A 252972-nucleotide genomic window follows, 5' to 3' on the forward strand; every position below is an offset into this window, starting at 1 on the left:
ATTTATTTAGTATCTCATAATTTTGACTGAGTATCTCATAATTATTGACTTTTTAACTAATAATAACGTACCAATTCTGACTTTTTCCCTCAAAAAGAATGCATTTTTTCCTCCAAATTATGAATTTGTCACAATTATGAATTACCAAATCACGATTAAAGAAATATAGTTTTTAACTAGTCGAAAGAAGCTGAGGCTGGTGTCACAGACGTCTGCTGATCTGCTGCATTAAACTTTTAACATTGTGTTGAACGCTCCGTGTCAGAGCCCAGGTTTGGTTACACAGTGATGCTCTGCCACACTGGGGCGACTCAGAAACAAAAGCAGTTCAATAATGACTCAGTTTGGAGATAAAGCGCATAACTTTTTACTCGCTCACGCTTTCACCTTCATGATAATCATTTATTGTCTGTATGTTATCGTCGGTGCTACTGTTCTTACGATATTGGAGCAACCCGAGGTGAATTTGCTCGTTGAAGAGGTGCGTGACATTAAAGCGCGTTTTTTGGCGGATAGCCCGTGTGTTGCTGAAAGCAGTTTGGATAGATTGTTACTGAAGGTGCTCGCGGCGAGTAAGCGCGGTGTGGCCGCATTGAAATCAGACAGCGATGAATGTAACTTCGACTTCACCTCGTCGCTATTTTTCGTGACTACCTTTCTTACAACTACAGGTGAGCTGTCAGACATGAATCAAACACCGGTGCATGTCTCGGATCCAAGAATGCCATGCGGTTGAAGTTTGTGAACCCTCAAAGAAAAGAAGTCGAGCATGATAATTGCTCAAGTTATATTAACTTAACTTATGAAGCAACTATATCCTAAAGTATGTGAGCGATAATGACATAAAGTACAGACCAATGGCATGAGCTGGGGGGCGGGACCATCTGTTGGATCAACAGTAGACGGTCATAATCAGAAGGCTGTTTTAACATATATGTAATGTATATTTTGATATATATTATATGAAAATATATGTATATTCCGTTGTGGTGTTTACCAATTACATTTACACATATATATATATATATATATATATATATATATATATATATATTTTTTTTTTTTACATTATAACAAAATAATTTCACAAAAAGAAGTTTGTTTGGTAAAAAAAATATATAAATAAAAAAACAGTGTAGCCTATTATTCAAAATTAAAACGAAATGTATTTGGACACTTTTTGGTTGTCAAACCTTGTTGAACATGTCCACTAGTTGATGTGACTACATCTGTGGTTTCCCTGCTAGGGCACCTGTGTGAAGACGTATGTTGGTAAACTATCCATGCCCTTATAGGTGCACTCAGTAATTTTTTGAACATGTCATCTTTAACTCGGATGAAGTATCATTCAACCCCAATAGTTTTTTGTTAAAAATGCCACTATAGAATTTCACTATTCACTGTCAGCCATGATTAATTTAATCCAAGAGTAAAAGTATCCAGTAACAGGGCAGTTACTGAGATTAAGCAAGTAGTATTTAGCGGGTCATGTGATCCTAACATGGCTGCCCTCATGAGGGGACCCTCTCCATGAAGAGTAAAACAGTTTTTATGAGGTTACTGATATGACTGGAGTCTTCATATCATGTGAGTGGTCATGATTTTATACATATGTTTCGAAATTACATATTAATTTAATTAGAAGTAAAACTTTTTAAATGAAATTTCTCTCTTGACTTTTTGCCCATTTGATAACTTTGTTTTGTTTTATTCTTGAGGACTTGAGAACTTCATTCTTGAGGAATTAAGCTTATCCCACTACTTTCCTTTGAGTACATAGTCAACAAACCAAATGTATGATCTTAAGAGTCATTTTAATTTATTTTAAAATGTGCATTTAGATCTATACACCCAATGCAAAAAATGTTTTACAAGTTATTTATCTTTACAATAAACCTGTAATTTTTTGCATAACTAACAAATTCATTTTTCTCTCTAAAAACTATAGTCTTTCTGTAACTAAGCTCTAACTATAAACTATAGTCTGTTTCAGCTGCAGACTTAGTATATTGTGCGCTGGTGGCTTGTGTGATACAAGTCCTAATCAATTAATCTTTGTTCCCCTAAATTACATACTTGACGCTGAAGTGTGTAACTTGTGGTGTTAAAATTCTTTCTCCTATCCCAGCTTAATATGCAGAGACAACTATAAGAAAGCAATTTGTATGTTAATTTTCTCAAAAACTGTAAACACTGTGTCTCTGTGGTGCTATAAAAATTCGTTTTGTTTGTTTGAGCAACACGTCCAGCCCAACATATCAACATTGACTCAGCCAATGGAGTGAGTTTGGGGTGGGACTATCTGTTTGTCATCAGCAGCAGACAGGGGGTGTATTCGGAAAAATTATTGGAAACTGTTTATTTTTGCAGTTCCATTCAGTGGCGCAGAAATAACACACTTCAGCTTTAAGGGGAAAGATAGGTTCTGTATCTTTACAGGTCTTTTTGTTTGTTTTGCAGGCTATGGTACCACCGTACCGCTTTCAGATGAAGGTCGTTTGTTTTGTGTCATGTACTGCCTCATGGGCATCCCTCTCACCATGCTGCTGCTGTCCTGTCTCACACATGCCCTTCTGCCCTGGGTAACACACACCCCTATTCAGAACCTTCAAGTCTACTGGGGACTGTCTCGTAACCATGCTGCTTTGCTGCACTGCAGCATACTCTGCTTTTGTACAGCAACGCTGTTCTTTCTTCTACCTGCTGGTGCCCTCTGCCTGCTGGAGAACGACTGGAGTTACTTGGAGTCGCTGTATTTTTGTTTCATCTCTCTTAGCACAATTGGACTTGGCGACTACCTGCCTGGAAGGACCCAAAGCCAAGCAGCGCGTCAGGGACTGGAGTTTGCCACTTCCTGTGAGTGCCTTCAGTATAGATGTGGCACTCAACCTGTGTCAGTGTTAGCCCAGAGGAAAATTGTATTGATTAGAAGTTGTTTTTTCAGAGCTCAGGAGACATAATGGAGTTCTCAGCTATGTCTCATGTAAACATCAACTTTGTCTCAGATGTTTCTCCTGAAATACCTAAATCCTAAAATAGACACAAATAATACAAAAGGTGACAAATCTGAATGTATTTAGTTGTTTGATTTCTTATTGACGTCTATATCTTTTTCAGATTTTGGTATTTTGGCATATCTGAGCACATTTTGCGATGTTGCTAAGACATTGTTCTCGAGGTGACACATGAGATTACTGGATTTTTTTTTCACAGGAGAAAAATCTGAGAAGCAGGAGACTTTATGTAATCTCATTTGCACATTCAAATATATATATATATATATATATATTTTGCCTATATTTAAGATGTACGCATTTCAATTTCATAACAAAATTCTATTAAAAATTTAATTGTGTAACTTTTAACAAAATTTAATTAATAAAACTTAGAATATTTACTTATATATTTTATTTTGTTAAAGATAACTCAATTAAATTTGATGGAATTTTGTAATAAAATTGAAACGTGTAAATCTAAAAATTATTGTTTTATAATTCCTGGCAAAAGTACGATTTAAACAAGTGGTTTAAATTAGATTTATTTAAAAATGCTTAACTTTACAAAAGTAAAAAATAAGTTCAATTAATGCAAAAGCAAATATAGTTACTCAACCACTTATCAAACTGTAATGTATAAAACATATGAATTTTGTTTACTACATTTGTAAAGTTCAAATTCCTCATTAATTTTAATAAAATGCTTCAAATTTGTTCTGATTTAATGCAAACTATTTAAAGATATTCATTTCAACTTGATGGAAATTTGTTAATTGAAATGCGTAGATCTTAAAGGAATAGTTCACACAAAAATGAAAATTCTCTCATCATTTATTCGCCCTCATGCCATCCCTGACATGTATGACTTTCTTTCTTATGCAAAATACAAATGAAGATTTTTAGGAGAATATTTCAGCCCTGTAGGTGCATATAATGCAAGTGAATGGGTACCAAAATGTTGAAGCTCAAACAAGCACATAAAGGCAGCATAAAAGTAATCCATATGACTCCAGTGGTTAAATCCATGTCTTCAGAAGTGCTATGATAGGTGTGGGTGAGAAGCAGATACATTTTTAAGTCCTTTTTTTTTTTTACTATGAATCTTCACTTTCACATTCTTCTTTTGTTTTTGGCAATTTACATTCTTCATGCATATTGCCAACTACTGGGCAGGGAGGAGAATTTATTGTAAAAAAGGACTTAAATATTGATCTGTTTCTCACCCACACCTACCATAGCACTTCTGAAGACATGAATTGAACCACTTGAGTCTACTTTTATGCTGACTTTATGTGCTTTTTGGAGCTTTAAAGTTCTGGCCACCATTCACTTGCATTGAATGGACCAACAGATCTGAGATATTCTTCTAAAAAGCTTTGTTTGTGTTCAGCAGAGGAAAGAAAGTCATACACATCTGGGATGGCATGAGGGTGAGTAAATGATGAAAGAATTTACATTTTTGGGTGAGCTATCTGTTTAAAAATAGACTGAAATATTTTGTGGAGTGTTGGTGAAACAATTGAGATATTAAAGAGATCTCATTTATGGCTTATTTTCCTATCTTGGTATTACTAAAACACCTACTATCAGCATTTATTCTGACTTATGTGTCATGCCATATACAGTTGTGCTCAAAAGTTTGCATACCCTGGCAGAAATTGTGAAAGTTTGGCATTGATTTTGAAAATATGACTGATCATGCAAAAAAAACTGTCTTTTATTTAAGGATGGTGATCATATGAAGCCATTTATTATCACATAGTTGTTTGGCTCCTTTTTAAATCATAATGATAACAGAAATCACCCAAATGACCCGATCAAAAGTTTACATACCCTTGAATGTTTGGCCTTGTTACAGACACAAAAGGTGAAACACACAGGTTTAAATGGCAATTAAAGGTTAATTTCCCATAATTTTAGCTCTCATGTGGATGCACTGAGCAGGCTAGATACTGAGCCATGGGGAGCAGAAAATAACTGTCAAAAGACCTGCGTAACAAGGTAATGAAACTTTATAAAGATGGAAAAGGATATAAAAAGATATCCAAAGCCTTGAAAATGCCAGTCAGTACTGTTCAATCACTTATTAAGAAGTGGAAAATTCGGGGATCTCTTGATACCAAGCCAAGGTCAGGTAGACCAAGAAAGATTTCAGCCACAACTGCCAGAAGAATTGTTCGGGATACAAAGAAAAACCCACAGGTAACCTCAGGAGAAATATAGGCTGCTCTGGAAACAGACGGTGTGGTTGTTTGTGGTTTTATATCCTTTTCCATCTTTATAAAGATCCATTACCTTGTTACGCAGGTCTTTTGACAGTTCTTTTCTGCTCCCCATGGCTCAGTATCTAGCCTGCTCAGTGCATCCACGAGAGAGCTAACAAACTCATTGACTATTTATACACAGACACTAATTGCAATTTAAAAAGCCACAGGTGTGGGAAATTAACCTTTAATTGCCATTTAAACCTGTGTGTGTCACCTTGTGTGTCTGTAACAAGGCCAAACATTCAAGGGTATGTAAACTTTTGATCAGGGCCATTTGGGTGATTTCTGTTGTTATTATGATTTAAAAAGGAGCCAAACAATTATGTGATAATAAATGGCTTCATATGATCACTATCCTTAAATAAAAGACAGTTTTTTGCATGATCAGTCATATTTTCAAAATCAGTGCTATAATTTCACAATTTCTGCCAGGGTATGCAAACTTTTGAGCACAACTGTACACAAAAAAAAATAAATTCTCCCCAATTTGGAATGCCCAATTACCAATGCGCTCTAAGTCCTCATGGTGGCTTAGTGACTCACCTCAGTCCGGGTGGCGGAGGACGAATCTCAGTTGCCTCCGCGTCTGAGACCGTCAATCCGCACATCATATCACATGGCTTGTTGAGCGCATTACTGCGGAGACGTTGCACGTGTGGAGGCCCACGCTATTCTCTGTGGCATCCATGCACAACTCACCACGCACCCCACCGAGAGTGAGAACCACACATTATAGCGCCCATGAGGTTACCCCATGTGACTACCCTCCCTAGCAACTGGGCCAATTTGGTTGCTTAGGAGACCTGGCTGGAGTCACTCAGCATGCCATGGATTCGAACTCCTGACTCCAGGGGTGGTAGTCAGCATCAATACTCACTGAGCTACCCAGGCCCCCGATCAGCCACAACATTAAAACCACCTGCCTAATATTGTGTAGGTCCCCTTCATGCCTCCAAAACAGCGCCAACCCGCATCTCAGAACAGCATTCTGAGATGATATTCTTCTCACCACAATTGTACAGAGTGGTTATCTGAGTTACCGTAGACTTTGTCAGTTTGAACCAGTCTGGCCATTCTCTGTTGACCTCTCTCATCAACAAGGCGTTTCCATACGCAGAGCTGCCACTCACTGGATGTTTTTTGTTTTTGGCACCATTCTGAGTAAATTCTAGAGACTGTTGTATGTGAAAATCCCAGGAGATCAACAGTTACAGAAATACTCAAACCAGCCTGTCTGGTACCAACAATCATCCATGTGATTATCAGCCAATTATGTGGCAGCAGTGCATAAAATCATGCAGATATGGATCAGGAGCTTCAGTTAATGTTCACATCAACCATCATGGTGCCAAAAAAAAAAAAAACATCCGGTGAGCAGCAGTTCTGTGGATGGAAATGCCTTATTGATGAGAGGGGTCAACAGAGAATGGTCAGACTGGTTCAAACTGACAAAGTCTATGGTGACTCAGATTACCACTCTGTACAACTGCGGTGAGAAGAATATCATCTCAGAATGTTATTCTGAGATGCGGGTTGGCACTGTTTTGGCGGCACGAGGGGGACCTACACAATATTAGGCAGGTGGTTTTAATGTTGTGGCTGATCGGTGTAGTGCTGCCATATAGTATGCTACTCTATTCTGAGAATCTTTCAAAGATTTGACCACCATAACACCGCACTATATGTTCAAAATGGCAGTAATACACTTGCTCAGGACTGTGAACAATTCTAATGTTTTGATTCAACTTTCACACTACCTTAAGGTCAGGGACTAGATGTAAAATATGTTTGGGACATAGCACCCCTGGCTATGTTTATAATACGGCTACAGTGATAATCACATGTTGCTGGATGAATTTTCCATCATTAAGCAATCAATGTTTGAGGGAAATTATAGAAACTACATGAATAGTTTTTTTCTCTTTGCAGGTTACCTGATGCTAGGGCTGGTTGTCTTGCTTGTTGTTCTGGAAAGTTTCTGGGAGCTGCAGCAGGTTCAAGCTGTTTTGCGGTTTTTCGCTGGACCGAGGGAGGGTGAGCTGATGGTGGTGGGTTTGGATGAGCTTGTGCTCAGTGGAGATTTGGCAGATCCAGAGGAGGAACCTCAATACACCCTTCCTATATCCACCATCTCCCCTGCATTTTCAAACTCACCAGCCACCCCAACAATAGAACTGCCACCAGACCTTGATCCACCGTGTTTGGCAAGCACAGAGAAAAATCCTTTCCCTTCACTAAGACCAGACCCCAGCCCTGATTTATATCAATCCACTTCCACAACATAGGAAAAATAGAATGGTAAAGTGTGAGACGAATAAATTACATCCAACAAATATGTTATTGCATGCCTCCTGTAATAGACATATACTGTATAAAAGAACTTGATATAACAGCAGCCAGAAGATTGTAACCACTAGGTGACAGCCTTTGCAAACTATATTACTAACAATTTGGTTGGACAGAGTGGTGTAGTGCTGGTTTAATTTATTTATAATCTTCATTATAAATAAATGTACATAATATATATTTATAAATATTTAACAATATTTATCATATTATTAATATGTTGAAAAAAGTGAAATAGCAACAGTATTTATCATATTTTTATACCCCATTTTCAGTATACCTTCTTGACTTAAAGTACACTAAACATATTCAAATGAAGATATCATCTTAGATGATGTGCCCATTTTGTTTTATTTTTATACATCATTACTGCTTCGCATGTTGTTCATCAGAGTAACGACATGGAGGGAGGGAGCAGGTGCGTGAGAGTGTAAGATGGTGAGTCACAATCTGTGCCCAGCACTGATGGCTCTGCCTCCCTCCTCTGCCAGTCTGACTTCAGCAGACTGAAACACTTCACAAGCTCTGCCTCTTACTCTGCAATGAGGTCATATACTCCTATTATGGTCTTCAGACATTTTCTGTCCAGTTCTGCAGTAGCCCAGTTAGGCTGAACTAGAGGCAGTGTTGACAGTCCGTTTGGCACTTAGTCTAGGCTATGAACAGGGATAATGTTTGGTCAGCCTTGTTATAAATAAAAAATAATGTGTAATAAGATCATCAGGACCCCGATGCAGGACCCCACTTATTACAGAGGCTACCAATAAATAAATAAATGGACATGCAATATTGATTTAAGTTGAAATATAATTTTTTTATGTTAGAAGAAAGAGTGATACAAAGGACATAAAACTAGTACAGCTATGTAGGAAATTGTTGCCATTGGAAAACTGCGATAGAAGGCTGCGATTGACTAATCAGAATCTGTGTAATATGGATATGTGATAATAAATGTTGCTCCTTAATTAAATAATGGGTAAAATACTTTTTGGTATAAATACTTGTAGTGTTGCTGAATATAAAGAAAAAGAGTGGATTCTGTGCTGCCAATTTTCAGGGCTTGAACATTTGCTAAATTGTAGCGCTTGCCCGGAATTGGGCACATCGTGCCTGAATTTGGCTGGAAAAAAATTAGGATCTAACACTGCGATTTCCTGCAAGATCATATTGAACTGAGAAGAAAATATGGTATTTAATTTCCATCACATCATCGCTGGCCAGAACTGCTTATGTTGATGTGTTGATTCTGTTGATGGGATCACAGGAGTTGTATTTATGCCAGCACTAATGTTTCCAAAAAAGACCCTAATGTTTTTGCATTGCTTATAGTCGGTAGAAGCAGGTCAATTACACTCATCAGTTTTACTCAAACCTCTGATGTTCATATTATTTAAAAATTAATTCATGTAACCAAACGAACTTGAATTTAATGAGTTGATTCACCTAAAGAACATGTCTTGTCAGCTTTACTTAATCCATTTGCGGTGGGACAACATAAATATGTTTTGTCTGGTTAACTGAAACTGGGCAGATGATTTCTAGTTACCAGCATGTTTTGCTTGAGACTTGACAGGGAGAGAAATGTTAAAATTAAGTGTTATTTTATGTGTCTTTGTGCAAGATGAATACAAAGGGGAGACTTAATGTTTAATGTTTTATGCTGAGATTTAGAAGAATCTGTTATGTTGTAGTTTTGGAGGTTACCATCATGATGAAGAGTGGAGCCTAGGTTGAGGAGCAATTCATTTTGAGTGTACTGTATATTGCTTTATTTGTTAAGCACTGTTGTGCTAACCACAACGTAGTGACCAAGTTGCACTCAGTAGTGCTTCCAACTGGTGTGTATTTAGCATGCTAACAACTCATGTCACTAGCTATCATATCATTAAGAAAAAAGAGTTTAATTTGAATTATTATGACATGCTAAATTTTGTTGGGTTTGACTGATTCAGTTAGGTTTCCTCTACTTTAAGCATTTGAGTTGAAATTATATATTCATTTTAATTGAAGAACACTCATTTCAAACATGTGGAACCACTGTCCACGATTGAATCAAGTTCAGCCAAAAAAATATTTGTTTGAGTGCATACAGTTGCCTAAAAAGCGTAAAAAGTCATTTAATACTGAAAATAAAAATAGCAAATGAATAAGATTGTATCTCCCCAAATGATCCTAAAGACTGAACTGCTTGCATCTTTGTCCTGCAATTAACAAACAGGACACGGGTCCTTCACCGAAAGGGGTGTGACGTTATCTTCCCAGAAGAATTGCTGAATTGTAGGGGGTTCCCCACTCATTTAAGATGAGGACCATGAAACATCAACAACATGGAATTAAGGTTTCCAAACCCTTACCTCAACCTTAACCAACTTTCAACATGTCTGTGAACAACATGTAGAGCTCATTAAAGTTAACATATAAATAACCTGTTATCAATATGTTTTATGTTTGACACCATTTTATCTCGTGTCCATGGGGTGTATTTGGATGACCTTGTTAGCATAGTCTCTAATGCTTTCATACGGTCGACAGCTCTTTCATTTACATTTACAGTCAGCAGGTGTTACATGCATGTCTATATTTATCAAGGTGGCTTAAATGTTAGCTCTGATCTTGTAGAGATGTTGTAATATTACCACACTGTAATTTTCAAGAGAGATTTCAAAAGATCATTACATTTCCACCCCTCCCCCTCTCCCCGCATGAAATAAAATTCACATTGTCTAACTGCTCTCTCACAAACTTATATTAAGATATGATAGTTTGAAAAAGGGACAATCTGAACTATTTTTGAGGACTGGACAGTTTCCAAGTGCACTGAAAAAAAGTTATGTTGTGGTGAAGTAAATAGAAAGATTAAGTACTTACTACATTGAAAAAGTTAGTTTAACCATGAACTTGAAAATATTAAGTAAATCCTACCTTTTTACTTAATTCAAACAATACTCCAGCTTATAAGAAAATATCATTTATGATTGTTTGCAGGTGCGGATTTAGTGATTTGGGGACCCTAGGCAAAGTACAGGAATGGGGCCCTCTTTAATGACACATTTATGTCGATTTTCTCTTAAATGTGCTGTAAGCCGTTATATTATTATTATTGTTATTATTTTATGGAATGGTATGGAGAAAATATTTCTACATCCTGAAAAAGATATCACTGAAACAGTAAGTGTCCTGAGATACATCATCAGTCTCTGTAACTAGATTGTGCAAAGAAAGATGTGTCCCCTGGTTGTGCCAACTTTCTAAAAACTGAAATATAATGTCTGACATTATATAAAAAGCACAATCTGGCTAATATGAACTACAATATATACCACTACAATAACTTTTTTCTTTCTCACTCTACCTCTTTCTTAATGCACTTTCCCTTCTTCAACTTGATGTTGAATTATCTATATCCAAATTATTCGACTAAAACTTGACTTTGCATGTTTCCAGAAGGCTTTGTTCAACTTTTAAATTTAATATTTCCTGTCAAAAAGTAAAAAATTTACTGAGTTTTGCATGCAGGCCAATGGATATACATATATATATATATATATATATATATATATCATAGGCGTAGATTTAGGTAGGGATGATATGGACATGTCCCTACCAACTTTTAGAAATTTGGAAATGTCCCGATCAATATTTGGGTAATTTTACCACAGAAAAGACTTTATACTATGTTTTTATTTCCATTTGAGCAACTATAAAAGGTCCTTAATATAATTATTCACATGTAAATTATAGTCCTACCTCGTCTGAAGCAGTGCATAAATGCCCATTGTACAAAAGGGCCACAGTTTGTTCCTAGAAGGCAGCAGATGCCCTAACCCTGCCCCACCCTAATCCCAACCATTTGGAGCCTGTGAGGCTAAGCAGGGCCATTTCTAGGCGCAGGCGATCTAGGTGGTTGCCTAGGGAGCCACCTGCTGGGGGGGCCCAAATAGGAGGCCGCTGCAATGCCCAAAAAGGATCATTCTCTCGTCATTTATTCATTTACGCATGCGTCAAGTGCGAGGAAGGTTGAACGAGCTTCTCTCAAGAAGGTGCTAAAGAGACTGCAGATGTCAAAATTTTGAGTGAGAACTTACATTTTGGTCTGTTTCTCACCCAAAGCCATTGTATCGCTTCAGAAGACATGGATTTAACCACTGGAGTCGTATGGATTGCTTTAATGCTGCCTTTTATGCTTTTTGGAGCTTGGATGTTTTTAGGTCCCTCTGACTTGCATTGTAAGGACAAAATCCCCTCATAAATCCTTTAAAATATCTTTGTTTGTGTTGCATAGAAAAAGAAAGTCATACAAGTTTGAGACAACATGAGGGTGAGTAAACAATGAAAGAATGATCATTTTTGAGTGAACTGTCCCTTTAAGAGTCTGCACTATTTCTTAGACACCAATTAAATAAGCAAATTTGAATACTGAAGTTCTCTTTTGTACAAAAGTTCAGATTTCATCATTAAACTACCTTAGCGTGACCTATGTACATTTTATTAACAGTTATTTTCAAGGCTGCAATGGTTTATGGATGAAAATGTAACATATAATAATAAATAAGTCTACCCAAGTCAATGCCACTTTGTTTAGGTTTGTCTTCTTTTAGAACATTTCCTGCAGTTAATACTTGGGTGTGAAGGGTCAATGCTACAGGAAAACAGGAAGTACTAAGACCACCACACTCTGAACTAACAGGAAGTGTACAACTATGATCAGGAACCATTTTTGTGATCTGTGAGTTCCCACTCTGTCTCTTCCTTCTTTTCGCCAATCCCCCTTTCATTGTTGTGTTATTCTTGGCTTAATGAAGTTCCCCTTTAGAATGAATCTTGAAAAATAGGTTAAGTGTGTTGAGTAATGCGTAATGAGTAATCGTTTACATTTATGTCTTATGTGGTTATACATATTAAATGTTTTGGTATCCTAGCCAAGAGCAGTTGCATGGTGATGTTTAAAGCATGACAAGAATTCAATATTAACTCAGTCCACTGAAAAGCTAATTTGTAGTCATTTGAAGCTAAATTGTTGTAATAAGAGACAGAGGAAGCTTGGAGCAGGTTAACTCAACAAACCTGACGTTTTACTCCCCTTTTTTAATGCTATTTGATTAATGATCTCAGTGGATTCTGTGATCTGGAGTGGTGAAAAAATGCAACAAAGCAGAGGTTTAGAGATTGTATCTTACTTGCAGAAGTTCTCCTTTTTTTTGGACATGCCACAGCTGCAATAGCTAATCTGAACTCTGATCAGCAGCGACAAGTTTCAACCTGCCCTCTTGCACTGATCTAGAATCAGATCCAACCACGTAGATCATATGTACAGCCATCACAAGATTCTACAAAACTGGCCTAATGTCATATATTCAAGCAGGTGCGCTAACATCAAAAGTATCTGCCACACAAGCTGCTTTAGCCACACCTAAACACTGTTCAGACAGTAGGATATAACAAAAACTCACAGTCGGTAATGAAGCTGAGACACATAGCCTAAGATCCCCAACAGAATCCGGTTGACAACCTGTAATATTGTTTTAACCCTTAAATGCATGTATGTTTCGGCAAACATTATTACATACCTCGGGTCTTTAGGGACCGGGCATGAATATATCTCTCACAAATGAATCTACTAAATGCCCAGAATAGATAGATAGTAGAATTTTCAAAATGTTTTCAAGACAATTAGAAAATAATAGAATAGAGTATATCTTGATATTTTTTTATATTTTATTTGTTCATATATCAAAGAGATGATGTAACAAATCACAGAACAGGAATCATTACTTCCACACTAAAATTTCATGAGATGCATCTGGCTGCCAAACACATATGGAGCTGTACTTAACACATAAGATACCCCTAAGCTACATAATTACATAATAATTACTTACATAATTTCAGTAGTGTACCCAAATAACAATAGCCTTGTCATACTGTTCATGTGTTGCACTTGCTATAGTTTACTTCCACAATGCTTCTTTGTCAAATAGCAATGTCAAATGTAAATCAAGCCAATCACTGAAACATCAACGCCACATTGAGACAGAAAAAGCATGTATAATATTTATGTGTACACGCATATGGGACACTGATAATTTAGCATTGTTGCACAAAAAATCAACATGATATAGTCATCATTTGATATGTATATACACTAATACATTTTTTTCATTGGTTTTACGTACTTCAGTTATGGACAATGGTTCCACATAATGAAAATTAGTTTCCTTAATATGAAATGAAAATGTAGGCTCTACTTAAATGTTTTGTGTTGCATAAACCCAAAAGAATTATGTTAATCTCACTTTAATTAGATCTGTCCAAATTACTCGATTCAATTTAACAATGTCAGCTTGCTGTTAGCCATTATAGCATATTATAGATAACTTTTTGTTCAATATTACAAGGATGGTGTTGCTGAGAATTTACTGATCCTCAGTCACTCTGAAAGCTGATGAACCTTTAGTCTTTGCTTTATGATTAAAGCAATATAAACATATCGTTCAGCAAGTCACAATGTTGTAAATCACCCATCCTCGACCTAACCATTAGCTTCACTCTTCTCCACAATGGTAACCTCCGAAAAATATCTACCATGACCAAAATCTCTCTAAATCCCAACAGAACAGAACTTAAACACTAACAAGTCTCCATCTTCTTTCATTTTGTGTAGAAATACATTAAAATAACACTTAATTTTAATCCAGTCTCATGCAAAGCATGCTGGGAAATGTAAATCCTCTGTCCCGTTTCAGAAATAATTTGATGCAACAAATCTTAGTCCCAACACAACTGGATTAAGTAAACATAGTTGGATTGTACTCAATGAAATTAAGCTGAGACCACATGCTAAAGAATTGTGTTGAATTAACTCAGTTGAATTAAGTAAATTGAGAAAGCATTAAAAATCATGTTGAGTGAACACTATCCGTTAGAAGTCCGAATTAATTTGATCATTTCATATCAATGTTATCATATCACTTTTTTATGACTGTGGTGAATTTTACTTGGACTTTACACAATATAATTATGTTCTCATCTCAAACATAAATGTATTAGGTTGATTTTAAGTGTACTGGTTTAGTATATTCAATAGAGCTGCTTTCCATTTTTTCAGTGTAGAACTCATTTGTCTTGTAATAAACAAAGGAATATTCTGTATATCCTGTGATGGTAAACGTATATATATATATGAAATAATCATAAAATACGATTTATGGAATAATTATTAAAAAATAATAAAATAGTGACACTATTACATATCTTGGGTCTTTTATGACCCTTTACACTTTTGGTAACTAAGCAGTTATAATTAATTTGCTTTTTTTTCTTTTTTTTTTTTTTTTTTTACACTATTCATAAGAGAAAGATTGAGAAATACTAAAGAGATGTGGGCATAAAAAGGGATAAGGTACAGGGTGTGGAATGAGTTCCTGGGAGACCCAATGTATGCATTAAAGGGTTAAAGAAACTTATCCCTAAAAAAAATGCTACAGTGCATCCGGAAAGTATTCACAGCGCTTCACTTTTTCCACATTTTGTTATGTTACAGCCTTATTCCAAAATGGATTAAATTCATTATTTTCCTCAAAATTCTACAAACAATACCCCATAATGACAACGTGAAAGAAGTTTGTTTGAAATCTTTGCAAATTTATTAAAAATAAAAAACGAAAAAAGATCACGTACATAAGTATTCACAGCCTTTGCCATGACACTCAAAATTGAGCTCAGGTGCATCCTGTTTCCACTGATCATCCTTGAGATGTTTCTACAGCTTGATTGAAGTCCACCTGTGGTAAATTCAGTTGATTGGACATGATTTGGAAAGGCACACACCTGTCTATATAAGATCCCACAGTTCACAGTGCATGTCAGAGCACAAACCAAGCCATGAAGTCCAAGCAATTGTCTGTAGACCTCCGAGACAGGATTGTATCAAGGCACAGATCTGGGGAAGGGTACAGAAATATTTCTGCAGCATTGAAGGTCCCAATGAGCACAGTGGCCTCCATCATCTGTAAATGGAAGAAGTTTGGAACCACCAGGACTCTTCCTAGAGCTGGCTGCCCAGCCAAACTGAGCAATCGGGGGAGAAGGGCCTTAGTCAGGGAGGTGACCAAGAACCCAATGGTCACTCTGACAGAGCTCCAGCGTTTCTCTGTGGAGAGAGGAGAACCTTCCAGAAGAACAACCATCTCTGCAGCACTCCACCAATCAGGCCTGTATGGTAGAGTGACCAGACGGAAGCCACTCCTCAGTAAAAGGCACATGACAGCCCACCTGGAGTTTCCCAAAAGGTACCTGAAGGACTCTCAGACCATGAGAAACAAAGATTGAACTCTTTGGCCTGAATGGCAAGCCTCATGTCTGGAGGAAACCAGGCACCGCTCATCACCTGGCCAATACCATCCCTACAGTGAAGCATGGTGGTGGCAGCATCATGCTGTGGGGATGTTTTTCAGCGGCAGGAGCTGGGAGACTGGTCAAGATCGAGGGAAAGATGAATGCAGCAATGTACAGAGACATCCTTGATGAAACCCTGCTCCAGAGCGCTCTGTACCTCAGACTGGGGCAAAGGTTCATCTTCCAACAGGACAACGACCCTAAGCACACAGCCAAGATAACAAAGGAGTGGCTCCGGGACAACTCTGTGAATGTCCTTGAGTGGCCCAGCCAGAGCCCAGACTTGAACCTGATTGAACATCTCTGGAGAGATCTGAAAATGGCTGTGCACCGACGCTCCCCATCCAACCTGATGGAGCTTGAGAGGTCCTGCAAAGAAGAATGGGAGAAACTGCCCAAAAATAGGTGTGCCAAGCTTGTAGCATCATACTCAAAAAGACTTGAGGCTTAAATTGGTGCCAAAGGTGCTTCAACAAAGTATTGAGCAAAGGCTGTGAATACTTATGTACGTGATTTTTTGTTTTGTTTTTTATTTTTAATAAATTTGCAAAGATTTCAAACAAATTTCTTTCACGTTGTCATTATGGGGTATTGTTTGTAGAATTTTGAGGAAAATAATGAATTTAATCCATTTTGGAATAAGGCTGTAACATAACAAAATGTGGAAAAAGTGAAGCGCTGTGAATACTTTCCAGATGCACTGTATGTGGATAGCAGTATACTTGTACATAGTATAATATTAAGTTGGCTATATTAAAATGTCCACAATAATAAATAACGTTTATTGATTACACACACACACACACACACACACACACACACACACAATACTTCTTCAATTTATTTGATTATTCCATTGATTAATTGGTGACCTAGTGTTCCCTTAAGTCTACAGTATTTTCCCAGCTATTTCAGAATGACAGGTGGGTGCAGCATATGTCAGTTTAACCCAAGTAGATGGTTAATGTGTTCCCTGGTGTGTCTTCTCCTCCTTCACTTTGACATTTGGAGCGCGTGTGAACTGAGTGAGGCGGCGCGCTCTGAGCTGCCATCCAGAAGAGATGTGACGCAGCAATTCCTCAGATGTATTTTAACATATCAGACGCTTTTATGTGGAATTGTCTTGTGTAAGTGCAGTCATGACATCAGTTTGGAAGAGACTTCAGCGCGCGGGCAAAAGAGCGTCGAAGTTTCAGTTTGCGGCGTCCTTTCAAGAACTCACCGTAGAGTGCACGAAGAAGTGGTAAGAAATATGATTTTACTTTTCATTGCTAGATACTTATTGATGAAACAACAATGCCAGCACGTTGTTCAACATTTCTTGTAAGTTTGACGAAGCTGACACAGGTTGCTTATCTCCATCTTGCGAGCGATATCAATAGACGTGACATAACATAACAAAGAAGCGCGTGCAGTGAAGGCAGACTCGTTTCGTTTATTTTAATGGGAGTGCTTGTTTATCGCGTCGCGTGCTTTGTATATGCGCTGACACTAAGTTTCACGCGATCCGTTCTTTCAGTGGAATTTTCCCATTCATAATTGTGCTTTAAGTACAGTACCCGTGTGCTTGTTTACTCTGGCAAGCTCATTTCGTTTAGGTCTGAGTTGTGTTACTACTACATCATCGTAGTTCTGTTTTACTTTCAGTTTGCACGCATTTAGGGTACTTTAATGTTCCACTTGAAGCGCATCTTCTAAGACACAGGCACTTTTGATGTGATACTCTTTAAAGCAGTCTCGGATGGGAAGGTGTTATAAATGTTGATATAAGGAGCTCTGAGCACTAATCATAATCTTTCACATTTCAGTCTTTCACTTTAAAAGATCTGAAAATGGATGGGAAGATGGGGTTAGACGCCCCCTTTAGAACAATGTGCATTCAATGATAAATTGGTAAATATTTAGATATGAGTTGAGCATGTACAGGCGGATGATGATGCATCATCTAGAATAAATTTATTACCTATTTAAAAAAAAGGGAAAGGGTGGCATCAGGCACCTGAAGAGGGGGGCGGCTGTGGGAGCTCCAGCCCCTACCTATTTGATGAGGTGCCCCTCTTATGGAAGTCCACTGCCCCTTTGCCAAGGTGGCAAAGTGTCTGGTGGCACCCACACCCACCCAGTCCGACGAAGAATGTACCGTTCAAAATGAAACATTATTTAAATAAAAATAACAACAACTTCAACATATCCTGAATAGATTTTGCCCCATTTCTGAGGGCTCATCTTACTCCAAGCATCTAACTTTACTTTTTAAATAAAATACTGTGCTCATGAATAATGAGTAATGTGATATAAATTCACAAATGACTATTATCCAGTGACAAAAAAATTGCATCGTTTAACCTCAAAATAAATCCCACAAATGTTGATGTTCAGGTTAAATGTCAAAATTAAGGCAACAACCCTGGCGGATTTCCCTCCCCATCTTCCCCTACTACCATATCTGTGGTCAATCAAACTCAAGTTCTGCCCTAGAGTCAATATAGAAAATGCAATGCCCCCCATTGATTTAAAGCTGCTTGGGGTTGGTGGTATAAGACAACTAATCACACAGGAAGTCCGATATGTGTCCCATTTGGTGCCAAGTCAGAAAGGGACAAAGCAACTTGTCCAACATGATCTTGCTTTGGATGCCCATGTGTTCTAACACTTAAACAGGGATGCAGACTCATGAGAGGTGAGAAAGTCGGCAGGTGTTCCAGATGTATATTTTCAGTTGCATTGTTTGTTGCATTTAAAGTTTTTTTTTTGTTTTATTTTCCCTTTTTTAAGTGTTTAGGCTTAAAGTAACCAGTTCAAGTTTTAATTAGAAAAATGTTAATAATTTTACCAAATAATTGGGGCAAATAATAATTTTACAAAATAATTGGGTTTGCATCCCTGCTTAAAATTTGTTTTGATGGTGTAACCTAATGCATTCAGGTTGATTCAGAAACCTTAAATAATAATGAAATTAAATAATAATTTTGACTTAAATTAAACCAGTAAATGTGAATTAAAAATTGTTTTTTTTTAGTGTATCTGCCACTTTATATGCTAAGCATTTGTCTTGTATTTAAAGCCTTGTAGTTTCTTCTATTTGCTGATTTATTGCTCTTCATAACTCATTTTTATGGGTTTGATTACTATGTGATCTGAAGAGGTGTATATTGATTGATCTATTTGTCCTAATAATTACCCTCCTTACCTATTACAACAACAATTGTGCTTCTGTGATATTTTACTTCTGTGACAGCCTTTTTTTTTTTTTTTGTCTTTTCTCTAAAGGACATCCAATATCGTGTTTGTTTTCTTTTTCCTATTTAAGAAACAATATGCAGACATTATAAAAATATGTAATAAAAAAGTAATATGGCTGTTATTTCCATGAAAGTTATAATTAATCTAAATCTGCAATTATTTAAATGCTGTACTTAAAAGAATAGTTCACCCAAAAATGAAAATTCTCCCTCATGCCATCCCAGATGTGTATGACTTTCTTTCCTCTGTTGAACACAAATGTGGATTTTTAGAAAAATATTTCAGCTCTGAAGGTCCATTCAATGCAAGTGAATGGTGACCAGAACTTTGAAGCTCAAAAAATCACATAAAGACAGTATAAAAGTAATCCATAAGACTCCAGTGGTTAAATCCATGTCTTCTGAAGTGATATGATAGGTGTGGGTGAGAAACATAACAATATTTATGTCCTTTTTACTATCAAACTCCACTTTCACAATATTCTTCTTTTGTTTTTGGTGATTCACATTCTTCATACATATCACCATCTACTGGGCAGGGGGAAGAATTTTTTAATAAGGTACAATATGTCATGCTATATTGTGAATAAAGTCACGGCTGAAGGGAGTTGTTATGCATGCAGCAAAGCTCTTCTCCTAATGTCTGCATACTGTATTTGATCATAATCAGAACAAAGCACGACCAGATGATTCTCACATTTTCATAGACCAAGGGCTCTGCATTGTTATTATCTGTAAACGGTGTCAATGTAATAGTGATCCTGCAACAAAGACAGGATCACTACTCTCTTTTGTTTAGTTAGTGATTATAAGGAAATACTTGAAATTTTGCATATTGCATTCTTGGTCTCTGCAACCAATTTCCAGGTTTTCCACACAAACAAGTGAACGTAATTCCTTACACTTTACCAGAGACGTGGATTTGCTTGACTGAATAGAGAATATGTGAATATGTTAATGAAATATACATTCACATATAGGCAAAAGTACTTGCACTCAAGAAAAAAGTGTTAACCTGCAGTTGTTACTTCAGGGATCTATTTCTTATCTAACCCATAAAAAAGGCTTTCCTTAACCTAATTATTCAGGTAAATGTAGTCAGGTTAAATAATATTTTTGAACTGAATAAAACGTATTAATTTAGATGTTACCACGTGAAGCACATTTTTTAGGTTACCTCTACTCACAAAACATTTTTACAGTGCACTCTGAGACACTACATGGGAGCTTTGTTGCCAATTTTAAATTGGTACATACTTTAGTTTAATTTTGCCTTTCATGCTGCTACTACTGACAAAATTCAATGGTAAGAGGCAGTTGCATGCGTGGAATGTTATTCACATGTTATTCTTGTTCTTATTATAGATTGTTTTCATACGTTCTATGATGCAATGGCCATTTTGGATATAAATGCCTTAACATTTCACTGCTATTTATAAATAAATATAGATAGGAGATAGGAGAATCGACTAGCTTATGCTGTGATGATGAGGTCACTTTAACTCTCTCAGTGGTCCATTGACAGTGCGTCTCATGGTGTCACATGACTCAACAAGGACTGACCTCAGAGCAGCTGTTCAGTTCTGTCAATTAAATGACTCAGCTTTTATTTGAATGATGAACAGTCACATCCATCTCTAAACAATGTGACATTTTAAATTCTGCATTAATCAAACTTAAATATAATGATAGAATGTCTACAAACAAATCTTGTATGTTGATTTAAGTTTGATTATTGTTGTACATTATATACACAAGCTATATAAGAATATAGTTAACATTTACTTGATTTTAATCATAGCATCATATATTAACTGAAGTCTAAATAGTCTTTGTAGCCACAAACATTGATTCCTTTTTATGCATTTGAATAGATGTAATTTTATGACAGAGTGTTTCAGCAACTTTATATCAATACTTGCGCTTTTTCCCAGTCTATTTCTGTGGACCTCATGACTCTGTCACCATTCTGCTTGGCCTCTCGCACCCATTCACACAGCTGCTGCCGACAGTGCCCTGCAAAACGAGACCCAGAGGCCCACAATTCTGTCTCTCCACCTTTCCTTTGCTTTATTATGACTTCAGATACCATGTTAACATACACAGACAAAATCTACTGCCTGACATTTGTTGTTTCATCACTTTGAGGAAATTATTTTATATATGCACGTTATGTCCCAATCATTTGACTGATCAGCAGTTTTCCGGGTGTGGAATTGAAGGATTGATGTTACAGGTGGGTTGTTTGGGATGCCATGCAAAGAAATACTTTGCTCTGTAGGACAAAACACAAAGATATCTCCATTTAAATTTCTTTAATGTTGTATATAAATATATAGTTAGTATAGTGTCTTAGTAATTAACTTGGACTTGCTTTTGTGCACATTTGCCACAGTCTACATACTGCAATGAGTGTGACTTTATATAAAGAAACTTTTAGATTGATACAATTGAAAAATAGATGCAACTAGTACAGTTTCCAAAGAAAATGTGAATGGTGCTTGACCATGCAAAAGTCACTGCATGATGCTAGGGTTAGGTGGTTGCTAGGACTTTGCTATGCAGTTGCTAAGGTGCTCTGAGTGGTTTTTAGTTGCTTTGTGATTTCTAAATTGTTCTGACCTGGGTACCTTCAATGTAAGTCAGTGGAAATGTTTTGGCCTGTTTTAATATCCACCAGACCCAAGGTGAAAATTGTCTGATCGCTTAGAAGAGTAATAGCGCACCTCTCCTCAATAAGCCACACTATTTGAGGTATCATTTGTGTTTGTTGCACAAACCTGAATAGTTGCAGAATGCTTACAGTTTACAGTTAATACTTACAGAACACAAGTTCATGATAATGTTCATAGCATTATGATAATATGGAGTTGTTGTCATAACATCACTATCAAGGATAATTTATGTGGCATGTATTCTGTTTTGAATTTGGAACTTTGTGTTGTGATGTTGCTGAATTTTTTGCCACAACCAAGTAGAAGCCACAGATTGTATCCTGAATGGCATGAAAGAATTTCATAGACATCTGCATATTTAAACAGTGGATGGTTGCTCAGCTTGTGCTGCTGTGTTATCACACCATACACTGATAGCGCAAACAGTGTCAAATCAATCTTTCTAGCAATCTTTCATTTGTCACAGAATAGCATAAAGGGGATTGGAAACAAACAGAAAGCAGTTTAAAGACATTGACAGAGAATACATTGAAACCACTAAAATCACTTCCATTAGGAATTGGCATGTGGGTGAGTAAATGTGTGTAAGTTAAACAGTTGATCTGATAATCTTGTAAGTGTAAGGAGAGACCACACCCTCCATTGAGAGAGAGCAGTTTGACTGTAAACACACTGGGGAAAAGTGGAGTATGTTTCAGGTTATACGTCCCTCGCCCTGAATAGAAACCCTCCTTACATCAGCTGCTGTATCTATTTCCACTGTACCAGTTTGTTGTTCAAGTGTTAGTTTACACAAAACGAAAATTCTTTCATCAATTACTCACCCTCATGGCATGCCAGATGTGTGTGTTTCTTTCTTCTGCAGAACACAAACAAAAATAATTAGAAGAATATCTCCACTCTGTAAGACCTCACAATGCAAGTGAATAGTGACCAGAACTTTGAAGCTCCAAAAAGCACATAAAGGCAGCATAAAAGTAATCCATAAGACTCCAGTGGTTTAATCCATGTCTTCGGAAGCGGTATGATAAGTGTGGGTGAAACAGATCAATATTTAAGTCCTTTTTTACTATAAATATCCACTTTCACTTCCACATTCTTTTTCTTTTGTTTTTATGGCAATTGACATTCTTTGGGCATATTGCCACCTACTGGACTGGTCAGGCCTGGTCACAGGTGGAGATTTATAGTAAAAAGGGTCTTAAATATTGATTTGTTTCTCACCCACACCTATCATATCGGTTCAGAAGACATGGATTTAATCACTGGAGCCACAAGGATTGCTTTTATGCTGCTTTTATGTGCTTTTTGGAGCTTCCAAAAAGTTTATGTGGTTTATGTGCATTGTATGGACCTACAGAGCTGAAATGTTCTTCTAAAAATCTTTGTTTGTGTTCTGCAGAAGAAAGAAAGTCATACACATCTGGAATGTCATGAGGGTGAGTAAATGGTGAGAGATTTTCATTTTTGGGTGAACTCTAATTTTAAAGTGTTAGTTCACACAAAAATGAAAATTCTGTCATCATTTACCCACCCTCATGTTGTTCCAAATCCACATGACTTTCTTTCTTCTGTAGAAGACACAAGGAGATGTTAGGCAGAATGTTAGCGTCAGTCACCATTTACTTTCATTGCATCTTTTTCTCCATACAATGAAAGTTAAAGGTTTACATTCTTTCTAAAATCTCTTTTTGTGTCCCATGGCAAACAAAAAAATCATACAGGATTGGAACAACATGATGGTGAGTGAATGATAACAGAATTTTCATTTTTTGCTGAACTATCCCTTGTATAATATGTAGTCACAAGCACACTACTCTCTTAATTTAATTCAAAAACATGCTTTGCTTATGGCCATATTTAAGATGTGTCACATTTATTTATATTAGTGGTCTACTATTATATCAGATTACCAATAAACCGGGATGATTTCATTGTAGAAATATTTGATATTCTGACCTGTCATCGAGTGCAAATTAGAATTTTACTTGCTCATGAAGTGCAAGTGTTCATAACCAAATTAACCCAGCTAATGCCTTCCTGTATGTGGGTCAGATGAGTAACCTAATAACCAAACTGAGTGCACATGATGTTAGTCCCATTTATCATGCTTACAGTATGTAGACTGACCTCATTAAATCAATTCACAGGGACTTCTATATGTGAAATGATAATTTCACATGTTACTGTTTCACAAGTCATTTTACATTCACAAATTCTCTGCATAGTAAGAATATGTGTTGATTCATGCAATTTTACATGCCTGCTTAACAGGCCAAATAATAAGATGTTGGATGTAATGCCAGTGTGGAACAGGAACTAGTGTGTTTCTATATTGTATTGTGTATTTGTGGGTTATTTGTTATTCACAGGCAGCCAGACAAACTGCGAGTGGTTTGGACCAGACGAAACAGACGCATCTGCACCAAGGTAAAAGGAGGATGTGGGTTTTAGAGTATCTGTTCCCAAATCACTATTTATAGCTTTATAGCTTTCAAGAAATATGAAGATACACCTGTGGTTATTTTCATACAGCAGATGCCACTGCAGTGTAGCTATGATTGTTCAGCCTCAGTGACTTCTGCGTTAACAAGCCTATCTCAACACCGGCAACATTTCTGTTAGTAGAACATTTGTAGAGTTTCTGGTAAGATGCCTGGGACTTTAATCTCAAATCAGCCACTGGTAACTGTAACACATTTAGGCAATTTTCACATTACAATTAATAGCATTTTGCTGTTGATGCCAGGTCGTTTTCTCAAAATTGAATCTTTACTAAGTTTTCAGTGGAGGACAAGTCTAAACATTTCTGCTTGTCATCAGTAACTGCACAGTGAGGAGTGTTTGTGCAACAGAAAGAACAAATACTCCCTCTCAGCACATACATTTAACAGCTGTTAGCTGTGTGATGTAATAATTTTAACAGAACTGGTTCTACACATATCACAGATGCATTTGGTTGATTGCTTAGACATACTGTATATAAAGTCTAATCTTTGCCTATACTGTAGACTATTATTAAATATACATACAAAAGAATATCCATAATTTTTGTCCTGGCAACTTGTATGCTGTCTCATTCAACAGGGAATACACATTCTGCTTTTTATTTGAGTTATTAACAGCTTTGTTAAGTTTTATTTTCCTTTCTAATTTATTCTAATTCTCATCCTCATCCTCAGCTTCATGGCTGGCAACCAGGTATAAAGAATCCATACAGGGGGACTGTGGTCTGGCAGGTTCCTGAGAGCTTGGACATTACAGTCACTCTGTTTAAGGTGCCGCAAGCATTACTTCACTGTTATAGTAATAATGCCTTGTATTTTACAAGAAAAAGAGAAGTTTTGTGATGCTGTACTTACATTTTTTTCATTTGTGTACATTCATTTTTTGTTGTTGTAATGAATAACCAAACTATTGGTAATAATATTGTACCTGGACCATGTAATGTGGTTGATATGTTATACTGTATGTTATGTTAAATGGCTGGATATGTTTTATAAATATATAAATATCTGGAAAGCACTTCACAATAAGATTCCATTTGTAAACATTAGTTAACAACATTAGTTAACACGAAATTACAATGAACAATACTTATTAAGCATTTATTAATCTTAGTTAATGTTAATTTTAACATGTGCTAATCCATTTTAAAATAAAAAATTGTACTTATTAACATTAGTTAATGCACTATGAACTAACAATTGTATTTTTATTAACTAACAATAACAAAGATTTATAAATGCTATACAAATATATTGTTAATTGTTTGTTCATGATACTTAATGCATTACCTAATGTTAACAAATGGAACCTTATTGTAAAGTGTTACCGATATCTGTAATATACACTCACCAAGCATTTTATTAGGAACACTATGATCCTAGTAAATTGCCCAACATGGTCTTCTGCTGTTGTAGCCCATTTACCTCAAGGTTCAACATGTTGTGCATTCTGAGATGCTATTCTGCTCACTACAATTGTACAGAGTGATTATCTGAGATATCGTAGCCTTTCTGTCAGCTCGAAACAGTCTGGCTATTCTCCGTTGACCTCTCTCATCGGCAAGGCATTTCTGTCTGCAGAACTGCCACTAACTGGGTTAGTCTAAAGACTGTTATGCATGAAAATCCCAGGAGATCAGCAGTTACGGAAATACTCAAACCAGCCTGACTGGCACCAACAATCATGCCAAGGTCCAAATCACTGAGATCAAATTTTTTCACATTCTGATGGTTGATGTGAACATTAACTGAAGCTCCTGACCCATATCTGTGTGATTTTATACATTGCTGCCACACAACTGGCTGATTAGATAATCGCATGAATTAGTAGGTGTACAGGTGTACCTAGTAAAGTGCTTGGTGAGTGTAAACCTGTTATACATTTCTCAAAGTTATAAACACAATCCGAATTTATTGCAACCAACTTCAGTAATTTTACTTTTCCTTAAGGATTCAAATGCAGAAGAATTTGAAGACAAAGACTGGACATTTATCATAGAGAATGTGAGTCTATCTACTTTGTAATCATACTTTGCTAGCTGTAAACAACAACAAAAAAACAAAAAAAACGCCTTTTTGCGTACCTCAAAGAATAATGAGAGCAATTCTAAAAAAATTAGAAGTGACGTTTTGCTACAGAGCCTAGGGTTATCAGTCACACAGTGTGACTTCTCAGGACACCTATTTCAGTGATATCTGTCAGGTAGTAGGGACATTGTATGCATGGTATTCAAACAAGAAAAAATCACTTAACAGCACCAATAAGATTTGTTTTAGTTTTAAGTGCCAAAGCATCGCTAAAAATTTGCATGTGTAGTTTTTTGTTTGCTGTTTTGCAATATTTCCATCACAGTTTTTCTATTTTGCTATTACAACAAGAGACAGTAATTTTGAAAACAGATGTTTTTAATTACAGTTGAAGTCAGAAGTTTACATACACTTAGGTTTAAGTCATTTGGAATGGCCAATTCCCAATGCACACTAAGTCCTCGTGGTGGCGTAGTGACTCACCTCAATCCGGGTGCCGGAGGACAAACCTCAGTTGCCTCCGTGTCTGAGACCATCAATCTGCGCATCTTATCACGTGGCTTGTTGAGCGCGTTACTGTAGAGACATAGCGCATGTGGAGGCTTTACGCTATTCTCTGTGGTATCCAAGCACAACTCACCACGCGTCCCACCGAGAGAGAGAACCACATTATAGAGACCACGAGGAGGTTACCCCATGTGACTCTACCCTCCCTAGCAACCAGGCCAATTTGGTTGCTTAGGAGGCCTGGCTGGAGTCACTCAGCATGCCCTGGATTCAAACTCATGACTCCAGGGGTGGTAGTCAGCGTCTTTACTCGCTCAGACTCTACGCTACAGGACTGTTTTGATCACACGGACTGGGAGATGTTCCGGTCCGCCTCTGATGACGACATCGAGCTTTATGCTGATAGCGTAATGTGCTTCATCAGAACGTGCGTAGAGGATGTGGTTCCGACTAGAACAGTACGGATCTATCCGAATCAGAAACCTTGGATTAATAGCGACGATCGCGCGGCACTTAATGTGCGGACCTCCGCTTTTAATTCCGGGAATGCGGAGGAGCATAAACAAGCCAGTTATGCCCTCCGAAAAACTATCAGAACCGCAAAACGCCAGTACAGGAGCAAGATTGAAGGACAGTTTAACACCACCAACTCTAGAAGCATGTGGCAGGGAATTAACATCATCACGGACTTTAAAGGGAATAAAAACTCCACCATGAACACCGCTGCCTCTCTCCAGGATGAGCTAAATACTTTTTATGCTCATTTCGAGGGAAATAACACCGCCCTCGCGGAGAGAGCTCTCGCGGCTGAAGCTACAGAGGTTAGTTCACTCTCCGTCTCTGTAGCGGATGTAACCCGATCCTTCCGACGGGTGAATATCTGCAAAGCCGCGGGCCCAGACGGCATTTCGGGCCGCGTCTTCAGAGCGTGCGCGAACCAGCTGGCTGGTGTTTTTACGGACATTTTCAACCTTTCCCTCTCTTTGTCTGTAGTCCCCACATGCTTTAAAACATCCATCATTGTGCCTGTTCCAAAACAATCAAAAATAACTTGTTTAAATGACTGGTGTCCTGTTGCTCTGACCCCCATCATCAGCAAATGCTTTGAGAGACTAATCAGAGATTATATCTGCTCTGTGCTGCCTCCATCACTGGACCCATTGCAGTTTGCTTACCGCAACAACTGCTCCACTGATGATGCCATTGCATCTACAATACACACTGCTCTCTCCCACCTGGAAAAAAGAACACTTATGTGAGAATGCTGTTTGTAGACTACAGCTCAGCATTCAACACCATAGTGCCCTCCAAGCTAGATGAGAAACTCCGGGCTCTGGGCTTAAACAGCTCGCTGTGCAGCTGGATCCTGGACTTCCTGTCAAGCAGACGCCAGGTGGTTAGAATAGGCAGCAACATCTCCTCATCACTGACCCTCAACACTGGAGCCCCACAGGGCTGTGTTCTCAGCCCACTGTTGCATTCCCTGTACACACATGACTGTGTGGCAACACATAGCTCCAATGCCATCATTAAGTTTGCTGATGACACGACGGTGGTAGGTCTGATCACTGACAATGATGAAACAGCCTACAGAGAGGAGGTGCACACTCTGACACACTGGTGTCAGGAGCACAACCTCTCCCTCAGCGTCAGTAAGACAAAGGAGCTTGTGGTGGACTTCAGGAGAAAAGACAGAGAACACAGTCCCATCACCATCAATGGAGCACCAGTGGAGAGAGTCAGCAGCTTCAAGTTCCTGGGTGTCCACATCACTGAGGAACTCACATGGTCCATCCACACTGAAGTCATTGTGAAGAAGGCTCATCAGCGCCTCTTCTTCCTGAGACGGCTGAGGAAGTTTGGAATGAACCGCCACATCCTCACACGGTTCTACACCTGCACTGTAGAGAGCATCCTGACTGGCTGCATCTCCGCCTGGTACGGCAATAGCACCGCCCACAACCGCAAAGCACTGCAAAGGGTGGTGCGAACTGCCAGACACATCATCGGAGGTGAGCTTCCCTCCCTCCAGGAAATATATACAAGGCGGTGTGTGAAAAAAGCTCGGAGGATCATCAGAGACTCCAGCCACTCGAGCCATGGGCTGTTCTCACTGCTACCATCAGGTAGGCGGTATCGCAGCATCAGGACCTGCACCAGCCGACTTCATGATAGCTTCTTCCCCCAAGCAATCAGACTTCTGAACTCTTGATCTCTCACGATCAAATACATCAGCACTGCACTTTATTACCCTTACTCTTATATCTCACACCGGACTGTCATAGATTATATTATTATTATATTATATTCTCTCTTAACAACTGACTATCAACCGACAGCTGAATGTCAATACAGTACAATACTGTACATTCTATATATACTATATATACTTTTTTATATATTTATATTTTTTATTTTTATTGAATAATGTGTATCTATATAGTGCGTATTGTATACTGTACAATGTATGTTATTATTTGTATATTGTTGAGTGTAATTATGTGTATATCAGATGTTTACATTGTGTTGTGTTAATTTGATGTTATTGTAAATTGGTACTGTCTCATCACTGTCACGACTGCTATGTTGATCGGAACTGCACCCAAGAATTTCACACACCATTGCACTTGTGTATATGGCTGTGTGACAATAAAGTGATTTGATTTGATTTTGAGTTGATTTGAGCTACCCAGTCCCCCCAAACCTCATTTTTTAACCACTCCACAGATTCCATATTAGCAAACTATAGTTTTGGCAAGTCATTTAGGACATCTACTTTGTGCATGACACAAGTAATTTTTCCAAAATTGTTTACAGACAGATTGTTTCACACTTAATTGACTATATCACAATTCCAGTGGGTCAGGATTTTACATACACTAAGTCAACTGTGCCTTTAAGCAGCTTGGAAAATTCCAGAAAATTATGTCAAGCCTTTAGACAATTAGCCAATTAGCTTCTGATAGGCTAATTGGCTAATTGGAGTCAATTGGAGGTGTACCTGTGGATGTATTTTAAGGCATACCTTTAAACTCAGTGGCTCTTTGCTTGACATCATGGGAAAATCAAAAGAAATCAGCCAAGACCTCAGAAAAAAGATTGTGGACCTCCACAAGTCTGGTTCATCCTTGGAAGCAATTTACAAATGCCTGAAGGTACAACGTTCATCTGTACAAACAATAGTACGCAAGTATAAACACCATGGGACCACGCAGTCATCATACCACTCACGAAGGCGACGCATTCTGTCTCCTAGAGATGAACGTAGTTTGGTGCGAAAAGTGCAAATCAATCCTAGAACAACAGCAAAGGACCTTTTGAAGATGCTGGAGGAAACAGGTAGACAAGTATCTATATCCACAGTAAAACGAGTCCTATATCAACATAACCTGAAAGGCTGCTCAGCAAGGAAGAAGCCACAACTCCAAAACTGCCATAAAAAAGCCAGACTACAGTTTGCAAGTGCACATGGGGACAAAGATCTTACTTTTTGGAGAAATGTCCTCTGGTCTGATGAAACAAAATTGTAACTGTTTGGCCATAATGACGATCAATATGTTTGGAGGAAAAAGGGTGAGGCTTGCAAGCTATAGAACACCATCCCAACCGTGAAGCATGGGGGTGGCAGCATCATGTTGTGGGCGTGTTTTGCTCCAGGAGGGACTGGTGCACTTCAAAAAATAGATGGCATCATGAGGAAGGAAAATTATGTGGATATATTGAAGTAACATCTCAAGACATCAGCCAAGAAGTTAAAGCTTGGTCGCATGGACAATGATCCCAAGCATACCTCCAAAGTTGTGGCAAAATGGTTTAAGGACAACAAAGTCAAGGCATTGGAGTGGCCATCACAAAGCCCTGACCTCAGTCCGATAGAAAATTTGTGGGCAGAACTGAAAAAGCATGTGCAAGCAAGGAGGCTTACAATCCTGACACAGTTACACCAGTTCTGTCTGGAGGAATGGTCCAAAATTCCAGCAACTTATTGTAAGAAGCTTGTGGAAGGCTACTCAAAACTTTTGACCCAAGTTAAACAATTTAAAGGCAATGCTACCAAATACTAACAAAGTATACAGTTGTGCTCAAAAGTTTGCATACCCTGGCAGAAATTTTGGCATTGGTTTTGAAAATATGACTGATCATGCCAAAAAACTGTCTTTTATTTAAGTATAGTGATCATATGAAGCCATTTATTATCACATAGTTGTTTGGCTCCTTTTTAAATCATAATGATAACAGAAATCACCCAAATGGTCCTGATCAAACGTTTACCTACCCTTGAATGTTTGGCCTTGTTACAGACACACAAGGTGACACACATAGGTTTAAATGGCAATTAAAGGTTAATTTCCCACACCTGTGGCTTTTTAAATTGCAATTAGTGTCTGTGTATAAACAGTCAATGAGTTTGTTAGCTCTCATGTGGATGCACTGAGCAGGCTAGATACTGAGCCATGGGGAGCAGAAATGAACTGTCAAAAGACCTGCGTAACATGGTAATGGAACTTTATAAAGATGGAAAAGGATATAAAAAGATATCCAAAGCCTTGAAAATGCCAGTCAGTACTGTTCAATCACTTATTAAGAAGTGGAAAATTCGGGGATCTCTTGATACCAAGCCAAGGTCAGGTAGACCAAGAAAGATTTCAGCCACAACTGTCAGAAGAATTGTTTGGGAAACAAAGAAAAACCCACAGGTAACCTCAGGAGAAATACAGGCTGTTCTGGAAAAAGACAATGTGGTTGTTTCAAGGAGCACAATACAATGATACTTGAACAAAAATTAGCTGCATGGTTGAGTTGCCAGAAAGAAGCCTTTACTGCGCCAATGCCACAAAAAAGCCCGGTTACAATATGCCCAACAAAACCTTGACACGCCTCACAGCTCCTGGCACACTGTAATTTGGAGTGACGAGACCAAAATAGAGCTTTATGGACACAACCATACAACAAGGCCTATAGTGAAAAGAATACCATCCCCACTGTGAAGCATGGTGGTGGCTCACTGATGTTTTGGGGGTGTGTGATCCCTAAAGGCATGGGGAATCTTGTGAAAATTGATGGCAAGATGAATGCAGCATGTTATCAGAAAATACTGGCAGACAATTTGCATTCTTCTGCAGGAAAGCTGCGCATGGGATGCTCTTGGACTTTCCAGCACGACAGTGACCCTAAGCACAAGGCCAAGTTGACCCTCCAGTGGTTACAGCAGAAAAAGGTGAAGGTTCTGGAGTGGCCATCACAGTCTCCTGACCTTAATATCATTGAGCCACTCTATGGAGATCTCAAACGTGCGGTTCATGCAAGACGACCAAAGATTTTGCTTGACCTGGAGGCATTTTGCCAAGACGAATGGGCAGCTATACCACCTGAAAGAATTTGGGGCCTCATAGACAACTATTACAAAAGACTGCACGCTATCATTGATGCTAAAGTGGGCAATACACAGTATTAAGAACTAAGGGTATGCAGACTTTTGAACAGGGGTCATTTCATTTTTTTCTTTGTTGCCATGTTTTGTTTTATGATTGTGCCATTCTGTTATAACCTACAGTTGAATATGAATCCCATAAGAAATAAAAGAAATGTGTTTTGCATGCTCACTCATGTTTTCTTTAAAAATGGTACATATATTACCAATCCTCCAAGGGTATGCAAACTTTTGAGCACAACTGTATGTAAACGTCTGACCCACTGGGAATGTGATGAAAGAAATAAAAGCTGAAATAAATCATTTTCTCTACTATTATTCTGACATTTCACATTCTTAAAATAAAGTAGTGATCCTAACTGACCTGAGACAGGGAATGTTTTCTATGATTAAATGTCAGGAATTGTGAAAAACTGAATTTAAATGTATTTGGCTAAGGTGTATGTAAACTTCTGACTTCAACTGTATGATGATATCATAAATTATATTGGCTTCATCAGTTAAAATACATAAAACACAGTTTTTCAGCAATCTAAACCCATCTCAACCCCATTACTCACAGGAAACAAAGGGCCATCGGAAAGTTTTAGCATCAGTGGATGTGAACATGAAGAAGTATGCAAGCGCGACGCCGGCTCAGTTTGACCTGACATTTAAACTAAAGCCTCTATCTGTGAAAGTTGTGGATGCCACGCTCAAACTCACCCTTTCCTGTGTCTTCCTGAAAGAGGGCAAAGCCACGTGAGTTCTTCATGTTTCCATTGTTCCACTAAGCAGGTGTGCTCATGATCTTACATCAGATATATGTCACGTTTGTATAAAGCTACAGAAATAAGAATACATGAACTTTTGAGGGACTGCTACAACCAGAGGAATAGACAGTGTTAAGCAAGCTACTCAAAAACTTTAGCTAACTAAGCTACCAACTTCTCAACAGAAAAATGTAAGTTAAGCTAAAAGCTACACTTCAGAGAAAGTAGCAAGTCACACTACAAGCTACACGCCAAAAGTAATTTGCTACATTTAAGCTGCTTCATTTTTTCCCCCAATCAGATACACAGAGCATACTGTCATAGACAAAGCATCTGAAAGACTTATTCACATGATGTTTATCAAAGCCATTGTATAGCATATTACAGTATAGTGCAATACAGTATACAAGTATACAGTATGGTGCAATATAAAATGTATGTTCATGTAAAAATAAACATGTACATTCATATTTACTATTTGTACATGTATTTATGTTTATATATATATTTATACCACTACCTGTACAAACCCATTTGAACATAATTTCCTTTGCACATTCCAGTATAAAACAACTCTACATACATACTGAATACTATGAATCTTATCCTGTAATTTTATGTCTAGGTGTTGCATTTCTGTATGTACTGCAAGCTTCTGATCAGAGGCCAAATTCCTTGTGTGTGAGAACTTACCTGGGCAATATTTGATGGTATCAGATGGTAAACATGATACTCTTTTGATACTCTTATGGTTAGAAAATGTGGGTGTTGCCTGCAGTAGTCGTTCTAGAGCTGCACATTTGTTGAACTTAATAAAGACCTTCTTCATCATGTGACCAATTCATTGAAGAAAAATGAAAAAAAAAAAAAAAAAATCAAATGAGTGATTCATTTGTGATTCGGACATCTTTAGGGCTGAAGTAAAACTGCCAATAGTAAAAACTGGGTACACGCATGATGTAGCTTTTTTCAACAATATGCTGCTAACTAATCAACAATATAGCTTTGCTGCTGAAAAGCTACATGATTTAAAAACTAGCATAGCAGGGGCCTGGGTAGCTCAGCAAGTAAAGATGTTGACTACCAAACCTGGAGTCACAAGTTCGAATCCAGGGCATGTTGAGTGACTCCAATTGGCCCAGTTGCTAGGGTGGGTAGAGTCACATTGGGTTAACCTCCTCGTGGATGCCATAATGTTGTTCTCGCTCTCGGTGGGGCGCATGGTGAGTTGTGCGTGAATGCCACGGAGAATAGCATAAAGCCTCCACTGGGGCAGAGGGGCCTCTGCCCAAGGAAGATGCAGTTTACCAACAGGGAAACGAATTAGCGGAAGATATACGTTGCATGGGGTTACCTACGGGGAACCACCACATGCGGAGAACCTACCCCAGTACAGGCTTAGTTAGCTCGTGTACTGAGCCGGCAGTGAGTTTCTCCGCAAACTCATCTGCCACAGGGCTCGGAGGAAATCAACCAGGGAACACAGTTTGTGAACACTACTGGGAGTCAACGGCGCACGTCTTCAGCTCAGGGGAGGTGAAAGGTGCTATGCGCAAGCGATAAACCCAGCCAGCTGTCCCGGACTTACCTGCGTGCCAATACACGGGACGAAACCGGTTCCACCCCGGAGATTGTAGAACCTCGCAAAGGTGTTGGGTGTTGCCCAGCCCACTGCTCTGCAAATGTCTGTTAGAGAGGCGCCACTGGTCAAGGCCCAGGAGGCCGCTACACCCCTGGTAGAATGGGCTTGTAGCCCTACCGGGGGCGGCACGTCCTGGGCGTGATATGCCATAGTTATGGTGTCAATGAGCCAGTGGGTGATCCTCTGCTTGGAGACAGCGCTTAATTTCCGCTCTCCACCAAAGCATACAAAGAGCTGCTCAGAGATTCTAAAGCTCTGCGTGTGATCCAAATAGATGCGTAAAGCGCGCACCGGACACAGCAACATCAGGGCTGGGTCTGCCTCCTCCTGGGGCAGCGCTTGCAGGTTCACCACCTGGTCCCTAAAAGGGGTCGTGGGAACCTTGGGCACATAGCCCAGTCGGGGTCTCAGGATCACGTGAGAGTAGCCCGGACCGAACTCCAGGCACTGACAGAGAACGCTTGCAGGTCTCCTACTCTCTTGATGGAAGTGAGCGCAGTCAGGAGGGCAGTCTTCAAAGAGAGTGCCTTAAGCTCAGCTGACTGCAAGGGCTCAAAGGGGGCTCTCTGTAGACCCTGAAGAACTACAGAGAGGTCCCATGAGGGAACGAGGCGTGGTCTGAAGGGATTCAACCTCCTGGCGCCTCTCAGGAACCCGATGTTCAGGTCGTGCTTCCCTAAGGACTTACCGTCCACTGTGTCGTGGTGTGCCGCTATAGTGGCTACATACACCTTCAAGGTGGAGGGGGACTGCTGCCCTTCCAACCTCTCCTGCAGGAAGGAAAGCACCGATCCGACTGTGCATCTCTGGGGGTCTTTGCATCGGGAAGAACACCACTTAGCGAACAGACACCACTTAAAGGCATACAGGCGCCTCGTAGAGGGGCCCTAGCCTGTGTGATTGTGTCTACCACCGCGGGTGGTAGACCACTTAAGTCTTCTGCGTCCCGTCCAGGGGCCAGACATGGAGATTCCAGAGGTCTGGTCGCGGGTGCCAGATGGTGCCCCGTCCCTGAGAAAGAAGGTCCTTCCTCAGGGGAATTTGCCGGGGGGCTGTCGCGAGGAGTGTGAGGTCCGAGAACAACGTCTGGGTGGGCCAGTAGGGTGCTACCAGGACGACCTGCTCTTCGTCCTCCCTGACCTTGCACAGGGTCTGTGCAAGTAGGCTCACTGGGGGAAACGCATATTTGCGAAGGCCAGGGGGCCAGCTGTGTGCCAGCGCGTCTAAACCGAGAGGTGCCTCGGTCAGGGCATACCAGAGTGGGCAGTGGGAGGATTCTTGGGAGGCGAACAGGTCTACCTGTACCTGCCCAAATCGACTCCAAATCAGCTGGACCACCTGAGGGTGGAGTCTCCACTTTCCCCTGAGGGTAACCTGCCATGACAGCGCGTCCGCTGCAGTGTTGAGGTCTCCCGGGATGTGAGTAGCTCGCAGTGACTTGACCGCAACCAGGAATAACACACAAATGGTAAGGCATCTTTAAAAAGATGTGTCTTTAAAAAGACGTTCCGTGTGTGCCGCTCTTTTAGAGAAATATACTCTTTTAGAAAAATATACTCTCTTATTTCTGCTGAAGCGTCCAGGGGCATTCTCTGCAGTGCACCAGTGCAGAGGAGGACTTCAAGCCACTGAAATTCTCTGTCAGATCCAGCAGAGGTGAATGAACAGTCAGCTAAGTAAACATCGACCGTTCGGCTCCGAAGAGAAAATCTGAATGAGTGGTTGCATACCAGCTCCTTTTATACCCATATGTCCGGGGGAGTGGTATGCAAATACCACTCGCCAATTTTCGTTGGCCTTTTATCAAAGACCAGAGGTGTCTTGGGCTCCCAAGAGTGACCCCTAGTGTCACTACTGTAAAAAGGGATAATTTTCTATCCGTCCTGGAGTGGAACTTCAATAAATTGCCCTTTGAAGGTCTCTGTGTTGTTCTGTCATTTCTGAGCGTTGAAGTAAAGCAATTATTGTTATTCATTTTATCTGACTCCAATTTTATATTAATCTGACTCCAATTTTAAATTGACCTCTATTTTATATTTAAGCTCTAATTAATTTCTGATCATTCTTTTAATTTGATCTTTTTAAGTTATTGATTACTCTGAATCATCTTAATTTTCATTTGTCCTTTCGATCAATACTTGAATGTCGCTTAGAGTCTCTCGCCGGCCGTTATTTCAATTACGAGGATCTCACGTCACAAGTGAGCCAGTTCAGTTCATAGTCAGAGGTTGTAGGGTAATCTAAATATCATCTGATTTGGCTTCTCTCATAATCAGATGATACCATCGCTGAGACACGTACATACAACTTGCTATGACGGACGATAAGCAGTGACTGAAGTCTTACATGGATTCTCCTATCATTAAGCTTCAGTAATGGTCTTATCCTGGTCTCATACTTGCGGTAACAAACAGTATCTTAACACAATCTACCGGTCACAAATGATTTCAGAGAAATTCAGAATAAATCAAATAATAAAAATTTCTTTGCCAGGTAGGATATAAAGCATAAGTTACAAAATCAATCGATCAGAATAAACAAACATTTCTAAAAATAAAAGACAAGTCAAAGTAGCATACCTGGCAATAGAAAGTGACACGCAGCGATAAGCGTGGAAGATCTGTCTTACAGATCCCCGACAAATATAAACTACATGCAGTGGTACAGCATAGGAGATCTGCTTACAGATTCCAAGAGCTCCTCTGCCATACTTCCTTAAGTACCAAACGATTCTATTGTTATTTCAGATGTGTATGTTTGATGTTATTTAGGATTTGGTTTACAATTTAGGGAGTTGTAAGTGGAGCTTTGAAACTTAATTGAGTAGGTCGTTTGATGTTTACAAAGAATGCACCTAATCTGCATACAACATCTGGTCTCTGTGAGAAATCTGGGAGGGGTCGTGCCCCTGATAGAATACAGTATTTTACTAAGTTCTTAAATCTTACTTGTGATTTGACTTTGCTGAAAGGGAATGAGACCATTTTACCAGTTGCACTGAGACCTCCTAAATGATACCAAACATGTATGATCAGAAAACCTTTTACATTACAGTACAGGATAAGTCATAACTTAGTTTTTGGTGTCCTTAAAGTGACTTGAGGTCAGAGAGAGGGCAGATGTGAGATTTGCGTTTTATGGTCCTTAAAAAGTAGGAAGTGTTGTCTTAGGTGGTGATGCTCATCTGTGTGAGAGTTTTATGACATTGGTTCTCACAGAGCCTTTTGGGTGTAGACATTCCGGTGCCAGCCTTACACTACATCGACACAACGTCGAGTGAGTGACAGATAGGGAACACAAGTTCACTACCGAAGAAACTGCTGTCAGTAACATTCAATATTTTTACAACACCCACAGTTATCTTGTGTGTTTATTCTGTGATTCCCTGCAGTGATGAAGACATGCAGAGTTTAGCCAGTCTGATGAGCTTAAAGCAGTCTGATGTCGGAAACCTGGATGACTTTAATGACAGCGATGAAGAGGAGGACAAAAAACTGAGTGCGGCAGTGAAAATGGCCACAGCAGTAATTGGTATTACTAGCACACAAACACACACTCACAGTCTCATGTACACATACGAGTACTCCATGCAGTTGAAACCAGAAGTTTGGAGACAGGTTTAGAAACAGGCATTTCCATTTCTGAAAAGGTCTGCTGGTTATATGCTATGTTTCCCGGTTTTATGTAAATTACATAGTAGGTAGACAGTTTGGTGGTTCTTTGGTAATTTTCGATGTTGTGTTAATATTTGCCCAACTTTTGAACTTAATCTTTGAATTAGCATGTATAGCAACATTATAAAATATTGATTCAATACAAGTTAAGCTCAATCAACAGCATTTGTGGCATAATGTTTATTACCACAAAATTTATTTTGGCTCGTCCCTCCTTTTCTTTAAAAAAGAAAAAACCGAGGTTATAGTGAGGCACTTACAATGGGAGTGAATGTGACTAATTTTTGGAGGGTTTAAAGGTGCTGTAAGCAATTTTTTTTATGGAAAAGTATGCAAAAAATGTTCCTACTCCCTTAAAGATATTAATGAAATAAGTGTCCTGAGATATCTCAATGGTCTCTGTGACAGCTGTGGACTTTGTAAATAGCAAACAAAAATGTGTCCGCTGTCCGCAGACATTGACACTTTCTGGCTGACCTGAATGAAGCAGACGCGTTACCTTTAGTGGACACCAGATGGCGATAATCAGTTGCTGGTATCCTAGCAACGATGTGACCTTATGCTGCCTCAGTAGCCTGTCCAAAACCAGTTCCTGGAGGTACCTTCGTACGCAAACGCTGTCTGTTGAGTCATTGACTGATAGGGCAGCGAGGCAACAAGACAGCTACCTTTGGTTTTCGGATGCAGCCAAATTATCTCTGGAGGGCGGGGTTTGGAATGAGGGGGCGGAGCTAATTCAGTGGCTCAGTCATGTGAAAGCTTCGGAATGCTGAAATCGTTTACAGCACCTTTAAAGGCAGGAATTTGTACTTATAGCACTTATATTAATTCTTCTGTTGCTGTTGTTTAAATCATCACTTTGACAATTGTTTGAGGGTTATAGGATTTGTTGACATTATATTGTCATGGCAACAAAGTTGTAAAATTGTCTCTAGCTTTACACAAAAAAGATTAGTAAGTGATTTGATCACACTAAAATCATGTTTACATGCATATTGTTTATGTCTTGTGGCTATACTTTTGAAACAGAGTATTTTAACGTTTACGGATTGGCCTCATTCACTTCCATTGTAAGTGCCTCACTGTAGCCCAGATTTTTCCTTTTTTTAAAGGAGTCGAAATTAATTTTTGTGGTAATCAATATTATGCCACAAATGCTGTCGATTGAACTTGTATTGAACCTGGAATATTCCTTTAATATTTAAGTTGATAAATGGATTGTTGCAATATTAAACGTGACTTTTATGTTAATTAATTCACCATACTCTATTACATGGTGAAAGTAAAATTAAAATAGCATCGTGTTTTGAGTTTTCATTTTTACTCACACACTTTTGGAAGATGTTACGTTACTAGCCTGTTGTTACGATGTTACGTTTTTCTTCTCTGTGCCTTTCCTCAAATGGTACCTCTTCTGTTGTTTGCCTGTTGCTTCATTCGTCCTGTCTGTGGTCAGCTCCTCTTCCTCCTGCCAGGAGAATACATGACAAGGCCTGGAGACCTGCTGTAGACACAGGCTCTTCTGATACTGGTAGCTTAATTGCTCTGTCTCTTCTACTCTTTCTTTTCATCCTTTCTTCCCTTTATAAAAGAATGAATGTTTTATCATTTGACATAATAGTGTTACATACATTACAGAAGCTTGAGGGTTAGGGTTAGGTACTGTGTTCAAGTATGCATAAGTTTGGTTGTGCAATGTGAACAGAAACTTAAAATCTAAAATACAAAATCATCTATGAGAAAATAAAGTGGGGATCATGAGTGTCACACAGAACTTTTTAAATGAATGTATAAACTCTAACCCTAACCCTATAAGTCTATTTTATGTTTTCATTTTGATAGCAAAGAAAATGTGTGTATGTGCATCTGCTCACATCTCTTCCTTGTTTCACTTACCCTTTTCTTCTCTTTTGAATTATTCTCCTCCTCCTTTCCAAACTTTTGACTTCCTCTTACTCTCAGAGACCCAAGCAGAGAGATAGATGATGTATTTTCTTTCTGCAGGAGGGGTATCCTACCCCTCCTGCAGAAACACCCCTCCTCATATGCTTTCACTTTACCTGCATTCACACGTGCTCACCCTCCTGCCCTGCCCAAAATCTTCAAACCATCCGCAGGCTCAGGTACAAACATTAATCCACCCACCCGGTGCAGTACTGCAGACCACCTCAGAGTTGTGCTGCTGGTTACCATCTGTTGCACTTTGTTCATGCCATAATATGCCCAAATCAGCCAAAACGCACCCTTATCATTTATTTTCTTTTTAAGAATGCATTTTAAAGGTGCACCAAGTAATTTCTAATTAGTTCTAGGTTATTTCTCATGCTTTTTCTCCATTTCAATATTCTAAGCCTTCAAAAAAATTAGCCAGTTCCAAAATGAATCCCATTAAAGTAGTTAATTCACTGCAAAAACCACATCACATGTTATTGTGTTATTGAGTTAATTGTAATATTTAGCTTTTTTATCAGAAGAAACAAGCATTTGCAATATGGATGTGCAGTTAAATTAACAAATCATACAGTATCCTTATAAAGCATGAGAAAAGAATAAATAACCATATCTAATACATACATAATACAATTGTAATGTCTTTTAAAATAATACCATTGATTTTTAATTTATCCATTTAATATTTTCTAATAAAGTTTTATATCATTTATTTTATTCATATAAGTTATAGGCAATAGTTTATTGTAAGGTTGCAGCTGATAATTACATTACTTCTGTTGTTCACAGTAGCGTAGGCAGAAACTTTTGTGTGGGTGGGCTAAGAGAAATTATTGATTGCATGAGATCTGTAAACTTTTTATTTATTTAATTTGACATTTTAAAGGTTTTTAATGTTTATCTGGGGATTCGGGGGATTTACCCTAGAGATTTTAGAAAATATATGAACAGAATAGACATTTTAACCATAGAATGGACCATTTTTGGTAACTGTTTTCCTAGCCCAATTTGCTGTCTTTGGACTGACGGAAATGGGTATTGTCGCTATGTCTACGCTATGGTTTACTGTCAATAAAATGCCTTTTTTTTCCTCTGATATGTCACTGCATCACAACTCTTCTCTCGTTAATGTGGGGGAGAGATGACGCTACTGTGATAGTGTGATAAGAGAGAAAAAGCATTAAAAAAAATCCGGTTCAGAGGTAGAGAAAAATATTCGGAGCTACACCTGTGACTGTTTAAAAAAAATCATAGCAATAGATTTATGCATATGATCATTAGAACAACATCATTTTATTTCACTCAAAAGGGGGGAAAAGAGGCTGGAGTTTAGAAGTTTTTGAGAGCATATTTCATCATCCAAAATATTTAATTTCAGAGTAGCTTATTTATGCTGTCACAAGCTGCTTTTAATTCAAATTACAACGAATAAAATAATCAATTCATATATATAATATTAGAAATAAACATTATTTTATAAAAAAAAAAAAAAAAGTGAATGGAGTTTAAAGTTTCGGAGCTTTGAGAGCATATTTTATCATCCAAAATAAATTATTTCAGAGGAGCTTATTTCCGTCATGAGCTGCTTTTGATGCAACTGATATATATATATATATAACATATAAAATTCATAATCAGTTCATACAAATGATATTTGTAATTGTCGTGACCTGTTTTATTTCTTTTAAATAAAGTGGATGTTTCGTTTTTTGAGCTGCTGTTGTTTTGAAAGCTTTGATGCTGACATTATCCAGCTCAGTAGCACTTCGTGGTTTGAGTCCAGCAATGAGTGGGTGGCACCGGCCCACCCAAACCCACCCATGGCTATGCCAGTGGTTGTTCATGTTGTATTGCCAGCTTTCAGCCGACTCAGATGATGCAAGGCCCACCATAAACTGTCCTGATTCTCCCAATTAGCCACTCTGGCCCTAATTATGTTACATTCATGTTGATAAAGTTCAAGACCACTGTTTTACCGGTTGATTTGGAAGAAAAACAACATCCAGTGAAACCCAAACAAAAATTAACTTGGTGCACCTTTAAATGTGACAGATCAATGACAACTACACAATGACAGAATATCTGACAGAATATCTGAATTTTATGCAGACTGAATGTCTGCATAAAATTATTACATGAACATCTACATGAGATTACTAAAAATTTGGAGAGCTATTTTAGAATAAAAAAGTGAATGTGAACTAATCAAGAAGCAATTACTGTAAAACTCCAAAACAGCAGATATCATGTGTGGAACATCTTTAGCCTTATTTTTTAACATTCAACCCGGTGCATTTTCAAAAACATACAGTTCATTTCAACATTCACTAAAAGAGAGTTTTAATTTATATAAACTCACTTTTGGAAAACTGTCCATTAGGCTTGAATACCTACAGATGAATTTTACGGCTGCTGTTCTATGGGACAATTTCCTGATCTCCATAGTAACTGCTTTAGCTCCCTGTGAATTTGTTCATCAAGCTAGCTATATATTCAGCTCTGGACTTTTTCCATTCATGCCCTGTCACGTCTTGATCTAAAGTGTTACTTACACTGGCCTCCTCTGATACACACAACAACAGATTTAAAATAAAAATCTCTCACAATAAAGTCATATCTTTACCTGTAATTATGACAGGTATATATACATATATATATATATATATATATATATATATATATATATATATATATATATATATATATATATATATATATTTTTTTTTGTCTCTCTGCTATCATTCCTTCTTTCTGTTAGCTATTGTATCTGTCTCTCGAAGGCCCTCTGGGGGTCTCGCAGACTATGTGTTAATGGATACCAGTCGCACTACAGAGAGTGCTGTTGCCCCTCACTCGCAGTCCTTCTCTTCTGTTCCTGGGCTTTGCACACCTCCCTTCTCTATTTCTACTGCTCAGTCCTCCTCGTCCCCTCAACAGACCCTTCTGCCTGATGTTACACAGACAGGTAATGCATGTCGCCAGTACTCAGAATAGATTAGGCTGTATAGAATAATAGAATAGGGTTGCAGTAGCTTGTAAATTTAGTTGTATTGTAGTTTAACTGTGTATTTGTGCTGATCTGATCTTTATTTCCGCTTATTACACGGCTCTCTGAAATACTTGATTATGATTGGTCAATCATGGCATTCTGTGGTGATATGATGTCATACAAAAATGTTTGTATGACATCATACAAAATTTTTTTTGTATGATGTCATCTATACTGTACAATTGACCAGTTTGCAACAGAAATTTGCTGTGCTAATTTCTTCTCTTATATCATGGTCTCTTTTGTCTCACAAAAAAAACAATCTCAGTTGAAATAAATATTTCACGTCTATTTATTTGGTAATGAGACGTGTAATAAGCAGAGTAATGTACAGCTTTCGATTCATTATTGCAAAGTAAACCACTTCAGGGTGATGCAAGACCCCTCCGCTTCAGGTCGGGTTACTGATCACACTGTTAGGGTTTATTTTTTATCGATAATAACAGGCTGATTGTACATTATCCCATTACCTTTCCTCAGTTTGTTTTTTCATACCTACATAAATTCTAGTTGCTCCACCCTGCTTCCATTCTGTCTCAATTTCTTCATCCTTCTCCTTTCTGTCTTATTCTTTTCTCCCTGTCTAAGCTACTTATTCTGCTGTTCGAGGCAAGGCCTGGAGAACTCACAGCTTGCCCTTATTACAACTGTCCCCCTTTGCTTTTGACCCCTCCTCCTCTGACTCCTCTTCTCATCGTTCCATGACTCTTTCTCCACCTCGGCCCCCAAAAATGTATCGTGCAGCATTGGCTGAGCCAGGCTCTGTCCTCACAAAGCCTACAAGCATGCCCTTTGCGTCTGAGACAGGTACATTATAAATACAGTGGGCAATAATTTTCATGTTCTACAAGTCAGCATATTACATTTAAATTTGATTTTAAACTGTAATTTGAACCACATATATCATATTCAGAATAGAATTTAGTCTTATGCTGCATTCCATACAGAGTCAATTATGGGATATTCCTACTTATTATGACTTTTGGCCATAAAAGTGTTCCATTGCCCGACATTCGGAAGCTGGCGTATGTAAGTATTAGTACAACAGAACACTTGCTTGTAGGATTATTGCTTTTATACAACAGTTCTGTAAACAAGTTAATACTGAGTAATTTCCAATTTAATATGGCTAGTTATGTTTATTTTTGCTACACTAATTAAAATAGCAAAAGCAGGATTAACCATTGCGTGTTGTTGAGCAAAACAGACTGATTGTTTGTCTGTTATTTTGGCTGCATTTGAATGCTAAGTTGTCTTGTTGCCTCGCTGACCTATCAGTCAATGACTTAACAGACAGCGTTTGCGTACAAAGGTACCTGGTTTCGGACAGGCTTCTGAGGCAGCACTACGTCACATCGTTGCTAGGATACCAGCATTTATTCAGTCCAACCAAACCACAAAGGACTATTAATCTTGAACTAAACCAAGAGAGTTTGGGTGATAAAGTATTATATTTAATAACTACAATACTACTTGCTTGCTAGAAATGGAATCAACAGTTGGAAAAAGTGGGAAAAATACTTAAATTTACACACAAACTGGCTATCAACTACCTCTTCGGTCGCATTTTCTTTCTTCAGCTCAACCGCTGTGGATCCGCATGCACAGGATTGTGGGATTTCATAGGCAGCAAAGGAAACATCTGTGCTGCCTTAAAAAGATTTATCAGATGAAGGTATCTCAGTAGACAGGATGTGACGTGAACATTAGATTCGGACATGCCTTCATCCCTTCCTACAGTCCTATATAGCCTCTGAAGGCAGCATTTTCCTGACAAAGTATAGGCCTACCCTTAGGTGGGTAAGGGTGCATGCTACCCAGGTGAGAATTTTATTTTGCAAAAACAACACCAAACCGTTCAATTCTGGTGACTTTGAGAGAAGCATTTTTACAATTTTCTCAGGTATGTGTAGCATTCATAGAACTGTTGGCTAAAGCATTCCTAAAAGACAGTAACCGGTCAGAACAAACAAGTTCTTGTGCTAAAAAAGCAAGACGCAGTGCAACGAATAGAGCAGAACGCAGGTAACTCGAGGCGCGTTTTTACGTATCAAAAGTTACCTATCAAAAAGACAGCCTTTTGTTTCAGTTGATTGTTGGTAAATATACACTTTATCCAGCGCTGTTTGTTCCCTGTGTTCGTAAATATTCCGTTACTGTTTTAATGAGTACGAAATTATTCATTCGTGAATCGGGCATCGCTAGTTCTTTTAAACAGCCAACAGAAAGACAGGACACATCATCATTATTACAAAATATTCTGAGAGATAATGTTTCTCAGGTAAGTGGGAGCGCTCATGGTATGCACAGTGCGTACGGCCGTACAGCTGCAGGCGCCACCGCTAGCACGCAATTGCAAAGGATTATTTACAGAAAAGATAATCTACTGTGTTTTACACACAAAAAAAATTATCACGTAATGTGCAAACTTTGACTCATCTAAATCAGATTTACCAGAGTTTCAAAGTTGGAAGTCTAACTGCAAGTGCGGTTCTCTTGCACTTTTTTAAGTAGGAAGTTGGGAATTCCAACTTTTCAATTGAATGAATGGTATACAGCATTACACCAGTTAAATTTCCTCTTTTCCCATCATTGTGCTGACATTTGTAAATGTATGCTAATTATACTTTTTGCACCCCCTCCCCCCTTTTTTCTCCCTCCTATCCCCTATCTATCTCTGTCTATTCTATTTACCATATACTCATTCCTTCATTCATCAACCATTTTTTTTGTGATCACTTTCAGCAACTTAGCAAAAAGAGTGGAGGTCCCCCAAACTGCACCCAGCTCTATGTCCCACTCCATCTACCTCAGCAGAACTTATAAATCAGCAGCCTGTGCAGGGCTTAAAGACAATGTGCCATCCAGCCTTAACTGCCTCCTCTCCCCCTGCGCAAACTACTCCCCTAATGTATGCTCCACTTCCTGCTTTGTCTCCATCCCATGTGCAGTCTCCTCCCCCTGTGCTTCAATCTTCTCCCCATGTTCTTTCCCAACCAATAGTTTATTGTACTGTTACTCCCAAACCTGGTGTATCATCTCCCTTTGTGGCTTCTTTGTCTGAGCGGCTCAGCCCTGAGTCTGCCTCTGTTTTCTGCTCTCAAACCCAGCCAGTTGCTGTACCTACATATTCTAGCTTCTCTCTTCCTCCAGCATCATTTGTTTCTACTTCCATTGATCCTGCTACATAATTATGTTCTCCATCCACCCCTTATCCCTGTGTTTCTGGTCTCTCGTCATCCGTTCATCTCGCTGTTTCTGATGCTTCTCTGTGTTCCTCTCCTGACGTTGATGCTGTGGTCACTCCACCTGTTGTATCCGAGTCAGGTAGAGAGCAAAGTGTCTAGGACTACAATTCTAAAGCCATTAGCATGTTAAAGGGGAAGTTCATTCCAAAATGAATCAGTGAGTCATTTACTCACTCTCATGTCATTCTAAACTTGTATGACTTTCTTTTGTCTGTGGAACACACAAGGAGATATTAGGCAAAATATTCATGCTGCTTTCTTCATACAATGAAAGTGAATGGAGACAGATGCTGTCTAACTCCAACAATAACAAAAAGCATCATGAAAGTTCCGTAACAATAGTGCCTACGACTTGTGCACTAGATTCCAAGTCTTCTGAAGCCACATGATTGATTTGTGTGCTGAAATTTAAGTTATTACTTCCACATATTCAAAATTGTAGCATCGTGTTCAGAACCAAGAACCAAAACTCGAGAACCAATTGCGCGATGCATCCTGATGCAGCATATTTGAATATTCGCGGATGCTTAAATACGGGAAGAGATTTGAGTGCTGAGGTGAAGGGGTACAATTGAAATGTTTGGATGAAATAACCCTTTAAAAAAATGAAATGATACGTTTTCATCTTTTGAGTTTAAGATGAAAAATACATCTGCATTGTCAAAGGGTCGAGTTGTCGTAATTCATGCCCTTTCAATGTAGCATGAATATTGTGAAAATGTCTTCCTAATCCTCGTTGTCTGATCAACTATGCCTACTTTATTGAGACTTAGTTCCTCCCAAACCAATACTGTACACATCTCGTCCTTTTTAATAATTCTTTCTCTCTCCTTTTTTTGTCATCTTCCTTTCTTCCCTGGTCAGTGTCAACCTCAGACCCCCTACCAGGCGTCCAGACATCTGAATGGAGACATCAGGTTGTGCCCACAGTTGTTAGACCTAATGTGCGCAGACCAATAGTTCCCTCTCATGTGGAGGCCCCTGCCTCTCCTTCGTCTTTTCCTCCTTTCATTCATCCTTCACCCTACTCCATGGTCAAAAATCCTCATATGTATACCCAAACTTCCACTGCACCCCCTGTTATTGGCTCCATTTCTGTCCCTCCCTCTGACTCACTCACAGATACATTGGTCGGCTGGAAATTTTAGCTGTGCTCCATTATCACTGTATGTGTGTGTATGTGTGTGTGTGTGTGTTGACTATCATTGTTATGAATATGTTTGTTGTATCACAAGAAAAAATATTGAGAACTTCCTGCATTTTTGTCATTAGATGACTTTTACCCATGCATTGATCTAGTGAGACCTGTTGTACGTTACACTTTGACATTGCTTGCATTACAATCCAGTCACAGCAAATCCAAGCATTCCATCCCTCCCAATGGATCCCATTTGCCCATCAAAATCCTACTCAAACGGCAACATAACTAGATTTGCATTTTAAGAAATAAATAGCAGTACTTGCAAGACAGCAAAACAATAGCGTTAAAGTTTTAGGTAAGCTTTGCTTAAGGGTTTGATAACGAATGAAGGAAATTATGCATCAGAGCTGCTTTGTTGCAAAGTGGTAAAAAGCTTTTCTTTTATGCATGACTGAATACAGATGTTTCAGTGGCACAAACTTTGTAATAGAAAACTCTATTGGAGAATATCATCAACACTCAGATAGGCCTATTAGTCATGATTTGCAACAAATCAAAAATGCAAGACTTCTCAAAAATAGCAACCTGTAGCAACATATAAACAGCCTGAGTATACAGTGTCCAAAAGTCCGAGACCACATTCAAAATTTAAATTTTTAAATGTGTGCAGATTTTCTTATATGTAAGTGGGGAGAGGGGGTGGGGTGTTTTTCTATTTTTGTTTTGTTTGGGGCTTTTGGAACCCACTGTATGTTATGGGATGGATTATATAAACGCATGGTTTGCATGATAGGTAATACATCACGTAGCATTTGAATGAATTTCTTTAAAATTGAAGCTTATCTTAACATTCAGGTATGAGGCTTGAGCTACCTCTACGTTCCATTCCATTGTTTGCTTTGTTAACTAAATAGTGGGAAAGACACTTACTGGAAGAAAGCACCAGTAGTATGCTGTGAAGATTACTGCATGCGCATATGTTGAATGAAACCTCACTTTTAATGTTCATGATATTTGTATCTCTTTCAGAGAAACACAGACAGCTAGGTGTATTAACAGAAGAGGAATATCCAAATACAGAATGTTCTGGTGAGGATACCTTACAACTTTTAGCAAACATTTCATACATCTAAATTACTGAGCATCTTCCTTTCAGTACTAGTAATTGTTGTGTGACATCTGTGTATGTGTCTGTAGCTGAGGGGGATGCAGACACTAAACCCTCAAATGTTTCTCCCAACCATGAACCCCACCCTCGCAAATCCGGAGACATCAGTATAACCAACCAAAGGCCAAACATCGGTATTGACAAGCAACGACCTGTTTTTGGGCTGGAGGTTGTGAGGCAAGCAAAAGGGTGAGTAATATGCATACAACTGATTAATTTTGCTGGACTGATTTATATTAAAACCAACTGCTGCACTGAAGTGAATAAATGACAACTGATACTATCTGACACTGCATTGAAAATTGACCTACAGTACCTCATTAACTCGATCAGTTGTGTTTATTACTATGGTTGACTAGTGTCCACACCAGGGGTCAGGAACCTTTTTTCACTAAGGAGCCAATTTTGTAATTTTTGGTTGATGCATTTTTTCAAAAGAGCCATACCACAAACTAAAAATAAGTTTTCAATAAAATAAAATGTTTATTATGCCCATAGACTACTCTAAAATACAAAAACAAACAAATATGCAAAAATTAATAGGTAACATGTTGCAATATTGTTTCTGCGGGTCTCCATAAAATTACTTCATTTTACAATTACAATTGTTCATGAAAAAGTTCACTTCCCTTTTGGGCTGGGTGATATGTAAAATTTATTTTAACGATAATTGCCTTAAAAAAATGTTTTATATCTGATTATATGGTCAACCCCCCTGCCAAGGGTCAGTGATTATTTTTGCTTTATTGATTTTGCTTTAAAAATTTAATTAATTTATTGAAACATGAAAAACTTAAAAGACATTTTTAAATTCAAATTGCACTTTCAAAAAAAAAAAAAAAAAAAGCACAAAATAACGAAGTGATCAAAAAATCTTATATATAACCACCTCCCCAAATCCAAACATTTATGTCAACTCCATTTGTCATCACGCAAGCATCTGTCAATGACAACAGGTGAAAAATTACTAGATAGCCTACAAATTAAGATCTAAAGACAATTATAAATGTGAAGATAATAAGACTCATAATAAATAAGCCTAATAAATTTCCTTGTGTTCCCAAAAAAATGCTGCCAAATGTGAGTTCTTATCGAATGTATTTGTATTGCACTTTGATAATACAGTTAATGCTGCCTAAAGAAAATTAAATAGAACTTAATTTTAGGTTCAAGGTATCTTGTTTTATTTTATGACTGAATCACTTTCGTCTTTGTTTAATACACACACATATATACATACACATATACATACATATACACATATAGATATACACACGTATACATATACACATATATACACATATAGATATACACACATATATATACACATACACATATACACATATATACATACATATGTTACTAAACCTGCAGTGTTGCGTTCACAATGCATTTTAACTGCAAACTGCTCTGTGGAAATAAAGCGAAACTCACTGCACCTTCTGAGATCATCAGAGATCATTTGCAGCATTCTCATAGACGACATTGTTCTTGCAAACAGTTTTCAGACAAATGAAACAGAGAAAAAGGAGTGAAAACTCTTTACATGCGCGTGTTCCAACAGACAGGCTCGTGCTGCACGCCTCTGAGCAAACAGCGAATCAGACACAAGCATTGACAGCTTTTCTTTTGTCTGTTCATATATGATAAAATATAATAAAGTTTCTTCAAGCGCGTGTCTTTGTGACTAACAGCTTTTCTTGTCATGTGCCACTCCAAGACGTCTTACAGGTCACCCAACTGTTGCGGGTAGATGAGCAAAATTACTCGCGCATGAAATACCTGCATTTGGACGAGGAGCTTGCGAACTGGATTAAGCCTAGTCGCATTTTGAGGGTGGCGGGTGCTATTTCACACCCTGGACGCACATAAAAAATAACAAACATTTGTAAAATCGCTCATAGAAAATGCTCTTAACCACTAAGATCAATAGTTTTTGGCAAATGAGGCCCAGAACTCTATGCATGTGCATGTCTTGGAGAAGAGCTTTCATTGCACTTGTGAACAGCAGAGCTCACTGCGCACACATCAAATCAGACGTGCATCGGCGGCTTTTCTTCCATCTGTTCTTCAAAATATAATCACGTTTCGTCAAACGCACATCTTTGTGTCTAATTTCTTGTCATATATCACTCCAAGAAGTCTTACTGTAACACGAACTCAGGCTGAGTGGGATCCATGTGCGGTTTATTAAAACACAGCAAGTCAGAGTGCAGACAAGCGTGGGTCGAATAACCAGGGCAACCAACAATATCAGAGGCAGGGCAGTAAACATGGTATAACAGGCAGAGGATCGGGGCAGGCAGCAAACAGCAATAGAAATAGTCTAGGCAAACACAGTGGTAGACAGTCAGCAAAGATTCGTACAGAGGTAGTCCAACACGGGCAGAACAACACAGGAAATAATAATAATGCTCAGAAATGTAGCCGGGGCAAACAAGACTTTGCAAAGAGTGAACACACACAAGGGGCTTAAATAGTCTGAGTAGATGAGAAACAACTGAACAGGTAATCAGTGACAGGTACGGGGATTATGGGAAATGGAGTCCAGAGAGTTCAAGTCAATCCCCAGGTGATGGAGCCCTCTGGTGGTGAGTGGGAGGAACAACAAAGGCGGGATTCATGACACTTACAGATCGCCCTTCACAGTGGTTGGTACATCAGCCAAATTACCCGCCATTGCGCGTGAAAAATCAGCATTTGGCAGGAGTTCATTTCAAACCTTGTTCACCAGGAGTAGGCTGTACGACAAATTTGGAGAAAGGAAATCAAAATAGTGTCATTGTCTTCAAGCTTTGCAATTGCACCCACACTTTCTGCAGGAAAATTATCTCTAGAAAGTTTTAAATGATCATGTGTTGGTGAATGGTGAGACACTTGGAGAGCCACTTGATTTTTAACAAAGAGCCACAGGTTCCTGACCCCTGGTCCACACAGACACAAAGGACTGGTAGAATTGGGATTTGAACACTAATATCTCTTTGCCTAAAATATCTAAAATATCAGTAGCTAAAATATGTATGCATAAACAAAGTGTAACACATGGATATACATACAAACTCTTGGCTCATTTTTAGAAATCTTTTAACACTGCATAACACTGGATGCAACATTAATGTTAAAATAAATAAATAATTTCTGGGTGTGACAATGCAAGGCAGACTTGATTGACATTTTTTCGCAATATGTGTGGAATAATACACCTGTAATATTGACCATGTTTTCTGACAGTTGTTGATGCAATTGTAAAGTTATTACATTTATTTTAGCCTAAACGAAGGGGTTAAGTTAAAGCCACTTAATTTGTTTCTTGTATTACTTTGCATGTTAGTGCAAAATTATTCACAATTAGTTGTCACTGCAATGCATTTAGAAAAATAAATGTTTGAGCATTTTTGTTTATACATTTTTTTTATATTATTTCTGTATTGGCAGACACAAGAGGGACAATATTTCTTTTTTTATGAAATATAATCCAATTACTCTGCATTTCACATTTATTTATATGGTTTACATTGTTATCTAAAGAACATTCTTTGTTACATTCAATTACGGTACATACAAGGTATACGTACATTTGTGTTTCCAAGGTAAACATTAGTATACATGTGTGTTCCCTGGGAATCAAACCCATCACATTGGCGTTCCTGGCACCATGCTCTAAAAGTAAAAAAAATAAAATTTTCAGTAAATCAATGTCATTTAAATTTAAAAAAACTTCTTGTTTCATATTTTGTTATGCCTTTGCATTTCCGCATGGTGTTTCATCAGCAATTTATGTATTTGGTCAGAGAAAGGCAGTTGACATTAGATCAAGGTGATGCAATATATAATGTAATAAATTCACTTTAGGAAAACACAGACAAACCCTGCCCGTAATTGGTATGGTCAGTTCAGATTAAGTCAGTTCTTGAATATAAACAAATGCTCATATGCACTTCAGTGTGCCTCAATGATGTGAAGCAGCCAATAAGAAATACTTGTGAATGTGCATGCAGCAGTCGGAAACAACTATAGCTATAATAGCTGTGTTTGTAGGTTCTCTAAATAAAGGAAGCTCTGGCATCATCCCAGTACTCCTGATCAGCTGTGATCCTGATATCCTTTCTTCCTAGACCGGAGAGTATGGCCTCTCTGCTGCCCTGTGACCATATGTCACCCACTCTCACTGATGTCAAATATTTTGAGCTGCCAAAACCAGAGTTGTCAGATACAGAGAGAATGCCCATCCATGCAGGCCTCGAAACTATCCCAAAACCTGCTGTGGCCCCTGCATTCATTACCCCATTAAGTGAGTTCCAGATCAATCAGTCAGAGATTTCACAGAACTCTGCTGAGCTTGCTGTTTCACAAACTGAAGAAGTGATGACTCCTCATAAAGACAATGCTCAGACAGAGCCCTCTTACATTAAAAGTCTTCAATCAGAGGAAATGCAAGAGCAAGAAACAAGCCCAGAATCTGTGGCACAGATGCTCTCAAATCCAGAAATTTCCCTATCAAATCACATTGGTATACAGTAAGTGTGGAATGACACACTTGCTCTGTCTGTCAAATTTGCTAGAAAAGTCATAGTTACAGTGTTATTTTAGAAAATGGTTATGCTGTATTAATATAGAGTGTGCATATACAGTATGTTTAGCAGTCAATTTGCTTAATATACACATATCCATTTGACATCCCTCCTCTGATCTGTGCTCTAATGTCCCTGTCCCTCACTAAGAAAAGCATGGCCGCTTTGCTGCCATCTTGCCCAAAAGCATACAATTCTCCTTGGTCGCCATCCATATTGGCTGATGATACAGTCGAGAGTCAAATAGGAGACTTGTTTGTAGACAGGCTGCCTAGGATAAGCCAGGAATTTAGTGTTCTTTCCTCTGTCTGCAAGAAAGAACATGCTTTGAAGAAAGAAAAGGCTACGAAAAATATTGTTGACATTCTTCCATCTGTGCGCTGCATGGTGTCTCTTCTTCCAGCCTGCCCAAGAACTGCCTTTGTACCAGGGATGCCATCTGTAACCTTTCCACACAAGACTTTTAAGTGGCCTTGGGACAAATCTGTGGTAATACTGAAAGAGTATGTTCAAAAAGAGAAACCAGCAAAGCTTATTCAAGACATGGAATGCTCATTTTATGACCCAAGCACAACAAAAAATATGATGTTACTACAGTTAACTTGTCCAAGAACTTCTAGCATCCTGGGATTTCCATCTTTGGTGTGCCATAAAATGGAATCTCCCATTATGGTCAGTCTCCTTCTTATGTGCCCAAATGTATCCATAGTGCCTGGTTTACAGTCAAGATATCCACTCATTTGTTTAGATAAAAGCTGGCCTAAAGACGAATTGGTATTATGGAAGAGACATTTTAGGAAAAGTAATGAACACATTTTTCCAACATCTTTAGTACAGGTGAATTTAGAAACTGCACAAGATGTGGTTGCAATGAGGGCATCTTGCTCAGCAGCATCCAAGATTACAGGATTTCCATCTGCTCCAAAACTGAAACCTGTTACACTAACAAGTATGGTCAGTATTTTACCATGTTGTCCAAAAGTTTCCACCATTGCTGGGTTCCCATCCACAAAGCTACTTCATTTTGGCCAAAATATTGTCAAACAGTGGACATACAACAGTAATTCACCTTTGATAATAACACAGAAGGATCAGTCATTTCACCTGAACAAAATTTTGCCTCGAGTTACAAACACATCCAAAGAGGACATTGACCAGTTAAAGGCTATGGTTACCTTAGTACCATCTTGCCCAAGAAAAGCAAGAACTGCTTGTTTCCCATCTGTACCAAATCAAAAACAAGACATTGCATTATGCATGGCAAAACGTATGTATTCCTCTCCAAAAGTCTCTTGTGTTCCTGGAATGTCATCTTTACAAATGCTTACAATGACTTCAGATTCAGTTAAGTACTGGCCCGAGCACATTAAACCATTTTTGATTAAGAAACCTGCATTTCAGCCTTGTCATTTAATCTTCCCATATCCATCTCAGTATGTGGTTTCAGAAGTCAAATATGTTATTAATAGTATGCCATCATTGATACCATCTTGCCCAAGAAAATCAAGAATACCTGGATTTCCCTCTGTGCCATGGCTCATGTCTGAAACCCAAATAAAATCTGATGCTCTATCAGCCTGTCCACTAGCAGATAAAACTCCAGGCTTTCCCTCTTTAGACCCAAGCAAGCGTGACGAGGCTTTAGAAAATAATTGGCCTTTTAAGGAGAATGGCTTTTTTGTGAGAAAGTGCTTTAAAGATACACCAACGTATGCATCTGAGGAGTTCAACATTGCTAATCAGGAAAAGGAAAATTTTAAAGGAATGCATGCTATTTTGCCAAGTTGTCCAGTGAAAGCATGTGTTCCTGGCTTTCCATCTGCTTCAAAGCCCAAACTAAGGAATCCTCCCTTAATGGTTTATCTTGTCCCTTGTTGCCCTCCAGTTTCAAGTATACCTGGGATGCAGTCAAGGAAAATATCCGAAATGGAAATAAAGTGGCCTGTAAATGAAAGGCCATTATGGGTTAAACAAATTAAGACAGAGTTGTCTCAGTCCATATTCCCTGTTCCACTTCACTACAGAGAAGCAAAGGATAAAACGTCTGCAAGAGATATGGTAGCTTTGCACCTGTCTTGTGCAAACAATGCTAAATTTCCTGGCTTCCCATTGGACCCATGCCTAAAATTTGGGAAGCATGGACCAGATATGGTCCCTCGCATGCCATCTTGTCCACATCTTACCAAAGTATCAGGCATTCCATCAGTTGACTTAGGAAATGGAGCAATGGATTGTTCAACTGCATTGCCTCTGGGAGAGACGCCACTGTACATGAGGACCTCAAAGGATGAGTCAGATATGGTGGATCCTACATTAAATAACTTGAATCAAACGTATGTGGACCATCTGAATTATCACATGGAAGAGATGACTACTATGATGGCATCTTGTGCAAGCAAGTCCAGAGTCCCTGGCTTTCAATTCATGTATTCAGAAACTCCATATATGCATAATCAAACAAATATTAGCTTACAGACAACAGAAAATGGTGTTCTTAAACAAGAAAATTCAACTGTGCTTGGCCCAGAAGACACTGAAATAGACCTGTCCAGTCCAAACAAGTGTGACTGTAGTTTGATTTTAGAAAAGACTAAGGAGAACATTGACTTTTGGGCAAGATGTAAGGAAGGACAAAAGGGAATTCTGGAGAGGGGGTAAGTTCAGGATGATACACAAAAAAGAGACTTTTATTTCCCATCCTGCAGTCAGTGGATAGTGCATAAAATACTTTCCAATTAAACTTGTTTCCAGGAATACACATTGCAGAATATGGCATCCCATACCAGACATGCCACTATTACTGACTGTTGGGGAGAGGTGAGTTTTGCTAGGAAACACAAGAAAATATGACCCGGGGATAATTGATTGCTTTGCCTTGACATAATTACCTCTAACATATACCTTTTGCTGTCCTTATTTCATAAATTCATAATGGTGTGAAAACTAGGCATGGCATGGCATGTGAGGTGCTTTGGAAACAATAGACAATTTTACAACGGCTCATTTTTTGTCAAGCACATCAGTCAAGTGGATTAACATAATGTTCAGCAGGACATGTAGATTGAATGCTTGTCGGTAAAGATGGAATCAAATATGGAATGATGCATGCAGACAACATGTCGTCTTGTAATGTCATACAATCTCCCATCTGACATCTGATAATATCCTTATTTTCCTCAGATGTGAAAGTTTAAGTGCTCAGATCCCACCTTCTCCCACATACAACACAGATAATTACAATAATTACAATCTGGCTGAAAACAATGCAGTGGAACAGGATGTATTGTGGGCATCACAAGAAAGACCAGAACAGTTTGCTCACAGATTACAGAAAGAAGAAGAGGCTACCAAAGTTAGTTGTCTGGTCCCTTCTACAGAAGAAGATCAGTCTACAGGACTGCTACATGAGTGTGTACCAAACATGGTAGATCTTCTTTCATCATGTCCACAGTTTTCTAGAGTTCCTTGATGTCCATCTACTTCCGTTTCTAACACATGTGAAACAGACATAATAGACTGGCCTGTTGATTTAAGGATAATTTGGGACACTCCATGTAAATCAACAAAAGCTAGTTTGCCAATGCCATAATTGGAGAAATCCCATAATAAGGTAAATGATATGTTATCTCTGACATACACATGTCCAAATGAAGCAAGATATCCTGGCTTTCCATCTGCCAAGAGACCTATGGTTTTAGGAACACATTCCATGAGTGCACTATGTCTGTATAGCCCAGAAACATCCATTGTTTTTGACATAACTTCGCAGTCCCCAGTTCCAGTGGAAAAGCATTGTGGGGAGTGGCTTAGGATGGAAACATCATTGTTGGAAGATCACCCTACACCAAAGCCAGTTTTTAGTATTGAAAGCCCAGTTGAGGATTCTGAGGTCCCTGTAATGACGGTGGTTCCATCTTTCCCACTGTCAACACTTGTTCCTGGTTTTCCATCTGCACCAAACAGTAAAGAGATAATTATCCAATCAAATGAAGAGGAAAATCTCGTATTTATGAATCCAACAGAGTCTGCACTTATTGAGTTACCACTAAAGAATGAGTCCACGTGTGCAAAGGAGGCACCGGATGAGACATTAGCCCTCAAACCTCAATCTAACGAATGGCCAGAAACTCTCAGAGAACAACATGAAACCAATATAAATGTCACCAAATACACAGGGGCTTTGATTCCCTCCTGTGAAAGAGCTGCACAAATAGTGGATTCCATCCCTGAAGTTCAAATAGAGACAAATATATTGAAGCTTCTTCGATCGTGCCCGGTGCTGTCTAGCATCCCTGGGTGTCTATCTCTAAAGGACCCTGAGGGCTTTGAATGGGTCCCTAATCAGTCTGTAATCTTGTGCAGTTTATGGAAAGAAAGACAGAATGATATTCCTGTTAAAGATGAACAAGACATACAAAAAATTATGGCTCTTGCACCAACATGCCCACAAACATCATGCATTCCAGGGTTTCCATCTAGACCATATCCTTTATCACAGATGGAACCAAGTATGCACAACATTTGTCCTTCTTGCCCCAAAAATTCCCAAATAGCTGGTTGTCAGAGCATCCAAACCCCTAAGATTTCCAAATGGCCTATCAGTAAAATAATTTTATGGTCAACCCAATTAAAGAAACCCCCTGTCTTTGTGGACATGGACAAGACATGTGGAGAAAACATTCGTAGAATGTTTGCTTTGGCACCAACCTGTTCATCAGTGGTCTGTATCCCAGGTTTTCCATCTGTTCCCAAACCAATAATGCTGCACATTCTTCTGACATGTCTGGAGAAGTTGAGGATTATTGGATTTTCTTCTAAAGGGGAACCAGATCATTTAGATTGGTCTGCACACAAGAGAACACTGTGGCATAGACCTCTTAAAAAGCAGCCTTTATTTATTGTAGACAGAGTCGATTGGGTCAATGAAGCAACAGAAATAATGTTTGCCTTGGCTCCAACCTGTCCACCACAAGCAAGCATGCCGGGATTCCCACGTGCACCCAAACGCAAAGTTAAGCCACCTCTCAATATGGTTGATCTTCATCAGTGTATTACAGAGACATCAAGAGTCATTGGATTTTCATCGAGTGATGGAATAAACACAGGACCATGGCTTGCAGATGAAGAGCCTCTGTGGAAGAGACCGCTTAAAAAAACATCAGAACTGGTTGTCCAATTCAACTTAGATCCTTTATATGAACAAATGGACAAATATATCTTGCAGAAGATGCCTTCACTGGTGCCATCCTCCCCAAAAGAAGCTTGCATACCTGGTTTTCCTTCTTTACCTCAGGTTAAAATGGAGGGTTTCTATCTAAGTAAAGAGCCAAACATAGTCAGTCTTTTGCATTCTTGCCCACATTTTGCTTTTACCTTAGGGTTTCCTTCAATAAAATCTGTACCCATGGAGGAGTCTCAAGCTAGGACTTGGTCAGCTGAGAGGTCCATCTGGGTTAAACCACTTAAAGAGAGAATAACTTTGTCTTTAAGTAATACAAAGGGGTATGAAGAATATTCAAAAACTATGTTCCAACTTGCTCCTACTTGTCCTGTTGAGGCTAGGAGTTACTGTTTTCCATTTTCAGAGAGGCCCAGAAAAGAGGAGTGTACACCAAGCTCTGTCTTGCCACCTTTTCCAGAGGCTCCATTCCCTAGAACTGATGAGAAACATTTCAATAACATGGTCACTGAAGTGCCATGTTGCCCAGCTAAAGTAAAGCTGCCTGATTTCCCACTTGTTGCTATATGCACACATGACTCCCAGCAAATTAGCACCCCAGTAACCTCTCTATCAAGTCCACCTGAGAAACATATCAAACTCAAACTTATCCAGCACATAGAGTCAGAAAGGTATCAAACACTGGACATCAAAGGAACTGGTAAGAGACCCACTTTGAAACTGTGGCTTGAATAGTAGAGCAATATTTATTTTCAGAATGTACAGATTATTTCTTCTTTTTTTAAGACAATCCAATATATGTAGGAAGTGTTCATGAGATACCCTTGACCGAAGGGTGAGTTACCCTAGCATGTTTTTTGTGAATACTCTATTATAACTAAAATTTTCTGCAGTGTTTGCATGTGCAAGTAAATATCTTGATTAATTTATTTTGAACTTGATGATTGACAGTTTGTTTATTCAGTTCAGTCATGACAACTTTACTGATAACAGAGTTGCACAATTTGACATACATAAGGCATGCTGCAACAAGCATGTAGAGCATGCTGTTGCTGCACAATTAGACATACATACAATCCCCATGAAGCAGATCTAGACAAGTGGTGCTGGGGAGGAGGGTTTCAGAGAGAACTCACGTAGCATGCTGCAGTGAAACCAGTTTACTTGCACACAGCTGAGGCAATTTAAATGTTAGACAAAGAGATTCTGAACTTAGAATCCTTTAACTTACATTTCTATAGTACATACAATATATAGATATACACACTCACCGGCCACTTTATTAGGTACACCTGTACATCTACATATTCATGTGATTATCTAATCAGCCAATCGTGTGGCAGCAGTGTAATGTATAAAATCATGCCGATATGGGTCAGGAGCTTCAGTTAATGTTCACATCAACCATCAATGGGGAAAGAATGTGATCTCAGTGATTTAGACTGTGGCATGATTATTGATGCCAGATGGGCTGGTTTGAATATATCTGTAACTGCTGATCTTCTGAGATTTTACACGCAACAGTCTCTAGAGTGTATAGAGAATGGTGCGAAAAACAAAAAACAACCAATGAGTGGCAGTTGTGGATGAAAATGTCTCATTGTTGACAGAGGTCAATGGAGAATAGCCAGACTGGTTTGAGCTGACAGAAAGGCTACAGTAACTCAGATAATCCCTCTGTACAATTGTAGTGAGCAGAATAGCATCTCAGAATGCACAACATGTTGAACCTTGAGGCAGATGGGCTACAACAGCAGAAGACCACGTTGGGTTACACTTCTGTCAGCCAAGAACTGAATACTGAGGGGCGTACCATTTGTGTACCTCAGCAGAAATCCAGATTTTTCTGACCATGCTAAGTTTTTCCAATAGTCTACTGTCCAGTTGTGGTGAGCCTGTGCCCACTGCAGCCTCAGTGTCCTGTTCTTAGCTAACAGCAGTGTTACCCAGAGGGGTCTTCTGCTGCTGTAGCCCATCCACCTCAGTGTTCGACCTGTTGTATGTTCAGAAATGCTTTTCCGCATAGCACTGTTGTAACGCATGTTTATTTGGGTTACTGTCACCTTCCTGTCAGCTTGGACCAGTCTGGTCATTCTCCTCTGACCTCTGTCATTAAGAAGTCATTTTCACCCACAGAACTTCTGTTTGCTGGATGTTTTTTGTTTATTGCACCATTCTCTTTACACTCTAGAGACTGTTGTGCATGAAAATCCCAGGAGATCAGCAGTTACAGAAATACTCAAACCAGCCCATCTGGCACCAACAATCATGCCACAGTCCAAATCAGATCAAATTTTTTCCCCATCCTGATGGTTGATGTGAACATTAACTCCGAAAAAGTTGGGGACAGTATGACAAATGCTAATTAAAACAAAAAGGAGTGATTTGTAAATTATATTCACCCTTTGCTATATTGAAAGCACTACAACAAAAAATTATATGATGTTTTACCTTGTGAATTGTATTGTTTTAAAAAAAAATTCTAATCAGATGATTGCAACACGCTTCAAAAAAGTTGAGATGGGCAATTTAAGACTAATAACAATTTAAGGAGTTAAATTAGGCAATGAGAAACAGGAGATGTTAAACAGGTGAGGCAATCGTGTCATAGTATATAAGGAGCCTCCAAAAACAGCCTAGTCCTTCAAGAGCAAGGATCATTTGAGACTTGTCAATTTGCCAACAGATGCTTCAGCAAATAATCCAGCACTTTGAGAACAATGTTCTTCAAAGAACAATTGGAAGGATTTTGGGCATTTCACCCTCTACAGTGTACAACAGTTAAAAGATTCAAGGAATCTGTTAAAATCTCGGTGCGTAAAGGGCAAGAAGAAAACCACTTCTGAATGCGCGTGATACCTCAGACATCACTGTCTTAAAAACATCAATCATCTGTAATGGATATCATGAACATGGACTTGGGATTACTTTAGTAAACCTTTGTTAGTCAACACTATTCGCCGCTGCATCCACAGATGCAAGTTAAGACTGTGCAAAGCAGAAGCCATACAACAACACTGTCCAGAAGCGCTGCCAAATTCTCTGGGCTCGGTCTCATCTTAGATGGAAAGTAGAACAGTAGAACCATGTTTTTTGGTCTGATGAGTCCACATTTCGAATTGTTTTTGAAAAACACAGCCATCATGTTCTCCGGGACAAAAAGGAAAAGGACCATCCAAGCTGTTATCAGCGTCAGGTCTAAAAGCCAGTGTCTGTATGGGCCAGGGGTGTGTCAGTTACCATGGCATGGGTAACTCGCACATCTGTGAGGGCACAATTAATGCAGACAGATATGTGAAAATATTGGAGCAGCATATACTGCCATCCAGCACCATCTTTTCCAGGGATGTCCCAAAATTTTCAGCATAACAACTTCAAACCACATACTGTCCGAATAATCAGAGAGTGCGGGTGCTAGATTGGCCAGCCTGCAGTCCTGACCATCTCCAACTGAGAATGTGTGGTGCATTATAAACCACACAATACAGCGAAGACTCCGTACAATTGTGCGGCTGAAGACCTGCATAAAGGATGAATGGGGGAAAATTCCACTTTTTAAACTTAACAAACTTGTGTCTTCAGTGCCTAAATGCCTAATAAGTGTTATTAGAAGAAATGGTGATGTTTTACAGTGGTAAACACTCGACTGTCTCAACTTTTTTGGAGAGTGTTGTAATCATCTGATTTGAAATTACTGTACATTAATGAAATTCACAAGTTAAAACATCATATAATGTTTAGTTGTAGTGCTTTCAATGTAGCATAGGGTGAATATAATTTACAAATCACTTCTTTTTTTTATTAGCATTTTTCATACTGTCCAAATTATATACATAATATATAATATATATATAATTTTTCTAGTTTTGATCCTTTGGAAGCTTCATCGAAGCCATCTAGTGTAAATATAACATCCAGTGTGTCATTCAGATTTATCCAATAAAACTTGCCTCAACATGATTTATATCGCCTAATGAATATTTGACTTTTATTGACTATGTTATATCGTCTCACTGTATTATGTGTCTAAAACATTTTGGTGCTTGAACATGAGAGAATATGCATGTTGCATGTACAAAACATTACAGACCCAATTAACCCTCCTCTTGATAAGTGACCTATTTTTTATCAGTACTGATAACCATCAGGAGAAGTTTATTCTTGAAGAGCAACACGTTGGCAAGCAGTCTTCTATTAAAACCCATGATACCACAGAGCAAGGAGAGACTGATATAGCTTTAGAATGGGAAGTATTGGATGCAGATGAGACTTCTAGAGTAAAAGAAGAATCTTCTGGTCTTGTTAAGACTATAGTTGATGTCTTTCACAGAAAGTAAGCAAAACATAAGACAAATAGAGGAAAAAAGGTTGGCATTGATGTCAAAAGCACTTTAAATCTACAGTATATAGATCATGATTTTGTTGTTACATTGCTAGATTTCTGTAAGAAATGGCTTGAGAAATAAAAAAAATTGCTCAGTTGCTCAAAGAATCATGTGGTCAATTCCAGCGTCTTATGGTCTTGAAATAACAATAATTATCCTTTATTTACAGTAATATGAGGAAAAACAGTTATTTATTGATTGGAAAGCATTTTTATTTTCTTATTTTCACACTTCCACTCAAGTGTTGCTCTCACTTAGCTATGAGACATTTGCTGCAATACTGCAGCCCTCTAGCTCTGGATCGGTCACAGACACTCAAGATACTCTTGACAGCCTTTCATCCTCTGCGAATCCTGAGGTCAGAAGCAGTCACATGGCCAGGATATGTGATCATTCATTGGAGGAGTTGGAGTTTGCTGAACCCTACATGTGGCGTTTGGTTAGTGGTCGTTCAGAATCATCACTGTCGTCAAAAGAGACTGAAAGCTGGTTTGTTGTAGATGAAGAATATTACCTAAAGAGGAAATGGCCACCCTTGACAGAGGCTGACCTGCATGAGATAACAAAACAGGAGGAGGACAACATACACGTTGACACATTGATTCAAGTTGAAACAACTATTCTTGAAGAGCAGGACTATGAGCAAGATGTTGCTAATGATAAGAATGTGACAGAGGAGCTTAAAATGATAGAGACATTAAAGGAATGGGTGGGAGCAGAACTGTCAGCCACATTATTCCCAGAGAAGGGGTGAGTCCATCCATCCACCAGGAGTGTTGCATTTAAACACAGCTCAGAGTCTCGCGAATGGCAGCATGACTTCTTTATATTCATTGTTTCTTTTTTCATGTTGCATGAAATGTCTGTTATTTTGTGGGTTTACTAAATATTTATGTCCCTGTGTCTAATTCTAATTTTTGCCCTGAAAGGTGAAGTGTGTAATTTCTGTGCCACTACTGGCACCAAGTGGAATGACAAAAATAAGAATTGTTTCCAGACAGGTTTCCCAACAACAATTTTGTTTACACCTTAAGGGGCTGTTCAGACTGAATGCGTTCTTGTGCTAAAAAAATCTAGATGCAGGGCAAAGAATAGAACAGAATGCAGGTGTTGTTAAAAGTTAATATTCTTTTTAACACAGCATCTAAAAAAGCAATCCATTGCAATTCATAAAAAAAAAAAAAACAGCAAGGTGGGACCCAAGAAAGATGTCCACCTAGCACGTTTAAATAGATAAACAATTAAAATCAGCACAGATGGATGGATTTGGTGTGTAAGGCCCCATAGAGAAGTCAACATCTGCACATTAAGCTGGTATAGGAGGAAGTATTTTAAAGTAGAAAAAAATTGCACACTTCTCCTTCAAAGATGTTCATTTGTTCAGCTAAGATTGTGAGCTGAGGACTTCTGTAATTTATTCACATATAAAATCTGCAACTGAGTGTTTGCATGTTGCAAAGGTCTGAAATATCTGGAGGCTGATTTTATGCAGTGGTATGGTTGCTTGTTGGTAAGGGAAATAATGTACTGTGTTTGGTTAATATGAAATGTTCATTTTGAGTGTGCTCTGTAAGATATGTTCTGTGTGCCAAGGGGCAGCCCTTGTATTCATTAAAGTTTGCAAGACTAAAATAAATGTAGTGATACTGTATTCTTGTCCTTAAGGCCACAACATCATATTGTGCCAGAGGTCTCTCTTTTCATCCAACCAACAAAGGACAAAGAGACACTGCCTATGTCTTCACCATCCCCCAAAACACTGAATAACCCAAAGCCTGTCCCAGAAAAGAATGCTGTTCCAGCTTCAAAAGAACCAGTGCCACCAAGAAGGACCAAGAGGCAAGACATACTTCAAGAGACTTCCATATTATTGCCACCAGGTTCCAATCCAGCTGGAAAATCATCTGAGCCAAATGCTCAGAGTGACAATATCTGTGTTATAAAACAAACTGATCATTATTCTCAGATTATATTACACAATGAACAGCCTAATGGAAAATACGTTTATGAGCCAGAAAGAATGTCAGACACAGAAAAAACACTCACCATTCAAAGTTTTTTAGCTACAGCAGATGAGGGTCCATCTCTAGATAAAATGATTGAAAAAGATCGCCCAGAAGATGTACCCGTCCCAATGGCTCGAACCAAGAAACGGCAAAGTGCTTCTTTTCCTGATGATACCTCTGTGGCAGAGACTACCAAAAATGAGATAGAATCATCCAAATATGGGATTTGCCCATCAGCATCAAAAGAAGAGAAGCTGACTCCCCAAGGAATTGTACCATCATGTGATAGCAAGAGGGGAGAAAATGTTCCACTTTTGCCACCAAAGAATTACACATCACAACCAAATAGTGGGAAAACTCTGGCAGTCACTCAATTATGTGCACCTCAGAGGCAAAAGAGTAAAGTTCGACCCAACGATGTTGCTGAAGCCAGTGGCAAAGAGAGTGAAGAAGAATTTGAAGTAAAAAACCCCTCTGTGTTCTATCATCACAAATGTCTCTCAGTCTGGCACAACAAGAAACACCCAAGCTGGGGATAAGCTGTATGTGAAAGAGCAGGTACAGTTTGAATCTGATGTGAAAATGCGAATCAAATGCAAAGATCTTCCAGTCCCTATGCCCCATGTAAAAAAGTGTCTAAGTGATTATATTCCAAATGATCTTCCAACCCCTTCATCCTTCCCTCTTCCTCAAGAGGATTCAAATAATGTTGTTCCCAAACAAGAAGAGCATCTGGACAAACATCTTCCGGTTCCAGTGGCACATGTGAAGAAACATCTAAGTGATTCATTTCCAGATGATCTCCCTGTTCCCTCTCCTTGTCCAGCCCTTCCAGCAGATTCAGTTGACTTAGGAATCCTTGAGAGAGGACCAAGTGAAACAAGCATACCTGTCCCAGTTCCCCGCTCTAAGAAGCATCTCAGTAGTGACTTCTCTGAGGAGAATCTTCAAAGCTTTCCTCATGTTTTGAACTGTACAGTTTCAGAAGAGGACAAGCTCTGTATCTCAGGAAATGAACAATATCCTGGTGAAGTGGCTAAAGTGGGTTCTTCACATCACATGCAACTTCAGTCACAACTGAGGACAGAAGCAGGGATAGAGAGCCTTGAGTATTTATCCACATCAATGGGAAAGGAAATGGAGCTAAACAGAGAAGGCATTGAGGAGTCTGTTATGGACATTGTTGGGCACATAGTTACTGGTGTGACAGCTATGAGTGACAAACACAGGACTGGTGCTCAACTTGAAAAATATTGTGTCAGGACAACACAGAGCGCTCTGAATTAAAAAATCAACAAACTGAAAAAGATCAAAGTGCTCAGGGAGAAAATGAAGCTGTTCTTTCTGGAGACAATGAGGTTGAATTGGGCACAGAGACTGTAGATGTCACAGGTGTTGTCTTAGATGTGTCTAGGTAAGTTTTATATAGTAGACTCTTGAAACTTTTGTTGTTGGTAAAACGTGAGTTTATCGCTTCATTTAGCTTGTTTTGAATTTAATTGAATTTGATTTGTAAAGGCCCGGGTATACTTAATTGTCCGTGCTCTGGATCGTTTTGCGCCCGGTTGACCACGTTGCCTTTCAAAGTATACTTTTCTGATTGTGAGCGAATACGAACGTGTTTGACATATGCACACTACAACTACTTTGTGATACTCTTTTAGTACAGCCAATGGCCGGCGCACGCGCCGACGATGCGCACAGATGAGGACCGTGTCCACGAGTCGAGAACATCTGGGCTGCGCATGGTCAGGCTGCCCGAACTGTGCTGATGACGAAATTTGCATCATGCATACTGTGCGCGGAGCGATCAGCAATGCGGACAACCAAAGTATACACTTATGTCTTAAGTGCTGCTGTTGGTCCATAGATGTGCTCTAATGGCCTTTCGAACAATAATGTCACTTTCATGACTTTTTAAACACAACGCAGATTTCTGGGGTGTTTTTAGTTATGTAAGGTTTCACCTTTAATTTAAATTGAACTTTCTGTTAATCTATGGTCTTTATGAAATTTTCACATATTTAAGTAAGGGATCATTTAAAGTCTGCTGGTCATAATCACAAAATAAACCCAAACAGGATGGTTTGCGTCGGGGTCCTGTATCACGCTGAAGGATTTTATTTTGTGATAATGACAGGCTGATTGTACATTATGCCACTTATTACACGGCTACTTACCTAATAAAAAAAATGTGCATGAAATAAAGATTTGAGTTTAAATTACGTTATGTGAGAAGAAAGAATCTCTAGAAACTGCTGAATTCAGTGTCGGGTTTGCGTTAGAGTTCTGTTGGTGTTTATATTGCAAAAATGACTGACTGACTGCTCATTATCCCTCTTACTACACAACTTCTTGCCAAATGTATAAATAAATGGACATGAAATATTGATTTGAAATTATTTTATTTGTTTACTTGTAGTGATCGCAAATACGAGAAGTAGTAAAGATGACTCACAATACCCTGGTGATGCGTCTGATATGACTTGGATGTGTGGACATTATTCAGAAATATCAGACCACTGGATGGTGTGATAGGCCAATTAGAATCAAGTGTTTCAGAGAGCTGTGTAATAAATACAAATAAATGATGGTATGACAAAGGTGCGGTCGAAAAATGAAATCAATTGTACTTGTTTCGTTTTGTTGTTGTGCTTAATGCAACTAAATCTAAACATCTCTTCAAGTTTGACAGCTATATCCACATCAGTTGAACAACTATTGCAATACTGGTGCTGGCCTCTTTTCCAGAGCACTCAAGTGTATTTAGCATTTTCTACTGTTTAATTGTTCTAGACAAGAAGCAGCTGAAGATTCCTCCAACCTACCTGTTCCGATGCCTCACGTGAAGAAACGTTTAAGTGCCTCTTTCCCAGAAGACAATTCCAGTCCCAATGCCTCATCCACCAGTCAGAATGAAGTTTCTGTAAAGGTCCGCGATGAGACAGCTGTGCCTATGCATAATAAACGGAGGGCAGCAGCAGAGGCCATGGACTTTCAAGGACATTTCACAGATAAGACATCCTCAGCTAGCGAAATAGAGGTTGGATCTGCTGCTGACACTTCTTGATGACTGTATGTGCTGCAGTGATGTTAATGACTAGGTGATTTTTCTTTAATTGTTTTTATTCCAGATGACAAGCTTGGTGACCTCAAGTCAGTCTCTGTTGGAATGGTGCCAAATTGTCACAGAAGGTTACAAGGGCGTGAAGATCACAAACTTCAGTACCTCATGGCGAAATGGTCTTGCCTTCTGTGCCATCCTACATCACTTCTACCCAGATAAAGTGTGGGTGATTTTTAAATGGAAGAAAGATGGATTTTACATGGGCTACACACATTTGGTCAATTTTTCATGTCTTAATATTTTGTTTAATTGTCATTGTTTGTTATTCTGTCTTCAGGAATTATGAAATGCTGGATCCGTATGATATTAAACGCAACAACAAGAAGGTGATCCTCTCCTTTTCAATTTAAATACTGACTTTTTCATTTTTGTGTTGGTTCCTCATTTAGAAGGGATTCTGCTTTTAGCCATTTTCTAGGTGTAGGCCTAACCTTTTTGCTTGCAGCTGTTATCCCATATAAAAAGGAATGTGTATCTACCCCCAAAATAGCCTCTTTATGTACTTAGTTTTATGAATTACTTGCCAATATGAAGTGATTAAATGTACTCATTTGACCAACATTAATCACTGTTAACCTGGTTATTGAATGCTAACTGAATCCATTTTTCTTATTGAGCCGTTTATTCACTTGTTTTCTATTCGCGACTGCTGCAACAATTTTAACTTAACTAAACTGCTCATTATATGGTATATACCACTCAGCAGTGAAAGTGTCTGCTTCGGAATCTGTTTGCTATATGAGATAGAGGGTAAATCCAATGAGGCAAGGAAGGACTCACTCTATAAGCCATTATTATTCATCACATGAGAATATCTCTCAAATAGAATCAAGAGGATATACAATGCTGAAGATATTTATTTTATATTTGAATAGTTTATAGTTTGTATATTTTAAATTTAGGTACTCCTGTTTCAGTTCCCTACCCTATACATGGTTCTTTCTGCTTTTTGTTTTGTTTTGTTTTGTTTTGTTTTTATCCTGAAAGAAAGAGTTTTTAGAGATTTCACACCTGCTTCACTGCTTTTGCAGTCTTTTTCCATCTTTTTGTATCTTTGTATCTCATTCCTTATTTTTGTCATTTCCTGTTTCACTCCACTGTCCAATGATACTGATGTCAATGTGATCACTTTGTAGCTGCTTCAGTTTAGTGTCCAGCAGTATTGGGGAGTAACCAAATAACAGGAGCTACACTGCTAACTTTACATTTTAAGTAGCGTGATATTATCTCAGCTATTTTCACAATTGTGTAGCTTTTCCAGTAATGAGCTACATTTTCCAATGAATATCGGTGTGGCGTCACAAAATGCTATATTTGTTACATTATATTGCGAAAGATGCAATGGAGCTGAGTGAGTAATCAAACACGCTCTCATAACTGTCCTCTCTTTCTCAAATTATTTAAGAGAATTGGTGCGTTCGGACAATTCATGTAAATGCTCACATAAATGATTCACTTGAGCCCCTGTGCAGCCTTAAAGGAACCTTGCTTTCTTTTTTTAAGTAAAATATTTACGTAGTTAATTGCTGCTGTTTATCAATATATTTCAACTCAGTTATATAAAATAGGGTGTTTTCTTGTTTTATTCATTTATATTTAGGATAAGTGTATATGTTCAATATAATGTTGTCACAATAATTGTTTAATGTCATACTAATATCATAATATAACCTAATTGTTATACATTTAAAAATTTACATAACTTCAATATAGTTAGCTACTTTTTGTTAGTAAAATTTAGTGTAGCTACAACTACTTTTTTGAGTAGCTAGACTGTTGTTTAACTACTTTATGTTATGAGTAGCTTGTATCATAGGAAGCTACAATTTCAAAGTAGTTTCCCAACACTGGCATCCAGGTCATGTAAACTAAATATTAACGCTCCTTAAGATGTAGGTTATTCAGAATATTTGAGCTATATGAACTCAAAGTCTCTGACGTGTACAATAGGCGTTTTATTAAGGCATGTGTATATACAGTAGGAATATGGTGTGAAATATTTTTTGTCCGTGTTATGTTGTTCTGCCAGTCCCTGATGTAGATTTGTAGACCTTTAGGGTTTTGCTGTAAATACAAATTACAAGGTTATTTCTTACAAGGTCTTATTGTGCTAATGAATCTAAAGGCTTGTTTTGTTTAATGGGAATGTTCATTTCAAGGTAAATGCTGCAATCATTGTAACAATTAATGAATCATTGTTTACTCTTAGGCATTTGATTGCTTTGCTGAACTCGGCATCTCCAGGCTAATCGAGCCCTCAGACATGGTGCTGCTGGCAGTGCCCGACCGGCTCATTGTGATGACCTATCTCAATCAGATCCGCACCAACTTCACGGGCCAGGAGCTCAGTGTCATACAGATTGAAAAGAACAGCAGTGAATCCAGTTACACTGTTGGTGAGAAGAGGGAGGAAGCCGACCCTGAAGCAGCTGTTCGCTACTGTGCTGAAAGACTCCAGAGCAGCGGCATCACTCTTGAGACCAATGGAAACTTAGCTGAAAGGGACGGTAAGGGAGGTGCTGGGGTTTTAGTGCCACCTCCAAGAACCAAGCGAACACAAGCTGGAGGCCCAGGGGGCACTCAGCCTCCGGTGGCGCAGCCCAGAACTCACTCCTCTAAAGCTTTTTCTCACGTGAAGGATGCAGATCTTGTGAAAAAGCGGAGATCGCAGCTGCGGGGAGAGTCACTGGATGAAACTGAACTATCAGAGCAGCCGAGTGCATCAGAGGTAAAACATTTAAGGCAGAGGCTATTTGCACAAAGTGTTAATAACAACCAAAAGCATTTTCTTTGCACTAAGTGCAAATAATGTTGGGAGCTATTTGCACCCTGGTGCAGATAGTAGCAGATACTATTTTCACCTCTAATTAATTACTAACATACAGTATAGGTGTAACACGGTTTAAATGGGCAAGGAGGAGGTGGGAACCAGCTGAACAGTCAAAGTTCCCCGCCCTCCTCCTCATCTTACTCCTGCCTACTTTGCCTCATGCCGGGGGTTCACCCCCACCTTTCTGTTGCCCTTTTGGCTGCGCCTGCCGGCAGGCTTTTCCCCACCTCTCAAGAGCTGGGGAGGGGGACAAGGGTAGGGAAAAAAAAAAGAGGAGAGGGAAAGGGCGAGGCGGAGCGACAGTGAGAGAGAGGAGAGAGAAAAAAATTGCTCGGCAGTTCCCAGACACGCCATCGCCTGGTCCTTGACCACTCTTCCACCCTCTGGCAGAAGACAGCTGCTCCTCCCCGGGCGGACAGCAGCGAGTCCTCTGACTCCTGGCGGATGGAACACCCCTCCAAGTTCTGGCGGCCGGTAGTGAGCCCCTCCGCCCCTGGCAGCGGCTCCACCGCTCCATTGGCCGGCAGTGAGCCCCTCCTCCCCTCAAGGACAGCGGACGTTCCTCCGCGTCCAGGTGGCCGGCAGCAACTCCTCCGTCCCCCAGCGGATGGCCGCGACTGCACCTTTGGGAGGACAGCAGTGGCGAGGACTCCACGACAGCGCATCCCTCCTCCTTCCTGGGTTTCGGGACCAATGTAACAGGGTTAAAATGGGCAAGGAGGAGGCGGGAACCAGACGAACAGTCAAAATAATGTTTAATATGAACTCAAAAAGACACAAACGCAAATGCAAACACGGCAGCTGCGTGTGGCTCTCTCTCTCCCGAACTGCCACATCCAGCTGCATTTATCCCTCTCCTCAGCTGATTAGCCCAATTGGGGGCCGGCCGTGCATTGTCATGGCCCTGCCCCGCCCTCCTCCTCTTCACAAGGGGCATCAGTGCAGCATGTTTATTTAAAGTCCCACAGACACCCTATACTAACCCCTACCCCTAAACCTAACCTTCCTTTACAAAAATTAACCATGATTTTACTACAGTAACCATAGTATCGCCATTGTATTTTGTTGTAAAATCATAGTAACCACAAAATTAAACATTACTATATTAACACTTTATTACTGTAGTATCACCATGGTTAATTGCATTAAACTATATCTTGGTTGCATGGATAACATGGTTACTACAATATTACTAAAGTAAAACCTTGGTTAATTTTACTGTGATCAAATCACTGTGAGGAAATCAACCTTTATATTCATTTTTATTTATTATTAAAAGTAGTATTAAAGGAGATATTAACAGGGGAGACAGGAAACAGGTTGGGGTAACCCCGCAACATTTAAACTACATATTGGCAATTATGGTTAGTGCTAAAAGACTAGTTTAAGAGACTCAGATATGCAGGATACAAAGTGACCAGAGGTGGGTAGAGAAGCCAAAATCTTAACTTAAGTAAAAGTACAATTATTTAAAGAAAATAATTACTCAAGTAGAAGTAAAAGTAGTAAGGTTAAAAATGACTCAAGTAAGAGTAAGAAAGTACCCAATTAAAAGAATACTCAAGTAGCGAGTAACTAGTTGTAAAATAATGGACGTTTACACCCCAATATTCCATTACATAATACACATTTAACATGTATTACACAATAATAATATTACTAATAATAATCATTCTTCTTCTTCTTATTATTATTATAATAATAATAATAATTATTATTATTATTATTATTATTAATGGAAATTGTCATCATACACCCTTATGTTGTTTCAAACCATATGATTTTCTTTCTTCCATTGAACACAATTAAGGAGATGTTAAACAGAATGTTAACCTAAAGGCGGTTGCACGCTGGACGAGAAGCATCGAGTTGCGTCGCAGCTAGGACACGGCACAGGTATCAAACACAGGGCACATCGATGAGGTTCACGTGGCAGACAGTGCACACAAAAGTTAGCAAGGTTTTTCCCTTCTTAAAGAATGAACAAGGCTAGAGTAAATAATATATGTCCATTGATAATGATTTGGGTCGAATTTAATGGAAAATATTCGAGTTTTTTGAGCAGCCTCCGGAGTTGTAGGTGGGCACTGCCGACAGACAGCGAGTGGCGGCGGCGATGTGCGTACATTCATAGAAAACAAATGTTTCTAATTTTAGAACGCGCCATGTTATCCACCAGACGCATCTGGTGTGCGACCTCCTTAAGTCACCATTTACATTCACTGCATGATTTTTTTCCCCTCCATATTTTAAAAGGGAATGGCGACTGAGACTGTCAGTCCCTAACATTTTATCTAGCATATTTTGGGTTCCACAAAATACAGAAAGTCACATGGGTTTGAAACAACATAAAGGTGGGGAAATGATGACAGAACATTAATTTACGCTGAACTATTACTTTAAGGACACTTGTCAGATTTGGACGTCAATTAGAAGATAAGTTTGGAAACCAGTTTCTAGTAATTATTATGGTGAAAACATGAACAATATCCCACAAGCCCAATAATATATAATGCTGAATAAAACAAAGCAAAATCATGCTTTATTTTAATGCCAACTGTCACTATTTCAAAAGTCCTGTCAATTTTTAAAGTAGGATCTTAGTTCAGTGTAGTTACAGTATTTTCAGTGTCGAAAGAATTTAGATAATTCATTCTGTACACTAAGGGTAAACTTCACCTTATCTCTGTGTTTGAAAGCGTATTAGGCTTATTTAAGTTCAGAGCTTGTCTTCTGTTGTCCATAAGAAAATGCGCCACATCTGTCGCAGGAATGTTGTACATGTGCAGATATACTGTCAGCTCGCTCTCCAGAAGTCAAACACGCGATCAGCAGAACAAAAGACATTTACACTTAACGCAGATGTTTACATGGATTTATACAGTAGGAACTGATATATTGCAGCACTGACATAAAAGTGTATACTTATAAACTATACTAGAGGTCATAAGAGCCCATAGTTACAGATTCACCCCAAAAATGACCATGACACAGACATGCCCACATTATCATTATCGCCAACACTTACCGCGCTGTGATTTAAATCTTGAAATATCCACTTGTCTTGGTGTAAAATTAAGGCATTGTGTGATGAAAGAATGTGTTTGTTTTAAGCACTAACTGCAGCTGCAGTTATGAGCTTGACTCGAGTGACAAAGCACAGCTGTAAAGTTCTGCTGTCGTAAAAGTCCCATTCAAAAATCTCTCAATCAATTATTTATTAACACTTAAAATTAAATCAAAACCAGTAATGTAATGACAGGAATGTCGCCCATTGTAACAAAGTAAAAGTAAAACAAATGTCATTAGAAATTTACTTGAGTAAGAGTAAAAAGTACCTACCATTAAATATACTCATAAAAGTACTTTTTTTTTTTTTCAAAAAGTTACTCAAGTAAATGTAACAAAGTAAATGTAGCGTGTTAACAGGGTTGGGGAGTAACGGAATACATGTAACAGGATTACGTATTTAAAATACAAAATATAAGTAACTGTATTCCACTACAGTTACAACTTAAATAATTGGTAATTAGAATACAGTTACATTCAAAAAGCATTTTGATTACTGAAGAGATTACTTTGCATTTTATTGTCATTTGTTTCATTTAATATTTAGTCCTTTCAGATGGAAAACATTTATACATATAAATGATGCGATCCAAAGTGCATCTGAACAGCGGTGAAACAATTTCTTATGATGTGTTACATTCATACGAGCAGACAGAGAAGTAAGTATGAAGTAAGTTTGGAGCAGAAGAAATAGAAATAAACCTTGTGTAAATTGTCAGCTTTACGCTAAGTTAAAATGCTGTTTCTAGCCATTTTACATGCACGTTACCAGACACGATCATATTTTTTTATCAAGAAAATTCACGTTGGATCATAATTTCTTTTTTTCTGGTAAGACCTTTGATATTAGGTCACAAATCATATTCTTGATAATAATATTTGTATTGTTTTCATGTAAAAATATCAAAAAATCAATCAATTCAAATCAATTTGATTGATCTTGTTTTAGAAACAACACTGCATAAGATATTTAGGTCTTACTGTACTGACAGAGTTTTTATAGTCAAAACAAGTGAAAAAATCTACCAGTGCTGAAGAAGTAATTCATAGTATTTAGAATACGTTACTGACCTTGAGTAATCTAACGAAATACGTTATAAATTACATTTTACAGCATGTATTCTGTAATCTGTAGTGGAAGACATTTAAAAAGTAACCCTCCCAACCCTGCATGTTACTACCCACCTCTGAAAGTGACCAGAAAAAAGGAAAATAAAGCTAAACAGTGCAAGTATTTTGTACCACTGTCCAGTCTCCACTGATACAACTTAAAGAATATAACATATTTGTCCAACACTTATATGAATGTGGCTTGTAATTGGTGTGTGTACTGTGTAGAGTTTTTTTTTCTTCTAAATAACCTTGCAAAATCTGCCATGTGTCATTGTTTTGACATATTTTATTGCTCCCTGTTTGCTGCTGTGTGACTTTGTTGCTTCATTGTACAACCCCAATCCCGAAAAAGTTGGGACAGTATGAAAAATACTAATAATAACAAAAAAAGGAATAATATATAATTTACTATATTATAGTAAATTATATTCACCCTTCGCTATATTGAAAGCACTACAGCTAAACATTATATGATGTTTTACCTTGTGAATTTCATTAATGTACAGTAATTTCAAATCAGATGATTACAACACTCTCCAAAAAAGTTGAGACAGTCGAGTGTTTACCACTGTAAAACATCACCATTTCTTCTAATAACACTTATTAGGCATTTAGGCACAGAGGACACAAGTTTGTTAAGTTTAAAAGTGGAAGTTTCGTTGCCGTATTGTGCGCTTCATAATGCACCACACATTCTCAATTGGAGACAGGTCAGGACTGCAGGCAGGCCAATCTAGCACCCGCACTCTCTGCTTATTCGGCCAGTATGTGGTTTGAAGTTGTCCTGCTGAAAATTTCGGGATGTCCCTGGATGGCAGTATGTGCTGCTCCAAAATTTTTACATATCTGTCTGCATTAATGGTGCCCTCTCAGATGTGCATGTTACCCATGCCATGGGCACTGACACACCCCTGGCCCATACACTGATAACAGCTTGGATGGTCCTTTTCCTCTTTGACCCGGAGAACACGCTGGCTGTGTTTATTAAGTTAAGTCCCAGAGAAGTTGGCAGCGCTTCTGGACAGTGTTGATTTTTTCAATTTTTTTCAAACTCAAATTTTTTGGAGCGTGTCGCAATCATCTGATTTGAAATTACTGTACATAAAAAGAAAACAATAAAATTCACAAGGTAAAACATATAATGTTTAGTTGTAGTGTTTTCAATTTAGCAAAGGGTGAATATAATTTACAAATCACTCCTTTTTTTTTCATTACATTTTTCATACTGTCCCAACTTTTTCAGAATTAGGGTTGTACTACTTGTCATAGTATTTGTGTTGTGTCATGTAAGGTCATATCCTGAAACAATTTAGTTTGATTACTAATTTGGACTAATGCAGTTGAATTACAGTAATTTTAAATACAAAGTTAGAGTACTATAATACTGCTGTTCATGATGGTGTTTTTTACACAGGCTGCATCAGGCCAAGCAGAAGCAGCCAGCGGAATTTCAGAGTCACGTAAGTTCAGCTGCACTTCACCCTCATAACATATATAAAAAATACATTCAAAGACTTTTCTGCATTGAAATGTTAAAGGATAAGTTCACCCCAAAATTAAAATTCTGTCACCCTCAAAGCTAATTCACGAGTTTACTTGTTCATACAGTCCTGAAGCGCATTAAGGTGTCGGATTTGGAATGCTGTTTATAATGGAGGGGCTCAAGCACAGGACTGGGCTTAGTATCCATTCTTACTCATGCATCATATTCCAAGTCTTTCAAAGGCTTACGATAGGTTTTAATGAGAAACAACTCAAATGTTCTTGTGTGAACATGATGCACAACAGACGACAAGAATTAAGCGCTTCACATGTAGAGTCACGTATTTGTGATAGCAAATGAAGTTTTTTTTGTTTATGTGTTTTTGGTGTTTGTATAGAAAACACAGAGTCCTATGAAGAGGGCACTGCAGAAGAAAAAAAGGTAATTTATTGATTGATTTTCTGTTTATGTTTGATGACAGATGTGTGAACAGACAGACAGACAGACAAAAAAGATAGATAGACAGACAGACAGAAAGACAAAAAGATAGATAGACAGATGAAAAAGATAGACAGACTAAAAAGATAGATAGATAGACAGACAGACAAAGAATGTAGATACACAGACAGAATGATAGACAAACTGACTCACAGACAGACAAAGAATGTAGATACACAGTCAGACAGACAGGAAGATAGACAGACCGACAGACAGACAGACAAAAAAGATAGATAGACAGACAGACAAAGAATGTAGATACACAGACAAACAGATAGATACAAAGACAGACAAATGGACAGAAAGATAGACAGACAAACAGATAGATACAAAGACAGACAAATGGACAGAAAGATAGACAGACAAACAGATAGATACACAGACAGACAGACAGACAGACAGACAGACAGATAGATAGATAGATAGATAGATAGATAGATAGATAGATAGATAGATAGATAGATAGACATACAGTACAAATACTGTAGATACACAGACAGACAGACAGACAGACAGATAGATAGATAGATAGATAGAGTAACAGTTCGTGGAAAGGAGGATGATGGGGCCGGCTTGACAAAACACGTTGACATTTATTGTTGCACTTTTCAGTCACACACAATAAGGCCGCTTTTCAGCAGTACACAAAAGGTTTGCTTTTCAGCTTCACTACACATAAACTCTGTTGGATTTTCAGCTCAACACACTACACACAAACAGCTTCATGCATCTCTCTCTCCCATCTGCCGCTATCTCTTCTCCTTAAGTACTGCCGCCACCCCTCGCTGGAACGCGAGACCGGTGTGGCATGCAGGTGATTTGCCACACATCTTCTGGGCCTCGCTCTGCCCGGACGCAGCTCGGCTCCACCCTGCTCACCACAGATAGACAGACAAACAGATAGATACACAGACAGACAGACAGACAGACAGACAGATAGATAGATAGATAGATAGATAGATAGACATACAGTACAAATACTGTAGATACACAGACAGACAGACAGACAGACAGATAGATAGATAGATAGAGTAACAGTTCGTGGAAAGGAGGATGATGGGGCCGGCTTGACAAAACACGTTGACATTTATTGTTGCACTTTTCAGTCACACACAATAAGGCCGCTTTTCAGCAGTACACAAAAGGTTTGCTTTTCAGCTTCACTACACATAAACTCTGTTGGCTTTTCAGCTCAACACACTACACACAAACAGCTTCATGCATCTCTCTCTCCCATCTGCCGCTATCTCTTCTCCTTAAGTACTGCCGCCGCCCCTCGCTGGAACGCGAGACCGGTGTGGCATGCAGGTGATTTGCCACACATCTTCTGGGCCTCGCTCTGCCCGGACGCAGCTCGGCTCCACCCTGCTCACCACAGATAGACAGACAAACAGATAGATACACAGACAGACAGACAGACAGACAGACAGATAGATAGATAGATAGATAGATAGATAGATAGATAGACAGACAAAAAATAGATAGACAGACAGACAAATACTGTAGATACACAGACAGACAGACAGACAGAAAGAGAGATAGAAAGACAGACAAAACAATTGACAGACAGACAGACAGACAGACAAAAAAGATAGATAGACAGACAGACAGACAGACAGACAGAAAGTTAGATAGAAAGACAGACAGACTGACAAAAAAGATAGACAGACAGACAGGTTGGCAGGTAGATAGACAGACAGACAGACAGACAGAAAGAAAGATAGACAGGCAAACAGACAGACAGACAGACAGACAGATGGATGGATAGATAGATAGATAGATAGATAGACATAGAGTACAAATACTGTAGACAGACAGACAGACAGACAGATAGATAGATAGATAGATAGACAAACAGTACAAATACTGTAGATAGACAGACAGACAGACAGATAGATAGATAGATAGATAGATAGATAGATAGATAGATAGATAGATAGATAGATAGATAGATAGATAGATCGATAGATAGTGTAAGGGGGTTCGAGGGAAAGGAGGGGGTGAGAACCGGCTTGACAACTTAAATAATAATTTAATAAACAATTAAACCAAAAACACACCACCATAAACACACACAGTACAGCTGCCTGTAATTCTCTCTCTCTCGAACTGTCGTCCCCGGGCACCTTTATCCCTCGCGTGCCCCATCAGGCTGACTGGGGACCGGACGTGCGTCATTCCAACCCGGCCCCGCCCTCCTCAGCTCTACAGATAGATATCCGCTATCTCTTCTCCTTAAGTACTCCCGCCACCCCTCGCTGGAATGCGAGACCGGCATGACGTACATCCCCCCTTCCTCTCTGGGGGGCGTGCCTTGCGCCCCGACTGCCGGCGGGTCATCCCCGCCTTCCTCGACCTGGGAGGAGACAGGAGGGGAAAAACAACAACAAAAACAAAATAGGCGAGGGAAAGGCCAACACGGAGCGACAGAGAGAGAGAAAGGAGAGAGAGAAAGAGAAACTCACTGGTTCTCTGATGCAACGTCGCATGGTCCTCGATCACTCCTCCACCCTCTCAGGCGGACGGCAGCCGCTCCTCCCCGGGCAGACCGGAGTCAGACCTCCGACCCCCAGTGGACAGAACACCCCTCCGTGTTCCCGGCGTCCCGTGAGGACACTCCTCCGCCCCTGGCAGCGGCCCTACCACTCCAGGCGGTCGGGAGTCGCTTCCCTCCGGCAGGGCACTCCTCCGCCCCCGGCAGTGGCTCCCTCGCTCCAGGCGGTCGGGGAGTCCAGTCCCCACTGGCCGTTCCCCGCGTCTGGGTGGTCGGGCTACTCCGTCCCCCGTCGGATGGCAGCGGCGCTCCCCTGGGTGGACGGCAGTGTCAAGGACTCTGCGACGGGAATCCCTCCTCCCTCCCGGGTTTCGGCACCAGTGTAAGGGGGTTAGAGGGAAAGGAGGAGGCGAGAACCGGCTTGACAGCTTAAATAATAATTTAATGAACAACTTAACCAAAAACACACAACCATAAACACACACAGTACTTATCCCTCGCGCGCCCCATCAGGCTGATTGGGGACCGGGCGTGCGTCATTCCAGCCCGGCCCCACCATCCTCGGCTCTACAGATAGATATCCGCTATCTCTTCTCCTTAAGTACTCCCGCCACCCCTCGCTGGAATGCGAGACCGGTTTGGCACGCAGGTGAAAATCATTCGCCACTCATCTTCCTGGGCTCGCTCTGCCCAGACGCTGCTCGGATCCGCCCTGCCCACCACAGACAGATAGATAGATAGATAGACAGCCAGACAGACAGACAGACAGACAAATACTGTAGATACACAGACAGACAGACAGACAAAAAAGATAGATAGATAGATAGATAGATAGATAGACAGACAGACAGACAGACAGACAGAAAGTTAGATAGATAGATAGACAGACCGACAAAAAAAGATAGACAGACAGACCGACCGACAGGTTGGCAGGTGGATAGATAGACAGACAATGTGACTAATATTCGAGTAATCTATAATCAAGTGTCACTGATTAGGTTTTTCTTTTTTTTTCACTGAATGTACAGACGCAAAATAAATGTGTGAGTGTTTTCATGCGTGTTTCTGATTTTGTGTCTATTTTGATTTCTATGTGCAGGATGTCAGTCAGTATGTTCTCGGTGAGATGCAGGCTCTGGAGGCTGAACAGAAGCAGATAGATCACAGGGCAGCCACTGTGGAGAGGAAACTGAGAAGACTAATGGAATCTGGTAAGTGATTGGTGGAAATGAGAGACCCAGTATGGGAAGTCAGGAGGGCTAGAAGACACACCAAGAGAAAGCGTGAAAATTACAGAAACATAGAGACGATATATACCAGGCTGCATTTTTTTGAGGATAACTAATAACTAATATTAGTAGCATATTAGGTAGTGGAATATTACACAATTCCTCAAATAGAAAAGCCCTCGTTTTTTATCCAGAACATCATAAACTGTAATATCTGCTCAGAATGTTCTGTAACACCCATATAGAATAATGATGATTTTCTTCTACTTTGCCATAGTACATGATACAGTGTGATTGTATTCAATTAACAATGAGGTTGATTAATGAGATGTGATGAACTTGAGCTCTCATTATGCACTTACAGGTAGTGATCGTGTAGAAGAAGAGAAACTGATTCAGGAGTGGTTTATTCTGGTCAACAAGAAGAACGCTTTGATCAGGAGACAAGACCATTTACAGTTATTGTACGTGACTCCACACTTATTCTTCCTTGCTTCAGGCATTCCTTTATACAGTAGTGATAAAAAGAGTGTCAATCTCGACACCTCATTTGAAGAGCAGTTCATTCAAAACACATTGCTAATAACATTCCTGCTGTTTGACAGGCAAGAAGAGCAAGATTTGGAGAGGAGGTTTGAGTTGCTTAAGAAAGAGCTTCAAGATCTAATGGCTGTAGAAGGTATGGCAGAACACCCTTGTTCTCTCATACTGTAGTAATATGTTTTCATTTCAGGTAAATTAAATGGGGGATGTACAGATATATTCAGGATCATCTGAATGTGTTTTTCATTTTCGTCAGAAGACTTCATTCCTTCTCATCTGGTTTCTGTTTGTCTTATTCTTGTTGTAAAACTGTAGAATGGAAGAAAACCCAGGCCCATAAAACCAGAGAGCAGTTGTTGCTGCAGGAGCTGGTGTCTTTAGTCAACAAGAGGGACGAGCTTGTGCAAGATATGGATGCCAAAGAGAGAGGGTGAGATTTATTCACATTGTAATGTATACATGAGCAATACTTCAACTCTATGAAACTCTTCCTACCTCTATCCTAAATACCTTAAAGATATATACTGTAACTGTATAAGTCTGTACAGAAATCTTAGAAATGGGACATGTTCAGATATTGTCAGTTCCTTTACTGTATGATTTCATGCTAAAAAGATTCCATAGACTTACATTGAATGATTCAAGGAGTGACCTTAGCCAAATCTAGGGACCAGAATATCACAGATACTTACAGGTCGTCATTTTTTTTATATGGACCAAAAAGCAACCACCAAGAATAACACTGCAAACATCGAGCAATGCACTAACAACCTCTAAGAACACTTTAGCAACTGGATAGCAACACTATGGCAACCACCCACAACACCCTAGAATCATGGCATTAACTTTTGCATGGGCAAGCACCACTCATATTTTCTTCAGAAAATTAAAAAATCTAGTTTATCATCTTTCTTCGTATCGCTGTCTCTTTTCCTGTTGTTTCATCCGCAAGGGCTCTTGAAGAGGATGAAAGGTTGGAGAGAGGTCTGGAAATAAGGCGCAGGAAGTATGGAAGTCGGAAAGAGAAGTGTGTGTTACAGTGAGGAAGGCTGTGCACCTGTGGTTTTGCAGGACCGTCTGTTTGAACACAGTGCTGATGGACTAATGTGGTGTGTGTGGACCATATCACAGTAAATGCCAATGGAGGACACATCTAGATGAATCCTCATGTTGGAAAGAAGAAGTTTGAGGATGAGCAGCAGAGATTGTTTATTTTGGGTAATTTAAGAGTTGTTCCTTTTTTGATACATTTTTAGCATCAGAATGTTTTGTGTGAAAAAAAATGAAATGGACATTTGTAATGGTCCATGCTATTCTGAAAGCACTTCTTGTTTCGAAATATGTAAGCAAATATACAAACTGGTGGCCTTTGCAGTGTTATTTACCTGATTATTTAACTTGTTTGTCACATGCACTGATTTTAAGAATATCTCAGAAAGCTTTGTAACATTTTATAAAATCGCAGACTTTGAAAGAAGGATAGCCTATTAGTGTTAAGTAGTAAATTTTTTAAAGAATATACAAATTTTGTTAAGTGTTCTGTTAGGAAGGTTATGTGTCTAACTAACCTGTAAATGCAGACATGGTGTGAATTTTTAGCCAAATATAAAGCAAAGTTGTGATGTTGGTATAATGAAAGTTTACACAGATTGATATGCATAGGTTTAGGAGATGAAAAGGGTAGAATTTTAACTATTGCACAAGGCTAAGAAGCCGTCTACTTTTTTTTATTACGGGGAGGTACCAAATAACAGGCTAAAATGTAGATGACATATCTATTTCATTCGAAATAAAACTTTGCCATATGAAAAACATATAAAAACAAGATTATATTAAATTGTATCTTTATTTATTTTAAAATAAATTTAAAGAGCACCTGTTATGGTTTTTAAATGTGCCTAATTTTGTTTTAAAGGTCTCATACAATAGATTTACATGCATCCAATTTCAAAAAACACTTTAATTTGCTCATAATTTAAATTGCAGCATTACCTTTTTTCCCAGTGTCAAAAACGACTCGTTCAATGATCCGTTCTAAAGGATTCATTCTAAACTCCTCCTTTCAGAAAGCCTACTCTGCTCTGATTGGTCAGATGTCCCAGTCTGTTGTGATTGGTCTACCGCTTAATGTAGTGATTTAGGGCGGGTCAAAGCTGTTCGTGAGCAGCCAATGAACACCAAAGTCTGGAATTACTAACGACTCGTTTCAGGTGTTCAGAATCGGTTCTTTCTTTTGGGAGTCAATAACTCCATTTGTCATGCACTTTGATTTTTGACTTTTTTTACATTCACAAACAGCTATATAACACACTACATGAAAGGTAATATTTGAAAACCCATAATAGGTGCTCTTTAAACATGTATCTTATTAAATATGCATACATTTGCATATTATATTAATAGTGAAAAAGACCCACAGAAAATGCCACAACTATTATTTTGGATGTTATTTTGAAAATTTTGGAAATTGCAAAATATTTTAAGATTATTATTAACATTAATATTGTTCAGATCTTCCAAAATCCTCATTTAATGTAATGATGTAATGTAAAATCCTGTAGTACCTACACTTAAAGGAATATTCTGGGTTCAATACAAGTTAAGCTCACTCGACAGCATTTGTGGCATAATGTTGATTACACAAACCACATAAATTAATTTTGACTTGTTCCTTGACTTCTTTAAAAAAAAAAGCAAAAAGCAAGGCTACAGTGAGGCACGTACAATGAAAGCATTTATTTCAGTAATTCAACTCAAATTGTGAAACTCGTGTATTAAATAAATTCAATGCACACAGACTGAAGTAGTTTAAGTCTTTGGTTCTTTTAATTGATTGAGATGCACCTGTAAATGTTTTCTATTGAAGTTATACATATAAGATATTTTATTATGATTTAATTCAGACTGTCATTCTGGATATTTTGCATATTTGTTTGGCAAAAGAATATTGTTATATAAATGCCTGTAGCAACACATGTGGAAACATAAAATATACACATCTTCACTCAATGGATATCCAGTATCCTCCTCTAATATCAAATCACATTACAATGTGAGCAGCGAATGCATAGAAGGTGTGTATGAACTTCAAATGGAAGCATGGTGAATCTATTAAATATACCTGAATCTTTTAAAATAGTACAATTTGGGATTATTACAAGTATAACATCATCTTCAATCCATGATTGGCACTGAATGTGAAAGTCAAGTATTCTCAGTAGTGAATCAGTTGCTCTTTTTGAGGAATGATGTTATACTTGATGTGAATTGTCATTATTCTTTGGCCATTGTTTACGTTTTGTTTGAAATGTCTTTTTTTTTTTTGTTTTAAGTTTCTGTATTGCATCTGAAGTTGTATGTGTTAGAGGGTCGGAGATAAGGCTATAAAACGTCATTGTATATTTTTGTTTTAATAGCAAAGGTTGGAACAACAGCACACATAATTAACAGTATTTGCACTGTTTTCAAGTTTAAGAATACATATATCATTTGTTCAACTGTAACTTATGCTTTCATGTACTGTACAGCATAAGTCATGTTGAAAGGACAAAAAAGGCAGTAAAAAGATGAGCAGGAGTAAAATTCAAATAGAAATTGTAGTCATTCTACAGTATGTGTTTACTAGCATTTTGCAGTTTGGTTTCAGAGGAAACATGCAGTCGTGAGTAAGTGCAGAGAGTCGTGACGTCTGTGCGCTCACCCTCCAGTTAGAAAATGCAGACTTAGCAGGGCTCAAAGCAGAAGTTTTGCTTTGTAATCAAGGGCTAGTTCCCCAACAAAAATCCAGAGATTTTTGCAACAACAAAACCACAATGCAAATACACACAGACATGCACCCAAATGTACACTGGACAACTTGTCCAGTCAACTTATCATCCAACATTGTCCTATGTAGGGTCACAGGTAGCGCTGGAGCTTAACCCAGCTGTCTCAGGCCAAAGGCAGGGAAACACCCTGAACAGGTGACCAGTCCATCACAGGGCTAACACACAGACTCACTCTCACCTACAGGCAATTTATAGTTTCCAATTCACTTGACCCAAATATTTTTGGACTGTGGAGGAAACCGTAGCACCAGGAGGAAACCCATGCGAACACAAGGGGAACATGCAAACTCCACACAGTAAGGCCCTGGGTAAACTGAGACTCAAACCAGAGACCTTCTTGCTGTGTGACAGTGCTAACCACTGAGCCACCATGCCAATTTTAATTAAGATTCTATCAACTTGTATTTAAGTTGATTCCAAGGGTGCAACCCTGCTCTGAAAGGTTGAGTATTGAGTATCACCATTACTGAGGTTTGTGTGTCAAGTGTTGACATCAATGTGCCTCCTAATTGAACTATCATGCGTGTAGGCTGTGCCTCTTAAGAAAAGGCCATCCTGCCATATAAAACTTGCAGGGTTTACTTGATCATTATAGGTTCATTGAACATCAACTTTACAGTGACAGGCCTGACAGTTCCGTAAACTAAAGTGAAGTTGTTATAATTACATCCAATTAAATTGAGTAAGTTCAGCCAAATAACCTGAAGTTTTCACAACTACATTCAATCAGTTCAGATTATTTTTTTAATTTGTGAGATAAACTGATCTGATTAAGTCAATTAAACACAACAAATAATGAGTTCAATCAACAGAACATTTTTTACAGCATAATAATCTCTCTGTAGTCTACTAAAGAGGGAATTGTGTAATATAGGGTAACATGTTGCTTTACAAAGGAAAATTTTCTTCTCAGAAGTGTTGACATGGAAACCCGAAAACCTGGCTTTTCCATTGTTGTAAAAATATTTATTTAACTCAACACCCTTCCTCCTTTCTGGGAAGCAAGAACTGTTCATTCTAAATTGTAAATAAAAAATAAAATAAAAAAATGCATAGGTCAAGTTGATCTTTGTCATTTGTTGTTTTCACATGTTAATTTTGCAATTTTTGAAGATTGACCGGAATATGGTGCACCCTCAATTTAAATGGAAACAAAGGGAAAAGTCACCACAAGATTCTATATATGTCACCTCTTACAAAACCTCTCTTATAAAATTTTTTAAAAAGCATTGCTTAGCCAGCAATCTCGTGACAGTGGACAAATGGAAAGAAGTGAAAAAAAAGAAGAACTCAACCATTAATGGTGAATAATTAACCAAAAGTTCAAGCTCATTTTTCTTTGCTGCACAGTGATACACTGAACATTCTGCATGATTGAAACACTGCTGCCTCTAGATGATTGTTTATACAGAGTATTCTGTATCAAACATCAGCAATCAAATTTGAATTATTATTTCACTAAAATGATCTCAAAACTCATCAACACTGCAGCAGGCCTATTTTAACACAAGAGCTGTAGCTTCTTATTATTGGTAATCAGGCCTATATTCATTTGGACTTTTGCAGTGCAGTTTAGGCTATGAAGTCATATTTCGTCTATTGGAAAAAATACCAAAACAACTATTTCCTTGGAAAAAGATGCAAAACAAAATAAAAAATAAATTAATAAAATAAAATCAGAGGACATTAGACCAAAAGATGGGGCCAATGACCTCAATGACAACTTTTGACAATAGACAATTATCATTTCTGAAGGTTAGCTGCACTATTGACCTAAGCAATAAAACAAAGCGACACTAAAAAAAAAAAAAAAAAAAAAAAAAAAAAAACAATAATCATTTTAAGATTTACGCATTTCAATTTCATAGCGAAATTCCATCAAACTGAATTGAGTTATCTAAAAAAAAAAAAATTATTATATATATATATATATATATATATATATATATATATATATATATATATATATATATATATATATATATAAGTTTTATTAATTAAATTTTGTTTAAAATTATACAATTCAGTTCTTGAAAATAGTCTAAAATATTTTCGGGGGGTGTGAATTATTTGAATAATCAAGTTTTGAAAACTAGTGTAAACATAGGACAATAGTTTTCGCCTGTTGTTTCTCAATAAACAACTTGAAAAATCGAAATAAACTCTCTTAACCTGTCTATAGACTTTTGGGAAAGAGAAGTGGTGATTGACAACAGCAGATTCTGCGTTTTTGCGCTACATGTCGGTATTCCGATTATTTTTAGCGAATCGGTTCGTTCGGACAATTGGTTTGAATGAACAGGTTGAAACAATGATTCATTCTTTTTTCCATTTAAATCATCAACAATAGTATTCTCAGATGTCCTGGCACGGCATAATAAGTGTTCTCTAGAGAAATAAATGTTAGGCTGTACCTATTTCCCTAAGTTTAAAAAAAAGATTGTGCCAACTGTTGCGCTGTTTATGGTTCCAAAATTAGCCTTCTTGTACCTCACAGTTTCACTCCCAAAGTTCTCGCTAAGGCTCTCTAATTAACATTCTAAATAACTAAATATTATTTACACATTTATTTATATGGGTATGTGATGACATACTAAAATCCCCTGGTATTTAGTGAGAGACCCTAGAATGATTTACAAACGCTTTGCGAGTCGGTTTGATTGATCATTAAAAAGAACCTGTTCAAATGCACGATTCATTCGCGATTCGGACATCACTGCTCTTAACTCCGAGTCAACTCTGATCTGTGACATCGTTTCGTACTGCTGAAGTTTGATCGCCTGTTCCGAAGTAGTGTGAAGAAATTAAAAGGCAGAAATGAAGACTGAAATGAAGAAGACGCTTCTTATGAACATGTTTATCAATAGATCTTATTTGTTACTTTTCGTTTCATGGAGTGTCTCCGCCGATAAATCCGCGCAATCAAACCCAATCAGAGGTAAAGCAAGGCAGAGATTTTACATCATAATAATGGGATGCCTTGAAAATGTAATGAACAACTAATATCATGCACATTTTATTTCAGAAGTGATCTTTGATTCAAGCAAACAGAGCAGTCTGCAATGGACGTCCTCTCCACCAAAATCTGTGAGTGGCAGTTTGCTCATTCATTTAATATTTATATAAATACTTGTGCAAATTATTTATCTAATGTAATTTACAGGTATATAAATAGGCTGTGTATAACTTTATACACTTAAAAAATATTTTAGCCTTTTAATTTAACAAAATTAAATGAATAAACCTTAATAATATATATATATATATATATATATATATATATATATATATATATATATATATATATATATATATAAAGGTTTTTTTATTTTCTTCAAATTATTATTATTATTATTATTTTGAGTGTAAAGAAAATAGATATTGTTTCTAATATTTGTAAGTGTATAATACAATTTTATATTTAAGTTCCTTACAAGTATAACAGACAAAATACTTTTCTAAATGACAATAGTGGGTTGCTGATAAATACATTTTTGGTTCTCTCTCTCTCTCTCTCTCTCTCTCTCTCTCTGTCAATGTAAGTGGAAAGAAACATACATGCAGCTTGGGAAGGATTATAAACACTATGTCTACCAAGCCTGTAACCCCATATTCAGTAAGAGTCCCCAGACATTATGGACCAATTGGATACCCAAGCAAGATGCCCATGAGATTCGGCTGGACCTTAGTTTTGCCCAAGAGGACCAGCAACCTGTCTATATTTATGTCCAAGGATCTGACCAACCTCAGGATCAATACTTTGGGAGACCACAGGAAGCTGTTCATGAGATCACAGCCCAAAATCAATTTCCTGTTGGAGATTTTCCTCGGGATGAGAACCTGAACCATGTTCAGGGTCTTTATTTAGGAAAAATCTTTCAGAAGGGCTTTCACCTAGGATTTTCCTACAGCGGAGGGTGCATTTTTATTGCTTCTGTCCAGCTATTCTTCATGAAGTGTCCAACATTTTCATGGAGCCAAATGAAGTTTGAAGAAACACCAGCAGGATCAGGGTTAAGAAAGGGAGTATGTGTAAATAATGCAGTGGAGATCTCTGCCCCAGTGATGAAGTGTCAGTCAAACGGGACATGGGGTCCACCTCAGGGATTATGTGCTTGTCATGCAGGATACCAGGCCGAGGGAAACATTTGCAAAGGTGAGACTATATAATAAATCAATAAATTCTCTCATTAGCATGTTGTACGGAATAAATACAGAAACAACATGCAGAAATAAATGAATGACTTTCAGTTTTGCATTTCACCAACCAATTATTTATGTTTTATATTGCATTATATTTGCATTGATGGGTGCATTTATTTACTTATTAATTTTTTATATTAATTAATTTATATTTATGTATTTTGTTTATTTTTTATTATTTGTAAATCTCCTTGCATATTTAATTATTTATGTGTTTAATTATTTATGCATAGATATTTATTTATGCACAAATATGTGCATTTATTCTTTTATTTTTGCAAGTTTCGTCTTACATAGAGACAGTGTTTATTTGTCAAGGACCTTAACATGACCTGAATTTTGCAGCACTTTAATGACTTTCATACAGCTTGTAGGTTGGGCAGCTTTAAACCAGCAAATGAAAGTGGAGGATGTTTGCCTTGTCCTCCCAGAAGTACAACACATCGAGAAGGTGCATTTCAGTGTGACTGTGAACAGGGTTATGCACGCCTGCAGAGTGACCCTCCCCAGCTGGGATGCACAAGTATGTTTGAGTAAAAAAAAAAGCTAAAAATTGCGTTAATCATGCCATTCCTGTCATTCTATAGATTCTCATCCCACAGATTTCCAAATCCTTCATAACCAACAATGAAATCACACAGTTTGCTAATTGCATTTAGAAATTGTTATAATCACAATCACAATACAAATGTAACAATTCATACATTATCATTTAGCAATCTCAAACAGTATAATCCTAAAAACAGTGACTGTCAGAACAATAAATGCCTTTTATTCATTATGCAGCACCATGTAGCCATACATAAAACTAGCTTTATTTGATTATTAGTGGTGATTTTATTAATGTCAACATAGAAATTTTGGTTTTGTGAATGGCATTGATCATTAGAGGTGTTTGCTAAGGCAAGCATCACTATAACTATTGTTCAAACTTAGAGTTAAGGATTTGAACAAAGCCCTAAAGCTATTAAACTTATGCATTCTGTATTCTGTAACGAATGCAGGAAGAAGTCAAGAGAGCAATCTAAGTGCAGCTTTAATTAAATAAGAAAACGAGTCCAGATACAAAACTTGAAAAACACAGCAACAAAACTAAAATGCGGGAACTGAACAAACGTTACATCCATGGGGATAACAGGAAACAACAACTGACAAAGACACAAGCAAACACAAGGACATTAAATACATTGGGGCAAACAAGGTAAACGGGAAACAGCTGGGAACAATCAGGGCAGGAACCAGGAACAGAGACACAAGAAGGTAAACAAAACTTCAAACTAAAAGTCTCTTAAACACCTTGCGACCTCTGGTTGCCGCTAGGGCAAAAGTCTCAGGTGTGACAACTTCCCAGAATAAGCCAGCCACCACATAGCAACATGCTAAAAACAAACATGCATAACACCTTAGCAATGGCATAGGAATGCCTGGCTACCCCCCACAACATCCATATTCACCTTAAAAATCTCGTCTGATTACGACACCATTTCACTCGCTTTTGGCGCCCCCCACTGGGCATTTCACTAGGAAACTGCAGCGAAACATATAATGTAGCACGAAATTTCGTTTTGCAAAAATGCTTCCATCACGTATAATGTTAATGGGATCAGGCTGCATTTTTGCCCTGAGCCCCCCTTGATTTCTGACCTTGGATGGGTCCAGTCAAAACATCTTCTACCCTCTTTGTTTTCTAACTCAAGAACCTCCATCATCCCCAGTCAACTTAACCTCCCAGCATTCAAGTGACACAGCTGTGACTCTACATTGGGCTCCGCCTGCAGACCTGGGTGGAAGAGCTGAAGTTGAATATGATGTGCAGTGTAAACAGAGACAAGATGCATCTGGGGATCAGTGGGTTCCATGTGAGAACACGGTGTTGATTCTCCCTTCCACCACTGGATTGAAATACACAGCAGTCAATATCACCAAAATCGAGCCTGAACTGGATTATCATCTGTCTGTCACAGCACGCAATGCCATATCTATTAAACTTGGAACTGATCACTCCATACAGTCAACTATCATCTACAAAGGTGAGTGTTGATATGCATCTTTCTGCTAAAGAAATACAGGGGTTGCATAGTGATTACCGAAAGGTTATAATTTCGAGGAATGGGAATGATACATAAGCGATCATCATTGTGCAAAACCCTTAAGGCAATTTACTCAAAATGAAAATTCTGAAAATCATTTGCTCACCCTAATGTCATTCTAAACCAATATGTTTCTTCTGTGGAACACAAAAGGAGATATTTTAAAGAATGCTCAGGCTACTTTTTTCCATACAACTGTCAAACTCCAAAAAGTAGACCATATGACTTGCATGCTATATTCCAAGTCAAATGAAGCTATACAAAATCTTCATTAAGTTAACATTTACAGAATTTAGCATTATGTTTCAATCTGCTTTCTAAAGATGATTGATCACAATAATCTTCTTCTATTGTCTACAGTCAGTTTTTATCAGTAAGCAATAAAAACACAATACTGTACTTTATGTATACTATAATAGTAAATGGGTCTTTATACATCTTCAAAAATGCTAATTACTAAAGGACTGCTTACTAAAAATGACAAGTACTGTATCTTGAGCAGCTGAGGAGAGCACTTTTAAATGCACAGTTGTCAATACAACACTAATAGCAAAAACAACTATCCTGTATTTTCATTTAGATGACATTGTGCATCTTTTTATGTGTAATGTGTTTCAGCAAGAGATCCATTCAGTATATTGCCCAGTCCTGGTCCCATAACCCATCCCAAACAGGTGCTCTTTTCTGGTCTAATTGCTGCTCTACTGTGTGGTATCCTGATTCCCTTCATTCTCATAGCTGTATTCTTCTTTGTAAGGCGTCGCTACAGGAAACTCAGGTAAACAAGGAAAACCACAAATGTTTATGCATTTGCTTGCCTATCCAATTATAGTCCTTAAAATAATTTTTTTTGTCCTGCTTTTTATATTTTCATCCTAAATATTTGTTAAAGCAGTATATTATCCCTTTGAGAGATACTGAATAATGACTGATGAGAGGCCAGTTCGGACCCATGAGACATGTGACTTTTGTGCACTACAATAGAGCAGCTTCTCTGGTTTCAGCCTTTATATAAAGTTTAACTATTATGGGCTCTGTCGTCCAGGGCATGCTGAGTGACTCCAGCCAGGTCTCCTAAGCAACCAAATTGGTCCGGTTGCTAGGGAGGGTAGAGTCACATGGGGTAACCTCCTCATGGTCGCGATTAGAGGTTCTCGCTCTCAATGGGGCACGTGGTAAGTTGTGTACGGATCGCGGAGAGTAGCATGAGCCTCCACATGCTGTGAGTCTCCACGGTGTCATGCACAGCGAGCCACGTGATAAGATGTGGGATTGACTGTCTCACAAGTGGAGGCAACTGAGACTTGTCCTCTGCCACCCGGATTGAGGTGAGTAACTGCGCCACCACGATGACCTACTAAGTAGTGGGAATTGGGCATTCCAAATTGGGAGAAAAAATAAATAAAAATATTTTCTACAGCATGACAGTGCAGCTCCCATCTACTTAAATGGGGAAAGACCGAAATCTCCAAAACTGTTGGGCAAGATTACGATCAAGATTACAAAATCAGCAGTAAAATTTCTTTACCTCATATCATGCTAAAAAACTACATTTACCTGACTTGTATAGCTAATGCGCATTCTCGAGTTGATTGACAGGCGATGTCTGTATCTAAAAGGCTCTTTTACCTTTAGGGCGGGACTTCCTTTCCACATCCGTAACCGTTGGGCGTTCCAATTTCTCCCATTCATTTTAATAGAAGTGACCCATCTCTGCTAAATAGCCTCTGTCTTGACACATGACAACAACACATGACAAGAAAACCATCTGCATGTTGGTTACACCACCTGATTTTAATTTAATGGACAAAAGTTTTCCAAATATTTTCACTGCTTTTTAAAAAAAACAATAATAATAATAATTAAAGATTATTCCATACTTCTTATGCCAACATCTCTCTCTCTCTCTCTTTTTCTTTCAAAAATTTCAGCTTTTAAAAAAACTTTTTTTTATTTATTTTTGTATTGTCCCCGGACAATAAGCTGTGTCACTTTGACATGTTTGGCTATAAACCCCAGAAAAAAAATAACTATATGACTTTGAACTCAGAAATTGAAGACACGCTCATCATATTAGATATGTATTCAAGTACTTGTTTTGTGTCAAATGCATTTTTAGTGTATTTTTGAATATCTTAATAGATCCAGAAAAGAAAATGAACATCACGTCATTGACACATTTGTGCTGTCATTTTGTATTCAGTGATGATGAGCAAGCGGTGTTCATATCCCACACTGGTGTGACATTTCAACGTATTGACGAACCACAATACACAGCTCAATCTGAGCAAATCACTAGTAAGTCTCCCTCAACCACCTTTGTGTATGAATTCATTTTTAGTCATGTAGAGGGCTTTTATTAATATATACCAATAACCTGTCTCTCTGTCTGTGACAGGCTCAGTTCAGATGCTGGAGGGGGTGAGTTCCAGACTGCTGTGTGGTCTAAGAGATGTGCTGGTGGAGCGTACTAAATTAACGATGGGCAAAGAGCTTGGGAAAGGTACAAACAGACTAACACAGTGATATTTGCAAATTTGCCCTTGGTCTTTATTAGTGTTACAGTAGATATGTAAAGAATGCTCTGCTGTCTACGAAATTCTTGGTTATATCATTATTTACTATTAAATAGACAATGTAATATTATGATTATAAAGTTATAACACTTTGTAACTTCATAACTGTAGTGTAAAACTATATCAAGCTTATTGCTAAAAATAATTGAGTTGAAAGCAGCATTTTCATTCTCATTTTGCATTCTGGGTATGAATTATGGAGTTTGCCATTGTGATGGAAAACTGGACTCTTTCCATGTGCAGGAGAATTTGGGGCAGTCTATGAGGGCATATTTTCCCCTCAAGGAGGAGAAGACATCAAAGTGGCAGTGAAAACCATGAGAGGTGTGTGTGTGTAGTGCAGAGAGCAAGTTACAGTGAAGCATGTATTTCTAATAAAACGTTATGATGTATAGTATAATCTTAAAATGACCGATTTAGAATTAAAGGAATATTCCAGGTTCAATACAAGTTAAGCTCAATCGACAGCATTTGTTGAATAATGTTGATTACCACAAAAATGTATTTTGACTTGTCCCTCCTGTTCTTTAAAAAAAGCAAAAATCGAGGCTACAGTGAGGCACTTACAATGGAGGTCAGTGGGGCCAATTCGTAAACGTTAAAATACTCACTGTTTCAAAAGTACAGCCAAAAGTCGTAAACAATATGCATGTTATCATAATTTTAGTGTGATAAAATCACTTGCTAACCTTTTGTGTGTAAAGTTATCCAATTTTACAACTCCGTTGCCATGACGACGTAATGCTGTTAACACTAAAACAACTGTACAAGTAACGTTTTACACAACATAAAAGCTCAAATAATGCACAAGTTAAAACAGAAGAATCAATATTAGTGATGTTACAAAATTATAAGGTTCACATTTCTTTCTTTAAACCCTCCAAAAATTGGCCCCATTCACTTCCATTATAAGTGCCTCACTGTAACCTAAATTTTTTCTTTTCTTTTCTTTTTTAAAGAAATCAAAATTGGTTTATGTAGTAATCAACATTATGCCGCAAATGCTGTCAATTTAGCTTAACTTGTAATGAACCCGAAATATCCCTTTAAGAACTGCTTATTGGGCAGAATGAAACACTCTGAATGGCAATGGACCAGGTCCATTAAAAGAACCTCTTATATGACATTTAGGTTTGACAATGTGTAATACTCTAAAATGTGTGTGTTTTTTTTAAATTATTTTCTTCCCTGTTGTATTATAGTTGGAATCCACAGTCAAGAGGATCTGGAGTCCTTTCTCAAGGAGGCAGAAATTATGCGATATTTCGATCATGACAATGTAGTTAAATTGCTTGGTATGTCTCTCTTGAATGGAACTATTATTCAATGTTTGAAATCTAGGCTAAAATGTATAATTTACATCTAGTTGGTGTTTATAGTTTTAGGTAACCTAATTTCAATCACCCCAGAAGTTCCCATGGCAACTGGGCATCTGTGGGCCAGCCAAGGGCAAAGTGAGAACCTGCACAAGTTCTCTTGATGCTTCGCATTAACCGTGGGATACAGTTGACTTTTATCACCTGCTTGTCTTTGACCTCCCAAATTAATGAGAGATTGTACCATTATAAGAATCGAATGGATCATGGCAGCTGTTCTACATAATGCACTTGACAGCTGTCTAATACTGTGAAGTGCAGTAGCCAATTAAGTCAAAGTCATACATTTCTATTGACTGATCGATATATAAGACAACGTTGTGATGAAATTGTCTACCATGGTTTGCTATTGCACTGCACACTACTGATTTGCTGTGTGTTATGTGTGTCTTCTAGGGGTTGCACTAGAACGAGATCCACAGTCCTCCATCCCTGTACCTCTTGTAATTCTTCCATTCATGAAACATGGAGACCTACGGCGCTTTCTTATAGCCACTCGCTACGGCGATGTTCACATGGTCAGTCTACAACCTACAGATAATGACATTTACAACACCTTTTAACACGTTTTAGGCAGGATATCTTGTTTTGTTCAGTTCAGTGAGCATGGGGTATTTCTGTCGATTTTGGCAAACCAATTAGAAAATTCAGGACATTCAGTCTCCAGTGTAGGGCAGCACAAGTGTTTGATACAGGGGCATTGCTAGGGCTGAAGGAGATAAGGGGCTTAGCCCCCAGAGGACCCCTAACAGTAACTGTTTATTGAAACCTGCCAAGTGAGTCCAATCTACCGGCCAGACCAGGCAGTATTCAACAACTGGCTATATAAATGCAAGGGAGCTGCCAGCCTCAGCCAACCAGTCGCTTCTGCTGTGAACTGAATGAACGTACATCCGTAATCTACCCCAGTCAGTCTACTGGGTGAACAAAATCATAGTGATAAAGCATATTTTGAAAAAACATGAAAAGAAAATATTTTATTTTTGAAGTGGACTGTGTGTGAATTCTCAGAAAAGATCAGGGGCTTGGGACAATAGATCAGGTAACAAAAGGAAGGCTTATCATAAGGCTAAAAAAATTATCAAAATACATCGACAGGACTTTTAGCAATGCCATTCATCCTGCACTATTACATCTACTACTGTTAAATAATCCTAAATCAGCAGAAAAGCTGCATTTATCCTCATAGTCAATAGATCACTAAAAAAATAAAAAAATCTTTCTTTATATTACAGAGGTTAAAATAACCACAGATTTGAGAGTATTCTACTTAGCATTGAAACTGACCCATATATATATATATCTTTTTTTTTTTTAGTTTGTGCCTTATCAGAGTCTTCTGCGTTTCATGATTGACATTGCTGCAGGAATGGAGTATCTCAGCTCTCAGGGTTTCATACACAGAGACTTGGCTGCTCGTAATTGCATGTAAGTCCACAGGAGGGCAACAGAGAGAACTTTTCGATGCCCTGTTAAAGGAATATAGTTCACCCAAAAAAAGAATTCGCTCTTCATTTTCTCACCCTCATGCAATCCCAGATGTGCATGACTTTCTTTTGCAGAACGCAAACACATTTTTTTGAAAAATATCTCAGCTCTGTAGGTCCTCACAATGTAAGTGTGAATGGTGACCAGAACTCAGAAGTTCCAAAAAGCACATAAAGGCTGCATAAAAGTAGTCCATGGGTGACAGATCAATATTTAAGTCCTTTTTGTACTATAAATTATCCTCCCTTCCCAGTAGGTGGTGATATTTACTAAGAATGCAAATCACCAAAAACAAAAGAAGAATGTGAAAGTGAAAGTGAAAGTGGAGATTGATAGTACAAAAAGGACTTAAATATTGATCTGTTTATCTCCCACACCTATCATATTGCTTTTGGAGACATGGATTTAATCACTTTTGTTGTATGGATTACTTCTACGCTGCCTTTATGTGCTTTTTGGAGCTTCAAAATTCTGGCCTCCATTCACATGCATTGTATTGACATACAGAGCTAAGATAGTCTTATAAAAATCTTCATTTGTGTTCTGCAGAAGAAAGAAAGTCATACACGTCTGGGATGGCGTGAGGGTGAAAAAATGATGAGAGAATTTTCATTTTTGGGTGCACTGTCCCTTTAAATCTTCCAGTGTCTTAACAGTAGCCACACCTAATGAACAACATCTGGTTCCTCCCACACTTACCCATTTTTTGACTCTTATTGAAACACATACATTTCTACAGGTTGGGGGATGACCTGCGTGTGTGTGTAGCTGACTTCGGCCTGTCTAAGAAGATCTATTCCAGCAACTACTACAGGCAGAAAGTGGCTGTGAGAATGCCTGTAAAGTGGATGGCCATAGAGAGCCTGTCTGAGTCTGTTTACACTACTAAGAGTGATGTGGTCAGTCTTACATTTGCTTACCTTGCCAACACAGTTACAGTACATAACCTTTCAACTTTGATACTAAAAGTTTGTGCATTCCTATTGAGGATATAAATGCATTCAAAAGAATGTTTTATTTGTTTTTTTAATGTAGAAATGTGTAAAATGCTGTTGCAGAAGACTTTTCCATTCACTTGAATGCAAGTTACTCCAGTGACTAGTTTTACAGTTAAACATTCACAGCGTTACAAATTATACACAGGTGAATCTCACAAAACCCATCAAGATGTATTTAAGATGTATAATAATAATGATTATATATTATTATTATTTTCATGACAACTATGTCCCTTCCCCTAATTATTTTTACTGTAATGCAAAAATATCTCCTCATAATTGTAATGCAAAAATTATATATTATTTAATTAGTAAGTTTAAATCATGTACAGTAGTGTTTGTAAATTTGAAAAATATTTAAAATGTGTAACAAAATGAGTAAAACCATAATAGTTCTGTGTTTACAAAATTAAAAGAAACAAGAAATTATATTTTTCTTTGCTTTAATATGTATTTTATTTTAAGTACCTTTAAGACATATTATTATTATGTTCTATTATTATTATTTTCATGATATTTATGCACCTTCCCCATTCTCATAACTGTAATGTAAAAAATGATATAGTATTTAAATAGTAAAGTTTAAATCATGTAGTATTTGTAAATATGTAAAATGTGCAAAAAATTTAGTAAAACTATGATAGTACTGCATTTGTTTTATTGACTTTAATTTCTGCTGATTTTAATAAAAAATCATTGTATAGGAGTATTTTTTATACTGTATTACAGTAACAAGAAGAGTATCTAGTCAGAATCATCAAGTAAAACATCCAGATGCATTACTGTAATAAGAACAAAATTGCAAGCAATTTGTGAACTGTGTTGTTCCTGATGTCTCGCAGTGGTCTTTTGGAATAACCATGTGGGAGATCACATCCAGGGGGAGGACACCTTATCCGGGCATCCCCAATCATGAGCTCCTGGACATGCTGGAAAGTGGACACCTTCTCAAACAGGGGGACAACGACAGCAATTTGTAAGCACATCCATTATTTTTCATGCATGATCACAAAAAAGTAGCACAAAATGCATTTAGCTTTTAAGAGTAAAGATATTACCACTGATTTAGTTGATTAGGAAACTGTGATTAAGACTGCTAAAAACTGGCTGTTGCAAGACTACTGAAATCAGGTTAACTAGGAAGAAACGTTTAAGGGTTTAAGAGGTGTTATGAGTCACAGCAGTTGCCTGCCAAGGCAGACACCCTTAAAATGGAAGAATTACCTTGCTGAGAAGGTATCGGGGTAGGTGCTGTGATCACTAAATCATGGTATATTGTAATGTTTTGATGTGGTATAGAGACATACATGGCAATACTGTTTTTTAAACAGCAGATCTGAGAGATAATATAAGTGATGATTCAAACTCAACATCTTTCTTTTCCTCACTCTGTCAGATATGAGGTGATGTTGAGCTGCTGGCACAGAGATCCCACTCAGAGGCCATGTTTTGGAGAGCTGGGCCAGAAACTCAAAGCTCTTCTATCTGAGCTTCCTCCCCTGGAGGCCAGCAAGGACGCCCACTACATCAACCAGGCCCTAGAGGCAGCCAGTGATCGGCAGGATGCTGCAGAGGACCTGGATCCTGAGGTGGAAGGGGCTGTAAACAACATATATCTACCCGAACCTGTTGGCAGATTTGTGTGCAATTCCAGACCAGTGGAGGAAAAAGAGGAGGACGGATACCTGCTGTGGAATAAAAATGAATGAGCATGGGCCATGCTTGGTCTCTATTGGTACTTATGGCACATACAGGGCTAGTTGTCACATGGTGACGTTGATAAAAGGGCTGTAATCTCACTAACTAATTTTGAATCAAAAGTGCAGTTACACAAATACAGTATTCTTGTTTTCTCTAGAAGAGGTTTTGTATGTTGTTTTCAAACACCTCAACACAGTTTTACAGTTTTTCTCAGTCACGTTGGCTCAATTCTTGAATGAGAATAATTCTCAAAACATTAAGTTCAGATCTCTGAACGGTTAGTTTCTTGTTCACACCATATTTGAATTTCGTATTAATTTAAGCAAATTGCACGTGTTTTGGCACACGTGTGCATAAAAGTACAATTGTCTACAATTTGCACAATAACTAAATGCATATAGCTTGCTGATCAAAACTGAGGAGTTGATTCTCAGTGAAACTGTCATATTCTTCACAACTTCTAAACATTCTTTCGTGTGAGCCATCACATGCAAAATGATCCATTCAGTTATCAAAATCTGTCAGACATATATATATATATATATATATATATATATATATATATATATATATATATATATATATATATATATATTAGTTATATTATACTTGTTGACCCCTCTCCAAACATAGCGCTTATGGTTGTGACCATAAAGCTCTATTTTGGTCTTGTCACTCCAAATTACAATGTGCCAGAAGTTGTGAGGCGTGTCAAGGTGTTGTCAGGCATATTGTAACCGGGCTTTTTTGTGGCATTGGCTTCTTTCTGGCAACTCGACCATGCAGCAAATTTTTGTTCAAGTATCGTCGTATTGTGCTCCTTGAAACAACCACACCGTCTTTTTTCAGAGCAGCCTGTATTTCTCCTGAGGTTACCTGTGGGTTTTTCTTTGTATCCCGAACAATTCTTCTGGCAGTTGTGGCTGAAATCTTTCTTGGTCTACCTGACCTTGGCTTGGTATCAAGAGATCCCTGAATTTTCCACTTCTTAATAAGTGATTGAACAGTACTAACTGGCATTTTCAAGGCTTTGGATATCTTTTTATATCATTTTCCATCTTTATAAAGTTACATTACCTTGTTACGCAGGTCTTTTGAAAGTTATTTTCTGCTCCCCATGGCTCAGTATCTAGCCTGCTCAGTGCATCCACATGAGAGCTAACAAACTCATTGACTATTTATACACAGACACTAATTGCAATTTAAAAAGCCACAGGTGTGGGAAATTAACCTTTAATTGCCATTTAAACCTATGTGTGTCACCTTGTGTGTCTGTAACAAGGCCAAACATTCAAGGGTATGTAAACTTTTGATCAGGGCCATTTGGGTGATTTCTGTTATCATTATGATTTAAAAAGGAGCCAAACAACTATGTGATGATAAATGGCTTCATATGATCACTATACTTAAATAAAAGACAGTTTTTTTGCATGATCAGTCATATTTTCAAAATCAATGCCAAAATGTCACAATTTCTGCCAAGGTATGCAAACTTTTGAGCACAACTGTGTGTGTGTGTGTGTGTATATATATACAGTATATATTCCATAAATATCTATGACATGGAATGTTTTTTTATTGTTGCGTTTTTTTTTTTTTTTTTTTGCATGGATGTCATTTTATGGCAATTTTCTGTTCACTATATATGACTTAACATGTAAGAAATGTGTATAAATGGACATGCAAATCTGAATTTTCTGTTCACATGTAACTCATTGCTACAAAAATACATTTACAATGTGCATATCCTTTTTCTGTGTACTACAGTATTGTACAGTATTGTCTTTTCCCAGTAAACTTTTATCTACTGTTGATATCATTATCTAAAAAGCTCCATGTGATACACGATAGCATTCAGCTAGACAAAACTGACATTCCTGTATAGTACAGTAAGCAGTCAGTGTCAACAAAAATGTAGAACAAAAATGAAATTTGTGTATAACAAACATTTCCAGGGTTGACTACCATGGTAAAAAAAACTCAATTTTTTTACCAGTACGGCTCACACGATGACAAAAAAAAAAAAGCTTTTCATTTTGGTGGTATTAGCCGATTTACTGACACAATAACTAGGTTTTGAAGCATGGATTAAATGTTTTGGGTGAGTTACTACATTTTGCAGACATGCAATAGTTGCGATGTCCCATAAAACAGTTGTGACAATTGCAGTTTAGAGAATGTTAAGACTGTTTCAAAAAATGAGCCAAATCTATTTTGGGGGTGGGGGGTTGTGCATGTTGAGGTCACAAATATAATGGTCCTCTTTGGTCCTTTAATATAGTAAAGGCTCTGAATGCAATAATTTTCTGAATAAAGACTTTAAATGTGATAAAGGCCCAAAATGTTATACTTTTTGGTTTTAAAAGATACACGTTCACACAGAAGTTCGCACAGTACAAGACAAACACTGTGTCTACATTGCTAGCAATTTGCCTGTTGTATTAATCTTTTCCTTCTTTTTTGTGCTGTATGATCAAAGAAATCATTTTTTCATCATTGATGTATCTGTAAAATGACATGACTGTGTCAGCTGGCTAGCAAAAAGAAAATACACAAAATTATTTACTGCCCTCAAGTTGTCCCTCATTGTGTTTTTCCCCCAGTGGAATCTTAACACAATATTTTATTTCGAGAACCCGAACGCTGCTCTTTTCCATACAAAAGCAGTTCATATTGACCACTGCTGTCAAGGTCCAAAGAAAAAAGTTCATTATTAATATACCATAAAAGTAGTCCATACAACATGTAGCTGTTGTAAGGCCCCAGAAAGCTTGTAATATAATGCACAAGTCATATGGGCTACTGTTATGATGTCTCTATACTGAACCTTTAATAGTTCTTTATGGTATTTGTCCTTTTTGAAGCTCCACAGCTCCATCTCACTATAAACTGTTATTCTATGGAATGGAGCTGCTTAAAATATATATTTTTATGTTCCTAGAAAAAGCATATGGGTTTTGAGCAACATAAGGGTGAGTAAATGAGTGAGTACAAGTACATTTTCCATTTTTAGGTGAACTACTACTTTAACTGGGGGCTAATCCACAAAATTAAATATTCTATTTTAAAAGAAGACTCTTAAGAGATGCTGTACAAAATGCAGAATTAATTAAGGTCCAAAAGCCAGTGTCTGTATGGGCCAGGGGTGTGTCAGTGCCCATGGCATAGGTAACTCGCACATCTGTGAGGGCACCATTAATGACAGATATGAACAAATTTTGGAGCAGCATATACTGCCATCCAGCACCGTCTTTTCCAGGGACGTCCCGGAATTTTCAGCAGGACGGCTTCAAACCACATACTGGCCGAATAAGCAGAGAGTGCGGGTGCTAGATTGGCCTGCCTGCAGTCCTGACCATCTCCAATTGAGAAAGTGTGGTGCATTATGAACCGCACAATACGACAATGAAGACCCCGAACAATTGTGCTGTGGAAGACCTGCATAAAGGATGAATGGGGGAAAATTCCACTTTTAAACTTAACAAACTTGTGTCATCAGTGCCTAAATGCTTAATAAGTGTTATTAGAAGAAATGGTGATGTTTCACAGTGGTAAACACTCAACTGTCCCAACTTTAATGCTGATGTCACCTCCAGTGTGTGTGTGATGTCATTATAACAACAGATCTTCAATTAAAGGTCGCAGTATCATGACATTACAGGATGGACAATAAATCAAGGGACACACAAAAAACCCTCCACTATCAGTGTTAATATGACACGTTTACAACAAAGAAATACATGTTAGTGAGAGTATGTCATGCTAACCACTTAATTTGATGGAACAAAATGTAGAAATCTGACGATTTAGCACTTAGTTTTGTCAAAGATGTATTACGAGCAGCTCTGGGGACATGAGGAAATGACATTAGTGGAACAAATTAAAATGATTTCAGATACATAACTTATGATAACAGTGCAATTCATTCAGAAGTTGGGTTTATTTTCCGACCATATCATCGTATTATTTAAAGAAAAGTGTGTGATAAAAGAAAGGTCGACATCTTCGTTACGGTGGTGAAAAATAATCAATCCACTGTGTAGGGTAAAAGAGAGTCTGATCTTAATGCCACGTCATCTGATGTCACTGCCGCACCTGCGCAGCCATATTGCACTTCTAGCGACGGGCAGAAAGGAAGGAAGAAACGGTAGAACAGTATACCCGTGTTTTGTGTTACACGATCAGTAATGTCCGTCAAGTGACCGAATCTAACGAGAAGACCGTGTTGAGGTGCGATCGGAGGGGGTAAATCAGAGGAAGTTGCCCCAGTGCCTAGGAATTCCAGAGGGGCAAGTCATCTTCATCATCATCATCATCATCATCATCTGCTCGGTGAGAAAAGAGGAAGAGTCAGATCTCCTGCTGAACCAAACGAAACCACGCACGCACACCATGAATCCAGAATAGTGAGTATTTTATGTCTAGTTGTGCATATCGGCTGTCAGTTTGTGCATAATCGCGAGACGTCAGTGTGTGTAGCTTTGTCTAGCCTCAAAGGCTAACAAGGTCCGGAACAAACAGCGAATTTAACGGATATTTGCCGAGTTGAAGCATTTCTCTTGGTGTTCTCACGCGCAAACTAACAGTACCAGTCGTTATCAAACATGCACGTGTTAAATGCATTGCTATTTAGCGTTTATCGTACGTAAATGTCGTCATTTGCCGTAGTGCGTGACGTCATTTTTTGTGTTGCGTCGCCTTGCCACGGAGTGACGTCGTTAGTTCACAGGCGCGAGACGGACTACTGCTGTATCATGTAAGCGCATGCACACTCAGTATAATGAACGTTGCATGCTCTTATCATCGCAGGAGCCATAAGATTTTCATTAGGCCCGAGAGTCAGTGCTGCAGCTTAAAGAGGTCATTTGGCTTCATATTTTCAAGGCTCTCTTGATATGACCCAGCAAACATGCCCGTGCGGGCCCACCGTGGGCAAGTGTGGGTTTAGCGTGGGCAGGGCAAACCCACACTAATCCCACGTGGACCCCATGTGGGTTAGCCCACAGCAGTTTTGCCATTTGGGGGCCCTATGTGGGCTTTCTGTGGGCAAGCCAGTCTAAGGTTTTTCTTAATGTTTGTGGGTATAACACCTCTTTTTTTTTTTCTTGACAGTGCAGCAATCAGTGTAACAGCATGCACAGAGCAAGTAATGATTGCTTCACAATAAGGTTGTCAAATAAAAATAAAAATGCTCATTCGAAAGCTAAAACTGTGCAATCGAATTTTGAATGTGTGCCAAGAACTTACGAAGACTTCAGATCGATTGCGTTCTTGCGCTACAAAAAGGATAGACACAGCACAACAAATACAGTTTAACAGAAAGCAATATGCTTTTAAAGTTTTTTTAATTAGAAACAGCATCTAAAAACAGTGTTCCCGCACGAGATGCTGAATAAACAAATACAAAGTGAAACAAATACGTTCGACTAGCACGCGTTTACATACAGGTTCATCTCAATAAATTAGAATGTCGTGGAAAAGTTAATTTATTTCAGTAATTCAACTCAAATTGTGAAACTCGTGTATTAAATAAATTCAGTGCACACAGACTGAAGTAGTTTAAGTCTTTGGTTCTTTTAATTGTGATGATTTTGGCTCACATTTAACAAAAACCCACCAATTCACTATCTCAAAAAATTAGAATACATCATAAGACCAATAAAAAAAACATTTTTAGTGAATTGTTGGCCTTCTGGAAAGTATGTTCATTTACTGTATATGTACTCAATACTTGGTAGGGGCTCCTTTTACTTTAATTACTGCCTCAGTTCGGCGTGGCATGGAGGTGATCAGTTTGTGGCACTGCTGAGGTGGTATGGAAGCCCAGGTTTCTTTGACAGTGGCCTTCAGCTCATCTGCATTTTTTGGTCTCTTGTTTCTCATTTTCCTCTTGACAATACCCCATAGATTCTCTATGGGGTTCAGGTCTGGTGAGTTTGCTGGCCAGTCAAGCACACCAACACCACGGTCATTTAACCAACTTTTGGTGCTTTTGGCAGTGTGGGCAGGTGCCAAATCCTGCTGGAAAATGAAATCAGCATCTTTAAAAAGCTGGTCAGCAGAAGGAAGCATGAAGTGCTCCAGAATTTCTTGGTAAATGGGTGCAGTGACTTTGGTTTTCAAAAAACACAATGGACCAACACCAGCAGATGACATTGCACCCCAAATCATCACAGACTGTGGAAACTTAACACTGGACTTCAAGCAACTTGGGCTATGAGCTTCTCCACCCTTCCTCCAGACTCTAGGACCTTGGTTTCCAAATGAAATACAAAACTTGTTCTCATCTGAAAGAGGACTTTGGACCACTGGGCAACAGTCCAGTTCTTCTTCTCCTTAGCCCAGGTAAGATGCCTCTGATGTTGTCTGTGGTTCAGGAGTGGCTTAACAAGAGGAATAAGACAACTGTAGCCAAATTCCTTGACATGTCTGTGTGTGGTGGCTCTTGATGCCTTGACCCCAGCCTCAGTCCATTCCTTGTGAAGTTCACCCAAATTCTTGAATCGATTTTGCTTGTCAATCCTCATAAGGCTGCGGTTCTCTCGGTTGGTTGTGCATCTTTTTCTTCCACACTTTTTCCTTCCACTCAACTTTCTGTTAACATGCTTGGATACAGCACTCTGTGAACAGCCAGCTTCTTTGGCAATGAATGTTTGTGGCTTACCCTCCTTGTGAAGGGTGTCAATGATTGTCTTCTGGACAACTGTCAGATCAGCAGTCTTCCCCATGATTGTGTAGCCTAGTGAACCAAACTGAGAGACCATTTTGAAGGCTCAGGAAACCTTTGCAGGTATTTTGAGTTGATTAGCTGATTGGCATGTCACCATATTCTAATTTTTTGAGATAGTGAATTGGTGGGTTTTTGTTAAATGTGAGCCAAAATCATCACAATTAAAAGAACCAAAGACTTAAACTACTTCAGTCTGTGTGCATTGAATTTATTTAATACACGAGTTTAACAATTTGAGTTGAATTACTGAAATAAATGAACTTTTCCACGACATTCTAATTTATTGAGATGCACCTGTAGAAAAACAAATGGATGGTTGCAAAAGTGTTCGGTGTGAACAGCCCCTTACAGTTGGTGGAGGACTTTGGCCGTTGCGTGTTACTCTTTTATAAGCGTTTCTCAAATTAATCAATGAGTTGTTTAAATGTGTTTTCAAGAAACATTTTCAACATGGAAATATGTGTCTCGAGATTCTCTCGTTCGGTTCCAGTCTGTTGTGTTCTTTCTGTTTGAACAGGCCCTTGCCCTGTCCTCAGTCTGAGCCGCTTTACCACTGAGTTCAGCCGAATACCACTGCTATCTCTGAATATTGCTACTCTACATAAAACTGTCCTGAATAAAAAAACTATGTGGTATTTCGCTGTTATTATGAAGCTTGAGTCTGGGATAGTATACTGTGGCATCAGTGCAAGTGTAACACCATGTGAACTGTCTATTGAAGAGTTTATCCCGATCATTTTACTTTTGACTTAACATTTGAGAATATGGACTGACTGAAACTTTTTATTTATTTATTTTATGCACATTAGTTGAAAATTATTTTTTTTTAAACAGCCAGGAATGTTCTTTGCAATAATATAACAGTGCTGAATGGTTTATGTATTTATTGCGCCTTTTATGGACTAAGGAAACAATGTCAATTTAAAAATCAGCTGACTTTAAAATTCGAAAATTATTCGAATTTTGAAAATATTTAAGGTATAAATTCTCTGCTCATTTGACAGCCCTACTTCACAGCTTGTGTGATACAACGTTTTTCAGCTTGTCTAATGGTAGTCCTTGAATGCAGAAACCAGAATAGACCATCCATTGCCACATTGTCATCATTAAAGTGGAATCAAATTCCCCAGACTTTATTTTGAGTTGGTGGAAGTGGATACTTTGTTTATTTTGTTTTGAACTCTCCTTGCTGTCAGCATGAAGTAGGTCATTGGTTCTTGGAAATGGCAGTTTGTGTTGCAATTCGTAGATCTGATGTCAGATGTAGATTTCTGTTTTGTTTTTAATTGAAAGTTATTAGTCTAAGGGCAATTTAAATCCTTAACTTAAAGGGACAGTTCACTCAAAAATGAAAATTCGGTCATCATTTACTCACCCTCATGTCGCTCCAAACCTGTATGAGTTTCTATCTCCTACGGAACACAAAAGTACATAAGCTATTTCGATAAATGTCTGTGTGTTTTTTGTCCGTGCAATAAAATTCAATGGGGTCCAAAGATTTGTTTTGGACCCCATTGACTTTCATTTTACAGACAAAAACAGTTGAAACATTCTTCAAAATATCTTCTTTTGTGTTCCGCTGGAGAAAGAAAGTTAATTGATTAGCCATTAATATTTTAGGACCTCTTGTGGCAACAGTTCATTACGTCATACATGTGATTTTTGTTTTTGATCCCATAACACTGTACAGTACAGACATTAACGCTTGGCCAGGACAAGTAGATTTTTGAAAGGGCAAGTGAAAAATAATTTTACTTGCCCGAGCAGACAAGTAGCCTTATTAAAACGTCAATAATAAAAGAAGAAATATATTTGTGATATAGCCTAGCTGTGTTACTTATTACAAACTGGGCATTAAATTTGGCGCGGGATTGTACACAGCTTTTTTTTCCGGCTGATGGAATGTCCCTCTGCTAGCAAAGTCTTTCCCGGATGCCATGTTTGTTGTTTACAGAAGCATCGCGGGGATTAGGTTGTTATGGGGATGCTGCTTTCTGTCGAGCTGCACATATACGGGAGTAAAGAGTTCACCGCTTATACAGTACATTTAAACAGGAACCCAGCTTTCTCGCAGTAAGCCACATCTCAATAACCTGCTTTTTGGTGTCCATCTAAACGTACTGTACTGACAGAACTGTTTGCTCATCAAATGTGATCAACTTGTATCCACACTCAACAGCGCCACCCATTCTGTTATAACTGTGAGTTTTAGTTTGTATGTTCAGGATTTAACATGCATCTCACTGTACAATATGGCCGGCAAAGCAAAACTTTGCGAAATTCGAATAGTATTTGTGCTTTTCGAATACTCGAGTATTCGACTACTCGTGCACATCCCTAAATTAAATTATCGCTCCTGTTTATGAACAGCAAAGCAGACTATAAAGCTACGCGTGAAATTTAGAGCGATCTAGTTTTGCCTCATCACATCGTGCGGCTCATATTACAGCACCTTTTACAAGGAAGGCAGAAATAGCAAAAATGCTTTGTGAACCACTGAACTACTCAGTTGCTGGGTAAAGAAAAACGCTTAAATGCTTAAAACAGACAACTTTCTCATCCATATTCAGGTATATATAAATAATATATTAATATTAATAATATACATATTCAAATTGATCTAGCATCAAGGTCCCCACTTTCAGGATCCCATCTGTTAATTACGGTGCATTTTGTCACCTTTAATCTAGTGAGCATGGACTTGAGCTCTTAAAGGGATAGTTCACCCTCATGCCATCCCAGATGTGTATGACATTCTTCTGCAGAACACAAAGATTTTTAGAAAAATATTTCAGCTCTGTTAGTCCTCACAATGTAAGTAGATGGTGATCAGACCTTAGTTGCTCCAAAAATCATATAAAGGAATCACAATAGTAATCCATAAGACTCCAGTGGTTAAATCCATATCTTCAGAAGAGATATGATGGTTGTAGTTTCAGCTTTTTTATTCTAAATCTCCACTTTCATTTTCACTTTCAGATGTGAAAGTGAACAGGCACTGCATGTGACTTTCAGATGTGAAAGTGGAGATTTAGCGTAAAAAATGGACTTGCATTATGATCTTTTTTTTCACCCACACCTATTATATCGCTTCTGAAGATATGGATTTAACCACTGGCGTCATATGGATTACTTTAATGTTGCCTTTATGTGATTTTTGGAGCTTCAAAAGCCTGATCACCATTCGCTTGCATTGTAATGACCTACAGAGCTGAAATATTCTTCTAAAAACCTTTGTTTGTGTTCAGCAGAAGAAAGTCATACACATCTAGGATGGCATGAGCGTGAGTAAATGATGAGAGAATTTAAATTTTTGGGTCAACTATCCCTTTAAAGGGAAAGTTGACCCAAAAATGTAAATACTGTTATAACTTATAACTGTATCGCAAACCCATATGACATTCTTTCATCCGTGGGCCACGAAAGGACATGTTAGGCAGAATATTAGTGTCAGTCACCATTCACTTTCATTGTATGAAAAAAGATGATTTAAAGTGAATGGTGACTGGGGCTACCATTCTGCCTAACACCCCCCTTTTGTGTTTAATTTGAATTTCTCTCTTTTGTGGGCTTGGAACAACATGAGGTCGAGAAATCATGACAGAATTTACATTTTTGGGTGAACTATCCTTTTAATTACCTGTTTAAGTAATTGTTAAAGATATTCGCCAAGAACAACAATTTAAATGTAAGTTGGTGTATGATTGCATCCTGCTTGCTGGGAAACGAGTGACTGAATAAGAATGTTGATGAGAATATTGCTTCTGAATAAATTAGATTTACACCACAATTGAAACGATTTCCTTTTTTCTCTTCGGACAAGTAACTTTTTTACTCGGACAAGTGAATGACCAATTTACTTGTCTGAAGGACGAGCACATGACAGTGCTTAATGTTGAGCCTTGTAGTGTTTCGAAAATTGAAAAGCTACTCATTACAAACGAGAATACACAATATTCACATTATACTTTACAATAGATGGACAACATTAGACTGAACATTATAAGCAAGAGTCATCATTGTACAACAGTTGTAGTGACATTGATCAATTGTTAAGCAACAAACTTAACCAGACTAGCAACACCATTCCTAAAGGCCAGTTTGCACAGCCCATACAACCATCACAAAATCCTGTTAGCCTCACAGTTCACATTAAAATAACTGTTTATGTTCGCAAGTCCCAAACTTACTTCAGACTCCTATCTGTCAGTTGTTCATCAGCCATCATTTGTCATAGTTTTATTAAAACTACCACCAATGTACAATACAATATTAAGTTGCCGCTAGTAATGTTATAACTAATTTGACTTAAGGTATGAAGTTTATATTAGGGCTGTTGAGGTGGCAAATTTTTACCACCGTGGTGTTTTAGGGGCAACCACCGGCAGTGAAAGGTGTTGCATGGTGATTGGAGGGCGGGGGAGGGGGTGCGCACAAACTAAGTGTTTATTGTGGATTAAACTTTTAAAAAAGTGCGCCATTGGACATGGTATAGAGATTAAAACCTTTGTAAAATATTACAAAATGGCTTTAAAATGTATGTCTGTTTTTACACCAGTAGCTTATAAGACGGTTACATGTAAACATCAGCAGCTAAAAATATTCCAGAATGTCAAAATCTGTAAATATAGCTAAGCTTGAATATTCAGCATGACTAAACATCAGTAAACAGCTGGACAATAATTAAATGTTGGCTCAGGCCCAACTTGGCTGAAAGCTTTTCAGTTGTCAGATGTTTGGGGGAAAAAAACATTGTCCGGTATTTGAGAGGACCTCACTGGGGTTATGATGTTTCCAGTCGGTCTGAATACATGTTCAGAAGCAGGATTAATCTTGTAAACAAAATTACTGACAAAAATGTATGTATGTTTTTGATTCCATTAACAAAGATTCGATGGAAAAATACACATCATCTTAGGCCTGTGAATAGTAGGGCTGGATGTTTGTTTACACAGATTTCCCGATTTGATTCCGATTCACAAGCTCTGGATTCAGTGCCAATTACGTTTCTATTTGATTTTGATTCATATGGGTCTATATCTGTTTCGATGTCCACTTTGCTTAGATATGAAAGAAATTCTTTCTCAGCTAACACTCTGTTATAAAGGAACCTTTCAACCTTCTAGATACAATTTGAAAATTGTAACTTGACAAATTATATTTCATCAAATTGGTCACATTTTAGCTTTTGAACAAATTTCTAATTCAGTCTATTTTATCAATAGATGTCTTGAAATTGCATATATTATGCTGCATTTATATGTTTGTTACATGCTTATTGTTTACTTGTGTAATTTGTACTACTGTCTATGTATTAACATGGATATGTAGAACGTGTGCTAAATTGGTACTGACTGCCCATAAAACGAGAGGGGACGTGCAAGGTTTCTTTAGTGCATCCATGTGTGATTAGAAGTAAATCTGTCTTTTGTTGTTTTTAATCACAGTTGACTGTAAAGAACAGAAAGGGTGTTAAAAGCGATATTATTCAATGTCAAATTAGTTGCGTGGATCTCGTTTTTGGACACACAGAACGAGTTAAATCAAATCCTGAAGTCTTTGAAAAATGGAAAATGAATACGTCTCTAGCATGAAGAATCGACAACACAGTAGCTAAAGATCTAATACTTCACTATACTCATATGCTTTCATTTCATGAATTTATTTCAGATTTTCGCAAGGTCTTATAAGTTGCCTTTATGATATGCCTTTATGTGCACCACACCACTGGTGGCAGTCCACTACTGCGGTGGGAAGGTTGTCACACTGATCCTAGCAGCACTAGTGTATATATGGGGAAAAAAGGTTAATTCAGATATAAAACTGCAATTGTGTACTTGTATTGATGCTAACTCTAGTGGTGTTTTTACTCTTTAGTGATTACCTGTTCAAACTGCTCCTCATCGGTGACTCTGGAGTGGGGAAGTCGTGTCTTTTGTTGAGATTTGCTGTAAGTACGGATACACATTGGTAGTTCTGGTCAGTTTTTACTGCCAAAACTTATGATAGTTAACCCAAAAATTAACATTCTGTCTTCATTTATTCACCCTCAACCTGTTTACAAACCTGTATTACTTTCTTTTTTCAATGGAACACAAAGCGAGATGTTAATGGCTGACAACCTCAGTCACCAGATGCAATGAAACGTTAATGGTGACTGGGACTGCCAGTCCATAACATTCTCCTTTTGTGTTCCAAAGAAGTAAGAAAGTGTTTGAAACAACATACATGTGAGTAAATTATGACAGAATTTTCATTTTTGGGTGAACTATTCCTTTAACTGCTCAGGATAAATCATGTAAAGGTTAAAGGAATATTCTGGGTTCAATACATGTTAAGTTCAATCAACAGCATTTGTGGCATAATATTGATTACCACAATTTATTTCAGTTCGTCCCTCCTTTTCTTTAAAAAAAGCAAAATCTTGGTTACAGTGAGGCACTTACAATGGAGGTGAATGGGGGCCAATTTTTGAAGGGTTTAAAAACAGAAATTTGAAGCTTATAATTTTATAAAAGCCCTTACATTAATTATTCTGTTAAAACTTGTATTAACACTTATAAAAAAAAAATAAAAAAAATATTATTTTACTATACTATATTTACTATATTATTATATACTTATTACTGTTATTTGAGCTGTAGAGTTGTTTAAATTGTAATTTTTACAGTCATTTTATAGTTTTAGGGTTTGTTGACATTGCATCGTCATGGCAGCAAAGTTGTAAAATGTGCATATTGTTTATATCTTGTGGCTGTACTTTTGAAACAGTGAGTATTTTAATGTTTACGAACTGGCCCCCATTCACTTACATCTTTTTTTTCTCCCAATTTGGAAAGCAACATTCCCATTACTTAGTAGGTCCTCGTGATAGTGCGGTTACTCACCTCAGTCCGGGTGGCGGAGATCAAGTCTCAGTTGCCTCCGCTTCTGAGACAGTCAGTCCGTGCATCTTATCACGTGGCTCGCTGTGCGTAACACCGCGGAGACTCACATCATGTGGAGGCTCATGATACTCTCCGCGATCTCCCATTGAGAGCGAGAACCACTAATCGCGACCACGAGGAGGTTACCCCATGTAACTCTACCCTCCCTAGCAACCGGGCCAATTTGGTTGCTTAGGAGACCTGGCTGGAGTCACTCAGCACACCCTGGATTTGAACTCGCGACTCCATGGATGGTAGTCAGCGTCAATACTCGCTGAGCTACCCAGGCCACCCATTCACTTCTATTGTAAGTGCCTTGCTGGAACCTCGATTTTTGCTTTTTTTTTAAAGAAAAGGAGGGGCAAGTCAAAATAAATTTTTGTGGAAATCAATATTATGCCACTAATGCTGTTGATTGAGCTTAACTTGTATTGAACCCTGGATATTCCTTTAACGTCATGCATACCATGAATTCTTTAGACTGAGAGTTCACTGAATATAGCTACTACTTTTAGAATGCGAGATGTATAGATACAGAGGTACATTAAATTATTTGTTTCCCCCTCTGACTTATTATTTCTCTCACTGTTCTTGCCTTTGTTGTTTGTTCCTGCAGGATGACACATACACAGAGAGCTACATCAGCACCATTGGCGTGGACTTCAAAATCCGCACTATTGAACTGGATGGCAAGACCATTAAGCTCCAAATTGTAAGTTCCAATCAATTTTTTCCTTTCCCAGGTTCTATGACAGTGTGACTGCATGCCATTAAAAGTGAAATTGCTGCTTTGTCTAGTGTCAAGTCCAATTTGCTTTGTTTTGTATCTGTGTAGAGTTGGTGACTGTTTCAATTGTGAGTCATCTATAGTATGCACACCAAGTACATTATGATGCCCTGCATTCTAATATATTCTCTAATAACTCAATACAACACTTTTAGTGGAATTTTACATACTTTTAGATTACTTACAGCTTTCTACTTGCCCTCTAGATGCAAACGTTTGTACTAATAACCTTAATATTTTAATGAATCTAATTAGACTGTTTATCCTCACCTCTGTTCTAGTGGGATACTGCTGGGCAGGAAAGGTTTCGCACCATCACCTCCAGTTACTACCGAGGAGCTCATGGCATCATTGTGGTCTATGATGTCACAGATCAGGTTAGACATGATTACCCTTGCTTGATCCGAATTTAATAAGACACATTGAAGCTGTGATGAATCGCGGTCTATAAAAAAAAACTGAAAGATGTGAAGTCTTGAGAGAGAGTGTTTTTCAGTAGTTTTGATGCTCTTGACTTTGTTCATATCATCCTCAGCAGACTTCTCTTGTTTGATAGCCTGCTTCTCAAACCCAGATCATTGATGTTGTTTTGCCTCATCATTGCTTGAAAAGGATGCATCTATAAAGAGTCTTTCTCTCTTCTTCCTGCCTTCCCTAAAGGAGTCGTATAACAATGTGAAACAGTGGCTGCAGGAAATAGACCGCTATGCAAGCGAGAATGTCAACAAGCTGCTGGTGGGGAACAAGTGTGACCTTACCACCAAGAAAGTAGTGGACTACACAACAGCCAAGGTAATAATGCTTCAAAGGAGAAACTAGGGCTGAATGATTATGACTTAATTAATTGTATAATTATAATTGTCGATCATTTCCCTTGTTAGTGGCATGACAAAGCTAACTAAATTATCTTTAATTGAGTTAATCAATTAGTAACTCAAAAACTGTTACCCAATTTTTACTTTCACTCACATTTACCCTATGCAAACCTTTTTTTTTTTTTTTCTCCCCAATTTGGAATACCCAATTCCCAATGTGCTCTAAGTCCTTGTGGTGGTGTAGTGACTTGCCTCAATCCAGGTGGCGTAGGACAAATCTCAGTTGCCTCCGCGTCTGAGACCTTCAATCCGCGCATCTTATCACTTGGCTTGTTGTGCGCATTGCCACGGAGACATAGCGCGTGTGGAGGCTTCATGCCATCCACCGCGGCAACCACGCTCAACTCACCATGCGCCCCACCGAGAACGAACCACATTATAGCGACCACGAGGAGGTTACCCCATGTGACTCTACCCTCCCTAGCAACCGGGCCAATTTGGTTGCTTAGGAGACCTGGCTGGAGTCACTCAGCATGCCCTGGGATTCGAACTAGCGAGCTAGCGAACTCCAGGGGTGGTAGCCAGCGTATTTTACCACTGAGCTACCCAGGCCCCCCCAAACTTTATGTTTGGTTATAACATAAACTCGTCACATGCCATTTATGCTAAGGACAAGAATGATACCTAAAATTGCTTTGCTTATTGAGGAGAGGTGTGCTGCTATCACTTTTTTTATATGATTTTTTTTCTGGCAGATGATTAAACGAATAAAAAAAAAATCCCTTAGACTTCCATTGGAGGGGCCTGAGCCATATCTAGGGACCAGAATATCTTGAGACTTTCGAGACTTCTTTTTAGGCCAAATACTTTGCACCAGAACACCCTAGCAAGCTCATAGCAGCACACTAACAACTTCTCAGAACACCTTAGTAGCTATGTAGTAGGGATGGGCACGAGTACTCGGGTACTCAGACATGGCAGCAATGATCGATCATGAAAACGATGATCGATAGTGATCACGCATGATGTGACTTTTCACTTAATTCAAAATCCAATGACAATTACCTGACAACTAAACACACAAACAAAGAGGGAGCTTAATTTTAATTTTGAGATTGATTACGTTGTGGTTTTGAGGGGTACATTGATTGTTAGAAACGTCTCAGAGCAACCAAACTGATACAACACTGCAATGCTATCGTTACGATAATCAAAAGAGAGTGTAATTAACCGTGTTTTGAACACCTGTCTCTGCAAAACGTTTGCTAAACACATTTTATTGTCATTTCATGTAAGAGCTTTGACTCGTTAATGGATATTATTTAATAAAATTAAATGTTTGTCACTGACTGTACACCTCCCCGCCCTGCGTGAAGTAACACGCACCTGCATCTCGATGAAATGGGAGTTGAAAATTTCTGCACAAGTTTCCAAGTTAGATGTCCAATATAAAGAGTCATTCCGTTGCACTTTTCCCAGTTGAAATGTGGAAATTCAGACTCTCCGTGATGAATGGAACACTTCATGAATCACAGCAACGACAATACAGAGCATCGCGGCTTTCCTCACGAGCGAACATCTGGGGACACACACACACACACCAGGCGTGTGTGGCAGTGGACTCAATGAACTGAAGCAACGCATATACAGCAGGCGTTTCAAACAGCTAAACAGAGCTAGACAGAGTGCAGCTAAATGGAACACAATGCAGCGTCTTCAGACTGAACTTCAATTTAACACGCATATTAAAAACGCAACGGTTATGGCGTCTCCTGTTATTTGAAAATAGACGATTCAGACAGTCACTAAAAAAACTGGTGCGTGCTTACTAAGATTACTACGGTAACCTGAAGGAAGAACAGACAGATGTGCGTTGGGCACATTCTTTCAGAGCTGGACAGCAAATCTTCACATAATGATAAAATATGATGCATTATATTTTGAATCTTTTGTACATTTTGTAACATATTATTTTATAACAGCTTATAATAATGAATAGACGATACACTGGAACAACAAGGCACAATGCAGCAGCCATAGACGTTTGTCAGACATGTTATTATATATACAGTTTGAACATGTAATCGCCCCTCGAGTACTCGACAAGTACTCGAGTACTCGGACTAATTACTTGAGTAGACAAAATGACCAACATGCCCATGCCTACTATGTAGCAACACCCACAACATCTTGGCATTGTGGCAGAGAGATTTGTATGTAAGTCTAGTTGAAGACTTTACAAGCTAAGCGTGACGTTAGGGAAAATGTAACGCATTCTCAAGTGTCTTAATCTGAGTGGTTCTTTTTTTTTTGCCTCGCAGGAATTTGCTGATTCTTTAGCCATCCCCTTCCTTGAAACAAGCGCTAAGAATGCCACGAATGTAGAGCAGGCCTTCATGACTATGGCTGCTGAGATCAAGAAACGCATGGGCCCTGGAGCGACAACTGGAGGAGACAAGCCCAACCTGAAGATCGAGAGCACTCCTGTGCAGCAGTCTGGTGGCGGATGCTGTTGAAGATCCTGAGCACACAACCATCACTTCCACCCTCAAACACATTTTCTCACACACACCAAAAAGCATTCTCATGTAAGGAACTACTGCATCAAGAGCCAATGTTCTGACCACCTTACGGCTACTTTTTGAAATGAATCTTCTTTTATGACAACACAGTCTTCTTGTTTTTACTCTCCAGCCTCCCACTTTTCATAAGATTCCTCCCCCTCTTCTTAGCCATGTTCTTTCCCTGTACATCTGCTGCTCCTACATTAATAGCCCCACCCACACCCATAGCCCCACCCCTTTGTACTTCAAATCCAGGATGGCGGTTTTGTACAGTCAAATGTTCACGAATAGAAAGATAAGTCTTTGATGAGAGAAAATCTAGGGGCGATGCTCAATTCTATTAAACTCCATTGAAGAGGTTTAAATTGAATTTAACCTATCTCTAGTATTTCTAATTCACACACGTGCACACAAGTTATCATGTACAAACTTGAATGATTGAGGTTATGTGTGTGTGGGCATGGCTTCTTTGGTCGAATCTTTCAACAAGAAGTCAACAGTGCATACAAAGTTGGCAATATTCTACTTGTTCTCATCCTACTAGTTTATTATTGTTATTATGGTGATTTTTAAGACTGATTTTTTTTTCCTGTAGTTTTTGTGTTTTTCTAATGAAGGCTTGTACAAAGGCTTACTGCTGTCAAATGTCATCATCTGGTCGGTTGGGGGGGGGGGAGGTTCTTGGGTTTAGGTTGGTTGATGAAAGCTACTGTTCCCTCGGTTACCTCAATGACCTTTGCTTCTTTTGTCTAAACTGGAGCTGAACACCTCAGTTTCTTGAACTTGGCACATGTCGATGAGGTCGTTTCCTCCCGTTTTCAGCAGTTTTGTGGATTTAGTTTGGAACCTCTACATTTTGGTATCCTTTAATCATCTTGTTGGGTTGGATGTGCTCAGAAGCCGGTAAAACTTGTGCTCCCAAAACGGTTCATCATGCATCCTAAGCGTGTACGTTTATGGTATATGCGTGTATTTATTTCCATACGGTAAAAATATTATCATATTTGTGGAGGGCCTTCATTTCACCACCAATTAAAGTGTCACAGTTATTTGGAATCGGTTTGGTGTGTTTGTGTGAAAGCATTATGTGTTACATCTGAATGAAGGAGTATTGGGATTGACTGGTCTTGCATAGAAGACCGGATATGACCTCTCATGTTCCTTAATGAAAAATATTCACATGGATTCCAGATTCTAGACTTCAGACCTTACAGTGAATCAATCTCTGTGGATACCTACAGTACTTTGGGACCTTTCTCAAGAACTTCTAAGTAAAGGATCTAAAATTTTAGTGCAGAACCTTGTTCAAATGTTGCCTTGGGTGATTTGATAGGTTCAAATGGATGCTGAAGGGCAACCCAGAGCCCCTATGCCCATCTCCAAGAGGTTAAACATCAGTCTTGTCTACATTCAGCAGATTTCGAACACGGACTCAATTGGTGATTGCGATTGAGTCCTGCTATCCTCTGTTGGCCTGTTTTATTATGTACAACTTGGATCTAGAAAAGCATAGATATCGTAAACTTTACTAGTATTGGTGCACCACTCTGTCTTAATTAGGATAGTTTCACCGTAATGATATTGGATCACTTAATGCTCACTGAGTCAGTGTAATCCAGTTTTGACACCACTAACACTTGCCAATGCTAATTTATCGCACATTTTCATCACTAACAATCTGTGGTAGATTCGCTTGTAGTATTTTGTACCTGAATTGGTAGCATTGGGCTGGAGGGAGCAGTAGCAGGGATATGGGTGTGCGTGCAATGGCCAAGAATGGGGGATGGGCAAGGGGCAACTGTGTTTGGGAACATTCCTTTTGATTTTAAAATGAACAGATCCATTGTGGATCTTGATTTATGTCTGTGTGAAATTAAACCGTATATGAAAGTCTCATTTAAAACTCCCACACATTAAAAATAAGTGCTTTTTCTGGAATGTGTTCTTAATGGTCATTTGTTTTCTCAGAAGGTTTGCTGTTCTACCCAATTTTTATTTAATTTTTTTTGGTCTATGAATTTAAGAGTTTTGTGCCGTGTGTCAGTTATCGGAAGGATTAGTGGGGTACCATGTGGGGAGTTGATGGGTTGGGGAGGGTTGCTTATGAATGTGATGGAACGTTCTTATGGTTTTTGTCTTTTTTTCATTTCTACTTTTTACCCAAAATATTTGCACATCTCATTTTTGAATTAGGACACGGCGATGGTAAAATGGCGAGCACCTCTTTAGTAGTTTCCCTGTCTTATATACACACTTTCTCTCCACCCCCTTTGCTTGCTCACTCTGGTGCTCTGTTTCATAGCTGGGTTTGATCTTGTTTTCTCTTCTCTGTACATATTATAAATATATATAATAAAAATGATCAACTTGAGACTTAAAGATGACTTCTGGGTATTTTTCTATTTTGTGTTTTTGAGTGAAATATTGTGTGGGTGGTGAGGTGTGTAGCACTTCCCATGTTAGTTCGAAATGGAAATATGACGACTGATAAATGTGAAAGTCAATCAGATGCTGGAAGAAAACAGATGAAATACAAAATGATTTCAATTATACAGCATATACTGTATATGCATATAGTACTGTGCAAAAGTTTTAGGCAATTGTGAAAAATGTCTTCAAAAAATAATGTCATAAAAAGTATTCGTTTATCAATTAATACAAAGTCCAGTATACAGAAAAAAAGCTCAATCAAAATCAATAATTGGTGTGACCACCTTTGCCTTCAAAACAGCACCAGCGGCCGGTTGCACCAGCTGTGCGTAAGTTACAACTTAGCCTAGTTGTGGCGTAAATGGGCACTAGTCACAATTTACGCACTACTAAATATTTGAGCGTTGCACCATTAAACTTACGTAGGACGTAACCCTACGTATAAACTAAATATTAACGGAAGACTCCGAGTAACTGATGGAATAAAAAAGCAGTCTGATATTTAATGACATCAGTGAGCTCATGTTTTGCGTGACAGGCATCAATCATTTCGACATATAGTATGATGTTGACATTTACACTCGTTTACATTTACGGGAGAGAAAATAAACGTACTTTTAAGCATCTCTTCAGCATGAAACCGATCTAATGGTGCAGTTTTCAGGGTGCATCGCCCGGTGTCAAGTTTCAACACATTCAAAATATATATATATATATAGGATATTAAAATGAATAAATGTATGTTTTTCCAGCCTGTTGTATTATTTATTTATCACCTCTTATTTATTTTAGATACAGTTCCTATATATTGTTATTTACATAGGGCATATGCTATTTATCAAATCTACTTTTATTTTGTATCGTATATTAATGGGGATTTAATTTATTACAGTTGACAGTTACGTGAACAAACAAGGTTTGAACATCAACCGTAGTGAGATAAATTGAAGTTCACGGCTTTTTAACACTTCTGTGTCTACATTTGAAGGCTGCTTATTGGAGCAATACAAGTAAACGTCATATTATGCGACTACGCATTACTTTACTGACCTATTAAGAACAGATGGTGCAACCAAATTCAGCACTGACATAATTACAAACTAACTAGTTGTTATTAAGCCCTTAGTGTGAACTTTACGTCCCAATTTACGTGAGAACTTACGCACAGCTGGTGCAACCCTACCCAGTTCTCCTAGGTCAGAGGTGCCCAAACTAGGGCCAGCGGGCCAAAGTGATTTAAAAAAAAAAAATAATAATAATAATATGGCATTGATGCAGCTCTTCGTTTTTAATTAATATTTTTTTGTTTGATTTTTGCATTACAAAAACTAAAGCTTATTTGAGAAGTAGAGAGTATGAGTGATTTATTTGTTTAAAAATGTATATGCGTACTTCAATGACCTTTAAACAAGTGCTATCTGAAAGTTCGCTCCATTGGCCGTCCCAGGTGCCACCCCAAAATCTTCACTATGATTGGCCAGCTCCAAAGTCGGAGGTGGGCCTTCAATACCGCAGGACTGAACCTAGTTGATTTAAAAAGGAGCGGGAACTGAAGAAGTGTCAAGAAATGACAGGTAATTAGATGGACTCGCGGAACACTGCTTACAGTCATCCCTTTCTGCCCTACCAGCTAGACAAAAATGGTAATGAAGTAAACTAATTCTTCATATTTCATCTTATTCTGACTAAACCACGTTTTGGGGTGTGTATAACATCTGTGTGCATCATTCTGTAATTCATTTGTCAAACATGAGGATAGCTGCAAGTGTTTTAATAAACCATAAGATACAATGCCATATTTCGGCAGGTTCTTAATCATAATCATATTTTGGAGTCAACGAAATTAATAGGCTTCTCAATTTTTTAATTTACAGAAATGTGCTTCGTAGCTTTTATTTCCTTATAATGTAATGCATGCAGCCTTAATCCATCGTCTCTTCAGAAAATAAGTAGAAGTATAATTCAAGTTTTTGATATCACAACAGGAAAACAGTTTTAATGTCAAATAAAAGTAAACAGGCAGAATGCATGAACTGCGCAAAAACATTTTACAGCATTGTTTAATTAAATAATCCTATTACATTTGGCAGTCCCAATAAATGGTAATATTGAGTGAAATTCAGGACAATGTGAAGCCTAGGTCTATGATAAGATATCTTTGTCACATAAAAAAAAAAAAAACAGTATCGTACTTGATAGTATTACGTGATGCCATTGTATCTTCATCTCTCCAAAACTGCACAGATGTACAGATTTTGCTGTTTTGGAAGGAAATTGGTACTTTAATTCACCAAAATGGCATTCAACTGATCACAAAGTATAGTCAGGACATTACTGATGTAAAAAACAGCACCATCACTATTTGAAAAAAGTCATTTTTGATCAAATCTAGACAGGCCCCATTTCCAGCAGCCATCACTCCAACACCTTATCCTTGAGTAATCATGCTAAATTGATAATTTGGTACTAGAAAATCACTTGCCATTATATCAAACACAGCTGAAAGATATTTGGTTCATTAAATGAATCTTAACATTGTCTTTGTGTTTGTTTTTTAGTTGCCACAGTATGATATAGACTGGCATGTCTTAAGGTCAATATTAGGTCAAAAATGGCATAAAACAGCTTTCTCTAGAAACTCATCAGTCAATCATTGTTTTGAGGGATGAAGGCTATACAATGTTTGAAATTGCCAAAAAAACTGAAGATTTCATACAAAGTTGTTCACTACAGTCTTCAAAGACAAAGGACAACTGGCTCTAACAAGGACAGAAAGAGATGTGGAAGGCCAGATGTACAGCTACACAAGAGGATAAGTACATCAGAGTATCTAGTTTGAGAAATAGACGCCTCACATGTCCTCAGCTGACAGCTTCATTGAATTCTACCCGCTCAACACCAGTTTCATGTACAACAGTAAAGAGAAGACTCAGTGGTGCAGGCCTTATGGGAAGAATTGCAAAGAAAAAGCCACTTTTGAAACAGAAAAACAAAAAGAAAAGGTTAGAGTGGGCAAAGAAACACAGACATTGGACAACAGATAATTGGAAAAGAGTGTTATGGATCTTAACCCCATTGAGCTTTTGTGGGATCAGCTAGACTGTAAGGTGCGTGAGAAGTGCCCGACAAGACAGTCACATCTATGGCAAGTGCTACAGGAAGTGTGGGGTGAAATGTCACCTGAGTATCTGGACAAACTGACAGTTAGAATGCCAAGGATCTGCAAAGCTGTCATTGCTGCACGTGGAGGATTTTTTGATGAGAACTCTTTGAAGTAGTTTTTTCAAGTTGTAATAGTAATTTTTCACATTATTAATGTCCTGACTATACATTGTGATCAGTTAAATGCCACTTTGATGAATAAAAGTACCAATTTCTTTCCATAAGAGCAAAATCTGGTCATTATTCCAAACTTATGGCCACCGGTGTATATATACAGTACTGTGCAAATGTTTTAGGCATTTGTGAAAAATGTTGCATAGTGAGGATGTCTTCAAAAATAATGACATAAATAGTTTTCATTTATCACTTAATGTCATACAAAGTCCAGTAAACATAAAAAAAGCTACATCAATATTCGGTGTGACCACCTTTGCCTTTAAAACAGCCCCAATTCTCCTAGGTACACCTGGACACAGTTTTTCTTGGTTGCTGGCAGATAGGATGTTCCAGCTTCTTGGAGAATTCACCACAGTTCTTCTATCTATTTAGACTGTCTCAATTGCTTCTGTCTCTTTATATAATCTCAGACTGACACAACGTTTAGTGGGGGGCTTTGTGGGGGACCTGACATCTGTTTCAGGGCTCCCTGTTCTTCTGTTCTAATCTTTTCTATTTCCAAAATAAATGTTTGGGAGTCTAACATTTATATTTCCTATTAACACACTAAAGCTGAAGATAAAAATAACCATCTTAAGACAAATGCTTTTGTGAAACATCTTATGTGCCTAAGATTTTTGCACAGTACTGTATGTGTGTGTGTGTGTGTATATATATATATATATATATATATATACACTGATCAGCCACAACATTAAAACCACTGACAGGTGAAGTGAATTACATTGATTATATAATTTCAGTGGCACCTGTCAAGGGGTGGGATATATTAGGCAGCAAATGAACAGTCAGTTCTTGAATTTCATGTGTTGGAAGCAGGAAAAATGGACAAGTGTAAGGATCTGAGCGACTTTGACAAGGGCCAAATTGTGATGGCTAGACGACTGGGTCAGTGCATCTCTAAAACGGCAGGTCTAGTGGGCTGTTCCTGGTATGCAGTGGTTAGTACCTACCAAAAGTGGACCAAGGAAGGACAACCGGTGAACCTGCGACAGGGTCACGGGCGCCCAAGGCTCGTCGATGCATGTGGGGAGCGAAGGCTAGCCTGTCCACAGAAGAGCTACTGTAGCACAAATTGCTAAAAAACTTAATGCTGGCCATGATAGAAAGGTGTCAGAACACACAGTGCATCGCAGCATGCGGCGTATGGGGCTGCGTAGCTGCAGACCGGTCAGAGTGCCCAAGCTGACCCCTGTCCACCGACAAGAGCACCTACCATGGGCACGTGAGCAATCTGAGCACAGAACTGGACCATGGAGCAATGGAAGAGGGTGGCCTGTTCTGATGAATCACGTTTTCTTTTAGATCATGTGGACTGCTGGGTGTGTGTGCATTGTTTACCTGGGGAAGAGATGGCAGCAGGATGCACTATGGGAAGAAGGCAGGCCAGCGGAGGCAGTGATGCTCTGGGTAATGTTCTGCTGGAAAACCTTGGGTCCTGGCATTCATGTGGATGTTATTTTGATACGTACCACCTACCTAAAGATTGTTAAAGACCATGTACACCCCTTTATGGCAATGGTATTCCCTGATGGCAGTGGCCTCTTTCAGCAGGATAATGCACCCTGTCACACTGCAGAAAATGTTCAAGAATGGTTTGAGGAACATGACAAAGAGTTCAAGGTGTTGACTTGGCCTCCAAATTCCCCAGATCTCAATCCAATTGAGCATCTATAGGATGTGCTGGACCAACAAGCCTGATCCATGGAGGACTCACCTTGCAACTTACAGGACTTAAAGGATCTGCTGCGAAAGTCTTGGTGCCAGATATCATAGGACACCTTCAGAGGTCTTGTGGAGTCCATGCATCGACGGGTCAGAGCTGTTTTGGCGGCAGGAGGGGGACCTACATGATATTAGGCAGATGGTTTTAATATTGTGGCTGATCGGTGTATAATTAAAAAAAAAAAAAAAAAAAATGTTATATATTTCCTCATAACATGACAATGGTCATTATGGCCAAACAGTTAAATTTTTGTTTCATCAGACCAGAGGACATTTCTCCAAAAAGTAAGATCTTTGTCCCCATGTGCACTTGCAAACTGTAGTCTGTCTTTATTATGGCAGTTTTCCTTGCTGAGCAGCCTTTCAGGTTATGTCGATATAGAACTCCCTTTCTGTGGATATAGATACTTGTCTACCTGTTTCCTCCAGCATATTCACAAGGTCCTTTGCTGTTGATCTGCACTTTTTGCAGCAAACTACGTTCATCTCTAGGAGACAGACTGCATCTACTTCCTGAGCGGTATGATGGCTGCTTGGTCCAATGGTGTTTATCCTTGCGTACTATTGTTTGTACAGATGAGTGTGGTACCTTCAGGCTTTTGGAAATTGCTCCCAAGCATGAACCAGACTTGTAGAGGTCCACAATTATTTTCTGAAGTCTTGGCTGATTTCTTTTGATTTTCCCATGATGTCAAGCAAAAGATGCACTGAGTTTAAAGGTAGGCCTTAAAATACATCCACAGGTACACCTACAATTCAGTACACCTCCTATCAGACGCTAATTGTCTAAAGGCTTGACATCATTTTCTGGAATTTTACAAGCTGTTTTAGGGCACAGTTAACTTAGTGTATGTAAACTTCTGACCCACTAGTCAAGTAAAAGTGAAACAATCTGTCTGTAAACAGTTGTTGGAAAAATTACTCATGTCATGCACAAAGTAGATGTCCTAAACGACATGCTAAAACTGTAGTTTGCTAATATGAAATCTGTGGAGTGGTTAATAAATTAGTTTTAATGACTTCAACCTAAGTGTATGTAAACTCAGTGGCGGCCTGTGCATTTTAAGTCTAGGCCTTCAGTGCGATTCATGCCATTAAGAAAACACTTTTTCACAATTAATAAGACACCCTCTGCCTTTGGATATCATACATTACATCGCAGCCAAAAAATTTCAGTTGGTATTATTTTTAAAACACGTCCACACACGAAAGCCAAAACAAAGAAGGTCTAATACCAGGAAAAAGCTAGCTAATAATATTTGCTATCTAAATGTTGCTTGCAATAATTTTTGTTTCGTAAGGGTACACGGTTACTTTTCAAAACTTAAACTGACACTGAATGCTCCAGTCAGCCTAATTTACATTTAGAAAACTCCTGATCTTGCTATAACAATACAAAAATCACTTACCAATTTACTTGAAGTGAAAATTAGCCCTCTTTTCCTGTTTACATCTCTGGTTTTTAAATCCATAAGGATCTCTTTCTCAATGTCGATAGCAGCAGTGATGAAAGCCGACTTATTAGCTAGATCTTGTGCTCTTCGCTTTCAAATTATGTACATCACTTAAAGCATGATTGCGTCACTTAAAAATTCTGAAGGCTTAATGGGGTGGAGCTCAGATTCACGTGCTGCTTCAGCTAAAGTGCTCGGCTTTGGGCATGTGATTTGTGAAACAGTCGTAACGCTTCGCTTGTAAGGATCAAGGAATGAATTCTGATTGGATAAACTATGTTGTTTACTATTAGTCTGTAGATGAATTAGGAGTGGAAAGTGATTGAAAATAAATAGGCAAAAAGGTAAATGAGAATGAAAGGATGAAAAAATATTCATTTATTAGACATGTTAGGCCAGCAGAGAAGGCTTTGCTGGCCCTGAGAATTCTACACTGTGTAAACTTCTGACTTCAACTGTATGTATGTATGTATGTATGTATGTGTGTGTATATATATATATATATATATATATAACGTATATGTGTGTGTGTATAAAGGTAAATCTCACAAAGCCTGCCAATAACATTGTAGACCTATATAGGTCACATCTTACCCCACAATTACAAGAATTTTATTTTTTTAAACAGAAAATGATGGATAGGACATTAAGCACATATTCCCCATATTGTCATTACTGACGTGAGTATGTGAGTTATTCTGTGTTAACTCAATATTATTATTATTTACTTTTGAAAGAAATACATAAATGAAAGGATCTCCTTTTGGTGGCAGAGAGTGAAAATCAGTGATTAGTTTCCAGTAGTGTAATATATGAACTATGGATAGCCTTCTGCAGTCATCCATTTTATTCCCAATGTCCCATTAAACCACTGTAATCCACCATATACATAGAATAAATGGAATCTCTAATGTTAGATTTGACCTGTTAATGGATGTACTATGTCTCGTGTTCTTCTGTTTTTGTCTCTGCACACACATTGAGAGGGAGGGGTGCATGTGTAGTAGGGGTGAGCCAATAACCTTGAGTTATTTATAGCCAGTCAGAGTAACTGCAGTCAGTATGCAGGACTGTACCGTTCCACTCAGACTCCCCTGAGAGAGAGAGAGAGAGAGAGAGAGTGAGTGTGAGTGTGTGTGTGTGTGTGTGTGAAGGATGGAGGTAAAGGTGGGTGCAGCGTCGCTCTAATTTCTCAGTTTGCCAGATCATCAAAATCACTACAAGGAGACCCTGAAAATATCTTAACATGCCTGTGTAGTTCATGCACCATTTAACATATGCGCACAGATGATAAATTTAAACTGGATTTTCTCTATTGATTTTAGTGCCAGTTGGTAATTGAAATGACTTCTTTTTGTCCTCTCTTTTCTCACTTTCTCTCCAGTACAGAATTGCTGATTAGGTAAATCAAATTAAACCTGCACCTCTGTGTCATATTTCACCCCAAAACCACAAGGAAGACATTTATCTTAAAATGCATCCTATTTTAGGGCTTTTAAAATGTTTAGATTTTTGACAATGGGGTGGCAATTATAATAATGCAACAACAACAAAAAAACTATAAAAAGTATATATACCATATATATATATATATATATATATATATGTCACAACAATGCAAAAATATCTTATGGTCCAAAAAAATTTCTTAATGCAATATTTCTTGATTTTGGAGAGAAATGGGACCCGAACATGGTTAAGTAGAGCAGCTACCGATTGTTGGATGTTGACAGTAGTCTCTTTTTCATCATTACACATTTTGAATGAAAGCTATTACATATGCAAATGTATTACATTTTCATTGACATCTTCCACTCTTACACACAGTAAATCACAATTTTTATTTCATCACTTTTATTTACACATTCTGCATCACAAAGTATATTCCCTTTTGCATCCCTGCCTTTTTCACTACTCTTTATTTGGTGTCCATCCTCCATAGTCCAAACTCTCAATTTGTGTTATTTAATCCTAAAGGGATGGTTCACCCCAAAATGAGAATTCTGTCATTTACTCACCCTCATGTCATTCCAAACCCATACGGCTTTCTTTCATCTATGGACCATAGAACAAAAGAGATGTTAGGCAGTATGTTAGCCTCGGTCTCCATTCACTTTCATTGCATTTTTTTTTTTCATATAATGAAAGTGAAAGGTTATTGAGGCTAACATTCTGCCTAACATCTCCTTTTGTCTTCCATGTAAAAAGGAAAATCATATGGGTGTGGAACAAAATGAGAGCGAATAAATGATGATAGAACTTTCATTTTTGGATGAATTATCCCTTTAATGTCGCACTTTCCGAGCGATAGCTTTTCCCCTCAGTCGACCGGCCCTTGGAAGATGAGTTTGATGTGGCCTTGTTCTCCGGTCAACCACGTTCCACAGAAAGGACAAGCGGCATGGAAGGCATGCGTTCCGTGCGGCAGTGGGATTTGACTCCAGCCTTGCACCGTCTTTTCCGAGCACACGTGCCCGCAGGGGCAGAACGCGTGTGTCGGGGGGCCTGCGTCCAGGTACAGCCCTCCTTCGCATCCGAGCCAAAGGGGCACATAGGGGCCCACCCCTCTGCACATGGGACACTCGCGCTCTCCAGTGGTGGCTGGAGCGGTTCCTCCGCCCCCGGTTAACACCAAGGCAGATGATCCTGCCTTCTCCTTGCGAAAGCCCCAGTTGTGGTAGCCGTGAACGTGGCCGCAGTTCATGTACACCCAAGGTTGTTTCTTGTCGATGGTGGCACGTTGGGCCAAGCTGGGGAAGGCGAGTGTGTTGAAGCCCACAGGACACTGTGGACGAGCAGCATTTAGTTCTTGACGTAGGGATTCGAGCTGTTTGAGAGTTGGGGTGTGGCGAAGACCGCTGGGGGTCCGCCAGAGCAGAGTGGCCCCACAAAGATCGATTAGAGAACCATCCTGCAACATGTTCGACTCGTTCTCGACCTGTGAGATAAAGACCACATACATGCATTCAGTCATTTAGAGGGAGAATGTTTTAAGCTGCTGTAGAAGCTCAGAACACAGAACTTTGAAGCTCCAAAAGCACAAAGACCGTTTAAAAGTAATCCATAAGACTCCAGTGGTTTAATCCATGTCTTATGAAGCGATATGATAGGTGTGGGTAAGAAACGGATCAATATTTAAGCCCTTTTTTACTATAAATCTCCACTTTCACCTCACATTCTTCTTCTTGAAGTAGTTCTGTTTTTTGGTGATTTGCATTCTTCATGCATATTGCCACCTACTGGTTGGGGCTGGTCAAAGGTAGATATTTATAAAGGACTTATATATTGATCTGTTTCTCACCCACACCTAAATTATAATATCACTTCTGAAGACATGGATTTAACCACTGGAGTCTTATTGATTACTTTTATGCTGCCTTTACATGCTTTTTGGAGCTTCAAATTTCTGGTCACCATGCGCAAAAGTGTTGCAATTCTTTAGTGAATTCGCCCCACAGTGTCTTAAAAATGCGGGAGACACTGAAAAAAGTGAGAACTAGCACAATGGTCAAAAACGTCTGTCTAGCATGTTTACATAGTTTAAAAACTATTTAAATATTTAAAAACAGTACAGACGGACGCAAAAACATATTCCGGGTGAATGGCCCCTCATTTACCATTCATTTTTACTGCATATTTTTCCATAGAATGAAAGTGAATGGTGACCGAGTCTGTCATTCTGCCATGTGTCTCGTTTTGTGTTCCACAGAAGAAAGTCATAACGGTTTGGGTGAGTAAATAATGACAGAATATTCATTTTTGAGTGAACTATCTCTTTAAAAGTTGGATGAGCCACAGCTTATTCATTTTAAGACATTTAGCTTTACTAAGCCAAGACTAAAATCAGATCAAGTTTAACACATTTTTTTCCCCCTCACAGATTGTTGCAAATTTGTTAACGTGTTTAAAGCAAATTCTCACCAGTTTTCCTCTTTGCTGGGCAGATCGTGTCTCTCGAAGGGCAAAAACATTCCCACACACTGAGATCTCCCTCCACACCCCTGGAGTGGGCTCGGATACAAACTCCCCTGCTGGGTGCATCACAAGCACCCCATTGGTTGTTAGCCCATCCATCAAACCATCTGAGGTCCTCCATTTAGCAGCTCGCTCCTGCAAATCAAACATTCCAAGACGATTTACTAGAGTATTATTACTATAAGTACTATTACACTCAGTATCAAGATTCATTCACAGATTAACAACAGTTGTTTATAATGTTTGTTTTACATTATATAATTAAACACAGTGGCGGACCGTGCATTTAAAGTCCAGGCCTTCAGTGTGATTCATGCCATTAAGAAAACACAGTTTCACAATGAATAAGACACCCTATGCCTTTGGGCATCATATATTATGTCGCAGCTAACAGGTAATACCAACTGACATTTTAAAAACACGTCCACGCACGAACGCCAGAACTTGAAACGACACTTAATGCTCAAGCAAGCCTAATTTGAACTGCAGCATGACCGTGAAATGAATGTCTCCTGAACAGACATTCAAAAATCATAATTTTTCAGATGAATCTACCAAGGAGGTCTATAATACCTGGAAAAATCTATCTAGTAATATCTGCGATTTAAATGTTGCTTGCAACAAATTTCGTTTCATCAGGGTACACGGTTATTCTGCATTCCATTCAAGTTGAATGTGGGATATTCCTACTTGATATCTCTGACCATAAATGCATTCCATTCCCCGATATTCGGAACTGCAACGCTCCCGTTAGCTTAGCAGGGGTTTGATTCTCATTAGAGATGTCTCCTAGCAACCCAACTGATAAACAATGCTGCAGTACTAGCATTTGTGCTGCAGGTGTACGATTATCAAAAGAGATTATAATGTTTTATACACCTGTTTCTGCAGGCATTTGTTAAACAAGCTTTAATATCATGTAATGTGGAAATGAACTCATTTATTGTTATTACTTAATAAAGTGAATGTTTATCACTTACTTTGTATATCTCCCCGAGTGTCGACATGTTTGTGTGACATCATGCACCTGCATCTCGGCGAAATCGGAGTTGAGAATTTCTGCACGAGCCTACAAGTTGTAATTCTGACTTCAAGATGCATTCCATTGCACTTTTCCCAGTAGGAAGTTGTAAAATCTGACTTTCCGAGTTGAATGGAATGCAGCACTACTTTTCAAAACTTGATCCGACACTGGATGCTCAAGCAGCCTAATTTACACTTAGAAAACTCCTGATGATGCTATAACAATGCAAAAAGCACTTACCAATTTGCTTGAGGTGAAAATCAGCCCTCCTTTCCTGTTTAATTAATCAATCGCATGATCATGCAGAACATCTCAGGTTTTTAAATCCATAAGGATCTCTTTCTCAACGGCAATACCAGCAGTGATGACAGCCAACTCGTTAGCTAGATCACTTAAAGCATGATTGCGTCACTCAAGGCCAGCTAGAAGGCCTCGACTGGGACATATCCTAAAGACCACACCCACCAAGAACAAATAAATCAATCTGATTGGCTGATGAATCTGACAATCTGACTTTAGTTGCTCATTCATTTGCACTGTTGAGGGATTCTGAAGAAGTTCTGAAGGCCTGACGGGATGGAGCTCAAACTCACGCGCTGCTTCGGGCATGCGATTTGTCACACTTTGCTTGTAAGCATCAAGGAATAAATTCTGACTGGATAAACTTTTAGTTTTTCTCTATTTGTTTGTAGATTAATTAAGAGTGGAAAGCGATTAAAAAGGTGAATGAGTATGAAAGGATGAAAAATATTTATTTATTTGGCATGTTAGGCCAGCAGAGAAGGCTTTGCTGGCCCTGAGAATTCGCCACTGAATAAACACACTGACAAACCAAGCTTACAGGATTACAATGCACAGACAGATACTGTAGGCTTTCCGTTTATAGCTACTAGCTATTACACAACACACCTACTACCTGAAGCTGCGTTATAAAGTGGGAGTCTGAAATATTTCTACCCAGCCTGAAAACAGTATCCATTCTTTCTTTCTCTTTCCACCTCCACAGAGCAGCGGGCAGAGAGCTGCACAAGGACATTTGTCCATAGCCGTGCCTTGATAGGTCATGCAGCACTGCTGGCTACTGGACCATTACTGTTCTCAAGGCTCATGTATTTTTGAGAGTAAAAATTTAAATATCCTCCATTCAGTTACCATGGTCAAATCATATATTAAAATACTGTCAATATTTACTCATCAGTCGTCCCAAACCTCTATGAATTTTAGTTGAACACAACATATAAATGTTCACACGTCTTTCACCATTAAAAGTAAATAGTCATTCAGGGCTGTCAAGCTCCATAAAGGACAAAAAGGCACCTAAATCAAATAAATGACTACATCAATAATATAAAACCTCATTGGTTCTTGTGTCATAACGTTTGGTCACAGGATGTACTGTACCACCTTGATGCAGTAGGGGGCAGTCAGCAGCACTCCAGCTGAACAGGCAATACGCCTCATCAAGACAACCTGCAGGCCTTTCACAGATGCCCTTTTGTGCTCAAAGACAGCTGGACTGACCACTACAAGAATGCAGGGATTTCGAGATGAGTTTTTCAATGTTTCAAACAATGTTTAACTCGGCACATTGTCCTAAAAACACAGCGTTTAGGAGCAGATGGTCTGAAAACTAGTGAGACGTGATGTGACCAAAGTAAGACGTTTCAAAAGCGTCCGTCTGATGCAAGTACATAGAATAACAATTACAATATAGAGCAGAGGGATGTAAGCTAATATAATAATAGGGTTTTGTTCAGTAATATATAGAAATAAAACAAACAATATTTTGACATTTAAAGACACTTTTCGTTTTGTCTAAATGCTTTACTTGTCTGTTGCCACAATAGATGTACTGTATATGATGTAATGTATCCAAAATGTCTGTATTATTATATTTATTATATATTTATAAATACTTAAATTATTTTATATTAGTTATTTTATTCTTTATTTGTAGGCCTTTCACAGTAAATCCATTGGTATTCAATTAATTTGATTCCGCAATTCTGAAAAAGTTGGGTCTGTATGGAAAATGCTAATAAAAACAAAAAGGAGTGATTTGTAAATTCTATTCACCCTGTGTTATATTTAGTTTTTATATTAAAATTTACACTCATTTCAAATCAGGTGATTTCAACACACTCCAAAAAAAGTTGGGACAGTCGAGTGTTTACCACTGTGTAACATCACCATTTCTTCTAATGACACTTATTATGCGTTTGGGTACTGAGGACACAAGTTTGTTAAGTTTAGAAAGGAAAAAGTTCACCCAAAAATGAAAATTCTCTCATCTCTACAATTATTATTATTTTTTTAATGATTATCAGGAAGGGATGGATTCAGATCGCACAGTTTTCATGAGGACAAGATGTATTCACTGGAGGTGTCCATGATGTTTATGTGATCAACATTGTTTTGCAAGATGCAAAATTTTTCAACGGCAAAGCCCATTAAAGGAATAGTTCACCCAAAAATGAAAAATCCCTCATCTTTTACCCACCCTCATGCTATCCCAGATGTGTATGACTTTCTTTCTTCTGCAGAACACATATTTTATTTTAATTGCCGTATTTTGCACTTTATAATGCACCACACATTCTCAGTTGGAGACAGGTCAGGACTGCAGGCAGGCCAATCTTGCCATTTGACATATGGACTTGTCTGACCACAAAACACAATTCCACTGTTTTACTTTCCATCTCAGCTGAGACCGAGACCAGAGAAGTCGGCGGTGCTTCTGGACAGTGTTGATGTATGGCTTCTGATTTGAATAGTAAAACCTTAACTGGCGTCTAAGGATGTAGCGTTGAATGGTGTTGACTTAGAGGTTTAACAAAGTATTCCCAAGCGCATATCATGATATCCAATACAGACGGTTAAGACAGTGACATCTGTGGGATCAGATATCATGTGCATTCATAAGTGGTTTTCCAGCAGGACAACGGCAAACCACATCCTGTGCATGGCTGCATAAGCAGAGAGTGTGGGTGCTAGATTGGCTTGCCTGCATTCCTGACCTGTCTCCAATTGAGTATGTGTGGTGCATTGTGAAGTGCACAATACAGAAACAAAGGCCCCGTACAACTGTTCAGCAGAAGACCTACATAATGGATGAATGGGGGAAAATTCAGCTTGCTAAACTGTCTTCAGTGCCCAAATGCTTAATAAGTGTTATTAGAAGAAATGTTGATGTTACACAGTGGTAAACACTTGACTGTCCCAACTTTTTTTGGAGCGTGTTGCAACCATCTGATTTGAAATGAGTGAATATTTTCCACAAAAAAAAAATAAAAATAATAATTCATAAGATAAAACATCAAATAATGTGTTTTTGTTGTACCTACAACACCCTAAATGAAACATGCTCAACTGGAAGAGCATGACCCTAGCAACATCAAGATCATGGGTTCGATTCCCAGGAAACACACAAATTGATAATATTTATACCTTGAATGCACTGTAAGTCACTGTGGTTAAGAGTGTCTGCCAAATGCATAAATGCATGTACACAAGACCTCCAATAAATTGATAAAACCTACCTGAACGTCCTATAAACCTGTGAGTGACACTTGCATTTATTAATGCAAGACATATAGTCTATAACAGGTAAACTAGTAGGAAAATGACGTGCCCTCTTCCTCTGTGTTACTGTCACTCCTCTGATTTCAGTGAAAATTGAGCTGTGCCGTTTTCTTCCATCAGCTGAAAAGGATTCTGCATTAGTAAAAGTGTTTATGACTCAGTGGCCTCAGTGGTATGACTCACCCCAAGGAAGATGTTTTTGGAAGTGTCAAAGCCCGCTGCATATATTCGTGCAGTATACGGAGCATTTCGCTCACACATGATGCGGCAAGCATAGCGGGAGATTGTGCTCTGGGCCGACTGTCCTCCCTCTCCGTTGGCTCCCCCTTGTCCCTGTCCTCCACTGCCGCTGCCTGCTGTGTCTGTCACCACAAAGTCTATCATGCTCTCTGTGGAACGGCCGATCTTGAGTAAAAGACACATTAGCAAAAAGACAAGAGCAAGTGAGATATTGAGATTGAGAAAATTTTCTGGCACAGATTGCTTAGATAAGAAAGTCTTCCACACTGGTGCCGAAACCCGGGATTGGAGGAAGACACGCCGTCAGAGAGCCCTCGCCGCCGACAGAGGATCGCAACCCCGAGGAAACACGATCCGGTGGTACTGGAGCGGTTCGCTAGGAGGCGGAGGAGCCTGCTGCCGTCCGCCAGGAAGCGACGTCCAGTGCCATCACCCGGCGTCACGGAGCATCACTGCACAACTAGCTGAGGAACGAATGGCAGCGTAGTTGGGAACCAGAGTGTTTCTCTTTTTTTTTTTCTCTCTCTCTCTCCCTCGGGCTCTCCCGCTTTCTTTCTCACTCCCCTCTCCCTCCCCTCATCCTACTCAGGTTTAGGTCAGGCCGGTTGGTTCCCCGGCGTGAATCGGGCATTGGGGGTATTTGACGAGGAGGAGGGCATGAGGATGCATGCCTTGTGCTGAGTTGCCCCAATCAACAGAAGAGAGAGATAAGGAGGAGCCAGAGAGAGAGAGAGAGACACGCACGCAGGCGCTGTGTGTGTGCGTCAATGTTTTGTTATGCTGAAAAGCAGATTTATGTTGTATTTAAAGTATTTTTGGTTGATAACCCGGTTCCCACTTCCTCCTTTCCGATAAACAAGTGGCTTGTCTGCCACAACTTGAATTACCCAAGTAGAAGATGTTCCTGGATCAGCATTCTTGTTGGTCCTGGAACATTTTTGCTATTGAAAATCAGAGTTTAGGGTTATGATTAGCAATGTTGGGGAGTAACTAACTAACAGTAGCGATGCTACTAACTACATTTTCCAGTTGCGTGACAGTAGCTATTTTTACAATAGTGTAGATTATCCAGTAACGAGCTACATTTTCCAGTGAGAAGCAGTGCTGTGTCACAAAATGGCACTTTGTTTTATCTAGGGTTGCCTACTTTTCGCTACACGGATACAGGAAGCTTAAGCAATTTGAGCGGTTCAATACAGAAAGTTTCATCATCTGACCGAGAGGAGGTTTTCCATCTTGAGCGTTTTGCCGCTTAAATATGGGATAATAGGTGTCGCATATGGGATGTATTAATTTGGGGCAAAATATGGGATGTCCCGAGTTAGTTTTCATAAATTATTCACTTACTGATTAACTACTGTGTGGCCAACTACTTTTTAAAAACGCAGCTTGAATGTAGTTTAACTACTTTAAGTTATAAGTGGCTTGTAGCATTAGAAGCTACAGTTTCAAAGTAGTTTCCCCAATAATGATGGTTAGGCTTAGGGCTTGTATTAGGGGCTAGAACAACATTCTTATACATCCCATAATTTTCTTCTGATTTCAGAGGTACTTCAACGCACCTCTCAGAACAACTGTCATATGACATCCAATGTGACCTCCAAAAAAATGTTGCAAACAGCACCACAGAATGCTGATTTTACTGTTTAAAAATTTGCATAAAATATCTGTGTATAATATGATTATTCCCTAAATGTCATGATAAGCATAAATGTTTCTCTACAAGCAGTCTCTCTTCAGTCTTGTTTTGATTTTCATGCCAGCACCACCCAATCATTGGATGATGCTTTGAAAGCTAAGTGCCGGGGTGAAAGTAAAATTTGTTTGAACTGAGCATCCAGCACGTGATGCGGTGGTGTCGGGCACTGTAGCTTGATGCTTCACTGCACAGAGTTCAATGCAATGAGGAATGTTGACATGAATCATGTGAAAGGGCCTTTAGGGTCAGGGGTTGCCGATTCAGGAACATGTCCTTATTGGGTAAATCATATAGTGCATACAGTTAGTTAAAGTTCTTGAGGCCAGAAATATAGAACAGAGAAATATCATTCACCACAGACAACACTATTTTAATTATGATACAGTGAAATTGAATATGTACACAGCTATAATGAATCAAATAAGAAATATTTAAATAGCCATACTGAACTAAATAATGAATATGTAAACAGCTATAATGACATAATAATGAATAAGTAAGAAATGATAATTAACTAATTAATGAATCTAGACAGCTTCAGTCAACTAAATAATGTTAACAGCTTCAATCAACTAAATAATAAGTAAACAGCTATAATGAACAAAAATGACTATGTAAACAGCTATTATGACCTAATTAATGAATATGTAAGAAATTATAATTACCTAATTAATATGTAAACAGCTATAATAAACTAAATGAATATGTAAGCAATAATAATGAACATCTAAACAGCTTCAGTCAACTAAATAATGAATAAGTAAACAGCTATAATGAACTAAATAATAAATACTGTGTGTAAACATCTTAAATAAACTAAATAATGAGACGTAAGTAGGCACTCAATGTTTTGCTCACCTGAAACATGTCAGTGTTTGGGTCATGTGTATATTCCACGATAACAGAATGACTCCTGGACAGTGTGTAAGAGATGCTGTGCTGACTTTTGTTGCTTAGGGCCTGCAAAACACACACACACACACACACACACACACACACACACTTTTTTGACTAATGGCCTTTGTTGCATTTTTCATTCTCTAAAGAAGTTTGAGGAATAGCAGGTACTTTTATGTTCACTAACCTTATGCAATATATTGGCACAACAAAGGAGTTATGCAATTGCTCTTACAGTATTTTGTAGGTGGGTCAAGAGGACAATTATGTTGTAACAGATTTTGTGTAGGAAAACTTTTAAGCAATAAACAACTGTTTGAAATCTCATTGAAAGTCCTAAACATGAGCTTGGAAAGCTATTATACTAAAAAAGCTATTGAAGAAAAAGACAGAGAAGTTCTTAAAAAGGCAGACACTACTATGTAAGGGATCATGTACAATCAACTGGTTACTATCACAAAATAAACACCCAACAGGGTGATCAGAACCCCAATGTGAAGTGGAGGGTTCTTGTATCACCCTGAAGGGGATTATTTTGCGATAATGACCAGCTGACATTATTCAGACTAGATATTCAGAATGTCAAAACCTGCCAATCAGAATCAAGAATTTCAGCGAGTCTTGCTATAAATGTAATAAACGCTGTTACAATACATATTTAAAACATTTATATATAGCTCTATGATATAAAGGCTGTCACCTTTGACACTAGAGGTGTGGAGACGTTGTGGATGACATCAGGTTTGACGCCGTTGGATTTGGGTCTTTTGTAAAGGGCCAGCCGACTCCTTCTGCGGCCCTTGTCCCCGCTAGCAAGTGAACCATTATGTCTGGATGTAACAAGACCACAAGAGCACGAAATAAGCTGAGCAAGTCCTTTGCAAAGAACAGTTTTAGAAAGTAATTAACTAAAGGTAGTGACACTACTAACTTACAGTAACTACAGTTTTCGGTAGCGTGACGGCAACTCAGCTGTTTTCAAAACAGAGCAGCTTTTCAGAAACTAACTACTTTTTTCAACGAGTACTACAAGACTATTTTTGTCACACTGATTTGCATGTGAAGGCACTAATCAAACATACTTTCCTCAAAAGCCCACACTCTCTTATACAAATTATTGGAAAGTTTGTTCATGCGTTTCATTTAAATGAAACATACAGTAAAACAATACAATTCATTTGAGTCCCTGTGCAGACACCTGGACTGCATTTTATGTCTTTTTTGTAAAGATTTATAAAATAATATTTTAGTTTTTACAATTATTATTATAACATTTTTTTTATTTATGATTATCAGGAAGGGATGGATTCAGATCGCACAGTTTTCATGAGGACAAAGATGTATTCATTGGAGGTGTCCAAGATGTTTAAGTGATCAAAAATCCAAAAAAAAAAAAAATGTCAAGATGCCAATTTTTCGACGGCAAAGCCCATTAAAGGAATAGTTCACCCAAAAATGAAAAATCCCTCATCATTTACTCACCCTCATGCCATCCCAGATGTGTATGACTTACTTTCTTCTGCAGAACACAAATGAAGATTTTTAGAAGAATATTTCAGCTCTGTAGGTCCATTCAATGCAAGTGAATGGTGACCAGAAATTTGAAACTCCAAAAATCACATAAAGGCAGCATGAAAGTAATCCTTAAGACTCCAGTGGTTTAATCCATGTCTTCTGAAGCAATATGATAGGTGTGGGTAAGAAACAGGTCAATATTTAAGTCCTTTTTTTTTACTTTAAATTTCCACCTTTCACCAGCCATGACCAGTAGGTGGTGATATGCACAAAGAACTGTATTGCCAAAAAACTAAAGAAGAAAGTGAAAGTTTAAATATTTATTGATCTGTTTCTCTCCCACACCTATAATATCACTTCAGAAGACATGGATTTAATCACCGAGTCTTATGAATTACTTTTTTGCTGCCTTTATGTAAATTTTGGAGCTTCAAAGTTTTGGTCACCATCCACATCATTTGTGAGATTGTGAGGAACAACAAAGCTGAAATATTCTTCTAAAAATCATCATTTGTGTTCTGGTGAAGAAAGAAAGTCATACACATCTGAGATGGCATGAGGTTCACTAAATGATGAGAGAATTTTCATTTTTTGGTGAACTATTGTTTTAACTCTTAGGATATGTTTTAGAAGCCATGTCTAAATACCAGGGACCACACTATGTCCATAAATGTCATTTCTAATTCAAAATAAAATGTAACTTTATTAATCATCTCCATTCTGTTTATCCAAGATTGTTATGGTCATGCAGGTCCGTTATACTCCTCATGTGGTCACAAGATAAGAATGTTGCTATCTCGACAAAATGATCATGTGGCCTCAAAATATTATCATGTTCCCACAAGTTAATACGACATGGCGCAAACAAGTGTACTGAATCTGTCCCTCCATAGGCACTGTACATAACAATGCATTTTTTTTAAATGCTGCAGTTTTTCACCCTAATTGAGCTTCTCATTTTTTTGTTGCCAGATAAATACAGCTGATTTAAAAAAAAAAAAAAAAAGCTGAAATATTGCCCTGCCCTTAATAAACAGCCTTAACGAAGTTAGCTAATCTTTAGTAGCTAGTAGTGTAGCTAACTCCTTAATCAAATATGTTGCTCGACTGTAGTTTAACTACTTTTAATTAAGAGTAGCTTGATTTACCGTTTCAAAGTAGCACTGGTAAAGAGCGACAAAGAATTAAATCATCAAAAACACATTTCACCAGCAGACTGATTTTTTATCGAGAAGACACATTGATGACAGACTATTGTCTTGGAATAAAAATAAACTAGGCATGGATTACTTATTTTCATTTAGCATTGGTGTGTACTTAAAAAAAAATTAAATGACATTAATCTATCTCTCTGTCTATATTATGACAGAAGTCATAAGGCATCTACAAAATGAATGATGCAAGATGCTCAAGAGCTTGTCAATGAGGAAGCAAAGCCATCTAATAATTCATTTAGAGAAAGATCAATAGTCCAGACACTTAAATGAGCTCTCTCTCCTTTCATCTATCTCTTTGAGAGGCTTACAAAATCCTGTTCACTGTTCTTTCCCACTTTCTTTTACTCAAGGGTTAAACCCTCTTCCACTTTCCTTTCCTGGCACTGGAAGCATTCAATTCATGGCTCTGCTAAACTGCAGCTTGATTTGAATGGCATCTTTGTTGGCAGTCAAATGAAGTGTTTTGCATCTGCAGCTGAAATCTAAAGATAAGTCTGGAAAACCAGCTGCAGGTATGCTTGTCGTGGCGTTCATTCATCTAAAAGAAACGATGTTGACTTAAGTAATTCTTATTTAAGGGTCATTTTTCCCTTGAACTCCCACTGAACTCCTGTATTCAGCGAAACCCTGGCTGAGTGGAGGAGCTGTTATTAGATTAATGGATTTTGTAAATCTGAGACAGTCTTGTACAGTTCAGACGAGTGTACTGTAGGTACAATTTAAATTGAATGAAAAGAAACTCAATGTTGCCATTCCATTGATACTGCTGTCAAAGCCCATGGGAAAGAAAAATCACAAATGAGATCTTCTTAAAGGTGCACTCAGTAATTTCTTTCCCCATTAAAAATGTTTTACTCCTAAAGAAATTAATTGTAATTTTGAAACATATGTATATAATCATGATCGCTCACATGAGATGAGGACTCTAGTCATATCAGTAACCTTATAAAATCTGTTTTATTCTACATGGGGCAGGGGCGCCCTCATGGGGGGCTGCCATTTTAGAGTCACATGACCAGCTGAATATGACTCACTTAAACTCTTGTTATTGGACACTTTCACTCATGGATTAAATTAATCATGACTGACTGTAAATAGTGAATTTGGCATCTGTGGCAATACAATGGGATCTGTATCTGAAAACTATTGATTTTGAATGATGCTGCATCCACACCACATGCGGAAAAGCATGCGAAGCGCTTCTCAAGCGCTCAGATGCGTGCACCATCAGCAGAGGCTCTTGCCAAACTCCTGCGGAAATATAAACGATCTAATAAAAACTTTGATAGTGAATGCAAAGCGCTCCTGTTTCACTTTAATTTAACAATTGTGTAATGGCCTCGTGTAAAGTTCCTGGACATAGCAGGTTTATACATGCAGTGGCGCAGAGTAAACGGCACACAGAGGAGGAGATGCACGCTTACTCTATTTCTGTGGAGTGATAAAATAATGAAACTAAATCTCAAAAATTTTGCTTCATGAGAAATAAGGGCTATAATCAAAGACCATTCAAATAACATGTGAAAGTGAAGAAATTAGGACAGAAATATTTTACTATTGCATAATATAATATAGTATAATATAATATGTAAAAAAAAAAAAAGTATATAAAATATGAGTTCCAAAAATACAAAAAACAATGTAAAACTGATCAAAACTAAAGTTGACCAAAAAGAGACATACTTTAAGTATTTAGAAATATTTTGATATTTAAAACAAATTTTCATGTCATAAGTTTTAAAAGCCTTAAAAGGAAATCATATATCCATATTTTATTATTTGATTTAAATATTTGAAGTTAAATATGTAAAAATGACTTCTTAGTGTATAAAGCACACATGCACCTTAAGAAATATGAAAATTTTTTCATCATAGCCCTAAAACAATTAAACGTCATAATCGCAATTATTTTGTGGCAGGGAGGAGGGCACGGCCGGGTGTGCAGCATCGCGACCCGGCCCCGCCCTCCTCCCTGCCACATATTTGTTTGACAATTAATCGTCAGCCACATTTCCTAATCGTGACAGCCCTAATCCTTAGGAATACTGTGGATGCTCCCTTACCCAAGTACAATCAGCTCCCCATACTTGATGGGCTCATCCTCAGGGCAGAGGGCATCATGGGACTGGGATCCTGAGCCCAGAGGAGGTGACGGCTGGCTCTTGTTGCATGATGGACGCAGCTCCAGGGATGGAGGAGGACAAAGAGCTTCAGAGCTCCCTTCCAAAACCATATCCACAAGAACGACTCACGGCTATGAGAGAGAGAGTGAGGGAAAGATTATGAACGAAAGATATTGTTTATCACGACTTGACATCACATTTGCACATTTTCTCACCAACTTTATCTTATAAGCACCACATGGAGAGGAAATGGAAACTCAATATGAATTCTATCTGCATCCCATCTCCCTCACCAACCACAGTGACTTCACCTGTAGCAAAACAATAACAGGCTTATCATGCATATGAAGACAGCCACACACGATCTCAGGCTGTTCTCTCAGGATTAAATGTAATATAAACATCTCAGCCTGAGATAGTGTGTGGCTGTCTCTGCAGTGTTTTGAAGTCGACAAGCAGCCAACCATCTACTGACTGTCTGTCGGGAACAGGAGATTTAACCAATCCCAGGAGAGTAACAACCTTTCCACAAACACACAGTCAAGTGCTCGATTGCGAAGGAGTTCATTGTTGTTTTTCATACGCACTTAATGGCTACGCAGTTACAGCAGTGACATTTCAAAGGTTCCATGCTGACTGTCAGATAAATTGGTGTTGTCATTACTCTTGAGTACTTGGTGTGCACTATCTGGAAGAAAATTTCTATATAGTAATCATAATAATACTATATTATCTATCTACAGTTGAAGTCAGAAGTTTACATACACTTAGGTTGAAGTCATTAAACCTCATTTCTTAACCACTCCACAGATTTCATATTAGCAAACTATAGTTTTGGCAAGTCATTTAGGATGAGAAATTTTTCCAACAATTGTTTACAGACAGATTGTTTCACTTTTAATTGATTATATTACAATTCCTGTGCGTCAAGAGTTTACATACACTAAGTTAACTGTGCCTTTAAGCAGCTTGGAAAATCCCAGAAAATTATGTCAACCTTTAACAATTAGCCAATTAGCTTCTGATAGGCTAATTGGCTAATTGGATTCAATTGTAGGTGTACCTGTGGATGTATTTTAAGGCCTACCTTCAAACTCAGAGCCTATTTGCTTGACATCATGGTAAAATCAAAAGAAATCAGCCAAGACCTCTGAAAAAAAATTTTGGACCTCCACAAGTCTGGTTCATCTTTGGGAGAAATTTCCAAACGCCTGAAGGTATCACGTTCATCAGTAAAAACAATATTACGCTAGTATAACCACCATGGGTCCACACAGCCATCATACCGCTCAGGAAGGAGACGCATTCTGTCACCTAGAGATGAACGTAGTTTGGTGTGAAAAGTGCAAATCAATCCCAGAACAATGGCAAAGGACCTTGTGAAGATGCTGGAGGAAACAGGTAGACAAGTATCTATATCCACAGTAAAGCGAGTTCTATATCGACATAACCTGAAAGACTGCTCAGTAAGGAAGAAGCCACTGCTCCAAAACCGCCATAAAAAAGCCAGAATACAGTTTACAAGTGCACATGGGGACAAAGATCATACTTTTTGGAGAAATGTCCTCTGGTCTGATGAAACAAAAATGTAACTGTTTGGCCATAATGACCATCGTTATGTTTGGAGGAAAAAGGGTGAAGCCGAAGAACACCATCCCAACCGTGAAGCATGGGGGTGGCAGCATCATATTTTGGGGGTGTTTTGCTGCAGGAGAGACTGGTGCACTTCAAAAAAAATAGATGGCATCATGAGGAAGCAACATCTCAAGGCATCAGCCAAGAAGTTAAAGCTCGGTCGCAAATGGGTCTTCCAAATGGACAATGGCCCCAAGCATACCTCCAAAGTTGTGGCAAAATGGCTTAAGGACAACAAAGTCAAGGTATTGGAGTGGCCATCACAAAGCCCTGACCTCAGTCCGATAGAAAATTTGTGGGCAGAACTGAAAAAGCGTGTGCAAGCAAGGATGCCTACAAACCTGATTCAGTTACACCAGTTCTGTCTGGAGTAATGGGTCAAAATTCCAGCAACTTATTGTGAGAAGCTTGTGGAAGACTACCCAAAACATTTGACCCAAGTTAAACAATTTAAAGGCAATGCTACCAAATACTAACAAAGTGTATGTAAACTTCTGACCCACTGGGAATGTGATGAAAGAAATAAAAGCTGAAATATATCATTCTCTCTATTATTATTCTGACATTTCACATTCTTAATATAAAGTAGTGATCCTAAGTGACCTAAGACGGGGAATGTTTTCTAAATGTCAGGAATTGTGAAAAACTGAGTTTAAATGTATTTGGTTAAGGTGTATGTAAACTTCTGACCTCAACTGTATCTATCTATCTGTCTCTGTCTGTCTGTCTGTGACATGAATTATACCTCAAATCATTCATCTTACTGAGGAGAGGTGTGCTATTAATTTTCTCAGTGATCAGATCAGATTAAAATCACATAAACTTGCATTGAAGGTGGTACCTGTGCCATACCGAGAGACCAGAATATCATAGAGGCCTGGGGGTGGGCTCTTTTCACTTGGGCCAGTAAGTAACCATCAAGCAACAATCTAGCACTCCAAAAAATAACTCTTTGGCTGAACTTGGTTCAGTCATGGACAGTGGTTCGAAATGAATTTTCTTAAAATAAAATTATCATGCAATTTAAATTTAAATACTTCAAGTACAGGGAACTTAATTGAATCAAGTAACAAAATATTTCAAAATAACTCAAATGAAACTATTTTAGTGATATGCTAGCTAGTGACAGGAAATGTTAGCATGCTAAATACATGCCGGTGGGATGCACTACTGAGCACTACTTGGTCACTATGCTATAGTTAGCACAGGCAGGGCAGACTGGCCATAGGGAGAACCAGGACTTTTCCCGGTGTGCAGGCCGTGAAACAGGGCCAAACGGGTGGCGATAAGCTGAAATGGGCCGCCGTGTTATGCGAATGGGCTGTGACTGGCTGAAGAGGGCCGCAAAAGGCGCCTGCGATATGCCGAAGGGGGCCATGATATGCATAAAAGGACAGAGACCAAAACAAATTTTGGGCCATCTGGCTTGAATTTTTACACTTCGAAGAAGGAGGGATATCGGAGAATTCGCGTTTGTGTTGCGAATATGGCTGAGACAGATAGTCGATGTTATCGACAACGTCAACAATAAAAAATTGACGTTGTCGAATAGTCGTTTGATCTCATTTAACATAACATGAGATCATATGAAACTCTAATGATGATGCGTGAGAGCAGCACTGCACTGGAAGAAAACACAGCTCACAGTCCAGACGCAGACTAAACTTTCACAGCTTCAGGTGATGTAGATCGCAAAGTATGAGGGAATTATACAAAAATACCAAATAAGTAAATACAGAAGCACTCTGGTTGTGACATAAGTGGAGCTGGAGTTGCTGCTCCGCTGAAGCAAAACTTGCGTCGAGCGTCTTTAAAGGAAACGGCGTTACATCTTTAATGCAGTAATATTTAATGCTTTATAGCTTTATTAAAGTTCAAATAATAAGGAAGCAGATCATGTAAATAACTACAAACTCCGAAACTGGCATTTCTCTGTGCGTTCAGCGCCTCTTCTATGAGTTGCGCGAATTTCCCGATCTAAGGGGGAGAGATTGAAACTGCACCCGGCTGATGCACATTCTGTCAAGGGGACGCTCGTCCCTTGAGCGCACGAGCTTGCTGCAGCTCATGACTTATCGTATCATAATACACTATATGCGTCACTGTGCATTTCTTAATGTGAAGACAATTGGCAATATAAGAGAGAGTTTGTTTTTTTGTGAGTTAAAGTTGGAGGGTAGTCTTCGCCCCTACACTGCAAAAAAATATGTTCTTGTTTTGGCTTGTTTTCCAGTATAAATATCTAAAACTAAAATTATGTATAATTACTTTAGCAGTTATACTGCAGAAGAAACAATTTTTATCTGAGAATGTTGAATATAATATTAGAAATACAAATATTTTAAAATATCTAAAAATCCTTTAAAAAAAAAGATGCATTCACCTGAGAAGCAGCATATAAGATATTTAGACTTAGAATAGATCTTGAATATAAGTATATTTTGTCTTTACTGCACTTGCAAGAGTATAACCAAGTGAAAAACTACACTTATTTACAAAATACACTTATATTTGTCTCTTAAAGCAAGTCTAAATATCTTATATGTTGCTTCTCAAGTAAATGTATTTTGAGACTATTTTAAATGGAAAACAAGACAAAAACACTTGATAACAACAAGATTTTTTTTTTACTGAATTAAACTTAATAAAAAGTATTTTTCCTTTAATTCAGTGAATGTTATGTAGATGATTTTGTCCGCTTTATTGTTAGCAAGCATGTTTAATACAACTTTTTAAGTCTTAAAAAGAATAATCGGTTAAGAGCTAATGATTAAGGGGGCCTGGGTAGCTAAGTGGTAAAATACACTGGCTACCACCCCTGGATTTCGCTAGCTCGAATCCCAGGGCATGCTGAGTGACTCCAGCCAGGTCTCCTAAGCAACCAAATTGGCCCGGTTGCTAGGGAGGGTAGAGTCATATGGAGTAACCTCCACGTGGTCGCTGTAATGTGGTTCGTTCTCGGTGGTGCGCATGGTGAGTTGAGTGTGGTTACCGCGGTGGGTGGCGTGAAGCCTCCACACGTGATATGTCTCCGTGGCAACGCGCTCAACAAGCCACGTGATAAGATGCACGGGTTGACTGTCTCAGACGTGGAGGCAAATGGGATTCATCCTCCGCCACCCGGACTGAGGCAAATCACTACGTGACCATGAGGACTTAAAAAAGCACACTGGGAATTGGACATTCCAAACTGGGAGAAAAAAAAAAAAAAAAGCTAATGATTAATTGTTGCAATAATCACCCTAGTAGTCGAAAAAAAAAAAAAAACTAATAATTGTTAGATTAGTCGATTATCAAAATAATCATTAATTGTGGCCCTAGTTGCAAAGACAAGTGTCTGGAGTTTATTTAGATTTTTTTGTGCAGCCAGAGATTTCTTGGGATGTACAGTTCGAGTAAGTGTTTTTTATTCTCTATGTTTGGTGTACTGTGAAAAAAAATTGATATAATGTTTATTAATTGCTTGTTTCTCATTCATCTCTATTAGCACAACGGCTCCTGCCTCATCATAAGCAAAGACAGTGAAGTGCTGTGTGTGTTCGTTGGCTGGTTTAGTAATGTTGACAGATCATTTGGTTCTCAAAACTTTTGAATAGCTGGCCGGTACCGAGATCGCTTCAAGTTTTCCCAGTAAACAACACTGACATGAGCAGCACGGTGGAAAGGGGTATGTGTGCATGCAGGCGTGTGTGGCTGTAAACTAAAGCCTACTGGCTATTTTAAAAAACGGGACAAGTCATTCGACATGTCCTGCCCCCAATTCCTGTTTCAGTAGGAAATACGTCAAAACAGCTAATCGAAGAGAGCCCTTCAAGGCACTTCAGTCCAACTTTAAGTTCCCTTGGTTACATGAATTTGAGTAATATGAACATGGGAGGATTGAGTAAAACTGACGATAGTGAAAGTAGATTTTTTTGAGTGTATAGCAATGCCTTGGCAACCACTCACAACAGCCTAGCACTGTGGCGGGCAATCACTATTCACATTATCTGTCTCATTTGAACTGTAACTTGTCTCATATCTACTATCTCATTATAAGCATCTTGCACATTCTGCAAGGGTAATGTCAACTTAAAGGAATAGTTCACCCTAAAATGAACATTTTCTCATCATTTACTCACCCTTATGCTGTCCCAGATGTGTATGACTGTCTTCTGCTAAACACAATTGAAGATTTTTAGAAGAATATTTCAGCTCTGTAGGTCCATACAATGCAAGCTAATGGGCGCCAAAATGTTGAAGCTCCAAAATACACATAAGAGCAGCAAAAGAGAACTCCCAAATATCTACAGAAACAATCTGCTAGGTGTGGGTGAGAAACAGATCAATATTTAAAGAGCACCTATTATGATTTTTCAAATAATACCTTTCATGTAGTGTTATATAGCCGTTTGTGAATGTAAAAAAGTCTGCAAAATTTCAAAAATCAAAGTGCACGAAATATGGAGTTACTGACACCCAAAAGAAAGAACAGATTCTGAACACCTGAAACGAGTCGTTAGTAATTCCAGACTTACTTCCTGTACTAACCTACGTAATTTGGTAACAAAAAACCTGCCTCTGGTCTGTTTACATGTACAGCCAGTGCAGGCTGTTAGCCTGTTAGTTGTTAGCCTCTGCTAACCAGCTAACTCACGTTATTGTCAAACTACATATAAACTTACCACTGAGAAACGTCCTGTTCTCGGTGGTTCGGGTTGATCTTCCGATGTATCACTATTGGATTCAGGCTCAAATTGGTAAGGTAAAACAGTCATTTTTTCAGACAGAGCTGAAACTTGGATATGGTAGTGGGTGTTTCCTTTCCGACACATGCTGTAAGCGGTAGACCAAACACAACAGGCTGGGACATCTGACCAATCAGAGCAGAGTAGGCTCTCCGAAAAGAGGAGTTTAGAATGAATCCTTTAGAACGGATCATTGAACGAGTCTTTTGAGACACAGGGAAAAAAAGGTAATGCTGCAATTTAAATTATGAGCAAATTAAAGTGTTTTTTTACCTTGACTTTTGTTTAATTTTAAAACAAAATTAGCCATGTTTAAAAACCATAATAGGTGCACTTTAAGTCTTTTTTTTTTTTTTTTTACTATAAATTCTCCTCCCCGCTCAGTACATCTCTACTTTCCCTTTCACAGTCACCTTCTGTATTTGGCGATTTACATTCTTCATGCATACCGCCCCCTACTGGGCAGTGAGGAGAATTTCTAGCAAAAAAATTACTCAAATATTGATCGGTTTCTCACCCACACCTCATGTCTGAACACATGGATTTAACCAATGGAGTCATATGGATTACTTTTATGCTGTCTTTATGTGATTTTGGAGCTTCAGAATTGTGGCACCCATTTACATGTATTGTGAGGGCCAACAGAGTTGAAATATTTTTCTAAAAATCTTCATTTGTGTTCTGCAGAAGAAAGAAAGTCATACACATCTGGGATGGCATGAGGGTGAGTAAATGATGAGAGAATTTTCCTTTTTTGGATGACCTATCCCTTTAATCACAGAATTGTTCAAGCTTATATAGTATCTAACTAAATAATTAAATACAACATACAAAAATATGTAAAACCTTTAGCATGGAAAAAAAAAAAACAACAACAAAAAACATATACGAATATACACAACACTAAGAGCACTCGGTTTGTCCATTTCCTTCATCCAAACACCAATGTGCAGCAAATTCATCTGAACCTAGTACAAACCCTTGTCCTTGCAGGAAGCTTGCTGGTTTTGAAATAACCAACAGCACAGATGAGCCAATCACTGCGCTATTATGGCACTGCATGACTTTGGGTGTGCAGTGGTGAGCGGGGGACTGGAAGCTTGGGCAGAGTGAGGAGAGGGAGGGATATTCAGAGAGATGAAGAGATGGAGGGAGCGAGGAGGACAAAAATAGAAATAGCATGTTGGTGCAGGTGATAAAGGAGAGGAGCAGGGAGGGACAGTGGGATGGAGAAAAGCAGGAGAAAGGGATGTAGACGTACAACAAACATATAGTGCATATACAACAGCAGATAAGAGAAAACAGTAGATTGTTAGGGATGCACAAGAGATGTTTCATGCAGGAAATGAAGTGTGTGTGTGTGTTCGTGCTGAGGTTTGGCAGGGTGATGGATTGCTTGGTCTGTGCCACGCACTTTCTAATCAGACCACAGCCACAACCTGGGGGAGAAAGGAGGGAATGAGAGAGATCTGGAAAGGGAGATCAAGAAGAATGGAAGGATTTAGAGGGGTGATGAAGAAGAGAAGGACCATTATGGAAGGAGATCTTTCTAGATACAACAACAATACGACTACTACCATAGTGAATAGTGGCTGTAATAAAAAGACAAGCACTGTCTCTGCACTCTAACTGTTCTCAACACATTATTGGCCGGCTTATCAATAATTCACTGTCTTCCTTTGCCTTTATTAAAAGACTCAAGTCCCACCGTGCAGGTACCTCTAATATCTTTCTCCTTTTTTATTCCCTTCATCTTGCCTTCTCAGATCACCATGTCCTCCCTCTGGTCTGTTTTTATGTTCACCCTTCTTACTGTATCATCTCCTGTCACCTCTCTCTCTTTCCCACAATCCTCTCTGCTGCCTCTGCAGCGAGGTGAGCGAGCGTGGCGCGTATGCGTGTGTGAGTGTGAGCGGGTTAGACAGAGAAAGAGAGAGAGAGAGAGTCTGCCTCATCCATCTCTATCAAGACACAGATGAAGTGGTTTCTAAATATACCCACACAAGGAAATGATCTCGCGAATAACTTATGAGGCTTACTCAAGTCTAGGCTTGCCAAACTTAATTCTTCATAATCTATATCTGCTTTTCAGCAGATCATTAGCTGTTTCACTGTTTTGCCTGTGCTTCATTTGTGTGTGCAATGGATGTCTTGAATACTGGCACAGTTGCATAATTGTTGGCAATGCTTTTCTGTCTGCGACTGATTTGGGTATTTGTGTTTTGCTTAGCTGTTTTTCGAAAGTTATTGTAAACTGAGTTTGCATCTGTCAGAATGACTACAGTACCACTTTGCTTTAAATGTATGTAATGTTATCATTTTTCAACAAGTCTAAAATAAGACTGTCTGTGGGAGTTAGCACAAAATTATGCCATTTATGACTGCACTAAAAAAAAAAAAAAAGACCTCTTTGGCTGAAATTGATTCAACCACAGACAGTAGTTCCACATGTCCGAAATGAGTTCTCTTCAATTAAATTACCATGTTATTTCAACTTAAATACTTTAAGTAGAGGAAACCTAACTGATTCAAGTAAACTCAACAACATTTGACATGTCAAAATAACTTTTGTAGTGATATGCTAGCTAGTGACAGGAATTGTTAGCATGCTAAATATATGCTTGTGGGAAGCACTACTGAGTGCAACTTGGACACTATGCTAAAAAGTATGAGTGTATGTATATGCTGAGTGCACTATGCTATGCTAAAGTAATTGCTCAATGGATAAAGCAATATGTAGAATACCTTAAAATGCATTGGTCCTCAACCCAGGATCCACACGTCACCATGATTGTCACCCCAAAACTATAACATAAAAGAAATTCTTCTAAATCTCACACTAACAAACTATTATAAATTAAAAAGTCCCCCCTTTTATATTTATCTTGCACAAAGACACATAATATAACAAGGGCTGGGAAATTTACTCAATGCAGTGTCTGTTTTTTGTTTTTGTTTTTTTTACTTCCTGAAACTTCACGTGAAAGGTGTCCCGAATTGTTTCTGGCAGGCTACTCAGCCTTACAGCCTTACTTAAATCTATCCATTAAAAAAAAAAAAAAAAAAAAATACTGAACATTTTAATGTGTACATATTTAACTAATTAAATAAATGATGACTAACCAATTTCTTGCAAGTTCTTTGAGACAAAGTATCAAGTAAATATATATTTATGATGATTTTTTAATGTTTGTTGTAATGTATCATGTACCATAATTTAAATGTGATTAATCGTGATTAATCACAGAAAACTGCTATTAATTTGTTACAATTTTTTCACTGATTCACAGTCCTAAAAATAACACTTAATTTTAACATTTACACTCCCTGTCGAGTCTCATGCAAAGCATGCTGGGACCTAGAAATCCTTTACCCAGTTTCAGTAAATCAAACAAAGAACATTCATGTTGCCCCAACTCAAATTGATTAAGTAAAGCTGACAAGACACTTTTTTGGTTGAATCAGTTCAGTCAATTTAAGTTCCCTTGGTTACATTAGCCTAATTTTTTGAGTAATAAGAACATGGGAGGATTGAGTAAAACTGACGATAGTGAAAGTTTTTTTCTTAAAATGTGTTTTGTCATTATCATTTATCACTGTCATTTTTAATCTTACGTGGCTTTTTTTTTTTTTTTTTTACAACTCTTGACAGATCATAATAATAGTATGTGATGCTGCAATTTGTGCAAGTTGGCTCCTATAGAGAACAATATATGAACCAACGGACAACGTTATTATGATTTTTCCTAAGGCCTAACCCAAACCTAACCATAAAGTCTAACCTCTTGCCCAAACACAACCTAACCATGACTTAATAAAAACAATTTTGTAAGCACAAACCAACTTTAGCTAAAAAAGTAAACCTACTGTTTCTGATTTCACTGAGAGATTAGTCGGGTTACATCTCAATAAACTGGTTGTATTCAAGTCAAAAATATTATTTAACATTACTGAATCAACCTGAAAATATTAGGTTACACCAACAAAATTAATTATAAGGGTTAGATCATGTATTAATAGCTACTTAAGGTAACAATTCCAAATTACACTTTTTGCAATGAATGTTTTCTACTCTAGAGTGCTAAAAAGCTGCAGTCTGCAGCAGTGTAACAGTGGTGCATATTGCATAATTAATGTGAAAACATCATCTGTAACAAGTGTTGTTCATTGTACTATAATGACATTATCTTTGCTAAAGTAAACCTGAAGCCTATGCAGTATGTTGAAAGGACATCATGGCTGTTATCTGTTGCATTGTGCTGTGAAGCTGTAGTCTGAAGCAGGTGTGTGCGGCTCATGATGGAGTGAGTGTCCTACAGTGCTGTCTGACCCCGCTGCTCCAATCTGGGCGAGCAGAGGAAAGAGCTGCAGCCACCGAAGTGAGGGAACGAAAGAAAGAGCGAGTACACATTGACATACTCTCCCCTTCATAAGTATTGTGGCTCTGAAACATGATAGTGACCTTCAGAGGCAGGGACCTCCACAGATGCTCTATCATTTACACTGTTTCAACAACACATCAGCATTTACAGATGCAAGTCAGCACACTTGTACAGTATATGGACCACCTATGTGACATTGCAGTGGCATTTTGCAATAGAGGTTCATTTATAATTATAATTAATTAATAATTATGAAGGTTCTTCAAAATATTTCAGTATGCCTTTCAACTACAGAATGGCACAGCACAGTAACACTGCAATGGGGAAATACTACGCAGCATATAAACACAACCACAATTAACCACCAGGCAAGCTGTAAGGAAATAAATATGATCACTACAGATAAGTGAACATGCATGTTTACAAATGTGTAAACTTCAAACACGCCTGGTTATAATACCACTATCATACATAATTAATAAACAAGCATTATAATTATACCAAACCACATGCACACTCATGTATACTGACAAAAAATAAAATCTTAAGTACAACCATTCAAAAGGAGGTTTGGTTTACATCTGTTTAATGCTGCAATAAAATCCTAACCTAAACTTTGACATAACACGTCATTGCCCTTTCCCAAGGCATGTCGTTCTGAAGTGACCTAGAAATAATGTTACATTCTATAAAAAAGTTAAAATCCACATTCGTGCTAACAGCCTGTCGCTTAGCATCAATATTTTGGTCACTGCAGACTTGAATATTTTAATGGATATTAAGAATACCAGCATTCTGTTCTATCATATAAAAAAACATCTCTTTCAAACTAATGAGAAATTTCTTCACTCTGATGATACAGGTGGCTACTTTCCATCCATAGATCATCACATACGCAGTTAGAGAATGAAGGAGACATAAAAATTAGAGCCCCTTTTCTCAGTATATACAGTAGGCTACCATTCAACTAATGTTAAATATACAGTATATTGTGTTTGACAACAATAAAATGGGGTAGTGTGTTATCAGACTGATTATTCATTACAAAAACATGGATTAAAGTGTGTTTCTGAAAAGAACTTAATGAAATATAATGTTGATGAGACAAGATAACCCTTTAAGATTGTTTATTACAATCATTATGATTATTTGAAAACCTTACTGTAAAAAAATACAATAAATATTGAGCAAACTTAAATCAAGGCAGCATGATGCAGTAAGATTTTTGAGTTCTCTCAACAACTGTCTTAATTGTCCTCAGCAACATTGCTGCTTTTAGTCAATGTGAATTTGTTTGTTCATTAAATACAAAAATTCTTGTTAAGAGAACAACTAATTTCTTAGTGAAGATTTTTATAAGCAGATTTCAGCTCAGTTTGTCCATACAATGCAAGTAAATGGGTGCCATCAGGCTGCTGGCTGTTTGACGGTCCAAAAGGCATATTTAGGCAACATAAAAGTAATCCACACGACTCCAGTCGATCAATGTCTTCTGAAGCAAACTGATAGGTTGGTGCAAGAAACAAATCGATAATTAAAATGTTTTTAACTTTAAATAGTTGCTTCCACCCAGCACTGTATGGTGTTCGTTCCTCTGTTGTATACAAAGCGCGCACTTCCGACTTCTCATGTAAACGTGCCATAGTGCTTACAATACTGATGTGTGGACTGTTGGCAGTAAGCGATTTTTTTTAAAGTTAATAAAGTTTTAATTATTGACTTGTTTCTTACACCAACCTATCGATTTGCTTCAGAAGACATTAATTGATCGACTGGAGTCGTGTGGATTACTTTTATGTTGCCTAAATATGCCTTTTGGACCGTCAAACAGCCAGCAGACTGATGGCACCCATTGCATTGTATGGACAAACTGAGCTGAAATCTGCTTGTAAAAATCCTCGCTTCGGTTCTGCTGAAGAAGGAAAATCATACACATCTGGGATGGTTTAAAGGGAAGTAAATCATGAGAGGATTTTATTTTTTGGGTGAACTATCACTTTAACACACAATCCTCAAAAACGGTGACAATCGACAAATGTATTAAGTTAAAAGACTTGCTCCTAACATTACCACACAACAACTGACTAAGAGTGGCAACAAAAAACAACAATAACAGCATAATTAAAGTCATCAAACAGCAAAAAAATAAGCCTATAAGACTAACCACATATAATGTTGCAATGCATGCTGGAAACTCACAAATCAGCAACATTGTTCAATATGAAATTGTTAATTCAGACAACTCTGTTAGGCTAGTTGGGACAACATTTGGGGGAATATTGTTGGTCTAATATGTGTTTTATGTAGATACAAAGTAATTCCCATTTCGTAATATCTGTGACTCAAAACCACCCATAAGCTTGATCAAATGCAATTTCATGTTTCGCTGTGCTTAGTAGGCATACTTTATGCGACACTATATAAAATGTATTTTTGCCTTTGTATTAGTAGTTCTTCAAACAAGTTGTAAACAAAGCACACTTGCAGAACCAGCTCAGCACTTATGCATTTGAAATTAAATACTATATTTTTGTTTACAATTCATTGATTAATGAACTGATACCTTAATTATATTGTTCATCACAGAACATATTGTGCTGGTAATTCCGCCACGTTATTGTGCAATTTAGGTTCAAACTAGGCCCTGTGAAAACTACCATTTAATAATGTTAAAGATCAGCACAAGGATGCTTATGTAATGGCATTTTCTAACATTCTGCTCATTTACTCGAAACAGCAAGAGCCGTGGACCAGCCCGTACTCCCTGACGACAGATTGCAGCGGATTGCGTCTCTGTCACACCACGAACAGCAGAACAGCTGAAGCCGAATATTCGAATTCCACGATTCGAATTCAAATAGGATTCGAAATTCGAATTTTAAGACGTAATCACACAATACTACTGAGGCACTCACTATAGACTTAGTAAAATATGAAAAATCTGGCAACATTTTATTAACGACATTTGAGTTCCAGCATGATGCAAGTGTGACATCTCTTGCATTATTCCTATGCCCATACCGTTTAATACGTCGTTGACTGTTCAAAAAAATCAAATTAAAATAAATAATTAAAATAAGAATAATAGCCTAACATATGGGCATATTACATCACGTCATTATATTAAAACATGTTCTATTAGTCTTCATCTCTGCAGTTGTGTCCCATATGAATGACATAATTTAGATTTATACTGGGCTGTCTATGAGGCCTGGGAACTACACACAAGGGATTCCGCTGCAAAGAAAATAAATAACCAACTACAGAAGAAATCACGCATCTAGACATGGCACTCCGCAATAATATAAGAAGACTGTTTAAGTAATAATAAACAGAGGGAAGAAAACAGGTAGAGACAACAAGGCAAAACAACTAATCCAGATAAACTATGCACGTACGCACCTGATGATGTTCTAGACCCCTGTCTTGAATATCCTTGGCTTGTCAATCCCCGTGTGGCCTTAAAATCGGGTGTCGTGCTGTTAATTCATCTCTCGCTGTGTTAAACTGGATGGCACGCGCATCACGTCGCGTGGTTTGCATTGCCACACTCCAGTGTCATCAATCCCACGGAAGACAGCTCGGATTTTAATCCAGGAGAAGAGTGTTTTCGGTCTAGTCCAGACACTCCGTTGTCACGGTCACGCCCATCTCGCCTTCGCAGTTGTCCCGTTAAAGAAATCCGAGGACGGGTTTTGCCCTCGCCCACATCATGCGTCTCTGCGGTTGGTCTGGATGCCACGACATGTATAGCGCCGCCTCCGGTTGCGAATGTACGAATGGTACTACGGTAACAGACTCATTAATATTCATGAGTCAAAACTTCGACGTCAACACACGCTAATTAATATTCTCAAATCGGCCTGCTGCATTGGAACGTTATTCGGAGAAGGCTGAGCGAGCTAATTATTATTCACGAGAGCGGCGGGGTTGGCACCACCTCACTGCTGTTACCTACGCGCACAGTGACGCTCGAGCGAGGGGTTTGACAGCTCGTGGAATCCTCCGCAGTTTTAGGGATTTACCTGTGGAACCGCAACGGCCTTATTATACCTATAATACATGCAGTGGTTTTGCTGTGTCACTCTTATTGACACTTTTCAATTAAGATGTCCATCTGCGTCTGTAAAGGCGCATACGGGTGTTGATGATGCGGGTGTTTGTTAAACGAGTTTTTGTATTATGTATGTATTAGAGATGTATGAATTATATATATATATATATATATATATATATATATATATATATATATATATATATGTGTGTGTGTGTGTGTGTGTGTGTGTGTGTGTGTGTGTGAATAATGCATAATCCAAATTTAGCACAAGTAAAAAAAATAAAAAAAATTTAAAGAGAGAGAGAGAGAGAGAGAGAGAGAGAGAGAGAGAGAGGGAGGAGGATAGTGGCCCCATGACGCACTATTGTGGATGAAACCGAAAGCTTTGGTGGCTACTTGAAGGACACTATTACCACAGCTTTACAATTTACATTAACATTTACCTACATGCATTCATTTATCGCAGTGTTTCCCAATCCTTTCCTGGAGTACCACTAAATGCTACACATTTTGGATGTCTCCTTTATCTAAAACATCTGATTCTACTGATTATCTAAATAGTAGAGCCCCCAATGATCTGAATTGTGTCAAAAGGGAGATATCCAAAATGTACAGTGTTAAAAGAAGGTTTAAAATACACTCCAATATATTTGTATTTCTTTATTTATGCCATTTATCTGCTATAATAACACTGTACCTTTGAATATCTTCAAGGAAAATGAAGGATAGTGTCACTTATACAGGGATGGTGCTGATCAGTAACAGCTGCGCTTCTACGTGATAAGTGATAAGTGTCCCAATGTTCAGTGGATCAGTATCCTTACCAGTGCCCGAATTCGTGTTCACGATATACTGATTCACGACATAGGGAGCTGATTGAGACACAGGGTTTGTTACATAAGTGGCACCCCTTTCCTCTTTGTTTTATTTATTTTATTGTACTCTGGCACCTGTTTAGTATTGTGTTTTTTCTTTCCTTCTTTCAAACATCTGAATGTACAATTCCCAGTTCTTGATTATGGCAATAAAAAACATAAAAAATAAAAATAACCTTTAAAAAAAAAAAGAGGAAAAGAATGGGTCGTCGTATTTTGATGACGTCACTTCAAGGCGCCAAAGCGTCTTTCCAGCTTTCCTCCATAGTGTCTCGATTGTGGGCATTCACTTACACTTCTTTAGAATAAAAACTAAAACGAATGTGGCGTATTTAATGTGTCACCCACACCTGCCATCCTTCAACACGTCGAGTCGTTTTCAACTCTTGTCGCTCTCGCCATGAACGACGATGATGATTTGATGGCAAGTTTTCATTCAGATACACTCCACGATAATGTGGCTGTTCCTGATGGACTTTGCTGGGTGTCGGTTCTCTCTTGTCTGCTGCTTGCGTGCTCCTATGTCGGAAGCTTATACGTCTGGAAAAGCGATTTACCAAGGTAAAGTTAATTGTCTGGAATTCACTTCTTAAACGATTCAAAATGCTTTGTGATACTCGATAATGCTGCTGTCCATGTTGGAAGCTCACTAAGTTTTCACGCTGCTTAGCGTTTAAATGTTACACATCATGGCCTCTTTCTATTATTGTGTAAAGTATTGCCTAGTTTACCTAAATTACCTAAACAGTAGGCAATTTTTTTATCAGTTATTTTGATTTTTTTCTTATATTATAGTCAGTTTTCCATCATGTCATTTTTGGTCAACTATTATTATTATTCATATTTTTTATTTGATGTTTGTATTGTGTTATACTGTGTATATACCCTAGGTATGCAAACTCATTACCATTGAATGCATGTTGATAACAGTGATCAATGAACACTGTTTTGTTTGTTTGTGGGATTGTTTGCATTAACAGGGATCATCCTGCAGTGATAAAGAGGCGCTTCACAAGTGTGCTGATTGTGTCTGCTCTGTCTCCACTATTTGTGTGGGCATGGAAGGTGTTCACAGGCATACAGGTTAGTTTTTAGTCCTTTGTGTGTTGTGTTAGGTGTTTATTGTAATCTGTTTTCCCAAATGGAACCAAGGATTGTCAAAAAGCAAAAACTTGAGACCAAAATTTTACATATTATTATTATTATTATTATTATTATTATTATTTTAATGATCTAATATGGAGTTCTGGATTGATCATGTTGTATTTTACAGAACTCACTAAGCCTGTGTACTAAAATGTTGTGTGATCTCATTAGATCTGATTCTGTTTTGTATTTATGGTAACCTTATTTGTTTGGGAAACATTACACTTGCATGGATTTGTTTGATTTCCTTCATAGCCTGGTCCCTCATTACTGGCACTTATGGGGATCCGGTTTGAGGGACTATTGCCTGCTGTCATTCTACCCTTGCTGCTGACCATGGTGAGGTTTTTAGGGAAAATGGCCAATGCCCACAATTATTCTCCCACAGTCCTATTTGTGTTTTTCCATTGGACCACTTATCTGAGACATCTGACACATTTTTCATGATTGACATGACATGTTTTGATCATGGGCTTCACCCCTCTTTCTGTCAGGTGCTGTTTCTGGGTCCCCTGATCCAGCTAACTATGGATTGCCCCTGGGGTTTCATTGATGGGATAAAAGTGGTTGTTGGTATGTAATCTTGTCCATTTCCATTGATTTACATGTATTTTAATAATCTGATAAAGAGATGTAAAGTTTACATTCTTTAATAACTGAAACACTGACACAGTTAGTGATAAACCTTTATAGCCATTAGGGCTGCTTGATTATGACAATCGTAATTGTCGATTAGTTCCCTCGATTATGCAATTGTAGGGCTGCCCCCGACCAAAGATTTTCCTAGTCGACTAGTAGGAGTTAATTTAAGCCATTAGTCGACTAGTCGCATGTTTATGATATTAAGTGAATCACTTGAATATATATTTGTTTTGGGGGGGGCATCAGAAAATGGTTTGAGTTCCAGGGCTTTGAAATAATGTTATAAGTAACATTGCTAACACTGTTCTACATTACAGAGAAATACTAAACCGTATTAATGAGCCTTTAAAATATACATTTTACAAGCGCACGCATGAAGCGAGCAGAAGTGACAACGGCAAAAGTGGTAATGATTCTGAAGCACATTAGGGTTGTTGCTGATAGATGATGATCTTGGGATCGACGATGGTCAGAGTGATCGCCAATAGCTGATGCCTTTGACGATGTCAAGATGATATATGGCTTGTTTTCCCATTAATGTATTTTATTATTATTATTATTATTATTATTAGGCTATTATTATCAAATTAATATTACAAATAATGTGCCCGTAGACACACGGACTCTCGCTTGAAGAAACACACTTTATTATATTATTAAGAACAGATGACAGAAAAGCGCATATGACTCGCTGATACGGAGGCGTGCAGTCTCGTGGAACATGCGCATGTAAAAGTTTCTCACTCTTTCTTTGTTTCAGTCTTCTGATTTATTTATTTTTTTTGCAAGAACACTATCGTATATGAGTGCTGCAAATGACCTCAGACATCTCAGCTCAGGAGGTGCTTTGAGTTCAGTTCACTTAATTTCCACAGAGCAGTTCATTGTGACCACAACTCTGCAGCCTATACATCTGTGATTAAAACATAAAATAATACAAAAACATGTTCACCTCAAACCATGATTTATATTTCAGTGATTATTATCATAATTATAATTATTATTATTTATAACTGTTTTTATGTCTTCATTTGTGTAAGTAATTTTCCACCTGCATGTTTAGACGGATTCTTGCCTGACGGTAAAAGGTGTGTGTGTGTGTGTGTATATATATTATTCTTTTATCACTTCATTATTTTAATTGCTTTTTTTGTTTCGATTGGGGTTGCCGATGTAACTGGATATTGCAATATCGTGAAGGAGGGAACAAAACGAATTTATTCACACACATGATGTATTTTCCCGGATAACGAAATACCCGACTGGTAGCGAATGCACAGATGAAGTAGGTTCTTTGCCAGAGAGATGTTGACAACTGTTGTAAAACCATCTTTCAAAAAGTTGAACACCACACATTTTAATTGGACTTATTTTTTTTCCAGTTTCATTTGGATGTTTAGTTAAAAAAAAAAAAAAAAAAATAAAGTTCAAAATTTTAAATCAAGGTGTCTTGCTTTGTGTAGGCTTAACCCTAACCCTGCTTAATGAAAATTACCCCATAGTACCACCTAGCGTCCAACCATCGGTAATACTGGTGTTCGTCGTTTTTGTGGAGTTTTTTTCTGCAACCAACCGACCAGGCACCTGCACACATAGACATCAAAGGGGGCTTGAGCACCTGCCCTTTTTCTTCCTCCAGAGAAAGTGCCCTTTTTCTGGGGTGCTTTTTTTTAAAAATAAATAAATGAATGTATATATATTCCTGTTTGTGCACAGCTTCCCTGTCAAACAAATATATTTATTGAATAAAAAATCAAAATATCAGGTCAGGAGATGAGGCTTTGTCGAGTTCCGATGCCCTCCCTCTCTCTCTCTCCCCCTCCGCTTCTCCGCGCAGCAGTGCAGCACACATCGGCACATCAGACACACAGACAGGCAGGCAGAAGCCCCTCCCAGCTCCTATCCCAGTTGTGTTTTTCTTGGCTTGTGTGGAGGTGAGTGGTGATGAACAAAAGACTAAGCTACCAGTGCCTCGACTTTACAGCTAATTAGCCAGAAGACAAATATAGTTAACTTGTGTCTTGCTAACGTACATGACTCATGAGCTACTAGCTAATGTAATAAGTTAACTCAAGTTTAGCTAAGGCAATATATCATGGCCATACAGGCCGTACTTAATGGAGACACTACAGGTGAATACAGTAAAATTTGCGTCTAATAGCGTCATCACATTCGGCACATTGTTATGCAAATTAGGCGTTAACTAATTAAAATGCGCTAATTTGCATACATTTGACAAGGCACTGCAGGTGAATAGGATAAACAAAATAACTAAAGCATATCACCATAGAACTTCCCCAGTTAATGACTTGCATCAAGAGTCTTTTCCCCTGAAATGTTATGTTTAAATATGCAGATTAGCTTGTTTTGGTTAATTTAGAAGAAATCTACAGATGCAAACAGACGAAGGGTAGTAGGCTTAAAACAAACACCATCTAAATGTGTATTTTGGAAGTTTTCTTTCCATTAGAGTAAAAAGACATTGAAGCAAAATAGACCAAAATCTAAAAATTGACCACTACATGGAAAAAAGGTGTCCTGCCTTAAACAGGAACTTCATAATTTTAATCGTAGGCTCCTCATCTAAAACGATTTATTGCCTTGTGCAAAATAAACATTATTAGTGAAACTATGTCCCTCTCCTTGGTGCAGTCATTTATTCTAAATATATACTTGAAACTAGTTGCATAGAAAACATGCACATTGTGGCATAGTTTCCTTTGCTGTTGCCTGCTCCTGTGATTAACCTAGTGAATACTTAAGAAGACCATGATCTCTGTGTGAACTGTATGAAACGATTGCGTGAGTGTGAGGGAATTAAAATAAATTGGTAAGGAAGTCAGAGTTGTGTTAATTAACGTTTTGTTTAAAAAATGATTTTTAAATAAATAATTATGAGAAGTGCCCTTTTTTTCCACTTGAGCCCCTGCCACCCAAAATGTCTGTGCACGTCCCTGCAACCAACCAATCAAAACTTGGTCGACCAAGACTCCTCTCATGGACTAACCTTTGGTTGACTATTAGGGGGCAGCCCTGTGCAGTTGCGATACATTTTAATGATAGAATTTACATAAAGATATTTATTTTGTTGCAGGGTGTATGCATATCATATAGAGGTCAGACAATAGTGGATTTTGCCGATACCGATAACTAAGGTGGTGGAAAAGGTATATAATCGAGTAATCGGCTGATTAGTTTTTAAAAATTTATTTATAGAATATAAAAAAATATATATATATATATTTCCTAACTATGAAGGGCACAGACACAGAGGCTACAAAAGTCCAAAATGAATAAAATCACAGATGCAGCTTATTGTTCAACCAAAAATGAATATTTGGTGCATAACATGGGACTTTTAACTATAAACAAGCTTGAAACACTTATACTGGGCTATTCATTTACAAATGAAACATCACTAATATACAGTACTGTGTTTCTGAATTACTTGACTGCTGTTTTTTACATCAGTAAATGAAAGCTAAAGGGTCAAGTTCACTCTAAGCAGCTATTTTAACACAATAGGAGTGGACCTAAATGGATTGTTGCAATTGACACTTTTCACGATAAGTTTATTGTGGCAGCTGTAATTGTAATTAACTCTTATTTATCTGATTAATTGTGCTGCCCTAATAGACCCAGCGTTCTCAACTTCATATTTCTAATTTGACATTTTGTATCAAGTCAATTAGTAACCACAATTATATGACAAAAAAATCAACTACATTTATTTTTGTTGTAAAAGACAGTTTCTTCAGTGATGTCCTGCAATGTTCTTGCAGACCCATGCTTCTGGACGCTCTGTCTGAGTGACATGCGTTGGCTGAGGAACCAGGTAGTTGCACCGTTAACAGAAGAGCTGGTTTTCCGAGCATGCATGCTTCCCATGCTAGTGCCCTGTGCTGGCCCTTCCACTGCCATCTTCACGTGCCCACTTTTCTTTGGTGTTGGTGAGTTGAGACCATGTGCCTTCCTAGATATAATCGATTTTTTTGTTGATCTTCAACGTCTCAATATCTATTCTCAAAAATCTTTAAATCAATGCCCTTTTCAATGGATGTCTGAAAATTTTCTCTAAATATTATTTGCAGTGCACCTCCCTTGAGTTTTTTTAACAACTATACTGCGGAAAGTCAGTTTATCAAATTACGTCTTTGAGCAAATTAATGAACATTGGTGGGAGGTCAAGCCTAAAGGCAGATTTATTATGTTGATAATTATATTTATTAATTACAATATAATTGAAATTTTGGTTCCGACCCTATTGTTAATCTTGATTAAAAATTAACAATAATTAAAACATTAATTTTCTGTACCAAGTTAAACAGTTGCCTGTGCATTTGTTCGCAGAGAATTTCTTTCATATCTAAGCAAAATTGACACCGTTATTGAATTGAAATGATCAACTGAATTGTTATCAAATCAGGAAAACTCCTGAAAATGGCTGTCAATCCACCCACTTGTAGATAGTATTTTTATTAATTACTGTTGGAATAAACCTTGTATTTATGTATTTTTATGGTGATGAATGTTATCAGACTGGATCAAGGAAAATGAGAAAATTATGTTTAAGAACCATGTTTATTTACATTTGGATTGACTTTTGTACCATTATTGTCACTTTAACTCTCTCTCTGTCTCTCTCTCTCTCCTGTTTGTGACTGTAGCTCATTTTCACCATGTAATTGAGCTGCTGCGGTTCAGACAGGGCACTGTCTCAGGGATTTTCCTCTCTGCAGGTAACCAAGTCATTAGTTTACTGTCATCTTGGCACAAGTAGTGCTACCCATGAGACAAAATTATTCATAGCTATGTTTTTGTCCTTCTCAGTGTTCCAGTTCTCCTACACGGCAGTATTTGGGGCCTATACAGCCTTTATATTCATCAGGACAGGTGCATCTATGATTTTTTTTAATTTATTCTTTATTAGGACTACTAAGACTTTTTTGCATTGTGACATCATAAAGCATATGCAATTAAAGAATCTCATTCTCATTACTGTAATGCTGTAAAAATTTTATTTATATGTTTAATGTTATTAGTTTTTTAAAATTAATTTTATTTTAAATCTATTTGTATCTAATTTTATTTGTAATGTTTTATTAATTTAATCTTTTGTATAATATGTAATATATATATATATATATATATACAGTATACAGTGCATTCATAAATTTAGACCCATTCATATTTTTTTCACATTTTATGTTGCAACCTGTTTAAATAAAAATAAAAATTCACATCAATCTACACTCCATACCCCATAATGACAAAGCAAAACCAGATTTGTGATAAGTTTGCAAATGTATTAAAAAGGAAAAACTTAAATATCACATTGACATACAGTTGTGCTCAAAAGTTTGCATACCCTTGGAGAATTGGTAAAATATATACCATTTTTTTAAAGAAAACATGAGTGAGCAGGCAAAACACATTTCTTTATTTCTTATGGGATTCATATTCAACTGTAGGTTATAACAGGATGGCACAATCATAAAACAAAACATGGCAACAAAGAAAAAAATGAAATGACCCCTATTCAAAAGTCTGCATACCCTTAGTTCTTAATACTGTGTATTGCCCCCTTTAGCATCAATGACAGCGTGCAGTCTTTTGTAATAGTTGTCTATGAGGCCCCAAATTCTTGCAGGTGGTATAGCTGCCCATTCGTCTTGGCAAAATGCCTCCAGGTCATGCAAAGTCTTTGGTCGTCTTGCATGAACCGCACGTTTGAGATCTCCCCAGAGTGGCTCGATGATATTAAGGTCAGGAGACTGTGATGGCCGCTCCAGAACCTTCACCTTTTCCTGCTGTAACCACTGGAGGGTCAACTTGGCCTTGTGCTTAGGGTCATTGTCGTGCTGGAAAGTCCAAGAGCATCCCATGCGCAGCTTTCGTGCAGAAGAATGCAAATTGTCTGCCAGTATTTTCTGATAACATGCTGCATTCATCTTGCCATCAATTTTCACAAGATTTCCCATGCCTTTAGAGCTCACACCCCACCCCAAAACATCAGTGAGCCATCACCATGCTTCACAGTGGGGATGGTATTCTTTTCACTATAGGCCTTGTTGACCCCTCTCCAAACATAGCACTTATGCGGTTATGACCATAAAGCTCTATTTTGGACTTGTCACTCCAAATTACAGTGTGCCAGAAGCTGTGAGGCATGTCAAGGTGTTGTCATTTGTGGCATTGGCACAGTAAATGCTTCTTTCTGGCAACTCGACCATGCAGCTCATTTTTGTTCAGGTATCGTCGTATTGTGCTCCTTGAAACAACCACACCGTCTTTTTCCAGAGCAGCCTGTGTTTCTCCTGAGGTTACCTGTGGGTTTTTATTTGTATCCCGAACAATTCTTCTGGCAGTTGTGGCTGAAATCTTTCTTAGTCTACCTGACCTTGGCTTGGTATCAAGAGATCTCCGAATTTTCCACTTCTTAAAAATGTCTTGCACTGAGAAGAGGCTTCCGTCTGGCCACTCTGCCATAAAGCCCAGATTGGTGGAGTGTTGCAGTGATGGTTGTCTTTCTGTAAGTTTCTCCCATCTCCACACATGATCTCTGGAGCTCAACCAGAGTGACCATCGGTTTCTTGGTAACCTCTCTTAACAAGGCCCTTCTCCCCCGATTGCTCAGTTTGGCTGGGCGGCCAGCTCAAGGAAGAGGCCTGGTTGTTCCAAACTTCCATTTAAGAATTATGGAGGCCACTGTTCTCTTGGGAACCTTCAATGCAGCCGGAATTTGTTTGGTAGCCTTCCCCAGATCTGTGCCTCAACACAATCCTGTCTCTGAGCTCTGCAGGCAGTTTCTTTGACCTCCTAGCTTGGTTTTTGCTCTGATATGCATTTTAGCTGTGAGACCTTATATAGACAGGTGTGTGCCTTTCCAAATCATGTCCAGTCAATTGAATTTGCCACAGGTGGACTCCAGTCAAAGTATAGGGACATCTCAAAGATGATCCAGAGAAATGGGATGCACCTGAGCTAAATTTCAAGTGTCATAGCAAAGGGTCTGAGTACTTATGTCAATGTGATATTTCAGTTTTTTCTTTTTAATATATTTGCAAACCTATCAATAATCTGGTTATTGCTTTATGTGGTATGGAGTGTAGATTGATGTAAAAAAAACAAAAAAAAATGTAAAGCATTTTAGCAGCAACATAACAAAATGTGAAAAAAAATAAAGGGGTCTGAGTACTTTAGGAATGCAGTGTGTGTGTGTGTGTGTGTATATATATATATATACATACATACATACATACAGTGCATCCGGAAAGTATTCACAGCGCTTCACTTTTTCCACATCTTATGTTACAGCCTTTTTCCAAAATGGATTAAATTTATTATTTTCCTCAATTCTACAAACAATACCCCATAATGACAACGTGAAAGAAGTTTGTTTGAAATCTTTGCAAATTTATTAAAAATTAAAAAAAAAAAGAAATCACATGTACACAAGTATTCACAGCCTTTGCTCAATACTTTGTTGAAGCACCTTTGGCACCAATTACAGCCTCGAGTCTTTTTGAGTATGATGCTACAAGCTTGGCACACCTATTTTTGGGCAGTTTCTCCCATTCTTCTTTGCAGGACCTCTCAAGCTCCATCAGGTTGGATGGGGAGCGTCGGTGCACAGCCATTTTCAGATCTCTCCAGAGATGCTCAATTGGGTTCAAGTCTGGGCTCTGGCTGGGCCACTCAAGGACATTCACAGAGTTGTCCCGTAGCCACTCCTTTGTTATCTTGGCTGTGTGCTTAGGGTCGTTGTCCTGTTGGAAGATGAACCTTCGCCCCAGTCTGAGGTCCAGAGCGCTCTGGAGCAGGTTTTCATCAAGGATATCTCTGTACATTGCTGCATTCATCTTTCCCTCGATCCTGACTAGTCTCCCAGTTCCTGCCACTGAAAAACATCCCCACAGCATGATGCTGCCACCACCATGCTTCACTGTAGGGATGGTATTGGCCAGGTGATAAGCGGTGCCTGGTTTCCTCCAGACATGATGCTTGCCATTCAGGCCAAAGAGTTCAGTCTTTGTTTCTCATGGTCTGAGAGTCCTTCAGGTGCCTTTTGGCAAACTCCAGGCAGGCTATCATGTGCCTTTTACTGAGGAGTGGCTTCCGTCTGGCAACTCTACCATACAGGCCTGATTGGTGAAATGCTGCAGAGATGGTTGTTCTTCTGGAAGGTTCTCCTCTCTCCACAGAGAAATGCTGGAGCTCTGTCAGAGTGACCATCGGGTTCTTGGTCACCTCCCTGACTAAGGCCCTTCTCCCCCGATCGCTCAGTTTGGCCGGGTGGCCAGCTCTAGGAAAAGTCCTGGTGGTTCCAAACTTCTTCCATTTACGGATGATGGAGGCCACTGTGCTCATTGGGACCTTCAGTGCTGCAGACATTTTTCTGTACCCTTCCCCAGATCTGTGCCTCGATACAATCCTGTCTCGGAGGTCTACAGACAATTCCTTGGACTTCATGGCTTGGTTTATGCTCTGACATGCACTGTGAACTGTGGGACCTTATATAGACAGGTGTGTGCCTTTCCAAATCATGTCCAATCAACTGAATTTACCACAGGTGGACTCCAATCAAGTTGTAGAAACATCTCAAGGATGATCAGTGGATACAGGATGCACCTGAGCTCAATTTTGAGTGTCATGGCAAAGGCTGTGAATACTTATGTACATGTGATTTTTGTATTGTTTTTTATTTTTAATAAATTTGCAAAGATTTCAAAAAAACTTCTTTCACGTTGTCATTTTTAGTTTATTGTTTATAGAATTTTGAGGAAAATAATGAATTTAATCCATTTTGGAATAAGGCTGTAACATAAAATGTGGAAAAAGTGAAGCTCTGTGATCACTTTCCGGATGCACTGTATATATACGTGGGTGTGTGTGTACTGTATATATATACACACACACACACACATATAAGGGCTGTTTATTTAACGTGTTAATTTAGTGTGATTATATAAAATATAACATGTTAAAAAGATTATAGCAATTAATCATGCCACCTGACACGTACATAAATTCCGTAATAAAAGTATGGATTTTCCTACCATACAAGAAATTCAAGCTTGAAGTACATCTGTTTTGACCAATAGGTGGCAGTGCACCCCAAAAAAACCTCACAAGCAGCGCAGCCACAGAATGAGAACCACTCACTTAGGAGAAATACATGAATCTTGAGATGTGTTTTTCAAAGTTTTCACTACTTTTAACTTAGCACAGCATACTAAAAATTAATGAGTTTATGACGCTGAATACCAGTGAGATTCTCCAAACGCGTCCATCTGAGACACGCATGTGCATAGAGCGACCATTTAAAAACAGCGCAGACAGAACGCAAGAATGCGTACTGTGAGAACTGGACACATTGACGAACTCAGTGCAGAACAGATTTGCTGTCTACTGTAGGCTTGTTCAGTGATATGAGAATAAAACTAACAATATATTGAGTTCTTAAGCCACTTGTTGTGTTGTTTAATCAATACATTATTAATCTGGCAAAATAATGCAAGTTATTTCAAATGGAATTTCAGTAGACCCTACATATTACATTTATAAATATTTGAATAATTATGCATTATATGAATTCTCTTTATTTGGGGGCCTTTCTCAGCAAATATTGATTTATGCGATTAATTGCGATTAATCGAATTAATCTGCATGTCATGTAATTAAATGGATTAAAAATCTGAATCGATTGACAGACGAGATATATATATATATATATATATATATATATATATATATATATATATATATATATATACACACACACACACACATATATAGACACACACAGTGTGTTATATATATATATATATATATATATATATATATATATATATATACTGTATGTGTGTATATAAACACACACTGTGTGTGTGTGTCTATATATGTGTGTGTGTGTATATATATATATATATATATATATACTGTATATACACACATACAGTATATATATATATATATATATATAAAATATGTGAGTTTATTATATAAATCGTGAGATTGTATAAAAATCATGCATCAAGAGATTCACCCATATAAGCTACAACTAACTCTAATATACATTGTGTGAAAAAGTATTTGATTTCTTCTGTTTTTGTGTATCATACTAAATTGTTTCAAAAATTCTAACAAAAAGGCAATCTGAGTAAACACAAGATACAGTTTTTAAATGATAATGTTATTTATTGCAGCAAAAAAGTTATCCAAGAACAACTGGTCCTGTGTGGAAAAAGTATTTGCCCCTTAGTTACTAAATACCCAAATCTATGAAACTGCATTCATAATGGGGTTCAGCTGGACTAGACACACCCAGGCCTGATTACTGTCAGCCCTGTTCAATCAAATCGACACCTAAATTGAACTTTTTCTAACTTTGTCTCACCCAGTAGCACTAGGCCAAGTTTGAAAGAAATTCCAGAAATTATGAGGAAAAAGGTGATTGAAATGCATCAATATGGGAAGGGTTACAAAGCTATTTCAAAGACTCTGGCACTCCAAAGAACCACAGTGATAGCCAGTATCTCCAAATGGAGAAAACTTGGCATGGTAGTGACCCTTCCCAGGAATGGCCGACCTTACAAAATTCCTCCAAGAGCACAGCAACGACACATCCAGGAAGTCACAAATAAGCCAAGGACAACATCCAAGGAACTGCAGGCCTCTTTTGCATCAGTAAAGGCTACTGTTCATGACTACACTATCAGAAAGACACTAGTCAAAAACGCCATCCATGGAAGAGTGGCGAGACGAAAACCACTGCTATCACTGAAGAACATTAAGTCTTGTCTGAATTTTGCCAAAACACACCTTGATGACCCTCAAAGCTTTTGGAAGAATGTTCTGTGGACTGTTGAGTCGAAAGTGGAACTGTTTGGAAGACAGGGGTCCTGTTACATCTGGCACAAAGAAACGCCGAATTCCACAAAAAGAACATCATACCTACGGTCAAGCATGGTGGTGGTAGTGTGATGTTGTGGGGATGCTTTGCTGCTTCAGGGCAAGGGCGACTTGCAATAATTGAGGGAAACATTAATTCTGCTCTCTACCAGAAAATCCTAAAGGAGAACGTCTAGTCATCAATCTGTGAGTTGAAGCTCAAGCGCAACTGGATTATGCAGCAAGACAATGATCCAAAGCATAGGAGTAAGTCCACCTCTGAATGTCTCAAAAGAAGCAAAATTAAAGTTTTGGAGGGGTCTAGTCAAAGTCCTGACTTGAACTCGATTGAGATGCTGTGGCAGGACCTTAAACAGGCAGTTCATGCTTGAAAACCCTTCAATGTGGCTGATCTAAAGCAGTTCTGCAAAGAAGAGTGGGCCAAAATTCCACCACAGCGTTGTGAAAGACTGATCTCCAGTTATCGGAAGCTTTGGTTGCAGTTGTTGCTGCTAAAGGTGGCTCAATCAGCTATTAAGTTTAACGGGGCTAGTTAGTTTTTCACATGGGTGATATAGGTGTTGCATAACTTTTTTGCTTCAATAAAAAATATATATATTTGAAAACTGTATTTTGTGTTTATTCGGGGTTGCCTTTGTTTTATGTTACATCTCATTTGAAGATCTAGAACAATTTAGTATGAAAAATACACAAAAAAAGAATAAGGAAAGGGGCAAATAATTTTTCACAGCACTGTAACTAGATGATAACAATGTTACATACACATTTGGCATACAAAGAAATACAACTTTTTCATCTACGTGTGTGTCTTAAGGTCATCTGGTTGGTCCTGTGCTGTGCCATTCCTTCTGTAACTACATGGGTTTCCCGGCTCTCAGCACAGCCTTGGAACACCCGCACCGCCTCTCCATTCTCTCCTTCTACGTTTTGGGGGTCATTCTCTTCCTCCTCCTCCTCTTCGTCATGACTGACCCACTCTTCTACGGTTTGCCAACGCCTGTCTGCACCCTGACCTCCACAGCTGGCTCCATTTGCTCCTGATCCTTCTCTCCAACCATACCTGCACCTGTAGTCATCCATTCCTTCTCTCGAAAGCCTACAGCCATTTGGAAAGGAGTGGCTTTTTCTTTCTCCAGGCTCTGCAACTGGTTTGACCTGCAGAACAGGTATGAAAATTCTCCGCCTCTGTGAGGTTGGTGAAAGGACTCATTGGATGCAAAACATCCTCAGGTTGCTTCACCGTTCTGCATGATGAAAGCAGCAGATTTTTAGTGTTATCAAGTGACATCAACTATGAACCAGGCCTACATTTGACGAAGAACAGGTTGATTATACATGTCTGCATGTTTATATGACTATTTCAGTGTATTTATCTTGAAATTGGTGCTGGGGGATAAAGATCAGACAACGATTACGGGTTTACAGGGAAGATTTGTACGCTGAAATGTGCATTTCTGAAAATGCATGACTCCCTATTTGTTCTCACTCATATACACCTCACCTGTTTGGTCTGGTGCCTTTGAAGAAGACGTTCATGTTTACCTTCAAAGTCATGAAAGCATTCAAAGTTAGAGATTTTTGGCTTTAACCTTGAACTTTTTATCTGATCATCACTTTACTCCGTTCAGTAGCCTTAAATATAGATACTGTATGTGTCCAGTCTTTAGGTATGCTACTGGAGGAATAGAGATATTAGAAAAACAAGTTTGTGAGTGTGAATCTGAAGTTAAAGAATTGCCCTTGGCACATAGTTTTTGTGTAAGTTTAGATTCTATTAATTGGCCTCATGTGCAACAGTTTATAGTGGTTTATTGCAAATTATGAGACATTTAAAAAAAAAAAAAGTGTCACTCCTGTTTTGCCAGTTGTTATTTAAAAATCAATTTATACCAATTTCTGTTGATGTAGCAGCAATTTTTACAATTTCAGGTTATTCACTGCTGGATTTTGACCTGTGGGGTTTCATTCATATTTAATGCAGTGCTAAAGACAGTCTTTTTACATGCACATAAGAATTTCTTGTCCTGTTAATTTGGTGGCAGTGGAGGATGTTAAAGGAGTAGTCCACCCAAAAATGACACTTCTCTTATTTACTCACCCTCATGCCATCCCAGATGTGTATGACTATCTTTTTTCTACTGAACACAAAAAAAAGATTTTTAGAAGAATATCTCAACTCTCTAGGTCCATACAATGATGAAGTGAATTAGATCGCTTCAGAAGACATGGATTAAACCACTGGAGTCGTCTGGATTACTTTTACGCTGCCTTTATCTGCTTTTTGAAGCTTCAAAGATTTGGTCACCATTCACTTGTATGGACCTACAGAGCTGAAATATTCTTCTGAAAATCTTCATTTGTGTTTTGCAGAAAAAGTGAGTCATACACATCTGGGATGGCATGAGGGTGAGTAGATGATAAAATAATTTTTATTTTTGAGTGAACTATTCCTTTAAGGTAGATTTGACACTTGTTTGATTTGTTTTAAAATTGAGAAAATTCCAATACTTTTTCAAAGGCGCCACCGAAGGCAACATGTTGCCATTTCATTATGACACTTCTATTCTTTCTAAACACGTTTAGTTGTGTGACAAATGCCAACATTGCGTCAAGATTGGATCGTCTAACTTGTACTACCTGTATCAGAGAATTACAACTCAAATACTTTGACCAACATATGGTATAGTTCTGTTCAATCTAAATACTAAACTTTTATAAACATTTTTATATCACAAATGAAAGAGTCATGCCTACAGTGGGTTTCATGGTGATTTCATTTTTACACGGGTTCCTTCACCATGAAACGTTCGTTGCATGCTGCTACATTGGTGACTTGTAGATGTTTAGATGTTGATCGGTATAGAAATGCACCAAATACACATACATTCAAAGTGTAGGCTATAATGCTAAAAATGGTTTTAGATTACAAATGTGGCTTGCTGCCCAGAATAGAGCTTGCTATGAACATTGCTAAAACAATGCTATTTGTAAGGGTGTCCATTATTCAGTTGTTTTTGCTTCTAGCCCTCATTAAATGTGAAAGTAAAAGTATATAGAGAGAGTACAGTCATCTACATGATTGCTTGTAATTTGTTGATTAATATATTGACATAGCCACAGTCCTTCAAGAGAACATAGTCACATATTCGTTATATGTAGTAGGGGTGTTCATAGTTTCTGTGTTGTGAGAGACCATGCAAAGTAAACCTTTCAAGCAATAATCTCACAAACAGGATCGAATCAGGGATTTCTGTGTAGTGTGAAGCAAGATCTAGTTACCTATATTGATACCCAAAATAATTTCTTATTTGGCTAACTACAAAGAAAATGTGAAATGCCACCATTTGAACTGCCAAATTTATCATAGTTGTGGTATTGTAGATGTAACAAAGAAATCTATGTAGTTAGGCTTCTGAAATGTTCTGGTTTACTAGTCTCTAGCGTTGAAAGAAGTGCGTGTTAAAGTGTGCCATAGTGTATATGACTGTGCTGACATGTTTACACTGGGAGGATGCTGTATGTAAGCACTGCTCCAGGATCAGTTTAACCTGTGACTGGCTACTCTGAACGCTGCTGAAGTTTAGTTCCTTGTGCTTGTTGTGAATACAGTCAACAGAGGGTGCCACAGGACCATTATTGTTTATTTGTGTCTTTTTGTGAGTAGTTACGAAGAATGAAGCACTCACCTTCATGTGAGTTAATGGGTGAATCTCACTAAGAAATGTCATTTGTTCACCCAACAATCAGTAGAGAGAAATAAAAAGTGTAATTTTGCTTAAAGAAAATGAAGCCTATTTTACGGCCATTACGATTTTTTGCATTAACACCAAATGCATGCGTTTTTTTTGTTTGTTTTGTTTTTAACCAAACATTGTTACATGCCCGGGACGTATATCCAAGGGCGTAGATTTGGCTTGAACATTGGGGGGGGGGGGTTGGTTCCTCCCCCCATCCCCCCTGGAATCTACGCCCCTGCGTATATCTATCACAAATGGATCTACAAAATGCCCAGACAGTGTAAAAATGAATAGAATAGAATATATTCTGCTATATTTTGAAGTTTTATTTTTCGTGCATTAAAAGAGATGATGCAACAATTCAGGACAAATCTAGAACAGGATTTTTTACTTTCACACTGAAATTTCATGAGATGCAACTGGCTGTCAAAAACAAATTGAGCTACACATAACATAAGATAAACAAGATACACATATTTATTTTCTCAGGCACTTTCTCAGTCTAAATAGACATACAGCTTACATAATGTCAGTAGTATACCCAAATAACAATAGCCAAATCATACTGTTTATGTGTTACACTTGCTATAGTTTACTTCCACATTGTTTCTTCATCAAATAGCAGTGTTGGATGTAAATCAAGCCAATTACTTAAATAACAGCGCCACCTTGAGAAAGAAAAAGCATGTATAAAATGTATTTGTACACGCATATGGGATACTGATAATTCACCACTGTCAAAAGAAAACCAAAGTAATATAGTAGTCATTTGTATGAATATAGAACTAATTTGTCTTGTAATAAAAAAATAAATATAAATCTTGTGATGTACACCTGTATTGATATGAAATAATCAATAATTACAAACCTAGTGTCTCTAAAGACCCTATACACTTTTGATACTTAAGCAATTATAGTGTATATATATAATTTAGCAATTTTAAATTTTAAAAACTTTTTTTTGTTACACTATTTATATGAGAAGGGTTAAGGAATACTAAAGAGGTGTGGGCACAACTAAAAATGGATGAGGTACAGGGGGTGGAATGAGGTCTCGGGTCACTAAAGACCTGAGGTATGCGTTTAAGGGTAAATGACATGTAAAAATAATAATGCTCATCACTGTAATGCAAAAATAAATTAAATATTATTTAATGATTAAGTATCAAAATATTTATACATAATGGTGTTATGTTGTACAGCCTTTAATGTTGATTTAAATTTTGAAAATCATCGTATTATAGTATTTTTATTCTGTTAATACAGTAAAAAGTACTGTATTACAGTAATGAGAATCTGATCTTTGTCATCTCCATTCAGTATAATGGGAATTATAAAACTTAAAATGTAAACATCAGGACACATTACAGTAATGAGAATGGCAGGCTTCATTTTCTTTATGCAAAGTATAATGTCTTGTGATTTTGAGGTCACATGTAAGCTGGACATGATGTCATTATGTTCATCCTTTTATTATGAACTTAGAAACTTGTGCTTTGCACATTTAATTCCGTCATCAGATAGTTTAAATTATGATTAACTTTTGCCCTGGGATTGAAAGTATTTGTTTAAGGCAAACCTTCACACATTCTTGATATCTTTGGAAGTTCATTGTTCAGGATTTGTCTGAAAAAAACAAGTCATGACTGAAATACAGATCAGCCGACTCAGTGGTTAAACTGCACTAGGAGGCCATGTTGAGTTGGGATTTTTATAGGGAAGGCTGAACACACAGGTACTTGGCAAGGACTTGCTGGCTGTCACTGCTGTGATTGATTACCTGTGTAACTGAAATGGCATTTTCCTAGGGGAACGTTTGTATATTTGAATATGTATCTGGAGCTTGTTAGGTGTCACTCATTGCAGTCCAATACATGGATCCTCACTTCCTCGCTAAATTTCTGCTTTCATCTATTTTCACAAGAGACTTTCATTTATTTATTTTTTTCTAATAAGTGTCTCTCATCCCCTGTTTGAATTCACACTCTTCTTTCAATTGAATCTGAGTATTTGCAAGCAAAACAATTGTCACCGGTTTGGGCTTGCGTAGATGCTTGGAACACTCGTCATATTTACCGTCAGGACCGGAGGAGCAATAGAAGTTCAAATCTATTTTTGCAAATGTGAAACTTGACCTAGTGCTATTTTAACTCATTGAAACAACAACTGAAGAATGTATATTATTTGAAAATGCAACACAGATGTTTATTGAAAAGACTGGTTTGTGATTAGCCAATTCAAATGTTTATATGGAGAGATATATTTTATAATCAAATCTATTTTGGTGTCTGAGAATAATGTGGATGCAAATTGTTTTTCTGCAATTCACTGATGGACAAATGTTTTAGGACTATCTTTTTGGGGTTCTTTTAATTCACTCTGCAAAACTCTGCTGTTCATAAATAAATAGTTTTTAAACCTACTACTTGGAGTTGTGGTTTATTTTTATTTTTTTCCTGTATAGCTAAAAGCTGAAGTGTGTAATATCTGCGGCAATGAACGGATTTGCAAAAATAACGATTATGTTGTTTTTAAACAGGTTTTCCAAATTGATTTTTAAAGTCCCATACTGTTTACACTCCTTGGGAAGTCAACCCATGTATGTCTTATAGTCTCTCTGCACATTAAACTGGGATAGGAGAAAGTGTTATAGAAAAAATTTACAAATTTCTCCTTTATATGATATTTAAATTGCTCCTGAATGTGATTTAGAAAATTCAAAGGGAGAAGTCTTCACTTTCTTAATTGTGTTACCTCTATTTGACCAACAGGGAGAGGTGTTAGCATTCTATACTTATGCACTGAAATATTGTTTTTATAAAATGTTCCTCATCTTTAATATTTATGCATTTCATTGTGTCAAGTTGGCAGCTCATCTTTTGAAATTTTCAAGCGTTGACAAAACTGGGGCAAGAACATGTGGAGACTGGCAATGGCGCTACATTTAACTAGTAGACACTTCAAGAAGTGCGTCTTTCCCCCCTCTGCTAGGTTTGCATGAGACTATATGATGTTTTCGAGGTTGTATCCATGGAGTCATTCTCTGCAGACCTAGAAATTGACATTCTTCAGAAGAGGAATGTGTACGGTTCACTGTTAGCATTGAATCAAACGTTACCTCATCTGTGATGAATCATATTTCATAGAAGTCCATTCTGTGTCAGATATCGTGATGTTTCACATTAAACCAGTGACTATTTGTGTTTAAACGACATTGAACAGAACTATTGTGAGGTCTTTTCCTTTATTGCTGTCACCAACATGATGTTATATGCTTTTCTTTCTCTTTGTCAGTCTGTGTTCCATCACTTGTGAGCATCTGTTTTTTTTTGGGGTGTTTTTTTGTTTGTTTTTTGGCTTGGCTTGACTTGGCTTTTGATTGGAGAAGAACTGTGAAAACTGCATTAATGGAAAGTGAAACTGAACTTAGGGCATTCATTCCTACAGAAGCCTCTTAAATAAATCTTAGTTAAATCCAAATGTATTTGTGAGGTTATATTGATTAGTAAAGCTGTTTTTCTTTTGTTCAGCTTCTGTTATGCTTGAGAGCAACATTATTGACCTGAAGAACAAATGAACTGAAGAACATAATGTTTTCATTTTTATAAATATCGAGCTTTTGGGTGAAGAAAACAAGCCCACCAGCAGGGAAGGTAATGGTAATATCTCAATTGGATAGATGGAGATAAGCGTCAGGGTTTTTTGGCTTCAGTGCCTGTGAATCAAAGGTTTGCTTTTGTTTGTTTTTCTTCCAGGCAAAAAACACTGAACAATAAATGTATAAATTTCTGATGGAACAATGAGTTTTCTGGAGGTGTGGCATTGTGTTCAGTGCTTGCTCTAACATGTTAATAATAATAATAATAATAATAATAAATAATAATATTTTTATATAATTGTTCTCTCTCTCTTCTATTATAAGAATAATCTTTATATATATATATATATATATATATATATATATATTTACAGTGCTATCTTTGTTTTTTACAGGAATGAAAATGAAGCTGTGAGGGATAGACTTACCATCTCTTCAATGGCATGAATGGTATAAAGCTGTATAAAGCTCGTAGATCACATCTGATTTTCTACAACTCATGTCATTGTCTGGAGTTCTTTGTAAACTAAATGTTCTTGGACAGATATTTTGCAATGTTATGTCTGCAAAACGATCCAAAAACTCTTTAAACTGCAGTACAGCCTATTGAAGAGACTGTAAGTCTGTCCCTCATAGCCTTGTTGTCATACTCATCAAAAATCAAAGATGGCCCTGCTGACAATAATATCTTTTATTGAAAAACAATTCAGACCTGAGGTGGTAATGCGGCCACGATGCGCAGTGGAGTTACAGGGGTGTGCATTATTTTTCAATAATTCAATGGGCCGAAATCACTTATGCCGCTTTGACCACAGTTACCACACCTTAAGACATCGTTCAGGGTTTTATCTCAAGACATTGTCTGGTTTTCGTCACTAAAATGCTCTTGTAAGTGGAAACCATTAGTTAGGCAACTCCTAGCCAATCATGTATCAGCCATCGCTTTATAAGTCTGTTACAATCTATCACATTGCTGTTTCAGTGTGCCAACACGGCATCCTCCACCACCCCACTGCCACCAGTTGAGTCCCATCCTGCACGGGGGTAGGCACCTCCCCCCTGCCAACTATCTCTGGCAGGATCTGACGGTTCCGATTATAATCTCTTTGGACCACCAGACGGGGCTTACGCTAAAGAGAAACATTACATTCTTGTTACATATTCATCAAATAAATGACATCTTAAACTTTACTCAAGTCTGCGAGTCTTTCTGATAGAACTACCTTCTTCTGCCATGGATTCAGCATGTTGTTTTGAAAGAGCCCAAGTCTCCCTTGCTTATTTGAAAATGTCACTTTAGAAATAGATACTGAGCCTTGCACTGCTTTGCTTGTGTGTGTGAACGAGAGAAAGAAAGAGAGAAACTGAGAGAGATTGCGTGTGGGATTACCTGTGTTTGCTGTGGCTCTTGTCAGCTGTAACATCATTTCAAATTGCCAAAATGTAAGTTTAAGCATACTTCTCAGCAGCAGCGAGTGTTGCCATTCCTGTATATACAGGGCTCCAGACTGCAACTAAAATGGTCGCAAAAGCGAGCAAAAATAATTGATTGTGACAATAATTTAAAATCTAGTTGCCATTGGCGACAGTCAGGTTGAGTGCATTCATATCCAGTTTCCTCAGATATCATTTTGTGAGTTATTGAATACATCTTTAGAGCGTGCACAACCAGTGTGTCTCCTGCCGCTTTTCACCCATTCTGTTGTGATGATGACCTCGCTGCACTGCACGCAACAACAAACTCTGCGCGAGAGAACAAATTACTCTTTTGAACCGGGTCTTTTTCATGAATAACCTGAAAAGAACTGAGGATTTCAACTCAGGAGCTCAGGTTGGCTGTTTGAATCAGATTCCTTTTCTCAGCGAATCAGCCAGTGAGCTCACAACGGGGAACACAGACATTTCAAATCCCGTACTGTGTACCAATTTTTTCTTCTGGTAATTATTGATTGGTATTGGAGTAGCACAATAAACTGCATCTGGGATTTCTTTCAATTTGCACTCTTGTAGTCTCTGTGTCTGGGCCATCCAGTAACAGTAAAGAAAGACTAAGGCAATATTTTTAAACAGATTTTATATACAGTATATATATATACCTGTCTATTTAAAATCAAGCTTTTAACGAAGCTCAAGCGTGCTTTCCACAGATATTAAAAGTTATTTTGGATAATATAGAAACACAACTCGCTCTGGCAAATAAGAAGGGTAGAATGCGCAAAAGAATGTAAAAAATATATATTACTTTATAGTACTTGAAAATTAAGAAGATATGCAGAGGCAGGACATTGCTTTTCCAGAAAGTGAAACTGAGGGGAAAACTGAAATGCCTTCTATCCTCTTACATACTTCTTGATCTCTTTAACAGTATTACTTTTCCAACAGGAATGCTGCCGCATTGTCTGTCACCAAGTTTATACGCCTGGAAGAGGCTCCGCTCCACACCATCTGTTTATTTTATATTTGCTTGCTGTCTCCGTCCCCTTGTCTCTCAATCTCATTTGTATTCATTTTATGAACGTGTGAATGTTTAAATGTCTAAAATGCAAGGTTTCACTCAAACTGACATTAAAACCTGCTAATTTAATTATCTGTACTTACACTACAGCAACCCTTTCAGCCCAAACAGAGTTGTAAAATTGCACTTCAGCATGACTCATTATCCAGTTTCAGCACATTTTGGGGTAGTAGATTTCAGTTTACTTTCTCTAAACATTTGTCAAGGAATGACCTAATTTATTTCAAGAATCATGCGGCAGTTGTACAAGGAGGCAGTAAAAATGTAAACGTTGGCCTGTGGTGGCCTTTCAGCACAGGAGTTTCTAGGGTGGACATCCAGCTTCAGAAAGGGTTTGCTCAGCTGTGAAGGGCATTAACATATCTGAACTCCCAGGTGTATACAGTGTATGGTCTATAAAATTAAACTGTTTGTAAAACGTTGATGCTCTTTTACAGAGAACCAGTTAGGTTTGCCTGTGCATAAAATTGCAGTAATGTGAGAACTTTTAGCAATACATTGGGAATGATTATTTTAAAGGTAATTTAGATTTAGGAATTGTTTATTTGACACACTACATTTCAACCCTGGCATACATTGGCCCCAAAAAGTATTTGGACACTTGAGCCATAATGTATACATTTTATTGAATTATAAAACAAAATATCAAACAAAGTGGCATTTATTTTAAAGACAACTTTTTCATCAAAAGTTTGTTTGATATTAAGTTCAAAATGATCTTGCAGGAAATCGGCATATTAGTTCTGAAAAATGTTTCACCCAAATTCGGACCCATATTTCGACATTGCGGCAAATATTTATGCCCTGAAAATCATTTGTGCCGTGCCTTCTCCGACTAGATATTACATTTCCAAAGAAGTAAAAAAACACTATTTTGGTCTCAGTACTTTTAAGGCCAAAGTATATTCAATTTATGCGTGCCGGTACATCCCGCACACAGTGCGTGTGACACAAATTTCAGCACAGAACTTGCTGCCTGTGCACATGCAGCCAAGTTTTTTCTGTGTACACAGACATTCCACATCTTTGTAACTTCCGCTGACTTGCCATTGTGCTAAAAGCAGTTGTAGTACTCATGTGTCAAACACGTCTGCGCTCGTGGTCAAAAGAGTATACTTTGAAAGTCTGAGTGGTAGACAGTGCGCAAGATGGAGCGGCACGCGGGAAAACAAAATATACCCTAGCCTTACGTTTTAGGGTATACTATGGGTTAGGGTTAGGAGTATATTAATGTAATTGCAACTTAAAAATCACCCATGTCGTGCCTTTCAAGTCACTTTCCTTCAAAGTGAACGAATGCTGAATTAGTTTCAGTACTGTTAAGGTTAGGTTTTTTTGGTTAGGAGTATATTAATTATTATTTACTACTCAAATGTTTAATTTGGACATTTGCTTATGCTTGCGCTTGTGCAGTGCATCATGCCAGACTGATCAGACAGTGAAATCAGAAACAGTATGTTGACTTTTATTTAGCTAAAATCGATCTATGCTTACCGAAATTCGAAACACTGCCTCCAGTGGCCAAAGCGTTAAGTATTTTTGCCTGTATTGGCACGTGTGAGTTCAATTTTCAAAGGAGAAATGTCCACGGATGGGCGCCAAAAAGACTTGTGAAGTGAGTTGTTTTTAGCTGTACAGGATGTAATGCAGTGAAGAGGAATGCATATTTTATAAACTACTCCCAAACCCTAAACCTAACCATCAGTGGAGTAAAAATGTAATGTTAGTGGGGTAAATGCAACCTCTGTGTCGCAGTCGTCACTGATATGCGAACATAAATACTTAATGGTTTTAATGAGAGATGCGAACCCAGGTCTCCCACGCTGCTGACGCAACAAGCTTCCGGTCACGCCTAAAGAGAAGGTAAATGTCTTTGATCCGTTGCAAAAATCTCTGATTGGAGATGGTGCTTGACAGTGAGTTGGCATAGTGTGACTCATCCTAGGCTACTGGAACTTTAGTAAACAAGATGCTGACTTCCTGTGATATCATGTTGGTCATGCATGGGTTCAACTTTTGTTCCAGCTTCGGCCACCGCGGGGCAGTTCGGAAAATATGGACCATGTCCAAATATAGTTAATGGTGCGCACAAAATTTTACTCCTGAAGAAATAAATTGTCATGTTGAAACATATGTAAAAATAAAGAAAATTACAATTCACATGAAATGAAGAATCCAGTCCTATCAGTACCCTTATAAAAGGTGTTTTATTCTACATGGAGAGAGTCCCCTCATGCAGGCTCCCATGTTGGGATCACACGAGCAGCTGAATACTACTCGCTCGATCTCAGTAACCGTCCTGTTATTGGACACTTTCACTCATGGATTAACTCATGACTGTGGAAAGTGAATTTCTACAATGTCATCAATAATTCAAATTTATTGTGTATGAATGATGGTGCATTCACAACACTAGGTGCCACTGTAAGTCCAAGACGACAAATTTGAAAATGATCGAGTGCACCTTTAATGTGAAGAATTACACCTGGGCGTTCTTTTGTGTTCTTGCGTTCTCATGGACTCATTCTATGTCCTTACCCACTATCCTCAAGAACGCAAGTACAGAGGATGCAGGAAATTACCCAGATGTATCCTTGATTTCAAGCAGATGGTGACTTATGAGCAATGACTACTACGTACTACGGTGGCAGACAAATTACATTTATCTTTTTTTTTTCCTGAAGAGTTTCCTGCTGTAACCTCGCAAAAGTCTGACGGCTCGTGAGTGTCGTCATACTCTGTCAACATTTGTTGTTTTTTTGGGCATCATTTTAACATAGTAATAAACACATGGAGAAAACGTGTTTACAGACTTTTAACGTGTCATCAGTGCTGTAAAACCTTACTGATGTGATGATATTTATGCTGTCACTGGTGTGATAATGCCAGTAGTTCTCTCACTAGATTCAAATGTTCCGGGACAGTTAATTGCGCAACAGGAAGTTGCACATCTCAAAGCTCACAATAGACGTGTTCCACGACCTCCTGTCTTTCCGAGTTCATTTTTCCAATGTAGCTTAGCAAGACTGGTCTTCATAATAACACAAGTCCGTTCTCTGCATTCTTAGAATTGAGAAACACCCAATAAGTTACTCTGCTTGGGCACCTGTGTGAATTTGAGGAAAACTCTTGGCTCAGAATAATGGCTCAGAAAAGTTCTGAAAAAGATGCCATTTGCGCTGTTATTATTGTTTTTTTTTTTTATCTAAAGCAAATACTTTTTGGGTTGACTATATGGGGCAATATTTTATGTTGATAATAAAAAAAAGAAAAATTCTGATGAGCCACATTGCAGAATATTTTCAATTTTTTTTCTGACATCATAACCGAGTTTGAAATATTACTTTCCATTGTGTGATTTTGTTGATTCACCCTTTATTTAAAAAAATAAATAAAATAAAATAATGCAACTTGTGCTGGGAGTGGTCTCAAAACCAATGGTGGTGATATTGGAGGGGGAACAGACATTGCTATTGGTAAAGAACGGCGCTTTTCTGAGTGCACATTTCAAAAGATCTTAATAGATTGTCAGTCTGTGAAGAGTTTATTTCCAGGAACAGAAGCACTACATTTCAGTCCACGTCTGCATTTGTTGCCTGTCTAATGACAGTGCAATCATGGACACAAAGATGGATGACTTTCCAGCCTTTGATGTTATATGCTTTGCAGTATTACAGTGACCTAGGAGACATTATCTCTAGGCAGTGTTATTACCATCGGAAAGAAATAATGACGGCTGCATTGTGTGGCCCGTTGCTCCCTGTTATGTTTTTGACACGTGCTAGTTCTCATTCTCTGTGGTGCTATGAAGTCTGCATTTTGTACATATTGTCACTCTCCTACCAGTTAAGGACTTGTGGTATCCTGATTGCACACATACATCACCCAGACGACTATTTGATGTGTATGTTTACATCTGAAAGACATCGTTTTTAGGTTGTTTGCTCATCTGTCACCCAGATAACACACGCATGTCTCTGAGATCTCTCTTTTAGATCTTTTCATCGAGAAAGCATCGCAGTCTAATAAACATCTGCAAAATATCTGAAAAAGATCAAATTTATAAACATTCTAAATCGTAAACATTTCAAAGACATCTGCTAAATGTTATATCGACATCTGAGAGGAAGCATCTTATAAATGTGTTGCAGATGAGCAAATACCCTAAACATTACGTCTTTCAGATGTAAACATACATCGCATAGACATCTGGGTGATGTATGTGTGCTATCAGGGAATACACCTAAAATACCCATAAGCCCTTGCTCTTGAATAATTTATATATATTTGGTCAAAACAAGGGAACTTATGTAGAAAAATTATGATTTGATTTTATTTTAAAATGTATGTAGTTTCTTATCACAATTGTTGTTGTTTTGTTATAGCTGGTTGATAATTGAGATTTTTGTGAAGTCACCATGAGGGTGATTAATCTTGCCTCTGGTGAACTTGGAGCCTGTTAAGTTTAAGCCATTTTTATTTACTCAGTTGTACTTTACAAAAGTGCAGATTTACTGTATGTGCACTAAGAATTACTGAGTAGAATCCAATGTCACATATGACTAACCTAGAGTCCAGTCATAATTTCCTTTACACTGTATAAGACATGTTATAACCCAATTTAAATAAATAAAACAACATTAACACAGATGAGTTAAGTTTACTTGTAACTGTTCAATGTTACTTAAAAAAAATTATGTTTAATTTACTTGAGCCAAATAAGTACATTAACCTAGAAAAAGCATGCAAACCGATTGCCTTGAAAAATCTAAGGTCAACTAATTCGATTTTTACAGTGCAGCTGCAATTTTGTACTTGATAATTTTGAGTTTGAAGTACATAAATATTTGAGTTATGATTCCAAAATGTGACATTTCAAGTAACCACTTAAATGTTTTAATTAGAGACAACTTTAAGATTTAGAGAGTAATGGTAACTTAATTAAAACTAGTAGAATTGTAAAAACTTAAGCTCAAGTTGAGTAAATATTTTTTTACTTTTTGAGATTACTATTTCTATTTACAGTGTATAAGATGTTTCCTCTTGGATCTTAAGACATTCAGCAGATGTCTTTGGGACGTTTATGGTTTAGGATGTTTGTAAATCTGATCTTTTTAAGATGTTTAGCAGATTTTAATAAAAATGCGATATTTTCCAGATGAAACGCTCTTAAACAGACATCTCGGAGATGTTCGTGTGCTATCTGGGTATGAACCTTGCGTGTGTATTAAATACTTTGACTTTGCAGTTCTCTCAACTGTGTTTAAATCTTTTTACCATATTTAAATACATTCCACAGATTTTCCCTCAAAATCAGCACAGAAAGGCAAACTAGGCAAGGAGATTCAGTATGAACATGGATATAAAGGTGAACATGACTACTGTATCTGCGAGCTGATTCTAGGAACTTGCTTTTCAATGTCACTGTCAATGTTTGGGTTGAAGCTTCTTTGAATTCACATGACCTAACTGAGATAAAACTGACAGCCAGTCTTCTTGTGTGTGACAAATGTATATGTGGAATGTGAGTCTTCAGCTGCAACCATTTTTTTTTTCAACAGTTTTGAAAGAGAAGGTGAAGGGGTGTCTTAAAAAGACTGCGCAAGCTCAAATAGCCTGCAGTATGTGTGCACTTAAGATATATCATTGTGTCCACTTAAAGTTGTCATCTTTTCTACACTTTTCACACCCTAAAGTGGCACTGCAGTCATATCAAATAGGATGCAAAAAAACTACCCGTTAGGTGCTCCGGAAAGACTGTAAGATAATGAAATGAAATACTTCTCTGTGGGAAATCTCAGCTATTTTCCTAGCATTCCAAAGGGAACAGCCTGAACTAAATTGAAAAGGATAGCACAAACAACATGCTTTGCTTTCATGGCTTATGTGCGGCATTTTGAATTGAACTTTCAAAAATTAGCTCTAATTCAATTTGAAGCGGAGATATGCAGCTTGTGCAGTACAGAACTTTGGATCTCATGTCACTAGGAACCACTTTGGTGCGTTTCCTGTCGTTATGGCTGTCTTGGGCCATGGACACCAGGGTGAAGGGTAAATCGGGAGGGCTGATTGTGGAAGGTCTAATTCCAGCGTCCTCCAGAGACACTGAGCACACAAACGCAGAAGTCATACTGACAAACCTCTTCTTGCAAGACAGTAACACAATACTCCTTCGCTGGGAACTCACAGCAAGCTGCAAAGTGCACAGAACTTTGGAATGGGCCAAAAATGCATGCTAAAAATTTTATGAAATTCAATGTCAGTTTTAAATATCTGATTAATTGACATTTTATACCCCAGGCATTATTATTAATTTCACACTAGCTTAAACTGTCTTAGAACAATTAGTCAAATGAATAGGTAACATGGTTGTACAGTATTTGTTAACATTAGTAAATGCATTAGGTATCTTGAACTAATGAATAATATTTTATTACAGCATTTATTAATTTTGATTAATGTTGATTTATAAAAATGCAATTGTTCATTGTTAGTTCATGTTAGCTCATAATGCATTGATTAATGTTAACATATACTTACTTTACTATATGTATACTTAATGTACGTATACTAAATAACTTTATAAGGTAACACTTAGCAATTAGGTTCATATGTTAAAATTTACATATGTTAAAAATTCACATAAGGAGTGATAAGAAACCGCTATGTTAACTTTTAAGGCATAGGCTGGATCATGATTGGATGAGATGCCTGAATTGAATGAATGATGAATGATAATGCTTATTATGAGTCCTCCGCCAGAACTACAAAGCAGCATTATGAAAATGAGTGAATCTCACAAGTAAATGTCCAAATTATATTTCACCTGAAATTTACATGAAAACTATACAAAACTTTAAGTATAATAAAAGTTATAAATTATACTTTGCAAAATTATGTATTTTTATTTTTATTTTTATTAATTCAATCCAGTACAGCAAATATCACCATGACGTATACTTATAAATCTTTACAAATTCACTTTATAATAAAAAGGCTTAATTTTCATTAAGAAAAATATACAATAATTACATTAGCATTAAAAGAACTGGACACTTCTTTACAGTTTCATGAGATTTGCCCTTATATACTTGGGCCCAAAAATAAATCCACTACTGAGGCACCATTTTGTGACCTGTTTTAGGACAGATTTTAATCCAATATCATATTGTCACTCTAGCAAACTGATCTCTTCCTTCCAAGTCATCTAGATCTAGTTATGTGTCCCAAATAATTCACATTTTGCAGATGAGAAGGATTTCTCTGACTTTAGAAATCTTTAGCCAAGCAGTCACACTGTTTCTTGAGATAAGGGACAAAACGTGTCCTTCATACAAAAGTCGTCTTTAAGTAAAAATAAATAAATAAGAGAAATTCATAATAATAAAAATACTGAAAAAGGTAAATCTAAAGCAAATGTGTATACCCAGGGCATTAATGACTTTCATTAGAATTTTTTTAAATGCATGCTCTATACTTGGAAGCACATGTAACTTAACCTGTCCTCAGCCAGTCACAATGTTAAACTGACAGTGTTTAAAACACTTACATAAAGTAAACTTTATTTATATTTTCAATTCCGTCATCCCATTGTGATAAACTCTGTTAATAATTGTGGAATAATTTTGGCATTTTAGTTTAGGTTGTAGAGGCAACTCCAACTAAGAAAAAACAAAACAAAATGGCTCCAGTGTACAACACATGGTTAAGATGGAAAAATATTCAATTTTGTCAACTCCATGAGAATTTTCCGAATATGTGTGAAAACAGAAAAAAATGCATAGAATGTATTTTATCACTTAAGGGAGTAGTTCACCCAAATTTGCAGATAATTTACTCACCCTCAGGGCATCCAAGATGTATCTGAGTTTCTTTCTTCATCAAAACAGAATTTAAGATTTTTAGGATTTCATTTCAGGCCTCTTCCTCTAAACAATGAAAGTGAATGTCCTCCAAAATGCATATTTAGGGTGCATCAAAATAATCCACACGACTCCAGTCGACAAATAAAGTTCTTCTGAACCCAATTGATTGATTATTTTTAGAAACAAAACAATACTTATACTTTTTAACTACAAATGTTCGCTTCCATACATCTCTGTGACGCGCGCTCATAAGAGGGATGACGTAAGCTCGTTGGTAAGGTCACGCATCACGTGGAGGAGGAGGCAGGAAGCGCGTCATTGTTTACAAGAGAAACTTGCACAGACCACAGACCAAGCGCCGTTCACAAACCAAAACAGTCCAAAACCATTTCAAACCAATATAAAAATAATAAATAATTACCAAATAATAATAATAAAAAAACATTACTGCAGTAAATAACCATCCTTTATTTTGGAGCAATGCCGTAGCATTATCTACTTGTGCCTTTTCTTTAGCAGAAATATATAGGCTATATGACTGTCAGGAATTCAAGCCACACAAGTTGTAGTTAGTGAAACCAAGTGCGTGAGCATTTACTGAGATTCACAGGATTTACACAGTGAGATCAATGGTACAGGTGATATCACAGAAGAGACGCTGCACAAACTAAAGAAGAGGTAACAGGCAAAACAACAGGGTAAGCACTAAACAGATATCGACGAAGATCAAGAGCAAATACAGACAGTTAAATAAACACTGCGAGTCCTTTGTGTGAGACTTGACAGTGAAGTGGCGTGAAGGTGAGTTATTTATGCAGGCATTGATGAGCGAGTGAATTGAGTGCAGGTGCGGTGAATTAGAAATCAGGTGATGAGGAGCAGAGCGCTGAGGGAGGTGCAGAGCCCGAGGGAGGCGTGACAATGACAAAGTTTTCACACATACCTGAGTTCGCTGGAAAAACAGCACGGGCACAACCGATGAATTCAGATATCGACCCTTTGTTTCTTTCGATGATCTGAAATCCTCAGGGGTAAAATGTTCACTGCACACCCTCCAATATTTGCGAGAATGTAGGGGTGTACTGATATCCAGGTTCAGTGCGATAAGCCAGAGCTTCAATCGCTCATGATCATGTATAGGCAATCAATGAAAAGTTAATATTTTTTCCAGCGTGCTTTTTCTTTGGGGTTTCTGAAGGTTGAAGCATCCAGGATACACACACCAAATGACCATTTTGAACAATACACTTATACAAATACAAATCTACAGCAAAGACAATTCAACTTTTGTACAGCACTCATCTTATAAACAATGACGCGCTTCCTGCCTCCTCCTCCACGTGATGCGTGGCCTTACCAACGAGCTTACGTCATCCCTCTCATGAGCACGCGTCACAGAGATGTATGGAAGCGAACATTTGTAGTTAAAAAGTATATAAGTATTGTTTTGTTTCTAAAAATAATCAATCGTTTGGGTTCAGAAGAACTTTATTTGTCGACTGGAGTCATGTGGATTATTTTGATGCACCCTAAATATGCATTTTGGACCATCAAATATGGAGTACATTCACTTGCATTGTTTAGAGGAGGAGGCTTGAAATGCAATTCTGTTTTGATGAAGAAAGAAACTCAGATACATCCTGGATGGCCTGAGGGTGAGTAAATTATAAGCAAATATTCATTTTTGGATGAACTATTCCTTTAACTCCTTTATTGAACACCATTATTAAATATTTAAAACTTTACACTCTTGTTGGATGTATCAAATTAAAATAGCATGCTTTTTAGTGTGTCTGATGGAGTTGACACAAATTACATTAAGATCCCAGTCAGCAAATTTATTTTGGCACAGCTTTGGCCCAAATAAACTGCTGAAATGTGGCCCAGCTCAGAAAGTGAATGACGGCCCAAATCTGGTACAGATATCTTTTTGCCAGAACTGAACCAAAACAGTGCCATAACTCCACCAGTAGAAAGCCAAATTAGAAAAGCTTGTGAGGCCCATACATGGGCTTTACAATATATTTAATTTTTGTTTAGTTGAGATCTGTTAAGGCCTGATGGCCCTTATGTGGCCCATATGTGGCTGATAGACTAAATGCCAGTATTCTCCCAGAATTTAACCAGAAAAACACCAAGTCTACTCAATACTTTAATTTACTGCATAGTAAATAAAACATAAACCACAAAATTAAACCACAATCTTTTTTTTTATTTGAAGTAAAAATAACATGTTAAACATTACAGAAGTGTTTTGATGTTGGTAGTAATAATGGAAGTGGTTAGAATTGTCTAATGCATGATGTGAGCATATAGGATAATGTTGGTAGTCATATTAGAAAATATCACCCATGGGCAATATCTTTTTTACTCACAACCTGTCAGGGGAAAAGAAAAATAATTTGAATTAATACAATTAGTCACATATCAGACGCTTTTTATAACCTGAAAAACACTACACACATCATCTACGCCTAACACTTTTGATCCTAAGCTAAACAAATTAATAAAAAAAAGATACTTTTTTTTTTTTTATTGTTTTTTATTTATTTTTTTTATTTCTGAATATATCATTAATAGGATTTTCCAAAAAGCCAAAACATCACTTACTTGAAGCTACTTACAGTAAGTGTGTGTCAGGATACGGCAGTTGTGAGGAGAGAAAAGAGTGGGAAAAATGACCACTGTCCAGTATTTAAGTTGCTGCTGCAGTGACAGTTTCACTCCTCCACCAATTGGAATTGACATAATTGCCATGGCCACTAGTGTTCCGTCTGATTATGCGTCTTGGAGTCCTTTAACACAGTGTGCCAGGCATCTTGTGTTCAGAAAACACTGATTGAGCTTATGAAATGTGACAAGTAGCATTTTACAATAAGCTAGTAAAGTCCATTTGCAATGAGAAAGAGGCATATATGAATGTGGATCATGCATTCAGATGCTTCTGAGCCCTGAGAGTGGATTGCACATTTCAGCTGCATCTCATAGTCCAATCAGCACTCAGGTGAGAGTGGATGTAAAAGATGCCAGATAAATCTTACATGCACTTACATGCTGCCACAAGGAGCCGCATTAATAGTCACTTGGCACTAGTGCTATTTCAGAAACAAGTTGCCTAGAAAAATATTAAGGTTGATGTAGTATAAGAGGCAATGATATATTTGAAAATAGTCATGGCTAAAGGGCATCTTTGTTGGCAGGACATGCATTGTATTTCACAATAAAGCACTATACAGTAGTACTATACAGAAAATAGCAATATATCCACAAAACAGCACAGCCTCAAGTGCCTTATTACTTTAATAAAACAGTTACTACATAATATAAATATATGCAGTAACTAATAAATACAATTAATTTCATTAAAATGTTATTTTATTAAGCAAACTCATAAAGTGCTATCTTGAGAGGGACTACCAATGGCAGGTGGGGCAGAAGGTGTAGGAGTGTTTGACAAGCCTGTATGAAGGAATGAGGTTTTTTTTTTTTTTTTTTTTTGTTTTTTGCATTTTCATTTGTTCCGCTAGTGGTGCATACAATTTCACAGTGCAGGTTTCATTTTATGAAGTTTAGCAGAAGCTACAGTTATCGAAAGCAAAATACCTTACAATTATTACAGGTACACCCCCTCTATGGTAAGCTGGTTGCCATAGAGATCATAATGCACTTAAACAGCATCTTAAACAAATGTCCTAAACAGCAATGGCCATAATGAATATGCAATATTAGAATACTTTCTGATTTGAATCTCATAATTCACAGTATTGTACTATCAAGGATAATGTTACAAAAATGGTGAAGTGGCTAAGAACATAATCGAGGAATTAATAAAAAAACAGGCAACCAAATAATGTACTGTAAAGTAACACTTTACATTAGTTTCTTTATAGTGATTTAATGTGTTACCATGTTATACAGTAGTAGTATAGTAAGAAATACTGATTAACAGCTGTTTAATTACTCATTATTATTTGCTAGGGCTCATACTTGATCAAAACCCTAAGCATTAAAGGGATAGTTCACCCAAAAATTAAAATTTGTGCACACAAATGCACCATTGTGAGTATAGAAACAGATAAATACAGATCTAAACCAAAACCAACCAAGCTACTTTACAGCGTTCCTCCTCCTTACTTGTAAACAGCGCTGCTCTTCCACTGTGACTCGTGCCTCAGTTCTCGCCTGTTTCAAATGCCGATGCAATTACGTCACATGCGTGTACTGCTCCTGACCGGAAGCATGATTTAGGGTTAAAAATGTACTTAAATATTTATTTATTTTTTGCACCAGAAGTGATTGCATTAATTTAACAGCTGGTGTCGTATGGATGACATTTATGCTGACTGTCTGTGATCTTTGGAGCTTCAAAAGAGAAATCTCCATTCACTTGCATTTTAAGGACCTACTGAGCTGAGATATTTTTCTGTTTTTCTTAAAATGTGTTCTGGTGTAGAAAGAAAGTCATACACACCTGGGATATCATGAGGGTGAGGAAATAATGAGAGAATTTTCATTTTTGGGTGAAATATCCGTTTCAGCTATGACGCATAACTCAAATCATTTGGCTTGTAGATGAGAGGTGTGCTATTATTCATCTAAAGGTGCAGTCACATTTACCTTCGCATGGTTAAATTCCACATGCGATACACAGTCATCTCAATGGGGATCTGCTTGATCATAAATTTCATGCAATGGACTTTCAGTGGCAAAGAATTTCCCTTAACGGATTTCACGTGGAGTTCAAATTTGGTGTGCTTTGTACACAGCTACAATGAATATTCACAATGGATATCAATTTAGCTGTAATTTTCTTTTTAACTTCACTCATCCAAAGTATAAAGTGAAGCATTAAATTGAGGCCTGGCACTTAGCTTTTTGCTGGTTTCACAAACTCTCAACATCCGCCCATGCTTTTGCATGCAGAATTTCGCTGTACTAAGGTAAATGTGTCTGCGCCTTAAGTGATCAGACTAACATTTTTCATGTGGTGGACAGTAAAATGGGAGAAGTCCAATAGATTTAAACTGAAGGTGAGACCCGAGCCATATCTAGAGACTGGAATATCATAGATGCTTGCGGCTTGTCTCGTTTGACTTTGGCAAGTAAGCAACCACATAGCAACCAGCAGAACACCCTTACAACCTCATAGCATCATTCTAAACAACACTCAGAATACCTTAGCAACTGCATAGCAACGTCTTGGCACCACTCACATTTTCTTCAGAAAATTTGCTAATCTAGTTGACTTTACTACAGTAATTAATCATAGAAAAATAAATGTAATGTACAATGTTATAAAGTAAATGCATTTCTCATTCCTCCATGAAACATCTGTGCAAAAGAATGCAAAGATTGTGCTCTTCTTTTATCAGTCTATTTTTAAATAGAACTGTGGAAACTCGGCCAAGAACTTGTGCGAAATGCAGCATACAGGCAACTATTCAAATGCACACACACACAGCGATATGAAATCAGACAGCAAACACCACTTCTGCTACCAAATAAACTCTTTCTCTCTTTCCTTTTCCTTTCCTCTGCCATTCCTCATTTCTCTTCTGTTCCTATTTATTTTATTCTGGTAAAGATAGTTTCAGTGCCATTTGTAATGATAGTAAAGAGTTCTCTGTCTCTCTCATTATCTTTGCTCTAAAAATCTGGCAGATTTTGTACCTCATAGCTCTTGTCTGCCTTTTCCAGGGAGACTGCCTGTAATGATTTTTTCATCTTGGCAGAAATGCATGTCTGGTATTTTTTTTATGTTACTAAACTTCTTTGTTTTGGCCGTAAGCATTATGCACATGTGCTGAAGCTTTGGGATTATGAAAAAACTAATTCAGGCCACCTTCCCTTTATGTTTACGTAGACATTTAGCACTTTTTTGTCTCAGTCCAAAACAGTTTTAGAAATGGTTGTTGCCATTGGTCAAGTTAAATTATTTGATATAAAACTTATAGTTACGGTCCTGAATGCTAATTGGTCAATTTAGGGTTCTAGCCATGCAAAAATACACAATAGAGTAACAGCTATGACACGAAACACCTCTTCCGCTAGCTACTGCTGCTCCCATGGAGGCCACTATGAACCCTTTTAACACTTCCAGGTTTTGGAACGCGGAAGTAAACGACTGCAGGGTGAACTTCGATAGCGGTGAATGGGCGAGAATGGGAGACCACATCAAATATAATTGTACTTACCCATTTGCTCCAACATCAAAAGAAAAATGAGACTATTACGTTTCCACATCTTTCCAAACATGGAAAAAAATAGAGAGCAATGGATTACAACCGTCAGGAGAGAGATGTCAAATTTACTGTCACTTTTTGTGTGTTTTATTTGAGTGTTAAAAAAGCCTGCACTTACTATAGATTAATTCTTTAACTCTACAAACATTACAGAAGAACTGACCCACTCATGGATCTAGCAGCATTAGAAATGTTGTCTTTCAGACAAGGAAGCAATACCATCTAGCAGTACACAGAGCAGTTCTGCACTCTTGCCTGTGCACTCAGTTGGGCAGAAATTGAGCTCAAGGACTGCTTTCGTTTTGGGCTCAATAAGCCTGTGAAATCCTGTATGCTGGGAGGTAGGTGTATGCTTCCCTTAGTGGAGTTTATTGACTATGCTCTAAGGCATACACAGTGGGGTATGGCATTACCCCCACAGTGGCACCCATTGCTCCCTTGAACCCGCCCTCTGAGTCCCCGTCCACCTTGACCTCACCATCTGAGTCCCTGGCTGAACTGACATCACCATCATGATCTCGCCACCTGAGTCCCGGCTGCTTTGACCTCGCCGCCTGAGACCCTGGCTGACCTGACATCACCATCATGATCTTGCCACCCGAGTACCGGCCGCCTTGACCTCGCCACCTGAGTCCCTGCCACCTTGACCTCGCTGTCTGAGTCCCTGGCCACTTTGACCTTGCCCGAGTCCCTGGCCTCCTCAACCCTACCTGAGTCCCCGGCCACCTCCTCCTCTCTGACAAGGAAGAAGTACAATCTAGCAGTACACAGAGCAGTTCTGCACTCTTGCCCATGCACTCAACTGGGGAGATATTGAGCTGAACAACTGCTTTCGTTATGGGCTCAATGAGCCTGTGAAATCCTGTATGCTGGGAGGCAGGTGTAAACTTTCCTTAGTAGAGTTTATTGACTATGCTCTAAGGCAGTGGTTCTCAAACCTGTCCTGGAGGACCCCCAACACTACACATTTTGGATGTCTCCTTAATCAAACACAACTGATTCAACTCATCAGCTCATTAGTGGAGACTCCAAGACTTAAGGTGCTTCTCAATCAGAAGGCTGGAGACTCGTTAGGCTGGATATCTTGACTGCCACGTCATCAAGCATCGTCGAAGACGTCTCAATTGTGAGGACCCTTGGAAGGCAGCCTCTTTTCACAGCCTTCATTTGTCATATTTTGGAGGATACATTGGGTGTGTCATTTGTGGCCTTCAATCACCCACAATCCTTTGCACATGTTCCAAATGATTTAAATAAAAAGGGTGGAAAACGAGACGGAAAACTTTACGATGCAGCTTACTTTTTCTCTCTCTTCAAGTTTTTATTTGCATTTGCAGCAGTGACAATATGTAGAAAAATAAAAAATGTAAGTAGTTAGACAATCCAACAAATTAGAGCATACAAAGCTATAAAGCTAAATTAGTGCCTAAAAGATTTGCATGTGTAGATTAAGATTTGTAAAAGCATAAATGAAGTGACAAGCGTCATAGAAAGATTTTGGAAGCACAAAGAAAGATTTGTAAAAGCGTAAATAAAAATGGCAAGCACAAAGTTTTGTATAGCTGTAAATCAAGTTGCAAGCATAAGAAAAAAAGATTTGCAATATTCTAATCCTTTGCATAAATGTAATTCGTGTGTTGTGAATTTGTAACTTAATATTAACACAAAATAAATGTTATTTGTATTCTTCTGACTACTTTTTTTCATGCTTACACTTTTGCTACTGTTTTTTCACCTAAATCTGGCCAAAAACTTTGCAAAGCTGCAATCAGCGATGTGCAAGCAAAGAAAGGGTGTTGTGAACAGCAAAACAGATAAACCACGTAAATTCAGTCTGTCGTGTAAAAATAAACAATTGCAAAAGTGTAAATGACTTGCGTTTGTGGTGAAAGTATTTACTTAAATAATCTGATATACAATGTTCCGTCTTCCCATTTCTTTGCGCTCACACTTCTGGCACGACTTTCTCACTGAAAAGAGATTTGCAAGCGTGAGGGGGAGGCGGGTCTACCTGCATCATGTAACCAATCAAATGAGGTTTTCGTTGACAACTTTACTCTGACCTTATTGGTTATATAACATGATAGAAAGGGCTCAGTGTCGTTTCACAGGCAGAACGGCAGCTCTCATCTCTTAAATATAAATTTTAAACTATCTATCCATCCATCCATCCCTCCATCTGTCTGTCTGTCTGTCTGTCTGTCTGACTGCATTCACAATATAGCTCAGCCTCTTTTTTATTATTTTACTTTATTTTAATTTATTTTATTTTATTAATTGAAACAGCCCAAAGTAATATGTAGTGTTTGTGTAGCACAACTTCTGCACACATTCAAAGTCATAGTCAACTGGAATTGACAGGATTTTCCTATGCTAAAAAGATAATTAAATCCAAGGATCAACAAAGATCCTGAACATTCTCAAAAATATCCCCAAAATGATCTATATGTACATATAAATAAATACTTATGTTTTTCCAGTGCACATAGTCTTCTGTTGGGCCTTCAACTTGTCAGTTTACACAGCTGGCTACAATTTGTATTTCTTCGCAGTGTGGCCAAGCAAAACAACCCCTGAAAAAGATTATCTTCCAGACAAAGGGAGTGGTGTGTGCGGTAACATGTCCTGTCTAGTTATAATGATTGCTATGCCCTATCTAGAAATCTGGAAGCAAGTGTTGGCTGGCATTTTAAATTGTCCAGAGAATGGACATTGTGTGAACCTGATATATTAAATGGAATACCCTAAAGATCAAGTTTTTCCTCAATAACAACACAAGTAAAATATTACAAGAAGATATATATCATGCAACATTTTCACTGTTGTTATAAAGATCACATCTTAGATCACACATAGGAGACACAATACTAGATAATTGTGCTTTCATTGATAGATCATATTGACTGTAGTGAGTCAAATATAAAATACAGTGTGTACTTTTATTACTGCACATACCCTGAAGACATGAGATTATTTTAGAGAGAGGCAAGGGAACAGCCTGTGCTTTTGCAGAGGGATATTTTAAATGAATTACTGATATAATGTTACAGACATCTCATAAGATATGGTCCCCCACATATTTTGCCAGAAAAACAGTGTGATGTGAGGTGAATAATCCTATTAAGCCAGGCCTTTAGGGTAAGGTCAAGATGCAATTTGGAAACATCTGTGACTGTGATTAATATGTATTAATTTAGGCTATGTTTGTCAGGATGGTATACATGCTGATAGCTGTGTGTGTGTGTGTGTGTGCGCGCACCATTTCCTATAGCGTGTTTGTAAAACTGATGCTAAGTGTTTAATTTTCAAGTGCAAATTTAGGCAAGTGGTGCTGGGGTGGAGGAGGTGTCAGTAAAAAAATTATTCTATTGTGCTGCAGTGAAATCAGCTTACATGCAACCAACCAAGGCATTTTAAATGCTAGACAAAGACAGAGTATGCATATGATTGTCTAAGAGATTACATGTTCAAAGGACCTCTTGTGACATGAGTTTCATTACTTAAAGGGTTAGTTCACCCAAAAATGAAAATTCTCTCATCATCTACTCACCCTCATGCCATCCCAGATGTGTATGACTTTCTTTCATCTGCTGAACACAATCGAAGATTTTTAGAAGTATTTCTCAGCTCTTTAGGTCCATAAAATGTAAATTAAAGAATGCCAACATTTTTAAGCTCCAAAATCCACATAAGGGCAAAATAAAAGTAACCCAGATGGTTAAATCCATATCTTCTCAAGTGATTTGATAGGTGTGGGTGAGAAACAGATCAATATTTCTCAGTCAGTTTCCATTACTTTCCCATTCTTCTTCTTCTGCTTTTGGTGATTTGGTCTTAATGCATACCACCCCCTAATGGGCAGGGAGGAGAATTTATGACAAAAAAATGACTAAAATATTGATCTCTTTCTCACCCACACATATCATATCATGTCTGAACACATGGATTTAACAACTGGAGTTATAAGGATTACTTTTATGCTCCCTTTATGTGGATTTTGGAGTTTCAAAATTTTGGCATTGTGAGGACCTACAGAGCTGAAATATTCTTCTAAATATCTTAATTGTGTTGTGCAGAAGAAAGTCATACACATCTGGGATGGCATGAGGGTGAGTAAATCATGAGAGAATTTTCATTTTTGGGTGATCTATCCCTTTAAAATGACAGTATACTGTATATGTTGCCACTAGTGATGGGTCAGCACAGTCAATTAATTGGTTAGTAAGACGACATGTATCTAGAATTAATCTTAGCTTTTTAGCTTTCATATTTTTGGTCAGTATCAATTTTTTTTATTTTTTTATTTTTGGTGAGGGCTATGATAGTTTTGTGCAATAAAGGTCTATAGATATTTTGACTACATACAGTAATTTAAAATATCTGTCAATATCTGCCCTATTTAAGGACTGAGCTAGGAACACGTCTGATAGGTGTCTGTTGGATTATACAGGGCTTCATTAAGATCGATTAGTCAACTAGTCGTTCACTGACAATTTTGAAAAGATGTTGTTTTGCACATCCCTAACTACCACATACTTCAGTAATAGGAAATTTAAAGTCTTTCTATCATCTTACACAAGCCTTTGAGTATTTGGACCTCTAAATCACAGTTCTCCAGAGTTCCCTGCTCGCTAAGAAGACCCCTGGTGAGTGAAAATGTGTTGGTAGGCTTTGACATTCCTTTCTTGTGCTGAACAGCAGCTCACTGTGCCTGCAGCAAGGTCTCCACACAGGTTGACATCTGGAGCAGATTATCATAGCAGTGCCTCTGATAGAGCTCGGCTGGAGAGTGCTGCTGGGAAGTGGGAAACTGTCCCCCATCAACTGACACTCTTGCACTCCAGCTTTACATAGACTCATTATCTCTTGTACTCACACTTTCCTCTCTCTCTCTATCTCTCTTTCTCTCTCATACTTTCTCTCAGTTGCGCAGCACACTGACACATAGAGGCTAAAAATGTTTAATAGACATCTTAACCACTCCCAGCACTCAAGGCCCACTGTACTTTATTTGATTAACACAAGACTCTTGAACCTCCATATTTTACTATGACTGGGTGAACTTACTGTCAACGTGTTAGCTTGAAAACTTGACACCCTTACAATGAGGGTTTTCTACATGCAAAAAGCAATTTTCTAGTTACAAGTGAAATTAATTATAGTAATGATAAGAAATATCTCCTGTACAGAGACCGGAAAGGTGACTATTTATTGTATGATTGTAATCTTAGAATAATATGTTGCATGATCAGTGTGGTAAAGTATGTTAGAAATGTCACCATGCATCTGATATAATCAGTGGCGTAACTTGGATCTCGCGGGCCCCCTCTCACCCCGGGCCCTAGGGTGGCTGCCCACCCTGCCCTCTCTCTAGTTATGCCCCTGGATATAACACAACAGAAACCTCGGAAATCAATACTCTTGTCAACATGGTTCCAAGAATTAAAATTTTAGTCATTTACTCACCGTCGTGTTCTAAAAAACCCATATGACTCTCTTCTGTAAAACACAAAAATAGATTTTAGGAGGAATGATGATGGTGCCTTTTTCCAGAAAGTGAATTTGAGTGTACTACATGAAAGAAGCGATATGAGGGTGAGTAAATGATGACAGAATTGTAATATTTGGGTGAAATGTTCTGTAAAATTATATAAAATACTATGAAATCTGGTTACCAGGACTATGCCGATTGAGATAAGTCAGCATGGTTCTCTAAGTCCTCTAGATATTCTAAACGAACCTTATTTGGGCTTCAAAACCGCAAAGCATTTCACGGACAACAGCAGAGCAAGTTCTCAAGTATCTTACCATGCACCAAAACAAACTGAATAAAGACAAGAATCAATCACGCTACAGAGAGATGAGAGGCCTTGAGATGGTTTCACAAGAAGATCCGATTCATTTCTTACAGCGTTTTTAATTTTATAGCTTTTATTTATTAGGCATGTACTCATCATCTTCATCTCAACATTACACAGTTTTATTTGAGTGAGATCATTGAAACACAATGTTCGTTCTCTTATTAAATGCTGTACAGACTTGCTTTTTCTGTAAAGGGTTATTTTATTCTAGACAGAGTACACTTACAGTATTTCAAATAAACAGACTTTCATCAAAATATATGTCTCCTTTTTAATTTATTGCAAAGATTTCTTTATCGTTTGAATTAATAATGAACATCATATGCTCTGAAATTTCCCCTCCTGAAATATGCAACAGGTTCTCATGAGCCATGTGGTTTCCATGTATATGAATTCCTATTTTTCATGCAAATCTGTATGTCTGACACCCCATTTTGTATTTGTGTTTACATATTTTCCATACAAATCTGTATGTTTTTACACCAGAGTGTGCTAAGATTTTACAATTATATATGCCTGAAAACTAATATTCATGCTAATATTCACTGTTTTCTTTCACACAATTAACAATTTATATATCTTTATTTATGAAATATGCAGTATATTGTCTAATAATAATATAACAAAATATCAGAGTTATTCACATGTTTTAATTTGATTATACAGGTGCATCTCAATAAATTAGAATGTCGTGGAAAAGTTCATTTATTTCAGTAATTCAACTCAAATTGTGAAACTCGTGTATTAAATAAATTCAGTGCACACAGACTGAAGTAGTTTAAGTCTTTGGTTCTTTTAATTGTGATGATTTTGGCTCACATTTAACAAAAACCCACCAATTCACTATCTCAAAAAATTAGAATACATCATAAGACCAATAAAAAAACATTTTTAGTGAATTGTTGGCCTTCTGGAAAGTATGTTCATTTACTGTATATGTACTCAATACTTGGTAGGGGCTCCTTTTGCTTTAATTACTGCCTCAATTCGGCGTGGCATGGAGGTGATATGGAAGCCCAGGTTTCTTTGACAGTGGCCTTCAGCTCATCTGCATTTTTTGGTCTCTTGTTTCTCATTTTCCTCTTGACAATACCCCATAGATTCTCTATGGGGTTCAGGTCTGGTGAGTTTGCTGGCCAGTCAAGCACACCAACACCATGGTCATTTAACCAACTTTTGGTGCTTTTGGCAGTGTGGGCAGGTGCCAAATCCTGCTGGAAAATGAAATCAGCATCTTTTAAAAGCTGGTCAGCAGAAGGAAGCATGAAGTGCTCCAAAATGTCTTGGTAAACGGGTGCAGTGACTTTGGTTTTCAAAAAACACAATGGACCAACACCAGCAGATGACATTGCACCCCAAATCATCACAGACTGTGGAAACTTAACACTGGACTTCAAGCAACTTGGGCTATGAGCTTCTCCACCCTTCCTCCAGACTCTAGGACCTTGGTTTCCAAATGAAATACAAAACTTGCTCTCATCTGAAAAGAGGACTTTGGACCACTGGGCAACAGTCCAGTTCTTCTTCTCCTTAGCCCAGGTAAGACGCCATTGACGTTGTCTGTGGTTCAGGAGTGGCTTAACAAGAGGAATACGACAACTGTAGCCAAATTCCTTGACATGTCTGTGTGTGGTGGCTCTTGATGCCTTGACCCCAGCCTCAGTCCATTCCTTGTGAAGTACACCCAAATTCTTGAATCGATTTTGCTTGACAATCATAAGGCTGCGGTTCTCTCGGTTGGTTGTGCATCTTTTTCTTCCACACTTTTTCCTTCCACTCAACTTTCTGTTAACATGCTTGGATACAGCACTCTGTGAACAGCCAGCTTCTTTGGCAATGAATGTTTGTGGCTTACCCTCCTTGTGAAGGGTGTCAATGATTGTCTTCTGGACAACTGTCAGATCAGCAGTCTTCCCCATGATTGTGTAGCCTAGTGAACCAAACTGAGAGACCATTTTGAAGGCTCAGGAAAACTTTGCAGGTGTTTTGAGTTGATTAGCTGATTGGCATGTCACCATATTCTAATTTTTTGAGATAGTGAATTGGTGGGTTTTTGTTAAATGTGAGCCAAAATCATCACAATTAAAAGAACCAAAGACTTAAACTACTTCAGTCTATGTGCATTGAATTTATTTAATACACAAGTTTCACAATTTGAGTTGAATTACTGAAATAAATGAACTTTTCCACGACATTCTAATTTATTGAGATGCACCTGTATGTATTTGAGTGCAGATCTCTACTCAGTGGAAAGATAACACCTGCGATACCCATTGCTACTTTAAGTCCTCTTCGTATTGTCTTTTAGTTTGCACCTAATAACGTTTTTTTTTTATTGTGTTGTCCTTTTTGAATATGTTGAAGAATCCTTGAGTGGATTTCATAATTATTATTAGATGTTTTATTCATTGTGGGACAGAAGTTGCTGTATTTGTTCTCTGAATGACAGTATACGGACATCTGGGAGAAAATTCCATGAGCAGTGTTCATATTTGTCGGCCTTTGATTTCAGGTTACAATAGCACTCTTGCTGTTTGGTGCTAGACACCTCCATGTCTGATGATGACCTCTGGCCCATGAACTCGACAGATACACAGGTAGCCTTCCCAGCATGCACCTCTTATTGACCTTCCTTGTTTTGGAACCCGAGGTCTCAGGTCTGTATTGCAAAATCTCTGTGTATTTGTGTAGGATCCGTTACCCAGCTGACACTGCTTCATACCCCGCTTCCATTAGCAAACTCATTAAGGTGGCTGTTTGTATAGGTTGCTTTTGCATTTGATTCCCACATATGCAGAGAAGTAACCTCATTACTCACCTGGCCACTGGACCGCTATCACACTCCCGGACTGAGGTCACTTGGGGATTCTGGAATGTAATGTCTGATGTTGCCCCTGTGCTTCATTCCCAAACTTATATTCTGATTTGTTTTCTTATTCGCCACCCTCCAAGGCCAGAATTTATTATCCTTGCCTAATCTACAAGAGTTCATTGACATTCCCGGGCTGTTGTTGCTTTACTTGCCTGTTTGTCTTACAGTAGAAGTCTTTGTAAGTGTTTTAATGGCCTTTGGGATACTCATCACCCAGGGCTTTCTTTCCAAACAAAGCGTCCTTTCACATTGAAAGGTTTGTCAACTTTAGCAGAGGAAAACACTCTCAGTTTAATTTCAGAAATTTCTATTCTGTTCTATTCTGTTCTATTCTATTCTGTAATTTTTTACCATTGATACTGATATGTTAAACTGACTCAAATCCAGGACAAGCTGCTCTGGGAGGTGTTTAGAGGAGCATTTAAATATGAAGACGCTCAAGACTACATGTAAAACATCAACTAATATGACATTTAAATGTGTTATCAATGACTTCATGCCTCATGATGATATAAAGGAACGTATATGTAGGAGATAATGTGTAATTTGTAATGTTTACCTTTTGCATTCATGGCGCTAATGCTTAAACGCTATACACGGTCATAACGTGCGACGATTACACACTGTTATTGTAATTTATTATGACACTGATACTACTGCAAAGATGGGTGAATAAAAGAGTGTTAATGGATAGAACAGAGACAAAAGAATGATGATAGGCATAACTTTGGGCAGATGTGTGAATGGGTACTTAAGAGTATTTGAGTAGATTTTATTCCTTTTGTAGGCTAATTAAACAAAAAATTAGCATCACATGTTCTTGGAAAATGTCTCTATGCAAATGATCGTACAGATTAAGTAAATTTGCAGCAGCTTGCTAATAACTCCCGGTATGTAATAATGGGAATTAGCTGTCGGCCTCAAAGTAGGTGGAGCTCCTGGTCATTCCTAACTATGACGTGGACTATTGGCAGTAAGAAGGTGTTTTGCAGCTGAAGGTTTTCCTGAAAGTTTGCGCTGGCAAGCTGTTACAAACCACCAAAACACACTCAAAAACACCTTAGTTTTGGCTAGATTTTGTTCTAAGTGACATTCCAACTGTTCGATCTTTGATTTCTTTGTATCATGATGTGATATCTTGATGCAGGGGCCTTAAATTGTCAAATGTGGAACAAAGCATTCTGTTTGGATTTATTATGGAACACAATTCTGTTTTAAATATGGGACAATTTTCATGATGCTAGGAAGTTGTGGGTGGTTGCCATGGTGTTGATATGCGGTTGCTCGGGTGTTCTAAGCAATATAGGTCTATGTTAGTCAATGGGATTATACAGCATTTTGGTTATTTGTTTCTGGCGAATACCACTTTCATTGTATTTTTCTTAGGAGTGGTTCTGTAGTCACATACTGTATACTGTCACATACAGATGTAATATATTTCATCATAATAATGGCACCATACTATTTGTTCTTCTTAATGCAACTTGAATGCTTTTTTTCACCAGCTTTGAAAATATCAAAGAGCTCAAGAAAAGTTTATAATTATCTTTCCCCAAATTAGGAAGTCTAAACAAACATTGCTTTTAGCTTTGTTATCACTGTAGGTGTTAAAATACTCCTGCCATTGAAGCTGGTGCTGCTGTTGCCCAGTGACAATTTATCCTTTTATGGCATTTGAAAGAGCCCCATCTGTTTGATGAAAATTACCTCTTGTTGAACCCCACTCTCTTTCATGCTGTCCTTGAGATCTTCACTTTTCAAGCAGATTGACACAAATGAATAATTCAGGCAGCGTGGCACCTATAAATAATCAATCCTTTCTAGTCAAACCTCATGGCATAATCCATGTGAAATTGTACATCCCCTTTTGTGTGACTTGTGATTATCTGTACCCCATCAAGAGCGAGGTCAATTTTAGCCTTTGCAGCTGTGTGTTGCATCATAGACTATTAAGCACATATCAGTGGACACATCTGCATTTATTAGGAAGCTCTTACAGACACACTCTCAGACTTATTTTCCTCCATGGCCTCTTTAACTGCATGTAATTACTCAAGTGGAGGTATTTAAGCCATTACAAGTGGGTAATCAGACTAGATTGCCATCATAGACCTGTTTTTGCATCAATGGTTCACAACATTCATCAAAGCTTTTTGACATGAGGATGGATGCATACGCTTAACTTGTTAAAGGCAAAGAATGTATGTTTTTATAGAAGCTTCTAAAGCATGATAGCATCCCATGTTGTTTTAAAAAAACAGCTTTATTCATCAATGATTGACCATCAAAAATCAACTCACTTTAATGAGATTTCATGAGTGATGGATTAAAAACTAATGTGCAATCTTGTAAAGGAATCAGCCTGTATGTGTGTTTAACTAGATTGTCTGGTTCCTATTATTACCGCCACATTACATTTATCATCAGACACCAGAGAGGTAATAAAAATATCTCAGGCTTTTAGTTGCATGAGGTTAATCACATCTAATCTCCACAAATTAAATCTTGTGACTATCAATTTAGGGTTTCTGTGGTCATGGGCAGGTTAGTCTGACCTTTATTAACCAATTTGAGCCCCAGGGACAGTGATGGCCTTTCAAAGCAAATTTCAGTTTTAGAAAACTTGACAATGTCATATGACTATGGCAGATCATATTTCCTGGTCCACAAATTTGCAGGTAGCAAAACATAAGAGTTTAAAACTGATTTTGAGTGATGGAAGTTAAGAGGTGTTATTTTTTTTGTGCAATCAAAGACAACGTACATTTACATTCTTGGCAGACTTCCAAAAATGCGTATATTGTGTAAGTAATTTAAACTTTAGTTTATTTTATAATTACCTAAACAGGTAGCTAGGGTTCTAAACGAAGTACAAAGGCAAAACCTCATTGGCCAAAAAGATCAATACCATTGATCAGAGCCAATTTGATGGTCTTCTGATGAGAAGCTGAGTGGTGCTTGCCGTTTCACGTTGCTAGGGCATTACTTAGTGGTTGCTATATACGTGGATGCTTACTGGCCCAAGTCAAAAGAGCCCATCCCCAAGTCTCTTACAGTAGCAAGTGTCACCAGTCCTACTCGACCCGCCCAGAGCAGGATTCGAACTGGCGATCCCTGGCATGGGAGCTGGACAAGCTAACAAGGAGGCAATAAAGCCATGGCCCTCGCCTTGGCCACTAGTGTGTCTCTTAAGGCCAGGAGAGTGAGGTTTACACATTGCACAGCTATCACGTACCAGCTGGCTACCATTACACTCACCCCCCTAAACCTCACTCTCATCCAGGTCACAGCACCAGTATCACCGGTCCTACTCGACCCGCCCAAAAAGGGATTTGAACCGGCGATCCCCAGCATGGGAGTTGGACAGGGTAACAAGGAGGCTATAAAGGCTTGGCCCTAGCCTCGGTCACTAGTGCGTCTCTTAAGACCAGGAGAGTGAGGTTTACACACTGCACAGCTATCACGTACCAGCTGGCTCCCGTTACACAAGCACCACTAATAATATTCCAGAGCTAGCTTTGAGTGCATGAATCTTTAAAAATTCTACCCTTATAAAGAAAAACACAACAACCACATCTCAGAACAATTTAAATGAGCAGTATACACTCACCGGCCACTTTATTAGGTACTGTACACCTGTACACCTGCTTATTCATGCCAATTGTGTGGAAGTAGTGCAGTGCATAAAATCATGCAGATAGGGGTCAGGAGCTTCACTTAATGTTCACATTAACCATCAGAATGGGAAAAAATTTGATCTCAGTGATTTCAACCATAGCATGATTGTTGGTGCCAGACGGGCTGGTTTGAGTATTTCTGTAACTGCTGATCTCCTGGGATTTTAACACACAACAGTCTCCACAGTGTATAGAGAATGGTGCGAAATAAACATCCAGCGAGTGGCAGTTCTGTGGGCGAAAATGGCTTGTTAATGACAGAGGTCAGATGAGAATGGCCAAACTGGTCCAATCTGACAGGAAGGTGACATTAACCCAAATAACCACACTTTACAATAGTGCTATGCAGAAAAGCATTTCTGAACATACAACACTTCGAACACTGAGGCGGATTGGCTACAGCTGCAGAAGACCCCTCTGGATACCACTACTGTCAGCCAAGAACAGGAAACTGAGGCTGCAGTGGGCACAGGCTCACCAAAACTGGACTTTAGACAATTGGAATAACATTGCCTGGTTTGATGAATCTTGATTTCTGCTTCGACATACAGATGGTAGGCCCACTGCAGCCTCAGCTTTCTGATCTTGGCTGACAAAAGTGGAACCCGACGTGGTCTTCTGCTGTTGTAGCCCATCCGCCTCAATGTTTGACATGTTGTATGTTCAGAAATGCTTTTCTGCATAGCACCGTTGTAACATGTGGTTATTTAAGTTACTGTCACTTTCCTTTCAGCTTCGACCAGTCTGGCCATTTTCCTCTGGCCTCTGTCATTAACAAGCCATTTATTCGCCCACAGAACTGCCGCTCTATGGATGTTTTTTGTTTTTCGCAGAATTCTCTATACACTCTAGACTGTTGCATGTGAAAATCCCAGGAGATCAGCAGTTACAGAAATACTCAAACCAGCCCGTCTGGCACCAACAGTCATGCCACGGTTGAAATCACTGAGATCACATTTCTTCCCCATTCTGATGGTTAATGTGAACATTACCTGAAGCTCCTGAGCTGTATCTACATGATAGGTGTACCTAATAAAGTGGTTGGTGAGTGTACATAGAACTGTGATTAATCAAAGTAAGCGCTGATGCACTTGCGCTCTACTGTGCTTCAGCTGCCCCTTGATGTGGTGAGACCACATTATTCCCAGTTAGTTTGAGCTAGAGCAAAAAGCAAACTGAACCAGCAAACCCTAAAAAATGTCACACACATTCACAAGGCAGAGAACCCCCCCACCACCACACACACACACACACACACACACATACACATTCTGCTCACATTCGGCTATTCTCAATGGTATTGTTGCAATATATAAACACAAACAATTCCCGGAATTCCAATCCAGTGTCATTGCAATATCCCCGCAATGTGTGATACATGTGTAAAGTCTTTATGGGGGGGGGGGGGGGTCACAGGCTGTAGCTCTCCCTTTTAAGGATTCATTGGATATAACCTTTTTCCTGAACTTACAACTCATACTTGATTAAGTGTTCCTCTGGCTTAGGTTCTAGTAGTGTTTCATGTCTGTATATCAGAAGATATATGTCAGAGTGATTATGCTATGTCAAGGACAATATGTCCAAATATAGAAGCAGGACATTGCTTTCTCAGGCTCTTGCCACTGAGAAAAAAAAGAGGAAAAATGACTAATGAACCAAACAAATATCTTCTGCAAGTTTACACAGGGGCCACAAATGTGACACATTTATATTAAATGTTCATGAGAAATCTCAGGGAGGCCTAACAAAGCTGTTGTCACTGTAGAGCCATCAGAAATTCACAAACATATTGACCTTTGGGCATACTGAATGGGCCACAATATAGGCCCAAACATACTTAGGGGCAGTGGTAGCTCAGCGGTTAAGGCTCTGGGTTACTGATCAGAAGGTCAGGGGTTCAAGCCCCAGCACCGCTAAGATGCCACTGTTGGGCCCTTGAGCAAGGCCCTTGACCCTATCTGCTCCAGGGGTGCCGTATCATGGCTGACCCTGCACTCTGACCCCAGCCTAACTGGGATATGTGAAAAAGGAGAATTTCACTGTATATGTGCAAATGTGTGATAAATAAAGAAAATTATAATTATTATAATTACTTCACACAAGTATGGAAACGCTGATGCGAGTGCTTGGCCAACGCGTGGATCCATTGTACATACATTATGGGTGCTCTTGCGTTGATCTGGTGGTTACACACCTCAGACCACAAGGGGGCAAAAGTTTTTTTTTGTTTTTTTAGGCGCCATGAAACCAGATGTGGAGTTGTTATACAGGTAGCCAACATGTCGACAGTGGAGCAATGTGTGCTTTTGTATTTGATGAAAGGATGACAGAAAAAACTAAACAAAATAGTAGGTGGTATGTGCGGCCGCTGAATCGCACAAGGAGGAGGGATGAAGAGTATTTTTCTTTAGTTCAAGGTATGCGTGGGTTGGACGACGACAAGCACTTAGAGTATTTCAGAATATTAACAGAACAGCTGTTAAATTTGATGAGCTTCTTCACCATGTCCAGCCATACATCAAATGAGAGAGAATCCACTATACTCCTGTTAGCATGTCTGAGCGCCTGGCAGTTACCCTCCGTTATCTTTCAACGGGAATGAGTCGCAGCAAGTTACAAACTCGGGTCATCCACTGTATGCCAAATCACCACAGAAACATGCAAGGCGATCTGGGACACCTTGGCAGAACATTTCGTGGTCTTTCCTTCAGTGGCTGAGTGGAGAAGTATAGCACATGATTTTTGGAAACGTTGTAATTTTCCAATGTGCATTGGTGCCACTGAGGGAAAACGTGTGCATCGCCACACCACCAAATTCATTACAACTATAAGAATCACTTTTCAATTGTATTGATGGCAGCATGCGATACCTGTTATCGATTCCATTATGTGGATGTTGGTGCAGGAGCTCCTGGATGGAGAACTTCCACTTCCTTCTCCAGGTCTACTACCTGGAAGTGACTGAAGAAGCCCATATGTATTTGTGGGTGATGAGGTGTTTCCCCTGAAGGAGAACCTTGTGATGTCTTATCCAGGTAGGTGCCATAGACTTATCCAATGTCAATTCTATTAATAAATGTCTACATATTTTTTGCTAGTTTGATTGGTAGGAATACTCTATCTGTTTGATACCATTCAATATAGAGGTGGGTAAAAATATTGTTTTTCTGATTAATCACGTTCTTAATTTGAACGATCTCGATATCGATTCTTAAATCCCAAGATCATCCTTTTATTCAATACGCAACCCTCTACAATGAGAGGAAATCACTCACATTTGCAATTTCATGCTATGCGACTAAAGTGAATATATTTGGCTACTGGCTGATAAATGTTTACATTTCACTCACCAGTATTTGTGTAGTTTAGTTGTGATGTGTTCAGCAACGAGATCCTTTCACAGCGTGTTGAGAGTAAAGTTTATTCCGTGTAATGTGTGTCCGAAGACGAGATCCATTCATTTGTCAATGAATACTGTCTCTTCTAATACCCTTTCTGTTCTTTATAGCCAGTTGTACATCAAAAACAACAACAAAAAAAAACATTTAATTCTAATCATGCATCGCACAGATGAGGTAAAGCCATTTGAGTACTCTCTAGTTAACATGCGCTCATTTTAAGATGCTGTGTACAGAAATGCCGTTTTTTGTTAAAGAGACAGTACCGGTTTTTGCACGTGTTCAACAAATCAATGTACAATACTGTGCAAAAGTCTTAGGCACATAAGATGTTTCACAAAAGCATTTGTCTTAAGATGGTTATTTATATCTTCAGCTTTAGTGTGTCAATAGGAATTATAAATGTTAGAATCCCAAACATTACATTTGCAAATAGAAAAGATTAGAATAGATGAACAGGCAGCCCTGCAACAGATGTCATGGCCCCCATAAAGCCCCCCACTGAACATCGTGTCTGTCTGAGATTACATATAGAGAAAGAAGCAATTGAGACAGTCTAAATAGATAGAAGAACTGTGGTGAATTCTTCAAGAAGCTTGGAACATCCAATCTGCCATCAACCAAGAAAAGCTGTGTCCAGGTGTACCTAGGAGAATTGGTGCTGTTTTAAAGGCAAAGGTGGTCACACCGAATATTGATTTAGCTTTTTTATGTTTACTAGACTTTGTATGACATTAAGTTATTAATGAAAACTGTCATTATTTTTGAAGACATCCTCACTATGCAACATTTTTCAGTGCTGTAAATACTAGTAAATAATACAAATTATGCAATTTAACAATAAAAATGTAACAAAAATAATATTTGAAATATAATGTCTTATTTATTGATTGAATACATTTATTTGTTCATTTTTAAAAAGCCACAATGTGACCAAAATGATGAAAAAGTAATAAAATACAATTAGTAAAATTAAAATTTTCCTAATGTACCTAGTTAAATGGTCCCCTGTAAGATTAACAGTATTAGCTGGAATATAATTTATTTTATATGTAAGCAAAAGGGACATTATAATTTAAATAAACCCATATGAATAGATATTGAATCAAATCGAAATCGGAATCAAAACGAATCGAGAGCTTGTGAATCGGAATCGAATTGAATCAGGGAATCTGTGTCAATACCCAGCCCTAATTCATATACATATATGTGAAATGGTATTTAGTGAGCGATAAAGGTATATTCTTGCTTGCATTTCTTACCATGTTGGTAAAGACTGTTTTTAATTTACCACTCTCTCCATGGGCTTACTATCTGTGTGATTAGTCCTTGGTTTCTTTTTCATTTCTTTAAACATTGTTTGTTGCTCACTGCTCTATGTAATATTTTCATAATACACTAGAGATTTGAAACTAGACATAGAGAGAGTAAAACTCACATTTTACTACCAATTTGTATAATGTACACTGGCAGCCAAAAGTTTGGAATAATGTACAGATTTTGCTCATATGGAAAGAAATTGGTACTTTTATTCACCAAAGTGGCATTCAACTGATCACAATGTATAGTCAGGACATTAATAATGTAAAAAATTACTATTGCAATTTGAAAAAAATATCCAGAACTTCTTAAACTACTTCAAAGAGTTCTCGTCAAAAAATCCTCCACATGCAGCAATGACAGCTTTGCAGATCCTTGGTATTCTAGCTGTCAGTTTGGCCAGATACTCAGGTGACATTTCACCCCACGCTTCCTGTAGCACTTGCCATAGATGTGGCTGTCTTGTCGGGCACTTCTCACACACCTTACAGTCTGGCTGATCCCACAAAAGCTCAATGGGGTTAAGATCCATAACACTCTTTTCCAATTAGCTGTTGTCCAATGTCTGTGTTTCTTTTCTGTTTCAAAAGTGGCTTTTCTTTGCAATTCTTCCCATAAGGTCTGCACCACTGAGTCTTCTCTTTACTGTTGTACATGAAACGTCATGGTTACTTGCGTAACCTCCGTTCCCTGATGGAGGGAACGAGACATTGTTTTGATGTAGTGACACTAGGGGTCACTCTTGGGAGCCCGAGACACCTCTGGTCTTTGATAAAAGGCCAATGAAAATTGGCGAGTGGTATTTGCATGCTACTCCCCCGGACATACGAGTATAAAAGGAGCTGGTGTGCAACCACTCGTTCAGGTTTTATGCTGAGGAGCCGAGACAAGGTCTGGCCATTTCAGCGGGTAGTTCAGCATTGTGGCAGGAGGGACACAACGTCTCGTTCCCTCCATCAGAGAATGGAGGTTATGCAAGTAGCCATGACATTCCCTATCTGTCACTCACTCGATGTTGTGTCGATGTAGTGACACTAGGGGTCCCTATACAAAACGCCGCAACTGGCTGAACTGTGTTACGTGAACTGGCGGTGTGTGACGGGCAGACAACTGTGTGCCTCGTAGCCAGCGCACCAGGCCGACACGTAAACTCCCCCAACATAGTTATGAGTGTCGAATGGCCCTTTGGGGACAAGTCAGCTACCCAAAAGATAGACACAGGCTAGCTCAGTCGTGGCCTCTTTTCCCCTTCTTTTTTTTCCACTCCCTAAAAAAAGGGGGAATATCCGACTGGGCCGACCAGGTCTAGTCGTGGTGGTGTGTGGAGGACACCGCGGAGACCACACCTTGCCCAGAGAGGAAAATACGTCACATGGTCTTGCCGAACTATGTCGGAAGTATGTCATGTGGAGAAGTCTCATGGTAGGTCCTACCCAAAGGGGGAGGAGTTACTACAAACATGGAGACTGTGACAGAGGGGCCTCTGCCCAAGGAAGACACAGTTTGCCAACAGGGAAACAAATTAGTAGTAGATATACATCGCATGGGGTTACCTACAGGGAACCGCCACATCCGGAGCACCTACCCCAGAACAGGGCTTTTAGTTAGCACGTGTACTGGGCTGGCAGCGAGTCTCTCTGAAAATTCGACTGCCACAGGGCTTGGAGGAAGTCAACCAGGGAACATAATTTGTGGACACTACTGGGAGTTAATGGCGCACGTCTTCAGCTCAGAGGATGTGAAAGGCGCTATGTGCAAGCGATACACCCAGCTGGCTATTCCAGGCTTATCTGCTTGTATTGCGTGCCACTACCCAGGACAAAACTGGTTCCACCCGGAGGTTTTGCCCAGCCTGCTGCTCTGCAAATGTCTGTTAGAGAGGCACCCTGGCCAGGGCCCAGGAGGCCACTACACCCCTAGTAGAATGGGCTCGTAGCCCTACCGGGGGTGGCACGTCCTGGGTGTGATATGCCATAGCTATGGCGTCAATGAGCCAGTGGGCGATCCTCTGCTTGGAGACAGCGCTTCCTTTCTGCTGTGCACCAAAGCAGACAAAGAGCTGCTCAGAGATCCTAAAGCTCTGTGTGCGATCCAAATAGATGCGTAAAGCGCGCACCGGACACAGCAATGACAGGGTTGGGTCTGCCTCCTCCTGGGGCAGCGCTTGCAGGTTCACCACCTGGTCCCTAAAAGGGGTCGTGGGAACCTTGGACACATAGCCCGTTCGGGGTCTCAAGATCACGTGAGAGTAGCCCAGACCGAACTCCAAGCACGTTTCGCTGACAGAGAACGCTTGCAGGTCTCCTACCCTCTTGATAGAAGTGAGTGCAGTCAGGAGGGCAGACTTCAAGGAGAGTGCCTTAAGCTCAGCTGACTGCAAAGGCTCAAAGGGGGCTCTCTGTTGACCCTGAAGAACTACAGAGAGGTCCCATGAGGAAAGGAGGCACGGTCTGGAGGGTTTCAGCCTCCTGGTGCTTCTCAGGAACCTGATGATCAGGGCGAGTTGTGACATACAACGAGAGTGCAGACTGCCTTGGCGGTTGACATTTGCTACTGTTGCCGTGTTGTCTGTCCGAACTAACATGTGCTTGCCCTGGATCAACAGCCGGAACCTCCGCAGGGCGAGCAGAATTGCCAGCAACTCGAGGCAGTTGATGTGCCAACGCAGCCACGGGCCCGTCCACAAGGCGGTGGCAGTGTGCCCACTGCAAACGGCGCCCCAGCCCATCTTGGAGGTGTCTGTCATGACCACGACGTACCTGGAGACCTGCTCTAGGGGAATGCCTGCCCGTAGAAATGTGAAGTCGGTCCAAGGGCTGAAGAGGTGGTGACAGACCGGTGTGATGACCACGCGATGTGATCTCGGGACTCGAGTCTGAAACCAGTGCTGAAGCGGTCTCATATGCATCAGGATGCCAAATGCCCCAGGAGCCTCTGAAAGAATTTCAGTGGAACCGCTGTTTTCTGTTTGAACGCCTTCAAACAGGCCAGCACCGACTGTGCACGCTCATTCGTGAGGCGTGCTGTCAACAAGACTGAGTCCAACTCCAAACCGAGAAAATAGATGCTCTGAACCGGGAGGAGCTTGCTCTTTTCCCAGCTGACCCGAAGCCCTAATCAGCTGAGGTGCGAGAGCACCACGTCCCTGTGTGCACACAACATGTCCCGAGAGTGAGCTAGGATTAGCCAACTGTCGAGATAGTTGAGAATGCGAATGCCCACCTACCTTAACGGGGCAAGAGCCTCCTCTGTGACCTTCGTAAAGACGTGAGGGGACAAGGACAGACTGAAAGGGAGGACCTTGTACTGATACGCCCGACCCTCGAATGCAAACTGCAGGAAGGGTCTGTGTTGAGTTAGAATCGAGACGTGAAAGTACGCGTCCTTCACGTCTACCACCACGAACCAATCTTGATGCCAGACACTCGCCAGAATGCATTTTTGCGTCAGCATCTTGAAAGGGAGTCTGTGTAAAGCCCGGTTCAGTACTCGCATGTCCAAGATTGGCCGCAACCCACCACCTTTTTTTGGTATGATGAAGTAGGGGCTGTAAAACCCCTTCTTCATCTCGGCCGGAGGGACAGGTTCTATCGCACCCTTCTGTAGGAGGGTGGCGATCTCCGCACGCAAGGTAGCAGCGTTTTCGTCCTTCACCGAGGTGAAGTAGATACCGCTGAACCTGGGCGGATGCCTGGCGAACTGAATCGCATAGCTGAGTTGGACGGTCCGGATGAGCCATCGCGACGGATTGGAAAGCGCAAGCCACGCATCCAAGCTCCGCGCGAGGGGGACTAAAGGGACAAACTTGTCGGACGTACCGGCAGGTGCGGCCTCGCGGCGGGGTGGAGCTCGAGGTGCCACACCATGTCGTGGCCGTGCTGAGTCTAGGGACATCGAAGTACTTACCTGGCTCCTTGTGACCACCCCCAGAACAGCCTGGGATGGGGGAGAAAGAGGCCTGTCCTCGCAACCCGTGGAGACTGTCACATCAGGGGTGGATCTGTGCCACAGCTCTGCGCGCAGGGGTGAGGAGACCGCCGCTGGAGCAGCAATCCTGCAAGGATAAAAAGGTGGACGGTGGTCATGATGACGGCCGTGCACACCAGGTATGTGACCCAGGGAATGAGGAAACCGCTCTTTTGCTGAACTGTTGGGTACCGCAGCCACTTGGGCGTGTGGCAAAATCAAATGAAAAGGCAACAAAAGATTCTCCTCCCGGCCCTCCAACGGGGGATGGAGTGGTCTTCATACTAGCTCCAAGGCAGTGGGTTTCGTCGACCCTGGGTTGCCCGTCTCGGGCGCATTGAAGCCTTTCGTGTGTTCTTGGCGGCCGTCCGTGAGACGGGTGGCGTCTGCTTCCTGCGGTGGGCTCCACGCCAGGGCCGGGCCGAAGGGGCGGGCTGCGGCATCTTGAGCTGTGCTGGGGCAGGATATGCCGGATAGCCTCCGTCTGCTGCTTCACCATCGAGAACTGCTGGGCAAAGTCCTCGATGGTGTCGCTGAATAGGCCAGCCTGGGAGATAGGGGCAGCAAGGAACCGTGTCTTGTCGGCCTCACCCATCTCGACCAGGTCGAGCCAAATTTGGCACTCTTGGACCACTAATGTGGACATCACCCGCCCGAGAGACCGCGCCGTGACCTTCGTCGCCTGGAGAGCAAGGTCGGTCGCCAAGCGCAGTTCCTGCATCAGATCTGGGGCAGAACTACACTTGTGCAGTTCTTTTAGCGCCTTGGCTTGGTGGACCTGCAGGAGAGCCATGGCGTGCAGGGCAGAGGCGGCTTGTCCAGCAGCACTGTAGGCTTTGGCCGTCAGGGACGACGTGAACCTACAGGCCTTGGACAGGAGCTTTGGGCGTCCTCGCCAGGTGGCGGTGCTCTGCGGGCATAGGTGCACCGCGAGCGCCTTATCCACCGGGGGTAACGCCATATAGCCCCGAGGGTAGTGAGGGTGGGGGAGCTGAGAAATCTGGACCGGGCAGTAAAAGGTGCCTCCCATGATTTTGTCAGCTCCTCGTGCACTTCCGGGAAGAAAGGCACTGGAGCGGGGCATGGCTGCTTTGAGCGGCACCACGAGCCCAGGAATCAGTCATCGAGCCGCGAGGGTTCGGGGGAGAGTGGAGGGTTATACTCTAGCCCGACGCTCGCGGCCACCTGGGAAAGCATGTCCATCATTTCCGCATCAACCTGTGACTGGGCAATCGTCCCCGAAGGGGAGAGCCCAGCTGAGGCTTCTGCATCTGACTGGACAAGCCTGCTCTCTGATGCTGCGCTCAAGAGCTCATCAGCTTCGCGGGCTCCGAACAAGAGGTCAAACTCGCCATGAGACAAACCAGCGGACTCATCCGGAAGCCCGATCGGGGCAGACGAGTGTGCTGGGGAATGGGAGGTCCGCGGGGGGATACCCGGTGGAGGCGGTCCAGTTGGGGTCCCCAAATCACCCCCAGTGCCTAGCCGCGCTGGCCTCATACCCGTAGGTAGAAGGACCGAGGTGGGGAGCCGCTGGGGTGGCTTGCTTTCTTACGATCGGGCTTTCTTACGAAAGCAAGCTGTGACCACAACGTTGCCATGGTCATGTTTTCGCAGTAAGTACATGAACCATCCACAAACGCTGTCTCCGCCTGGGTCGCGCCCAGACATGAAAGACAACGATCGTGACTGTCTGAAGTTGAGAGGTAATGACCTGCACCAGGAGTAACACACAAACGGAAAGGCATCTTTAAAAAGATGCATTTACATTTTACATTTATTCATTTGGCAGACGCTTTTATCCAAAGCGACTTACAAGAGAGGAAAACATAAGCGAATCATCTTAGGAGACAGTGGTATAAAAAGTGCTGTATTATAAAGTATCACTAGCATCATAATAGTATTCAAAATAGAATAAAGTGCAACTTTTTTTTTTTTTTAATGACTGGTTAAGTGCTCATGGAAAAGATGTTTTTTGAAGACAGAGAGTGAGTCAGCTTCACGGATGGAGTTGGGAAGGTCGTTCCACCAATGTGGTATGATGAAGCTGAAAGTCCGGGAAAGTGTTTTGGTGCCTCTTTGTGTTGGTACAACAAGGCAACGTTCCTTAGCCGACCGCAGACTTCTAGTGGGCGCGTAGCTCTGCATAAATGATTTTAGGTATGCTGGAGCAGACCCAGTAACTGTTCTGTATGCCAGCATCAGAGCCTTGAATTTGATACATGCATCAACCGGTAACCAGTGGAGAGAGACAAGGAGTGGTGTAACATGTGCTCTCTTTGGTTCATTAAAGACCAGACGTGCTGCTGCATTCTGGATCATTTGGAGGGGTCTAGTTGCACATGCAGGGAGGCCTGCAATGAGAGCGTTACAGTAGTCCAGTCTAGTTATGACAAGTGACTGGACAAGCAGTTGTGTGGCATGTTCAGAGAGGAAGGGTCTTATCTTCCTGATATTGTAGAGTGTAAATCTACATGATCTTGCGGTCTTTGAGATGTGGTCTGTGAAATTTAGTCTGTTGTCGATGGTTACCCCTAGATTTCTGACCGATTTGGAAGGCGTTACTGTAGTTGCACCCAGCTGCGCGGTGATGCTGTGTTCAACATCAGGGTTGGCTGGAAAGACAAGGAGTTCAGTCTTGGCTGGGTTGAGTTGCAGGTGGTGCTTCTTCATCCAGGCCAAGATGTCCACCAGGCAGGCAGAAATTCGTGCAGTCACTGTGGTGTCGTTGGGCTGGAAAGACAAGTAGAGTTGCGTGTCATCAGCGTAACAGTGGTAAGAGAAACCATGTGCTTGAATGATGGGTCCCAGTGATGTTGTGTATATAGAGAAGAGAAGTGGCCCAAGCACTGATCCCTGAGGTACCCCAGTAAGTAGCTGATGTGGCTTGGATACCTCACCTCTCCAGGCTACCTTGAAGGATCTACCTGAGAGATAGGAATTAAACCAGTCAAGCACGGTTCCTGTGATGCCCAGCGAGGAAAGGTTAGAGAGTAATATCTGATGGTTGACTGTGTCAAAGGCTGCAGAATGGTCCAGCAGAATCAGGACTGATGATCTGGATTCAGCTTTCGCTCGTCTCAGCGACTCGGTGGCAGACAGCAGGGCGGTCTCGGTGGAGTGTCCACTTTTAAAGCCTGACTGATTGTCATCCAGCAGCTTGTTCTGTGAGAGATAGGCAGAGATTTGATTGAAAACTGCCCTTTCAAGTGTTTTTGCCGTGAATGGTATGAGAGAGACTGGTCTGTAGTGTTCTATTTGTGTGGGATTAAGTGTGGGATTAAGATATATCTTTAAAAAGACGTTCCGTGTGTGCCGCTCTTTTAGAGAAATATACACTTTTAGGAAAATATACTCTCTTTTTTCTGCCGAAGCGTCCAGGGGCGTTCTCTGCAGTGCACCAGTGCAGAGGAGGGAGAAGCCGCTGAAATGCGCTGTCAGATCCAGCAGAGGTGAATGAACAGTCAGCTCAGTAAACATCGACCGTTCGGATCCGAAGAGAAAATCTGAATGAGTGGTTGCACGCCAGCTCCTTTTATACCCATATGTCCGGGGGAGCGGCATGCAAATACCACTCGCCAATTTTCATTGGCCTTTTATCAAAGACCAGAGGTGTCTCTGGCTCCCAAGAGTGACCCCTAGTGTCACTACATCGACACAACGTCGAGTGAGTGACAGATAGGGAACTAGTGTTGACAGGGTAGAATTCAATGAAGCTGTCAGCTGAGGATATGTGAGGTGTCTATTTCTCAAACTAGAGACTCTTATATACTTATCCTCTTGTTTAGTTGTAAATTTGGCCTTCCACATCTTTTTCAGTCCTTGTTAGAGCCAGTTGTCCTTTGTCTTTGAAGTCTGTAGTGTACACCTTTGTATGAAATCCTCAGCTTTTTTTGGCAATTTCAAGCATTTTATAGCCTTCATTCCTCAAAGCAATGATTGACTGACGAGTTTCTAGAGAAAGCTGTTTCTTTTTTGTCATTTTTGACCTGATATTGACCTTAAGACATGCCAGTCTATTGCATACTGTGACAACTCAAAAACAAACACAAAGACAATGTTAAGCTTCATTTAATGAACCAAATAGCTTTCAGCTGTGTTTGGTATAATGGCAAGTGATTTTCTAGTACCAAATTTGCAATTTAGCACGATTACTCAAGGAGAAGGTGTTGGAGTGATGGCTGCTGGAAATGGGGCCTGTCTAGATTTGATCAAAAATGACTTTTTTCAAATGGTGACGGTGCTGTTTTTTTACATCAGTAATGTCCTGACTATACTTTGTGATCAGCTGAATGCCACTTTGGTGAATTAAAGTACCAATTTCCTTCCAAAACAGCTAAATCTGTACATTATTCCAAACCTTTGGCTACCAGTGTATATACACACACATATTATCTCTCACTACCTCTACAGGGTCAAACCTCAGCCACGAGAAGTGCATTTACAATTACCGCCAAGCAATAGCCAGGAGAGTAATTTAAAATGCTTTCGGAATCATGGTCTCAAGATTCCCCGGCTCTTCAGCAGACCCATTGACTGCCTGTCACAGAAAGCTGTAGAGACTGTGTCAGGCTGATGACTCCGTGCCAGAACCACACAGGTAGGTCAAAGATGTGACACTCATTTTTTTTGTCTAGATCTATTAAATTATTCAGAAATACATACAGTAAAAAGGCAATTCAAAACCATTAGTTGAATACACCTCTTCCATGGGGAACAGGTTTTCAGTTTCTGAATTCAAAGCCATTTTGATATTTTATCTTTTCAACTTGGACTCAAAGATTACATTTACATTATTATATTGACACATGTATTTTGTATTAGTTTTTAAATTGTTTCTGATTTTATCGCCTCTTACAATTTTATTTGTCAATGACCCAGGTACATGGCCACTACCTTAGTTGACAGCACAACATCAGAAGGGGCTATGCAAGCTGGTGTGTGGAGACATCTCACAGAAGGTAACAGCTGCCTACAGGATCCTGTGTGGACTCGAGAGAGGGCTTCCCAGAGAGCACTGTCAGTTAGACACAACTTTAAAGACTACTTTGTATCTGATGCTGGAAGGCTGCCATTTCAGATCAGCTTTCTTTTTGGCATGGGACCCTGCATACAAATTTGATTCTTCTTTTGGACAGTGATTATTCTCTTAAAATGTGATTTATCAATAGTTTATTATTCTTTTTTTTTACCTTCACATTTTGAGAAATTAAAGGGTTAGTTCACCCAAAAATGAAAATTCTCTCATCATTTACTCACCCTCATGCCATCCCAGATGTGTATGAGTTTCTTTCGTCTGCAGAAGACTAATGAAGATTTTTAGGAGAATTTCTAAACTCTGTAGGTCCATTCAATGTTAAGTGAATGGTGACCAGAACTCAAAAAGCTACAAAAAGGAGATAAAGTCAGCATATAGGCAAGCCATACGATTCCAGTGGTTTAATCAATGTCTTGATATCATGATTGCCAGTGAAACTGCTGTCAAGATATAGTGAAAAAGGAGTTATGTTTTGGTCTGTTCTCACTCAGAACCAACTGGAGACATTGATTAAACTACTGGAGTCTGATGGATTATGTTCATGCTGCCTATGGCCGTGTGTCTACCAAAGCGTTTTTTGCCAGCTGAAAATGCCAGGTGCTCTTCTGAAAACACCCAGCTGAGAGCACAGCATTTTTTCAGCTGAGATGCTTTGGTTGCTATGATACGGAATATTCACGGAAGTAATGTGTTGCAAGTACGTAATTTCGCAGATAGTTTGTTATCAACAAGTACTGAATGTAAAAATGTCAGCATAAGGAAGAGTACTTGCCCTGGCCCTTGCTCTGGATGAAAGGAAGGCTGAAGCATTATTTTTTCATATTAATATTGTGGTAGTCCGGGAATGTCATCTGGTACAGACATGAATATTCAGAGACCAGCAAACTTCTCCTTTGTTGTTCAGTCATTGTACAAGTAGGATGTGACGGTTGGTCGGTGTGGTATTTGTCCTGCCCCTCCTCCACTGTGATTGGACGGCTGGGTAAAAAGTGACAGTGACGCTCAGCGCTTCGTCACGCTGCTGGCTTTTTTAAATACGTGGCACTCCCATTGCAAACAATTGATAAAAATACGCTGGCCTCAGGAAAAAAACACTTTGGTGGACACACAGCCTTTGTCTGCTTTTTGGAGCTTCAAAGGCCTGATCACCATTCACGTGCACTCTATGGACCATCAGAGCTGAAATAAGGCTATTTATTGAAGTTTGTTTTAATAATAATGATCAAAGTCACATTAACAAACATTACCGAATCACAAAAGTTGGACTCTGTGGTCCGGTGTTTTATGAAGTTAAAAAGCCATCCCAGCATGTCCAAAATGACTGGATATCCATAGCTAGTTGCAACATGTCTGCTGCCGACTCCTTTCCATTTCTTCCTGGCTCTGACAAGTCAGTCCTGAAGTTGTTTCCATTTTCTCTTTACAGTGTCACAATTGATGGAAGCTGCAATTTCTTGCCAAGCATTTTCATTCTTGTATAATGCATTACACCATTAATAACACAGATATTACACATACTTAAACAGTACATGCCATACTATCTTATCTCGATGGGTTGATATACTGACTCCATAGTTCTGTGTTTATGTAGTCTGTTTCATTTATGTTTTTTTATATACATCAAAGCAGTTGATTTGATCTGTCACTGGGCAAAGGTACAAGAGTTCTGTTGTTTTGATTCCCAGCCTGCATGCAGAAGCACTAAAAATAGTATGCAGTAAGAAAATGAAGCCCTCTCTATGTCTCACACACACATACTCAAAACACACACATCTGCAAGCATACACATTGCTGCCCTCAACGCCCTCCTCCTTGACCCCTCCTTCTCCAGTATGACCCCAATACTTCCTGCCGTATTTTTGGGAGACTGAGGAAGAGCGTGAGAAGTGATCTGGCAGGGTGATCTGACCAAGCACAGAGAACCTCTACATATGGCCTGATGTCATTACTCAGTCAAACTTTTGCATGCTTGTTATGTAATTCTTAAAACTTTATCATATATATGAGATGGTGTCTTCCAGTGTAGACATGTGGATATGAAATGGTTTATCCAACATTCAGTGGGGTCCAAAAGTCTGAGACCACATTGAAAATGTTGGATTCAAAATCTAATTCAAACCTGGAAATAAGCAGAAGTTTTGTAGATTTTGAAAAAGTCAAAATACAAAATGTGGAAAATTAATAAGAAATATTTAAGATTCTGCACTATTTCTAGGTCACTAATTTAATCAGCAAATTTATTAAAGGTGCACTTTTTTCCACATTAAAAGTTTTACTCTAAAAGAAATGAACTGTATTTTTGAAACATATGTATCAAATCATGACCTCTCACATGAGATGAGGACTCTAGTCATATCAGTAACCTTATAAAAGCTGTTTTATTCTACATGGAGAGGGTCCCCTTATGGGGGCTGCCATTTTAGAAACACATGACCAGCTGAATACTACTTGCTTAATCTCACTAACCACCCCATTATTGGACACTTTCACTCTTGGATTAAATTAATCATGGCTGACTGTGAATAGTGAATTTCTACAATGGCATCTGTAACTAAAAACTACTTATTTTGAATGATGTGTGTCACTGTAAGTAAAAAATGACACAAACAAAAAAGTTACTAAGTACACCTTTACATGAATTTCAGAATTTCTTAGAAATAAATTTAAAGTTTTCCATTCAACTTTTGACTCAAATGGTTATGGCTGATAATATAATTTGTAATAATTTTTTTGGATTTAATTAGAAAAATGCAGAAATTAATAAAAAAAAAAAGAAATTCAGTAGTGGTCTCAGACTGATGGATCCTACAATATATATAGGCAATTTATATGATGAATAGGGATCCATGTTCTTTAACGTGATGCAGTTTTTGATAAATAAATGTATAACTTATTTATTCAAAGACCAATTCATTTAGAAGTAAATCTTTTCATCACCCCAAGTTCCATTTAGCTCAGCTCCGAGTGCTCACATTACCTCTCATTGTAGACACATCTCCCTCAGGAACTTTAGAATTTTATCTCTAGAGCTCATTGCTCAATCATGAGCTCACTGAAGTCAAAATTACATAGAAATCATCCCACTTCCTTTTATGATTCAAAAGTGGAGTTTGCTAAGGCAAGCATCACTGCAACGATTGCTCATACCATATTTAAAATATGTTTAGGGATTTAAAAAATCCCCTATTTAATACTGTATATTACACTTAACTGTGTTTGCACTTTTCTTTTACAATTCCAAGTGACCAGAATTTGTGCCTCACAGATGATAATATGGGCAAAACATCTCATAGACTGAAAGAGGGACCCAAGCCATATTGGGGCCAGAATATCATAAGGCATTTTCCACTGCAGGAACTTTTCTTGGTTCCTTGAACTAATTCAGGTTCAAGTTCTGTTTTTCTACAAGTTTCACGTGAAACCTGAAACCTGAAACAAACCAGGAACCTTTTTAGTACCGGCTCCAGATGTAGTAATTTCCTTGCAAAGTGGAACTATTTGGGTAGAATCAGCGCAGCAAATGTTCAAGAAAAATGTGTCATCAGACAGCCGATAACAACCATCACCAGTTAGTAAGCTTCACCAAAACTTTTAAGTTGTTGTTATTGCTGCTATATATTTTTTTCTAAATCAAAATGAATATATAAGATGCTGCTCTGTATTTACTGAGAATGTAAAAATCAGCGTTAGTTTGAAACTTTGACCACAAACAAGGAGTGTACAAATAATGTCTGACCGCCTTGTCAAGTAAGGCTTTAATAACCAAAACATTAAACAATGTAGGTAAAAAAATAACTAAATTCAAAATAGTTTCATATGGCATTGTGTTTACTGGAAGCATAAGCATGATCATGCAAAGGTATGAAAATGACCACATAAAGCTGGTGCCACACTAGCAGACTCCAAACATCTCAATTTTGGCCATGGGTGTCACACATGCAGACTGTTTTGCTGAGATCTCGCTCTCTTCATTCAGAGGTATGACATATTTGCCGATTAAGAATGGTGGAGGGGTGACAGACATACCAACTTACCCTAACTCTCTCTGATTCACTGTCACGTGGAGTTCACCAAAATAACAACAGGAGTACCGCATGAGCAAAAACAATTGTAATGTTATTTAGGAAGCAATTCATGGAGTAACTTTACATTGTGAAAGTGTGTGATTGTGTATTTATCCCTCGATGCTTGCCATAGAATGCACATGTCCATATGCAGCTTTCAGTGAGTAAAGAAATTACGTTTAATAAAAACAGACTGTTGTGCTTTCACTTTCTGATTTTATTAGTAATTTAGTGTAGGAGAAAAATGCAGGAAAAATTCTTGGTGACAGAATCACTTTGGATTACGATCAGTGTCTGTGATGATATGCAGTTTGTGTGATCACAGATGAAAATTTTCAGATCAGCTTGATGTCTTGTCAATTTTTTCAGTAAAAGAAGAAGCGCAAGAGCCCTCCTAGGCAACAGAATGATTTTTTCAGTCATGTTGGATCCTTTTTTCCTGTTTCTGTAATCATTAACTCAGCAGGGAGTCACAATGGTCAAGTGATTAATGACCTCCTGCTGGCAGACGCTAATGCGTGCTTCTCTCTCCGCCTGGCTGGCGATTATGTTAATGATACTCACACCTGAAAATCAATGGAAAAACCGGCTAGTGTGGTGCCAGCTTAAGCCATGTTCCCTGGGAGAAACTCATGTGTTATTAACCGCTTAAGTGGCACAAGGAATTTGTCATTCTCGTTTACATGACGGACAGTATCAGAATGCTGCTTTCTGCAAAAACGCTGGAATAAACAGTTTTCTTAAGTTGGTCATTGGTGGTCATTGTAAAATGTTAATTTCTGAATGATAAATGACTGTGAATGGCAGAACAAAATGTGTTAATGGAATCTTTTTCTTACTTTTGGTTTTAGGACTTTCTTCCCTTGTGAGTTTTTCCATAATAATTTCCTTATGTATGTTTTTAATACACTAGATGCAATTAACAGATGCACCAAAATAGTAACAAATGTGATACAAATGTACAGACCTAAAACAGGAAGTTTGTCAGAGTGACCTTTGATGATGGAGGCAACATGACTCCAGCCATCATTGCTTGTCGCACACCACAAACATCCATCGTCCAGTGTGGGAACAACACTCTCCCACACTAAAGAGCAAATAAAATAAAGTGGTGTACACGTGGTGGCTGTCCAGACTGGATGCATTAGAGAGAGAATGGCTGGAGGGGATGAAAGAAACCAGTCAACCAGCCTCCTCATGGGGACTGCATGGTAAACAAACCCAATCTAGACACCAAAATTGAGACTGGCTTTCCTCCCAGAACCCCTCTAATGCAGCCCACTCATGAGTTACCCCACCAGAACAAAGCAAGGCAATGACTCCCAGAACTCCATATGAGACATTACGATAAAGAATGCTTAGTTAAGGGACCGCTGCTTTTGCCATTTTTGGGAAGCAGATGTGTGGCTGTGTTTGTGTGTTCCTGTCTGTGTACCTGTCTGCTGCTTTTAATTTGTAGTGATTACTAAAACAAGTATGGCTATTACTATTGCTTAGACTTGGGGTTAGATATTGGAAAAAAACACCTAACAATAAGCATTGAAATTTGGCACATACCTAATCCTGCACCTTTGTGCTATGGATATGATACCTCAAATCGTGCAACATGTTGAGGAGAGGTGTGCTATTATTCTACTAAGCAATCAGACTTACAATTTTCACCTGATGTAAGATAAAATGGGTGAAAATTCCACAAAAATACATGGAATGAGGGTTTCGAGCCATATCTAGGGCAAATACCACTCACATTTTCTTCAGAAAATGTTAAAATCTAGTTTTTACAGTATGTTGGATAAATTGTTACTAGTCCCTCACACTGTAAAATCTGATTCTTGTAAAATCAAGTTATTAAGTAATTAAGTTGATTAAGTTAATAGCCAATAGAAAATTAATCACTTTATTGATTTAATTTGTGTTTCTTTCATAGTGCAAAATTCACTCTTCATCAGACAAGATGAAGTTAAGGGAATTCTTAAAAGTCAAGCTGACATCTTTTCACATGCTATTTGTAAAATTCAAATTCACACCTCAAGACTTTACCACAAGACTGAGCTCTCTATACTCTCCTGTGAGTATAAGTTGGCTGAAATGAATGTGTGTAATGGATTGATGGTGGCTGCAGGGATAAAGGCCCAGCAGCGGGAGGAAATGGCTGAACAGCACTCTGTCATCACAGCAATTTGTGGTTCTGCCACACACTCTAATGTAAGACATGATATTTCCAAGTTACTCAGAGTGACCAATCACACCGCAAGATCACAGCACTTAACCAGACCATTACCGCCCCTGCCACTGCCCCCAACCCCCTGTCTGATGCACTGGTCTGTAAAAAAGCGAGAAATCAGGAGAGTGTAACAGCGGCCTGCCACAAAGTGCAGCTTTCACCTGTGCAAAAGTCTGTTGGCACAGCTCTGTCCACTGGACCGGATCTGGTGCTCCCTTTTTAATGAGATCAGTCAGCTGGCTAGTGACGTCCGAATAATTAGGCACAAATCTGTGATAATAGCCAGCCAGCCCCAGGAAATGTCTCACCTCCTTTTTGGTCTTGGGTCTCAGACAGGCCGCAATTGCTGTGGGTTTATCAATTTGGGGCCGCACATGTCCCAAGTGGAAGCCCATATATCGTACTTCCACCCACCCAATTGTGCACTTCTTTGGGTTGACCATGAGCCCCGCCCATCACAATGATCTCAGAACAGCCCTCAGATGCTGCATGTGCTGCTGCCAATCATTACTGTAGATAATGATGTCATCCAAATTGGCAGCGGTGTAGGCAGCATGCGGTCTGAGGATCCTACCCATGAGCCACTGGAACGTAGCCAGGGCCCCTAACAAATCGAATGGAAAGGTCACAAATTGGTGTAACCCAGACGGTGTGGAAAAGGTTGTTTGCTCACAGGACATTGGTGTTAAGGGGATCTGCCAATATCCCTTTGTCAAATCCATGGTTGAATAAAAGCAAGCCGCACCCAACTGATCGAGCAATTGGGTATGCATCAAATTTAGACACTGTGTTGACTTTTCTGTAATCCTCAGAGAACCGGACTGACCTGTCGCTCTTAGGGACCAGAACCACCATGCTAGACTATATCGAGCATGGCATTTAATTCTTCTTGAACCACTTTTTTTTGTGCTAAGGTAATTAGTAGGGACGACTGCGTACCACTATCCCTGGGGTCATTTCGAGCTCCTCTCTCTCTGGAACCACCGTCGCCAAATTCACGGGGACCGCCTCTCTCCACAGTTTTAGGAGTTTGAGGTGGTAAATCTGATGTGCTCTGCCTCTGTCCGTTCATTTCACCTCATAATCGATTTCCCCAACACGCCGTGTGACCTCACAGGGTCCTTGCTACTTGGCGAGTTATTTAGAGCTCGATGTGGGGAGCAATACAAGGACTTTATCTCATGTAAATTCTCATAGTCGAGTATTCCATTATACAGCTGGGTTTGATGTTCTTGAGCCTGGAGCAAATTCTCCTGTGTTAATTGCCCCACTGTGTGGAGTTTTACTCTAAGGTCAAGAACGTATTGAATTTCATTTATGCTGTTTGAAGGTCCCTCCTCCCAATTTTCCCGTAGGACGTTGAGCACGCAGTGCGGTCGATGCCTATACAATAGTTCAAATATGGAGAACCCCATGAAGGCTTCAGGACCTCTCGCATGGCAAATAATAGGGCTTGAGCCACTTATTCCAATTTCGAGTGTCTTCAAATATGAACTTACGAATCATATACTTTAGGGTCTGATTAAATTGTTCGACCAAGCTGTCCGTTTGGAGGTGGTAAACGCTGGTCCGAAACAATTTAATCCCCAATAATTCATACAGTTTGCGTAGTGTATATGACATAAATGTAGTGCCTTGATCAGTGAGGATTTCTTTCGGAATCCCCACTCGGGAGATAATTCTGAAGAGTGCCTCTGCAACACTTCGTGCTGAAATGTTGCGCAGAGGCACTGCTTCCGGTTATCACATTGCGTAGTCCACTAGGACCAACACAAAGTGATGCCCATGTGCTGTCCACTCTAATGGCCTGACGAGATCCATGCCAATTCTTTCAAAGGGGACCTAGATCAATGGAAGGGGGTGTGATAGTGCTCTTTGGGTGGCCGGCGGATTCACCAGCTGACATACATGGCATGCCACACACAAACTGCGTACATCCCCGTGAATGCCCGGTCAATAGAAACAGGCAATTAGACAGTTCAGTGTTTTTTCCTGCCCTAAGTGACCCACCATCAGATTATAATGAGCCGTCTGGAATATCATTTCCTGATGGCACTTCGGTACTAACAATTGGGTTTTATCCTCCTTTGTCTGAGTGTCCTGCGTCACTCGAAACAACCGATCCTTGATAATAAAAAAATATGGGTATGAGAGTGCAATGTCTGGCTGGAGGCATTGACCATCAATCATTTTCACTTGATTGAAGGCCTAAGGATCTCGTCTCACATCTGCTCCAGAGGGAAATCCCCTGCAGGTAATCCTCTAAGGGCTGGGGAAGCCGAGACTTACCCCTCTCTTGCGTCATCCTGATGTGGAGCTGATGTAGATGGACCCGGCATCGCCTCCCCAGCAAGCGAATCACAATCCTCACATGAGATACTTTGTTACAGGACCCATCCACACAAAATCCCCTCAGTAAAGTAGCAAATACCGGCAAATTTGTACCCAAAAACCGCAGCCTCGACAGTATGCTTTTGTCCCTGAATTTGAATAATGACTGTCACTAATGGGTAATCATGAATATCCCTGTGTACACACCTCACCTTCACCTGACGGCTTATACCCAAAGCCTCATATTGAACCAAGCATTGGTGGATGGAGGTATGGTTACAACCCAAATCCACCAAGGCTTGGACTGTACCCCCCATTAATACTCACAGGTATTTGGAACGATCCAGCTCGATCAGGGGCGGTCTACGGCACGTCGGGATCCCACATCCATCACTGGGCATCGGTCCAGGAAATGCCCAGGTTCCCCGCAGCTCCAACAGACTGGCCCAAGCTTTATGCCCACACCTGTGGCAGTGAATTCATCAACCTGGGGGAAAGAGTGGAGAAGGACAGGGGGAACCGGCGGGTTGACCAATCCCCGAGCCAGGAAGCCAGTTTTGGAGGGGGGACTCCCCGTTTCTGGTGAATAGGAACAGAAGGGGAGGAAGGGGAGGGAAAGGAAGGAGGGGAGAAGGGAGAGAGAAAGAGAAGTTGTCAGGGGCTCGCCGACCCCCGGATACGCTGTCATATGGTCCTTTGCCAGCTGGACTACCTCCTCGAGTGATGCTGGGCAGTGGCAATGGACACACTCTGCCATCCCCTTCGGTAACCAGGTAATGAATTGATCCAGTACCACCAGGTTGATTACGGCCTCAAGGTCACATTGTCCATCCAGCAGCCACCTCCGGCAGGCATCATGGAGCTGTTGAGAGAAGGTGAACAGGCGGCCGATCAGCTGGCAACACTGCTTCGGGCTACGGCTGACCTGCTGCAAGTTGGCTCTCTTCAAATCCTCGTACACCAGGTGGTTGTGACCGGAAGATGTTGGGCCACGAGTTGGGCATGATAACGTTTCCTTCCTCCAAAAAATCCCAGGTTTCGGCACCACTGTGGCAAGATCTAGGTCACTCAAAGCAAGGAGGAAGCGGGAGCCGGATAAACCATCCAATGTGAGTCCTTTTATATTGAACACACTTTTCAGTGTCTGTCGCAAGCACACAAAACACACAACAACCTAAACAGCTGTGTGCTTAATCTCTCTCCCTCTCTGGTGGTCTAGCTCACTCTTATCCCTCTCCAACTCTCACTGCAATAGAAAACAGCTGTTAGAGATAATTCACTTCAGGTGTTAATCCTTATCGCTCTCATCTCCCAAACTCACTCTCCATTCACAAACTGACGCTCGACCACGCCCCCACCACCATACCAAGGTAGTTTGATAGGTTTATTATATAGAGCACGTTTTTAACACACAAGAACGCTATTTAACGTGTAAACCACTGTCTTCCTCTCAGTCTGAAAGATCAGGAAATATGGAGCATGTAGTTAAAAAGAGCGCCATGTGAGACCAATTGGTCCATGAAGATGACATATTCTGATGCAGATTATGCAATAAGACTTAAAACTTTAGTAGTAGCATAAGTACAACACAGTATCTTGTAAAAAACAAACATCTGCATGCTTTCAGACTGATCTCACAGTGAATTCAGTAACAGTAGGTTGACTTTTCTAACCTGATTTCATGAGAACTCTTCACAGTTGTACGGGTGTTAGGATTTTTTTAGGATTGGCCCCTAAGTATCAAGTCAGGTCTGCAGTCGCTGTCTCGATCCGGATCCTCATGAGGGGAGAAATGACACAGACACTTAAGTATGCATCAGAGATTTCTCGTAATTTATTGTTCAGCACAACATTATATACCTTTGTAGGAACAGGAAAAGCAGTACACTAACGACATTGTCCAATGAGAGCAGTCATTACCTTATTTGAAAAAGACATACATACAGATTCTGCATTAATAACGTAAATGAAACAAAAATATTCTAGAATAGACGAGTTCAACTAGATGGTGTTCAACTTTTGACTTGAGACACTCAGAGGAGTGAAACATGGAACCCTTCCCACATGATTTCCGTTACTGACATACACACATTATGAAAATAGGAACTGAGTACTAGCCATTAAATTTCAGCTTGCTTAATTATAGATCAACTAAAAAGGTCAACTTTTCTCACAACGAGGTGGCGAATTTGTACCAATTTGTACAAGTTAATTTGTATGAAATCGTATTGAGTTATACACCCATTAATGAGAGATGCTTCAACATGTCCTTGTAGTTCACGATGTGGCATTTGTTCCATGTTAATCCAAAACTGTTTTCTTAAATTTAACCTCTAACCCAAACCCCATCCATAAACCTAACCATAGAGTGTAACACCTTACCCTATCCAGAGCGTAAGCATAAAAATGATATTAGTGTTTAAATCTGATGATATGTAATATGGAAGAAAGCCTCTCTATGGAAGAACGCATGTTTATGAAGCGTACTGTATGTGACTGTAAGTCGTACTCATAATTGGTATGAATTCGCCACCTAGTATTGTAATGAATACTCATGAGACTATGTTGGACTTTTCTTGTGTTAAACTCTTTCTGTGTTTACCAAAATTTGAAGCACTGCCCCCAGTGGTGAAGGTGGAAAGTGTTTTTTTTTTTCATAAAGGCACATGAGAACTCCAGTTTTCAGGTGAAATGCCTGCAGTGGGGCATCAAAAGTGAGTTGTAAAGCGAGTTAAGGATGTAAAGGATGTAATACAATGAGATTAATGCTTATTTTATTAACTCTACCACCAAACCCCAGTACTAAACCTAATCATCAGTGGAGTAAAAATTTAATCTTTGAGGGAAAATTAAACCTCATTGTTTATGCTAACATGCTTCTGATCATGTCAAATGAGAAGGTGAACACACTTGAACAAATGAAAAAATGGCTGATGGGAGATGGTGCCAGTCAGTAACTCAGCATAATGAGGCCGACATCAGGGAATTGGAACAGTCCTACTTCCTTTGTGATCATGTTGAAGCTTCTACATGTAAGAGCATATGTTCACAGTCTTGCATTTCATCCATATTGAAAGGGAGACATCCTTCAGAGCAGATTTCTGCTGTCAATCTTACCGTCAACTGGCTGCGTACCATACTGACTCCTGCCTATGTTGATGTGTTGATTTTTCTATAGAAAAATGCACAATTTGTGGGTAGGCTAAGACTTATTTTAATTCTACATTGTTAAATTGGCAAAAGTAATCACCTTGTAGGTTAATTGGGCATGCAAGTGATCCATTCCAAATATCTTTGTTACGACATATAAGAAGGAAATACTGTATACAGTTGTTCGTTGAAAGGTTAATATAATAACTATTGCTAAATATGTATGCTAGTATAGACTTGTTGACAAAACATGTTTAGCCTTTGTCATGCCTGTTTGGTCACTTGTTTGATTTCGGACTTTTCTGTTAACAGTAAATAACCAATTCATATTGTTGGTTATCAGTTTAAAAGAATTTGCCAAAATTTGCATCCCTATGCTAAACACAAAAGAAGAAGTTTTAATGAAGACCCCCCTCCTTTTTCGAGATTATGACAGTGAATAGTTATGGTGGCCCAGAAGTCCACAACACAACAAAATCAGCAATACAAACAATAGTTATAACACAATGGAAATTAGCCACAACACAAGGTCCCCTTGAGCATTTCACCACTAAAATACATGATAAGAGGCATCCCATATGAGACATCTTCATTTCGGTCCAAATATGGGACATCCATGGCTAATACGGGACAGATGGCAATCTTAACAAGACAAGTTCTGTGGTCAACATACAATGGGTTTCTATAGTAGAAATCGAAACAGAAGAGACTCCATGTATGCTAGAAATGTTTTTGTGAATATAAATTGATTTGATACAAAATTAAATGTTGATGAAGTTATGCAGTGATGAGCATTAGCTTAAAGGAATAGTTCACCCAGAAATGAAAATTTGCTGAAAATGTACTCACCATCAGGCCATCCAAGATGTATCTGAGTTTCTTACTTCATCAAAACAGAATTTAAGACTTTTGGGTACATCTTTGTGATGTGCGCTCATGAGAGGGATGACGTAAGCTTGTTGGTAAGGTCACGCGTCACGTGGAGGAGTCAGGAAGTGCGTCATTGTTTACATTTTTTTTATTATTATTTGGAAATGTTTTTATATATTTATTTATTTATTTTAAATATTGTTTTGAAATTGTTTTGGACTGTTTTGGTTTGTGAACGGCACAAGTTTCTCTTGTAAACAATGACGCGCTTCCTGTCTCCTCCTGCATGTGATGCGTGACCTTACCAACGAGCTTACGTCATCCCTCTCATGAGCGCACGTCACAGAGATGTGCGGAAGTGAACATTTGTAGTTAAAAAGTATATAAGTACTGTTTCTCAAAATAATCAATCGTTTGGGTTCAGAAGATCTTTATTTGTCGACTGAAGATTATTTTGATGCACCCTAAATATGCATTTTGGACGGTCAAAAAATGGAGGACATTCACTTGCATTGTTTAGAGGAGGAGGCCTGAAATGAAATCCTGATGAGATAACAGCCTAGCCCAGCACTCTGATAGTGGGTGTACATTGTTGGAATCATGGAAGCAGGGCTACCGCTACTTGCTGCTTCCTTGAGGGACGGTGTAACACGACTTCACAACAGAAGGGAAGGAGGACACAGGGAAGCGGGTTCCAGACTCAGGTAAGACTTTTTGATCGGCCACTTCAATACTTTACAACTTCACAAACTCATCATCTTCACAGGCACATAGTCACTTAAACACATTAGCTTCACAAACACCATAGGTTAAACACAACAGCTTTTCGAGCACCGTGGGCTTTCTTGTGCCAGACTCTCTCTCTCTGTCTGCTGGTAGCATGGCCGCTTATATGCCGCTCTCCCCATGCTCACTGGAATTAGAGACAGGTGTTAGACATAATTTAGCTTAGGTGTCAGCACCCTTACCGCTTTCTCTCTCTCCGGACGGACGCTCGACTACGCCCCTGCTGCCACATATCCCCACCACCCGACTCAGGCCGGGGAGCCATCCGGCCTGTCTACTACTCTCCCCCATTTCTGGAAAGGAAGTCGGCAACAGCCATCTGCACCCCCAGTCTGTGGACCACCTTGAATTTAAAGGGCTGGAGAGCCAGATACCACCGGGTGATCCGTGCGTTGGTATCCTTCATGCGGTGGAGCCATTGGAGTGGGGTGTGATCTGAGCAGAGGGTAAAGGCCCACCCCATCAGGTAGTAGCGGAGAGTGAGGACCACCTACTTAATGGCCAGACACTCCTTTTCCACGGTGCTGTACTTTGTTTCCCTCAAAGAGAGCTTGCGGCTGATGTACAGCACTGGGTGCTCCTCCCCCTCCACCACCTACGAGAGTACGGCCCCCAGCCCCCTGTCTGAATCATCTGTCTGCAACACAAAAGGGAGAGAGAAATTAGGTGCATGTAAAAGCGGTCCCCCAAAGTGTGGCTTTAACCTGCGTAAATGCCTGTTGGCACTTCTCCGTTCACTGGACCGGGTCTGGAGCTCCCTTTTTAGTGAGATCAGTCAGCGGGCTGGTGACGTTCGAATAGTTAGGCACAAATCTCCTATAATAGCCAGCCAGCCCCAGGAACTGTCTCACCCCCTTTTTGGTCTTGGGTCTCGGGCAGGTCGCAATCGCCGCCATCTTGTCAATTTGGGGACGCATCTGCCTGTGGCCCGAGTGAAACCCCAGATACCTCCACCTGCCCAATCGCGCACTTCTTAGGGTTTGCTGTGAGCCCCGCCTGTCGCAGCGACCTCAGAACAGCCCTCAGATGCTGCATATGTTGCTGCCAATCATTGCTATAAATGATGATGTCATCCAAATAGGCAGCGGCGTAAGCTGAATGCGGTCTGAGGATTCGGTCCATGAGGTGCTGAAACATGGCCGGAGCCCCAAACAAACCGAATCGAAGTGTCACAAATTGGTGTAATCCGAACGGTGTGGAGAAAGCAGTTTTTTCACCAGAAACTGGTGTCAAGGGGATCTGCCAATAACCCTTTGTCAAATCCAGTGTCGAGTAAAAATGAGCAGTGCTTAACCGATCGAGCAACTCATCAATACGAGGCATTGGGTAGGCATAAAATTTAGACACTGTGTTGACTTTTCTATAATCCACACAGAACTGGACAGACTCATCGCTCTTAGGCACCAGAACAACCGGGCTGGACCAGTCACTGTGGGATTCCTCTATTACTACCATATCGAGCATTGCATCCAATTCTTCCCAGACTATTTTTTTTTATGTTCGGGCAATCGGTAGGGACGGGTACGTACCACCACCCCTAGCTCGGTCTCGATGTGGTGCTGGATAAGGTTTGTGCGACCCGGTAGAGGGGAAAACACATCTATGAATTCTGGTTGTAGTTTGGCAACCTCTGCGAGTTGGTACGGTGAGAGGTGGTCTCCGTGAGTGACCGGGGTGATGTGATTGTGTTATGTGTTTACCTCCGGCCTGAGCTCCGCCCTCTCCGGAACTACCATAGCCAACATCACAGGGGCTGCCTCCCTCCACAATTTCAGGAGGTTGAGGTGATAAATTTAATGCGCACCTCCTCTATTGGTTCGCTTTACCTCATAATTGAGATCCCTCACTCGTCGTTTGACCTCAAAGGGTCCGTGCCACTTGGCGAGTAATTTGGAGCTCGATGTGGGGATTAATACGAGTACCTTATCTCCCAGTGAAAATTCCCATAGCCGAGTTCCCATTATACAGTCAGCTCTGTCGTTCTTAAGCTTGGAGCAAATTCTCCTGTGTTAGTTGCCCCAAGGTGTGGAGTTTTGCTCTAAGATCAACAACGTATTGAATTTCATTCTTACTGTTTGAAGGTCTCTCCTCCCAAGCTTCACGTATGACGTCAAGCACGCCACGCAGGCGCTGCCCATACAGCAGCTTGAATGGGGAAAACCCAGTGGAGGCTTGCGGGACCTCTTGAACTGTGAATAACAGGGGATCGAACCATTTGTCCCAACTTCTAGCATCCTCGTGCATGAACTTACAAATCATATTTTTAAGGGTTTTATTAAATCGCTCCACCAGGCCATCTGTTTGTGGATGGTAAAAGCTAGTGCGAATTGACTTAATGCCCAATAATTCCTAAAGCTCGCGTAGTGTCCGTGATATAAAGGTTGTGCCTTGATCAGTGAGGATTTATTTTGGAATCCCCACCCGGGAGATTATTTTGAAGAGTGCCTCCGCAACACTGCATGCTGAGATATCGCGTTGCATAGTCCATTAGGACCAATACAAAGCAATATCTGCATGCTGACCGCTCTAATGGCCCGAAAAGGTCCATGCCAATTCTCTCGAAGGGGACCTCAGTGGAAGGGGGTGCAAAGGTGCTTTTGGGGTGGCCGGTGGATTCACCAGCTGACATTCACGGCAAGCCGCACACCACCTGTGAACATCGCCGCCAATGCCCGGCCAATAGAAATGGGCTATTAGTCGGTTCAGTGTTTTACTTTCCCCTAGATGCCCTGCCGTGGGATTATAATGAGCTGCCTGGAACACCATTTTCCGGCGGCTCCGCGGTATTAAGAGTTGGGTTGTATCTTCCTTTGTTTCAGTGTCCTGCGTCACTCTATACAACCGCTCGTATATAATTGCAAAATAGGGATATGAAAGTGTGACATTCGGCTGGAGTTGTTGTCCATCGATCACTCTCACTTGGTTGAAGGCATGCTTGAGGGTTTCGTGTCGCAACTGCTCCAAAGGGAAATCCCCTTCAGGAAATCCCCCGAGGATGGGAGGGACTGCAGCCACTTTTGTGCAGGACCCATCCGCGCATATTCCCTTTAATACATTTCTAAATTCAGGCCAATTAGTCCCTAAAATCAGCGGATGGGTGAGGCGGGAACTAACTGCGGCCTAATCTCTATGTTTTGTTCCCCGGAATTTAATCACAAGGGTCACCGCAGGGTAGTTGTGAATATCCCCATGCATACACTTCACCCTCACTGTTTTAGCTGTGCCCAAAGCCTCTTGTTGAACCAAGCATTGGTAGATAGTGGTTTGATTACAACCCGTGTCCACCAATGCTTGGTGAGTACCCCCCTTGACACTTACCAGTATCCAGTATGCTCCGGCCCGGTTGGGGGCAGCCTGCGGAGTGTCAGGGATCCAGACCACCGTCCTCAGCTCCATCACAGGGTACTGATCCCGGAAGTGTCCCGGATCTCTGCAACTCCAGCAGGCTGGCCCAGGTGCTATGCCCACACCTGCATCGGCAGGCACCTCCACCTGAGGGGGAGAATGGTGGGGCACTGTAGATGTTGGGGGTACCGACCCCCGCACACAGGGAACTGGCCTCGATGGAGGGACTCCTCACCTCCACGGGGCAGGAATGGGCTCTGGGGAGAGAGCAGAGTGAGAGGGAAGAGGGGAGGGGGAACAGAATGGGGAAAACGCAGGGGAAGGGGAGAGAGAGTAGGAGGGCTCTTCCACCCTTGGGTATGCCACCATATGGTCCTCCGCCAGTCAGACAGCTTCCTCCAGCGACGCCGGGCGGTAGCACTGGACCCACTCCACCATTCCTTTTGGCAGTCGATGGATTAGCTGCTCCAGCACCACCTGGTCAATCACTCCCATGACGTCGCAATCCCCTTCCAGCAGACATTTCCGGCAGGCGTCTCGGAGCCGTTGGGTGAAGGCAAACGGGCGGCCAGTCTTCTCCAGCTTCATGGACTGGAAGAGCTGGCGGTACTGCTCTGGACTGCGGCCAACCCACTGCAGGATGGACTTCTTCAGGTCTTCATGAGCCAGGAGGTTAGCCTCCGGCAGTTGTTGAATGGCAAGCTGGGCTTCCCCGGACAACAACGGGAGGAGCCTGGCCACCCATTGGTCACGCAGCCAGCCCCAGATCTCAGCGGTTCACTCAAACAGGTTGAGGAAGGCTTCGGGGTTGTCTTCGGGCTGTGGTTGTCCAGGGATGTGGCCTGGGCTCTCTTCTGGCTGAGGAGGCTCCAGATCGCATGCCGGTCCTCTGCTTGTGCTTTTAGGATCTTGAAGATCCGGTGATCTTGGTCTTGGCAAAGCTCAAGCAAGGATTGTTGGTGGGTCTGGTGTAGGCCGGCGAGAGACTTGAGGATCTCTGCCAACTGCGAGGACTCCATGGGGTGTACTTCAATGTCCCGGGTTTAACACAACTTCACAGCAGAAGGGAAGGAGGACACAGGGAAGCGGGTTCCAGGCTCAGGTAAGACCTTTTAATCTGCCACTTCAATACTTTACAGCTTCACAAACTCATGAGCTTCACAGGCACATAGTCACTTAAACACATTAGCTTCACAAACACCATAGGTTAAACACAACAGCTTCTCAAGCCCCATGGGCCTTCTTGTGCCAGACTCTCTCTCCCTGTCTGCTGGTAGCATGGCCGCTTATATGCCACTCTCCCCATGCTCACTGGAATTAGAGACAGGTGTTAGACATAATTTAGTTCAGGTGTCAGCACCCTTACTGCTTTCTCTCTCTCCAGACGGACGCTCGACCACATCCCCACTGCCACAGATGGGTTTATGGATAATATAACATTTACGGATAATGTAAACAGTACTATGTAAAATGAGCATTAGCAGAAACGTTTAACATTAAATGGCACTGGCGATTGGGGTAACAGACGAATAGATGAGCCAGGATCGTAAAAGGGGATCCCCTGTAAAAGCACTTCTAGGAAGAAGTTTGGATTTCCCCCACGATTAGGTGTTGCCAAACACCTGAACATGCTTATACGAACATTTGCTGAGGGAGACATGGTAAACGTAGTGTCTGTGTTTTTATAAGAGAACATGTAAACAGTCATAGGGAGTTATCTGACATGTATACAGCGCTGAAGCAGCCAGTTTGCGGAAGCAGCTTCACGCTATGATCTGCTTTGGTAAATAGAAATTATAAAGAATGACAGAGTAAAAATAGCACTTTAAGTGGTAGCAATCAATGCTGCAAAAAATAAATAAATAAAATAAAAAATTAGCTGCTGCGGCAGCTTCTGTTGAATAACAATATTATTTAGATGGAATAGAGATGTTCTGATAAGGGCGAATGCTTTGCAGCAAAGTAGCATCAGAGGATCCGAGTCTCTCACCTGGGTCTGTTCGTGGGCAAATGGGCAGGGCCAAATGCTGGAAGGCTCGATGCCACGTAGAGGTAAGCAGCTGTTTATATACGCTTACTCTGGCAGTGTGACTGGTCAGATTAAATGAGTCTACTCCTCCCGAACTTTGTTAATGAAACTCCATTTTATGAAGTGTATGAGGTGCGGTCAGTAAAGAAGCAACTACATCAAAGGACCACAGTGAGAAGTGATGCAAGAAGAGGGCAAATACAGATGGCATGTCTACTGTTGAAAAGGGGCAGTTTGCAAAGCATTTCATGATGATTTAACATTTCATTGTCTCAGCCTCTGGTCTGATCTTCTGTTAAGAGCAGTGTGCTGCCTGGATACTGTGCATATTACTACTGATAACTATAGTCTGCTAGGAAAATGAAACCTAATTGCAGATGAATAATGCATCACTGACACTCTATTTAAAAGCACCGTTTCAGTAGGAAGGACTGTTCTTCTAAGAATTGCTCAATGTAAATTAATTATCATGATTTTATATTCAAACATCTATCAGTGTCTTTCTATCCATCCATCCATCCATCCATCCATGTATCTTCACTGCTTTTGCATTCATTCATTCATTGATTGATTCATTAATTCATTAATCCATTCACTCTAAGATTAGTTTTGTTGTGTAACATAATGCAGTCAGGTTGAATCAGTGACTTTAAACAATATTTTTGACTTGAATAAAACCACAGCACATTTTGTATTTATTCATTAAAAAATTTTTTTTTTAAGTGTAGGGATATAGAGTGACTCCTTTTAGACTCCTTTCATAGTCTAAAAAAGTGATTTTCAGTTTGACATAGAGAAGTAGCTTCAAGTTTATTGAAACTTGGCAGTTGTTTTCATGAGCCAAGAAAGAAGAGGGAACAGAATTGGGACATGATGGAAGACGGTCACTCAATATGTATAAACGTGCGCTAACAGTGGTATATGGTTTACATATGGTTATAATATCATTGATATATAAAAAGGTATAAAAAGGTATGTGCTGTTTATAATATCATAACAATCATGCATGTATATATTTATATACATATAAATAAAACTTTATCAAAGTCATGATGGTTAAAAAAGCAAGAATGGACTCCACAATGGATAATCTACCATACTAAAGCACCACACAGAAATATCTAGGTCCTGCTTGAATAGCCCTGATAGTAAGATAATTTCCTGTTACAGAATGGAAGTGCAGGGATTAAATTGGGATTTTGGAGGTGAGGGAACTCTCAAATCATTTGGTGATTCTGGTGCCCTAGATGAGATACAAATGATAGTATCGCCATAGTAAAAGGCACAATATACAGGAATTCCAGAACTTCTTAGTATTTAGTACATGGAATTTCTAAAATGCATGCACATTGCAGAGCAATGAAGGCGTGGAACGAGCGGCTGTGTTGAGTCACGCCGTCTCGTGCTGCTCTAGAGAACAGTGCCAATTTTGAATATGCCGCTTGACTAGAGCAAAGGATAATAAACTTGAAAGTTTTTTTGGAGCAAATACACGTGGTAAAGGGGACGGAATGTGTGAAATAAATCAAATGAAAACCTTTTTTTTTTTTTTTTTTTTTTTAAACAAAGGTGCCAGAATGCCATTCAGGACCATTCTGGCCCTATTTAACCCCTTTCTACGGGTCAGTGGGCATAAATATACGTATTCGTTTTTATGACATGTTAAGTTTTTATCATTAATTGCACAAAATTAACATGATTGATAAACAACCATAGTACTTTCACATGCTGGCTTCGACCCACTTCACCGCCAAAAATTAGAGGTGGCTCCGATGCTGTACAATGAAATGCAATAGAGCCATCTAAAAATTAGCTGTTGTCATGACAATCAATGCACGTTTTGTTTTATGTTGACTTTGCATGCACAATAAACTTTCAAGCATGCACTTTAATTCATTGTTTCATGTCATTGTGATTCCTAAGTAAATGCCAGTCCATTCCTGTAGAGACTATTTTCCGCCACACTGGTGCTTTATTTCCTGTCCTTACTTAATTCACATCCCATTATTGTTAAATATCACAATCTCTGCTACTATCACATTATCCATCAGAGAAAACAATATGAATCAAAATGGCTCTCTCTTGCCCATCTACTTTCTATCAGCTGGCGCAACTGTCATTCACTAACTCTCATTTGCTTTCTTTACTGGCTTCCTCCGATTCTTGAACTGAACCTCCTCTAGCCAGGGAACACACAGTGTGATCTTATTAATTGTATCTCAGATCAGACGGTGGAGTCATCTCCGGTTGTGTTTACACGTTGGTATTGTTTGGAGCAACGACATTCCGAGGCTCAGTTAAAGAGGGAACAGGGGATGAGTCATGGCTCAGACCCTCAAGAGCCCCACCTCTCACCTCTCCTCATGGGCCCCGCCACGTGCATATGCATATCCTCATTAAAATCTAATTTATCCTACAGCCGATTCTCTCACTCAATTCTGCAAGCATTTTGCCTGCTGTGTTGGGGCCTCTTCTGAATACTAAAATATGTGAAATAGCAACATTCTTTTCTTGCCCTGTTTTATTTTCTTCTTCTTCTTGGAATCTTCCCCTTAATTCCATCTCTGAAATATAGCATTGTTTACACTTCAGTTAAAAAGTTAGCTGGATACCTGGCAACTTGCTCATCGGTTGATAAATATGTCAACACACTGGCCATAGCAGACACAGGCCCTCACAACAATTGTTGTCCATTAAAATTTGGTCCAATGCACATTCTTTAAATTATTGGAGCATGTCAAATGCTTCAATCGATCACAGCATCTCCTACTCTTCACTGCCCAATAAAACTATACATTTTTCCCTTAGACTTCTGGTTTCATTGTCAATCAAATCAAAATATCAGTGCACATGCCAATGGTGTCTAGTCTTAGAAATGTTATAAACAAATGCTGTAACATTGTTACCATCTGTATTTCATGCAGTACTCACACCTGTATGTTTTAGAACACACAAGACAGCATTTATCTGCACACTTCAGCAGTTTTATGTTCCTCCATCATTTCATTTATGAAGTCATTTTCACTTCATAATACAATGTTTCACTGAAAATGTTGGTGGGTTTTTAAGTCCCAGGGGTGCAAAATGGATAAAAGAAGTGAAACTACAATACTGGCTCATCCTCTTCCCAATAAATGACCTCTCATTTGCAACCAAAACAAACTAATAAGCCTGCCTGGTGTTTCCTGCACATGGTGTGAATTAAAGGCTTAGAAAAGAGCTTCAATGCCTGTAAAAACTTCCTGCAGTGTTTAAGAGAGACAGAGAAGCTAGATTTATAACTAAATGGTGATCAGTGTGTGAGTTTCTGTCTCTCTGTATGTAGTAGACCTCCCATGTAGTTTATTATTTACATTAGAGATTATATGTAATTTGATAAACATGTCATTGTGCAATTTTAATTACACTTAAAGGAAAGCCGTGCTTCCCATGTAGTCTTAAAGCAATCGCCACTGCTGTAAGACAGACCCCTTCCAAACAATATTTCCAAAAAAATTACACATTGCTTTTTAGCTTATTTTGCTTACCAAAAGAAGTTCATCTGGCTCTGGCCATTGTGCATTGCTCTGGAGATCCTTTTAACTTCTTCAGAAATGGCACTCCACACATGTTCTTCCCAGACTCCAACATGATCACATGGGAACTTGACGTGTTGTTACCAAATGTTCCAGTACCCTGACATCGACCCCATTCAGCTGAGTCGCTGACAAGCACAATCTCCCATCAAACATCTTTGAATCAATTCAAATTTGTTCACCTTTTCCTGTGGAGCAAATGAGAATGAGTTGTGCGTGCAGTCTCAGAAGCACGGGTTCTGGTCCCACAGAAACCAGGAAGTAATCATATTCACATCATCAATGATAAGCGTGATTCGGAAGTTGATTACTCCACGAACAGTTTAGGGTTGGAGTTTAGATTGCGGTGTATGGCTACTAAAATATGCATTTGTGTTTTTTTTCTCCACTTTTCTCCCCAATTTGGAATGCCCAATTCCCAATGTGCTCTAAGTCCTCGTGGTGGCATAGTGACTTGCCTCAATTCAGGTGGTGGAGGCATTCGTGTTGACTGTAACTAAAAAAAACTTGCTTTACATCTCGCATTTGGCACCACTCTGTGGACATTTCCCACTGAAAGTGGAGCTCATGCGTGCACATACAGTCAACAAAACTTCCAGCTTTGGCCACTGGGAGAAGTGGTTGAAATTTTGGTATGTATAGACCAATTTCAGCTAAAGAACTTTTGACCTCTTCTATCTAGGGAGACTTCATTTGATTTCTGACCTCAGTGTCTGTAGTTTCATAGATTCATTAGAATAATTTTGAATCAGACTTTGACTAACTGTTTTCGCCCTTTATTTGTTTTAGTTTAAGTGATATGACTTAAATTTGATGGTCCCTAAAGTTTCTTGTTGCTGTTTTCTGGGGCTTGCATCATAGACAAAAAAAGCATGAAAGTGCTGGACTTTCAAGAATCAACAGTATACTACTTATTTCCAAGCATAATGTACAGATATTATTATTATATAAAAAAGGCCAATTACATAAACATTTAATATCTCATTATCTTTAGTTCAATCTAAACTTCAAGGGGCTGATTTCAGAAAATAACCTTCTTAAATAAAATAAAAACTATAAAAATAACTTCCTGTAATTATGCAAATCCTTTTAATCTTTTGTTCAAAATAGCTTTCTGGAAAGTTTATCTGGGAACTTTTTTAAATGTAACATTATATAAATCGATGTAGATGTTAATGTAATCATTTCTATTGATCTCAAAATGATTTAATACACTATTGCCTACACACTGCATGAATACAAGCTATTTCACACTATAACACAACAGAACAACACTCCAGTAGTACTCAACAACAATGGAGCTCTTTTCTGTAGAGCACCACACCATCTGTAGAGGCATTGTTCATATGGTTCATAAAACTCTTTGAATTACAGCTTTGATTCTAAAATCTAGTATGTTTAGTTTGTATAACATCCCTGCTTATCCCGCAGCTCATGTTAATGGCATAATGTGCGATGTCGGGCTTTTCAGGCACCTCTCTTTTTCATTTGCTGATCAGTTTTAGTTCATAACATCTGAGACTACCGGAGTAAAGGTTTTGTTTTATCTGGTTTATCTGAAGTTTTTGGCTGATACACATATTTGCTTGGTGGTGTGACAAATTGTGAGGATACAGTTGTTGACAAGAAAGGATGTGACACACAGGTTCCCATTGGGGTGTGAGTTGATCTGACTGGGGGTGGGGGTGCATCTAAGATGATTGTCTGACTGACAGGGAGAGTGTTCTGCAACTGTTATCAGGTCCTTGGCTTGAATAACATATAACGTGCAAGCAAAGCTGCAAGATAAACTTTTTGGTGTCCCCTTAGGTTATGATGGTGCCCCCCTAGGGGGTTGGTACCCTACGCAGACTGCGCATAGGAAGTGGTGGCTCTGGCCGCATGGTTAGGGTTAAGGTAAGGTTGAGTCACATGACCAGCCAAAAAGTACATCTTCAGTGACAAAAACCCCTGTCCCATAGAATCACATTACTATACCTACATTTTTGCACAATGATTTATATGTGGCTCATTGTATGCATTGCATCAATAACTTTTATTCCCTTCGACTAAAATGACAAATTATTATCTAATTTCATGCAGAGGTAGATTTAGGCATGGGCGACATGGGCAGCCACCTGAGGCGGCCACTTGCCGGAGGCGGCATGGGGTGCTTGCTGGGGACGGCACAGACCCCCCTTCAGCACCCATCAAGTGTAAAAGTTATAGAAATATTGCATAGAGACAAAGGAAGAGATGAGGAGGAACAGTGGAGGTGGAAGAGAGGAAGGGACCTGCATATTGTGTGGTGAACGGGAGGCTGAGATTGGGTTTCACCTCAGCTGAAACAATAGCATCATTCACCCACAGTGGGAGCTGAGATCATTTGGCCTCTCTGTGTGAGAGTTAAACTACTGACCTGCAGGAACATCCAGCTGCTCCAGAGAACATCATCCTTGTGATGAGATGACATGTTCTTCTCATCTCAGGACCTCTCTGTTCCACAAAGAAAAAATGTCCAGAGTGAAGCTATTTGGGGCTAGATTAAGGAGCATGATGGGTTATTCCTGGTGGAAACACTATATCCACAGTTTCGCTGAAAATATCAGGCATGTTTTAGTCTATACATGTAGGGAGTGTAGAATAAGAATAAGAGTGTTGCTCTGTTTTGGTCCTAATTAGATAAGAATGTTCTTTAGACCGGTTTGTTTCCATTGAGACTTAGGACTTTGTTTGAACAGTTTGGATACATTGGGAGGGTGCATATGGAGTAGGGTTCTGGGTGAGTCATGTTTTGAGAGGCTATTTGAGGTTGATAGTCAACAACTGTTTAATCTCCCAACATGATCACATGGGAAATCAGTGTGTTATTTCCAAATTTTAGCAGCTAGCAAGATACTACATTTGAAAAAAGTAAATGAAAGAATGCTGTTTTGGTCACAGTACTGTTAGAGCTAGGGTTAGTTTTCGGTTTGGATTAGGAGTATATTAATGTACCACTGAAACACTTACGAAAATTGGATGCATGGTGCCTTTTACATAATTTTCATACAAAGGAAGTGAAAAAAATGCTGTTTTGGTCTCAGTAGCGTTACAGCCCCAATATACTTCAAGCAAAATCGAAGAACAAACAGATGTGATGTAATTGCGACCAAAATCTGGCCAAAAAGGTGTTTTTGAGTTTGTTGTGGTGGTTGCCTCAACAAATTGCCAATGTAAACTTTCAGGAATAGTTCATTACGGCAACTAAACACCTTTTTACTGCCATTGGTCCACATCATTGGTGGATGTGACCCGGTGCTCCACCTACTTTGATGGTAGAATCTTTTTCCAGTTAATTTCTACACACAGTCGAGATGACATAACATAAACACTCTGTGAGGACACGGTGTGCGGAGTTGCTGAGCTTGTACGAACTACATCTGTACAATCATTTGCATAGAGACATTTTCCAAGAACATGTTGTGTAATTAAAACAACTTGTTTTACTGATTTATTGTGAATTCTATTCAAAGAATGAAGCATGTAGTCATTGATAACATACTAATGTCTTCTGCATCTCATATTTAAATACTACTCTAAATGCCTCCCCCAGTGGCGTGCCCGGTTTTGGAATGTTTGCAAACAGTATACTGTTGCTTGACTGTTTAGAATTCTATAGTTCTGAGTGAAGAATGAAGAGGAACTTTGCTGTGAGCGTATCTGAGTTTTTAGGGTTTGGGTTAGGGGTGTATTAATGTAATTACTACTAAATTTTCTGAAAATCAGATGTTCTATGCATTTCACACCACATTCATTTAAAGAAATAAAAGAACAGTTTATTCCTCAGTACTTTTGCACGTGCGCGACTGTATTTCCAACTTCAGCCAACTAGCTAACACACCATAAAATGTTTAATCTATGGCATATTTATTTGGTCTGTGCTGCATCAAGAATCCATTAGTGCTCTTCTGTAGTAGGTATTAGGCAGCACTGACATCTCTTTTTTATAAGAAATAGGCAGCACTGTGATCTTCAGATGTTGACAAGAAATTGAAATTTTGACTTTGAACCTCAAGGGATCGCACAAGACTAATGGCTTATATGGTGAAGGATCAATGGATCTTCAATGAGACTTTGAAACATCAGTATCAGATGAATCCTCTGTTGAGATGGTGGTAGTGACTGTAGCTTTGATCTTCCTTAAGAGGAACTACATATTCACAAACATTAAGAGGGACCACATTAACGAGTGACTTGACCTTTGCTAATTATTGTAATGAAGGAAATTACAAGTGCTTTCCTTCTCAAATGTAGTAAGAGAGTTTCTTTTGTCACTGTTCAAAAGATAAGGTTCAGCATGGGTTAGGGTCTCTCAGACATCAGTGTCGATGAAGCAAAGAACATAATGTAAATTCAGTGGGCACTTTATGAGATCTCAGATTGACTAAGACATTGCATTGCATTGACAGAATAATTTTTCCTATATGACTGTGAGTGGATATATTGTTTTTTTCTGTGTAGTTAAAAGCAGACTAGACTTGGTATTTGCAAATGCAGCCCTGGAAGTCAGGGTAGTCTTTTTAATTATTTGTAGATATTTGTACTAAATGTTTACGCATACATTTTTGGATAGACAGTGAAAAGTACAATATCAACATATTCACAGCTTTTAAAACATGATTGCAGAGTTCTGACAACACCTCTGATTGTTTTTTGCAAGGGTATTTAGCCACATTACAACAATCAAAAACTTAATGGCCCCTGGTGGAAAATAGCCCCTCTCCTTTGAAATTTATCAGCCTTCTTTTTTTTTTTTCTTTTTTTTTTGCTAATGGGTGAACTGGCAGTGGCCTTTACCCAAAAGGTTTTATTCACTAGATGGTAGTATCAGTGCTGTTTCCAAAGTCTCTTCGCCCTTTCCTCTCGCAGTCCATATACCAAGTCACTCTCATGCTCAAGGATGTGGTTCATTTCTTGTCACATTAGTTCTCATGAAAGATTGAAAATATGACTTTTCCCTGTTGAAAAATTTGGTTGGGTGATGTAAGAGTTACTCTTATTGCCCCGTCCATGCCACCTCCCTGTGCTTTTGACTTCATTGCAATAATTTGTCTCTTCACACCATTTTGTGATATTGGTGACCTGGTTTGCTGGCTTTAACTTTTTTTTATTTATTTTTTTATTCAGCATTCAATATTGCCAAAAAAGAGTTTGCTAAGTAAGATATGCTCCTGAATCCTTGTTGGTCCTGGAACTACATTCATGTAAGCCAATGAGATTTCAGGCATAGGGACAGGGCAACACCGGTTTAGGCGAAGGGGTGGGGTCAGGTGCTCAAAAATATCTATATAATTGCGTAATGTAAAAAATATCGTAACTGTAAATTTATTCAATGTCTACACACTAATGGCTGACTAAAAGCCTTTAGCAAAGACAATCAAAACAGACCCATTCTACAAACCCTGAGTTCGAATCCAGGGCGTGCTGAGTGACTCCAGCCAGGTCTCCTAAGCAACCAAATTAGTCCGGTTGCTAGGGAGGGTAGAGTCACATGGGGTAACCTCCTCATGGTCATGATTAGGGGTTCTCGCTCTCAATGGGGCATGTGGTAAGTTGTGCGTAGATCACGGAGAGTAGCATGAGCCTCCACATACTGTGAGTCTCCGCGGTGTCATGCACAGTGAGCCATGTGATAAGATGCACGGATTGACTGTCTCAGAAGCGGAGGCAACTGAGACTTGTCCTCTGCCACCCAGATTGAGGTGAGTAACCACGCCACCATGAGGACCTACTAAGTAGTGGGAATTGGGCATTCCAAATTGGGAGAAAAGGGGATAAAAAATAAACAGACCCATTAGCTTTGACATGTAACAGTGGTTTACTGGTCTCTGCTCTGCTATCTGGTTTCCACACTCTGCCAATGTGGACTGGTCAGCTTCAGTTAAGTTGTAATGGCTCTACAATTCTCACCCACTGGTCTGTGAAGTGCAATGAAAGAAGTTTATGCCTTTCATTCTCTTAATGTTTGTGCTGTCTTAAAGTAGATGCTGCTGTGTGTGATCTGCCATGTTTTCAGAGGCACTCCTGCCCTTTTTATGGGTGTGCCTGGTAAAAATTAGTCTTAGTATGAAGGTTATGAGGAAAGAGTGTTAGAGGTCAACATTGCAAGGGAGCACAACTGTGGGAAAAAGTCGAGGCAAGAGTTGCGGTTTAATTTATCTCTGCTTGTATGGCATAATGGAAAATATTCACAGTTTTGTTTTATCTTGAAAGCACAAAGGCTAGGTTATTACAAGTTCTCTTTCCATTTCCAACTGAACTAGCTCCTTAAATCATCTATTATTGTGATTAATGATTAATTCAGCAACTCTTTAATAGTTAAAGAGCCCAGCCTCAACTGCCTCTGCCTCTGTGTTTCATTTAGCCAACTTACCATTTGACAGTAAAATCGAAGCAACATTTGAATTGGGATTTGAATGTAAATGCAGCAAGCATGACTCTGATAGTATGTCAGGGAGGATTATTTCTTCTTTGATCATTCCTATATGCACAGAAGGAATGGATAAAGCTGTCATCAGGTGATTCTCATGAAACTAGTCCAAAAACTAATATATATATATATATATATATATATATATATATATATATATATATATATATATATATGTATATATATTCTGCATTTAGAAAATTAAGCCTATTTCAAAGCGATTGTTTACATTGTGACTATTAAGCATTTTTACCCATGCAACAATTCTCACCAATTCTCATTACTGAAATTCAGAAAAATTTATTTAAATAGTAAAGTATACATCATAGTATTACTTACTTTGTACTGCCCCCATTTTCACTGATTTTAATAATAATAATTAAAAAAAAACATTTGAACAACATCTTTTTATCTTATAACTTTATAACTAATAACTTACTAGAGAATCATCATTAAAAACAAAGGTGACAAATTTTGACCTATACAGTTCTATTCATAAGTTTACAAACCCCTTGCAGAATCTGTAAGATGTTTAGCATGCTAAAAAAATACTAAAGGTCATAAAAACTGTATTTTTTATTTAGTAGCTTTACTACCCAGGATCAACCAATGACTCATGCACTACTGAAACAAAAGGCTACAAAGTACCAGACAGTCAAGTACAAGTAGCGTAATATTAAGTGTCAAGAGTAACCTATATGTAAACTTTAGAACAGTTGTTATTTTGACTTTGAATATGGAAATATCTGTTATTTCAAACAACTTCCTTAGGGCAATGCTAAATAAAAACAAAATGCAATTTTTGTGATCTGGGAAAAAAATCTGGAAGATTCTGCAAGGGGTATGCAAACATCATCAGCATAACTGTATGTACCGTTTCCATCTAAAAAATGAATAAAGATTGGGCAGGCATATGGTTTATGGTGGCTGCTTTTTGAAGCCTCCACCCACTGTCTCAAAGCAGTAACATATCATGTTATAGAAACCCATTTTAAAAGTCTCTCAGCTTCATTCCAGGGAAGAACTCCATCACCCCCTCCCTCTCCCTTGTCTTCCTCTCTCTTTTGAGAGAGTAAGAAGCGAAGGTATGTGTGGCTTGAACAGTGGCCATTAGCAGATCTATTGTTCTTCTACGGGTAGGTTCTGGTGGTCATTAGCGGTTCAGGAGGGAACTGCAGACACATACGCTATCTCCATCAGACCCTGCAAGGGAGGACAGTGAGGGAGAGAGGTCATGTAGAAAATCTTCTTTCTCTCTCTTTCTGTCATCTCTGGGCTGGAGATAAGCAGGGGTTAACGCTGAAGATACACAGACACTGCTGATCTGAAAGCCAGACGTTGGGTTTAGAGAAGAAGAAATGGGAGTTAGAGGAGGAAATTGAGTGAGAGAGCGAATGTGTGTGTGTAGGTTAGAAAGGCAAACATGAAAATCAAACAATATTGCTATGGTCATTTTTAAAACATGAGATTTAAATCCTTTAAAGCTTGTGTTTTGAAAATCTCCACTGCAATAAGGCTTGTGGTGTGTTTTAGGTGTTTGTGTGTTTATGTGTGAATGCGTGAGAAAAAGAAGGAGAAAGATACAGACAGATAGAGGGTATGACAAAAATAAATCTGCTCTGATGTACCATATTTCTAAAATAAATCAAGTGTGGCTGGTTGTTCAATAAATAAATAAATAAATAAATAAATAAATAAATAATGGATACAAAGTGTTTTACTTTTTACTTTTTTTGAGAAAATATGTTATTTCCCCTGCCAAACTCTCCAAAGTGTTGTGGGTGGTTGCCAGGGCATTGTTATGCGGTTGCTAAGGTGTTCTAAGTGGTTTTTAGTGTGTTGCAATGATAGATGATCACTAATTTGAAAGAGCCCACCCCCAAGTCTATGATATGCTGGTCCCTAGATATATTCAATGTAAAGCAAATGGATTCTTTCCATTAATTGTTTCCATTAAACAATGATCATGACTGGAGGTATTTTTTATATTCATACAGTACATAACAAATGTTACAAGTTAAACACTAAAAGCAGTAGCATAACTACAGGAAGTACAGGGTGGGCAGCTGCCCTGGGGCCCGGTGTGAAAGGGGACCCCGCAATGGCAGCACGTGAGAGAATGATGCGGGCCCGACGGGTGATAAAAACGATAGAGGGGGAACTAATAGAATAGAATAGATTTTATTCAGTTTTATTTTTCATATATCAAAGAGATGATTCAACAAATGATAGAATGGGATTCATTTTTCCCACGCTGAAATTTTATGCAACTGTCTGTCAAACACATATTGAGCACATTATACATAAGCTCCACAAATGTATTTTCAGGCACATACTCAGTCTAAATAGGTGTACAACTTCAATAGTATTTCAGTAGTAGACCCAAACAGCCACTTCATACTGTTCATATGTTGTACTTTTTGTAGTTTATTTCCATATTATATAATATGGCGTATATAATATGGGGCATAAAAATTGTGTCATAGGGGAATGGTGATCAAAATAAAGCGGAATCTGGCATCCTCGATTTGAAACAGGGCTCTGTGAAGGATGGGGGAGTGTCCATAAAATGGCCCAGGCATGAACGGGTTCCGATGGCTGCACACGCTCCCCTTCTTGGTTCAAGGTGTGTGGGGCGGCAGGTCCATGGCAGAGTGTATTTCCATGCCTGCAGCAGGTGAGATGGGAAGGTGGCCCAATCTCTAGCCTGTCAGCTGCAATGTGTGCTGTCCTCCCTGGCGACGCAGCTTATTTGTGCCAGGGGTCCGAGGAGCAGGTCAGGCGGTGCATCTAACTCGGTGGAACCTTCTCGCTCCTGCCCATTCCCATCGTAAA

At 39.0% G+C, this 252972-nt stretch overlaps 7 protein-coding genes across 11 annotated transcripts; 6 read left to right on the plus strand and 1 right to left on the minus strand.

The window, feature by feature from the left end:
* Positions 1 to 334: 334 nt before the first annotated feature.
* On the plus strand, positions 335 to 7548 carry LOC127456260 (potassium channel subfamily K member 1-like). Its single transcript, XM_051724705.1, has 3 exons — positions 335 to 671; positions 2461 to 2856; positions 7193 to 7548. Exons 1-3 carry the CDS (start codon positions 335 to 337, stop codon positions 7546 to 7548), a joined length of 1089 nt encoding a protein of 362 aa, XP_051580665.1.
* A 9456-nt stretch (positions 7549 to 17004) lies between these two features.
* On the plus strand, positions 17005 to 86425 carry LOC127450463 (EH domain-binding protein 1-like protein 1). Of its 3 annotated transcripts, XM_051714624.1 has the most exons (21): positions 17005 to 17246; positions 24293 to 24350; positions 25103 to 25198; positions 26378 to 26431; positions 32956 to 33134; positions 38179 to 38318; positions 39918 to 39992; positions 43170 to 43376; positions 48879 to 48938; positions 49047 to 49206; positions 67955 to 68201; positions 68293 to 68447; positions 68563 to 68611; positions 70495 to 71013; positions 76712 to 76757; positions 77178 to 77221; positions 80872 to 80983; positions 81366 to 81465; positions 81607 to 81680; positions 81860 to 81974; positions 82497 to 86425. In XM_051714624.1, the coding sequence occupies exons 1-21, from the start codon at positions 17143 to 17145 to the stop codon at positions 82585 to 82587; spliced, it is 2685 nt and encodes an 894-aa protein (XP_051570584.1). In that variant the 5' UTR covers positions 17005 to 17142; the 3' UTR covers positions 82588 to 86425. The 3 variants fall into 3 exon arrangements, with proteins under 3 accessions (XP_051570584.1, XP_051570674.1, XP_051570755.1); XM_051714714.1 differs by lacking the exon at positions 43170 to 43376; XM_051714795.1 differs by lacking the exons at positions 39918 to 39992; positions 43170 to 43376.
* Positions 62523 to 65698, plus strand: LOC127452726 (uncharacterized). The gene is made up of 2 exons (XM_051718422.1): positions 62523 to 63902; positions 64818 to 65698. Exons 1-2 carry the CDS (start codon positions 63526 to 63528, stop codon positions 65695 to 65697), a joined length of 1257 nt encoding a protein of 418 aa, XP_051574382.1. The 5' UTR covers positions 62523 to 63525; the 3' UTR covers position 65698.
* Positions 86426 to 88089: 1664 nt separating the features above from the next.
* Positions 88090 to 102390, plus strand: LOC127450618 (ephrin type-A receptor 7-like). Its single transcript, XM_051714898.1, has 15 exons — positions 88090 to 88309; positions 88397 to 88458; positions 88915 to 89527; positions 89942 to 90097; positions 91272 to 91604; positions 92283 to 92442; positions 93868 to 93962; positions 94063 to 94167; positions 94484 to 94564; positions 95443 to 95535; positions 96013 to 96134; positions 96935 to 97044; positions 97844 to 98003; positions 98945 to 99078; positions 99499 to 102390. Exons 1-15 carry the CDS (start codon positions 88189 to 88191, stop codon positions 99809 to 99811), a joined length of 2658 nt encoding a protein of 885 aa, XP_051570858.1. The 5' UTR covers positions 88090 to 88188; the 3' UTR covers positions 99812 to 102390.
* A 1503-nt stretch (positions 102391 to 103893) lies between these two features.
* LOC127453985 (ras-related protein Rab-1B) lies at positions 103894 to 120004 on the plus strand. Its single transcript, XM_051720903.1, has 6 exons — positions 103894 to 104209; positions 112411 to 112483; positions 114076 to 114171; positions 114528 to 114623; positions 114907 to 115038; positions 117383 to 120004. The coding sequence occupies exons 1-6, from the start codon at positions 104196 to 104198 to the stop codon at positions 117575 to 117577; spliced, it is 606 nt and encodes a 201-aa protein (XP_051576863.1). The 5' UTR covers positions 103894 to 104195; the 3' UTR covers positions 117578 to 120004.
* A 7050-nt stretch (positions 120005 to 127054) lies between these two features.
* Positions 127055 to 157331, minus strand: LOC127452361 (E3 ubiquitin-protein ligase pellino homolog 1-like). Of its 2 annotated transcripts, XM_051717890.1 has the most exons (8): positions 156992 to 157331; positions 151953 to 152012; positions 142786 to 142976; positions 138691 to 138820; positions 137952 to 138053; positions 135338 to 135559; positions 130495 to 130683; positions 127055 to 129511 (listed from the first exon to the last, which is right to left on the minus strand). In XM_051717890.1, exons 3-8 carry the CDS (start codon positions 142953 to 142955, stop codon positions 128894 to 128896), a joined length of 1431 nt encoding a protein of 476 aa, XP_051573850.1. In that variant the 5' UTR covers positions 142956 to 142976; positions 151953 to 152012; positions 156992 to 157331; the 3' UTR covers positions 127055 to 128893. The 2 variants fall into 2 exon arrangements, with proteins under 2 accessions (XP_051573850.1, XP_051573773.1); XM_051717813.1 differs by lacking the exon at positions 151953 to 152012 and having other exon boundaries at positions 127056 to 129511.
* A 1403-nt stretch (positions 157332 to 158734) lies between these two features.
* On the plus strand, positions 158735 to 177737 carry LOC127453067 (CAAX prenyl protease 2-like). Of its 2 annotated transcripts, XM_051719135.1 has the most exons (8): positions 158735 to 159082; positions 159502 to 159604; positions 159923 to 160006; positions 160162 to 160240; positions 164092 to 164259; positions 164977 to 165048; positions 165140 to 165202; positions 172038 to 177737. In XM_051719135.1, exons 1-8 carry the CDS (start codon positions 158922 to 158924, stop codon positions 172262 to 172264), a joined length of 957 nt encoding a protein of 318 aa, XP_051575095.1. In that variant the 5' UTR covers positions 158735 to 158921; the 3' UTR covers positions 172265 to 177737. The 2 variants fall into 2 exon arrangements, with proteins under 2 accessions (XP_051575095.1, XP_051575187.1); XM_051719227.1 differs by lacking the exon at positions 159923 to 160006.
* The last annotated feature ends 75235 nt before the right edge of the window (positions 177738 to 252972 follow it).

This window comes from Myxocyprinus asiaticus, chromosome 1, assembly GCF_019703515.2.
Source record: "Myxocyprinus asiaticus isolate MX2 ecotype Aquarium Trade chromosome 1, UBuf_Myxa_2, whole genome shotgun sequence".
NCBI classification, from domain to species: domain Eukaryota; kingdom Metazoa; phylum Chordata; class Actinopteri; order Cypriniformes; family Catostomidae; genus Myxocyprinus; species Myxocyprinus asiaticus.

Excerpts from the sequence above, each read along its gene's own strand:
- LOC127456260 (XM_051724705.1), top strand. The coding sequence starts at position 335 with ATGACTCAGTTTGGAGATAAAGCGCATAACTTTTTACTCGCTCACGCT. Across the intron at positions 672-2,460 it reads TACCTTTCTTACAACTACAG|GCTATGGTACCACCGTACCG; the intron begins GTGAGCTGTCAG and ends TTTGTTTTGCAG. Across the intron at positions 2,857-7,192 it reads ACTGGAGTTTGCCACTTCCT|GTTACCTGATGCTAGGGCTG; the intron begins GTGAGTGCCTTC and ends TTCTCTTTGCAG.
- LOC127450463 (XM_051714624.1), top strand. The coding sequence starts at position 17,143 with ATGACATCAGTTTGGAAGAGACTTCAGCGCGCGGGCAAAAGAGCGTCG. Across the intron at positions 25,199-26,377 it reads TTACAGTCACTCTGTTTAAG|GATTCAAATGCAGAAGAATT; the intron begins GTGCCGCAAGCA and ends CTTTTCCTTAAG. Across the intron at positions 81,466-81,606 it reads CAAGACCATTTACAGTTATT|GCAAGAAGAGCAAGATTTGG; the intron begins GTACGTGACTCC and ends GCTGTTTGACAG.
- LOC127452726 (XM_051718422.1), top strand. The coding sequence starts at position 63,526 with ATGGCCAGGATATGTGATCATTCATTGGAGGAGTTGGAGTTTGCTGAA. Across the intron at positions 63,903-64,817 it reads ACATTATTCCCAGAGAAGGG|GCCACAACATCATATTGTGC; the intron begins GTGAGTCCATCC and ends CTTGTCCTTAAG.
- LOC127450618 (XM_051714898.1), top strand. The coding sequence starts at position 88,189 with ATGAAGACTGAAATGAAGAAGACGCTTCTTATGAACATGTTTATCAAT. Across the intron at positions 93,963-94,062 it reads TCAATCTGAGCAAATCACTA|GCTCAGTTCAGATGCTGGAG; the intron begins GTAAGTCTCCCT and ends TGTCTGTGACAG. Across the intron at positions 98,004-98,944 it reads ACACTACTAAGAGTGATGTG|TGGTCTTTTGGAATAACCAT; the intron begins GTCAGTCTTACA and ends GATGTCTCGCAG.
- LOC127453985 (XM_051720903.1), top strand. Across the intron at positions 114,172-114,527 it reads AGACCATTAAGCTCCAAATT|TGGGATACTGCTGGGCAGGA; the intron begins GTAAGTTCCAAT and ends CCTCTGTTCTAG. Across the intron at positions 114,624-114,906 it reads TCTATGATGTCACAGATCAG|GAGTCGTATAACAATGTGAA; the intron begins GTTAGACATGAT and ends CCTTCCCTAAAG.
- LOC127452361 (XM_051717890.1), bottom strand. The coding sequence starts at position 142,955 with ATGGTTTTGGAAGGGAGCTCTGAAGCTCTTTGTCCTCCTCCATCCCTG. Across the intron at positions 138,821-142,785 it reads GGGGAGCTGATTGTACTTGG|ACATAATGGTTCACTTGCTA; the intron begins GTAAGGGAGCAT and ends TGTTACATCCAG. Across the intron at positions 130,684-135,337 it reads CCAAAAACATCTTCCTTGGG|GAGCGAGCTGCTAAATGGAG; the intron begins GTGAGTCATACC and ends TTTGATTTGCAG.
- LOC127453067 (XM_051719135.1), top strand. The coding sequence starts at position 158,922 with ATGAACGACGATGATGATTTGATGGCAAGTTTTCATTCAGATACACTC. Across the intron at positions 160,241-164,091 it reads TGGGATAAAAGTGGTTGTTG|ACCCATGCTTCTGGACGCTC; the intron begins GTATGTAATCTT and ends ATGTTCTTGCAG. Across the intron at positions 164,260-164,976 it reads CCCACTTTTCTTTGGTGTTG|CTCATTTTCACCATGTAATT; the intron begins GTGAGTTGAGAC and ends TTGTGACTGTAG.